Below are 247,502 nucleotides of genomic sequence, written 5' to 3'. Positions count from 1 at the left end.
GGACCTATTTCTAGTTCTCCTTTAAAGCCTATTTTAAGCACATTAGGTATTATAAATGTGATGCGGTTTAAATTTACCCTGAAATATCTATCTTAATCTGACTACATTAGTATACTTGCCCGAGATGAGCTCTAACATAACTTCTTTAGATTCCCTAGATTACTAGCCTGATATTCACATCTTTTTTGCATTTTTCACCGTGATCATTAACCTCCTTAAGGTTGGAAACAACTGTGATCAAGTTTATAAACTGGTAAAGAGTCAACCAAAACATGGGAAATGGGCGAGGTGACCCTTTCAAGTTGTCAAAAAATAATTATTTATACCCTAAAGAGAAGAATAAGTATTATAAGACTCGTTGTCATGCTTGTTAGGAGCCTCTCAGAGGTACTATGGCTGCATTAAGGAGAGCTAATAGGTTAGGGAGGGGGGCTGGAGGGGAAGAGGAGGAGGTTAGGCCCTTGGTTGCTGAGGTCTCCAGGCTGGTGACAGATGGCCAGCCACCTTTCTGGGCGGGTGTGGGCACAGGGTCTGTCGTGAGTCGGATTCGAAGCTAGCAGATAGGCTAGTAGAGATCAAATGACATTGTGAAAGGTGAAAAGACGTACCACGCGCCAGACCGGTGGTGTGACAGCTGAAGAAAGGACGAGGCACATTGACAACACAGTGGTGGTTGTTAGTTTTGACAGCCTCCCATTGGTGTGTACAAAATGCCACAGAGTTAAGACGAGCTCTGGCAGTGAACGTACAGTACGCAATTTCTGGGCTGTTGTGAGACTGTTGACATTTGAAGAAAGCAAATACCACAACTTCTTGTGATATATTTAAACATCCTCATCCAGTGAAATTACCTGGTTGGATTTAGCGTCACGCTGTGGTTACACTTTTTCCCCATTTTGCATGGCATCCGCATTTAAATATAAATATATATAAATGAATTTAAAGTCCAAAATGGCTTTTCCCAGGCATTTTTAAAGAAACAATGTTTAATACAAAACGTTCAAGTAAAAAATTATCCAACTTTGGATTACATGACCATAGCCTTACACTGCAATGTTGAATCATGTGCAGGTTGTAGGATTTTGCACTTTTACAGCACGTTCACCTTGTATGTTAATTGGGAAATTAATTTGTCTTATAATTCAAATTCTGAGGAGCATGGTCACCTGATCAGACTTTGATCCTAAGCAAGTTATGAAGACTTCAAATGCAAATCTGTTGTTTCAAATTTGACCCAGCATATGTCAACAGGATATCACAATCAGTGACTGCTCCTCCATTAGGGTTTCTGTTAAAGTGATATTTATAACATTTTATTTTATAAGACACCTTTTTTTGTATTACAAACCTGCTGTGTTTCTTCTGTCAGGTTAATAATCCTTACCCAATAATCCTAACGTACATAGGAGGCTGTGTACTAACTGTTTTATATAATTACTTAGACTTGAATATGATTTCAGGTCATCACGACCTCAGAACAATGGAAGGGTTATGATATGACATCATCCTTTATTCCAAGTGATCAAAACAGTCCATTCACATAGTCTTGTCAAAAACTACTCTGATGACCTGAAGCTCCAGTGCATCTCAATATCCAATTTCACAGCTTTCTAAACAAGGATCAGCAGGCTATTTATTACTGTCATGGACTTGTGTCAGGCTTCCTTGTTATTTGTGTTTTATCTGAGCTGGAACAAGGAGAAGAAGGGAGGGTCATTAACAGAGAACAATGTAATGAATGTGGACCACTGGCGATGCCCGGAGTTGGAATGGCATCCCTGTATATTACAACGCTCTGAAGCTGTTTGTCTTAGGAGTCAGCAGCTTCTTTGAGACCTTTGATCCAAGTGCCAGACAGCCTTCTGCAGAGAAATAATTATGACAGCCGAGGGTTGAACCATCCAGTGCACAACCTAGGTTTGTAGGACACTAGAAAACTTAGTGGAGGTGCACTTGAATAGAAGTTTGATGAACCAAGTTTTCCACCACTATATGTAAAAAAGGCAAAAAGTATAGAAAATTTGTTTTTCCTTCTTTTTAATATATTTCCTATGGTTTGATTAAGTGATTTATGTCAATGTGGCTTGGTTTTGGATTCACTCACCACTAGAGATCTCGATAAACAATAAAAACCATTTACAGACACTGTGTCTTAACTGTACCAGCTGTAACAGGGCCTCGATTATAGAGGCTTTATTATTACCTTGCCTTTTCCTGTTAAAGCCGCTGTTGTTCCTCTGAATTACCTCTGAATGATTTATGCTCACTGGTCCAGCCACTGATAGACCCTGGCAAGAGAGATAGAAACACACTTAGGGCTTTTTGGTGGGTAAACACACCATATTAAAAGCCAACTTGTTTCAAAAGCCCAAACACATTTGTTACATTGAAGCGGCTTAGTGTCATTTCGCTTGTCAAATATCACAGTGTCACAGCCAATCAGGCGGCTCCATGGGCAACACAAACCATTTAACCTGAGCAAACACGTTGTCGTAAAACCCAAGGAAGGCTTAAGAGCCTAGGTAAACACTGGCGAGGACCATCGGGCACGAATCAAGGCAGACCCCGTGAACAGGAGTGACTTTCATAATGGGTTTGTGATGACTCAAGATCTAATGGCCATCTGTTTGTTACAGCAGGGGAGAACAGAATCACTGTTTAGATGCATGAAACATTAGCATGACTGGTAGAGACAAGAAAGAGCGCTTTGGCAATCTACACACAATGCAAAGGGTCTTTTGGGGAGAAAGTCCTCAGCTACTGTAAAACTCAGAGTCTGTACTGAGACAAGGTAATAGGATCTGCATGGTGATTTTACAGGTTGTATAGATGCATGATGCCTTGAGACAATTAATCTCACTTTCTCAAAACACAAAGTAAGGTTTAATCACAGGGCATTGTTGTTTTGAGAAAGAGTGAGATTAAGATTAAAGAGTGAGATTAAGTTAGCCACACAGTTGTGGACCAGTGGCTGCTTCGGACCTAGTAACCTATTTTTCTTTAAACAAGTTTTGATCTAAAACAGAGCAGATAAGAAGTGCTACCAGAATCTTATAGAAACTAATGTGCTTGCACTTTAGTAGGTTCAACGATTTCCCTGATGACTTGAAAGCTCCCCACATTTAAAACACAGAGAAGTTTGCATGGGATTTAAATAGGAGTTTGAATAAACCACAGTCATTTGTGTCTGGTCTGTAACCGTGAAGTTCATTTGAACAGCCAAAGTCGACCACAGTCTGTGGACTATACCTATTCGCTTTACTGGATGACTCAAGAAACAAGAACAACAACATGTTGTAATGTGGATGTGAAATTGAATATGATGTCATTTATCATATTAAAAGTTGTAGTCTTATCAATTTGCTTTCAGGTCAGATTATATGTTATTAAATGCTTCACAGAAGCAATCAGATATATAGAGTTAAGGGCCTATCATTGTACTAGAGACAATCAATATAAAACCCAAGAATGAGCAGTGTAATAGCATCTGCTGGTAAACTGGTCTGACAAATTAAGGCAAGCTGAGTTTTTCATTACTTACACATCCGTTTTCATTTTTTACCCCCAGTGAAACCAATTAAAACAATGCTTCCTTAAATTAGTCATTGATTTTTAGCTATAGTGACACCTTACAGAGGGCAACAATAACTTAAAGGCAGAGCGACTTTTTTCATTACTGACACTCTTGTAAGAGTATGAGAACAAAAGACAAAAACAATTCACCTATATGAAAAAATCCCCCTTAAATTAGTCATTGATTTTTCTTCTGGTGTCACTTTGGCTAAATGCTTTGTGGTAGGCAATATTCCCTCCAACCTGGAAATTGACAAGCACCCATAATCCATTGCACTTCAGTACACCAACACACATGCTTAATTAGATCACTCAGAAATTGCCCGTGCTAGTGTGTGAAACTATGAATGCCCTCATTCTAAAAAAGAAGAAGAACATGCTATTTTGCACAAAAAGAGGTTTGTGGTTAGTTTGGCCACAAAAGTGCATTTTCTGTTTCAGGAGTTGGCATAAGGACAGTAATTTAATATTAATGAAGTACTCCAAATCCAAGAAATTCTCAAAAATTTGTGATTTTCATGTACATTTTTTGTTGTTGTCAAAACGTGAACAGTGATGAAATGTTTTTAGAACCATTTTATTACAGAATGTTTGCTATTGCCAATCCCATCCCAAACACATATACTTACAGAAAATAAATGTTGACTGACCAACCTTTTTTAATGTTTGAGAAAAACAAAACAAAAAACATTGGATAAAAAAAATGCATTGCAGACCGTAGCTGCCATAATTTTTTGAAGACTACAAAATACAATTACAATTTGAAGCAGCAACCAATGTGCATTTACCTGATCATACAATGAAACACAATTTTTGTTATGACATGACTTCATCACATTATAAAATTCTAAATATTGATGATGCTTTTTATAAAATAAAAAACAACTCTATCAATGGCAATGCAAGTATAAGCAATTTACATATTATGGCAATTTAAAATATTTTACAAATGCAAAACTATTTGGGGAAATGGTCTGATTGGATATTTGACTGTGAGTGATTTGAGTGATGTTACTTTGCTATTGTTGACAATTACATGTACTGTATCCCAAAACTATGGAGGAAAATAATTTAATAGATATATTGTGATATTTTATGCAGTGATTATTTGACACAGTTTGACATTAAAATCATAGATCAACTGAATAAATAACTACTAGGTATTTGAGCAGCAAACAACAAAAGGGATTTTTTTTTCAAACAGTAGTCAACTGATAAATTACATGTAAGTAAATTATAGTACCTGTTTTTTGACTATAAAATACTTAATATGCTCAATGAGTATATAGAAATGTTTTAATCCAGAAGTTTCACAATGGTGAATTTGATTTAATCCGTTTACACCAACGCAGTCTCACTAACCAACAAAGTCCATCACTGCCAAAACACAGTTACAGTATATCAGCAAATGTTATATAGATCCAATATTTATAACATCATGTACTGTATTATTTATCATATCTACATACCACACACAGTTGTCTGTGACAAAGTGGATGAGTGGTTGAGGGCCAGACAGTATTGGCAGGTAAAGGTGCAACTTTAAAACTGTCAGCCAGGCAGTATTGAGGACCACTAAGAATTGTTATTACATTACTTTTCAAGTCTATAATTATGTCACTTCACCATAAAAGTATCTTAAAAGCATGTCATTACAATACATTGTATTATTCACTTAAATGAGTAAGAAAGTACACAATGGTGATAAGGACAATTAACATAAAACAAAATAAAAGAAATAAGGCTGAAAGAAATTATTGGAAGCGTTGAGAGGGTCAGAAAAACTTGCTCCTTTCATTGACCATGTTCATACATGACCATTGGCCTTTGAGTCCTGTCTCATAACAATGTGGCATGCTCAGGAAAAAACCTCACCTGGAATAGAAACATAACCAAAGCAAAAATAACCAAACCACCACTCAGGTTCACACATTGTCAGTCCCTGTCCATAAAGTGCACTCTCCATCCTGCAGTAAGACTTGGACGTCAAAAGGAAAAAAGGGTATACTTGAGTTTTTTTCCACTCTGGTAATAATTGTTATTGGGGTACAGTTTGGTTTGGGGAATCAACTGACGTTAATAAACGTAGCCCTCGCTGTAGGGGTGAGGGTTGCAGTAGGGCGCTTCCTGCACGTAGGCCATGCTCTCGTCAAAGTGTGACAGAGGCACTGTCTCCTCCTCGTTGATCTGCCGCTCCATGTCTGTCTTGAGGACAGGTCGCTGATTGTCGGGGAATGCCATGGAAAACAAAGCCTCTGGATCGCACACAAACTTGTACACGTATCTCTCCCCTGCCACCTAAAAGAGCCGACACACCACAAGATTAGATTTGGATGAGTTGGGATAGCCACAGTTCCTGACAACAAAGACGGTGGGTCTTTGTCGAGGGTATCATTTTGCCTGAAGCAGCTGCCTGCTTACCTTCTGCATGATTCCCTTCTCGTAGTAATAGCGTAATGATCGGCTGAGTTTGTCGTAGTTCATAGCGGGTCGATTTTTCTGTATACCCCATCGACGTGCCACCTTGGTAATAGACATGCATAAAAACACAAGCAAAGGCACACAGAAAAAATTTGGGTATTTAATTATAGAATAACTACAATATTTAATGTTAGAACTAGAATGCCATAGAAAATACCACACAGTTCACCTTTATTGTAGGAGCACACACACACACCGTTATACAATTTCCAAGTGAGAATTCCCATGACGTAGCCGAAATGTTAAACAAAGCTTACTAATCCATATTTCCTAAGAACAGCAATAAAAAGTGCATCCAGACTCCATACCCATGATCAGGGATGTGTTCATTAGGAACTCGTCACACACCCAGTGGAGGAGGCAGCAGATGTTATAGCACCTGTCTACCAGACCACCCTCCCCTATCACATCTCTATACCCCCTTTTCTCTCTCTCTCTCTCTCTCTCTCTCTCTCTCTCTCTCTCTCTCTCTCTCTCTCTCTCTTTCTCTCTTCTGCTTTGTCGCACTCTTGTTACATTTCTCCCTCTCGCTCTCTTTTTCTCTATATATTTCTCTGACGCTGACTCTCCACACAGGTCCCTTTTGATTATTCATGTTACACCTGTCTGGGCCAAAGCAATACATTTACAGCCATCTTCACAACCTCCCAAATACACTACGTTTGGTCACCTGATGGCATGAATGGGCCCCCCTGTTTGCTGCAGCTGGTCTGTCCTGCTGAGCACCGTTGGGCCGTGTGGACCAGCGCCAAGTACCCCACACCCTCCCTGACTCCCCTGTGTCCTCCCCCATTCTCCCTCGGTTCTCTGACTGACTAGAGCTGTCTGTATGATGTAAGTGTACACACACCAAAACCTAACCTAACCTTTTTTTTTTTTTTTAAACAGTTTTGATTTAAATATTTATTAGGGAGCACTTCACCAACCGACAGCCAGTTTAATTTCAGTGGGTGACACACTTAAAAGCAATTGTATTGCATGTGTGCACAGATTATACTGTCAATTTCTTTTATTCTTTCAAGTTTCACTTTCAAAATTGAGCCAGTGATTGTTTGATGAATTATACAAATATATACTTCATTGTTATGATCTAAACACAACGCTAAAATCTTTCAATGTCATGTTGAAAAGTAAAAAACATGAATTTCTTTCTCTGGACCTTAAGCATCCAAATTTCAATTCACATAACGCACCATTTTTTCTTCAGAAGGGTAACTAAGGAACAAGGTTGAGTCCTGCCACCTCAATACTTACTGCTTAGGGCCCATCCTTCCACACAGATAGTTTTTGTTTATTCTTAAAAAAACAAACAGCTGACACTGTTTTCAAACAGTAGATTTATTGGTTGGATAATGTTCCCTTGTCATATTTAAGAACAATTTCTCACCTCCTCTGGCTCAATTAGCTTGAACTCCATGCCACGTCCAGTCCAAGCGATGAAGTGGGAGTTGGAAGGGTCATCCAAGAGAGCCACCAGGAACTGCCAGAGCTGAAGTGACCCTCTGCGCTGGTACGTTGGTCCCTCACGATAAAGGCCAGACTCTTGCTTGATGTCACCTATATTACGCAGAAGGGAGATAATGACTCACTGTTTATGAGACTCACTGTTTATGTGTGTGTGTGTGCGCGTGTGTGTGCGTGTGTGTGCATGTGTGTATGTGTACTTTCTGTACACTCACCTTCAACCTTTTCGGGGACCACGCAGGTATCATCGTAGAAGTGCCTAACCACTTTGTCAAACATACAGCCTAAGATAGACAAGACTGTAGTCAAAATGATATAGTAAATCGTTCATATATATACTTTTTTTTGTAAAATAATAAATAAGTCAAGAAATATCATTTGAAACTTAAAATATTTATCTAACATAATAATAATATCTAGCAATAGTACCTTCAGTCCTGTTGGGGTGAGCCAGATAGCCATCTTGCCTTAGGTAGACAGAATGGCAACTAGGCACTTCTGCAGAAATATAAAGAGAGGAGAGGCCATGGAGTCAGTGTTAAAAGTCCTTAAAGGAGCATTAGGAACAGTATCAGTTATCTAATAGCAGTCAGGGCTGTTCACTCACTGCACTCAATGGCCCTGATTAAATAGCATGTTTCCCATGTCACTTGCTCCCAGCCATGGAGAACCCCTTAGACCACTACAGGACTATACCTATTCACTTTACTGCATTAGACTAGTGTTTTATACATGTGTTTCACAGGCAGATAGCATGTGCCTCACATTGGGAACAACTGGCATTACTAAAACTAAAACCTCCAGTATACAGCATGACATAAGATCAATGTATGTACTGTATATACACTATTTATTTCTTTGCTTTACTGCTTTGTCCAATTTAACTTTTATTTACAGCAAATGTTCGAACATCTTATAACATTACAGCCATTGGCTGTCATTAAACTGAAAAACTAGCTACAAAGTGAATGTTCAATAAAATGGCCATGCCTGTTCATTTAGGGGCTGTAAACAGTTCTCTGAACTTCATCAAAGTAATGGGCTTGTAGAGGAAATTACTACTAATGAAATTACCAGTTCCCCTCCCATCCTCTGTAGCAGGCCTGTCCCAGTAAACAGGCTTCATCATGACCGCTAATAAATTCACCTAAATGGTCAATCCGGGATATACAACTGGTCTAGCCATATAGTCCAGCATTAGTGACGTCTGAGTAACAGAGAGAGCTGCTGAAAAGGAGTCATGTTACAGAGCGTAATCTGGACCAATGGAAGCTATGGAGAGTTATTATTGAAATCACCTCCACAGGGGGCAGGTAGACATCTCTCCTTACTGTTGTGAATGAACACAGCAGTCCAGCAAAGGTTCATTTATGCCCTGGAGTGGCCTTAGGACTTTGGGGCACAGGGGGGAGATTAGACACCCACGCTCCTGGGCTAGTGTGTGTGTGTGTGTGTGTTTGTGTGTGTGTGTACGTGTGTGTAAAGTATGTGTAAGAGAGAGCAGGGGTCATTGGCCTGCACCAGCCCCTCTCTTTCCCCATTAGAGCACCACAGGAAATGAACCCAGACACAGACACACCAAACCAACCAGACTGCTGCACTAATAATGGATTAATCCAATAGACAACCCCCAATTCCTAACACGGCAATGTTCTGAATCTGAAGAGAGGAAGGTTTGGAAGTATTATGTGGTATTGGATGATACCAATTGACATTGTTTCTTGAAATATATCTATTATGGTATGTTATCTCTCTATAACATATCACAATAGATCTATTTGGTACTTTTGACGATAAAATGAGTTTAAGGAAACACACATGCACACTACACACAGAAAAAGAAAAGTGAACCCTGACCTGAATCATAGGTGAAATCTCTAGGCTCCTGTTTGATCATCATGGAGGAGGGGTACGTTGGCGGGACAGGGGCACCAACCATGGTGGGGTGCTCATAAAGGGGGTCGGGATACTCCTGCTTGAATCCTTGAGGGGGGAATGGGATGTTAGGCTCTGACATCTGTCTGTGGTACATGGGTCTGCTGTCCCGTGACATTGATGCCGGGGAGGGGAAAGAGTGGCATGGCTCCGACAATTGGCGCCGAAATCTGAAGAAAACAAAGCAAAAGATGGGAAATGCCATTGTTGGGTTTGTAAGATATCATTCATTACAGTAAATACTTGTTATTTACACTACACTTTGCTGTACTATACTATGCAATATTTAAAATATTCTATGCTTTTCTTTACTAAACTATACTATAAAATACTATAATATACTGTTCTATATCTAGTACACAACACTTCAATACATCACTTTACACTACACTAACTAGACTGCCCTTCACTTTCTTACACTGTACTAAACTGTTCAGTTGGGAGTACCTGTGGTCCATAGCATAGGTGCTGTCAGGGAGGGTCTGGGAAGGCTGTAGGTGGGGGTATGTCCTGTCAGGTTTGGGTGTAGGGGTGGGGGCCGCTGTGGGGGAACCATGGTGAAGTGGGGACACGGAAGTGCTGCAGGGGGGGGTGGCTGGGCTGGAGGGCTTCATTCCTGTTGGCTGCTTCTGCTCGTAGGCACTGGGTTGGGAAGAGATCCAGTCGGTCACGTCTAGCCATCAAACGTTTGTATGAAATATGTAAGACGGAGGCCATTGTAATGTTTATGATTGATTATTTTATTTTGTTCTATTTTAATCTTTATTGAAGTACTGGCTAATTTATCTGGCTCTCTATGTGGTGTTTGTTTCACTGAAAGCTTAGGATAACATAAAAACCTTACTCATTGCTTTTCCTTCATGCATCTGCATGTGGTAGAAATGGTAATAACCCTTCTGCATGTTTAACTAGGGACTGGTTTTCAAGCTACTTTCAATAGGTTATTTAAAAAGCATACCATACGTATCTAGAAAACCCATTGGTGTAATTCGTTTTATTCCAAAACCTCTTTCATTATTTCTGTACTTGCTGTCAAGAGGGTAAAGTTTATGAAAACTGTTTCCCATGTCAGAGAGGTACCTTTTAAGACATTTAATAGAGCACCTGGTGCTATTTTAGGTGTAGTCCTTTAATTTAACTTGACGGTAAAAAAAAAATGCAACCAATACATTTTTCCATTGAAAACTCGATTGAGCATCAGTAAGTGTTTTGAGACGTTTACCATGGCATAATACACACCTGATATTGTACAGGCACTTCTCTCCATATTGGAGTTTGAAGGGCCTTTCCTGGCTACAGTTGGAGCCCAGCTCTGAGCATGGGCTGTGGGGTTCTTTCTTGATCTTCAGCTGCAGTCCGTGGAACGCCACTGTAGATAAAGGGAGGAGAAATGGAGAACAGAAGATGTGAGCTGTCATTTGTGTAGCTTGATGGTGATTCATTCAAACATAGCAATGCAATATTAAATGTTCATACATGTCTAAGTGCAGTCACACCTGGGAAAAAAACGATTCCGTTCTGTAGACACAAAACGAACATTTCTTTCTTAAACAAGTAAAAAGCACATCTTTCTCCACAAAGGATTTCTAAAAATAGGGAAATAGCTGTCTCAGTCATCACTCAATGTAACAACTCACTTCAAATCTCATTTGTATCTTGCTTCAAAATGGGATTCGCTTCCTGAAATATGACAAGCTCTGCGCTGCAGGGGTGGGGTCTACTAAATCCTTATCTGTTCAGCTACCTGTCAATACTGGCCAGACAACAACAACAAGATTCATTGATCTCAGGTCTCTCTCTTTACCTTTGCTCACAGTCCCTGTGCTTCTAAGAGGCTGTTAAGTACCAAATCAGTCCTGATTAACGTCCCATCATCTTGAGTCATGATCAACGCTAATTCAATTGGCCAGGCTGACAGTCAGTCAGGATTAAGTCAACTCTGGGTTCCCTGAAAGTTACTGTCTCACCGCAAATAGACAAGCACGCGCACCCACATGCAGACAAAGGAAGGGGTGTAAAACCCAAAGTGTTGTGAAGATATACTAAATGAAACTTTTCTGATTATTTATAGATTATGAACAACATCCTTAAACTTGTGTTGGTACACAGTCACTTTTTTTTTTCCTTGAGACAAGACAATGACCTAAACCAGTCCCACAGCTCTTGGAGGAAGTATTGTAGGACTTAACACCAAAATGTTTAGAGTTTTCTAGTAGCTGACTGACAGCTGCCCAGCGTGACAGTCTCTCTGTGTGTTGGAGGTTCGATCTGCCAACGCCCCATCGGATGCCCTGGTCTCCAGGGAAAGCCACTGGCACATGGTGACAAAACACAGGGGTTGTTGGCGGCCCTCGCTGGGGCCTGACCTTTCTGGGTCATCGATCGTAGGTCAAAGAGACACTTCCTGAGGGGAGACCTTTGTCAAGAGAGAACAGTGTCAACTGTTCTAGGCTGCAGCCTAAGCAGATTCAGGGTAAAAAAAGAAATCTTTAATATGATCTTGTTCTGGCTCATTCTATTTGGCATATTGGAAATAATTTTGGCTTTAGAAAAGCAAGCAGAGTTTAATTTGTTGTTTGATGCATCTCTGTGTCAAATTAAATTATGTTCTGTTTATCAATAAATCATGATGAACAGTAATGCATTCAACACTTTATAAACTGTTTGTGAACTAAAATGCTTATTTTACTTTGGCATAGTACAAATAGATATAGAAATGTCAAATAGATTTGTCAATGGGGTACCATGGTACATAAATCAATAGAAAGGAATTGCAGTAACTACAGAAGATACTTCCTCTTTAGTTCAGAATGTCATGTCCATCACAGACAATTGCAGTGATTATCTACATATTGATTAACCTATGACTATTTTAAAGAATAAGTATTTACAAAAATTGCTGGAAAAATGTCCAATTAAAATGTCACATGTCAATAAATATAAATACTAGCAGATACATAAAGGTTCCTATGTAAACAATTACTTTATATGTGATGGTATGGTCGACAACAAAACTCTTGATGGGAACAACTGAATGTTTTGGTTTCCTAAGTTTATAGGCAGATCAAGCTCCGGTGATTTCATAAATCTGATTTGTTACTTGGCGACAGAAAATCTCCCAATTTTCACCTACTGTAGGTGCCATTGCTGTTAAATGCTTGTAGTTCTTATCTAGCAGTTACATGTGGTCTCATTTTACACTGCCTTGACTGCTTCATGCCCTGCTAAGTTATGCTAGAAAGTTTAAGACAAAGACCTCACCATGACATCAAAGAATATGGTTGTCAAATACAAGACTGTGATTTGTCTTTTGGTACCTCCCCCATCCAGTACATCCCATTAAAAATTAAGCGAGAAAAAAAGAAAAGAAATTACATGCTGTTGTATTCAGCAATGTTCTATTTTCAAATGTTTTACTAGCGCTACCTCAACATTATACAATAAGATACATTTGATATACCTTTCCTCCCATTCTTTCTTTTTACTACCTACTCTCCCTCTTTTCTCTATCCCTCCCTTGTAGTGAAACACACATAGGAGTGTGGCAGGCTGAGGTGCCTGCTCAAGAGCCCAACCACAGTGCCCTTGCCCTCCCACCATCTGTTTGTACCTCTTCAGTCTGCTACAGCATGCCAACAGGACGTTTCAGATGGTCAGCAGTCTCCTACTACAATGGGAACAGACCCTGCATGCTCTGAAGGACATGGGGACAGTTTCGGAGACCTTTGATTCAAACAGAGGACTCAACAATCTTGGGTTCAATGTTTTACTGTATGTCAAACATCTCTCCTTAGACTATAGGTAGTACTAGACAGTACTTCTAATTTCTTTCTACCACTGTCTTTGTATCCCAGTGTATCAATTTGTTTTTCATTGTTTATCCAGATCAATTTGGGGAGGGGGGGGGGAGTATGCAACAGAAAAAGGTAATGAAGGTTTCAAATGCAACTGTCTTTGATAAAATTGCATTATATATAATTTTGAAAAAGGCTAAGTGTAACATCAAATCTGTGATGTTAAAAAAAAAACGAGTCGCAAATTAGCAACAATATTGATATTTCTTCCTCACAGTTTTACAATATCAGAGTGCAGTAAGCTACCTCCTCCCTCTCCTCCACACCTGTTTCCTTACCCGTGACACAAGCTCTCCAGAGAGCATGTGTGAGAGCAAAGGTGAGGGTACTGAGAGACACGGAAAAAAACACCCCACATGCGCTCACACAGAGGATAAACCCTCAGATACTCAAGTGCAAAAACACGCACACCCGTAGACATAAAAAAGCATACTCACAGTTTTCAGTCTGGAAGTCTGGGACGAACTGCTCGTCATTGTCGGGAACTTGGGCTTGAAAGAGAAGAGGAGAGGCAAAATAAAACGTTAATTTTATTGCAAAGGATACTTCAGAAAAAGATTTGCAGCTAATATTTGCTTCACTTGTTATAAATCAAAAACGTAAACTCAAAATGTTATATATAATAAGGACATATATTAATTTGGCCCACAGTCAAACATTTTAACTATATAACAGTGAGGAAAATAAAATGTAAGAACATCAATTAAAAAACATTTAATTGATGTCCTAAATTTGCCTTTCCCATTGATTAGGCTGTGCAGCACAGTAGCACCAGGACTATCTCAACACCAGTATAGCCAAACACCCATTGTTAACAGTATCTAATTGGGTTCTTCCCCACTGGTGAATCCACCTGTACCTGCCGAGTTAGGTCTGTTCCAAATGCGAGTGTGTTTCACCTAACATTCACACTCCCCTGCTTTCAGGCTAATGCTAAGATAATGAAGTCTCCTAGTCCTCTGCACAAGGCCCAATTAGGCATGTACATATTTACATCACACATATTTACACTCTGAGACAGTTCTCATGTCCCTCAAGTTCTACTTTGGCAAACTGAGGCAAAAAGCAATATGAGATTTAAATGTGTCATTAGCACGTCTATTTTTGTGCAGAAAGAGGTGGATCCTCATTATCACCCAATCAGTTGCATGTTGAGACACGTCTGTATCTCATCATAAATCTCCCTTTTCCCATATTTTCACTTCTCAGATAATCTTTATGTTTGTTTTTATGGTGTGAATAGAAGAACAAAACAAACATAAAATCCAGCTAAATTGCTGATTTGTGCGTACAATGTAAACAGACTGTAAAGTCTGTTACATACACTCTAAAAGTTGATTTGAGAGAGAAAAAAAAATACATGGAATAGATTTTTAAAAATCAACAATTTACTTTTGGAGTACTAATCGTGCCAATAGTAATGTAATTGTACATACAACAGATCGAAGGAAACTTGAAGTTAGTACCCTGGTCAAAATACTGAAAGGGCACAAAGTGTTTCAAATTCAGACCTTAAATTACATTGACAATTAATTCATCTGAGAGAGCATCAAAATTATAAACCTGGAAAATTAACTCCAAAATCTTGTGTATCAGCCAACTGACTTTTTAGAGCATTTAAACTACTCTTAATCCATCTGGCCGTTATAAAACCAGTACCAATCAGTCTATACAATACAAATGCGAAATAAAGCCACACCTTCATTCATCATATATAACTGAATTAAATTTCCTGCTGTATTCAAAAAAGCATAACATTTACCCAATAGTGGCCTAATCACTCTTTAAAAAAGCTTTGTTTTCCATGAACGTGTTTGACTGTGTTAGACCATGACAGAGAGAGAGGGGGGCAAGAGCAGGACAAGGCAGAAAGGGGAGAAAGAGCGTCTGCAGCCAGAAGGAGCTGCAGGATGTATGAGTCATTGGCCTCAGTCTGTGAATGGGCCAGCTGATCCCTGCAACAACTCCTGGGGAGAGCAGGAGAACTGGAACTATGCCGCCATTCACAAAAAAAGAGGTGGAGTGAGGGAAAAAAGAGACAGAGAAAAGAAAAATAGTAAGGCCCCAAACACAAAGGCCAGACCAGAAATGGCACACCCTTTATGTGTAAGCGGTGAAAAAAAACATCAGAGACTTGTAAGATTCACAAGTCTCCTGTATCCAGAGTGAAAGTGGTCTGTGTCTGATGGGATTGGTTAAAACAAACAGGACTTGAATTAACAAACTGTTGGAATAATGATTTGAAAAACATTTTCCCTAAATTTCTCTAATTTCCTGATAAAATTAGCAAGAGCTTGCCAAACTTGCCAATCATGTTAAATACCCTTTCACCTAATGATCTATGACATTAGAAATTTAGTCTGTCTCACAAAATTCTTCTTTGTATTTCCAATTACCTGAACTAATACATCATTGAAATAGGTATATATTCCTTTTTATCTTAATGGACAGGAAGTAATGTATCAAATCTACAATCTTGAAACATACATCAAATTGATCCATGACAGACAGACCTGTAATTCTAACAGTAATATCTTTGTCATTGACCAAGAACTCTTTTTCCACCGAAATGATAAAATATTAAAATCATGTCTCATTCCTGTTCAAGCCCTGCGGTATAATCCTTGTAGCTGGTGGAAATAGATGGTAGAGTATTTCAATATCTGTTTCAAAGCATAGTTTTCTTCTTTTTTTAAAACCTAAATTATATTGCAAGCGTTTTCAAACATGTTGAAGAATAGATGAATCTCATAAATTATTAAGTCTCCTTTCATATGCAGGAACTGAGTAATATTTTCTACCTTACTACAAAAATACTTTTAGATAACTTTCCCAATAAAATTTAAGTTGCTAAAGAAACCTCTTTTCTATCACTGTCTTATCACTTCAGATAAAAATGAATGCCAAAGTTGTACGGAATAGTCACAAACTGTTGAAAAGGCTAGCAAAGGGTATTATGATGAAATTATAAAATAAAATACGTATTTTCATATACAGGCATATCCTCTACTACAATGTTCCTCAAAATCAGACCCCCAAAAAGTATTCATTCTAAACAAAAATGTATTCTCCAATCATTGAGTAAAATATAACATTTCTGTAGTGCAAATAGTAGTTGAGTTGAAAAAAACATCAGAATGTGCAGTATTATCTTGTGGATTACATAGCACATCTGGTGTCAATTTGATTACCCTGTCAGTATGAAGACAAGTAATTCTAAAACAGCTTAGTTTTTAATTTCCCATTGTGATTCACATCAGCTCAACAATTTAGTTTTCTATATACCATTGCTGTTATGTTGTCTAACTTATTATACAGTACTTAGTCATACTTATACTAATACCATGTGAATGTGTCTTTTCAATAACACATAGGGAATTTGAATAAGACTAAAATCAGGGAGTCTTGGTCAAGTGCACTCAATAAGCATTGCAAGTGATAAAAGCATCCCATGTATCCCAGGAAAGACCTTCACAGGATGAGTAAATATGTAACTAAATCTAGTTAAACAAATAGTAATCTACATACCTGTATGAAGCTTGAAGAAACATAGCATGCATTCTACAAAACTTACTGACAGAACAGACAACACATATCGATAATGATTACTGACCAAAACTTCGGTGTTGTAGACAGGGTGGAAAAAAGACACTTGCACTTAAATCCTGAAGCATCACGTCTGAGTTAGACCAAAAAGAGCAAGTATTGCCATCAGAGAAAGAAAAATAAATGAATGAAAGCTCAGAGAAAATAAACAAAAACAGATCAAGGAGATCTTTTGGAGAGCATGAGAAAAATGTAAATCCGTTCCTTTTCCTCCTCACGTGAAAAGAATAAATGAAAAAAGACTTATACTACAACTGTACACAGGAGGATGAGCTTTGGTGTGATGTGCTGAGTAGAAACGAGAAAGAGTGAAAGTGTATGAGAGAGTGAGTGTGTGTGTGAGAGAGAGAGAGAGAGAGAGAGAGAGAGAGAGAGAGAGAGAGAGAGAGAGAGAGAGAGAGAGAGAGAGAGAGAGAGAAAGAGAGAGAGAAAGTAAGAAGGTGACAGAGTGTGAGAGAGTGAGAACAAGAGAGGTAAAGGGGGGAACATGAAAATAGGTGGTGGAACAGCACTGGTAGTTGGTGGCTGTGTCTTGCATGCGTTAGCTCTCGCCAAAAGCAGAAGACACAGTGAGCGTCAGAGTGCTTTCTCCTGGTAATTTGTGATGACACTTTGGGTAGAGCCTCCTCAGTATCCCTCAAGACCCAATTCATCACAGTCTCTAATGTATGCATGACACACAAGGTGCCTCTTCCACACAAGCTTTAATTGGACTGCAAAGCTAGGCATGTAACTTGAGTTAAGATTTTTCCTCCATCTCTCCTCTCTGTACTTTAAGAAAAAAGTGAAAGACACAGCTTATGAAGAAAATACACTCACCCTCTGCCAGCCAGGTCTCCTGCAATTGACTGAGGTCCTGAAACAGTTCTAGAAGAATAAAACAAAGGACGTGACAAAAAAATTATACACTAAGTCAACAGCCTTCATTATGAAAGATTCACAAAACAATTTGATGGTTAGTTTAGTTTATGACACATATGTAGCAACAACTCAAATTAGGTCATAACCACTTACAGAGGCAAGTCCGAATCTTCAGTGAGTTGTAATTGAGAGTTTTTGTTCAGGTGGCAACAAACAAATTGAATTTTGCGAAATGTTTAGAAGCCGTGAAATTAACTTGTTTCTGTTCTCTGCCTACCTTCAGTGTCCAGGGCCAGGTCAGAGTTAATGAATTTCCTTTTTCTGTCATTTGCTGGTCTCTCGTTGCATGTCTTTTTCCCTTGTGGTTTCTAAAAGGGATGCAACAGATCAATTTTTCCCACTGGAGTGATGTTGTGTTGGACACCGAAACAGCTGAGAAAGTAATAGGCGATGTTCAGTCACAAACCTGCCCCACTGAAAAATCTAATCTGTTGAGGCACTTTCAAATCTCAAATATGTGCATTTTCGGTTTGATAAAGTTAAATAAATACATAAACAACATATCTGTAAACAATTTGGACACACTGCAAAATATCAACAAGTGTATGGTTAAACTTACTCACATTAGAATTAATATATGGCACTTGTTGGTCGTTAAATCGCTCCATTCTGTAACTGTAGTGCTTTACAAACAAGATGAGTGTCACCAAGAGCTTTCCACTAAGCCTGTCCGGTCAGCCCTAAAGAGATGGAAAAGAGGAGAAAACTGTTTAACGATCATGAACTTGACAGGATTATCAACCCCAAAGTCTTCTGGTTAAAAACGACATAATAGTCATACTATGATAGGCTACATTTTACAAAACAACACTAAGTAAAGCTTTCTTTAAAGCTGGTTGTATGTTGCGCCGAATTTCCCACTTCTAATATCTCTGTGCAACTGTGGCGATTAACAAAACACCAGCAATATAATCGAAAAACATTGTTACCAAATTACATATTAATGCTCTGATCTTACAAAATCGTAAATTAATCTAGAAAGAACGTACCTACCTAACAAGCTACGCACGACATTCGTCAATGAGAGTGTATCTTGAAAGAAAGGCGAGTCTGTTCCTGAGCTTCCCGTCTGATGCTTGCGCTCTCGCCGCTCACTAGGTCGGTGTCGCTTTGGCGCGCATTGGCATCGCCTCCCAGGGCCTCCATGGAAACAGAAAGCGCTCCCTCTCCTATTGGTTGTCAATGTGTTTAACTGGATCCGATTTCAATCATTCACATTTGTCGTAGATGCGTTTTTAAACTTCAGAAGTCGAGGCATTAAACATGATTTTGCATTTAACACTAATCAATCAAACAGTGGATTCTCAAACATGTTGTTAGAACTTTCCAAGTTTACAAACACGTAGGCTGCGTGCACACCAATGTGGTGTTCACAACACGCTCACTCAAAGGGCGCGTGCACGCACACACACACATACACTGAATTTTGTGACCATGGTAACAGTGTTTTGCATTTGAAGTGTTTCCAGGGGGATTTCCTAAAGCTGCAGCTCTTCCCTCCGTGTAAGGGATACATTGTTAAGTGTGGTTCAGACATCCAGAAGGCACTGACCTGTAAGTAATGTACAGGTCACTGGGCAACTGAGGACAGGCTTGCTTTACCGACTGAATGGCACACCTACACACTGAGAATAACATGGCAGGCGAATAACACGGACAAAAATAATTTGGGCTGTATAAGATGATTATGACGTTATTGATAAAAACAATTTTTATCACTTAATCCATTGCTGCAACCGAGATAAAAATATAAGGAAGAATGACATGTGTCAGGTTCAATCTTTGGGCTATTCTATGGAAAGGGCTTTTGTATAGAGACATTGATGGGGATGTGAAGTGAAGTACAGTATCAAGTCACTCCGGGTGAAACCCCCTTGAGGACTAAGAAACACAGGTCATGTGAAGGTGTCCATCCATTTTATACCCAAGGTAAACCCATGTGCAAATCTCCACACATCTGCCATATCTCCAGAGATGCTGGTTTCAAAGCAAGCATTAGTGAATGAAGCTCTTATTTTTAACGTATTTGTATTGAAGAAGTCCCTTTTCTTGATTTGTGTTAATTTCCCGCAATACACTTTCATGCAGTAGAAATCTGCTCTCTTACCACTTCTTAACTGCACTATATGACTGTCTTAATAAAAAAACTAAACCATATGCACATATAGAGTATGCCTTTAAGACAGGAAATGAATCAGAATTGCTTTGTAAAGTGTAACATACATATTACAGTTTGGCTGGAGTGAAGAAGAAGAAACGTTTATTTGTCCGTCCGAATGACACATACATGTGTGCACGCAGAACACACGAGTGTCCATTGTAGAAATGTGCTCTCTGCATTTTGGCATCCTGTTGGCTGTTCCTTTGAGGGCAGCCAGGACTTGTGCTTAACCACATCAAGGGGGCCAAGTCCAAGTGCTCACCTCTTGCCTGGCCAGTGACATGAGCAGGATCTCAATCCTGTAGATCTGTGGACTGACCATGATACTGCATACAGTATCTTTATATGGGTTATTTGCAGAGGAAACCCTTCAAAGCACAGGGAGAACATGCAAAGACAGAAAGGCCCATTAGCTCCACCCGAGCACTGAACAATACCCCAAGCCGGAATCGAACCCAGGATCTAGTTGCTGTGATGCAACTCACACAAGGCACTGTGCCATGTTGTCCTTCTCAACATTTTTTTTTTTTTATGAAAGAAAAAGGTGCAGTGGTCTCTCAATTCTTTCCAGAACTGTCTATACACACACACACACACACATATACTGTAAAATACATATGTATACAAAATGTATATATATATATGCATATACACAATGATATCCACCATTGCTTAACTTATCAGGGAGGCTACCAAAAGGCCAAAGGAAACTTCAGAGGAGCTGCAGGAATGTGTGCCAGTAACTGGCCTCTCTGGTCTATTACAACTATTTCACATGTTCTCCACAAGTCTGAGCTATGGGATAGGGTGGCAAAACACAGACGCAATTTCTCACCAAACAAAACCCATCCAGGCCTGTATATTTTTCACACATTCCAATATTCAATGTGGATGTAGAAAGATTTTTTCTAGTCTGATGAAATCAAGAAAGAACGTTTTGGCCTAAATTCCAGAAGGTATGTCTGGCACAAAGCCAGTTCCCCTCTTCTCCCAAAGAACACAACGGTTACTGTCAAGCATGGTGGTGGCAGCAGCATGCTCAGGGCGCCTTCTTTTCAGCAGGGACATGGGTTCTAGTCAGGATAGAGGGGGAAATGAATAGATCCAAATATCAAGATATTAGTGCATCTTTCTGCCCTCTGCCAGAAAGCTGAAGTTGAAGAATTTCTACTTTCCACATGACAACCATCCGAAGCACACAGCCAAATGGGAATAGTTGTACAAGAATGGCCCAGTTGAGCCCAGAACTCAATCCTGTAGATTAGTGGATCAACCTAAAGAGGCCTGTGTTAATTTCAAGATCTCGAAATTTGACAGAGCATGAACCCAGCTATGCTAAACTGATTAAGATCTATCCAAACAGATTTACTGCTGTAATAAAAACAAAAAGTACTTCCACAAAGTATTTGTCAAAGAGTGTGTACTGTTCACTTGTGTAACCAAGGGATATTTTTACAACCAAAATCAACCAAAACTACAATTTCAGAAAAGGTATGTAGACTTGTGATACCCACTGTATGTATGCATATTCTAGGTGTAAAGAGATGGTCAGATCTTAAGATTGTTACACGAAAAAGTCAGTCACAGCTTTTATTATTTTTCACATTTTTGTAACAGTCGACAGGCTCTTCCTTACAGACCATAACATTGGCATGACTTACAGTACAGAATAGAATAATATATAATAAGCAAAAGACAATACTATATATACAAAAATACGACATCACCGTTCAAACACTGCAATTACAAAGCAATAAAAACCTGAAGTAACAACTTGTTTCACAGGCAGGACAGCACTTAAAAGTGACAGAAATCCTAAAACTGCTCCTAAAAAGCATGCAAGAATGCATCTTGGCTTGTGCACCGGACATCTTACTTGTGCACTGGACATATTTCATTGTAAGCAATCAAATATGTTTAAATGATGGTTTGGATGTGTTTTTTTTTTTTACTGTTTCATTAAACTTGGTTTGTCTTTGGTGAAAGATCTTGACTGGCTACATATTTTAAAATGCTGCTACACCTAGCAAAAAGGCGACGTGTCCTGTACAATATAAGGAAGCTATGAATCCTGAAGGACAGATCATAAAAAAATATTTTTTAATGTAATACCAGGCTACAAATGTTTGACAAAAATATCTTGAAAAAGATTTTAATATGTGTTTAGAGCACTAGTGGTTGGTTTTCTCTCATTATTATACCAGAAAAGATTAAGTTTCAGTAGATTTCTGTGAAAACCTTCCCTTTATAAACTTGAATCCCAGATAGCCTTGTGATAAAAGAAATAAATAGAATCGTCAAAATTGACCTCCACAATATCAACAGTAATTATACATTGGACATTGAAAAGCTGCAGGAGCAAAACAACTGTAAACACTTTCTATGATATTTGTAATTTAGCAACCCTGACATCTGTTCTTAATGTCAACGTGTTCAATCCCCTTATAGGACACCTGACCCTAGCCACTCAAAACTGCTTAGTTTTGAATCAGTAACTGTACATTTGACATTATTAAAATACTTTGATCGAAGTGTACAGAGGTCCTTGAACTGTTGAATCTCAAATAGGGAACAGCTTCAATCATTAGAGCAAGGTGGCAACCTTTAGAATCATAACCTATCCTTATAAACATACTGTATCTGAGTAGTTTACTCAAAAAGCAGGGCCCATAATCCCAAACTACATTTAAAATGATGATATGTAGTGTGACATTATATAAGTAATAGCCAGTAATATAACATATTCAAGACAAAAGTGCTTCAACATAATAACAAAATAACACACCAAATACTACTTCACATTTCAACAGGTCTCAGAACAGTGAGATCATGGTCATCCATGCGATGTAAGTTGTCCACTGCACTATTGGTGGAAAAGGTATATATTCCTGGTGCAATAAATCTAAAATACCGTTGTGCATCATGCAACAATGGACAATCATTACATTCATTTATTATCCCACATACTGTAAGATCCAACAGCAAGACACTTTTATTTAATCCTGACAAACATGCTCTACAATGCATTTATTTGTCATTTTAATCAGTGTATAAAGTCATGGGTGATCAATTAGAGGTGAACAGGACCTTTTATAATCAGCAGGTTGACTGCATTAAAAGGATATGTTCTCTGGATTGACATTATTCCATCATGCATTGTGGTGTTCAAATGCAAAGATAGATTAAAAAGATAAATTCTGCATAGTAATATAACATTTCATATAGGACATTGAATGATTAGCATTTGCTTTTGGAAATTTGATCCACATGGCACAGAGCATGAAAGCATAGCGATGCCAAGGATACAGTAGCTACTGTAAGCTGTTGTACGGCGTACTAACCAAATCGTAGAATTTTAACTTTTGCATTGTAACCTTCGTTCACAGATAAGCTAGTGCTGGTAAAGAACCTCTATCTGGTTAGGTCTTGAGGTTTCTATAAAGGCTTTTTTTAAAGAAATAAAGAGGCAAATGTTGAATGTTGTCCCATCAGTCTTTGCTCTCGCTGCATGTCCGTCTGATGACAGAGAAGAAACTGCTTTCTTGCGGCGGGCCCATCAGCATTGGAGCCTGGTTCTTGTGCACTATTTCAATCTGGTGGGGAATGAGATTGAAGATGCATCGATTATCGTATAGTTGTACTGTAAAATTATATAATGTGGCGTTACATAGTATGTTATGAATTATTCTACCTAGTTTATCAGATACAGTATACGTATTAAAACACTTAGCATTAAGATTACATTATTTTACCAGTAACAACATTGTAGTTACACTGGTACTGGAAGTTACGGATTAGCGGAACAAGTTATTACAGTGAAACTTGATATGGGGGAGGTTCGACTTTCCAGGGGTGAGTGGATGTTAACATTGATCTGGATTGGATTGCCCAACTGTCAACTGTCCCTTTACAACATCCACTTACCCCTTTTCACCCCTGCCCCATACAGTACTGTGCCACCTTATATTTTTGTAATAACTTAGACCATATACTTTTAATAACACTTAATAACATATCATAGAAATCCCTAGGTACCAACAATGTTTTTACACATGGTATTTAATGTAACCTTTATGTAAAGTGTCAAACATGGACTAATAAAACATATACTGGACTAATGTGCCGTGATATTGTTTGATGAAATTGAACTTACATTGTATGTATAGTAACTGCAATTATATTCAGTCACTAATACCTCTGAGGAAAGGTCAAAAGCTTTTGGGAGACCATTAGATCAGTCCTGTTTAATGTTAGAATTAAACATCAGTTGAATGGTAAATATCAAATAGATGGTATGGCATGACCTGGTCTTGACTCATTATAGTGTAGTTTGCAGTACAAACACAATAATGACCTAGGTAAATGCTATCATCCACATTAAAGAGACCCTTTTGACTTCAAAAGCAGGCATGTTATTCACTGTTCTTGAACTCTGACATTGTGGCAATTATAGTGTACTATGTGTGGCCTTGATGTCTGATAATTATACTTATCATGACTAAACCTAATGTTACATCAGTATCATTTAGTTGACAAATTAACCTTTTTATTAGGATTGAGCAAACTAATAGGTTAAAGAAGGTTGACATTAAAGAGAACCTGCCATATTTGAATGACTTGATGACAAAATTAGCGTTCATATACAGCTGCATGAGCCAGGCTGCATGTACAGTAAGCCACACTATTGTACTGCTTGTGGGAGGCAGCACCTTTTCTTCAAACATAGTTTAAATTATGAACTTAAACTAACCCTAACTACATTTTCAAAATACTGTATGAATTTATTTTGAACTTGAAAGTATCCTTTTGACATGAGATATTTTGGCGACTGTTTCTTGAACAATTTTGTGGTTCACAACTATGATTAGCTGTACATTTTCATTCAGTATTACTATCTATTGTTAATTGCCGAACTACAATGTTGGACATTCCTGTTTCAGTTTTGGCCACAATTTACTTTGATTAACTAAACTCTCTTAGTTGCTATATAATCTTGTTAGCAAGGAAAATCATCCATACTGATGGTTCCACACTGAGAAAACATATTCATCAGAGCATCATAATTCACCATTATAAGAAACACAATAGTTATTGTAGCATTAGAAAGACAAGTGTCTACAGGTGCAAATTTGAGTTTATTTATGAGAATGCAAAATAACTAGAATTCATTAGAAAGTAGTATCACTGTTAATAAATAGTAGGCTGAGTAGACTAAGTGTACCAATTCAAACTCAACATCAAGACATACATAACTCACCATGGATATTTCATCAAGACACAATAATCTATTGTCTGAGACTAACTGTAGAGCGTTGGCAACAGATACAAGTGCACTTCTCAACTACTTGTTTTGTCATGCACTCAATTCTTCAACTCCATCTGAAAGACCCATATGTAAATTATGCCTCCACTTCATCTTAAATGCTGTCGGAGGACTATCATTGTAATTAAATCCAAACACAACATGAACTCAACACAAATTGAGTGATTTCAAAATGGAAAAGAGAACAAACACTTTCGTAGGGAGTACTTTGAGCCACAAGGTGAGCAAATTAAAAGTCAGCTGTGTTATTATTTGTTAGAACAAGAAACTTCTGTCAGCAATTACAAACATGTTAATGAGCTTACTTACAGTACAGGGAGTCTGCATCCAGGGCTCTCCATCAATCTGCATAGGGAGGGATTTGCTAGTTCTGTATCAAACACAGAACATGTATAGATTAAATAGACAACTATTAGAAACTTAGGTATCAAAGTATTACAATTGTAACAGACATTTACTTAAAACAGACTTTGGAGGAATGTGAAAAGTAGTTAGAATAGTTTGAAATATGGTCAATGCTCCTTTAATAATCTGACCTGATGTTGACGGAGGAGCACTGGGCCAGGCGTCTCCCAGCACTCTTCAGGCCTGTGTATATTTGTCCCATCTCCATGGCCCCTTCCAGACCCACTACCTCCAGGAGCTGGTCAGAAGGATCTACACATACAGAAATGCACCTTAAATGTTTACATTTTGACAGTCAAAATCTAATCTATGAATCTGTATTCAATTCTTAACTTGATGGATTGATCTCAAATAAGAAATTAATGATTAAAAGTTTACAACTGAAAACTTACTACCGCTTTTAAAACCTTGAAGGTTCACTCTTAAAAGGGGAAAACAACCAACAAGAACAACAACAAGCCACAAACAAAACACCTATTAATTAGATTGCACCGGCAATGCAAAGCAATCTTGTGTTGCTATAATTATTAATTTCTGTTCTGTTTTGAAGTTATGAGCATTGATTTTGCCCCTGCTGGAAGCCCAGTGTCGCGCTGGGCCCATCTGTTTCCCCGGGCCTGTTATTCCTCCTACTCTACAACTATCGCCCCTCTGCAAATTAAGGATCTCCTGCAGAACTGTTGGGAGTACAGAGACACTAAATTAGACAAAGACCCATTTTTAGGAACTTGGTGGGTATAAACTAAACTGCTGTTTAGATTGGGTCTTTGGTCAGTGATTTCTTCAAACAACTGACTAACAGACGGTTTGGACATGGTTAACTCAACAGTGCAGAAATTCAGATTATGTAGAACCAGAGGGAGATTCAGGAGTTTTTAGTAAGCAAAAAATGTGGCACCTTTCTAGCTAGACATTTACATTTAGACATTTACATTTAGCAGACCCAAGTAGGGTGAAATGCCTTGCCCAAAGACACAACGTCATTTTCTAGGCCAGGAATCCAACCTGCGACATTCCAATTAATAGCTGATTCCATAACCGCTCAGCCATCTGACCCCCTGTATACATTTAACATTGAAAAGGCTTTGCAGTGTTGGAAAACCATTTATATTATCAATCAATGCTTTGAAGTTGAAGATGTTGATCTAACTTTATCTACCAGATTATGAAAAATTATGTTCAAATAGAATTTCAATAAAAGTTCAAGGCCTGTTTTTTTTTAATTGACATAAAATGGGTAGTTTGAGTAGTTTATTTTACTGCTACTGAAAAACAAATCCACAGAAATCTTTTTACCAAATGTGTTTTTTGTTCATTTCTTCGCATACAGTATCTGTCCATAGCCCTGTTTATTTCTGAAAGACTAATTTCCACTTATACATTTTAAATGTTTCTGACTTTTGTAAAAATTGCCTCTGTCATCGCAGCTATGACTATAGCTATGTATCTCCATCTCTAAGGGTGGTGACTACAGTTGTTGCTAGACTCACAGAATAAGTGCTTGTGTGTGTGTGTGTGTGTGTATGTTTGTGTGTGTAAAAACATCAGTGTGTGTAGGTCTGTGTATATGTATGTGTGTGGTAACCCCCTGACACAAGGCTTTAAAGCTCCACTCCCAGCATGCCTTCTCACGTTAGTGCTACTGGCTCAAACAGCCCCGGGCTGGCATGTATGATGGACAGCATCACCACGGTGATGGATAAACGTGTGTGTATTCCTGGTTGCCCAGGGCTACTTGAATTGCAATGTAAATGCTTACTGTGGGAATCCTTTACCGCCCTACGCAACAAGGTCAGGGAAGACCCATCTAAGACCAGAAAAGTGGTTGCAGAGCATTTCTATCCTGAATACAGATGTATATTATTTAGATGGACAATTGTATTGTATTAACGTAGATTAGAAGCTTTTAGAAGTTGTTTTTTTTACAATCAAGTAATGGAATGTATTGTCCTACAGCTAATGATACATTTAGCAAAAAATGACTGTTGTATACTGTCTTGTATTAATCAGGCTGAGCTTGATAATAGTGTTGTCAGGTGTACACTATTAGCCGAGTGTCCTTGTCATTGTCACTTGTCCAGCACAGTCACTGCATTGACACATGCAGAGTGACAGAGCTGGAGCTGGTGAACAATGCAGACACTAGCTGAAAAGGGAATGTGTGTGTGTGTGTGTGAGAGAGAGAGAGAGAGAGAGAGAGAGAGAGAGAGAGAGAGAGAGAGAGAGAGAGAGAGAGAGAGAGAGAGAGAGAGAGAGAGAGAGAGAGAGAGAGAGAGAGAGAGAGAGAGAGAGGATGGGGTGGGGGAGAGAAACAGTGAGTGAGTGAGTGACAGTAAGAGAGAGTCTTTGGGCGTGTATTTCTATGTACGAGCGAGCAAGAGCAATGGGACGAGGAGATGTAATCCCCCACCTCTATGTTGCCACACCCTCCATTCCCAATTGCCCCCACTGCATAACATCCCACCCCCATCCCCTCCCTCCCTTTCCCTCCGCCCTCATCTCATTCTAAATAATTCACCCTGCAGCCATTCCCTTCCACCTGAGGGGCTTGTCTCCTGGCGTCACCAGCAGGACAATTTAACAGTTCCAGAAAGGTCAGAGTTTTCTCCCTCTACACCACCCACCCCACCACCCAGTTTGATACATGTTTCGTTCTCTGCAGTTCGCCTGGCTGTGCTTGGGCAATACAATGTTCACCAACCTACCGTAACGCTAATGCACTCCGATATTTATAGAAGAACTGTACTACTCAATTCTCTGATCTGACAAGTTAGGGGCACTCACCTTGAGCACACCTTTAGCAAGGGCATGCAGCACTCACCCTCACCCTCACTAAGTCACCACTTACTGTAAGTGCCTTCCCAGGTACAGACTGCAGATTCATTTTTTTTCTAATCCATGACACCAAATTGATTGATCTTTCCTTGAGGAATAATGGACAAGATTGGTCGTGGGGTAGTGAGGTTGTGTATTTTGATTTGATCATCTAGTACCCCACTGTTGGTCTATAGTTTCGAACTAAGAGAAAACATCTTTGAACACTGCACAGTATCCACCCTAGTACAGGATTTAGGTATTCCCAGTTTTCTTGATGATTCAGAAAAAAAATGATGGGGTGGGATCTTTAGAAAAAAATCTGAATCTCAAAAAATGCATTCATCAGTGCTTGATTCATATTGACTGAAATCACGGGAGCCAAAGGGTGATCTTGGATGTGCCACTGTTGAAGCTCTGGGAAGCACATTGGTTTGAACTTAAGATGATGAATGTTGATGATTATGTTATTAATAGCGCTTCTAAAATTCAATATACAATGCTTATATCTGATAAGACAGCAGATATGACATGATTTATCAATAGCTATAGTAATATATAAACTGCTTTATAAAAATAATAATAATAAAAATGACATTGCTTTTTATTAAACTCCAACAATAAAAAGCAGTGTAAAACAAATACATTCTTTAATTTAAACAACATGAACGGTGATGTAACCACTATATCAAAGCAATAAACCACTTGAAGGGGCGATGCACAACCCATTGTATATTTGTGATATACCACACCCTCTCATGGTTAATTGCTTCAATATATCGAATCACCCTATGTTAAAACTCAAGCTTACACAATCAAAGGTTTTATAAAGCATTTACAAGAGAGAGATTTTGAGATGATCTACAGAGTAACAATTTTTTACTGTATCAGCATGTCAGCTAACTAACACAACTCTGTTTTACAGGTTACCATTGATGGGTCTCCTTTTGGACATAAATGGATTCAGGGGTGGGTGACAGCTTGAGCCACACTGAGCCCCCTCCGTCTGCTCCTATTAGCCAAGCATACTACACTGCCTACATAAGTCATTACCAGCCAAGTGACAGTCCCAAACAGTGACATTAAACCGTAGCCCTTCATCCCCAACAATATCAACTTGTCTGCCATGATTTAAGGTGTCACTAGTGAAATATTCATACTGTACTGTAGCTAGGAAAAGTTTTGCCTAAAGTTAGGCGTACTGTAGCTAAAATGAACAAGGACACGTTCTCCCTTTTGACTGTTGGCTTAATGTTTGGTTAACATCGACTCCTAATGGTAGATAATAAATATATACCTGATACAGTAATATATATACCTACCTTGAATTGCAAACATGAGCTCCTTGGGGTCCACCAATGTCATCCTCCTTTCGGGTATCTTCTTCCCTGCCTTACGGTTCCCCCTTCTCTTCCTGCTCTCCCCCCACAGGTTGGAGCCGCCGTGCATACTTGGAATGTTGAGGATTGCAATACCCTCCAGAGAGATACTGCTTAAGTCCAGAGTTAATCCATCACACTTCAAAAATAACCCAAACCCAGAACAGATTGAAAAGAGGAGGGATAAAAAAGAGATAAGTATTATTAACCATTTGCAATAATAAAACTTTGAGAACTTTTTATTTGTGTTTCAAACATGACTGTGAAACACCAGCAATTTAGGTACAAAGCTATAAAGCCTTGTTTGTATGTTTCAGTTATCTGACAACACTCGCTCAGCTTGATTCACTGCCAATGTCAAATTCATTTGATCTTTGACTGGAGATGTCCAGCAGAAGGGGGACCTGTCATACTCTGCAACCCCTTAGACCTTTCCACCAGATATTTCCTCTTTCCATAATCACAGTGCACACTACACTTACCCTATTGTAAGTACCCCTCCAATGTTAATTAATGAAGACCTCTACACTGTGTGGACAGCTCTAAGGAGGCAGAGATGGATCAGACAGACACCCCCTTCATTATCACTCAATATCACACACAGCAGGGTCGTGCAGGGATAATTACATTTGTGTTGGGCTGGGGTTGTACTTGTGAGAGAGGGAGGGAGGGTGAATCCTCTTGTCAACACTTCAATAAAGTGAGATTTGTTCAAATTAAGGCTTTTTCTGGATCAGAAGGTGACTGCCCGGAGTCTTTAAATGGTGTGCGCTAGATTAGATGCACTATTGCAGGGTTTCATACCTATATATTTAGCTACTAGCTACTGTAATACAGTATTGTCTATCCCTTTGTGGATTTAAAAGGGTGTATGTTGCAAGTCAATAATCTGGAAATTGCTTTACTGCATGATTACTGTACATCTATTACAAATAAACTAACCATAAATACTCTGCAAATGTTAGTCAAATGGTACCTTAGTCCTGCTGCACCAAAGTAGAACAAACAAGCAGTTTGATTTACCTCAATCTCCAGAAAGTCATGAAGCTTCTTACACGTGGCTGAGAATGTCTCAGAAGTGCCAAACTCAAAGTACCACAGTTTATTCTTTGTTCTGAAAAACAAGACAAGAATTGTAAAGGGACTGGGAGGAAACATAGAACTGTCTTTCACCACATCAAATTCCACAGCCATACAGTCATACTAAAAGTACTTAAGAGTGCTCTCTCCATTCCTACTGTATCTCACTTTCCCCCATAGGCCTGTCTTTTGTTTGGTCATTCTACACAAAAAAAACAACACTGAGCCTGTACTTGTTTTGATGCATGTATGTCAGACTGTCTAGTAAAAGGTATTTTACATTAAAGTGATTATAGTCTTTTTGACATACAACAAACAACACACATAATGTCAATCTCCCTGCATAGTCTATTGAAGTGTAATCATACTGCTGCTATTTCATGACTTTGCAGCATAATTGCACAGAATTCATGCTCAGTCATTAATCTTATAAAATGAAAAAAGTCCAATTAATTAATCATGATGCCTCACAGATTTTCAAGGCCAAAGGCAAACATTAAGATGATTAGGTGAGCTGACACATGAGCCTCGTAGTGGGTACCCACCATACAGTACTGCATGCCTACAATTATGACACAGTGAGGGGCATATGGGGGTAATCTAACTGCCCCTTCAATTAACTGAGGACTGGGGTTATTTCCCCTGGTTTCCTAAAGCATACACTCCTATAGCTAAGTCTGATGATCAATGACCTTGCTAGGGTAAGTCACCATCTGTCCCCAACATGAAGGTACTTTAACCACAGATAACCATTATAATCATCTCTATTGACTCTATACTGTCATTTTCATTGCATGCATGTACAGTAGATTCTACATTAGAAACACATCCAACCCCTATCTGGTAAGAAATAATAAATTGTATATTTCTGAATTCGTTAAAATTGCCACGTTAGAAAACATGGTACATGGAGAAAAATTCATAATTAATATATATATATATATATATATTTTTTTTTTACAGGAATTCAGCAGGTCTAAGCCTAGCCACAAGGTAAATCAATATTTTTAGACGGTCTGGTAACTACAATTTAGCCAGCCAATATTACCTGTCTCAACTTTGTGCCCTCTGCCCTGCTTTAGTGAGCCTTGAAGGACCCATAATAACTTTCTCCTCTTCCCCTTTGAGGGCAAATTATATGATGGAAGATGATATCTATCAACATGTGCAAGGAAACAGTTCCAAACCCCTTTCAAGTGTCCTCAAATGAAACAGATGGGACCAGTGCCTTTGAAGGAGGAGTACTGAATATTCTTCGAAAGTCAATTAATATGCTGCTAATCAGGTTGACTGAATGCTTCTCTAAGATGCTTGTATAAAACATTTCAATTTCAAGACATCTTAAGCCCCATCACATTATACTGTATGAATTAATCTATGAATGTGTACAATATAGTAAACATACAGTCATACTGTAAATATAAAAAATGTATCTTCATAGCCAGGACTATTCTGGTACCTATCATCACTGAGTTTCAGAGGGGGTGGGGGGTGGGGGGGGGGGGGGGGTGGGCAACAGTGCTGACATACAGAACTGAATACAATAAAAAAAATAGCCTTTTCTTAGATGGAATCAAAGTGCTACAAGCAGGATGTATTAGTATAAGCAGAGAAACAATCACTGAATTATTGATTTCCTCATTAGGACTTTTGTCAGGGCCATTTAGCAACTTTATAAATTAGCTTTCATTAGCCACATGCAGGACAGTCTTGAGCCCACAATGATTTATAATGTGCAGCATGGTCAATAGGTACAGTAATGCAGTAGAGAAGGAAGGGGGGCTGGGCCAACGGGGCCATGTTGAGAAGTACTAAACCACAACAAATCCTCATCTCCTCCAACATGACTTCCAACAGCTGCCCCAAGCTAAAAACACAAGTCTAATCATCAATTTGGGGACTCAATAGCAACACATCCAAGGCCAAGAAGTACTACACTGTCACCTCTGCCCAACAAAATACAAATACATACTAGGTAAACAAGCACTAACTTGCAAATTAAGGGGGTATTTCAAAAGCTTTGAGGAAGAAAAAAAAAAGAATGACCACAGCTAAAGTTGCGAAGCTTTCTTAGATTAGAGATTACAATATACAGATGAGTCTCATGTGAAATTGTTTTGTTTTGTTATTTACAACAGTTTTTATAATCTTAAGTGAAATATATGCACATTTACAGAAGAAGATGCAACACTTACACTGCTCATCACCTGAACAACATGGCATCTTTGCAACTAAATAAAAGCAGCTACATGTACAATATCCAGTAGACATTAGGTTCACTCTCTTACAGTGGCATATACAGTATATGTACAAAACACAGCACTCTTAAAGCCTTCAGCCATTAAGAGCAGTTAAATGTGGGGGCAGATAAGACTAAACATCTGACTGTCCTGTCGATTCCTTCCACTTAACCTAACAAGAGTGTCATCGCAACAAATCACGTCCTCATGTCCCTGTTCATTAGGTAATTAGAACATTGCATTGGCTGGATTGGATTCCTATCTTTTATCTGCCAAGGAGAGCTCATCAAGAGACCCATTGAACAGACACGCTGTCAGAGTGGGAATCTCCAGCATTCCATGCAGTTGCTGGCTATACTGACTGAAGATTAATGTAAAGTCACTCGAAGTCCAAGATCGTCTAGATATGTTGTTATTTAAGTGGGTTGGGACCATAAATGTAAATATCCAGTAAATTTTTAAAGGCAGAGTAGGTACATTTCAAGTCCCTATCCATTTGAATATAAGACACAATGCATAGCCTCTGGCGTAATATTGTGTTTGGTACAATGGCTCAGATGGCTGAGCGGTTAGGGAGTCGGGCTATCAGAAGGTTGTTGGTTCGATTCCCGGCCATGCAAAATGACGTTGTGTCCTTGGGCAAGGCACTTCACCCTACTTGCCTCTGGGAGAATGTCCCTGTACTTACTGTAAGTCGCTCTGGATAAGAGCATCTGCTAAATGACTAAATGTAAATGTAAAATAGAGAGTAAAAATGATTTGGCCTAAAAAATATTAAAAAACAAAAATAACAAGTGATCCACAGCCCACTAAACATCAATCACAATTTTACCAAGAGTAAAACTTTGCAAATCATATGCACTGTAGTGAATACATGACTCAGTTGTTCCAGAACAAGAGTCTAAAGAAAACAACATCTCATGTCCACCAACTGTTAAAGCATCCAAGAGAACCTATAATGCTCAGCTTCACAACAGCCTCATAAGTCAGCTCATCTACTCTATCACCAACTGTCTTGTCAAAATATTAAGGGGTGTCTGAGGCAAACAAGCTTCACCGTAGCATAGTTGTCCAGAGGCAACAACACACTGTAATGCTGTTTCGACTGTCCATACTAAGGAAAAAGCACTGTGCTATTGATTTTTTTGGCACTGACACTTAATCTAACCTGAAATGATCTATGACCTTATTTTCACACTAATTTCTTCTTTATCAGAGGTGATAAATATTGCATTGACATAACCAAGTCTTTGCGCACGCATCCATGCTGTTTGTTTTAGATCACATTGCCCGGAAGGCTCCAACTCTGGCTGGCAGAGTTGACTTAAAAATTGGCCTGGGTTTTTTATAATCTCACCATTGTTTGAGAGATACATAAAGGAGAGTGTACAATAAGTGGATTTATTAATCCCAACAATCATTACTTGCACTGTTGCTCCCTTGAAACAAAAGAAGGGAAATGGTGTCTTCCTACCATCATGCACAGGAGAATACTGTGAAGGTGTGTTGGGGGGAGGAGAGGCGGCGCTAGCAGCAGCTGGTGGCTCTGCAGGAGCCAGAGGCCCGGCAGAGCCTGGGAGACCCACCAGGAGCTGGGGGATGCTACAGGAGGGTATGGGGCCTCAATGTGGAGCTGGACTCTATGGCGACGGGTAGGAAAAAACATGCAAAATCACAGGGCATGGAGTTATCTAGAGAAAGTGTATGCTTTCAATGGCTGTGCGTGTGTGAGTGTGTGCGTGTGTGTGTGTGCATGTCTATTATCACGCTGAGTTGGGGACAGGGCCACAGGTGAGATCTCTCTAAATTACACTCACAAGTGGTCATTAATTATAGATGACATCCCAGTCAGACAAACGATTTCATCCTCAAATGAGGTCCGAGGGCATCCCCTGCCTATGTCCACAGGTGTCCCGTGGGGAATGGGTGTGGGAGTTTGTGTGTCAGTGTGGGAGAAGATCCAGTGGGCCCAGCATACGTGGATGGGCTTTGATGAACACACTCATTATGCTAAAGAGCCCTCCATGCCTGGGCTTCCCTCTGCCTCCAGGAAAGGTTAGCTCAGTGGAGTGGTTACACAGCACGGCTAGAGACTGTGAAGGCACTGGGGAGTGTGACGTTGTAATAGCATGGTGATCACTACATACATAGGCCTTAGACCAGCATCGGATATCTAAAAAATGTATTAAAGATCTACTGTGTTTTATTATAACTATTAGCCATCAATGCTGCTCATGTCAATTGGTTTAAAAATACATAAGAGTTAGTGTGTTGAGTTCAAACTAAATAAAAACGAAAGAAAGAAGACATTTTGGCTCTCCTTCTCATATCTCTTCCCTCCCCCTCTCTCCGGGGCAGAGATTAGTGTGTAATTACATGGGAGATCAGTAAAAAGGAAAAGAAAAAAGGGGAACAGTGTATTTTAACAAGAGGGGGAAGGAGGAGGTGGCGTAGTCATCGTCGCGGGCCGACTGATTGTCTACTCTTAATCCTCGACCTCATTATCACCTCCAGGTCCAGCAGCAGTAGTAAATGAAACTATCTGCCGAGTGTCAAATCTTCACACCTTCTCTCTGGTAATCACCCCAAGGTGTAAATACAGAGTGGGAGCACAGCCCGGGCATTTCATCAACAAAATCCTCTGTCTTCATAATTAAGAAAGAAATGTGCTATTGTTATGTTGGTAATTAAAGCTGATCAAATATTTACATCTCTTTTAAGGTCAACTCGTTGACAAATTGTAATTGATCCTGTCTGATGAATGAAAGTACAAGCAACGGATAAGGAAGTATGGCCATGTGGTGTTGGGCTGATGTGTGGCAGAAGGAATGGAAACACGTGCCTCTTCTTCCCAAAACCTGCCTGCAAATACTTTCTTCATCCTTGAATGTCTACTTTTTCTGAATAGGTGTTTGGCCATGCTTTGTCTAAGCTGGGCGGTTCTGGCCTCAACAGTAGATTTAATAAAAATACTTTCCAAGTACTCTTTGCACTACACCTACAACAGAACCCTGTCCCACTGAGAAGAGCCCCTTGGACAAATCCAACAAATCTACGACACCTTGAAAAACTATAATCATGCATTATTCAACTGGCAAGGATAGTGTGTAATAGAGAGATCCTAAACCCATTCCATGCTGTAAATTATTCATTGAATTCAAATAACAGATGATATAATTTTCTTAAAATATCTCTATTTTCTCACTAAGGCTTATAATAGTTTAAAACAATATGTGTTGTATTTGTATACATGTGCACTGCAAGCTATGCACTGTATGTGTTCCTTGTGTTCACATCCGAAGCAAAACAGAATCAGTTCAAGATCAGATTTAAATCCAGATCAAAATTGACCTATGAAACACTGTGTTTCTGTTTTTCTGTTTGTCCTATGCCACCACTCACACACTAACAGTAAATCCATCATGACCGTGAGCCACAGGATAATGGTAGGCTAAATGTTGAACTAAGGTCAGAGTAAAATATGATAATGAGTACAAATGGGATTATTAGGAGACTGTGTGTCATCACTCTGACAGATACATAATGTCAAACTACCCAAGCAAATTCAATTACACAGACAATTACTCCCCACCACTAGTGAAGACATATTGGGATGTTAAATATTGATAGAAACTTAGATGCCACATTTGTTCTTCTTCAAAAGGTGAACACATCTCTTCTAGGTAATCACAGATGCTAGTTTGTCAAATCTGCCATAAACACACTGGCAAGTAAGCATCTTGCAGATATTTCATGAATTGTACAGTGGAGTTGTTTACCTTATTGCTGTGGAGTACAGTACTGTCCTTTAACATGCCGTAGGACAAACTTGGTTTGTAGGGAAATCCTCTATGTTCCACTCTGAAAGTCTAAGAATTGGGCTATTGGCCAATTTCACAACCTTTTTTCAGAAAGAGTGTGGAATTTAGCTGTTGAATCTTGCATGCACTGTTACAATCTAAAGCTGCATACATTATCACTACCTTGAATGGACTTCTGAGGATTAGAGGTGACAAAGTCATATGGAATCATTTTACACTGACTATGGTGAAATTTCAATATTTTAATGTTTGCGTTAAGTTACAATAGTGTAAATGCCAAATCCGAAAATCTACATTTTATCCCTGTAAGAGCTACATAAACCTGCATATACTGTCACTGAAATGTTCAGTAGACAATGTTATTCAGGTGAGACTATCCTAAAGTATGACACACAGGACTAAAATAAATTATTCAGTGTACCTTTTCTACCACTATACACTTACAGTGTGGTACCCAAGCTCAAGATGGCAAATTCACAGGTACACATACGCAGTCAACACACATGGAGAAGTTGACATTCACTTCTGTAAAGTGTTGGTTAACAAAATAGTATCGCTGTGTTACGTACCTGCTGTTGAACCGTTCCGGGTGTTTTTCTCTCATGATGTGGAATCGATGCGCTATAGAGGCATCCTAAAAAGTGTAAGAAAAACATTTATTAATTAAACTGATGTGACTTAGAACCATTCAAAGTAGCAACACAATCTATAAATTGAACTTTAACCCTCACAATTACAGTCAACTTTTTACCTACCAAAAAACAACATTGTCATTGCACCAAAATAGCACTAATTCTCTGTACATATTTACATATTTAACCACATCAAGGGGTGTTTTTGAATTATTGGCCAAGCGGAAGGTGAAGGAGGTATCTAGCCAGGAATGGGTTATTGACAAAGAAAGCTGTAAGCAGCACACAGGCTCTACACAAGCTAATTAATTAAACACTCATAGCGAGTAATCACAGCTCCCAACGAACATACAGAATCCTGTCGGCTCCCCTGGCAACCAACTTGTTTCCTCTCACTCTTATTCTCTATCTCTTCCTCTATGACCCACTGATGCTTGATGCTACAGTGTGCTGGTTGAATGTTAGATTCATCAGGGAGTTGTGGGAATGATCTTTTAAAGAGCTCTTGTCAGTACTGTATGTAGTACGAGTTTTCTAATGATTTTGAAGGTATATAATACAATCTTGCTCGCTTTTTTTTCAATTTCATAAAAATCGTTTGTAGTCAGAAATGTTGTGAAAAGATAAACAAAATCCCAAAATGACAAATAAGAGGGAAGAAAAGTTAGGAAACTTTTTCAGTTTGTTCCTCTCCACTTCGTAAATCTGTTTTGACCCACTCTGTCTTGAGTAGCACTTTTGAAATACCAGCCATAGGGAGGACCCCCTGCTAGCACTCTACAACATTTAGGAAAAGGCAAAAAAAAATCAATGGACTTTCTCTTCATGTCTTTTCAAGACCCTGTTAGATAAAGACCAAAGGAATTTCCAAGATCCCTGCAGACTCACCTTCTCTCTTCAACGCTAGCCAGAAAGGTGAGATGATAGGTGAGGAGGATAAAGGTGAGGAGGATATATCTGAGTGATTGTAACTTGATTTTCTAACAAACAAGACAATAACTAAAAACACAAGAAGGAAGGCAAGAAGGCCTCTCCTTTGGCGAAGGTCTCTACTTGATGTCAAACTTGGCAAAAATGAACGACTGCGCCAGTACAAATTGCAACAAAACTGAATACAGTACACTCCAACATAAAAAGTTCTCAACCTGAATGCACAAATTTCCTTTGGAATCGATAAAGCGAATGGAATTCAGTGTGAGGTGAAGTACATGTATGTATTATAATTACATTAATACATGTCCAATTAGTTCAGACAGGACTGTATATGAACTAACATTATAATAATTTGAATTACTAGAGGCCTGCAACTCCTTTAAGAAGGACACAGTTCAATCTAAATAATGCTCCCTAACTGTTCCTCTGGCTCACTCTCCATCTAGGCTGCCTTCAAATAATTACTATTGTAAAACCCTGGCACCCAAATTAATACAGGACATGTGTAATGTCCTCTCATAGCTCAAAGTTTGGTCCAATTATGAGTGGGTTCTGACAGCCTAGTGTGCCTTTTAGGGGGGAGAGTCAAGAGTAATGGGTTTGACATAAGCACCAGGGTCGTTAGGGGCCTGACTGCATTATCTTAGGAGGTCCTCAGTGATTAGTTCTGTCTCTCACCCCTAGCCCTGATTGAGATCATTACACTTCACGTCACTTCAACGTCCTCCAAATGGAATGGTTCCATTAATTCAAATCCAACTAGATAGCTGGCAAGAATAGGAGGTAGATTTAAAATAGTTTACAGGAATTACCATCTTTTCAAGAGATCATTTGAGAGTTGGGTGTACAGTAAATCACTAGATGGTGCTGAGTTTATCTTTAGTTATCTGTTCAAAACTAAATGTATTACTATAGGTGTTTTTTTCACATTGAAAGCACTAATGCTTAAATCTATTTAATGCTTTCTAAAGTAAACTTGCTATTGGAGCAAATTGGTATCATTTCAACTTTAAGGCTTTCCTTACAGGTCAATATAGTAAGATATTGGTTGTTACTACTAAGCAGGGTGTAATCACTGAACCAATCTTACATCATCTGCATAATCTCTGAACTAATTATTAGCTTGACTTGCTTTGTGATCTTTGTGGTATTACGTTCTTCTTTCTTCCGTTAGGAAGAAAAAAATCATATCACACTCAATTCCATTGAGAGCTCAAAATCTTCCTTATCCTTCACAAACAACTTCATTTGTCATCATCATGCCTGGTGGGTACTAATTCTAATGTTCATAGGCCAATGCAATACCATATACTTTCTCAGCTATTATGCTACCCCAGGGCTTTAATATGCAAGGCCAAATAATTTATTTCCATATTGTCTTTACCAGCATACTGCATTAACTTATTATACATACATTCTTTAATGTATTGTGTGGCAGGTTTTGTCAAGATAGTCTATGTAGAGTAAAATTGGTTTTAAGAGGCTAATATACAGTATTAATCAATTTACTACGAACGTCTGATTCCAGAGTTTTTAAACATAATAACAAATAAGCAGACATCGTTTAATTGAGTAACATTTATAAAGCCATGCATCTCTTATTTGTCCTGTCGAATTCAAAATTCACAAAATGAAGATGTCAACGCTTTTAACACCTGAAAATGTCAATTACCATATTTCCCTTGACATTTATCAGTAATGGCTAACATGTGCAAAGTGTAATTTGTTTCATTATGTTGAGAATGGTCAGCAATGCAGTGGTTGCTAATATTCGGTTTGCAGGTTCCCTAACACGCAGAAACACAAAATACGGTTTGTTCTTCAATTTGAAGTGGTAGAGGTTTAAGCATAAACCAATAAAGCAATAACGTATATTGTAATTTTTTGATCTAATACAGCGAAAAAGCAGACTATTTTATTTCTCTAAGTAATAGATCTGCACTGACAGTGTTCAAATAAAAACCTCAATAATTTATATTATAAAGAAAGCACTGATCTATAATTATTATGCCATTCAAGATCATGTTCTTTGTGTTTATGTTGTTACACGTTTGTCATCTTAGCTCCTCTACTGGTGTGTGAAAATAATTAATAATGTTCTTGGAAATATTGATGCACTATCCATCCTACTTACCACTCCAATTGAGAAGTAGTTGTTGACAATACTGTAAGGCACAGGGTCTCCCTTCTCCTCCTTGTCTGTGGGTGTCACATCAATCTTCCAGCGGTCCAGCATCACTTCAGAACTGTTCTCAATGTCTTTCAGGATCTTCAGAAGACTCTCACCTTCGTAGCCTAAAATATGCAATACATTTGTTTATGTGTTATGGGAAAAACAGCTCTGTGACATTAATTACAATAATTACGTTGCAGTAAGAGTTTTCCAACAAATTGTACTTCAGCAGACTCAATCACTATTGCCAAGTTAAATACTGTACCTCCTCCCCAGCGCAGACATCTTGCAAGGTCATTCCCTGTGCCAAGAGGAAGTACACACACAGGGGGGCTCCTGTCCAGGTTAGCCTTATCTGGAATGGAAGGACAACAACATAACAAGACTCAATAATACAAAGCTAACAACAATAACGAACCACAAACCAACTAGGTAACAACACAGTAATCTACTTCCCAGCTTGGAAGACTACAAAATAGACAAAAGTCTATATGGATGTCCAGTCACACCATCTATTTCTGGAGAAGCATTCGGTCCAGGCTATTACTGCTTTTTGTTTTGATTGATAAAAAATTGAGGCAATTTTTAAAGGCAAAACAAGAAACAGGTCTTTAAGACAAAATAGACTGTGCAGGCTATTTCTCAAATGATAACTAATATGTCGTTTTGGAACTCATGTAATCATCCTATTTTACCTGTCCAGAAAATGTAGGCTGAGATGTAATCAAAGTTTTGATATACTCTACGAATCATACAGTATGGTTTACTATTCCAACCAAAATAACAAAAAAGATGTTTATTTAGAAACTGATGAAAACAAATTTCCCCCAAAATAATATATACAGTACTGTAATTTGAAGTAGCACAAATAATTTCCTAGATGTAAAACACGATGAAGAAAATCACTATTAGAGGTGCAGTAGATTGGTCATAAGATATTTATTTGACATGCATTTGAATTTTAATAGTTTGCCTTGTGAAGGTAATTTATTTGCATTTGCATGTATTACACAATGCTCCTTTGCTATACTTACCAATGAAGTCTAGAATCCACCCCACGGTTCCATCCCCACCACAAGCTAAAACCCTGAAATCTGAAACGTCTCTGAAGAAATTCAACCTGTCACAAAAGAGGTAATATGGCATTAGGACCAATTAAGAAAACTGGAATAAAAGCATATGCATTTTCTAAGAATGTAATGTGTATGAAGAAAGTGATTTCCAATTACTTTAATGTATTTATTTACCAGACACTTTCATCCAAAGCAATGTACAGGGTATTTCAACCTGCAACCTGATGGTCTGTACACTGAGTAGTCTAATAATGAGAGGTATTTTCATTTCAACCCATTCATGTACATTTCTCATTTTACTACATCTTGTGCTATATTCAGACAATGATGTTCTGCTAAAACCTTGTAATGTCACCAAATAACACATTTCACATGGACAATTATTCATTTATCCAACTAGCTTGTTTAGAGGCAAATTGGATCATGATGGGCTATGTTAAGTCCAACTCCTTCCGTTCCTTCACAATAACAACCCCCCTAACTGAATGAGCAAGCCTCCAATCCTCATATGGCGGATAAATGATTCGCTCAATTACTCTCCAACTGGGACCACAAACTGTATTAGAAACAAAACAGACGGCCACAAACATAAAAGGCAACTTTGAGGATATTTAAATACCAAGAAACAAACACTTAATTTGCAGTGATTAAGTTAGCAAGGCTGCTAATTGACAGGAGTGCGTGCGGCTGCCTTGGCCTGCAGTGGCCAGAGTGACCGGTCACCCTGTTAATGCTCCCTGTATTATGGGCACTTCACAAAATATTAACATGGTTGTAGTCAGGCAAGGTCACTGGGAATGTTCTCAGTTATAGACTGGGTTCTTCCAGTGCAACAAGTCCTTAGCCATTGCTGTGTAAGAGTAGAGTACTTTCATAGCCTTTGAGGTGACAAAGCACCACACACACACACAATATCAATAGAAATCAACAGAAAATTAACCATTAAAAAACACCAGACTTTTAAGACAGAGTAGTGCACAGACATGTTTTAACTGATTGAACTGTCCGATTGGCCACTTCAGAGATCCAAACGCTACATAAATGTATCTACAGTATGAGCAAAACAAATACTGTTTAAAGTAAACACAAAGAAGAATTAATACAATAAGTAAAGAAATCAAATGATTACAAGCAAATAATTTGTACATTACTATATTTATGAAGATTTTTTTGGGAAGAGCACAAACATTTAAAACTGGGATTTGATAGTCATTCTTTGTTGGGCCTTGGCATTCTTTAATCAATTTGGTGACATGGGTATTTTTTTTAATGGTGGATTCAAAAACAGGGGTCTCGTGTCTCTGAATGATCTTCACCTTCTTGTTTCTGACTGGAACTGTCTACAGCCCAATGTCCATATCTCTGCTGTGATGCATATTATTGGTATGCATGACCACACTTAAGTTTGGCATGGCCCCCTTTTCTCTCTGTCTGTCACACGTCAATCATATTCACAATCCACAAACACCGTACACAATGTTCATACTAGAGCATGATGTTGTCGCCTCTGCAGTTTGTTATGTCTGCTCTCACATTCTAATCACAACTCTATTTTGTCCGTGATTGAATGAAGGGTCCAATTTCAAAGCCATCTCTTGCCTGAGATGTTGACTATTACTTGTCTGGGCATCAGGAAAATACATTAGTGTGTTTGTAAACACTTCCATTGGCCAGTCTCATTCTATAGGTAACTTAATAATAAGGATAATATTGAATCATGACTGGAGTGTGTTCTGTGCACTTAAGGCACTGTTACACAGTTTGTGTTGGTCTCTTAAGAGTAGAACTTACCCTGGCATAGGTCCATTCTTGGCCAGGTTGTATACCTGCCTTGGATTTAAAAGGTACTGGAACTTTCTGTAGATCCTGAGGTGAGAGATTATGAACATACATTTACAATTCGAATGCTTCATTGAAATTACATTAAACATGCCCATGATTATCCTATATATGAAACATTTTGTCATAGTAACGTAATAGGCTAATATGGATAGCCCTAATGTCCAATCAAAGTATCCTAGTGTTCTCGACGGGTTAGCTGGGAGGGACATACCGCAAGTCCTCTTGAAGAGAAGCCATTAGAAAGACTAATTCATTTTAATTTCAATTTCATTACATCAACTATCTCAAATCATATTTTGATCTCATAATTTAAATAAACGAGGCCTGAAGTAATAAGGACAAGAATGAAATGTTCAGTAATAACCCTATTAGCCCTGGGGTAAACAAGAGGGCCTGAATCTCCTGCCAGCCAGCCACATGACAGGCACGATAAGGGCCATACTGGCTAATCATTATGATGCAGTAAGTTAGTGTTAGGGTGTTAGGGTGTCAGTCACAAACTGAGCACCTGGAGGATGGTTGCCCAGAGTAACAGATTTGCCCAGACTAACAGCTTTCTCTAAGAATATAGTGTGCTAAGAGATTATATGTTTAAAGACAGAAACATAGACTCTGTATACCTTTCTCCCTGCTTCCCTCCACTCTTTGGATTCACAAAAACAAGCAGAGGATGAGTGCCCTCTATTGTCGTGATCTAAAGCAAAAGATTTGGAGAACACACATTACAGAACTGGAATTATTGATATGATACAGATTTCTAATTTCTAATAATTCATTGTCAAAAGCAACAAACATGATACAATTCCTGAATATGAAAAGTTTAGGCACAACCAATAACATATGTTTGACTTCAACAGTGAGGTTGGTCCTCAAACCAAGATTAACTTATAAGGGTTGTTTGTCACCGTCCTAATTGGAAGTGCAGTTTGTCTCATATGACACGGTCTCAGTCCATAGGGAGAGCCTCCAAGTCGCTACGATAGTTGGGTGGTAAAGTGTGGCACTGGAGGCAGGACTCCATGCGAGGCGTAAACAAGCCCTAATCCCGGGACCGTACATGTTGCCCTTCCTGCCATTCAGCAGAATCAACGGCAACGTTAGCCCGTGCACTCCCTGACACAGATGAAGCGCTTAACTCTCCTTGTCTGCTTTCCCAGCAGGATGGGGTGAATTAATGAGCTCCCTGTCCAGCCCGGAGTGATCCATTACTTCCTCTAATTATAAATAATAATCCTGATTATTACACTGGTTAGCTGGAGAGGGCAGAGATGGATGTGACAGGGATATGATTTATCATATTTCTCACAGCCACTTGCAGACAAGCAGTCGCCATAGTGGCAGGTCTTTCTTGCCACAGCATATCTGACAGATGTTTGCTAGCCCTTTCCAAGACTGATTCTTGTATGCATCTCTCCAACCTTTTTTGCCTAATAACCTCTGATAAAAGTGTAAATATTCAAATTGTAAGTTTATTGAGTGGGACAAATGTGACTTCCATATACAAACAGACATTTTCAGATTAGGGATACAGCACTTTGGCCTCACCTGTAGTCCTTGGCCATCAACTGTGACCGAGTTGGCTCTTTGCATCTTCCCCCTGCTTCCTGACTGACTCGATCTGGAGCCTTTCCTGAGTGTTGACTGCCTCTCCTGGGGTGAAAGGTACACACAGGTCACAGTCACAGCACCGTGGGTTTATTGAAATCCCGAACTACAAATGTACCATTTGGGGGGGTAAACTATAAGGGATAGGGTTAGGGTTAGAGCATTTCACAGTATTTCACAGTACACATCTTAAAAGGTCATATGAGTGAGTATAGTGTATGTTGTGCTATGTTTGGGACTGTGAGCTCACCAATATGACAGGGCAGATTGTGTTGGGGGGCAGAATATGATCTTTTAAGGGCCCACAGTCACACTCAGGTTTCACATGGGAGGCACACTTGTTATGGAGCTGGAAGAGGTTAAATAGACATTTATATCCAAGCATGAATTAAAATATAGATGTTTGTGCATGGTTAGTTCAAGTGATTTTGTAATCTGTTTTGACATGTATGCTAGTACAGTAGCACTGCACTGTATATAAGTACTGTATAACCCACATACCCCCCCATCCATTCACCCACCAACCTGGGAGCAACTAGGGAGTCAGATGGCTGAGTGGTGAGGGAGTCGGGCTGGTAATCAGAAGGTTGCCGGATCAATTTCCAATTTCGTCAATCAATCAATTTCGTGCCAAAATTACTTTGTGTCTTTGGGCAAGGCACTTCACCCTACTTGCCTCAGGGGGAATGTCCCTGTACTTACTGTAAGTCGCTCTGGATAAGAGCGTCCGCTAAATGATTAAATGTAAATGCAACCCAAAAATGCTACTGACCCACTTCTTCCACTTCCGCTTCCGCTTGCCCCCAACCTCACCTTGGTTCACCCTTCCTTTCCCTAGAGCCAACCCTTTGTAAACAACCAATACTTATCACCAATAGTATTATATTATAACAGTATTAAGATAATGTGATATAACGTTTACTAACACTATAACAATAAAGCACTTTTGCACTTTTGTTATCCTATTACAACAAGACAGAAATAAGAAATAACTGTTGGTGTAAATTGGAGAAAAAAAAGAGTGATTTCAAAAATGAAAGGTGTAAAAAACAAATCATAAACAGCAAGAAACATGTTGGAAATAATGAGATGGTTGGTTCCCCCTTTGAGTGGCATACCGTGATTTGGCACCACACACAGTGTAGCCCAGTTAGACCCTGGTAACACTTAATGGTTTTGTGACACTTGTCACACTTTGTAGGGCAGTTCCCCTCCACCCAGAAATGGTGCATCACCTGTGGAGCGAGAGAGAGACACATGGAGCGAATGAGAGGAGGGGAGAGAACAGGTGAGAAAAAAATACACCATAAGAGAAGAAAACATTTTAGACGGGCAGACTGAAAGAAAAAAAAGAATTACATTAAACAATGATGTTGTTGTATCAAGGCTTTTATTTAAACCAGGCTAATCTTGTAATTAGCAATGCTTAGAAGCCGATTGAGTTGTTTAGTTCCATTAGACAAAAAAGGAGCCCTCGGTGTAAGCCCCATGAAGTATCACTGATCAAAGCGTGCCGATTGGTAAGCACTCCAATTGGACTCACCTCTGTGTTTTTCTTAGACTTGACGTAGGTTTTGATACAAGTCGGTGGGGCGCGTGCCACACAACGCTCATGAACAGTGTACTTGCAGACTTGGACAAGGAAAGAAAAAATTAAAATACACCTTTCGACTGGGAATCGTCCCAATTATTGAATCATAACAATAAGTTAAAAAGGGCAGCAAAGGAATACATAATTTCATGAATGAGAATTACATCCCAATGCGCAAGGTAATAAACAGACGGAGACAATAAAAATGTATACAAAAATCCAACCACGCTCACATGAGCAACAGAGTCCCTGCTTCCCCAGGCCTATCAGCATGTTCAGACACAGGTTACAATAGGCGGGCTTGTTGAAGTGCTTCAGTCTCCACACATGTTGCCCGTCGTCTTTAACATTCTGAGAAAGGAATTCATGTTGTTATTGACTGACAAACCCACCACTGACTGATAGATGGTCAAATTACTGACATGGCAAACCTTAATTCTTTGCAAGGTATTTAGTTCAATTTTTGTCTTCCTTGAATTTAGTCAACATTATTACAAGTATGTGTGTCACTCATTTCATTCATCACAAGTGTGATGTTGTCTGCTTGTCATTGATTTAGGCCAGTGGTTCTCAATTCTGGTCCTCGGGCCCCCCTGCCCTGCATGTTTTAAACGTTTCCCTGCTCCAAAACACCTGATTCAAATAAATGGGTCATTATCAAGCTCAACAGAAGCCTGATAACGACCCATTCATTTGAATCAGATGTGTTGGAGCAGGGAAATATCTAAAACATGCAGGCTAGGGGGGCATAAAGACCAGGATTGAGAACCACTGATTTAGACTCAGTTCCATGAGTATGTGCATGGGTGACCATGTCTAGGCAAAAGAGTGAACACGAGGCTCCATCTAGTGGACAATCCATGAAGTTACATCTGTGTTTTGTTGAACAAAAATGGTGTACTGTATTTTACAAAGTGCTGATGTCTTGGACATTCTGACCACTGGTGGCTCCAGTGTTTGGTCATCTATCCATGACACTGTCTGTAGCAACAGTACAGAGAATAGTGTAGGATGATGAGGGATCAGATGGCTGAGCGGTTAGGGAATCAGGGCTATTAATCAGAAGGTTGCCAGTTAGATTCCTGGACATGCCAAATAAGGTTGTGTCCTTGGGCAAGGCACTTCATCCTACTTGCCTTGGAGGGAATGTCCCTGTACTTACTGTAAGTCGCTCTGGTTAAGAGCGTCTGCTAAATGACTACATGTAAAATGTAAATGGATGATGTGTTGTTGATACCCACTGTCTCCAGGCCAAGCAGCACCAGCAAAGGAATTGTTGTCATGCCACCCTGGATCCACTCCTCTAGAGACACTGTGCCGTCGTGGTCATAGTCAATCTCTCGCATCATCTCCTGCAGAATCTGTAAACACACCACAAAAAGACTAACACTGATGTCAGTGTAATGGCGTCCTGATTTAAGTTTTCAACAGTTCCGGTTTACGCTTATCCATTTGATTGACTGTGACTGGTCAAACTGAGAAATTAAATCCAGTTTTTACCGGCTTCAATTCAGTCACATCCCATTCCAGGTACTCAGCAACATGCATCATTTGAGTGATGATATGCTCCAGTTCCTAAAAACATAACAAAAAACAATAATTAAACAATATCTACAGTGCTAAACCTTTATAATTGATATCAACATGGTTTAAAGTTTAGGCACATGCAACACTTACAGTGTAATGATAGATTTTTCTTCTAATAAGGAGACTTCTACAATACATAACAAAAGCAGCTTCAACACCGGAAGCTCCAAGGTTGATGGTGTAATTATAAAGGCTGCTGTCATGGAGTGCAATTATTATCTTAACAGACAGGCCAAAAATCATATGTAAACTGAACTTTTGTCCTCTTCAATAGCAAGCTTAGCTTTTGATATGGGTCTACTAGGAGTGTAAGACCTAAGTGTAAAATAAGCAAGCTATTGTTGCTTCATCTATCTTATCTACATCTAGTTCTTTAATATTCATGGTGTATCTGCACACTGTAGTGTGCTGCGTGTTTATCAGATTTATTTATGAAAAGAGAGTGGCTTACCGAGCCGTCCAGAGATCCATTTCCATCTGTGTCATAGAGACGGAACATAACTGTAAGAATGAAAGTAAAGAAATATTTTATATTATGTGTACTATTTCAACTGTCCTTGAGAGGCAACATAGAATATTCTGTCATTCATGACAATAATAATCACATATACTCTACTTGCAACTCAAATAAATAGCATAGTGTAGTTTGTTTCTGTGTAAACTGTACCTCAGCATTGTCACCATGGCAACCCACAGCACACACCAGGATAGTGATTGAATATCACATACAGAAACACCAGTGACACATAAAAAGTACTCAATCAGTCCAAAAGTAACAGAATCGTGACAACAACACCTGCTATGAGTCATTTCCATACTAATGAGTGGCTCCTATTATTGATTAGGCGACATTCTAACCATGGTGTCAAGTTCCCCTTACTACCACCCCTGGGTACACAGTAGTGGTCTGGCTCGTGAGCAACCCAGCTGGGGTGTGGGTGAGATCACTGAGGACTTTTAAAGGGGAGGTATATGATCTCATATGGGGCTGATGTTTGTCAGGGCAGTAATGAGGAGCTAATTGACAGTTTCCTGCAGGAGTGTGTTCCACCGGGAAAAGCAAAAACTGAAGGGACGTATTTGCCTGGTGGGTATCTGAGGCTGCTCTGAGGATCTTGTGGTGATCCAGGTTGGCCACAGAAAGTTGATTGAGTGCAAGTGAGAGGAAGAGTATTGGTAAAAGTGCTTCATGATTTAAGAATACATTTTTTAAATACTGGAATGCAGTATGATAAAATACAGAAATTATTTTATGAACAAATTTTAAAAAAACACCCCTGTCAATATTTCATTTTACCATGGTATTACACTGTAGATGGTGGGTCATACGGATCTATACTATAATGCAAGGGATCTTTGTGTGTCGGTTGGTCTGTGTGGTTTTAATCTATAGTTCCACAAATCTGTGTGTGTATGTCTCACTGACAGCATCACAGGCACAGTGCACTAGTCCTCTAAACTGGGAAAGTGAATAATGCCAAATTTATTGACACCAGCAGAGGGCCCTATTTACCACTACAAGGGATTAGTTTGACATGGGAGGAAGGAAGAGAGAGAGGAGGGATAGAACCGCAGGTGATACTCTCTATGCAAGAATAAAATGTTATGCTAAATCACTGATGTGCTAACACAGTGGCTAGACTCACTCAATTATTTATACATTTTAAATATAGTGAACCACTTCTCTACTTAATTATTTATCATCCAAATACATTTATGGTAACTCTAAAAAGTCTGATGTCCGATTAACTAATACAACTTCATAAATAAAATAATACACATAAATAATAAGATAAATAAATGTTTCCAACTTTGTAATGGCAGCAACAGTAAACATACAATGTTAGTAGACATTGGAGCAAAATGTACAGCCTGTTACTAATGGATATGCCCTGGCTTAGTGGTTGTTTGTTGTTGATTATTGTAGAGGGCACAGCTCAAAAGTGACTGCGATAGAGGGAGAAAGGAGACAGAGGGATGTAGATAAACGAAAAGAGAAATCTAGAGGGATCTAGTACATACAGAGAAACAGTCAGAAACAGACAGATTAACTGAGAAAGTTGCTTTGAGTGAGAGAGGGCATTTCACAGACCACTTACATTCCAGTTTGTCCTCAGGCCGCCCCCCCTCCAGTAGTGAGAGGTAACACACAATGTCCTTCAGCTGCACCATCTCTAGAGGCCTGGGTGGAGCAGGCACCTTCAGAGGAGTGCAGCTCCCTTTGATCAGCTTTAGCCCTGCTCAGATGGGGAGGAACCAAAGGCCAACATTTCTTTTCTGCTGCTGACCGAATACAGCACATATATGCCCATTAGACAGAGATCTTTCCATGCTAAAACTGCTTAGTGGAAGGAGTTGTGGAAGTTCATTCTACAGTTTTACAGTATTTGTAAAAGTCAAGTTTTGGTTTGACTGCAACTGAGAGCAAGGTACACATGCATGTACTGGACAGTAGGTGTTTAATGCATAGGTGAAGGCTCTTACCAGTAACTCTGGGCTTTTCTGAGGAGGAGCTTGGTTTGGGTCCCTTATTACTGAACGATAAGAAGAGATGCTGACAGAACTCGTCTGGCAATTCACTCTCCAGAAAGGTCTGCATGAAGACTTTGAAGCCTTCAAAGTCAATTTCCTGCCACATCATACAAACATTGTAAGTGTCATTTATCTGGGGAGACTTGGATTACAATATTCGTCATATGAAATGGTATTTACCTGGTTTAGTATTTCCTTCTTCTACGCAGAATAAAAATGAAAAAAAAACACTGAATATTTCAATGTACTGTACAGAACATTTGCATTTCTAGTTTTTGCTTCGAACCACAGCAAAAATCTGTCCTAGGATGATCAAACAGCTTTCCAGTAAGTGATAGAAAAGTACTCTTATAGGACACATGGGATCTTTGCAACACAGTTCTCATGCACCATTAAGAGCATCACAAACATAAATGTTTTATCATACCTCCTCTGGGTTGTACTTTGCCAACACCCCAGCTCCATGGAACTCTTGCAATACATCTTTAAGCTTCTTGGTTGAGTCTGAGAAAGAACATTATACACCATGTTATTCCCCTCAAAATCCTTCTCACATTATCCGAGGTTAGCAATAATCATGTCTGGAAAGACACACATTGCTAATATTCTCATGTTTAATTTACAATAACTATAATACGTATAAACACTATAAACACTGCCTCGTAAATATGGATAGTCAAGTTTTACCATTTGCCAAAGTTGTAAATCTGCTTACAACATGATACACTCTTTACTATTAACTATTTAGATGGACCCTTACCAGCTGGATTCTCTCTCTTTTAATTTCTTAAACTATTAAACTGTTCTGACAGAAGGACAGTACATTTAAAACGTTCTTCGTGACAATAGAACAATATGGTCACAATTCACAAACACATTACCCAGAAATGTTATGGCCAAAGCTTTGTACTGGAGTTATCCAGAAAGAAAAGCATGAATTCATTATTCTTGTCTGGAACATTATCCAGTTGAAACATTACATCCATGTAGGACTTGAAATCACAATTTCAATGTATTTGGAAAGATACCATACTGAACTTGCAATATATGTTCAGCTTATTGGTAATTAAATATTATAATGTACTATTTCTCTATGTCAGAAAGTAAGGCCTATGATCTAAAGTAGAATGTGATGCAAAATATATACACTAATAAATTACTTTCTTGTACAGTCATCATGTCAAGAGAAATGTACAATTTCTGAAAGAAAAAAAGGGCCTGTATTACAAACTTACAGAAACTGTTATTCATCAGTTATGAATAATTTGAAACACAAACAACATCAGAAAGATTGTTATAGTTGAGCTGTTATGTTGCTTAATCGATGAGGGGGCTTCATTAGCAAACTACAGATATTTGTGTGATGCAAGTCAATCACTAAAAGAGCTTTTCTCTGAGCTTTGGGAAAATATAATGTGAGAGGCAAACGGATTAGCTGAAACTGCAGGGATCAGCTGTGAAGTAGCTCACCAGTGCAAACTAAATGTGACAATTAAGATGAGATGTATGTATGGAAAGTTGGTTCATAAATATATTGTGTGATTTGTGAAATTAAGCTTTTGTAGCATGTGTGCCTAGTACATACAGTATGTGTTTAACAGTATTTCTGAAAGGGTATCAGGCCACAGTATCAAGCCTACAGTACATTTATGTGCAAAAAAAGTAGGTGCGCCACGAACACATGGGTATGGGTGTAATATACTAACACAAACACATTACATTGACACAGACACACGCTACACTTACATTGTGCGTATTCCTGAAGCAGGGAGAATTCTGCTGGGGTCAGAGTGACCCATTTATCCTGGTTGGTCATTGTGATGAGTATATACTTCCTTCACATCCCCCATCCCGCAGTCTCCACTGTCCACTCACTAGAACACAACAGTGAGATCTGAAACATAACATTTTTACTCATACTCTGTCTAGAGGTTAGATGATAGTGACAGAACAACTACCTGGGGGGACACATCTTTCTTCAGAAATAGTAAGTATTTATCATAGTACAGGGATCTTAATTAACCCATATAGTTACAGTACACTGTAAACACTGCTATCTATTTGCTTGGAACTATTTTCTTTTGGGATAATACTCTAGCTTTTGCTAAGTCCCCTTGATCATTGAAAAATCGTCATGTTTACATTTAAGAACTAATAAGTTTGGTGCAAAACCATTGCAAAGCTGCTGTGTATGTGCATACAACAGCATTTTAAGACCTTGTTGAAAGAACATCTTCATTTATCTGTATCTGCCCGTGTGATAGAACGGCATGTGTTTTTGTGTCTGGGATTTTTGCATTCACTCACAACCACATCAAGTAGCAGCCAGCCCCATAAGACAGGTCTACTTTGCATGCAAAAAAAATTGTGAATAATTGATATAACCGCACGCACAAATGTATTTCCTTTCTGACAGCACACAATGACATATAGAACAGTTGAACAGTCAAACACACTGGAAGTTGTGTGCTTGATGCTTAGTGATTTTTTTCTGCCTTACCTGTAACTACCTCACTGCCTAAATATGCACTGCATAATTACACTCTAGTGGAAAGTGGAGTCAGAGTGGACTGTGTGTGCTGTTCGCACTAGTAAATCCTCAAAATATATTCAGTTTCCCAAACTCTACATTATCTTGAATTTGTTTATAAAACTGTGCAACACCTACACAAAATTGAAATTTGCCATGATCAAATTGAAAAACGGAAAAATGTGACCATTCAAATCTGTTAAAGGAATGTGTTGCGGCATCATGAACAAAAACAACACATGCAAAAGAACAGTATAGACGTTGCCGTTCAACACATTCTGACAGCAAATGATGTAGTTACAGAAAGTTCACTTGATCAACCTGTTCCAGTCTGTTCAGTTCCATAAATGGCTGCCTATAAAACATGCTTCACTTATGTCCAGTGACACAGTGATGGTATTAAAGCAGGTTGGCATTCTATACACTTAGGCTCTCATGGACTCGTGGATTCATCTGTACTACAACACCCAACAGAGGACGACAAATGACACTATTGAAAGGCTGTCACAGAGAGACTTGCTTATACAACAACAACAAAATGAATACACACATTCAGTAGTCTTGATTACAGCAACAACAAAAAAGATCCGTGCCACTATCTGTACCACAAAAAGCAACAGCACATAAACATGCCAGCATCCAACTCGCCTGCTGGTTCTCTCAGCTAACACATTGAGTAGTAGTCCTACAAGCAGATGCAAACTACATCTTCCACGCCAATATTTACAGTACACTCACCTCATGTACCCATCCATATCTCTTGCAGCTGGGAGGCAGCAAAGGTATTTGTTCATCAAATGGTATGTGGGTGTGTAAGTGTGTCTATGAGAGAGAGAGCAAGTGAGAGAGAGATTATGTGTTTGTGTGTCAATAAAACTTGTTGTTCACTGTCATTGGATACCAGGGATAGGAACCGATGGAGAAAATGAATGGACAGAAAAAAACACGGAGAACGGTCCTCTGGTTGTCCGCAGCGATCAGTTCCCATACCCATGCTTACGTCACACGCTCATCCTTCCTCTACCTCCCTCCTCTGTCCTCCCCCTTTTCCCTTGGAAGCTGATGTCCTGAGGTTTAGCTCTTCCCCGCTCTCCCTCTCCGTCTCTCATTACTCGCACTCGCTCTCTCCATTTCTCATTACTCGCGCTCTCACTCTCTCTCCATCTCTCATTACTTGCACTGTCTCTCACTCTTTCTCTCTCCCTGCTCTTGTTGCCGTGGCAAACGGTGTGACCGACATTAGCATTCAGCACGCCAGGCGGTAACCGCGGCGACCTGTGGGAATATCGCTCTACAAGACTGATGGGATGTGACTAAAGAGGGCGGGGAAGAGTTCCATTCAAACAGGAAGTCTGATCAGACAATTAGCATTATTCAACAATCCTATTTAATGTTTATCTAATAGTGGCTGAGAAAGGATAGAGGCTCATCAAATTATCAAATATCAAAATTTACATAATATCCCAAATGAAAAAGTCACATTGAATTCATTGTAAATGTATGAGGTGAATTGAAGTCATATCTGAAAAACACAAGTTGGGATGGTTTATTTGATTTCAAAATAATGCTATTCTACCTCCCTGCTTTGTTCCAGTCCTATAAAATATAGATTATATCACATAGAACACTACGCCCAGGACCAGCATGCAAATTGGATCACCAAATTCATTTAACAGCCTGGGTTTAAATGATGGCAGTCATAACTGACACTTTTCTCATATACCTACATCTACAAGGTGACTGAAATGCAGAACAAACAGGGAACAGTGACCAAAAGTAGGGTTGTAAGTGATTGACTAGTGTGCCAATACTGTTAGTGTTTTCCCCTACAGGCAGTCTCTCAACATATTTCTAGTCACAGCAGACCCAGTTCAAGTATTGACATTTCCCTCACATGTGACTGTGGGGATTGAGAGACGGTCCATGAGATTTACAAAGAGGGATTGCCAGAACACTATCTTCCCCCACCAGGGCTCTTTATCTATCTACTAAACACAGCATGAACCTTTAGTAGGATACCAATCCATGCTTCAATAAAATATGTTGTATACAAAATATATAAAATTATTTTTTATATAATACATTCTATCAGATTCACAATTTGGATAATAAGCGTGACTTAAGAAAAACTATCCATGTGCCAAGTCATACCCAACAATTGCTCTTTAATGCACCTATGTGTGCATAAGTATTATTGTACAGTATTATATATTTTGGTAGAGCCATTGATCTGTCAGGATTGATCACGGATTGAATGACATCTCAGATCTGCCTGCATATATGCAACCCTACCTCCTCTCATCAATATGCAGAGCTGTACTGTACATGAGCCACACTTTTGGCTGAAGTGCCTTATGCACAGATGGATAAATCGAATAAAAACTCGTTGATCTACAAAACGTACGTCTGTACATCAGACGCACCGCAATGAAAACAATCTGTTTCCATGGTTACGAGAAGTCCAATGAAGAATCACGAATGCACAGATTCGCCAGTACGTCATTCGAGTCTTTTAACCCGAGGCTCAGAACGGTATCTGCTGTATACAGTACTTTAGCCTTTAGTGTGAAAAAAAAAAACACTGTGCTAACTCTGTGTATCATTGTGGGGCCATTATGTAAGGCCCATCGACGCGACATAACGGTGTCCCTGGTGCCTGGAGATGTGTCTGTGAAGCTGCCTATTAGACAGCTGGGCCTCTCACTTTCTATACATCCCTAGAGAAGCCACAGGAGCATGAATCCATGGACAGTTTTATCATAGCCTTCCACTGACAGCATTCCACTACTCCTGGTGTTATCTAGCTTTTCCACAGGATTCATCTACTGGCTTCTACAGCATGTGTTTGTGTATTTGTATTATGGATCCACACTGTGCATCCATTAGCTGTACACAGTGATTTATTAACGACATCTTCACATCCAAAAGTAATGATTTTATTTTTAGACCTTATGTCCACAATGTGAAGAATGGATTGTTTGTGTGTGTGTGTGTAATGGCAGAGGAACGACTGCTTTGATCTGCATGTTAATAGTTGGTACAGAGCACAAGGCTATTTCCATAATGTGAGTCAGTGCAACAGTTTGTAGCAGATTTTTATTTTGCCCTCCCCATCTGCCGGCTTGAAGAAAAATGAAAAATAAGCCAAATCTGTAAAATATATGAATATAACTGTATATATAACAGCAGTCACAGCAGTGAAAGACTGACATTGTGGCTATTTAAAACTGAGTAAAATATATTGAACATTTTCGATTGCAATGCTGTGTTTGGAAGGACTGACAAAGTGACTTATCCTAGGTCCAACGAGCAGCATCCTCCACTAACACAAGTGCTTTGATGATATCAAAGTGGCATAGCATTAGCTTTCCCCAGAACGACTGTAAGGACAGTGAGAAAGAGAAGGTTGGAGAGAGAGAATGATATCTTGTTTTACACAGCACAGTAACTTACTTACTTAATCATTCAGATCTGGACTGTTATTTCCCAAAACAGGTTTAAGGCTAGAACAGACAAGAGATGATTAAGTACTGTATACGCTAAGGCTGTTTCGAGACAAATATATCTTCTGGATATGTTCTTAAATAAAAACTATGTATGGACACAGAGAAATAAAGGCGAAAAAAATTAGACAAGACAGAGAAAGGAGAAAGGTTGAAGAAAAAGAGAGAGACAGAGACAGAGACAGAGAGGGATAGAGACAGAGACAGAGAGGGATAGAGAGAGAGAGAGAGAGAGAGAAAGAGAGACAGAAAAAGAGACAGAAAAAGAGAGACACAGAGAGGAAGGAGAGCCAGACAGACAGACAGACAGACAGACATCTATTCTGTCTGTTAATTATTTAGTGTATTCATAGTACAAAAACAACTAAACCACAGCTTCAGAAAACCAAGTGGCAGTAGAACAGGCTTCTTGTGTTCAGTTCATTTTCACAACAAGGTATTATTTATTTGAACAGAAATTTCAATTTTTTGACAAACATTATAGTAGCAATTTAGTATATGTAGCTATGTCACAAACAGTAGTTTTGTGGATTGTAGAGAACTGCAGATCTGTACTATTATTATTATTATATTCTATTATTGTGATCTGTCAATTTAACAATAGCGCCACCTGGTGTTGACTTGAAGGAGTGAGCTAATTAAGAGTAAACATCTACAGAATGATTTCCATTTAATATTTCACATTGCTCTTACATTGTTGGTTTAAAACAATTCATATATTCAAAAGTGATGTTGTACAATGACATCTTCTAAATTTGCGAATTATGGACTAATAACATTTGGTTGCATTTCTTTACATTTTATGAAAATAATATGAGATATTTTTAAAGAGAGATTTAAAGAGAAAGTGTTGCATGGATAAAGATAACCATTTCTAATATAATCCGTGACTATCAGGAGGAATGTTTGTAAATGGTTGTTCTGATTGAATAGTGATAATCAATCAATAGCACCCATGTTAACAATGTTAAACAATCTGAAAATTACCATAAACTATTCCTTGTCACATGTGTTCAGTTATGTAGTATATGTGAACAAAATGTAATGTCATTTTGTTTATGATACAACATCATTGTAATGATAATAATTATAGTATTACCTGTATAAAAATATTTGTCAGGGACATTAATGTATGCTGTATAATAGACAGTAAAATCTATGTTAATGCACATACAATTGTATAATACCTAACGCATAAGAAACTGTATAATTGTTATACATACAAGTATTTTGACAAGTAAAGCATACTCATGGTTAAACTATTTGATTGGTACAAGAAGGCCTAGAGACTGTGTGACTTTTCCTGAAGACTTAGTGTGATTTCTTCTTCACAGCAACTATCTGGATGAAAGTCTGCATGCCCCAGTACAGCAGAGAGAGGGAGACAAACGTCTGTACAATACAAAGAAGCAGTTAATGATAATATTCCCTTCATTCCTAAAGGGGTCTGTAAAAACACAGTTTAAATTTTTATAGCAAATTTTTCAGAGCTATAAATGGAAGCTTTCATTTGATCCAGTGGTGAAAAACATTGACACAAGTGATATTAGTTCTAAAGTCTGTAAGTGGGCGTACTGAGATGCAGTATAAAAGTGCATTTACTGCATGTATGAAGCAAAAGTGAATGGGAAGACATTTTCTGTCAGAGTAGGCAAGGACTAGTAAAGGTTAAGGAGTGGCTCAAAATCATCTCCCAAAATGCTTATGAGCATTTGTAGGTCAAGAGGTCAGAACAGCAGGGGAACACAAGGTAAAAAACAGTTGTACTCTCTTGCCCCCCACCCCCAGCCCCCACACCTCCCACCCCACTGTGTTCTGGCCCATAAACTGCATCCTACTTTGCAGACTGAGCCAAAACCAAGCCCCTGTCTATCACAGGCAAAGGCCTGATGGGAAAAAGTAGTGTTTCCTACTGGACGTTGCAGCTGTTTTCCTCTGAGAGAGAGAAAAAGCATGAGGGAGAGGGGGAGAGAGGGTAACAGGAACTGGAACGGCCCCCTGTCCCTTTTCTTCTACTCACTACCTGTCATGACAAACAGGTTCCCTACTGGGAGAAAGAGGTTTGAGAGAGGGATATAGTGGGAAGGGAGGGTAAAAAAAAAAAGAGAAGGTTACCTGGCCCAGAAAGTCCAAAGTATGGGGCACATGTTACATGCGGAAGTCTATTACACTGACCGTGAAGCTGCTATGTTAGTGCCCACTGAGGAGATGTATAAGGATAGATAATAAGGCATACTCTTAGAAGAACCTCACATATCATATCTCCAAACCAAAGCCTGACAACATGTATATCAAACCAACATGTTTTGGAAGGTCATATATATCGGTTCTGCTCTCATCTCTCCAGCCACACTGTGCATTTTAATGGGTTAGGGTGGAAATGCATGTGGGACAGATTACATGTTAAAGTGGTGGGGTTTGCAAATAAGCACTACAAGCATAGAACATTGACTCCCAAAGTATAAATCTCAGCAAATCAGCTCACACTCAATTTGTTCTGGTTTGTAAGTTGGTACAATACCTGGTTAAAGTACTAATAAGTGAGAGTATAACTGCAGGGCATTAAAGTTCAAATGTTTTGTAGGTTGTTTTTTTTCCGTTTCATTTTACCAAGAAAATCTATACACACACATTTATTATAACTGTTAATCAAAGGCTTTCTATGCCTATGAAAGCCTTCATGTTTGAAAATAAGATTTAACTGGGCGGCTATGCCTTCAATACACTGATAGACAACAACAACAATAGATAAAATGGATATGTCGAATGCACAAAAAATATGAGTATCTTTTGTCATCTCCTGTTTGGTTTCTACCCTCAGTAGGGAGTTAACTGGCAGGGCCTGAGGTCTCCAAAGCAGCTGCACTCGTGATTGAAATCAAAACAAGGCACAATGGGTGTGCCAGGAGTGTGATATATGGGTTGGAGTGGGATGGTTCCAGATTGTCTTGTTCATATGGCTGCTCATAGTACACATTAGGTCTAGAGAGCAGGTGAGACAACACACACGTCTGCATTCATGGTTTTAGACATATCCACACACATTTGTGCACCAGTGCGCATTATCACACACACGCACAAACACCTGTTGTTTTTTTCCTGTCTCTTCATTATTTTTGAGGTCTTTGAGCCGACTAATAGTATATGTGGCACAGTGTAAGTTACGGTCTCACCAGAGGGTATAGTCTGAGCAATGAGAAATATTCACAATACCCTCCCGCGCAGACATACACCACTCACACAATCGCCATTTTACTCTAGTGTAGGTTCAAAGCATTTAGCCCCTAACTTTCTTGCTTCTGCATCTACAGTTTCAGCATCTTTCAGCATAATGTTGTTTTTCCCCATTATTTGTATGTCAGACACTCCAGAATGACACAGACCTGTCTGAATTCCAAAAGGTCATCGCCTTGGCATCGCCAGGCTTCACCACAGAAATCTACTGCACACCTCACTAATACCCATAATGATTTTGGTGGCGACCGACTGGAGGGAAGGAGAAAGCTGGTGGAAAGCTGGCAGACTAGATGGTGGGCCTTGTTCCAAAAACCCAGGATAGAAAAGAGCAGGGAGGGGCGCGCTTCAGCCCTGCAAATTCTAGTTCTTTGATGGTGCAATCAAGGGGGAAACCAGGGCTACAGAAGCCTGCGTCTCTGCGGACGCTCTGTAAATCAGTTCAATGGGATTTCCCAGAGAAGGGGCAAAGATGGATGAGTCTTAAGGGGCTTGTAGGAGAACTATCATTCCCCCTCCCTCCCTTCTGGCCTCTTTTTCTCAACCCATGTCTCTGCTCCTCTTGTTGCTGAAGCAACTCGGAGGAATTGGATGATGTTAATGTTAGATGCTGAACCAGAGTCAGCTGTGTTTGGAACACAGTAGTCTACAGTATGTTGAGTATAGAGAGTGCACAAGGTAAGGTTGACCCTGTAAAAGCGCAGCCCAGGAACAACCTTAGATTCCCTCTCTCTAGCCTAATGAATCAGCAGCCCAATAATAACCAAAGCCAATGCTTTTATTGTACTTGTCCATCCACCTCATTCCCACCCTCCTTCTAATGAGAGTGCAAAGTCCATTGTGAAAAATACATGCATGAGGGGAGATTTCAGTTTTTGTATAGTGTGTGTGTGTGCGTGCATTCAGAATGTGTGTGCGCAGGCGCCTGGAAAAGTACATGAAGATTGAGAATCCCCTTCCATTATTATGTGTGATGCATTTTGTGACTTCAGTAATAATTCTTTAATGTTTACATATGTTGTGTTTTGCATTTATGAATATATAAATGTTAAAAGCATTATTGGGCAACACTTTATATAAAGCTTACGTTACCTACTGTACCATGTAAATACATTTTAAAACCTATAGTCAAAGCGTTGTAGGAACATAGGAAATTGCAATCTAATTAAATTGTTAGTGGCATAGGTTATTATTAAAGTGTAAGAAGACACGGTATTGGGGGAGGGGTCTAGGGGGTAAGTGGATGCTGTAAAAGGGCATTATTTTGGATATGGGCAGGAACATTTCTGAGCAGAATTTAAATCAACAGATAACTATAAAAATCATAAAATGACTCAAAGAAACTCAACTATAAATACTGGTTCTCAGAGTTAATCCATAATTTATACTGTAAAAGAGACCAGACACCCTGAAAACAACTGTTCTCCAAAGGATTTTCATGGCTTTTTGGCATGTGTCTTGGCTCTTGAGTGACACGATCCCCAGCACACAGACTGATACAATTTCACAATGTGTGCAAAGAGCTATTCCACTGTTTACTTGACTATCTTTACCCAACACTCCTCCCCTTCAAACCTCACTATTTCACCCAGAGGGATTTCCTTTCCTTTCCATCACTGATGATGATGTAATTCCTCAGGAGTTTCCATAACCCCATATAATCTTTTAACCTCAGTGGTGTTGCTGGGAGTGAATCTCTTGCACCTGAAAACATGCTAGTATGAACTACAATCGCAGAAAAAGTCTCACCTTATCAGCTGTCTTATCTTCTCAGTCAGGGTCCGAGCTTTGACAATTGGTGGAACTGTAGGGATGTGGTTTACATAGTCTTTTTCAAAAGTGTGAGTTGTTGCGGTAGATAAGGCTGCTTGGTGAGCTTTTGTGTCCGTGTGAACTATGAAAATATTGTTTGAACTTTTTCTCTTTGAATATGGAATATTTTCCTTTCCTGGAAGGGTTGGGAAAAGATAAATGTATTCTTTGGTACTGGAAAAACTAAATTAGATGATAGGTAATTTTTTTTTAAACAGGATTTTCTAGGATGGATACAATCCTTCTATCAATTATGGAATTACACTTAATGTAAGACAATGATGCATCTTTGGTAGAGAGGATGAATTAGTCTTACAATACAAATTTTGTAAATCATTTGGGAATATTTTCATCAAGTATCATTCCATCTGAAATGCCCTTCATAGACGCTACTTCTTCATGGACTGGTATATTTTTATTAGCTCTCCTCCTAAATTGCTATGACGTGTCAGGGCGTAGCCAATTCAAAGTAGACTGATGTAATTACTGTGGGACATGCAGTGTTGGTTCTACGGCACGTTCCATTATACCTTCAAGCAGAGCCTGTCTCTGTTGAAATAACCATTTGTTATTTCACAACATACATACACACACATGCACAAGCATCCATACACACAAGCACTCTGTCAAGCACACAAACACACACACATTCAATCACACGGTCAATACACACAGTTAAGACACATTCAGATTCACATCTGCCTCCTCTCACACACACACACACACACACACTCTCACACACATCTACACAAACACACCATCTAAAACAGCATGGGCTCCATGTGTGCCACACAGATGTAGGGTGTGGGTGGGTAAGTGTGGCAGGGGAGGTACTATGGTCCCGGTTTACAGGTCAAGACTGCAGCTTTACAAGCGAAATCTCCAGAGCCACTATAAATACCACTGTGAGCTTTAAGGGTGCCATATATCACACCAGTGGGCTTTAAGTGCCACAGCCTAGCTTACTTTTTTACTTTTTGTAGTTCTTTTTTATGTTGAGTTGAATGTGCCTGAATACAATGAAATGAGAATTTCCCCCCTCTTGCTGAGTCCCTGTTAATTGATTGGTCGACTTCAAAACACGTTCCCCTTCAACAAAGAGTTGTCCATTCACCTTGAGTATCAGAGCTCTATATCATTACTGTACCTTGACTTTTATTGCTTATGCCGTAGAAATGGGCAAAAGAGCTTGTCAAGAACAGTTTGGTCAGAGCAGACGTGGTTTTCAAAGAGTACCACCAGCATTGGTGACATTTATTCTTCTCACAAAAAAGGAACCTAATGATACACCGATGACAACAGCATGTACTATATTACTTAACATGTGCATTGTACAGAGGTGTCACTGCAGAATACACGTAGAGCTAACTCTATGCCTGACATTCAGAGATCAGAAATAGTCTCATCATAACAGGGAGAAAAACTTCCAAAGCTCTTTTTAACACCTGTGTGAACAGATGTGGAAAAAGACAATGAAAGGAGGGATTCAGAGATCACGTGCAAATCTCGTCAGCCAAACCTAGTTAGCGGCCAAACAGACTAATGGCTTCCAGAAGGGTAGCTTAACACACACTGGCTGGGATGGAAGGGATAGGGGGAGGAGGAAAGGAAGGGAGGTAAAAAGAGTGGGAGGGATAAGGGCACATATTAAGAGGTCAGTTGCGATCTGCAAGTGCCAGAAACACACTGCAATTTCCTGGTCAATTGGACTGTGCATCTGGAGTCGTACATCACCCATGACTGTGTTTCAGGAGGTAGTGCAAGTTACACACTGCACATGCAACAGAAACACACACATGCGACATGAGAACATACAGAAGCACATCTTAAAGAGAAATTAATTAAACATGACTATGTTTATGGCTATTGTCACACCTGGACGGTGTGCGACAAGGCCATTTTCATCCATGCATGCACGCCAGCTACAGGCAAGCCCAGGGCTCCAACTAGGCCTAATGGCTCCTAAAGACTGGCTGTCAACTGCTCTCAGCCTCTCTCTCTCTCTCTCTCTCTCTCTCTCTCTCTCTCTCTCTCTCTCTCTCTCTCTCTCTCTCTCTCTCTCTCTCTCTCTCTCTCTCTCTCTCTCTCTCTCTCTCTCTCTCTCTCTCTCTCTCTCTCTCTCTCTCTCTCTCTCTCTCTCTCTCTCTCTCTCTCTCTCTCTCTCTCTCTCTCTCTCTCTCTCTCTCTCTCTCTCTCTCTCTCTCTCTCTCTCTCTCTCTCTCTCTCTCTCTCTCTCTCTCTCTCTCTCTCTCTCTCTCTCTCTCTCTCTCTCTCTCTCTCTCTCTCTCTCTCTCTCTCTCTCTCTCTCTCTCTCTCTCTCTCTCTCTCTCTCTCTCTCTCTCTCTCTCTCTCTCTCTCTCTCTCTCTCTCTCTCTCTCTCTCTCTCTCTCTCTCTCTCTCTCTCTCTCTCTCTCTCTCTCTCTCTCTCTCTCTCTCTCTCTCTCTCTCTCTCTCTCTCTCTCTCTGATTATTGGATTATCACTGTCATTTCAACTGTGTCCTTATTGATTAGTAGAGGAAGTCAAATTACACAAATTACGCAATGCTTTTCAGAATGAAGAGGTGAGGTTTGGTCAAGGCCTTATGTGGCTCAGAAATAAATCACAGTCACTCAATGTGCCTGACTCTCCTGCTTTCCACTCTGGCTCTTTCAGTTGAGTCAGGGCAAAGGGAACAGTGAAAGGAATATATGTCCGGCCTTCAATACAGCAACACCCACAAATAAATCTAGTAGATGGAACTAACCCTCACCGATTTTTGATAACACCAGGATGTATATACCGTAAACAGTTAACCCAATGTGTACACAGAGAATACTGTTGCCTAGGGATACAAGGAGTGTGGGGTACCAAGACTACATTCTTTTTTTAAGAAAATAATATCATTACAGTTATTGTGTTATGTCAAATGTGTCCAATTTCTATAATTATGTTCAAAGAAAATGTGTTTTTCTACTAAACAGCCTCTATTTTAAAATCAAGTGAGGCAGTCATCCATAATCATAATGTATATAGCTGACTTTTTTCATCACAGTTTACTTTTAAAATACAAAACCAAACTGTGAAGCTCATTCCCAGTGGTGAACCCCAGGTGAAAACAGAAATGGGAAAGTGTTTGTTTTCATTTCCAACTCAGTTATACAAGTAGGCAGAGTTCTCTAACTACATCATTTAAATGGATATGTTGTTACGGTAGTGTGCTTTTTTTTAGTGCTATTCCTTATCATCTCTTTGTGTCAGTATTGTTCATGCCTGTATATACTGTCATTCATTTGGCAAAAAATATGACAGGGCATCCCTAAGGGCAGCTAAACTAAACAACAACAAAAGGTAACCAATCCAAAATAATCATGAATATATTAAGTACTGTAGGTAGTATAATCTGTACTTTTATACAATGTATGTTATATACTATCTATCGGATATGTGTCTGGGGTAATATCACTTACTTCTATGGGCACTGCCAGTGAGGGCAGAGGTGGTGCCAACAAGTCATATGTCATCATCGTCACCATCAGGGCACAGCGCAATGTCTCAAGCATGGCCGCTGTCGACCTGCACAGAAAAAGGAAAAACAGTACGTAACAAATATAAACCCTGACACAGGTCATTGGTGAGGGTCAAGTGCATTCATAACATATTTCAAAGTAATTCACATGTTACAGCCACATATGTGAACAGTACCCATGTTAAAGTCCTTCTACCGCTACCATAACCAAGAATCAAGGGTTGTAACATAACTTGATAAAATGCACTGTCAGGGAACACTTGAAATGGATCAATCCTCAAGAATGTGAATTATTTTCTAATTTACTGAGCTGATTGACCCTCTCAAGTAAAATATTACAGTACTATACCTCTGGTCAATGATGAAGCCAATGGAAGTGAGAGTCAGCACAATATAGCCAGTCATCAGCAGAACTGTAAGCTGGGACAGCATCTATGGGTAGAGACAGTACATCAAGTCATGAGTAGTGCAAACATTTCAGTCCATGTTGGGCCTTCCTCAGTGCAAGACATAAGTACACTTATGTGAAGTGAACACATGGGCTTAAACACTGAAATGTGATTTACCAGTCCAGTCAAATCCCTCACTTTGTTATTTTCCATGTAAGTACTGATTGCTGCATCCTGAAGGCTATTTGGGTTGGGAAATGGTTGACTTGATAATTAAGGTGTTTGCATGGCCTGTAAGACCACAAGCTTCTGCTTTTGCTGCTGTTTGTGTGTTGACTGAAGGAGGGAACCCTCCACCAGGACTATGGTGCGGGGGACCACAAATAAAAGAACACAATAGAGGTGGAAATTGCTAAAAGACTGGCCAGGTTCATTTGGAGTTAGAAAGCTGGGTGGGACAGCACATTTTGGCTAACCAAAACTATTCCTGGGGAAAATTGTGTTCAAAGATAACTGTTGTGGAGAAAATACTGCTTTGATGAAGAAACACATGTGTATTTTGGCACTGAGAATGGAAAAGAATAGACAAAAGTTGTTCTAAAATAAAATGACGGTCATCAGTCATTCTGTCATGATGCTAGGTCGAGACCCACTCTTTGTGTTCAATAAGTATAAGAGATAACATGGCGATAGACCACAACAAAATTAACTATAATACACTGAAGCAAAGTATCCACCTTGTGGATTGACCGTAGCAAACGAATATGACAAAAACAATTACACTCAAAAATCTTGGATGAAAGCCGAAAAAATATTTACCAACTTGGTTGCAAACACATTGTGGTAAACCCACAGAACCAATAGGAACTGCATGCAGACATAGACCTGGCGGGGAACAGGCCAACTCGGATCATGTGGCATCTCTTCTCCTGTCACCTGGAAATATAAATTAACATTTTAAATACTATTAACACATAAATAGTAATTGTGGGAGAGCACTGGGCAGGTGTTTAAGGTGGAATAGTTTGCACTGTACAATATATGTATGTGTCCATGTGCATTCATGTCAGATAATGCATCACTGCTTTAGTTACCCACAAAGTTTACAACTGGAGTTCTTTCATGATATTGTGGCCATCTCCCAGTGCCTTCCACATGTTTAGAATCACAATGCAGAGTTTTAGAGACCAGTTTAATTGTAAAGGCTGTAGGCTTTTGATTTAAGTGAGAAGCATGAAGGGTCTGAATACTATGTGTTATTTCAAAGCTAACCGCTGGGGCACAAATAGGGACCATTAGTTTTATAAACACACATGAAGACTAGGCATGCATGCATGTATGCACACACACACACAACAACACTTTTGATCTCACACATTTAATGAAAGAAAATAAGTATTGTGTTCCCTCTACAAAGGCTTTATGTGGTGTGGTGTGGTGTGTCCTTGTAAATCTTGTGTAAAATGTCACATTTCCATGGGAGAATTCTGAGTCATTTGGAAAAACCTTTGTGTCAAATGTTAGGTAGTTCAGTATGTGGGTGTCAGATTTAAATAACATGTCCTGTGTGGGAAGTCAGACACAACAACCTCAACACGTGGTTTATCACACTCTATTCTTGAAACATGTATTTCCCTCTCTCATACAAGCCTGTGTACTTCTCTCTCACCGTGGGCACCTCAGCATGATCCCCCAATCTTGGTTTACCAGGTTTCCAACTTGGTCCTCTGAATATGACGGACAACTTATTAGCGATTTTAGTGTTTTTCTTGAATCTTCTCCACACATATCCATAATAGTGTAGCTACAAAAGGGAAAATACATTTAGACATTCAGTTAGTTAATTAATGTGGCAAAAGCACATCAACACCTTTGAATTACTCTATATTGTTAGGTACCAATATCGATCTTCATTGAAACCTCAATTTACCCTGTTCCTTGTCATTTGAAGTAGATTGGCCCTGTTGCACGCTACCATTGGTGGTTGCAGAGAAAATAATCAAACTCAACTCCTAGCATTTATTTTGACTGGCCTCTTTCACCTCTGCTAGGAAGTTTGTTTAAAAGTGGAGTAATACTGTTATGGTTACAGCATAGCTGCACCATCAGCAGGGAAACCTGAGTCTGGTCCTCATCTCTAGCCGTAACGGGAGATGTTCAGTCAGTCTGAGATGCTCGGATGGAGTGCAATGGACAGATTCATTGCCTGACCCCACTCATTTAATATTGAGAAGGACCAATCCAACCAAGCTGTTGGTATGGTCAACTGATCAGTCAAATGTTTAGCTAGTAATACAAGTAATGTAAGTGCACCCAACAAATAAAACATTACACATCTTGTCAGAATGTAAGGAATCTATACTCTATGAGACTGACCTGAACAGTGAGAATTTCAAACGTGTTTATTGGATGAACAAGACCATAGACGACTTTGTCAGTTTCTGGAGCAAAGGTTCCTGGGTGAGTGAGATGATGAATCTTATTAGTTGCACCTTCATATCATCATTGTTCCTGAAACTAAGAGGCATAATGTTCAATTGATCAATTGAAGGTCTGCACTTACCAAATAAACGATCCCATATGATCAGAGCTCCTCCATAGTTCTTGTCTATGCAATAAAGATTCCTCCCTGCAAATAAATACAGTTCTGATATAAAATTCTGATATACCGTACATTTTTCTGAATTAAAATTGAAAACAAATATTATAACTAAAAGTCTTACCATGATGAACTCTGTGGTGACTGGGTGTGTTCAGAATCCATTCCAGAGGCCCAAGATCTTTTATCACCTGAAGATCACAAAGAACAAGCATTTAAAGTGTTACTTTCAACAAAAATAGGAAGTGACAATGCTTCCAATCTACAGTTTATATGTTTGTTTGTTTTTTAAGTAAATCAAAAGTTATGCCTGAAACTTTACTGACCTTTACTGAAAAGAAACAATGGAAAGAGTGACAGCCAAATTGCCAGGTGGAAAAAACAATATTTATAAATTGGAAGCCAAACTGAGATGGTAAGAGGACTCATAACCATGAGGTAGTTAACACTACTTGTTCTTGATGCACTTCTGCTTCCTGTAGACAAACACTGTTTCAATGTTTAACTATGAATGCACATGCAGATGTACTGTAGATCAGTGTAAATAGTTAGTGCATATACACTAGTTACACAAGTTTTCTAGTCACTAGGTACACAAGTTTTCAAAATGCCTCATATTTATAATCATACACATAAGGTTCTTCAGTGGCATGCACACACACACATGCACACACCATCATTACTGAGCCATACAGAACATATTTCAGAAGTATCAGGTTTCTCTTTGGGTGTAACTTCTACAGAGAAACTTTATGTTTGGGTCTAAAAGTGATTGTACAGTCTAGGAAATGTGCACAACTGGACAGAGTCTCTCAATGATTCATTATTTCCACGTAATGAGTGGTCTGGCAAGAGCCAGTTTTATCTTGAATGAAAACGGGTCTCTCTATTCCACTCATATTCTAACACGGGGTCGGTGGAGACTTGTGTGCCAATATATTACACAACATCAAAAGAGTCTATAAAGGAGCCCTAAACTATATCCCACAGAAAATGGTGAATGTTACGACTAATAATGTACTAAAAGATGGAAGCGATTTCAAATCCATTCATTCCCCCCTAATGATTGGGAATTGAAAGATACTCCCAGTTGCTTTAAAAGGAGAGAGACCAGTTATGCTTCTGTTTGGAATATGAAATAAAATCTCATTATTTTTATTAAACACAGGTTTGACTTGAGTCTGGGACCAATATGAGTTCCTGTAGCAGTCAATATAAAATAAAGACCATTGTGAGATAATTTTATCTACAAATAGTATCTTTCCATCATTATCAAAACATAAAATCAATAGTTTCTTCATTTATTACCAGATTATCTGTGCCAGTACCATGTCATTAATTAAACCAAAGGTTTAATTAATGACATGGTTCCTACTCAATGGTCTAGCCATTGAGTAGGAACTGTAACTTAGTGGCCAGTAGTGGTGGTATTTACCTCAGTATGGATCCAGAACTGGTAGAGCAGATTAAACTGGATGTGAACAGCAAAGACAGAAGGAGGCAACACTAGAGCCATGGGCAGATAGAACACCTAGGATAGAAATTGGATTTCTTACATTTTGAAAGCATAATTAGAATAAAATACACAAAACAAAACAGTTTCTATTGTTTTGATGGCCAGTTTTTGGAAACCCATACCCATGATGAGAACTGTTGGGTGAGAGACTGTCTGAGAGCGGTAGTGAGGTTGTAGTATTCTGAACTGTGGTGAACCTGGTGAGCTGCCCACAAGATGTTTAGCTCTGCAGAAACACACAAACACACACATACAGGAAGAATGATAAAGAGATACCGATATCAACACAGGTCAATAATCTACAACAAGAGTTTTATAACAAATCACATGGAACCCAGAACAAGTTTGCAAGGACTAACGGTTAACATACAGGACCTGTAACAAGGGTTACAGCATCGGCTTTCAACTTTCACACACATACTGTACTGCTCAACTAACGTGACTCAGCATACAGTAAAAAGTTTATTCCTCTAGTGTTGTGAGACTTGCTACAATAATATCTGTGTTACACTTAATTTTAACATCCAAAGAAACATGCTTGTTAAGTTGAGAATGAACTTGAAGTTGTATTTGGACAACCCATTTCTCTGTGTATTTTGGTTTCACCTTCTGTGCAAGAGTGCTTTAACCTTTAAATACAGCGATAAGACATGGACCTTTATGAGATCTTTCTAGAATTACATAAGCATTCTATTAAGAAAACAGATAAAGGTCTTCAATATCATTTTGTGGAGGGTAATGCACAATATGTATCTGCATTTATGGGATTAAGTGATGTGGTAATATTAAAGTAGAGGTTACAAATCATGGGAGTGTTCCTCTTATACACACCAATAATAGGCAATTACTGATCAGTCAAACATGATGAACACAAACTCGTAAAGCTAACTCTGTTTCATTTGTATAGACCATTCAAAAGACACATCTTGGTACAGATACGTCCCCTTTCAATGTTTTATAAACTTGCAAATTCTATTGAAACCATGAATCATAAACCCAAAGGGTCAAGCTCCAGCAGCTGAACAAACATGGTCTGGAGAAAGTGTGTGTGAAAAGGTGCAGAGCATATTTCTGTAGGACAATGCGACTATCCTTTCCGACACTTCACCAAAACAACACTGCAAGAGCTTGCTGCCAACCCATCATAATTCACAGGCTTCATTGAAGAGGATTTAATAAAGCAGAGGAGAGCAGGGAAACTCCCTCTTACTCGAGAGACCTATATCATTTCATCTCATTTCAACAAGATATTTGATAAGTATACAGTATATTTTATATTGAACTATACTTAAAGATTACTCAAATAAATGTGCTTCACAAAGAATTAAAGTGAACAATTTTTAAGAGAGAGAAATTGTGAGAGAAAGAGAGAGAAATAAAACGAGAATAAAATATCTATTTTTAAATCATCTTCCCCTCCAGAGAACCACAGAGGTAGTAAGAACCGCCCCATTGTGAAGCACATAAAGAGAAGTAAATTCCATGACTTGATTTCGCCACCCAGCCCAAGTTTTTTCATCTGGGTGGGTCGGGGGAAGTGTTTGTGTGTGTGAGGGGGACCAAGCTGAGGCTGGCTAAGATTGATGCAGGGTGTCAATGCTAGGAAGTACGAACTGCTAGGCTTCACTGAAAGCTCATGTCCTCATCCTGGGCCTCGACGGGACACCACATAGTTTGGCAGGGTCTATTCAGGAGGGAATCCCTTTAATGATGAGAACCATTGCCACATAGCTCCTTTTCCCAGCCAGAGCAAAAATGCTGAGGACTGCACTTCCACTGATCTCTAGAGGGCCTTTTTGCTTTTAAGATTCTCAGGAATATGCTGGTTAAATGCCTTCTAATATGAAAAATGTAGACAGCAAGGAAATGTTTCTGTATCTTTTGACTGTTTTGTTTTCCATGTAAGGGCACAGATTGTTCACATACTAATGACAATGTTCTTGGAATATGAAATACAGTAGTGCAATGTTGTTATATATTTAGTATTACCTACACATACTGATACCCTCAACCAGAGAGCAGACATTCTATTATAGACAATGGTCATTAATACTCTCCAACCTCTTAATAAATAGGGTTGACTATTTTACAGCTGTAAAAGTGGGCTCAAATCAGATAACTAGCGCTGTCCATTTTTCTGCCAATCATATTATTAGTGGGCTGTAAACAGTTTCCTCTGTTTGGATATTGTTGCATGAGGTGCCAACATAAACATCACTGCAATGGGACAGCAGGCTAACTCCCAAGTGTGTCTGCAACATTTGATTCAGTCCACACACACACACTAATCACCAAACAATGCAATTGGCTCACTCACAGTTATAAGTCACTTAATTCTAATCTATTCTATTCCATTACTTATAAATAGCATCAAGTATTGGCTAAGGCAATGTGTGCCCACACAAGTCCAAATAACAGAGAAAAGTATGTATTGGCCAACTGGAGCACATGAGGGCAGCAGACACCCAACTTGCATGAGAGCTTTCCTCAGTCATTCAAATCATCATAATTCTCCTCCAATTATCTTTTTGCACTGCCTAACTCCTCTATACACACACACAAACACACCCCAGTACACTCTCACATGGACAAACATTCACTAAAGAAAGACATGAGTACCAAACAGAACATGCATGCACATACACACACAGACAGTGATTGATCTGGAGTCATGACCTGCCGGCCATTGTTGATAATATTCCTCCATCCCTGAGGTGGCTTCGTGGTCTCTTGTAGCGCGCCAAGCCCCCATATCCTGAACAATATGGATGTGGAGTCTTTTGTACACCCTTCACCCTGCGCCAGGCCAGGAACTTCCAGTCAGAGTCAAGATTTATGAAGCATGGCCAGGGGTTAACACCGGCCCTGCCATATGGCCAGTGGAGCTCCTCTTTAAACAATAACATCCAGATCAGCCGCACCTCCTCAGGGATACACACACAGCCCTGCAGAGCAGAGGAGAGGAACGTGGCTACTTTTGAGTTGAGCTCATCTGTTTGTCTTAACAACTACTGCTGCCTGCACGGCTGGGGATGTGCACTGCAGGGATGCCAATTGGATGTTGTGTATGCATAGACACAAGCAGGCAGAACTGCACATTTACAGAAATACAGTTCCCACACACAAAACAGACGAAAAACACATTGACATGAAGGTACAAACTCACTCAAATACTGCACAACCAAATACACCCTTACATATGAAATCCTGGTTTTCTAGTAGGATTATGTAATGTCAGGTGACACATGAAGGAGATTAAACAGAATCAGGTTATTCAGACATAGTGGTCCTTTACCTTTAAGCTTATCGACAATATACCATTGGTCTCTGCCAAAAACACTAGAGGTCATAGGTCATCAAGAGCCTTCACCCAACAGACCAACACATTTAGAGAATTAAATCAGAATCTCTATATCCAGGGTCATACTGTACTAGTAGACCAAAGAAAGAACAAGGGATATATTCTCAACAAAGATGGCATCAGCTTAAAGAAGACAGCCTTTCCACTCAAAGTACTTTCCATTCAATTAGACAGTCTTTTCAAGTTGAGCACATGAGGGGAAACTATGAAAAGGCCATAAAACTGGTTAAAGCTGGTAAAACAAAAAAGTACATTTTACAGTGCAACTAATTAGGACTCATATTGCAGTGGAGGATGTCACATTCGCCCTTTCCCCAATTTTTTTTTGTAATATCTTTGTTTTTAACTGTATTAAGTTTTATAGTTCATATGTTTTGACACAATGGGATTTCCCATGGTCCATTGATGTACAAATTGAGTATAAAATAACATTTTAGATGCAAGTAAGAGTGATTTTAGAATGGCTGCATGTAATCAGGTCATGTTAAAATGTTTTGCATTTTATACTTAGCCAATGTATTTAATCAGACATGATGTAGGCAAGTCACATGTTTTATCAATTACAACATGTTGTTGATTAAGGCTGTCAACTGGACCCCAAAAATGTATTGGAATATTATATTCCCCAAAAAAAGAGATTTGACAATAATCAAATCTATATTGCCGGTGCTATAGCCAAAGAAGTGGCTTTGGTAACATTGAACTGAAAGTCTTTCCGTCAATCATTGACTGACAATGACAAGATAATAACTGACTTGCCTAACCTAAATTTCTTATGTAAATTGACAGAATATTTAAGCAATTCATTAAAAAAATATTATCAAGTTATTTTCTGGCCAGACTACACTTGTAGCTATGCACATAGAGGAAGAAAACATCAAATATGACCGCCCCACAGCTGACTGTTAGTTGAAGCAATCACACTCCACCAAACAACTGTTGTAATAAATAAATCTTGATCCAAACTGTTTAACTTAAAATGAGCTAGAGGTCATTTATTGTTTGACAGAGATGACCTCACTCTACCAGAGTGCAGAATGCGGTCTACGTCTAGCCTGTCCTGTGGTCAGGGAGAGAGTTTCCTTTGGTAAGAAGGGGAAAAGCTTATATCCCTGCACAACCAGACAATTATCTGTTACCCAACAATGTTCCATAATAACAAGTCAAAGTCCAAAGACGGAAATTCAAGTGGACATTTTTGAGACATAAAAATGTTACCACACTTAAAAATAAAACTCTTAACTGGATACTCTCTAGATACATGTATATTAGTATGACTTACTTCTGCAATTAGTCAAAACAGAAGAAAAAAAACGATATAAAAGACAGATGCAGGCACTTAATTAGAAATCCTTTGTAGATTGTGTAGTTGACTTCTATTGAAAACACACATTCCCATGACAATTTAGTAAGTCAGGTGAAGAGACCTAATGGGTTTTGATATGTTAGTAACCTAGTGCTAAAGACATTATTTGAAGATCCGATAACCTTAAACCAGGTTGATGAACCACTAACCACAGAAAACCATGAAGGATAATAACATATTTTCCTTGTTTACATGTTTTATGGCAGCCAAAGTACACTTGTTGAGCAATGACCGCACGGGCACCTTGATACAGACAATCTGGCTTGTTTTCCACTTTCAAAAACAGTTTCTGTTTACAAAGATTTGAATGCCAATAACGGAAGCAAACATAGTTTTGAGTCAGAAGAAGGCCATTGACACCATTAAATTCTCCACTCTGGTGGCAAGTCTGGGGAGGGGAGGGTAGAGTTACCACCAGTGTCTGCAGCAACTGGAGCAGGGTAGAGCAGTGACTGGTGGGTGCACAACAGAACTTTCCCAACACATAAGCGTCTATTGCTATGGGACTGTGTGTAAAACAAGTCATCACAAACCTCTTGCTAATGTTAGCATATTTTTTGTTTTAGATGAAAAACACTGCATTGTGGGTTTCTGTATTCAGAACAAAACAGACAATGTCTCTAATTCTGTAAGTGATGCATATAAAGTCAAACTAAGTTGCAAACAGTAGGTCATACCATGAGCAAAACGATGTACCCAGTAGTAGCAGAAATCCACTCCCAGGAAAGCCAGCCACCAGGTCCAGGATGAGTCCCAGGGCAACTCCAGAAGGTGGAAGTGGTTCCATATATACATGTAAGTGGTCAACTCAATACTTCGCAGGAACAAACTGTAACACAATGCCACCTGTTAGGGTTGTAATGAAAGACTACAGTATTTCAACTGTATTTAGATTGTTATCATACAAAATCAAAGACTACTGTGCCATTATTGTTCTGTAAAATGCTGTTTTGTGGTTACTCACTGTGGAAGCCTGGAGATTATACCTGCAGACACAGAGGTAACCCCGTCACTAATGCTAGGCAGAGGTAGGCCATTCTTCAGATAGCCCACCACCAGTTCCAGTAACATTAGGCCAACAAAGTAAGGGGTGGCCTGGAGAAAACATGAATCTATGAACTTCAATTAAATGACAACTAAACAAGTGAGTGCTGGGTTCCTTGTTTTGAACTTAAATATTCTAAAAAAGGAAAAAAGACATTTGCATCCAGGTGTTTGCATATTCTCATAGGGCAATTATATACTTTTAGTAGGTTGGGGGTAGATTATGTTGTCAATCAATCAATCGATCAATCAATCTTTATTTATAAAGCACAACTAAATACAGCTTTCGTTGACCAATGTGCTATACAGAGTGCTAAAATCAACATGACAACAGATACATACAGAAAAAAAACTGCATCAACACTCATCCCTATAGGACACATCAAATAAAAAGGTCTTTAACCTAATTTTAAAAACTGACAAGGAAGGTGCTGTTCTAATGTCCAGCGGAAGACAATAGAGAATGCTCTATCTCCTCTCGTCTTTAGTCTCAATCTCGGAACTGTTAAAAGGCCTACGTTTGCAGATCTCAAAGCTCTTGTAGGTTGATGGGCTGTCAGCCAGTCAGAGAGGTAGGACGGAGCTGACCCATTTATTGATTTAAAAACTAAAAGCAAGATTTTAAAATTAATTATCTGGCACACCGGCAGCCAATGGAGTTTCCGAAGGACAGGAGTTGTATGTATACGTTTTCGAGTTCCTGTCAGAACTCTGGCAGCAGCATTTTGGACGACCTGGAGGCGGTTATTGGAAGATTGACTGATCCCCAGATACAGCTAGTTACAATAATCCAGCCTTGTTGTTATAAAACAATGTATGACTCTTTCAAAATTTGCGAAAGAGAGGAAAGACTTCATTTTACCAAGGTTTGGAGTTGGTAAAAGCTTGCTTTCACAATTTGATTTACCTGTCTATCAAGCTTTAGGGCACTATCAAATACCACACCCAAGTTTTTAACATATGGCTTAACATACGGTGCAAAAACACCCAGATCTACATTTGTTGTTTTATGTACACTGGAAGGTGTAAACACCATAACTTCGGTCTTACTCTCATTTAAACTTCAAATTTTTGTGGTCATTGTTCCTGTATAAAAAGTGAACATCCCAAAAATCTATCAATAAACAACAAATTAATGACAAACTGAAAACATTTTCTGGCATACAACAAATTAGCTAAATGTTCTTTCCTTCTCAAATCACTCAACACACTTGCATGGAGAGAGATTACTCCAACACATTAACAACACAATCTCAACCATCCAGACATGACACACCCCTGTAAACACTGTATAAGTCTCTGGTCTGTAACAATAGTAAAAAAAGATTGTTTAATTGCAGTACTTAGGGACTGGATCAGGACTGCTGTGGTTCTCATTTATTCAACTATTTAAATGTGGCTCTTTCAGCTGACATTTTCTATGCTATATATAGTTACTTCTTTATCTGGCATGATAAAAAGGCAACAGTAGGTTAGTGTGAGTTTACAACTTCTGTTTGTTTAAATTTAATCAAAATACTATTCCCTTTTTTTATGTGAACATCTGCCTTGTGTCTGGTTTGTCCCTACTGGTCATACAACTGGTGACACAACTGGTGTCCAGATGCATTATTAGTGTACAAATTTGGCACTGGGAGTCGTTGTTCACCCAGCAGTAGATGGTGAGGACACCGTTCAATTGGATTGTGATTCCAAATTTAACAAAAATAATCACCTAGCATTAACCATTAGCCTACTTACTAAGTCACTGTGGATAAGAGCGTCTGCTAAATGACTAAATGTAACCAATCATGGCAGGAATCGCAAAATCAATCAATTTAAAAAGGAAATTACAAACAATCGTTTGCATATTTTGCTGAAGTAAACTGCTCAATTAACTAATTTAACACATTGTACGGTACTTTTTTATTGGGATACATTTCAGCCGTGTAAATTCAGACTTAATTCCTGCTGCAAGGTTCCGGGTAAATTCCCCAGCGGACACCCAGCGTTGTAGCATCATTGTCAATAGGTTGCTGCAACATTGTGAATCAGCTGGTGGGTTAATTTACCCGGTTATGTTGCATAACCTGCTTTCTGGAATACCCCCTGGCATTGAGAAGCATTAGTGGTCGTGGTTGCATCAGTTTTTTGGAGAGAAAGTGTTGAAGACGTTCCTAAATTAATATTTCTTAATTTCTTAGTCAAACTACAGAAGGCTACCTAGTGGCTACAGTCGTAATTGAGGGTTAGTGTGGCTTGTGTGAGATGGCGACATTTGGAAGCCTACTTCATGTTTTGGTTCGATCAGATGTGGTCTACTTAAAATGTTTGAGAAACACTTGTCTGAACAATACAAATATTTTACAATACATCTAAAACTAAGCTAGAGTGGGCTACCGAGCTATCGAGTAAAAGTGGCGTATTTGTGTTATTGCGCCGAGCATTCAAGAGCATTTAAACATTTTAATAGTAACATACCTGTTGCACGTATTGAGGCACATCTTCTACGTGTTGAAATGATGATTCGTTTGGTGTGACCATGTAAAACATGGAACGAACACCTTTAGAAAGGCAGTCAGCGTGCAACATTTTAGCCCAAGTGCCGTAGACCGAGTAAAATATATCGCTGCAGGTTCCAATGCTTTTTATACCTGCTTGTAGTTGACAACATCCACTTGAACGTACTTCAACCCCGTATATTTGTTGACATTGATTAGCTCAAGATGCAGTACTGTAAGGGTAGGTTGCACGGTTAAATTCAGAAAACTAGGGAGACTAGGACGTTTTTGACAACTCTTTAAGTAGGCTAATGAAATAAATGCACATTTAATTTGCATGAATATGGCTTCTTAGGGCTTCCGTCCGTTATTGCTAAGAAAAAGAAAAAAAAAACTTTTTGAAATCAGTTCCAGATATTCCATGGCAGTCCGTCTTTATGCTTGAAACAAAGCATTGGAGTTGGAATGTTACAATCTACACCATGGAATAGTTTTAGATTACGCTGGGAAAAAAAACATATCATCCAGTGGCACTCAAATTAAAATGCACAAGCTCAATGTGGTGAGATCAGCTAATAAAAAAACAATTTTGTAACAGAATGATCCTTTGCAGGTTTTCTTGTGGAGTTTTGCTAGCAACCCTGAGCCTAAGGAAAAGGTGAATTTATCATGCAACCAAAAACCTGTTATGTTTGATTCTTGTTCATTTCACCTTAACTGAGAAGAGCAAGCCTTATTCAGGCTTCACTTGAGGTACTTGTGAGGACAGGGAAGTTATGCAATCAAAATCAATGTAAACTTTACCTTAGTTCAACTTCACATGGTGTGGAAGGAAATAGTTAATGTAATGATTTGCAACTTTCATTAAGAAAAAAGAAATATTTATTACTGTGAAATTTGAACATTGTGGAAAATAAATTAGATTAGAGGACAGAAAAGTACTGGAAAATGTTATCAAAATCTATGTTCGTTAAGGAAATGTTGGGTTCCCCCAGAAAATATTTTTAATACATTACATGTCTTAATGCTTGAGTCTAGTGTTAAACAGTGCAAATCAAAGCATGAATTTGTCCTTTTCCAAGTAAGGCACATAACTTGGAATGTTGAAATGAAAATTATCTTAGTATTGAATAAATTACTGTTTTCAAATAGACAATGAGAAATTGCAATGTTTCTTTAATTCATTATTACATTTCCTGAACAATAGACATACTTGTGATCTTTATTTTAGTCTTTGGATCATTTGATCTCCTGTACAAATGTACTTCAGCTGAAGAAACACATGGTGTTCCTCTGTATATTTGTACATTTATTTAACATTTTGGAACTGAGCAAATGTTGATGACAAATCAGTGGAAACCAAAGTCAATTTAAGGATGTTCCTGAGAGAGGAGACAGGGCCTACTTGGAGGAGGCCTACCCTGCATCATAAGCGAGCATGCTCAGAACTTTGGTCGCTGTCGTGACTGTCCTCGTTGGCTAGGGAGTCTCTGGAGTGGTGAAGTGCTGCTATTCTGGAGAATTCCGAATGCAGTAATTCAGCTTTTTTCACATTAACAAGTTCTTTCTCCTTCGCGATTGCCCCCTGTTGGCCGCCTTTCACTCGTTTCCATTTCATCCTCCGGTTTTGAAACCATACTTTTACCTATAGAAAAAAACAGAATGGGAAAGTGAACCCAATGTAGACTAAAGGTGTCAATTTGTGTCTATAAGCATTGGAGCATTCAGTCTATACTTTACATACTGTAGCAGGGGACAGCAAATAATTTTGATGATGGCTCCTAGAATTCAAGAGTGACTGCAAACGTTTGGGAATCTATTTCTATGACAGCAATTAAGTGTTGATGTTCTGTCCCATCTGCTCCTTGGTATCTTATACTTTACCCTTACTCAACAACCTCACCAGTATTTACGTCTTCTACATTGATGATTAAGCTGTTTCTTAAAACGGTTTACAGGGATCTGATCCGAGCCATGTCGGTGAGGTTCAGGAGGAGGCTTGGGTTGGTTTATTTTTGGGATCCATTGGGCCCAGGGTCACATGATCAGGAAGTTAGTTGACAGCACAAGCGTTTGTCTTAAACGTCAGAGACACATACCTTGCTGATATTCACATCAAGATTCATTACCAGCCAAGGATGCTATTTTGGACCAGCACAGAAGAGAACTATTGCTATGGCACATCTGCATGGACAGTATTAGATTTAGGCTTTGGGTTACCTTTTTGCAGCCTCGATTCAAATGTATGTCGATTTAATCATATCACATAGTTGGGTTTAGGTTATTTTACTGTATTCCATATTTATGAAACAAAATGAAAATCTCAATTGAAAAAGGTTTTAGTCAAGGACTAGGCTTAATCCATGTCTGGAAAATTGTGCTAGAATGGAAAACTAAGAAGAAAAATACATAGTTATCAATTTTCAAGTGTTGTGGTTTTCATGTCAATATCAGGTTGAGGACTGAATTTCAACTGTGGCCACCCAGGTTTCCTACTGTCATGACTGGTTTCTGTGGTTTAAGTGGACCATCCTTAAAATACATCTGCAAGTCTTGCACATCTCCATGAGTGCTGCTCGGAGTCCTACTTACATCACTAACACGGATAGTGTATTTGCTATGTCTACTTGTGCTGCCAACAGTGGGTTGATTGCTTAAAGCAGAATTTTACTTTTACAATTTGAGATGTTCTTTTATAACCATGATGTTCATTCAATATAATATGAATATTTCCGTTGTTGAGATAGAAGGAAAAGGCCTGTCACTGGCAAGATGTCGACTCATTGTGAATTAGAGCCTCAGAAGGGGTGTCAGAAAACACGTGTATTGTGTTTCCTTCCCCCCAATTTGTCCACGGTTATTTATTTCATGTGACTGCTTTTATAGCCCGCCTACAGTACGTTCTGAGACTAATTTATAAAAGCAAGGAGAGGAGGAAGTAACTTGCTAGACAGCACTTCCTGTGCCTGTCTCTATGACATGGCTGTGGCCTGACTGAAAGAATAGACAGAAACATCTGGAATATGAGAGTCCTCCATTGCAGCCACAGCTTTAGCACAAAAGAGTACACAGCAAAGTTACAAAAACCTCTTTAGTTTGTCACAATCATTGTAAAAAAAAAAATTGCATTCACCTGCTTAAACTGGATGGGGTGTTACACATATGCTTGAGGGGTATGGGGAAGAGTGGGGACATACTTGTCTTTCTGTGAGATCCAGGTTGACTGCTATCTCGTAGCGCCGCAGTCTCGTCAAATAGTTATGATGGGCAAACTCGGCCTCCAGTTCTCGAATCTGCTCCTTGGTGAAGGCTGTTCTCTCCTTCCTAGGTTTGCTGCTCACATCTGATTTATAATTCCCATCTTGGGACTCTGAAATGAAAAACCATAGCAATTTCTTCCTAATTCAGAGAGATTTATATGCAAATCAAATATTGACAAAATGAGGATGACGTGGCAGGAGTAAGTACGATACAAAAGCAGGAGGTTACACACACTGCAAGATGCTGAATACTACATTATGTGACTCTTGCTGCTGTGTTGCTGCTTCCACTTTCTAGTGTGCACTTAAGTTGTATTGTGTTTAATGGAATCTGCCGTAGTTTGACATGGAACGATTAATAAGTCTGCTATTTAGGATGTGTTAAAATGTTTCCTCAGTTTATTTATCTAAAGAAAAGGACAATAACAAGTTGTCAACATCTAAGATATACTTGCCTTTTCTCCCCTGTCTAGAATTGTGTTTATTCCAGTATTTTACTCTTACTATCCAACTGTGGCCTGTGAACCAGACCAATTAGAGAGTGAATGTTTCATTTGTTAAAACAGAAAGATCTGGCCAACTTCCAATTCAAACTGATTTCCCTCTACCCAGAATCAGGTCGGACCAATCACAACTGTTTATCTGACATGGGCCTGATTTAATACGATGAGGAGCGCTGCGGAGGCACTTTTGTAAACAACCAAGATAACGTTTGGTAGCTTTGTGGCAGAGAAATTTTGGTCTGCACCTGTTGATGATGCCCGTTGGAAATTGAATTACCTGAGAGGTTCTAGACAATTAAGCATTTGCGAATTGGTCTGCTGATGCCAGGCTAGTCCGATAGGAAAGACGACAACGATGTGGGATGTGCAATACTTATTGTCTACGTAATGGCAGTTGTTATCCATGTATGTCATGCAATGAACATGAGATTATGGTTTAAAGTAAACTACCATTTAAGAAAGCTGAAGATCCTGTACAAGGTCAAGCTTATTGATTCACTGGAAAAAAATTATTTCTCCAAAATCCTATTCTTGTGAATTCATGAACGATCGAATGACCAATCTCTTAACGCAGTTTTTATAAATCATGTTTACTTGCATGTGTCTTTTTTGCTGTAATTAAGAATAAACTTTTCTACTGTGATAAAACCTTGTGGTTTGTTTGTTGGATATGCTTTGGTTACACATTGTACTTTCAGGCAGCAATTATTGCATGCAAATTCATCTGTAGCCTTGTTCTGTAGTGTGTTAATCCAACAGGCAATCCCAAGCCAAACTGTAAACAGACCTCACATTTACAGAGCCAAACCAGACCAGGCTTGGGAAACTCTTTTCCACGTCATGGCAGACAGTGTAAGAAATCACTTCTTTTGAGGATTTTTGCACTAATGTACTCTGTATTTCCTAAAAGCACCCTATCACCTTATCAGAAACCCCCTATAAAGCAGAAATAATAACTCATTTTCATACCTACTGTATCTCACATGCATTGTAGTGATTCCGCAAAGTTTGACAAATCTATCATATGATTATACATCATAGTCAAGAGGACTGTTTGTAGCAAATAACCTCTAATTGTCTTTTACTTTCCATCTCACTAGTTTCAACAGGGTAGAACAGTGTCAGGCATGGGACCGTCTGCACTGACGCAGTTTCTCAGATGTATTGGTTCTGGTAAACACAGACATTGTGAAAGAATAAAAAATAACATGGCCAGCTGCATGAGCAAAGCGCAGACCCAAAGTTAAAATGAGTACAGGGTTTTATGATGCAGCCACTAAACCACAGCAATTAGTTCCCTGCTGTAACTTTCATCTCTCCACAAAAAAGAGAAATAATGGGAGAAAACTACAGTGCCCAGACAGGGGTATGTTATGGATCTAAAGACAAACCCACTCTAAAAATGTCATTGTCTTGATTTCAGTGTTTTGTGGAAAGACTGGTAAGTATGGTACACAATGTTATTTTATTATGTAATTCAATTTCTATTTAAATATAGAAAAACAGTATGGGTGTTAAAAATATGCTTTAACATGTCACACTAAGGTGATAAACCGTTTAATTATGTAAATCTGACTACATTTTATATCCAGTAAGACCACATTTATTTAGCTTATTACATAAAATACTAACAAAATAAGATGCAAGATCCCTTTACTGTTCTTCCATGCTGGAATTATAACTTTAGAAGTACCACTCTCATCAACAGTTCCAACATTTGGTTCCCACAAGTGAGCCAAAAGGAAGCATTTGTCTACTTAAAATGAACAGGTTTTACAGAAATCAGACACCCAAATACCAGCCAGTGAGCTAATCATGTGTTTGTTTCTTTAACACCAACTTCTCAAACCATGACTTAACAACAAAGGTAGAGGAGAACTGAAATATACTGACAATTTAAAAAAAAAGGTTTTTCTGCGGGAAAGGTTTGTGCTTCGAACTGAACCGTTGTGTTTTGTTATTGTTGTTTCACTGACTAAAGTTTCACAGACTTACACTCAGGTTTCCAGTCCAGATGGTAAAATCAAATCAGTCTCAATGGATTGGCAACAATGTAGTATTTGGACAGCTGATTGAAGCTGTGAGCTAACTACCCTGGATAATCAGCATGATTTGTGTTAGCGTGAAAAGAATGTAAGTCATCCATAATGAGTATGCAAGAGAGGTTAAGTTTTGTGTTTCAAATGAAGTAGAGGCTATTATAAAAAGTAAGACTCAGCTACTAGCTTGTTTTTTTACATGTTCCCCTAAAGTTAATATCAAATAAGCCTTTATTTTGGTCATATAAACTATAACTATTTACATTTAAGCTTATATGTAAGTGTGGAAAAATTATATAGGATATGCAGAGGTGACTATACTGTCATGAAGGTAATATACACCTGACCTATCTGAGCTGGGTTTTGACATTCCAATCATTGACAGGGCAAATGGAGAGCACACTACCCACTAACTATCAAAATCACATTGCAAAAGCAACTCCTGTGTGTTAATCATGCTCTTCCTGAAATGTGGGAGTGTAAAAATGGGAAAAAAAGATTGACATATTCAATGACCATAAACTGGCATGTTACAAAGTGGCAAAATTAATTAATTTCCAGGGGACGTTTGTGGGTCCCTTTGCTTGATTTGCCAGATATTCTTTTTTTTTTTTTTATAAAACTTAATCAGTTATTACAGTAATTTTATTCTTTTCACAATTTATGCATTTGCATACATGCAGTCAATAAAATTGATTACACAAAAAAAAAAAAAAAGTAGGTCACTTACTACTTTAGTCAGCCACTACATTATTTACATGCTTGATAACTTACAACCTAATAGTATTAACTTTGAATACCATGGTTAATGAATCTGTACAAAGAATATAAAGATGAAAAAGGAGGAATGGGGCCAGGTGAGATGTTGCAGATAATTTTGTACCTTGTCGCTTTATGTCTAATATTCACACAGTCACAAATCCTTACTTTATAATAAAGAAAATATATTGAGATGTATTATTAGAATTCACAAAATGTACACAAAATCCATGGAGTATGTGCTATTTAGTTAAAATTGTATGGTGATATGTTATTTTAGTTAATTTTGTAATTATTTTCAAAATAAAATTGTTGAAATAAGGATTGTGCTGTACCTTTGTTTTGAAAAATGATGAAAAGATAGACTGATAATAGAAAGCAAATATAATTTCTTTGAGGCATTACAGGAGACTATGAATTATGTTAAAAGTGAAATTATGTTAAATTTCATGCAGGATGCAAGCACAACATAAAAAGTGCTATTGACCGGAATTGCCCGTGCAGTATTTTACAATCTGTGACATCTACATAATTATAAAAGATAGTTTTATGCATTCTTAAATACACCTCAGGTCTTTGCTGAGTCAAAACTATTGTTGATTGTTCATGGTACCAAACATACAGTAATACATAAGTCTTTGGACACAACATTATACTATGTTTTATGTCAGCAAGGCATAAAACTCCTCCAGCCTGTCTCCTCTTGGAACTGAAAGGTTGTGGGCTTCTGCCAAAATCTTTAATACATTCAAGTGCATTAAATTATCTGGTTTATTATTTTAATAGTTTGAAATATGTCTAATCTGTGAACAAAATTGCTTTGGCTGTCCATTTGCTGTTTTCCCTTAAATCACTTTTATTTTGGAACTTAAAGTCAGGTGAACTACAGTGTTCTCTTACCTGAACTGTCACTTTTCCTCTTGCTACTCCTCTTTTCCACTTCAACAGGCGACAGTGTCTGTCTCCCATAGTCTGCAGGCACACAAGGTGCTCCATTGGGGGTGTTGCTGCGCCCCAAGCTGGTAGTGCTAGTAGACATATTGGGGCCGCCAGGGTTGCCGATGTCTGGAGGCCCGGGGACATTGACATTATCCTGGGCCGATTGTGAGTGGCCGTGGGGGTGACAGAGGTTGTGGCGGGAGCTAGTGGTTCCAGGTGAGGGCATCTGTGGAATGTGCCAAGCGGCCTGGTGCTGAGGAATGTGGTGATGCTGCGGCTGCTGGGATGGTGGATGCCCGCGGTGGTGGTGATGATGGTGCTGCCCTGGGAACAGGCTCCCATCTTCAGGGTAGCTGGAGATTATGCAGGTAGAGGTGGAGGAGTTGGTGGTGGAGGAAGCCAGGTCTGGGTATGAGACATGGTCAGAGCGTCCATGAAGGGTCAACGGGGACTGTGCGAAGGCAGGGTGCAGGGCTTGAGTGGTGGCATGGGGTCCTCGCAGACAGCCAAAAAGTGTGTGATCCATCGCATGCACCACACTCGCACCCCCCAGATAATTGAGGAGGTGCAGAAAAGTTTGGATCGAAAAATTACTGAAATTTGAAAAATATCCCAAATGTTGTACTTGTCTTTCTTTGACAGGTTACTTAATAGTAACAAAAATGAAATACATACAAAAGTACTTGTCTGTGTGTTGAGAGGGGGCTTCTGTGGTAATCCTGAGCGTGCGGACAGTTGCCAGGCTGCATAGGATAAACAGTGAGCCCTAGATAAGCTGCTGGAGAGATTCTCGAATGTCAGGAGCAGGAGAAGGGAGCTGGTGGAAGGGAAGGTGGTTCCAGGGAACTGCAGTATGAGGGGAGCCACAAGAGTAGATGTTATAAATAGGGTGTAACATGAGAGGGAGGCTGGGTCACAAACTGCATACGCGCTACTGACCACATGCATATAATCGCCCTCCAAAAAGCACAGCACAATAAATCTGCACTATTAAAATGGCTGAGTCTCAGGAAAGAAGCTAATTCATTTTGAACTTGGATTATCTGACCCCTGGTGGCCCCTTTTTTCTAAGATAACAGTCCCTTCAGTTCACAGAGTCTGAGATGGGTGCAAATAAGAGATAGATGTCTTGATGTCAATGGGACTATGTGAAGTGCTTCCTCACCTCAGTTACTGTGGTTGATCAATTCTTGTTGTTCTATTGTCATCTGTCTGTATTTTGCCTTTATTGAGAGTGCCTTTCATCTTGATATTCTGTTTTACTACTGTACCTCAAAATTTACCATACCTCCTGCCACATCCTCCATACATTAAGATTTAGTCTAATTGGCTCAGAGACGGGATGATGAGTAAGGCACAATAGAATTCTGACTCTTTATCTATTTTATACAAGAAAGAACATAAAGGTTATTCAGTTGAGAGAAATTGTACAAAGTTCAAGCAAAAAAAGAGAGGACGTATTTCATAATTAAATTTGGTTTGGTTTGTGAGGTACGTCTATAGTAGAAATGTCTGTTAATTAAAGGCATCTTTGGATGTTAAGTTTTTAAGTATTTTCTTTTTTTATATACTTTATTATAACCCTAACCCTATGCATTCAGAGTTTGCAGTAAGAATGATTGCATACTCCACATTTAGCCTGTATTTTTGGGTTTAGAGCTAGTTTATACCAGCCTGCAGATACAATTCATACAAATTACCAGTGAATTGTGGAATTACTAAATTGAACAAAAATAAAGTTTCAGTTCATGCAGCTGCTAGTGTGGCAGCACATACAATATGTGGGTATTTGAGGTCAAACATCATTGTCTCTCACACACCAGGGGATCTAAGACTACTGAAGAGGCTGTGCCACATGTACTGTATACGGCCTGCCTAAGAAAGGAGATGTTTTCCTCTTTGAGAGAAAATGACTTTACCAGATAGAAAGGAGACAGGCTGTAACTTGGGCGCTATTGCTCTCTCATTCTCACCGTACCCCTTGAAGAGAGCAGCAATGTATCAGAAACTGTAGGTGAGTGAGAGTCTTCAGTGTTCATCTTCCAAATTAGATGATTTGTAGAGATGGGAAATGTATTGTGTTTTTCAGTCCTTCCTCTGGCAATAGTTTGGTTTAAATTACTTTTGTGTCTTTGCAGTTGTATATAGTGTATTGATAAATCTCATTCCAGTCTCACCGTGTGCGAGACAGAAGGGTTGAGAAATGTGTGTGTGTGTGGGGGGGGTGTCTAACCCATAGATTTTTGTTTGGGCATTCAATCACATGTTCATAAAGCTTGTTTCATAACATTTTTGTCGTGATGATAATTAATTTAGGATGGTACAGTGTTTTGGTGGAACTTAGCTTGAAACTTAGAAGATTTTACTTACAGTAGATCAACTGCCATTTACGGAACCTGTGTCTGTCAGTCAGGCTGGACGGAGAAACAGGAGTGATACTATATGTAGGCCAGTACAGGCATGATGTACAATATAATGTTTAATAAAAGTGTACAATGTTGCAATATGTGTTAAGTGGTGATAAATGTATAATGGATATATTTAAAGAATACATTTAGTTATTTACCATGTTTAAACAATGGGCAATGTCAAATTGTTTAAAAATATACATATATTTTTTGGATGTCTTAAGAGAAAGATTGCTTGCACATCAATAATTTTAAAACTATTCATCAGGCTTTAGTACTCAGACTTAAAAAGAAATGTACATTGAGTTTTACTGTTGCAGTTCTGTCGCAAAGCAAGATGTGTCCATTTAAACTGTTAAACAGATGCGTGCAACATGTGACACGACTTAACATAAAAACTTGTATAACTATTCCAGAATTGAATAAACAACAATTTAGGAATTTATGTAAAATCTTATTACAACTGTTTTACAGTTTTGTAAATATCCACTCATCAAATCAGTCAAATAAGTGTTGTAGTGGGTCTGTAAGTTAAATTGCTGTCACAAGTTTTTTTAATGCAACTCCTGGAGCTAAATTCTGTCTGAGCAACACTGAAAAAAGCTTTTTAGTAATATTAGTAAAGTTATTGATATTGTTTGGTTAAAATTATTTTTAAAATTAAAATTACACTTAATGACCCTACACAAGTGTGGTGAAGAGCATCAATGACGATTTGATACAAAAACCATCCTAAAGGTGTAAGCGCAAGCTGGCCAAGACTGCTAGCATGATCATCATCAGAAACAGCATGATTAATTACTCCTAAGCCCTTTAAAGAGCAGGGCACTGGCTGTATTGGAAAACAAGTGCAATATCTGCAGAGGTCAAGCATAACAGTATATATCGGAATTATCTATATAAGGTATTATATTCCATTCTATTATATTCCAAACACAGTTTCTGCCAGTCTAATGGTCAAAGGCAGCAGTGACATCATCAACTGTAATGGTGGTAGTTGGCACGGTGGTTTGACTGAAGGTCTGCTTTTGCTTTAATCTTTTGTCACAGCCTTTAGAAATGGTTGATATTGAACAGGGCCTAGCACCAAGGCAGACCACACCTCAAACAGCTTAGGGCTGCCCACTAAAACCTCCATTTAGATTTGGACTTGCTACAACCAATCCCTGAGCTCCATGCACATTACTATTGTGTTAAGCGTTTCCTCTCAGACTACATTTGTATGACCTTCTGCTCTCCCATGAAGCCCTTATAGACTTCAGATGGTGAACAGAACTGAACGAGTCCAGAGTCATTCTTAAAACTGTGAATATGCCTTCAGCGCCATTATCCCTAAGTGTTTTTCGATTGCTTTATCCTGGTTGTCTGTTTCACGATCCAATTTTCTTTGGACACCCACAACTCTGATTCACTGAATAATAACTTCAACACTGGCCAACTACGTCACTTTACATGCTTTGATTGTCCAGTACATGTTGTTCCAATAAGGCTTATGATTCAAAATAGTGAAACGAATGATTTATGATTTAATGGATTTCTTTTCTCTTGAATTTCCTGGGAGAATCTGAACAACATCCAGAGGGTTATATTTTCCAACTAGTGTGTAGGGACAATTGTATTTAAGTATTGTTAAAACATCATTAACACATCTTATTAACCCAATCTCGAATTTACTCTATTCTATATGGCCCCTTTCACAGTGTGTAAGCCTGTGGATTCTGTGTGAAAACTGATATTCTAGAATGAAATGTATTCATATGTTGGCCTGTACCCTTATGTCTCTTATATGATCCTTGCTGTGAATGTGTGTTAGGGTTCATGTGGGATGTATGTTGTGTTTGAATCATGCAAATGCTTCATATTCTGTATTTTCATGGTAGCCTGCCTATTCATCAGTTGTTTGTTTGGGCAGTGGTTGGTTAAGGCTGGGAAGTATAGGATCAGCATAACAGCACAAGTTGGTCCAGGAGCTATGGTCTATCATACACAGCTCCTGGTTCCTACCTGACCACTCAGTGCTTTACATTTAAATTTGTCGTCATTTAGCAGACACTCTTATCCAGAGCGATGCACAGTAAGTACAGGGACATTCTCCCCGAGGCAAGTAGGGTGAAGTGCCTTGCCCAAGGACACAATATCCTTTGGCATGGCTGGGAATCGAACCAACAAACTTCTGATTAATAGCCCGACTCCCTAACCGCTCAGCCATCTGATCAGTGCTGCATGTGAAGTCTGACCTCTATAGATGGGTGCTCAAAAGAGGAATTGTGAGAAGGTTAAAAATATTCAACCATGATCCTAATTTGGTGTAATCCCAATTTACTCAAATTTTTGTCTAGTATTTGACTTTTGGAATACATTGTGTTATGGGGAACTCACTATTTATAGTAAACCAAAATGTTAAATTTTTTAATTCTGTCTTCTGGCATGTTGGTTTTCACATGATACAATGACTATGATGTCAAAGTATTTTTCATTTGAGAACATTGATTTACTGTACATTACGTTAATCAGTTAAAAATCCAAGCACCTTTTCTACATAATTTCCCTATTTTGTGGTAATAAAAAATATTTGTTGAATTTATTTCATCACATATACACGAATGTACTTGAAAATTCCCAAATGCATCCGTTGTTTTCTTGACATTTATATATCTATTAATAGATCACAGAGTCAAGGGTTATTCAAGTCAGGGGTTATTATTGTCCACATGCAGTCTGCTAAATTTTGTGTTAAATTACTGTTCTTTACCATTAATCTTTATGTTGAAAAAAGTCTTGTTTATCATGAAAGATGTACAGAATGCACCTAAATTAAATGTATTTCCTACAGTACATGTATTGTAAATTGTCGGTGTATCAGATATTCTTTATTTTATCATTGTATTTGGAATGATGAATTCTTAGATTAGTACAAAGTGAAATCAAAATCCAATGATTTCCATATTGTTCCTCTTTAACTGATCTGTTGAAATGAGCATCCTGTCATGTGCTTTTTGGACAAATAATGGCAACAGGGCAGTCTGGGAAAGATGAACAGCGGGCAATCCAAGCTGGTTGTGCTTAAGAAGGAGAAAGAGGTTCAGGCAGGAAATACATAAAACATTTTAGACCTCCCTGGGCCTTTTAAGGTACAGTTTTTCCCATGCATAAGAAGAAGTGGCTTCTTTCAAATTGAGAAAAAAAGAACACCAAACATTTGCCAAAGGCCTCACTCATTCTAATCTACGCTAGCTTTGTTGTTTGGAAATCAAGACACAATTCCCCCTTCAGATAAATAAATCCTTTAAAAAGCAGGCCTACAGATCATGAGGTGCTGTACCAAAACTGAGAGACACTGTCATACTTGTGGTGGATCAAGTAAATAACAAGATTGTTTTGCCTGGCCGTGATCAAACAGTACAGAAAGCCCGATTTTCTTTCTTAATGGAGTGTATCATGTATCCTTGCCATGTTTACCTTTAACTAGATTGACCTTTTAGTCTGATTACAATGTGATAATTACCAGAGTGGTAATACATACACAAGTGTGTGACACACAAAAGCAGCCACATCTACACTCATGCAAAAGATGCATAAACCCACATGACACATAGCATGTGTACAAAAATATACAATATAAATATATTGTGCGCACACACAAGCCTTTGTATACACACGCTGTATACAGCCACGCCATCACACACACATATTTTGTTATGATCCGGCTTACATGTGGTGTATTTATAAATCAGGCCATTTTGTGGTGGTCTGTGAAGTAATAAGTTATGAAAATTCTGACAAACAGATGCCTGAACAAAGTCTGACAGTAAATAAGTAATAAATCTGTAGTAGCCTATATGACATTAGGCTGCTCATATCAGCGCAGAAGAAAATCTTTATGAATCACACATACAGTATGTAGACACAAAAGTCTACATGGAAACAGTATCACAAAAAAGTGAGACATTAAACAAAACAATTAGCTTTGATGTGCCGGGAGATCACAGTTCATTTGGGGTTTAAAAAAAGATGTAAAATGATTGTGTGTTTTATTGCCTGTCCCTGTGTACATTACTGGGTTTATTTCTGTGTCTGCATGGCAGGGTACAAATCATCTTTGGTCTCTTACTTCTTTTTTTTTCTACTTACTCAGAGTGAGGGAAGTGTGGGGGGGTGCTTGCCAGAGAGGGTCCTGTTCTTTCTCTTCCGGAAGAATTAGGCCCACATACATTACCACATTGTATTTTGTGGTGCACAGTTTTGGGGAGGAACTACTTCTGGCTTCAATGCAGCCTCAGTCCTGCAGACCTCTTGGGCCAGTTTCCTTCACTCTTTAATTAGATTAGCCGGGTCCCCAATCTGGCAACCCTGTCCTCCAATCTGGCCACTCTCCTACCTTCACAGCACCGTAATATCTGGTCTTAAGAGGAGGAAATGACCTAAATGTTGGTTAGGCTGGTATTCTGTTACACCCAATGGTGTGCTGACAAAACGACTTATGGTAATCGAGATGTTAAAAAGTATGAGAAAGGAGAGAGAGAAGGAACTAGGATTTATGGTTGGGGTCTATGAAAAGTGCTCATTCAACCAAAAGTGCCGCAGGGCTGTGGCTGGGCAGCCTTTTTGGAGCAGCAGCTGAGAGAACCATCACAACCCGGGTCAGCTCCAAAACAGCCAATTAAAAACCCAGGGGCTGTTGAAGATCAATAAATTTCACCCGAGCATGGCACTACTCTAAATGGAAAAGAGATTTTGTGTCCGGATGCATGCTGAAAGAGCAGAAATACCATTGGCTCTATTTATTCTTGCACAATAGGTGGATGAACAGTGTTTTAAGTAATCTGCCCAAAGGATGAATATCAATATTCAATTTGCGATGGCATGCTACGTTTCCACTGTCCTTCATTTATAGATTTATGACATGCTGAGGGATCTGAAGAAACTTATCCTTTTCTAAGCTTATTCTTAATACACTTTTATATTTTCAAACAATACAGTAATTCACAAAAAGACATGCAAAAACTAAACTAACACATACATAATATTTTTGCCAGAAATATATTAAGGAGATGTCAGTGTAAAACAGAGTGATGTCTGGAGATTTCCCCCACAGGAAGTAAGGAGCATGACTTATTCATGCTCATAAATCATTTCCATGGATGCTGGGAGCTGTCAAAGGCTGTAAGTTTTCCATGTACAACCAAGAGACAATTTCTCAATAAGCGTTTCACTGCACAATGTGGTGCCTTGATCTCTTACTGTGTTTGTTTTGTCACTTGTTCCCACAATATGATACCAATTGAGATGTTGTGACAGATCAAGGTAAAAAATGTGCGGTTTATCTGTGAAGGATGTACTGAGAATTGTAATACCTTTTACATCACTCTGTTGGGAATGTGGGTGCACATGTAAAAAAAAAAAGTTGTGTGCTACTTTCATGTGTGCATGTTTCACAAAATAGAACAGTCACTGCTTTGTTTGAAGGATGGAGTTGGTGGGGAAGGTTGAGATGAATTTATGGTCACAAGGAGGGAAGACACAGTACCTTGATACTTTCACGATACTGTCTTCCATTAGGATTTGCTATGGCCGTCAGAGTGATGATTCTCCTGCTGTGAGAACTATCCCACACGTACAACACTGCCAGGTCCACAGCTGCTTCCAACTAACATATATCCGTCTTTTTCTGGGTTTTACCTTCCATGTCTTACTAACTGACATACAATCCTTTCACACTTCACTGTAAACTGTATATTGCTATGCAATTATCAGAACAAATTATGAGAACGAGTGTGAGAAAAAGATAGAAAGGTTGAGTGGCTGTCCTATCCTTTCAATAATTTCCACACACTTGAATATTTACACAGCAATTACTAGTCATTTGTATATATATATAATACTTGAGAGAGATGGCTTCAGTTTACCAAGGTGTTATCTATAATAATAACATATAGTATACTCACTATTCTGATGGTGATGGTAAAAGAATACAGAGGAAGGAACCAGCCCACACAACAGAAAAAAATCTAACTAAAATAGGGACATTTATTAACTTAACAACATTCTGAAAGAAAGAGGGAAGAAGACAGGAGAAACGGTAAACCAAACTAAAGTGAGGCAAGGGGGTAAATTTAACCTGGTGTGCATAGACAAAGGTTATGCGATGAGGTGCATATCCATAAGTTTCTTACATAGACGTTCTACTTGTAGTAATGTGAAATGGCGTAAACAGATCAAAGCAATAAACACAGAGATTACTCAGCAGTATAAAGTACATTAAAACTAGGAGGCAGTAACATTACGACTGGTCAATCTACTTCCAAACAAACCTTCAGCAAAACACCATCTTTCCTTAAGGCAGGACAAATCAGCTAATATAACCTATGTAAATCAGATCATTGTGACTGAACGATACTAAGGAGATAACAGAAGGGCATCAATGTAACAGGACACCTGCAACAATAGACCAGCAGAGGAAGGATACACACTTCAGCAAATAATCTGAAAATGGGAAAGAAAGGGAGGACATCTATGAGGACAAAAGAGCATGCAACACCACACAAACATACTAGTGCAGGAGGCTAGCACCAGGACCACAATCCATCTTAAAAACGTCTAGACTCTCAAACAGCTCCTGATTATCCTCCATCACACTGTTTGGTTTCTTAGCTGTTTGGTTTATACAAAGAGGACATCCACATTTGTAAGGTACATCACTGTAACCTCAATTATCTACACACAAACACACGACTCATTCTCTCCATCCTCCACCTACAGCATGACAGGCCCCTTCCACAGCTCTCACTGCACTAAAAACACAAATAATCAGCCATGATGAATGATAGGATCTGCCCGTACTGGTAATTGTAGATAATCGCTGAGCCCAATTTGGACCACTTCATCCAACACCAAGCCCACCCTAAGCACTTGGCAGTGTTAAGGCAGGCTGGTTTGGGACATTTCCACTGATGAAGCTCTCAAGTTTGGCTTTAGCGTAGCTCGGTATTAAATATGAGTTTTACATGCATCATAGGAAAATGTCAGCTCCAGGCAAAGTACGCTGTGCCAGGACTTGATTGTTCGCATATCAGATAGAACTGACCGACGCCAGATAGAACTGACCCATTGATCAGGGGTTTATAGGGTTTGCATCTCCTCCTGAGTCCAATTTCAGATAAAGCTCTGAGACGTGCCATCTGTAGAAGTTCGTAGACGACTCCGCAATTGATGGATGTGTAAGGAAAGGTCATGAAGAGGAGTACAAAGGCCTGGTGGATGACTTTGTTGACTGGTGTTCCCAGAACCATCTACAGCTCAACGTGAGGAGGACAAGAGAGATCAGGAGGAAGAGGGAAGACTGTAGTCAATACAGTGAGTGGACGCAAAGGTTGTCCAGTCCTAAGTATCTGGGAGGGCACCTGGACAACAGACTGGAATGGACTGGTAACACCCAGAATGTGTACATGAAGAGTCAGAACCGTCTCTATTTTCTGAGGAGGCTCATGTCTTTAGACGTGTGCAGGCCCATGCTGAACCTGTTCTATGTCAGTAATGGCATATCACATCACACCCACTGCACATGGGTTCCACTACACAACATTTTGGCTGAGCATAGGAGCACTTTCAGTGACAGACTTATTCTGCCCCGTTGCTTAACGGAACACTTCAGGAGGGTGTTCATAAAATCTTAAAATATTATATTTTATATTGCTAGTAAATACTAGCATCCATATCATTTGCAGAAGCTCAGTTGCATTGGGGTGTTACTTCACGGGTGTGGTGTGTAATCCATTAGCGCCTTTAACATACAGTTTACACTCTCACCCTACATTAATTGCACTTTAATCTATACCTCAATTATTGCTCAATTAACTCTTTCATCTCTCTGGCATTTTGATAAATGTGTTGTATACAGGATAGTTTTACAACTGAAGTATGTGCTTTTAAGCTCCTTCTATGGAGCAATACCTTAATGTTATGTTGAGTTTTCAGAGGAGAGGAAATACCTTGATTCATTATTCCAATAAATCACAAACAAATACTAGTGTTTAGCATAATTTTTTATGCTGTTCGGAAACTCAAGGGCACCGTGACTTAGTTGAGAACACTATCCATCATCAGCCACTAGATGTCGCTGTAGCATAATCTAAGTACATTTTACTTAATAAAATCAAAAAGCTCCATAAACGTAAACCCTTTTCAACGGTAAACATGGGTATGAGTATATTTAATACCCCAAATAAGAACTAAGGGAGAGTGTTCAGATTTTGTGAGAGGGTGTTCCTGGTGTGTGTAGGTAGCACAAGTCTCCACACAAAACTGTCTGGCATTGCAAAATAGATATATATGAACCGTGGAATATGACTATGGTTAATGCTAGCAGTCAGTGCTTCAGAACCCAGAAGTCCTGAAGGTAGCCCCTAATCAGAACCAGTGGAGACTAGTCAAATGACATGGACTTTCCATACAGAAAACGGCTCCATGGCTAAAACACTGGAGGATGGATCAGCATTCATCTTATTGATTAAAGCAAAGTCATGGTGGAATCAAAATATGATAGCTTTGACAAGAGTTCAGATCAGCTTTAGAGTCCTTATTTGTTTTTATATGTGCACTTGGCTGTGTTTTTGTGAAATCTTCAAAGAATGAAGAGAATAAAAGTTCTCTAAGTATTAAGAGTCATTGTTCTTTTACTTAATTATTAATGTGAGGCAATGATGAGAGCCAGTACATCTGTGAGCAGTCAGCAGAATTATGGCACAACATATTCTTCCACCCCAACATTGATTCTGTAATCCATCACAGAAATCTGCGTAGGTTCGAAGAGGATCAGGAACCAAAACCTTGAGAAATGAAATTGGAAGAGAAAATCTGATTGCATCTTTTGGTTGTTTTCAGCATAAACAATGAGATCCATGCATTTTGTGTGTCTGTAGGTGGGTCCAGGGTGGGGTTGAGTGAGAGGATGTTCCTGGTAGCTGCTTAGACCTTTAGCAGCTGTCCAGTCAGGGCAGGGTTTCTGTCCTGGATCAGAGCACATATGATCTCAGCCATTCTTCCTACTAACTGCTCCCAGTGATCTACCTCCTGTGATAAAAACACACATAAATAAACCTTTAGTGCTCCGTATGTAAATGTAATTTAATATATTAAGATCAGATGTGAGTTCATACAAGGCACAAAGTTACATACTCATATGATTGTCAAAGTTTACATAGGTTTACATTTTTAAACCCATAAAAATGTCGAATGCAACTCAAACCTTGTCTTGCAGTTTGTGATGAAAATTATATTAAGGTATTTCCGATGCAGATTGTATGTCCTACAGTTAAGAAGATCGTGAGCCGGATTCCTGAGTATCAAATCTAGTCTTGTGTCATATTATCAAACTTATGTCCAAAGCAGAAAGTACGAAGCGCTAACATCTGAATTCTCTAAATCAAATCCGGTAAAAAAAAAAAAAAAGTATACCCCCAAAAAAGTTCAATTGCCATAATTTTATCGAGCACTTTCTCACATATTTTGGGGATATTTTTTTGGGACCCATACATGTGCATTTATATTCTCCTAATAAAACTATAGTAATGAAGTACTTCCACAGGTACCCCTGTCACAAAAAAAGACATTTCCTCAGCCAAATGGCCTTGTAGACTAAGTTTTTCATGCACAGATGATATCAGACATGTTTTATGCTTATAAAACTGTTATGAAATTAAAAATAATATTGACTTTGCTCTTCAGGCATAATGCAATGGTAGCCGTGTTACCTAACCTGATATCTAGATTACTACTTCTGGTAGCTAGAAACTGACTGTATTTCGTATTGTTGCTGCATGTTTGGCAGTATTTCCTATTGAGGGAGTCCAGTGATTGGAGGGCCAAGAGAGATTCCCATGGGTGTATACATTTTAATGATGTACAAATTGGGCCATCCCCCCAAATTCCTTACAGGATGAGTATTCGTTGGAAAGGCTTTGTCAGTGAACTAACAGAAATAAAATTCATTTGTCAAACCTAGCCCTGAAAGTATCCACACTTTACCCAGTATGACAAAAAAACATGAACTTGATTCACCCGCTTCAGTTCATACTGACTTATATCTCACTGCTAGAATAACAGATGTCTTGCAATTTGCTTTGACTGATCAGGCAACCAAGGTGTTTTATCTTTCAACTTTAATAGCGATGTGGGGTCAGATGGCTGAGCGGTTGGGGAATCGGGTTACCAATCAGAAGGTTGCTGGTTTGATTCCCGGAAGAGCCACATGACTTTGTGTCCCTAGGCAAGGCACTTCACCCTACTTGCCTCGGGGGGAATGTCCCCTGTACTTACTATAAGTCGCTCTGGATAAGAGTGTCTGCTAAATGACTAAATGTAAATGTAATGTAAATAGCATATACATGTAAATCCCCCCCAAAAAATTTGGGAAAAATGTTCATTCACAAGCCAACTTCCACATGATTTGCTAATATAATAAAATTGCATCTAACTTTAGTGGATTTCAATGTAGTCATTGTCAGGAACAGCACGAGTCTCCACACAAAACTACCTGACAGCACAAAATAGATCTATATGAACTGTGGAATATGACTATGGTTAATGCTAGCAGTCAGTGCTTCAGAACCCAGAAGTCCTGAAGGTAGCCCCTAATCAGAACCAGTGGAGACAAGTCAAATGACATGGACTTTCCATACAGAAAACAGCTCCATGGCTAAAAAACTGGAGGATAGATCAGCATTCATCTTATTGATTAAAGCAAAGTCATGGTGGAATCAAAATATGATAGCTTTGACAAGAGTCCAGATCAGCTTTAGAGTCCTAATTTGTTTTTATAAGTGCACTTGGCTGTGAATTTTGGGAAATCTTCAAAGAATGAAGAAAATAAAAGAGTCTTCCTGTTTCTCTTTAAAAAGTATTAAGAGTCATTGTTCTTTTACTTAATTATTAATGTGAGGCAATGATGAGAGCCAGTACATCTGTGAGCAGTCAACAGAATTATGGCACAGCATATTCTTCCACCCCAACATTGATTCTGTAATCCATCACAGAAATCCGTGTAGGTTTGACGAGGATCAGGAGCCAAAACCTTTTGTGAGAAATGAAATTGGTCGAGAAAATCTGATTGCATCTTTTAGTTGTTTGCAGCATAAGCAATGAGATCAATGCATTTTCATCCATGAAGAAAACAATAGTTTAAAATCAAAATAGATAGAAATCACTTGTTGACACTAGCCAGAACAATCAGGTTCTCACACGGAACCTATTCCATCATCCAGAACATGTGTGTGGAGACCGTGGGGATGATATCTAATGAGGTTGATTATTGGTCTATTAACCACCCAAGAGCAGTGATGAAGTCTATGGAAAGAATCCATGTCTTAGGCTTTATAGAAGACACCTACAAAGTTAATCATCCAACCATTGCTAATTAGAACTCTCTTGTTGCAATTTGTTTTGTTGATAAACGCAAACACATAAAAAGTCTGTTTTTCATTGTTCAAACCCCTTTAGGAGGTTAGGATCCCTTGTGTTACACAGGGAAATTACAATCTACACTTTCTGGTGCTTCAACTGTGGCAACAATTTGGATTGTTCCCAAATATGAATGAAAATGCCCCATACACAAAGGCCTAATTGCCAATGTGGGAGAAATTGAAGATTTCCGGGGGTAAGTGGATGTTAACAGTGATGTCATTTTGGTACTGTAACACAATCTGTAACTGCCCCTTCCAACTGTCCGCCACACTGTGCCTTCCTACACTTTTGTAAAAGCCTATACCACTAACACTTAATAGGAATTTCTGAGTAATGAAATGCTATTTATCTAATGTTTCACTATTGTTATTTCAATGTAGATACATGGTAGTTAAAGATAACATTATTGTAAAGGGTTGCACATTATGATCTTATTTTTCATAAAAATCAAACAAGCACTAACACTTGTAATCACTCTCACACAGCGCCATCATTATTACAAACTTTTACAGAATGGAACTTCCCTCATTAGGGGCTATTTTTCACTGTGAGAGGATTCTGACAACGACATATCTTTGAATTTAAGTGAAAAGAAAGAAAACTTCAGCAAAACCACACAATAAGCAGTCTTTAAGAAGAAATTACTCAAAATGCCACAAATGCAATCAACCTTTCCATCTTGGAGATGCAAGCATCTAACCCACTGCCACACATGAAGGGGTTCTTTGAAGCCATGGGATTTACAATAAGACATTGACAATTGACATGCCTACATGTTATTCTCTGAACTCTATGCCCTGAGGAGCCCTGCTACTAAGGGTTCCCACTTCTGTTTTCTTTATTAAGAGACAGTTGAACAGGGGAAATAACAAAGTTTATGGAAAAGCTTGAAAAGTGCCAACGCCAAAAGTGCTGGAAAGAGCCATTAAAAGTAGTAGTCAAAATGAATGGCCAAGAAAGACTGTTTTATAGCCTATTTTCATCGTCAGAAAAGCTTATAGTCATCATATTTGGTCTTTCTGGCAAATACTTGGGTCATGATGAGATGCTATCGATTCTGGCTATGAAATTAGCCACTTGAGGGCAGTATCATAACAGCAGCATAGCTAACCAGCAGTTGGTCTTCAAGAGCTAGCGAGCGAGCGGGCATCCATCCATCCATATCCGCATAATTAAGTACAGTTAGAACTGTAAGCTGAACACTACAAAAAAAAAACCTTCCTGCGGCCAATATACCAAAGGCAAAATCCTTCTAGTGCTGTTTCACAAACATCTGTACAACCCAAATATGGGAGGTGGTTACACACAATATACAAGAATACACTTCTGCATTCTTCTCGCAACACAATATTTAGAAATCAATTGAGAGGACCTGGAGTGTATTAAGAACATTCTTTGTTTGTAATAGTTCCCTTTTGGAATGTTGCTCTCAAATTGGACAGTCACGTTGCAGCGAAAAAGATAATTTCTGGTCTTTTTAATCTAAGAAATCAAAGCTGAATAAACATTGCTATGTCTGGTCCTCTGGATAAACAAGCAGCGGTTGAGCTTCACACATAGTGGTACACATCTGGCACACTCTGTGCACAAGATCAAGTCTGATATCCAGCACATGTTACTGCAGTCTATAACTCCCAAAGCCCTGACCCTAACACTCTACAAAACATCTCTGGGGACATGACCTACCCCAGGGCTTCTGTCCATATACAGACACCGGCCCTTGGGGAACGTATTGTTTCTCGTGCGAAGTAAAGGTTACAGACATAATTAAAAGAACAAAGAGAAACAATTAACCGACTGACACGTGAAAATACTGATACGGATATATCATACGGATATATTGAAACATAAATCTGATGAAAAATAGAGAATATCCACAAAGGATAGCAAACTAGGGCACATCTGTCATAAATGCTGGAGATGTTATTGTAGGAACAGAAAACTAATTTTCAAGTTTTGTTTTTGAATCACAGCTTAATTTTTATCAAAACCCAATCCTTTGTCTTGTGAAACAGTCTCAATGCATGTTCTAAAATCAACTGAGTAATTGTCGTTTGATTGGCTGTCAGTCAAAACAACCAGACAATAATGTAGTTCAATTTCCTCCCATATTTAGATCGCAAGTATTAAGTATATAACATAAGACCATGAATTATTGATCTGTAGTTATTTGTAAACACAAAGTCAAAAAAAAGGTGCAACATCATTAACAATTGTATATGTGAGGTCTGTTAACAAGAAAGGGTGCTGCAACAGGATTGCAATACAAAGTAAGTTACAAATCTCCGTTTCTGACAGACAGACATAATAAAAGTATTTTCTCGTTTCCCTTAATTTGAAATCAAACAGTAACAAAGAGTGGTAAAATCTCTCTCAAGGAATTCAAAAATGACTAAAGCAACACAACAGATGTTGAAGAAGGCAACATGCAAGTTTAAAACAATAATGAAAGCTGTTTCCTTTAGGATATTTGAGAGTATATTTATGGGAGTCTGTTTACTGATGCTTCGAATAAAATTACAGCAATAACATGCACAGACATACTTCCCAAAAGGAATCCCAACTTTAAACAATTAGAAACCATAACACAACATTTTACTAGAATAACATGAATTGTTAAGGATGTTTCGTTCGTTTAGTTTTTGTCAATAATAAAGATAAAAAAACAAACCTAGACAAATAGTGTTTGCAAATATTTTGTGGAGCTATTGTGTATGAATAAGGCCATCAATGAAACATTCCACGAATAATGTTCTCATTATAATTAAAACTTCTGACTTATGCAGGGATTTCCTTCTGCAGTTCCACTATCTCATAACTATAGTCGTTTTATAATGTCAAACACACATTATCTCTGTTCACTCCCTCCCCAAGTTTCCCCCTCCAAGAATTGTATCAGGATGTCTAATTAACAACACCACTCTCCTTAGAAAAGGGGAAACATGGAGGTAGAAAAAGCAAGATTCGCATTATGATTATAACCTAGAAGTAAATAATAATAATAATAATAATGGATAATAGAGGTAATAAAGCAGTGCAGACTTTCTAGACTCTTCTATTTGGCGTTGGACAAATGTGTAATACATTGTTATATCTCGATTCACTAAGGATTTATAAATAAGGAGGAATATATAAAGAGAACAACCAAGCTTACCTTTGAGTGAGGAAGCTGGATGCCATACAGTAAAATATTTCTGAGCTTGGCTCCTCTGCCAAACTCCATCATGCCCTTTGGCTCTTCCATGTTCTTGCTGTTGGACAAGCCCTCTGACACGTTTAAATGCACCTATCAAAACAGAACCCCCACAACCAGTCAGACTTCCTCTTGTCAGTACCAAGGCTTTTTTGTAGAGGTAGTACTTTTATCTTTTGACAGATAAAACCATGCATTGTTCAGTCATTGGACTGGGACTGAACCAGGATTTCTAGCCATTGTGTAGGGTCATGTCAAACAAGTCTGTTCCAGTATTCAACAAAAGGGATTAACCCCTCTTAGCCCATCTCTTAGTGAAAGGAAGACATGTTTGCTAGTAAGATCATGCCTAACCTGCATTTAGTGACAAGCCCCTGACAAGCCCCAAAGTAACATCTACAAGCCCATTCTTTGTTTTGAATAACTGGCAAATGAAATTACAAGTAAGCAAGGCAAGTTCATTCATGGCTAGATAGTTTTTGGCTTCTTGAACATGATATTTTGTGTATTTTTTAAAATATTTTTTAGGTCATTACGCCATCCAATATGCAAGCCAAACTTGTGATAGCCAAAAGATGAATCATTCTACAATAACACCCCATTCTACTTTAACACCATAACGGTGTTGATACGGCAGCATGACATGACAAGCTGGCTATATCCCCACGTAAACGTACCCAAATAATGACCACTGGATATAGTAGGGCTTGGTTCGTCTCTTCCAAAGCTCGGATAATTTCTTCAACTTCCGACAGGAAATAATTGTTTACCTGGGAATTAATAGTAAATAGATTGTTGTATTAACAAACACTACTTGTGATATTGTACTGTCCAAGATTTAATTTGTTCTCCAATCTAAACTTACAGAAATTTGGATGAAGTTCCATTGTTTTGCCATGGACCTGGCATTGTCTCCAAGTAGGTCTGGAATAACATCAACTTGCTACGACAATACAATAAATGTGTTAAAAACAGAAGACATTCTATTGGATTTGTTTCTGGAAAGGACACTACTGGTGGACCGTGGAGCTGTTTGTGTAAGTTTGTGTTTGTGGGAGCTCATAAACCATGTTCATTTCACTGACAGAAGCAGAAACAAGTCTCAAGCAGAGAATCAAAGACTGACCAAAGAAAAGAGAGTAAGATCATCTTTTATGCTTTTCTGTTGTATTTCATTAAGCACTTTATTCTTTTACCTGTGTCACTCCTTTGCGGTTTTTTAATTATAATTATTTCTGGCCATCCACATGTTAAGTTATCTTAAAGGCCTAAGCAAATCTTTTGGAGAAAAGTGATACATGCGTCTGCAGACCGCATTTCATCTTGGGTGGATGTGAAAACATTCTCACATATTAAGCTAAAAAGTGTGTGTAGAGAGATAAGCAAGAGGATGCAGAAGTGATGTATTTTCTTTGTCAGATCCTCCCTTCCTTACTTCATGTTGACTTCAATAAGGACAGTGACCTGTTTCTGACCTCTGCCAATTGTGGTAAGGCCAAAATATGTATGAGGTATGCATATTGTTGTAACAAATTTAGAATACAAATTTGACATAATTTACATTGCATATTTAAATCATATGACTAAACCTGTATCTTCCTTCATCTACCTCTCTAGGAGCTTGCAGTGACAATTCCCTAATACTACCCCTTTCAAAACACACAATTACTGAACCCATAAGCACAGGCAAAAGTGCAGCCACATTTTCAAACAGTGTGCCCTGACTCCCAGTTCAACTCAACTCAGCTCCTCCCCTCCCTTCATCCTGTATTAGATTCAAGTGTCACTGATAAAAAGGTGACTTCTCATTAGGTTTACTCTCCTCTTCTTTCATCTTTTCGGAAACAGCCAAGAAAAATGTATCATGTCACAAGCATGTACACACTGGTAAACAGCCTCCCCATCAACCTGAGCACACACAGGGATGGTTTCAATCAGTTCTGCTTGGGCTGATACTGACACCACCATCTTTGAGGCCTAGAAACAGCTAGATCTTCCCATCTGAGGGACTTGGCACAGCTTAAAAGGAAGATGAGCTGTCAGTGCACTGTTACATGAAAACATATGTGCTGTTAATTTTCACTCCACTGTCCCTGAGGATTTGGGTGTTCAGGAACTTCTCAATGTGGACATGTGGGGACAATATGGGAGAAAATGTTAATTCACACCCAATTCACATTAATATGGGAGAAAATATTTATTCACACCCAATTCACATTTTATATGAACAGAAAAGTTCAATAAAAAGGGTCTACATTAAAACTTGTACTTGTGTACGTGAGGAATATATATACAGTATGGGGACCTTGGTGAAGATGATCAAAACACTAAATCAATCAAGCTACTCCAATGGAATGTCAAATATTGAATCCCACATGTTTCCCCCTCATGATGTATAAGAGGTGATGGTAGTGAAAGATGAGAAGAAAGAGGAGTTCAGGGAGAGCAGTAAATAGAGTGGAAGTCTCCGACAAACTTCATTAAAGGTCTGACCACAGACCCCACCCAAGCAGGGCTAATCCCTCATGTGATAATCTATTGAGTAATCTCTGTAGTACTTTATAATAACTCAACAGTAAAGCATTTCTAACATCTTGGTTATTAGTTGATTTATCCTTATGTTCTTATCTATTCTTAACATTGCAAATTGATATGTAAACATTATACCATGCGATTAATAATGTCAATGGTTTGTCTGTGTCAACTCCAAGGCTTCATACAAATGCTTGGGACAAACACTCATCCAACATTAAAATAATCAACCTACCATTTCCAAAGCTCCCACTATCTTCTGTAATGTTTTGGCCATGTCTCTAGCTTGCATTGACTCACCTGTGATAACACAGGCAGACTGGGATAGGTTATCTGGAAAAAAAGATGCACAACTTGCTGCAAATATCCCTTTCATGTTGGCAATGAAAACATTTCAAACACTATGTTATTACCTTTGATAATGGATTCTGCAGCAGCTAGATCTCGTTTGTAGGTTACCTATTGATAAACAGATATGACTTTGTAGTTAAGATTCAATTTCATCACATAATTTTGAAAATAATTGCAAACCTGCATTACAAAAAAGAAAGGTTCACAAGATTGACTGACCTTCCATAGCGTTGGAGGCCCCTCGATGAGCTTGGCATTAGTGCCACAGTATTGCAGAGCCAGATCAAGGCACTCGGTACCAAACTCAAAGTCAGACTGGCTGCACTAAGGGTAGAACACAAGACAGTCATTTTCTGCTTTATTCATTTTGAAAGTGACCATTAAAGAGAGACAGGAGAGGCAAAAGGAGAGGGAATGCAGACAATGGCCCCCGGCCTGGAATCTGGGGTCCCTGCGGAAAGCCCTTAGCCTTTGTGGTAGGCAATATGAAGAGCCACCGTTACATGTCAAGATAATAATGGAACCTTATTACTCCCTACCCTTTGATAGGCCTGGTAGATAACATCATAGAGAAAACCCTGGGGCATCTCGCTGGCTCTGTACTTGGCTCTCTGCAAGGAGTGGTCCAGGTAGCCGTCGGGGGTGGTAGCAATCACTGTGGAGACCAGAGGACGTATGGCACCAGCTGCCTGGGGCAAAGGGAGGGGAAAAGGGAGCATGAAGGGTGTGTGCTTGTGTGTGTGGTGGTGAGTAATCTTTTACTTGTCCCCAAAACATACATTGTTGCGGTAAACATAAAATACTGAGGGCAAAATTATTTAAATTAATATTTCTAAAACTTCAAACCCCTTGTTCTTTGGCAGCCATTGCTATCTTGAGTAAGAAGTCCTCCTCCACAAAGGGTCGTACTGCATCATGGATAATGACCACCTTTGGTTTGTTGACAGCTGACCCATCTTTTCCCTCACAGAGGGCTTGGATTCCATTAAATATAGATCTGTGGCGAGTAGATCCACCATGCACGACTTTGATTTTCCTGTGGTGAAACTTCTGTATAATGTCCATCATCAAACCAAGGTTCTCCTTGGCAACCACAACGGCAATGCTTTCTATCCATGGTACCCTGTCAAAAACAGACACCTCAGTTTAACACTTTATGAACTTTGGATATGTATAGTAATTTATTATTGAGGCATAATGTGAACCAAATACTAAAGTAATAGGAAACATTGAATAGATACAACGGATCCAGTATTGATATGTTATATGAGTAGTTGGAGCTACATGGGGACTCCCATGTGCACTGGGCACAAGGCAGGTACTAAAGTAATATCACTAATTCCTGCAACGGGGACTTTTGGAAACAGCTAAATCGTTAACTTTACCTCTCAAAAGCTTGAACTGTGTAACTTAACAGGGGTCTGTTGAGAAATTTGCAGAACTGTTTCGGTGTTTGCAGTCCTGTTCTCTCTCCAGAGCCCCCGGCTGGAAGAACCACAGCGACCGAAAAATCCACGCAGCTGTTGCCAGCATTATTTTTGCTCGACCCAGCCTCGCAGGTTGAGAAAAGTATTGGTTCTGAGGGCTTGCTCATGTTGCCTCCGACCGCTTGTCAGCTTTTAGTAATTCGTTTGCATCAATAAAAATACTGTCTAACACATGTCAATTTGCACCATCCTATAAACCCAACTCAGCCAATGTTTTGCTGCAGGAATACTTCCTGGTCACGGTTTTTCAAAATAAAAGTTATTTTCTACATTTGTAAAAATTTGTGAAAGTGGGTTCCATTTCAGAATACTGTTTACCAGCCTCAAATTGTAATGTCATTGAGGTAATCCAGTAGGCCTAATCGATTAATTGCTTTCAGTTATATCAGGGTGACATTAGACGATCATAAATCATTCACCTCCCAGGCCATATGCAAATGACCACACTTCCAACACAATCCACATGTGTCCTGAATTTGGATTGGACGTTGTCCATCGAATGCAAAAAAACCATCCATGCCCATAAAACGCTCTGATTCAGATGGAATCCCATCATCAACACTTCTTAAACCTTTAGTAATGTTATTAAGTTGTTTGAGTTATTTAATTCTTCAAAGTAGCCTCCCTTTTCCTTGATGACAGCTTTGCACATTTGACATTCTGATGTTCAAACATTTTAAAAGAAGACATGAATATCAGTTGAGATATTGTTTTTTAATAATAGATTTGGCTGTTAGAAAATAAGCTAAAGAGTAAGTTAAGGATAGAGATTATCAAGTGATCTTAAACAAAAAGGCACATGTATATCGGGTAACATTTATCAAAATGTTTACACACAAGGGACAAATACGTACACATGCATATTTACACTCTTTATGGAGTAAAGTTAACGGCATCTTAGTGGAATATTACTTTTAATGGTGTCATTTGATGTAAACAATTTACTGTAAAAGTGTGTCGTTATTACAGTATGTCTAAATCTATAATTATAGGCTTAAGGGTTAAATAACTCTCTGTTTCTCAGGCTTGGCAGTCCACCTTCCACTTCTGCTTATTCGAAGGTCCTAACAAGCAAATTACAAGATGATTTATGACCAAAGTCACTGACATATCCCACGTCCCCTATCTTAAGGTTCCACCTCATGCCAGTTATTATTCATCTTACTCTTACCCAGCCTCTTCTTGGTCTTAGACTTCTGCTTATGGAGCTGCTGAGATTCAGACAAGCCAGATTCCTTGTGGCCTGACTCATTGTGCTGTCTGGAGTACCTCATGCACTTGCACGAATTGACCACAGTGATTTTGTAAGTTCTTGTGCTACTGTCCTGGCATTGGAGAAGGATGCGTTGCGTACGTGTTTTGTCATTGACACAGCGCCATTGCTGGCTGTTCCTTCTGCTCCAGAATTTCTTACGGTAGCCACCACCAATCCAGTTGGGCAAGATCTGAGCTGGAAGGCATTCGCCTGCACACACCAGCTCCTTGATGGGGTTGATGCTGGTGCATTGACCATCAGAGATATACTTGGTAGACCTTAGTTCTCTGCATCCCACTTGGTTTTGCTCTACGAGAGAAATATAAGTGATAAAGAGATTCCATATTCATGACAGTTAATTTATTTCTTGTCATTTCTTTCTCTAAATGCAGAACGAGATTAACTCAACCACATTGATTAGTTATGTTTCCCAGGAGTTTTGTGTAAACATACAAGCCTGCATTTTAATTGCTTGTAAAGGAAGTGGTGCATTTTCTTAACATGAAAAGGCTATGATGTCAATGGAGCTGGCTTGATAGTGGGCCTTTGCAACAGATCACACTATTAGTATAGACTGCAACTACTCACACTTTAAGAGCCCATTTAAATAATAATATACTACTCAGTGACAATGCACGCCCTTTTTTATGACAGTCTGGTGAATAAACAGAGAAGCTTTATCAATTATGTTGGAAAAAATCCAAACTGCATTATCACTATCATTATACCCTTCCTGTGTAGATAGGAATACACTTCCATTCAATCCCAAGGAACTGTACAAAAATACTGCCAGGTTTCCTTCTCCCTGCACGCATGGGAAAGCCCAGGATATCTGAATGGTCCTAATTATTTAACTGGTAGCTTTGATGTTCCCTTGTTTTAAAGTAAACTTTCAAATGCAAACAAAAATGATCGTCTTATTCAATTTTGGCAGTAAATTGTTTCTCCATTTCTTATCCACTGCTAGTTGGCCTATTCTATAATGCATAACAGCTTATAACAAATCTGAATTATGCACAGTCGATAATATGAAGGGGCATAAAGGCATTCACTCACCACTTCTTTGTAGCACACCATTTGTCGCGCCTTTCCCTTCAATACGTGCGCGGTTCAAAGACACATTGCTCGAAGTATTCATAACCGGGATGGCCACGAGTGAATATATGTTCTCAGCATCGTTTTTCAACGCTTGGCAACACCTTAGGAGAACACAATATACAAATATCAAACGGCTCGGTTTGCACGAGTTCAAATACATGTTTGCTAGGAATATCTGGAACAAGTTGATCTGTGGCGGGTAAACTAATAATTATCAAATGTCTTCTACTGAGACACTATGACACCTTACCATGACTGGTTTATATAGCCAAGCCTTCTTGTTTTGGCAGCCGCTCAGGTGCATGACTTTGGCGTCTGTTGGTTAAGCATGGGCGTAACTGAATGGGCAACCACGCCCATAGTTTGCTCAGAAGGCTAAAACTGCACACGAGCCAACGTCAACATCTGGAGGGACCTGCCTCCGTTCCCTATATTAGATTGTTATAAATTCAAGGCCGTAGCCATGGAGTCAACATTGGGGGGACGAAATCTGCTGGGGATTCTGAGGGTCCCCCCCTGAAAACGTTTTTTTTTATTAATGTTTATGATAATTTCAGACAGCGTGCGTGGTTGCCTGTCGTAGTGTAGCACATTTACATTGTATTTATATTTTTGTGAGATGTGCCCCGCCCCCCCAATATATATTATGATTACGTACCTGTATACATTGTTATTTTATTATCAAAAGGGTTGATGTCTAACTAGTGACAACAGTGAATTCATAATAGGCCACTTTTACTCGAGATTTATTCTGTTTATTCCGTTTTTAAAGTGGTTGGTCCTGCAAACGTCCTGCACATTCTCTAATATTCTGACCTGTTCTTCACCCACATAGGTTACACATCATGGCCAGGTTGGGCTGATAGGATCAATATCTATCTTTGAAACCCAGATTTGTAAATATATCCCAAAAGACTTCCAAAGGATAGGCCTATTTGTTGATGTTATGAGAGTTTGTGAGCTAATACCCAGGTGTCTACCCTGGACAATTTATATTAACCAATACCTTTATTATCCTAAGGATAAACTATCCTTGTCAATGATTTCACTTGAAATATAATAACCCCTTTACTTCATCTTGATGAAAAAGTAATGGACGCGCCAAAATCCAGTTTTATACTGCCGGACTGCTGTTACTGCACGCCATCTAGTGACAAACCATCCACCGCCAGTCTAATGTATTTTGTTTGTATTATTTTACAAATAACAAATCATGTCCCAAACGCATCGTATGCATGTCACTCACATCCGATTAATACATTTCGTGTCAAATTAAGAATACCCTAGGCTACCTTAAGAGACCACTTAAAGTTGAACCCTTCTGTTCCTCACTCAAAAATGGTGAGGAGAAAAAGAAAAAGGTGCAGTGGTCTTATTTTTTCAAGAGCTGAATAGGCTATCTGGACAAAATGTCGGTCTTCTGGAAACGGCCATTCATTAGATACCCTCTATCCTTTCCAGAGAAAAAAAGAAAACAACTTGATTCAACTAAAGAATTACAGGCTACAGATTTATGTCTGTTGTGAAACAAAAAAAAGCTTAGCTACAGGTGTTATCCTGGCAACAAGCACGCAAGCGGATCTGGCGATCAGGTGGCGATGGATATGTGTGAGGGAGTGCGTTTTTCGATCAAATTTATAAGAAATTTGAATATCATTTGAATACTGCCATAGCAGTAACTTTATTTTCTCTTACAGGTTATCGAGGAAGCCCTCCATATGAATGGAATCAAGAGAGATCGACATGTATGTGAACTTTATCTCGCCAAAAGGTATAGTGCGATTTATAAAAGCCTCTAAATCTGATGCTGTAGCTCACTAAATGTAGACTTCTGAAATGCATTATAAGAGTATAAGTGTAAAAGCAACTTTTCTGCTTAACAGAGGGCTCACAAATATCCCTGACTTATCAGGATTTCAAACTTTGACATGTTTATGGCTGAACAACAACAAGGTATACCCAGTCTACACTGTAATTGATTATTATAGGTCATGCTTTCTTAATAAAAGTCACATATGACAAAAGGAATGTACATCAACGATATATTCTATCCTTTCAGATCAAGGAAATACGCTACAAGGGTCTCAACTGTTGCTTGACAGAACTGTACCTACAAAATAATAACATAACATCCATTTCAGGTAATCATTAGGGAGGGTGCGGTACAAATGTACTTTGTGCAAATAGCCTGCTCATCTTTTAGTATTTATTTACCATCTGTCACTTTAACAGGGGCCATGAGTCATCTATCCTGTCTAAGAGTTCTCCTTTTACACATCAACCAGATGAAAAGGCTTGATGAGACAGTGGCAGAGCTGAGGAACATTCATCATCTTCATACTGTTAGTAAGTAGAATATGACATAAGACTTACAGTACAGATTAATTGAAATCAATGGCCAAAGTGAATATATATATACACACACATTAGAATTATATTTTGTAATGTCACTATCGTTAATTCAGGCAAAAATAAATGTAAATACATAGATTGTAAAAATGTCATAACATTTAAGTTGTTTTGCAGCTTTTTTCCTGAATCCTTTTGCACAAGAGCCTGAATATCGTCAATATGTCCTTCATCACTTGCCATCTGTGCAAATACTTGATCGAAGAGGTAGCCTATGCTAACAAATATCTATACATTTTCTATAAAAAGTTATACTGGTCACTTATTACAATGTAATGCAGTTAATACAGAGCACAAGTCTGAACCTCTTACCTGAATTAAGATATCTGGAATTATTTCTCACCCATCAACATATGGTACCCCATAATGACAAAATATTCAGTATTCAAAAATACCCCCCCCCAGTGCATGTGCAGCACAATAAAGTAGTCATGTTTGGAACTTTGGCATATATTTTACATGCAACAAGTCTTACTAATATACCACAGCCATTGTGCATTTCAGTGTATTTACTTTTTCTTTCCTCAAAGTTGTTAAGCAAGAAGAGAGAAATACGTCATTTCAGTTGTTCAACACAGAGCAATATCGTGTCCTCCAGTCTTTGGCCTTTGGCAGACGTATACACACTCCAGCTGCAAGAGAGACAGGAAGTCATGTTAATGGCTTTCAACTCAAAGGTTTTACTCAGTTTGCTGTCTTTTTCTTTGTTCAAACATTTGTGAATTATATCACACTTTTCATAATTGGACTTTCATTTGCAGGATCGGAAGTTTTGACAAGGCATATTAACAGGTGAGAGACTATACACCATGCAGTATAACACTGTTTCCCCAAATAATGTGATTTAATAAATTAACAAACTCAACATGTGACATTTGTAAAATTGTAGTGTACTGACATTTCACTCAGGCTGAAATGCCCATTTGATGACATCGCAGACCCCAGTGTGCGAAGAGCCATGCAGAGGTCTGTCATGCAATTCTCATCTGTGGACTGGAGGTCCTTTCCTACTGCCCAGCAGAGCCAACTCGGAGAATATACCCAGCCACATATTCCCAACATCCTCAAAATAACATTCAGATGATTCATATCTGTACCTGTTTCATATTATTTATCAACTATACAAGGCAACTTCAATCCAGTAATTTGGAATGTATTAGACATTCTGAATCCACATTATGTTAAACATTCTGGTAATTTAAGTGATTAAATTAATCAGTTGTTTTTTTTTTTATCTAGATTTTTTGGTTGTTAACATGTGTTTAATCATGATTACCACATAGGCAAATATAAACTTGTGTGAAAAAATATAGCACACTAAAATCAAAAGAACACTAAACAATACAGGGTTATTGTTTATTTAAGTCATTAAACACATCTGTAACAAAGCCGTGTGAGTAGGAGGGCTTGCCAATGTATTATGAGGATGTCTTGGTCAAAACATTATACTTTATGCTACTTTACTACAGAAATATGAGCTCTAATCTGGATGTATTGGTATGCAGAATAGGTATTCATAACATACCAGCTAAAGCATCTTAAGGCATAATTGTACTTTGTAGACAACATATAAATTAAATACACTATGTTTTTTCCACTCCTTGCTTAAAATGCTTTCCATTTTGTGGCTACTAAAATCCATTTAGCTTACACAACCATATTCTAAATAGATATTTCACATCAAACAGTATTCAATAAAAAAGTAGAAACTCCACAACCCGTCTTCTTGTGCCAATAATGCTGTGTTGCTTTGGTGACAATGTCAAATATTGGTTAAATAAGGGATTCATCACTCTGTTTTTTGACTTTGCTTGAACTGCTTCTTCAGGTGTGCTAAATAGGTCTTCAAAACAGTCCTCCCTCTGAGATCAACATGGCATTAACTGGAGTATGGGATATCTGGGTATAGGCATTGTGTTTCTGTAGGTGACATCCTCTGGTTTGGAGCTGGCTGTGGTGGCCTCAGAGCTGGGGGTCTGAGGAGGACTCTTCATTATCAGGCTCCACTGAAAGTTCCTGCATGGATCCTGTAGCATCCTCCACAGCTTCACTGTCCTCTGAAAAAATACAACAGCATGAATTAAGATTGATGATAGTACACACCAATGGTAACAAAGTTCTGAAGTTCCAACGCTGATTAAGTAGATAGTATAAATGGGCCAACTGAAGGCAAGCATAATGTTGTCATGTCACACATACAAACAGGTATTATACAGCATTGTGCAGAAGTCTTAGGCACCAAAGAGTTTTTACATGAATATTGTCTAGAGTATTTTGTTTTATTTCACAATGAATGCATTTTTGCTTATCTTTTCAAACTTTAAGTTAATCATAATTGTGCCAAATACTTTTGCACAGTAGTGCAGGTACAATATATTTCTTATGTGAACCAAAGATTGCCATTTTCAATACCTTTACTGCGTTGCTCAATTCGCTTGGCTGACTCTTCCTCATGCTTCTCTCTTTGCTCCTGGAGCTTCTTACAAACCTTCTTATGGGTGAACCAGTGCATTTTCTGACAGGCTTGATCACAGTATATCACCTATTGGATCACCAAAAGCATGCCGGTTTAAAGAAAATGGACCTTAAATAACCTCTGAAATATAATGATTGCATAGTGATGGAAACTACCATTTTGCAGATGGAGCATCTCTTCTCAGCACCTTTCTCTCCACAGGTAGTGCAGAATTCTGCATCCATGAATCCAACTTGTCCTGTGATGGCTTGGGTCAGGACTGATATAGCTGTTGGGTCATTGCCCTGTGGGGCAGAGGGACAGAGGTTATAAGAATGGCTGAATGTAAAAATGTTTTTTTCTCTCCAAAGAGATATCCTAAAAGTAACTTAAAAAGGTGTATATCAGCCTCTCAGCCCTGATCCTCTAAGACCCCCTGCCCTGCATGTTTGAGATGTTTCCCTGCTCCTAGACGCCTGATTCAAATGAAATGAAGGTCAGCAGACGCCTGATATCGTCCCATTCATTTGAATCAGGTGTGTTGGAAGAGGGAAACGTCTTAGAGGGAAACATCTTCAGAGCAGGGGGTCCCTGAGGACCAGGTTGAGAAAGGCTGGTGTAGATGTTTGATTGAAGAGGGAACTTAACTCATGCTTTATTGCTTTCCCTTCAGTTTGAGTGTTTTAGAAAGGATGCTCCACTCACTATTTCCACTGGAGCAATACTTCGGACCAGCTGCTGCAGCAGAGTGGCGTCACAGTAGGGGAACTTGCGGATACATTCTCGAACAAACTTTTCTTGGAACACTGGGAAGCCATCACTCTCCCGACCTTTTAATAAGCTAGGAATAGAAAACAAAATGGTTCACGTATACAATCGTGTTCAGTTAATGTAGAAACATACCGACATACAACAACCAACAAAATACCTTTTGATTAGTCCTTCTAGCTTGTCGTCACGGTCCTTGAGGAAGGAGGCACACTTGCTGAGCACGCAGCTCACAAAGTGCATCTTCATGGCCAGAACCTCATTCATGTCCTGCTGCTTGACACACTTCTCACAGATGAGTTCCATCACCCGCCGACACTTTTCAAGAGCCTCCACTTCTTGGAGCAGCGGGTTTTCTTTCACCAACATTACCATCTAGAAGGGAGGGAGGACCAGTAATCAGAGTGGGTCATGTGATGCTATTTAAACACCTAGTGGGAGTGAGAATCTTTAACCTGATCAATTAAATAGCCAGCCCTATACAGTATCATATTGCACTTGAGGGCTATATTTTCTAAATCATTATCATGTGGAGTTAGATATGGTTACCTTAACAGGGCTGAGGTTGGTGCTCATAATAATCTTGTGGAGTGGTCCTGCCAGTTTGTGAGGAAGTTTAGGTTCTTTTTCCAAACCCTGGACTTTGGTGTAGTAGTCCAGCCTCGCCCGGGAGAAGAAGTTGTTAATCACTGTCACACAGTCATGCTGCCCTGAGAAAAGAACAAACAGAACAACTCTTAATTAAAACATTGATTTATTAACTGTTTTAGCAGTTTATCATTGACATCCTGATGTGTTTAAATCATCAGCATCCTCTTTTTTACATAGCTTGTCCCATTTCATTTAATATCCAGATTCTTGGTCAGTTTTCAAAATGGATCATAGCATTAAGGCTATGACACACCACACTGACTACAACCAGGTTCTGCCAGAGAAATTGTGGTAGTCAGGGAGAACCTTTTCTACAAAGCAAACCAGTTCTCTATAAACGAAAGGTGTTCTGCCTTATCTTGCCAGTGAAAAAATGGCGACGAACCCTGTGATCTTCATGCCAGCTCCTTACCTGTGCCAGAACACAAGGTGCATACATGGTCATATAGGCGGAGCATGCAAGCTACACACATACCGACAAATGCTGCCATCTGAGCAGCTGTCCTCCCGACAGAGTTGACCACATCTGTCTCTGCTCCTGCATCCAACATCATCCATATGATGTCAGTCTTCCCTGAGTAATAAAGGAGGAAGAAAACGATACATTCATATGCTTCAAAATGTGGACCAATTCGGTTGCTTGACCAGATAATTATCACTTAAATACCTGACAGTCCAGCAAACATCAGTGCTGTGTAGCCATGCTCATGTTCATTGCAATTCACGTCAGCACCATGTTGAAGTAGCAGCTTGCACATGTCTGCTTTGCCTTTGTAAGCAGCATGCATGAGGAGGGTCATCCCATACTATAGCAGAGAAAAATACATAGGCTACTAGTATTCAGGAGTTCAAGGACATTGAAGCATAATGGATCATATTCATAAAGTTATAATCAAATTCTATAATCCCTTTACAAAATTCGATGTCAGACGCTAGAACTGCATGTCACACAGATTCTATGAAATGAAATACAAGAAGATAGTGAGTGACAGCCTCCACATTAAGACCAGTGACTCGAGGTTTAAGTACAAAAAATCAAAATGGCTTGCTTATTGAGTCCCAAAAATCTCAATCAGAATAGGCGTAAGAAACTCTATCCTCTAATGGTGGATATTTCCAGCATTAGCTGGAAGCTAAATATCTTCCAACCATACTAGACTACTAAATGTAAAAATACCGACTAGTATAACTACTCGAAAAATAGAAATTATATTGTTACTACCTCATCCAAACAATTGACTCGTACATCCTTGGACCCCAATAATCTCGAGGCTTCTTGAACATTTCCTATAAAGAAAATACATTAATAGCATACGTGCTAGTTTTGATCATGTTCATGGATGGAACATGTTTTCATGTTCACTAACCATGGATTAGCTAGAGCTACCTTCTACAGTAGCTAGCTAGCTACATATTAAATTTATTGTGGCAATTTGCCCATGTTTATAGCTGGCAATTATCACTCATTGTACGCAAAGTAGCTAGACAATTTAGATCTGTTCCGGTGGATCTTATACTTTGAGTAGATACCCAAGTCAACAAACCCAAATATACATGTGCATAATAGCTATCTATAGCTAGCTAGCAAGGCTAACGGTACTAGCTGGATGTGAAATCTAGCACTGCAGGATCAGTAGATACTCACCTGCAGCAATAACTTGGAATAATTCCTTCTCGGTAGAAGACAGATCTCCCTTCTTTGGAGCTGACATTTTCGTAATACGCTATCAAAGAGTGACTGAAGACAATTAAGAACGACTGTCGACTTTATCACAAAACGACACGTTTGATTATCATACTGTTGCCTAAAAGCTACAGCTAAACCACCGTTTACGCTTAGTTGAGGACTATACCATTTGTAAAGTGAAAGAGGGGTGGACATTTGAATAAATAACAATGTATTTAATTTCAATCGATATTTGTTCAAACATTTAACAAAAACAGTGTACATTCGTTCATGTCTTGCAAATAAAATATTCGTAAACACGTAATTAAATATCACCGTCAGTCAAGCACCCCTATTCTTTCCATATTTATTGACAGGTCCACGGAGTTATTTGACAATTTGTCAGTATGAAATAGTGTTTTATCATTCTGGTCTTCAGTGAATAAAAGTCACAAACTCCTCTGAAAATGTGTGATGAAAGTTAAACGCTTTTAGAATAGTTAAGTATATGGCCACGATAGGATGGCATTGTATGGATCATGAGGCAAACGCAAAAAAATATTTCCTATTCGGATCAGCCAATCGGGGTGCGAACCATTTCCTTCTAGAAGTAGATCTACACACCTGTTGCTCCTTGCAGCTGTGTTTGTTGAGAACATTAAGTTGAAGACAATTGATCTGACGTGTAAGGCATTTTGTTTGTAGCAGTGAAGAAAATGGTGTGTGGTGGTTTTGTCTGCATCAAGAATTCCCTCTGCGGTCTCAATATATTGTATGTTGTAAGTAGGCTAATCATTTTTATTATCTGAAGAATTGTTTCAATATCTGGAAGAATAGCATTGTTTGGCACAGCTCACACACAAAGGCAAGACAATTCTGATTCGTCTGGAAAGTCCGACAAATCCGATATGTTTAGATTTCATCCTACACTACAGTAAATTGTGCAGACCTGAATGTCTGACTTGCTTTTTTTATTTTAAAATACAATTCAACGTTATGCATTTATTACTATTTACATATTGACTATGCTCACCGTTTTGGTTCCCCCAAGTTGGTGAGTCTTCTACTGATTGGAGTGGCAGCATGGGGCAAATGGTTTGGCCTAGTGTCTAGTATTCAGGTGGTGGCAGGGGTAATTGGCGTAAGTACCTTCCTGTTGCTGGTCGCCTTTGTAGGACTCTGTGGAGCCCTAAAGCACCATCAGGTCCTGCTCTTCTTTGTATCCTTTGTCGCCAGATGGTATTACATTGAGGATGTCTGTACTGTTACCTAAAATGTACAAGTACACTTTCAATATTATATTCTGATAATGTTCATGGATAATGTATGTTGGTCTGACATTTATTCACAACAAGCCTCTTAAATATGATTATAAACTGTGTAGACTTTGTGCTTCAGGATGTCGGTCCTATGTAAACATCCTTGACTACACAGTACATGATCATCTTGTTCATGGTGTTCATTGTACAGTTCTCTGTGTCTGGGGCATGCCTAGCTCTTAATAAAGACCAGCAGGTATGTGGTTTTAATATTCATAATTTACTATTTAGACATTCAGTGACATTCAATTTTGTATCGTAGGTGATGCTTATGTCTTCCCTTTACATGAATTTCTTGCTGGATGTTGTTTTTCTTAAAGACCCCATTTTCTCCATTTGCAGGACCACCTACTGGAGGTGGGATGGAACAATTCTGTGTCCACTCAGGGAGATGTAGAGAAGAACCTGGACTGCTGTGGCTTCTCCAACGTCCCTGTTAATGAAACATGTGCTGCTGTAAAACATACTTCTACAATCCATAACAACTTAACCATGATACACAGTCCATCTTAAACAAGGCATTTCTGAAACTGTCATTGTCTTTTACTTCCTTACTCTACAGGATTGTGTCCACAACCAATCGTGCAAACCCTGTGGTGACATCATCCAGCAACATGCTCAAGATGTTTTACACTTTGTGGGTGGGATAGGACTTTTTTTCAGTTTTACAGAGGTTAGTAAATACTATAACACAAATCAGACATTGCCACATTGCAGTGAGACTTATCACTTAAGCAGCATATTTTTGTTTTTAAATCTCATTTCAGGTCTTGGGGTTATGTCTAACCCACAGATATAGGAATCTGAAGGATCCTCGATCACACCCCGGTGCTTTTCTGTAACCTTTCCTACTCCCAACCCAACATTGCACTGTTACGGCATTCATTCATTATATTGAAATGTTCTTGTCATTGTGAATGTAATGTCTATGTATTAATAATGTCAGTGATCAAGATTAATTATAAATTAGCCTTATGATGTAATCTTGGTGTTTTCCTTGAAAAAGCTAACTCTTGACATTTTAATTTGACATTGAGTGGTATTGACACACCAACTTAGCACACCATATGCAAACAGAGGCAGAACCGTATTTCCTGGTCAGTTGTTTCCGAACCTTACACTGTCTTGGCACACATCTGACAGTGCTTTGTTTCAGAATACAGGATGTGGAATATTAAATATCCCAATCATGGAGATTCTGCAAGTCTGTCAAAGTTGAGGCACTGTTGATGCCTACAATGCACAGTAATTGTGCAATCAAGTGTTGCTTTCAGAAGTGTTGTATGACACAGTACAGTATCAGTTGATACACAAGCCATGCCCATGTTCCTGCAATTCAAACCGGATTCTGACCAGGAACTGTTCTCCCTCAGAATAATTCTGCCAAACTTGTTCACCCAGCCCCTTTTTGCTACAGAATCAATGAACCATTAAAGAATGTCCATCAGAGAACTTAAGACAATTTTTTTGTCTTACATGTTCTGTTTAGAACCTAAAGAAACACCTTATTTAGATATGAACATGTTATTTTTATTATAAAGCTACCAGTTATAAAGTTGAGAATTTTACACAAGGGATCTGTTTTCAACATGTACTACTTGAGTATGGCTACTGTATACACTGACTTTGCGATGTGTGATCAGTATCAATTGGCTTATTCTTTGTACTGAGGGTACGCTTTAGATGTGATTACATATACAGAAGAAAATGTGTTGAAACAAAATGTTCAAATTCTGAAATTGCCATGATGTATTAGAGTACAAACTCTACATAACCAGCTCTAAGCGGTGATGATTGTGGGGGAGCTAGACAAAGTGGAGACTAACATGACAGGTAAGGAATGCATCAAAACAAAAATCTCTTCCTCCTTTCAACTACCATCCGGAAATAATTATTTAATTTACTGAAAAGGTGAAGATATATATTACAAGATAGCTTGAAATATTAGATTGTTTGATCATAAGTTGCTTTAAGTGTTAGTAATAGTATTAAAAATGTCATCAAAAACATTGTAACACCACTCCTGATTACATTGATTTTGGCATCAGTAAATCAATCTTGAACAGTTTCACAAAAGCCTACCCTCTGCTGAAACTGAACGTCAGACAGACCAGCTTTCATTCTCATGAAAGTCGTATCTTATGTTAACAGCAAATCACTGACATGTCCTGATAGTTAGGCTACTACATATCAGCCTCTTTGCTCCATATCTCACAAAGTACTCCAGTACACCTGTAATTAGTGCTTTATTAAGCACACAACACATCTACTAAACAGCAGTTTCACCCGATCAAAGTAAACTCTTTAAATAAAACATTTAGATCACAAGAGAACAGCAAAAACACTGAAAACAAAAGATTGAGTCAAAATGTATGTGTGGGTGTATAATGTCTGCTCAAATATGGACACTGTTTTTAACAAATGGGAAAGGCAAAATTACAGAACAAAGCAAAACAATAAATATAAATGTGGGTGAGGGGGTGATGATAATGATAGAAGGTTGGAGGGATTTAGTCAAACAAGATGTTACTCTTTATTCCTAAAAAGTTATGAGGATAATTTGGTAGACATGAAACTGCAAGACATTGAGATACAGACTCAAAAACAGATGGCAGCATGTACATAGGTTGATAATTGTTGGTTCCAATAAACCCTTAAGGTAAAATTAGGAATCTGATGAGAAGGCTCTGTGTGCGTTGGGGAACTGTTGATGGGTGAAGTCAGGGTCTTCCCTCACGCGCTTCTTAATGTCGGCCTTCACCTGGACAAGGACAAATTTGGTGTTGAGATCATTCACTCAACACGAGCAATCAGTAACAATCAGCCTTAGCGCACTACACGTGATCATCACTGGATGTACCTGTTCTGCATAGGCTTCCTGGAGCTCCTCGTTCTCCAGCTCCTCCTGTAGGGTGTCTGAAGGAGTGACTGGTTTGACTCCTGCCGTCTTCGCTGCCCGACTGACAGCATCAGAGAGGGAGAGGAGGGCCCCATCCCCTTGTCCCGTCTGAAATGTATCCAGTCAAGACATAAACACAATTTCCAATACCCACTACATGGTTCGTGGCTCAAAGTTCACCGTATCAGCTTTACCTTTCTGCGTTTGGCTGGCATTCCATGCAAATAGGCGTCTGACATGGGCGGCTGGGTCTTCATCTTCCTCTGGGTGATAAGGTCATGTCTGATGATGGGCACCCACTCCTGAGATGCAGACACAGGACCATAATATAAATCAACTGGCCTTATGTGAAGAGATACCCACTGAATTGCTGCACTGAACTGGCATATACTGATTACAGGGAGCAACAGGATTGTGAATACATGGATATTGAAAACGTAAACAGCATATGGACAGAGAAAATGTGTTCTTACAGGAGGAACAGTCACTGCCCAGGCCTCAGAATCTCGAACAGGCTCCTCATCAACTGCCTCTGCCGCCATGGTGCTACGCATTGGGACGGAACCCTTGGTTGGTCCGCTTTCTCTTGCCGACGCCCTTGTATCCCACGACGATGACATGGCTTCCTCAGCTGTGGTGGCGGGGACTGGGGAGAGGGTGTCCTCCATCTTCAGTTAAGAGAGAGGGTACATTTAATAGAACTGAAGGCCAAAGGGAAAAGTATGTGTCATTTGTGTATAACTAAACTCTACAATCTCAAGCCTTGACCATTGTGGCTTCATAAAAAAATAACAAATAAAAAAACGTTTTGAAGTCTAGTCACACTAGCATTTGATTTTGGTGTACAAAAAACAAGACCAACTTTAATGTTCTTGTCTTGTTCTGGCTCATGTGCTCCACATGCAGTCGGCTCCTCCCTCTGTAAAACAATATCATACTGCGTTATATTAGTATCAATGTGTGGTGTCGTGAAACGCGCCCTTGTGTTGCATCGATGCAAGATATATGGTAGTGTAGTGTGTGGGTGTTACCGGAGTGTGGACCACATAATGCAGGATCTGGTCCTCTGTGATAGGCATATGCTCCAGAATAACCTGAAGCCTCATGGTCATCATACTAGTCATCCAGTTCACCAGGCTGGGACTCATGTCAGCGGACATCCTCCTCTGAAACAGCAGAATAAACAATCACAATCATTTTTCTATGTATTCCTCCTAATCAACTGGATCATATATGGATCATTGAATTCAACCTTATTCTTAACTCATTCACAATATAAAAGACAGTCGATGACGCTTGGGAGTGGTGATCATCGATCGACGGGTACGTAAAAGCAGTTGAGTGTAAGTCATTTGAAAAATGTAGTGTAGTATCTGTATGTGTGTACTGACTATGCGGTGGTTGATGACCGTAGTTAGAGCGCTCTGCTCTCCCCTCAGACAGTACAGGTTGAGTGCCAGACACTCAAACAAACCCTGGTTACACATCTGTAGCAGATGAGGCCCAAACGACTGGTCTGTCAGGACACAACAGAAACACAGATGCTCACACTCTCCCTCTCACACATACACACAATAACAAATCAAACAAGCTAATTAGCACGTATAGCTAGTTCACATACAAATGAGGTAAGGCTATACTCTGTCATGAGGTCACCTGTGCAGCGGAGTATGTGTGTGGCGATGCGAGAGAGCTGCTGCCGGAAGAAGGACATGTTGGTCTGCGTGACATCAACACCTTCCAACACTGCCACTGAGGACTGAGAGAGCAAAAATATGAGGCTTCTTGATGGTTCTTGAATATTTATACTTATATATTTGTTTTGGAAATTACTTTGTCCTGGAGTTGTGGTTTACAACAGTAGTTTGTAGAGTGGAATGAATGTTCCATAGGTCCTGTCGGATCCTGCAGTACTTACAAAGCTTTCCGTGATAGTCTCCTCAAGTTCATTGACAAGGTCTTCAGCAGCAGCCTTGGGTCAAGTGACAAACGGAAAATGAAAGCAAGCCAGAGACAGTAAGAAAGAGAGCAAATACGTACATTATTATAAAAAATGCTAGTGATCATAAAAATATGTAGGAGGGGAGTAAGGACTGAAGAGAGTGGACCTCGCCAGTATTATACTGACAGTTATGTTCTGGTCGGTGGGCTCTCTGCCATTGAGGTAGTTCTGGGTGAAGAACTGAGACAGCTGGGGCCGGATACGACTCAAAGGCTGGTGCTGGCCGTGCAGCAGAAGCACCAGGTCAGACATGGAGAAGGTCTGACATACCAATGTCAGCAGCTCCCCAAAGAAACCTGGGAGAGGGAAAGTGAGAGCGAACAAGGATAGAGACGGCGAGAGAGTTAGTATAATTACATGGGCACTGCATATTTATGTAAATGTCATTAATTGTGATGTAATGGAGAGTCCGGCCAAAAAAGATGGGTTTAAAATAAAATGGGTTTACCATTGGGCTCGTCTGGACTAATGAAGATGTTGGTGGTATGGGAGAGTCTCTGCATGAACTGGGCAATGCTTTCTGTGCCGCTCTGGGCCTGGCCGAGGGAGCCCATCATAGTGGAAAGGACCCCCTGAACAATGCCAGTGAACAGCTCCGGATTAAGGTTCTCCCCAGCCAGGCCGCTAGTCCCATTCCCTGAGGGAGGGTTGGGGGCGGGGCCCTGGGGGGCGGGGCCCTGAGAAGTGCCTCCAGCAGGAGGAGCTGTGGGTGTTGCAGGGAAGGTAGGGGAAGGGCCTTGGAAACCTGGCTGGGAGGCCTGGGAGAAAGATGTAAGGACCACACAGCAAATGAGTTAGTTTGGGTTTCAAGTTACACACCCTACAACAGTGGCGGGACCAAATGAAATGGTTATTTGAACTAAAACTCAATCTACAATCTACAAATTATATTCCCTCATGGTTACACTCACAGCCATGCTTAGAAACCCCAATTTGAGATTGGCCCACCAACCTGCTGCATGAAGTCAGACACTCCTTGGATGAAGGCAGGCACCCCAGGCATGGTCACAGTGATGGAGGGGGCACCCCCAGAACCCATGGCCTCAGCACTGCCGCCCACTCCACTCAGGAGGGAGCTCAGCAGCTGGCCCAGGTCAGGAGGGATACCTTGGGGCTGGGTAGGGGTGGTTTCTGGCTGACCTGGGGCAGCAGCAGTACCAGGAGGTGGGGCTGTATTGGGCATGGGGCCAGAAGGAGAGAAGGAAGAAGAGCTGAAGGTGTGTGAAGAGGAGGAGGTGGCGGTCTGTCCAGCTGTAAAGAGAAACAATGGAGAATGAACATTGCTTTAAAAAGGCATTCATACTAAGGCTTTATTGGTAATAAAATAAATTCAGGGCTACACCGTGTTTATTGTAGTGCTAAACCTTTAGATTGTTACCTGTCTGGCTTGGCATGAGAAGCTGTCCCACCATCCCACTAATCATTTGATTGAGGGCAGCAGGAGGGAAGGGCTGGAGATAAAGGTATGGACAAAGTTTTACTTTCTTAAAAGAAAACCTTTTTTTTTTGTGATGCGACATATTTTCACTTATAAAATCCCATGATCATCCTGGAAAGGTCTGAGGATTAAAAGGAGGATGGGGTCAGATCCCATCTCTCCCAGTAAAGTTTTCTTAACTTAAGTCAAATTCTATAGCTATGATGCGGCTCTCAGCCATTTCACACGTCAGTTGAGGTTGAAGCTGAAATAGAAAGTTAGACAAAAAAACAGTATGTATCTCTACAAATAGAACGCTTACTTGTCCTGGCTGCTGGCCTGGCATGGGCGCTCTTAAATTTGTGCCAATGTTAGCAGTAGGCCCCCTGGTGGTGAACGCGGGAGCTGCCATCATGCCTGGAGCAAAAGCTGGACGTGTAAAGACCACCCTGGCCTGGGAGGCATTGGGGGGTGGAGGAGGTGGAGCGGTGGGGGTTGTTGTAGGGGTGTTGGGGCCAGAGGGGGTGGCAGAAGAGGTGGCGGTAGAGCCGGAACCAGAAGGGGTGGGCTGGGCAGTTGGCACGGCACCAGCGGTTGCCATAGCAGCAGCATACTGGCCCATCTGCTGCATGATGGAACGCATGAAGTCTGGGGGGAGGGCACCTGGAGGTAAAGGCGAGAGATTACCTTTAGTTTTGTAAGGAGACCAGGGCCATTACCGGCTATAACTAGCCAGTCACATGTTGTAGTGAAAGTCTTTCCATCCACAGCTGTTAAGTCACCAGAAAGTAGACATGACTATGTTGAGAAATCCTCACCAGCCTGCCCCATACCGGCTGGGTTCTGCAGTCCTGCTGCCTGAGGGTTACTGCCACCGTCTGCACAAAAAGAACAAGACACATTTCAGCATGAACCGTTTTGGACAGTATCGCTTTCTTTGCACTGATAAAACAAAAAATACGAAGTACTGTTCAAACGTGTCTCTTTGACTAGTTCCGGTCATGCCCATTTCAAGACCAAATCAGCTTTTCTGACATGACAAAATCATTGACATGCAACACAGGCTATGCCAACACTTGAATGGGTCTCGCTCTCTCCTTCACCCCCTCTCTCTCTTTACCCCCCCCCCCCCCCGTGTACAAAATGGGTCTCGCTCTCTCCTTCACCCCCTCTCTCTCTTTACCCCCCCCCCCGTGTACAAAATGGGTCTCGCTCTCTCTTTCAACCCCCCCCCTCTCTTTACCCCCCCCCCCCCCCAGTGTATGTGTACAAAATGGGTCTCGCTCTCTCCTTTACCACCTCTCACTCTTTACCCCCCCCCCCCCCCCCCCCCCCCAGTGTACGTGTAGCATTCCATCAGTTGGGGGGAAGTGGACAACACACCGTCCGCGTTCATCTGCATCATGACCACCGGTACTGCCTGGTGGCTGATCCTGATGACCCGTGGGCCAGGCTGACCCTGGCCTGCCTGCTGATTATACAGGGGAGGCTGTGAGGGGAAGGTCTGTCCCTGACCTGCCTGTTCCGACTGGCTGGTGGGTTGAGCCTGTCCCTCGCTGGCTGGCCTTCCATTGGCTGCCATGGTTACTGTGGCTCCCAAGTTCATCTGCGGGCCATTTTGATATTGCTGAGTAAACACTTGAAGCAAATGAAGCTGAATAGCATGCTATGTGGACATTGGTGTCACAATGTCCACAGCTCTGTATAACTTACATGTAGTGGGATGTGTTGGTGGTTCACAGCTCCTGGAAGTATGACTGGAGAGGTGTAGTGGGACATGGACCGAACTACGTGCAGGTGACGGGGGGTAGGGCTGAGGAGGTTGCAGCGAAGGTCACTCAAAGCAACCAGGGCATTTCCCAGGAGGCGCAGGGACTCCCCCACTAGGTTCAGAATGCGCTGGTCCTCTTCTCTCTCCTGTGTTATAATAAACAGAATGCGTAGGTCGTCTTCTCTCTCCTGTGCTCTATCTCCAGTGTAATAATAAACATGTTATCAAATTTCTATTTGATATCTTACTTCATGAGAAAATGTACAATGAATTGAATGGAACAAAGAACACTTCATGAGCAAAATGCATTTTCCACCCATTGCACCATTGAACCGTTTGTGAAAACGGCATCCCTACTTCTTGGTATATGCTAGCTGTGTAGACAACTTTGGCAGTATGTATGAAAGAGGTGGGCTTACGGTGTTGGCATATTCTGTGGTGGTGGCAGTCTCCAAGATGGAATGGGCTCTCTGGATGAACGGCTGTAGCCTCTCCTCCACCCTCCTTAGCTCCGACAAGATCTCCACAAGCTCTACTGGGCTGGGGTGACTGGGGGGAAATAATATCAAATTAAAAATCCCTCTAAAAAATGACCGTCTGTAAGAATGAAAACCACCAATGGGATTCTTTACTCACTTTGGACCAGTTGGGGGCAGCGGCCCCTCAGTCTGAGTCGAAGAGGAAGATGGAGGGGGGTCAGATGGAAGAGGGGAGGTGTCCATGGGCTGGGTGGAGGGAGAGGGAGTAGAGGTGGAGGAGGAGGGCGGTGGAGCAGCAGCAGAATCGGCAGCTGACGCCGGTTGAGATGAATTGTCACTTGCCTGTCCCTAAAATGAGACATTGTGGCAAAGGAAAAGATTTTGCTCAATACACATTGGCATAAGGTGTTGTGGTTTGGTGGTATAGTCTGTAAGGTAGTGCCAAACCTCCATTCTTTGGATCAGCGCATTAGTGTCCCTCAGGAGATTTTCTGCCAATAAAAGCCTTAGTCTGGGCTCACTCTGCACGGATTGGTCCATATCGATGTGTACATTCATAGATCCATTGTTCTATGATTGTGAAACAAGGAACACGTAAATTCATTGTTTAATATAATAAACAAAAAAATACTAAATAAATCACAGTAGTTCTTACCCCAGTGCTGGTTGTGACTCTAGCATTCCTAGCATTTTCACCCAGGCCTGGAATCATCTGCTGGACTGACATCTAGAATGCAAAAGTTGGAGGCTTTGTATAAGCAATACCCATCTATACCAGGTACACAGCAGCATCAGAACTAGCTTCACCTGTATCTGTTGAGGATCCATTAGGTTCACCGGGAGGTTGAAGGTTCCCAGCATGACATAACTGTTGGCATTGCGGTCATGTGGAGGCACTTGGGAGGATCCCTGGGAGGTGGTGGAGTTGGGGGATGACAGACCAGCGTCAGTTGATCCTGAGCTGCCCCCTGAGCCTGGCTGGGAGGGTGGAGGGGGGGCCCGTTCAACCAGGTGGATCACTTTGTCACCCACATCTGTTAGAGAAAAATAGGGACAGTTAGTTATGTGTCATCAGTCAAGAGTGTACTTGAAGCCTAGAGCCCTGTTTTAACAGAAACCTTAACATTCGATACGTACTGTACTCTGTAAGTGTCCTCTCATCTTGTAGAACTCTACCCTGGTAGATCAGCCTCTGTTTATCCACAGGAATTCCCACTGAAGGTGCTATGTGCTCCTTGAAGTCTTTGACAGTCAACTGAATAAAATGAATAGTTAGGTCAGTTAAAATGGCTTATCGCTGAGGACTGCTATTTAAAGAGGAAAATTACAATACAAAATAGGGGAAACTTACCTGGCTACCAACAGTATAACTTCTGCTCTGGGAATCCAAGGTTTTGACTGTCACCTCTATATCAACATTTGATTCCTCCATTGTTCTTCTTCGTTACAGAAACAGAATACAAAAAGAAATACTGTCCAAGATCGTATAGTAATTAAAGATCAGAGTAGTCAAGTGTTCAAATATTATTTGTAGTGAAGTAATAGAAATGGCTGCCCGAAGAGGTCTAATCGACGTTATCCTGTTTCCAGCCAGTCAACAGAAACATACAGTTCTGTATTAGCTAGCTAGCTAGCGAGGCTACAGTTAGCTAACCACCTGCCTGGCAAGAAAGACAAGGCCTGGTTGGTACGTAACGTTAGACAGAAACTGAAAAACATTCATTTAAAAAAATGAAGGCAAAAGTAACGACGGCACCCAAACACACAAAAAAATACAAATGTTGCGGTTACACGGTATATAGTCTAATCACTGATCAGTGGTCAAAATAACGATATTATGATAACTCAAGCTGAAGAGAAAACATTCCACCATATTTTAGCAAGCTTGTAGGTAGCTACTGTAGCTAGCCTAGCTAACTTTAGATTATCTATCGAAGGCTATATATTAGTACTAACTTGCCAGCCGTATTATCATTAACCACCAACGTTAGATATGTCCTACCTGTCGGTATTATTAAAATGCGTGAGTGTATATACTGACACAGTCGTGTAACACTTAAAACTACTGCAATGTTATCCTCAAAGCAACTGAAGCTTAGTGATGATCATGGGTGATTCGTGAAAGATTCGTTTTTTATGACATGGGAGTCATGATTCACCCTCCGAATGAGTGATTCATTCATGTACTTACTTCTTACCAGTGGTTGGCTCGTGAACGAACGAGCTTGGACAAATCGTTCAAAGGAGTCGTGAATGACCAGTTAAGGTTGCGTTCCAAATCCCATCCATTCAATATTTTCAACTCAGTGTGGTTTCTTCGAACTATTGGACGTTGTGGGATCAATGAAGAATTTGGATAGGCTATTATAAAAGTCTTCCTTATGACATATTGTCTTTCTGAAAGTGAGGAACTGGTAATGTAATACATATGTCATCTTGAACCAAATGCATACAATAGCCAAGGTTGTTAGACTTTTTTTTCTCCCTCTATGAAAATAAAACTACAGTTTCTGCGATAATGTAGTGCCAAATTGTTGAATAAAGACTATTGGATTGCATGATGAGGACTGACCAGATTTACGATATGATTATTACTTTTAATGTATATTTATATTATAGTAAATTATTAATAAATGCATATACTATAGATATTTGATCAGAATGGTGTGAAATAGGTAAGACTGAGTTGACCCTTGTCACCAATGAGAAAAAACACTGTCAAGTGCTCAAATTTGAAACAATGTGCTAGATATAGGGTTTAAAATGTCCAGAGCAGTGGCTGTTGAGATGTGGCTAGAAATGCTGGATCTGGTTGTGCACCCAGACTTCCGTGCCCCAGATCTTGGTCTTGGTCATTTGTGGCACTTGGCAGTATTCAAAACCAACTTGACAAACTTGAGGGACATTCCCCTGATTTACATAATGGCAATGTGTTTAGATTAGATACATTGTTGTGGTTGTGTTATGGACAACATAAGTGACTTAAGACAGTGCTACTACCCAGTGGACAGGTCAAATTAATATTCATGTGTTCCATCGAGACTGAATACAGAATCTTCTGAACCAGTGGGAGTAAAATGAAACCCTGAAATTTGACTGACACAGATTCAGTCAACAGTATCCAACAACATTAGATGAGAGTGGTTAGATGTGAAGAACGAGGGGTAGTTACAGGCCTGTTTCCTATAATTGGGTAGAAACAAGTGGGATGGTGGAAAGTTATGCTGACAATCAAGTGGGTCATGATTACCCTGAATCCTAAAAGCATAATCCTGTGACAAAAAGACACCGTCCTACCTTGATTTGGACATTATTTGACAATTCCTAAGATTATTTTGGATCACAGACGCTTATAATGAGAAAAGATGGAGTGAATAATCTTGCTTGACACTGAAAACCAAAACAGGCCAAAGCATCTTGTCATGGAATGGAGGCTTTCAGCATTCTAACCCCACAGTCTTTAGTCCCTGCAGTTGCTACAGAGCAGTTGCTACAGAGCTGTAGTTATAGTAAATCATTGGGAATGTCATCTTTGGGGTTTTACTTCCTGGGTCAGCATAGCTTTCTGATTTTATAGATGTAGGTTATTCTAGGGAGATGTGCACACAAAAACAACAAAGGCATGTTTTGAAACCATGTTGCTCTGAATGGGGACAGCACCTGGACTGAAAGGAACACATGCACTTCTCCTTTTGCTTTTACTATGTGTGTGTTTGTTTAAAAGTACATGTCTGTGGTGTGTGTGTACATGAGAGAGAGAGAGAGAGAGAGAGAGAGAGAGAGAGAGAGAGCGAGACAGACAGAGCGAGAGAGATAGAGACAAAGAGAGTAGTTGACATTTATGAAAAAGGCTAGTTTCTTGGGGATGTCCCATTGAGCATAAAACCAAGAACGGGAAAGTGAAATGGAACCCAAGTCATATTTATCCTCTCTTCCCCTTTGGTCTAGCCATGATCAGTACATTTCACTTTCAATACCACAATCCTATATCTATTCAAGATATTTCCTTAATTTCTTCCCCCAGAGAAATATATCTAATGAGAGTTCAAAATTCATTTTAACATTTTAATTTGCCTCATAATACAGTATTTCAAGTGTTTATATTCATCATTTGCTGTGTGATTGGCAGGACTAAATTGTGAAACCACAAAGAAAAACTCCCTGTCATGTTAAGTTAAGTTTCTGTTGAACTCATTGCATCTAACCTATATACATGACTGGGAAAAACACAAACCACCTACACAACACAGTATGTCCCTGCGGTTTGTCTTACTCATCGGTGCTGTACCTGAGCAACTTTTAGCTTTAGAGGTTATGTAATAATCAATGCCTGAACTGCATTCCTGTCTTCATTTAGAGAGAAACGTAATATGAAGACTTCTTCTCAATCATACATATGAAGCACTTTGTATAAGCCTTGCTTAATAATCATTTTAGTTATAATTTAGAAAAAAATATATACATATTAAAGCTGAACTGCACTTTTTTGATTTGACACTGTGGTGGAAATCTGAAGAAATCAATTGCCATAAAACGGTTAAATATCTTTCATACAATTATTTATTAAAGGAACAAACTATTGAATACACAACACAATTATCTATGACATACAAACATCAGACAATACATAGAAAACCATCTGCCCTAGGCAATCAAATGTTGATCAGAAACCATGCACTCCCAAACAGCGTCTGCCAGCTCTTCTATTGAAAGAGCAATGTGATTGGTCAAGCATCTGCCATGGGCATCTATTCATCACACAGACAGCTATAATTAAAAGAAAAGAACATTCCCCGTTACCAACTAAGTGATGAAGCAACACATTTCTAAGGAATAGAACCAATCCAATCTTTTCCACAGATCTCCTGGTGGGCTACTGATAAGACACAGTGTGTCTCATAAGACAGAAGCAAACAGACCAGAAAATACAAAACACTCAAATCAAACATTGATATTTAGCAATTATGTGATCAAAAATGTATATCACAACATTTACAATACTTTGTCATAATGCCACCATGACCATCTGCAACTATACTTATAAGGGCTTGTTTATGTGCTTACTAACTCCCTCCTCCTCTCTTTCCAACCACAACTCACAATGAACAAAAAACTCCAACTCAACTTATAAACTCTTGTTAAAAGGGGAAGCCCTGACAAATGATCATGGCTTTCAAAGTCATGCATCAAACAGAACTACTTGTACAAGGAGACTACAAGACAAACTAGGTGAGATGTCTGTCTGTGTCTGGCTGTCTGCTGGTCTACAAAAATAGCTAATGTATTAGTCTAATGTGGAGATGGGAATGTTGAGCTGTATTTGGGTTTTCACTTTGGAAATTGTAGATGTGGTATTTAGGTATGCGTGGTTAGAATACTATATAACACTGTAGAAGGTGCAGGTCTGTCTATTCAATATTCAAATAGCCTACTGCTAAACAATGACACAACAGTTGACATTTGTTCAGTGGTATTGTGTTATATGTTTAAGACCAAGCTTATAATTCTAGACAATGTAATATATTTTATATTCACCTAACAAGTTGAAAATTCATACTCACTGTTACTGCCTTTATATTTAGTGTACCAGTTTGGTGTTTGCTTTCTTCTCTGCTAAGCATACTAGTAAATTGTTGAAAGTATTTAACAACTCATTGACTGCATTGCTTTTTTTCCATTCAATGCATCCTTTGAGCAGACGTTTGTCAAACCACAGCAATGGCTTTAATTGTGGTCAAAGAGAAGCTCAACCAGCATTGGGTAATGTCTCAAAGAAGAGTCAGAAATGAGGGGGGTCGGAACTGTGGTTGGAACTATTTTTTTTGCACTAAAGGAAACGTCTATTTATTGGCAGGGTGTGCAGGCAGATACAAACTGGTACACGTGTTTAAATGTCTGTTTGTGACTTTGTCTGTATGTACAGTATGTGTAGAACCATACTCTTTTGTTTGGTTGTGTTGGTTATTAATTTATGAATCCAAAGTATCTGAACTACTTGTGTATTCCTTAGAGTATGGCGGGTCAGCAGAGCCCAGCCAAGTACTTGTTGCTCCAGGTGTGGTGTGGCCTCCTCACCATTGGCATGATTGTTCTGGCTGCAATTTTCACATCAATGAAAATAAACTCACGTGACAAGGTAGGATGCTCATTCAATATGAACTATTACTATTCCAACTATTCCGATTATGAAGCCACTATTACTATTGAGGTATACTATAGATGAGGATGTGACAATGATGGTGGACTGATGCCTATCATAAAAAATGTCTGCTATTGTGGAGGAAACACTTTCTTCATCACTAGTCCTGTAATCTATTGACATTATTAGTCCGAATGAAATACGACCCTGGACCATTTTCCCTCCTTACATTTCTTCCTTTTTTGTGCCAAAAAACAACCTTCTCTCTCATTCCCCCATTGGCAACGAGGTGGACTTGAATGTCAACCTTCCAAAGTAGCTGTATGCTAATAGTCTTCTCTCTGTTACAAGGTCACTTTAAATTAGTCCGAAGGGTAAAAGAAAACATTTAGTAAAAATGACCGCACCTGCAAGAAAAAAAAAAACATTTAAGTAACATTTAAGTAGTTAAAAAAGTCATGCTTTACAGAAGCTCAATACCGCTTTCTAGGTTTCAATATTCTTAATAATATACACATTTTCCCCCCAAAAGCACAATCTTTCTAAAGAAAGCTATATCTATGATTGACAGGTTTGATTCAACAACACAGTCTGAGCTTACTAACCTCAGCTTCTATAGGTCTGGTGCACTTATTTCTGCTCAGGAAAGGAGAAAGGAAGAAGGATCCACAGGATCTATATCACCCTATTGGGTTGCCTACTTCAGTCAGTACGGCTTTCAGTGTCAGCGTGCTGTCTTGATATGGTCTCTGCATTGAAATAGATAGGATCTATTTAGAAGCGGAAGCCATGACAAACTCATTCTTGCCCCGGTTGGCATGATCTTAAAGCTGCACACTGTCTTCATCTTTTCTAGAATGATTTGTCAACACCAGACCCTGAGAAAATGACCCCAAATGGTATGTGTAGTATTATGTAATTTTCTGTATCAAATGTATTTTGCTCATGATATTAAGAACAACAAATAACAAAGTTGTATTCTTTTCAGCTGTTCTTGCTGCCTTGAACTCATCAAACGGTATGAACATACAGTACTTTCTATTTTACTTCGTTATAGTTAACACACTTTATGAGATATGCTTACTGTAAGTGACCAACTAATTTAAGCTCAGTTTTTTTTAAATGTAATCCTTTGTATTGTACCAAATTTGGTTCTCAAGCTAAGGTTTTGCTTTACAGGTCCTCAACATTCTTACATTCAGCTCACCATGGCCAATGGTAAGTTTTATCTGCTTCTGATACTTTGTAACATCCTTTAGCTTGCTTGTTGCAGTTAAGCTCAGGCAGAGGGCATCCTGTTAGGGAGATTACATTCCACCATATTACCTCCCACCCACACTTTGAAGTGGCTTCTCAGGCCCACAATCGTATTCTTTAAGAGCTCTATTGTGGGTGACACAGTGGGCCAGATGACACTTTTCCAAAATTGTATCCTGTGGTAGCCCAAAAAAGGGCCAGGCAATTTGAGAGCAGTGGTTGTGTATACATTTCGTTGTCTAAATGAAGTGCACTGCACTTTATGTGCTTTCAATATAAAGTTCAGGAAGTTCTTATGCCTTTGCCATTACTCATCTATAGGTCAAGACACTTGGACCTATGACACAGACCACAACATGCCTCTCTGTGACTCTTGCTCCCTGACCCTTGACAACAACTGTGTTCATGCTTCATCTGATGGACTTTACTACTTCTATGCCCATGTCACCTTTCACAACCTGCCTGAAGGCACTGAGAAGGGAGCTGTGATTCTCTACAGGTATGCCACTTCGAGTGAAAGAAGAAGACTGAGTGAAGCAGTGTTTCGTGGAAAACAAGGGACTGTGTCAATAGCCAAGATAGTACAACTCAAAAAGGGAAATTGTGTAAGATTAGAAATAACGCCTAACATTGCCTTCATTTCTCATGATGTAGAAAAAACATTTTGGGGGGCTTATCAGCTCCCCAAACTCTGAAGCATAGGGCAGAAGTCATATGGAATGTTTTTGTCCATGGCTTCTTTATTGCTTTTGCTTAATTAATAAACAGTGCTTAAGGTTTTTCAGGTAATTGACATCATGTAAATGAAACCTCTGAAAACTGTGCTTGGCTTTCAGAAGTATACATTTACATTCATTAGACCCATAATGTCCCATTGATTGTATAATTTATGAATAAAGGAATTGTTAACCTATGATTTTAAGAGTTCAGAAATTGAAGATAAAGTCATGTTGGTATACAGATAATGAATGTCAGTTTAAATTGATCCATACTACTTATCACATGATGGTGCTACCTTCATTAAGAAAACACAAACTTATCTAATTCTCTGTCTGCTATTAATACTTACTTATTCATGTATCAACAACTTTAAATTAATTTAATAGATTCATGTCAGGGTCTACACAATGTTCTTCTATGTATTTATCCTTAAATATAAAGCTTAAAATGAAATTGTTAATATATTGTTTCGTTTTATAGATATGAAATAAAATGTGGTCATAAAGATTCATTTCCTTGTTATAAATTAAAAACTTTGGATCCATAGTTAGGCACTCAGTTTATCAAAATCATCAAAATATTCCACACATGGCCTTTATTACCCACAAATATATCTTCCATCACTCAAACGACATAAAATCTAATGTGTCAAGGTTGGGGACACACAAGGTGATGTCATCACTGATCTGCAATGCAAACAAGGAAGTATACGCAAAATAATTTCATGAGAGCCAAGGGCGAAATAGTCAATCACACAGCCGTGGGACTTTCTGTGTTGAGTTAATCACCCCATCTTATCCTATACATTCACTCACAATGTCAGTTAAGAGCTATTAATGTCAGTTTGGTGTGCTGTGCCTTAAAACATGTTAAACTACTACTCTGTTAATAATGTCTAAAATCTCCAGAAACATACTTTTTTATTTCCAAAGACATTACGGACATCAGCTGCTGAAGTTTCTCTCTTGTTCATTTTTGGCCACTACTGCGAAATACAGCAACAAAATTCCAAAGGGATGAAAATGATGAAAGAAGAAAGAACAAATGGCAGGACTCTAAAATAACTTTCAAGGGGTTGAGATAGCTAGATTAATAGCTGTCTTCATGCCCTTGTTTAGTTGAATGAAAATAGGTTTGGGTATTGCAGAATGAAATTACAAGTTTGTGGGTCTTGGACTGTTGCAGAAAGTTTTTGCAGTTGACTTTTATGAGAACACAAAACAATCACTCACAAATCACAAAGCAACCCAAAATACAAATACATTATTAATAGATGGCAACCACGGTGGCTTCACTGCAATTGGCTACAAAGCAATTGACGAACCACTATGAGAAATGCTAAGCTGGAGGAATTTAAGGACTACAGCAACGGAACATATACAGACGCAAAAACCCACAAAAAGTATTATTAGTTTTCACTTCTGTCAGCCTGTCAATGAGTAGAGGAAATGAATTGAATGACAACAAGAGAGTGAAATAGATCAGTAGAAAGAAAGTCTGTTTTAGTTTCAGAATGTAAGCATCATAAACCAGTGGTAAGATAAAAACTTTGGACTTCTGGGCTTCCATGTTCTCATCCTAAAAGTGATATTGTTTATTACACGTGACATGAGTCATGCTACTTTTCTTCCCCCTCAAACTGTCTTCAGAAACGGATGTGCTAGTTCCACCAAAGGTGTGACATCTCTGGAGTTTCCCCTGTGTGTTGGACACAGTTTTTGCCCCACAAAAAAATGGTTTATTTTTGAGTGGGTAGCAAAACAAGGCAGAACAATAAACTATAGAAGAACTCTTCAAAAAAACTTTCAATATTATTAGGTATTATTGTCCTATGGTGGAAATAACCAGCTTACGCCTGGTGATGTGTAGAGTGAACCTGAGGACAGGACATGTGTGACTATTGAGGAATAACCTACCAGAGGATAAGCAGAGTGTTAAGTCTAAACACACACAAGTGAACCCAGTGAAAAAGAATGTTTTTATTATACCATAATAGCCATACACTGTATTTGCATACATATACTTATCTCAAATATATTAACATTTAAAATTGTAAATATAGTGAATACAAATGCTTCCAAATCTATAGTGTTATACATGTTCCGGTATAGTGTATTGCCCTAAATCATCTCCTTATTCATTTATCACACAATGGTGCTTCTAAAGTTAATCACTTTACTATTTCATTCATTAACCTGTGACATATATATTAACACAAATGTCTTACTTTTCCATACCCTGAGCTAAAATGTATTGTAATAACAGCGACACAACCCTTACAAGGGACAACCTTGTTTTGTTAAAGTGCACAATGAAATACATACTTGGTCAGTATTGTTACATAGCCAATAAAGCTGTTCAATCTCCTTGCTGTATAATAATACAATTTCAGTTGTACAGTTGTGAAATAGCTCATGAATGAAATAGTTCATATAGATTAACAGTTAAATAAATATATAAGAATTCTTTACAAATACTTCATCCATACATAAACAATCTTTATGAAGGTAAATATCTGTTTCAAAATAAACAATAAACACCAGACAGACCTAACTTCAGCAAGTAAAATACAGATTGTCTTTTTGATAATAATACATCTATTTGAGACACAAAACATCTAACAATAAAATTAATTAATTATCAATGGAAGAACATAATAAATAATTGATATAAAGTACTGAAAAGGAAGTACTTGATTGAAATGTACATACAGTTTTTAGGTAAGTCAAAACAATAATGCACTTTTGATGTCATTGGTTTTCAATGACACAATATTTTCCAATCCAATGGATTTTATACAAGCATGATCATACAACAGCAAAGGAATTGGATGTAAACTGGATTTAAGATATACAAATCTGTTCGTGAATATAGATACAGCAAACTCTTTCTGGTGTCGCAAACTGCTTTTAAATTCTCTTCATATGGCTATTCATTTTTATTAGTATTATTATGTGCACATTCTATTGTTCTCATTCTCACATTATTATATTAAACACCTTCTCTTCTGCTTTTCATTATTGATTTAAAAGCCAGAGAATTTTACGGTTTTAACAATATTACCATAAAACAACATGTAACATGTAATCATGGCAGTGATATAAATTACCATGTGCTAATTGAAGACAGAGAAATTTGTGAAGTATGTAATATAGTCATACACAAAGTCCCTAAGGGTTCCATAAGACAAGTCCACAACAGAATAAGATAACAAACAAAAGGAAAGAATGAAAGGATGATCTGTCCATTTTCTCCCCACATGAAATGTTTATCTGAGAAGTGCTTGTCCTCTGCATTACTGGACACAATTGCCTTAGCTATACTTACACAGTGTGATAAAAATAGTGAGTACAGGACAAGTCGCTTGGGTGATTTTTGACAGCTGCCTGGTGAAAGCCCTCATGTTTTTTGCCTTCACTTTATCACAAAATGTCAGTGCTGTCAGACTTGTGCTCATTGGTTCACCTACAAGTGAAAGTTGCAATTGCCTTTGCTAGGGTGAATGTGTGCTTCTCTCCATGCATGTGCTATAGTCCCACCTCACATCGGTATTCACCTTACTTGTACAGCAGGGGAATTTGACTGTTGTGGCAGTGGTTACGGCTTATCTTGTCTGCTTGGTAGACGTTGGAGGAGTTAGAGAAAGAAGGCGGGAGGGAGTGATTGTCAGATGTGGGGTTGGGGTACCCTGGTGGGGGTAGGTTGGATTTTGGGTCAGGCTGGGAAGATGGCAGAGCTGGGCTATTTTGGCTTTGATTCTGCCCCGAAGATGGTCGTCTGCGGTTGCGCAGGGCTTGTCTTTCAGCCAGCTGATTGCGTAGCTCAGACACCTTCTCTTCTTTCTGAAAAAGACAAGAGAGGATTGGACCATAACGATTTTCCCAACATTCACACGAGTTCCTTATTGTGAATGTCCTAAAACAAAGCAGTTTGACAAGACCAACAGTTTGGCGAATTTCTAATCAAATCGTGTGGGCTTGTCGGCGTGGTTGCACGTGTGTACCTCCTGGATGATTTTCTGCAGCTCCCTGTTCTCTCTCTCCAGCTGGCGGGACTTCTCCTCGTCGTTGTTGTTGGTAGACGAGCCCGTCTTCAGAGTGTCCTGCTGCTCTGACTGCCACTCACCGCGTGTGACCAGCCTGCGGATCTACAGGGGCACAGGAAGTAGATTGAAACAGCCAATCGATTTAAGGGGAAATTTGTAGAAGACTCTGGTTGGCAGTTTTAGTTGCTGTACCTTGGGTACAAAGAGCACCACTAAAGTGATATAGACAGAGAAGACGATAGCCAGAGAGGCGAAGGCAAAGGAGGCGTCCTGCTGGGAGGTGAGGATCATAGTCACTGGGGCCGTGATCATGCACAACACCTGCAGAGAGGGATAGAGAGAGACAGAGAGAGAGACAGAGAGAGAGAGAGAGAGAGAGAGAGAGAGAGAGAGAGAGAGAGAGAGAGAGAGAGAGAGAGAGAGAGAGAGAGAGAGAGAGAGAGAGAGAGAGAGAGAGAGAGAGAAAGAGGAAGAGGAAGGAACGAGGCAAAGACAGTGGGAAGATTAGTGAAAGAGAAGGAGAGTACAGTATAGGGAAAAATAGAAAGTGATAGAGTGTGGTTGAAAAAATGGCATATAATGAGTTAGTGAACAGGGAATACAGAGAAAGGGGGAATAAAGTTAGAGAGACTAAGGGCATTTGATTATCTTTCTGAGAAACATCCTGAGTCAAAGTCATTGTGTAAATAGAGTCAGCACTGCACAAGCTGCTGATTCTTCAAGCCTCTGTTCATCAATACGGAGACTTAATATTGGTCTCCAAAAAGAAACAGATTGGACTCACAGCTACGTTGTAAATAGCCATCCCAACGGCTCGGTGGTCATTGATCTTCTCTGTGGAAACGGACTTAGTCTCATAGGCCAGAAATATCCCCAATAACAACAACAACCCCTTGTAGCCATACACCACACCTGGACCACAGAGAGGGAGAAGAAGAAACCAAAAAGAACAAACACACACACAGTATGTTACACACTTGACCGAGGTTATTGTACATATTTCAACCTATATATTCTTTTTCTATTTTGTTCTACAAAAATTGCATTAGTGAACATTGAGAATAGTAATCATCATTTAGTGAACACCACACAAGGATTAATTTACATATGGAAATACCAAGTAAACATTCCCAATGTGTAGAAATAGCACAGACAATTCCAAACAGACAATTGGTGATAGCCATAATGCATATAGGGAGAAGCACTACCCAGCCATGTGTTCATCTTCTCCGAGCTGCAGTGCTCCAGCAATGGCTGAATCAGGACATCTAAATCTCCTTTAGGTGCCTCCTTGGTGAACTTCTACTCACAAAGTAAGAAAGTGCGATGGAGTTGGAGAAGCATACACATTCTACACATTTGATTTGACTCATTGAGCAGATGCTTTTATCCATAGCGACATACAAATAGCAGTAGATCAATGGTCAGATGCGCATAGTTTTAACAGTATACACGTCCGTGGATTCATATATACAATAGACACTACGCCCCAGTCACAAGTCTATGTCAGCATAACTACATTTACATGTATTTATTTAGCAGATGCTTTTATCCAAAGCACCTGTGATACACTTGAAAGAAATCCAACTCTATGCGGAATGTCTGTACCTCAACTGTAATGTGTAGAGGATCAACAATCTGCCAAATCATGAGTGACAGGACATCTATGGCCAGTAATACTCCAACTGTTGCATAGAGTTTCCATGGTTCCAGGTGCTGCTTGGATACAAACAGGGAATTTGTCACAATCCAAGGGTATTGTAATGAGTCCACAAACAATGATAAATGGTTCATAAAGATAGAACTGTGTACACACAACGTGTCTGGCATGAACATGTGATTGTATATGTATGTAAATAGTGAAAAATTGCTATTGATTGGTATAAACATACCAATCAATAGCCCAAAAATACCTTAACCCAAAAATAAACAGACTTGTAATATGCATTTTGCAGTTGCTTGCTCTATTAAGCGTTGAAAACCCCGGTCAAAATCAATGGTTGCCACTGTGTCATAGTCATGTTAATGGTTATTGGCATAACCTGAAAAAGTACACATTAGAAAACTATTTGTTTTAATCAAAATGATGTAGCTCTCAAACTAAATGTCTATGTGTATAAGTCTACAGTAAAGACAGTGGACATTTTTTTACGAAAAAAAAACATCCGCAATTTTTAATAGTGGGTTACAGTTTCTGAAATGTAAATTACTATTACAGCTCTAACTACATTCCAGAAACCTTGTTTGTGCAATCTTGGGTTAGTCTATTGATAGGCTTTTATGAGATTCACATCATTTAGCTCCAAAGCTTTTCTACTCTTTAGGACTTCAGCTGCTCACCTTCTTCTTTTCTTTCTTTTCCTCCTTCTTTGTGAAGAGAGTGTGAACCCACCAGATCTTGGTGAACATGCTCCCATAGGCCAGACTGAAGCCCAGCCCCAGCAGCCAAAGACGAAACTAGATGACAAGACAGGTAAGTATAAATACGCAAGATAAGAAGCAGGTGTGAGACAGAAAAATGATATATATATATAAATACAATATATACTTTTTTTAAATAAGATCTATGGCTCTATAATTTTAGACAGGAATCCCCAAGTCCATCTTGGTAATCCCCATTGTGCAGTATTTCAAGTACAAAGTGAAAGAAAGAGAGCTGATGACTCACTTTCACTTCCAACCTACCTGGCAGACCACTGGAAACTGGGATCTGTGGATGTGGTGTCCATCTATTCCCAGTGGGAATACAGCTGCCAGGGCCATCATACAGCCTACAGCAGTCATGTTGTTAAGGTAGGGCTGTGAGTTCTGAATGTATCTACGACACAATAGAGGGGAAACAACATGTTGTATATATATATATATATATATATATATATATTGATATATTGATATAGTTGAATATGCTAGTTGATTTTCTATTCTTCATTCCCTGACATATTGTTACAATGTGTTTATTTTCAGCCTGCCTACCTCACGTTACTGTTGTAGATGTTGAAGGTCAGACACACTATCCCTAGGACAATGCCCAGGCCAGCAAAGACAGACACGGCCGCAAACAGCTTCTGAGATAAGAACCTATACTCTTCTATCACCATAGTTTGGTCTGCAGGGGGGCCGGCACCTGAGAGAGAAAGAGGCGAGGGAGAGATAAAGGGAAAGCAAATTAGAAAATATTGTTTATGGTTTTAGTAATGTTGTGACATTGATGGGACTGACATCTGACACTTCTTTCTTTAAACTGGAGTGACATCTGTTTGAATATTTGGAGCGTTCAGTGCTTGTGCCCCTGGTCATCCTCCTATTGACTTCCATTCAAAATTGACTTGTATGTACAGTATTTGTACGGTACTGGGAAAAAGCACAGTCCTGCCATTTGGTGTATTGTACAATTAAAACCCTTTTCTCTTTTTCTTGATTTTCTTGAAATCCAAGGTACAAACAGTACATAGCCATAGCAGTGGCGATACATACATGAATTTGAGTAAGACTAAGAGATGCACAGACACGCATAGAACATAATAGAGTTCAACACCACCTCACCTATCCACTTGTCATTGCCAAACCAGGAAAGATTCTTTTGAGAACTGTCATAGTATCCAATTTTCTTATAGCTTCCACCTACACAGCGGGACAAATAGAAGGCCCAAATTGAATAATCATGAATGAACTGAAAGATAAATACATTCATAATCATGAACACATTGCATTAGATAGTTCAACAGACACGGAGAATGCAAATATGGCAGTTGAGTTTGTTGTTACTGTACCTTGCAACTGCTCAATAAGAGTCATTGCCATTCTGGAACCCTGAGCATCAAATACTACGTGGCCCTGGAGGATAAAAAAGAACATTTAATCATATGATCTTAATTCAATTTTAATCAATGTTTAAAGGTTAAATCATGTATGTCGTCATCAAACACAATATATTGTGGCATTCATACGACAATTGGTGTAAATCAGATGTCAGATCAGTGTATGCAATTTGAACTATAAGACAACAGGATTTTAACCATGTTTACCCAGTTGAACTGTATCGGTGTGAAAAGCCATTTTTAGCCATTTCCTCTTTCACTCACCGATACTCCTTCAAACGAGCTGGTGTTGAGTGCCCTATAGATCTCAGCAGTGATGTCATGGTTGTTGTAGTTGAAGTCTTCCAACCTGCGGCCCTTGGCTTTGAGAGGGGCAACAGTCTTATTGAGGGCCAGGGCCAAGGCCCACACAGCATCATAGGCCAGAGGGGCCTCCTGGAACCCCCCGGTCTCCTCTGGGTTCATTCCCCCTAGCCGGGACATCAGCTGGCCCAGGAATTCCTGAGACGTCTGATGAGAGAATACAAAGAGAGACGGGTCCTCACTAATCCTGTAGCCACAAGTTTTTCTTACATTATATATTGACAATGTTTTTATAGCAAAACAGTTTGAGGCTAATACAACTGAGCATGTCTACATTTCAGCACAAACCAACTGCACAGATTAAATTGCTCTAACTGAAGCCAAATACACTGAGCACTGCAAAGACTGCAGTACAGCTTGTTATTCTGGTAATTTCTGTAATTGAAGGTAAGAATGCAACCAACATGGATTAATTGAGAGGAGGGAAAGGAGATAGGGAGGAATGAACAGCAATTCAGTACAATTCTGAAATAAGCATTGGAACAGCCCAAAAAGTACAGAACCTTAAGGCAACTCAAATATTGTATCCTGCAAATACTTTCAAGATCTAGATTAGATCGTTTTTTACCCAGGACTAGCGCTCACCAGATTGGATGCACCGCGGACAGTCTCAGGATTCAGCATGACAATCTCGGTGGTGACATGTCCTTCCACAGCCTCAGTCATATTCTCCACTGTGCAGTTGATGGATGGGTCTTTGATCTTGAACCAGTTGTCAGCATACCAACCAATCAGAAACCACACATACTTCTTCCCAAAGAGCTTCTCTTTGAATACCTGAGAACATGGCAAGAGACAGAAGTGAAGCATATTGATTTAAAAGAGAGAAGAAAAGATGATACTTCCAAAAAAATTATATTTTTATTTAAGACATCCGAGAAAGCAACTCACTTCACAAAACACTTTCCTCGCTTCAGTCTCGTAGAAAAGTCCCACTATGATTCTAGCATCCTGGCGCTAGATCATCAAAACCAAGAAGCAACATTTAGTAACTGTAACAAAAACAGCACGACACAATCTATTTGGATCCTGTTCACATTGTGCTTGACATATGAAGTGTGCACATCCTGCTTTTGAAGTTGCCAATTAGCTCCCCTGCAAGACTTCCCTCCATCAACTCTTTGCTAATGCTAGGGCACACAGCTGTGAGCAAGGGACAGAGTCAGCAGCCCGTTTGAATATTTAATCAAAGCACCTTGAGGTTCTTGACAGCGACAGCAGGGTCGGTGAGGAAGCTCTGTCTCACACTGATCTCTATTCCAGCCTCCTTTACCCTCTGCTCCAGATCATCCAGAGTCTAGATGAAAGGGAGGTATATAGAAAGAAAAAGATGGGAGAAGGAGAAATAGATAGACAGAGGGAGAAAGAGGAGGGGGGATGAAAATCAGAGAGAACATAGAGGGGGAAGATACGGTTGAGAGGACAAAGAGGAATTTACCATAACATAGACAAAATGAGTGAGTTTAAGAAGTGCCGGCACGGTGCCAAAGCAAATTAAATGAAAAAAAGAACCCCAAAAAATAGGTGCTTGCTACATTTTCCACATTCAGTAACAACTTGAATATAAAGCTAAAAGAAAAGAAAGAAAGAGATATAAAAGATAAATCTCAGTCATGGAAAATACTAACATTCACTGCTCATTAGAAAAAGGAAATATGAATCAAGGGAAGCGAGTAAAAAAGAGCTAAAGAAAGTAACTGACAGATGTAAAGACTTCTGTGGTTTGTTGGATGGTGGCAATCTTGGTCCATTTCCACTTCTGGAAGAGCCGAACTCTGGTAGGGTTATGCAGGGTGGCCGAGGGGTGGGTGCGGAAAAATGTTGGAAAACGCTGCCGGTTGGACAAAGCTGGAGAGCTGGAGCCATAGGAAAGCTGAGAGAGGGAGAGAGAGAGAGGGAGAAAGAGAGAGGGAGAGAGAGAGAGAGAGAGAGAGAGAGAGAGAGAGAGAGAGAGAGAGAGAGAGAGAGAGAGAGAGAGAGAGAGAGAGAGGGAGAGAGAGAGAGAGAGATTATATACTAAATGTTACTTAACAAAATTAAAGATATACACAATGTATTTATGACTGAGGCTATGTGCATGTCAAGTAAAGTGAGGGGAAAGTTCTGACAAAAAAAACACATATACAAAGCAACACATAAAAAGCTATACACATACAGGACACAGGCAAACACATACATATACTTGGCCACACCCAGGACAGACACATATGAAATGAAATTGAACAAAGCTACAAGAGCATAGGTAACCTTTTGAGAAACGAAAAAAAGGCTTCCTACTTGCTACTTTCAAATCAACACATAAACATTTGTTTATGTTTAAATGGTGTGGATTCCAGTCCACAAATGGAGGCCCCAATATTACTCTATAACAATGAGTATGTTGGACATTTAGCAATGCTCTGAAGGCAAAAAAGGTGGTATACTGTCAATAAACCGATAAAATGTGTATGAGGATAGAGGATGAGTAGAAGAGGGAACATAGCATAGCTAATGAAGCAAGAGACAAATGCAGAAGTTTTCAAACAAGTATACGCACCACAATGAGATTCCACATGCGCGCAGCCTCAGCCACCAGGGTGGAGACGGAGCTACAGCCAGGCATTAAAACTATCTTAATGGGCTCTGTGTAAAGCAGGTCATAGAGCAGCTTAGTGGCCTCACCTGGGTCACACTGTCAGGAAGATGGAAGCAGAAAGAACAGGAAGAATGGACGGGAGAGACAGAGGGAGAGGATGGAGAAAGGGAGGAAGGAAGGGTATATTTATAGAGATGTGTGAGAGGAATGAAAAAGTCAATACAATTTTTCAACAGTAAAATTTCAACAGTTTTATATTACACACACAGACACAAACACACAGTCAAGCATATCATATCATAAATAAATACTGTATATATGTACTTTTTACTATTCCTGCTAGGTACCATTCCCTTTCAATAGAAGACCGTCTAAACTGACCATGCCTGGGTCTGGCCCTGAGTAGCATAAACCCTGTCACATAATGACCGACTCAGATGGTCCCGTCAGTGATAAATGATCACAGACAGTCTTAATAAGATATCACACTACCCAGTCCTCAGTTGGGCCAGTGTTAAGTGAGGCTGACACGTCTAATGGTGATTTACTGGGGAGGGGGTGACAGAGCTCTCATGCATTACAGCCGAGTGTCACAACCAATAGTGTTAAAAGCCAACTGTGACTTTATGGTTGATATGGCTGTCAAAATGTGAATGATGTGATTCTGTTAGCAGAAATTAATCTCAGAGGTGGGTGTCTTTGTTCGTTTTGTAATGAGTGTGTAGGCACAGTAAGTCTGTAGAATATCACAGAATATTCATGATTTCTTATTTTAATATAGAACTTATCTTGATATATTGTAATGATAAGACTGTTACCACAACCATTTTTTAAATAAGAATGGTGTACTGCGTCAATCCATCTAATTGAATAATTGATCAAAGTTTGCAGTCACCACTTTGAAATGTTCAAGGCAATGGAATGGGAAGGGAGGATAAGCATATGTCTTTGTATACATATCTCTGAGGGCTGTAAATGGTCAAACACTACCTCGCACAATCAAAGGAGTTCTTATACCACACAGATGAGAAGGGCAGACTTATTTTTGTTACAAGTTTGTAATTAACATTTAAACCAGATATCCTTGTCGCTAAGCAATTCTTACTATAGCATCATACAGTATCCACCGACTTGAGGAATTAATTTAATTCGCTTGATTTCCCTAGATTTTTCCTCTGAAGTCTTAAATTATCCTTTGATCAACCAATTAGAAATAATTCCCTCAACATGTCCATGTCACATACATTGTATTCTTCTGGTGTCAGAGGTGTATATTGTTGATACAAGTCATGTAGTCTATGATCCCTTACTGATGAATGGTAGTTGCACTGGATTTATGTCCACCATCCGCGTGTTGAAAATTATACTTTAAAATCATTTAAATTATGAGCTACACATTTGTTACTGGGAAAAACATTCAATTAAACCTGATTTCAAAGTTTGCTACACTATTAACTATGTTGCCATGACAACATTTTTTCCCCTTTCTTCCCTATATTTTCCAATGTAGAGCCTTTTACACCAATGAGAACCAACCTTGTAGTGCTCACTCTCCATGTAACACAATTAACTGTTTCTTGACCATGCTGGTGTTCAAGGCTGCTTTAGTATAAAACTATTGATATACAGAACTTCCAGAGTTAAAAGATGAAATTGTCTTGTAAAGCCTAGGTAAAGAAGAAACCAGCAGAGGGGGTTTTGTATTGGTGCCTTAGATTGAGAATATTGATCAGTTTATGGTCCAATTGTAACACTGAGCATCGTCAACTAATCGCAAATTGTAAAGTGACAGACAGTGACTCCCTGTGTCTATTTCATCCTGTATTAATTTATTATTTATGGTTTATACCTTGAGCATATTAATTATGTAGCCAGGCAGTTTTCAATTGACAGATCCTACAGATAAAATTACAAAACAAATGTGCCTGACAGAGAAAAACATGTAAGCCTACTCATTCAAATGCACTAGGGAAATTGTTAGTGGTATCGTTGTCATTGTCTTATCATTCATATATAAACTTTCAAAACCTAAATAAAACATCGTGGTGTGTTTGACAACTTCCCTTTCCATCCCGACACTCACCATACTGTCGTAGTGTATCAGCTCCAGTTCATAGTCAGGAAGAATGTCACTCCTGTTGTTCACAAGATCCAAGGCCATCTGCGCAGAAGGCCAACATGCCTGGCCACCCGGCCAACCTCCACTCATGGGAAACAAAGCGCCGATGTATAATTTCTTCTTTCCTGTGGACGGACATGGCCAGAAGAGAAGAACCAAGTTGACCGATGCCCAGAAGAAAATAGCACGACTAGATGCAACCCTGGATTGTCGCCGTGCCTTCCCAGAAACCATGATTATCCGGTAAGATGAACAGGTGCAATATCCCACAGATACTGTAGTTAAGTTGTTGCTGGGGTAGGCTAATAGGCAGGTTTGATAATGTTCTCTTTTATGTTTACAATAGCATGTCTCTTTAACGCTGGAGTTTAATCGACAGAAGTAATTGCAAAAAAACTGACCGACATCATAAATAAGCGCCACACTTATTCTGCTGTAATTTAAAAAGTAAAAAATGACAGCAGTGAATATCCAGTCAAATTAATTCATGTAATTGTAATATTACATGAATGTAGAATAATTTCCCATGTTGTTGGGGCCAGGCTACCAGACCTTTTAATTGTATTTCACATGCGAGCTTTCTTAGACACGCAAATGCAGACCTGTGGCCTATTTGTCTGCCTTTTCCAATTCAACAGCAAGTTGATATTTTTTGGGGTGAATTAAGCTATGCTGGGCATTTCCTAAACTACGAGGAACAACAAAGCTGTCAAGTCGCGTGACAGTCCTTACACTTGTTTTTTTGGGTACTATACAACATGTAGACTAGTTTTTCCGTAATACAAGTCGTAGATTCCCATATCGATTAACAACTTGCTACTTAAAATAGCCTAAAAGAATAAACCACTAGGCTACTTGCGAAGGCATAATGATCCGCGCGAAACCGAGTCGCAACTCCATATCCAAATTGAAGATAAAACAAAATTCCGCGGAATAAACCACGACCAGCTCTAGAGATCTATGCAATTTCTTCTCTGCAGCATTGAGAGGCTGTGATATACACTCGTGTTTGAGTGTGTGACAGAGGGAGAGAGATGGGGAGCGAGAGAGAGTGAGTGAGAGAGCTAGAGAGAGGTTTACAAAATATTTAAATAATCAGATAAATAATAAAACAGATATCATTAATCATAAATTATGACCAAACTGTATTTTAACTTTACTATTTAGACTATTCTTTGTGTTTAGACTATACGCCTATTTATCAGATCCATCAATATCTGAGCAGAATATTGTTTTACCTGGCTAATTTGAAATTACACGGATTAAATGTTGCAATTGTTGGATTGATTTTATTATAAACGATCCCATTTGAGGCAACTTTCTTTCTCAGTACTGAATACATGATGTACAGTATGCGTGCATGGCAAAATGTGTATTTCCTACCTGTATAATTTTTGTCATCTTTGATTAGCAAAAAAAAGAGAACATTTGATTAATAAACTTCAACCAAACAAGACAGGTATGCACCATTTGTATGGTTATGTAAATGAAACATAAAATAAAACATGATACATATTTGGTGTAGTGTCAATTACCCATGGCTGAGTGACTGAACCACTAAGACCATGGGTGGACTTCTCACAGCAACATCAACTACATCCATGTACTCATTATACACTAAGAAGAGATACAACTATGCATGTAATATATATATATATATATATATATATATATATATATATATATATATATATATATATATATATATGTAGGGTAGATTTGTGTTAAACTCTGCCAGATGATGCAAACAAATCCCCTCAGAACTGTGTACTTCGTTTTCCCTTCATTGTTCAGAGTAGGACAACTGCAATATCATGTCTAAATGAATAAAAGATTAGTAAAGAATGAGCTAAATTTACAAGATCATACATTGTAAGTTTAGACAAAACTCACAAATATGTAAATGCTATAACGTCTAATTCTATTCGATGTCCCAGTGCTACATAATTTTCTACTCACAGAGGCATGTAGGTTTGGGTGAGTCCCACTTCCCCTGTTTGGTGCAATGGGTGATGTTTCTGCCCTCCAGGATAAAGCCAGCATTGCAGCTGTAGTGTACTATGCTGCCCTCTACTGGTTGTCCTGGGGGCTTCACTGTCACCCGGCCATTCTCCAGGGATATCCATGTACGGGGGCACAGCAACACTGGAGTTTAAAAAGAGGGCGAGGAAGTAAGTGGGAGTGGAATAAGGAAAGAGACATTGAGTGGCAAAATATATAGGAAGAAGAGGAGGGAGGGGGAAAGTGAATAAGGGAGGGAAAAACAAACTTCACACAAAAGAAAAAGCTACTCTCAAACCTTTGGTAGTATTTTTTACTACCAAAGGTAACAACTTTACAAAGACAGCAAAGGCAACCAGTCTACTTACAACATTTGCTGTGCTGCATAATGTCTGTCCATGTGCTGTTGGGGAGGCATTTCCTGACTTTGGGCCCCACTATCACCCTGTTGCCACGACATATGTATTCAATCTCATAGTCCACTGGTAGTATCTGGACACTTCGGATCTACAGCAAGAGAGGGATAATTAGTGTGTGCGGTTGAGAGAGAGAAAGAAAGAAAGAAAGAAAGAAAGAAAGAGAAAGATGCCCAGACATGTTTGTGAAAAGTCTACAGTAAGTCTAAAGAATACAACCTTAGGGAAAAAACAGAATGTTTTCAAGATCAGAGATGCACCATGTACAATGCTGATTGAGAATATTGTAGTGGGTGGGGTGCTCCGACCATGAAAATGGTCCTGTTTTAAGAGTGATGATAGTGTACCTGCTCTTGTGTCAGACCTCTATAACGAATCCCTCCATCTCTGGGAGGGAGAATGATGGCACAGCCTAAAACAATTAGGAGAACAGTAAGGTAATTATAAATAAACATTGTCAGCCATATCCAGTAGAATACAGTACAGCTCCATCATATCATGGCTTCATCCAATGCTCTGTGCACAGAAACAAATTACTCCATTTAGGTCATTTAGAAATCTCTATAGATGATATTACTTCAAGTACTCCAGTATCACACAAAGGCATACCACACACATACACACAAATTACCTCCAGATGTTAAATTATGTATGGGCACAACAAGAGATGGAATAGAATACAGAATCATCAGAAACAATAGCGGTGCCATCACTGGACCTGTAAGGAGAGATAGATTGGGAAGGGGAGAGAGGGTTGATATGAGAGAAAGAGAATGACAGTAAAATAGCAAAGTTACGGAAACAATCTTCGTATGTATAATGTTGTGATCCCATGTAGGTTGAGTTTAGCTGTAGTAGTGGTTTTATTGAAACTTGAACCAGTTTATGAAAAAGGTGCTACCTAGAAGCATTTTAGTCAGTAGGTTGTCCTTGTTGGATGACCTTCTAAAAACCCATCAGAACACTTTAGGACTTCAAGTAGAACATTTTCATTAAGGCTTTTTAAGTTCCTCAGAGACTAAATGTATAGCCTATAACACTGAGAATATCTACTGATGTACTGTAGTTATACAATTTGTACTTTGGGCAACATTGACAAGTATTTCCCATTCTCATTACAAGCTTTAATGATGATGGCACATGATTGGCACACGATTGAACACATGCCAACATAATGTACAATTCAAGTCTTAGGGTTGATTATACAGTGCTTCAGCAAGACATAGCATAGTACATGTTCTTTAAATCTAAATCAGTTAGATCACCATTTCAGGAAAAGAAAGAAAGTAAGTAAAAGGTGTGAATCTTTGGCTTAACCAATGATTCAACTACCAGAACGGATTTTCAGGATTGTTAAGGCCTTGAAAGGTAAATACACATATGACAAAAATATAAGAATCAGTAAGTGTGTCACTGTGAGAAAGTATATCTCCCCTTGCATCACCTAGAGGAGTGAAAGTTGAGTAAGTATATGAGTTTGAAAGTATCAAGTGAGAGTACTATCTACAAGCAATAACATGTAAAAAAAAATGCATTGATTGCTTCTATAATTACTCAAAGCAAAATATGCGTTATAAATATGACACTGGCAACACAGGGATGTTGGCTAATGTACATATTTAATTGTACAAATCTAAATACAGTTTTGTATTATACTATTGTTACAATTGTAGAACGGCCACTATGGCACTATTGAGAGTACTCAACTACCAAACTAGTCGAGAGAGAGAAAGAGATGGTGCATGGGTGTGAAGGATGTTCAAAAGACCGAGTGAGGGCAAAACAGGGACCACACTGGATGGTATAGATATCACACAGTACACAGTAAGACATAATAGCAAACTGTATGTGAACAATCAACTAGTGGAAAAGAGGGACACGAGTAGATCATTTCAGTGCCATGAGCAGGGTAATAGGCTACTATCCGGATAATGGCCGCACTGGTAGTGTAGTTCCGTGTTAAGTGAAGGCCTTGTTTTAGCACACTTATTCTAGTGATTACTGTACTGCAAATAATGGAAATATTTATTTAAGCTTAATAGCACACTTGACACAATGATATGATCACATATATTCCTATTTAAGCATAGGACTACTTTTGACATGCACCGCCGATCCACTGTTCATTTTAGTACCATGGCCAGCGACAGTAGATAAGGGTTTGTGAACAGTGACGCGCCCAAGGCAGAATTGGCTATTCTGGTAGCCTATCTCTACAGCGCCTTCAGAAAACTACAAATAAATAATACAATTGCTAGCATGTGGAATGGGACTTGGATGTGCCCACTGCCAAATAAGTTCTAATGAGGGTCGTAGAGAGCATGCCACCAACAGCTAGCTCCCGGCTGGGTGTAGCTGGTCCTTGTTGACACGGGAATCCGTGATGGCCTATCGAAGAGGCTACCGGTTTACACTATTCACCAGACTCAAATGTTTGCTCAGCTCAGATGAGAAATTCTGACCTGACAATGTAAACCTATAAATTTAGTGATAGTTAAAAAACAACAATTGAATTAAAAGCACGGAGTGAATCAACGTTTTAGCCAACATGGAGTACACGCTAAACACTGTCCACTGAATGAAAAGCATGAACTGCATCACATTCTTGCTAACAATATTGTTAATACCATATAGTCTAACTTAAATAGTCAGCGGGCTCATTGAAAAAAGGCTATTATAGATAACATACTTACAAACACTAGATGCTCTCAATGAGGATTACAGTAGGAAAAATCCGTCGTTTAGTAATGAATAAGCTATTTGGTTAAATTGTGCTTCCTTGCTAAATGTTTGTTGTTATGGCAGTAGATCTAATTTTCCATGCATATGGACTTAGAAAGAACAAAGCTTGTCATCTATTTCAGTAGCCTGGTGAGAAGTAGGAAGGGAAATATTTACATAAATATTCTCTACCAAAAACGACCTAACTCAGATTTTTCTTCCTCCTACCCCATCTCTCGCTCACTAATCTTCTAATTCAATACGTCATGATGAGGACGTATCGTGCGTAGCAATCCTTTTCTTACGCAGCCGTTTCCTGTTCTGATCTTGTCCAACAGCCACATAGCGAGGAAATACTCCAAGGGTGGGGACTTTGCTGGGGGGATTGCTTTTATTTAGTAGAACTGATATTATTGTATCGTGATTCGTGACATGATTCATTGGAACCGAATGAGAACACCAGTATGCTCGTATTACTACTGAACAGGGAGGCCCGGATTGGCTAATCGGGAGCACTTTGAGAATTCTGGGTTAGCCGGTCTGTTTTTTTGGCCGCGCCCGCGAGGGCCGGTATTGTGCCATTAGATGCAGACCTGTCCTGAGCTGCTTAAGTCTTTTTACCACTGTTGCATTGAAAGTGTCTTAATATACTGTATCACTGCATGACAGGGACAGGAAATCCCTCAGTCGGGTCATAAGGTTTGCTGAGCGAATAATTGGACTTCCACTGCCTCCCCTGGGCGACACGCTGCCTCTGCCGGGCAGGTGACATTTTGAAGGATGAGACACACCCAGCAGACCATCTTTTCGCCCTGCTACCCCCTGGAAGGCACTACCGGGCCACCACAGCCCGCACCTCCAGACTGCAGAACAGTTTCATCCCCAGGGCCATCACAGAACTTAATACCCACACAACCCTCCTACCCCCCACCCCACACAACTATTTGTTTTTAATATATTCATTTGTCAGAGTGTGGGGTTGCAAGCATGCTTAAATGTGCTTTAGTGTGGTTGAAGGGTGTATGTGGATGTAAACATTGTTATTTTTTAAATTTTCTTTGCACAAGCAAATGTTGAGTATCTAGTGCACAATGAAAAATATAGTCTATTCTATACTAATGTAAAGGTTCACAAGGATGCGATTTTAATGCAGTTAGCCCGTAGGCTACTCAGTCAGGTCGAAAACGACAGCCTGATCCAAAATATCAGCAGTCCTGAAAACGGACCGAAAGTTCACATGCCTACAGCCTACGAATGACAAGTACTATAAAACCTGTATGTATCTGTCAAGTGCCTGCCCACTGCACCAATCTAAAAGCACATGTTCTATAACACCATAATGATGGTCCTGCTTCTATAAATAGGCGTCAACTGAGGGGATCAGACCTCAGTATTGTTTTGAATTCATTGATGAACATGCAACAGGAGACCTTCTGAAGCATACAGGATTGACCCAGACAACAGTGGCAGAGTGTATTCTACTAACCCATCCTCTTTGACTGCTGGATCTACAGTGTAGCCCAAGCTGTGCACCGGCTGTGTGGCTCACAGGTGAGTATGTCTACCATGTTCGTACAGTGTCCACACCTAGCTTTCATTGGTCTACTACAGTCAAGTTTAAATGCAATTGTTTTCATTTAATACCAGGGTGTTGGTGCCTGCCTTTGGTAAGGCACACAACCTAAATCAATGACCCCTTTAACCCAAAGAGTCAAATACCGGTAACTGTAATTCTATTTGTATTGGCATTATTTGGTTCATCCTAATACACAATTCAGTTTCCCATCTTCCTTAAACCATAGGGGAATTTGTTTTGGTTGTTTGGACAATATTTAACCCCTACCTACAGTACAATATAAAAATACAAAGAGGGTAACATAGTGCAAATATTGTAAGGTGTCATTGTGCAGATTAAGTGTTCAAGAACTAATAGTAATTAAGAGCATGGTGTGTACACCTATTCAATGAAAAATTCCCCAAGATAATTAATGATACCTGATGATTCAGCAATACATTAATGAAACTGACATGACTTGAAAGCTTTATAAAAAGGGGAGATTTGTGGTGATGATTAAGCAAAACTTAGGCTACAGTATTTGCAGACTTGGAAATTATGAGATTTTTGACAAATACAATGAATTACAAGGCTGCAGAGAACACTGCACTATTGCGGATTTATATTCTGAGGTTTTAATTACATTATTTTAATGTAGTCAGTCGAGAACTAAAGTGTGCCGGTCTAAGGCATGAAACTCCAGGACTGAAAATGAGTCCCACTCCAGCCCTGCAATTGATTATTTTAAGCATGGGAATAAAAATGTTTCCCTCTTCCCCGTCTCTCACTTCAAAGTACTTCTTTCAACACGGCTGTTCCACATTACTTAAATTGGTCAGTTTCACCAGAAAGGGCTACAATCAGTTCAGTGATAGACGTCATGAGGCATTGACTTGTGGTGTTTCAAGGTTCTTTTCAAATCAAGTAAGCTCAAAGCCATCTTCATATGAAATGGGGGTTTTCTGTTCAAAACAATTACATTTCAGACCTTTTGTTTTGTAAACAGGAAAACAGAAATTCTATACATAAATGATAGAAAAAATGCATATGATCAACTTTCAACAATTTGTCTGGTGCACAGTTTGATCCTAAAACCCATTACAAAGTCTAAATAAATGTCTGAAAGCTTTGCTGTCCTTTTAATTAGAATGTACTCTTTAGTATGTTGTCAGACAGTAAAATAATTACCCTTAGGGTCCACTGCGTCATTTTCTAAGAATTAGGTGTTGAAATGTTCTTTACAATTACACCCATGAGCAGCCAGATATGTTTTGGTGATGGAAGTTGTGTGACTTAACATTTTGGGCAGTTTTAACACATCATACATTTCACATACAGTTTATAGCATGTTTAAGATTACATCAGGCATTAGTGTACATTCCGTCATAAGTTTATATGGTAAAATCAGATAAGACTTATTTCATAATTCAGAAGCACAGATTTAGGAACAATCTAATAAGTAATTTATCATGCAACACAAATCATTGAAATCTGATTATTTGTGCAATTTTCAATTGGTTTCAATTTGCATTCGGTAAGATGTTTATTGATGTATAATATGAAATGTTGTTGATTATGCATAGGAATTCTGTCCAGCAGATAAAGTTAAAAACAAAAAAATGTGCAACCCTAACTAGCGTTCAGCTATTACAACATTATAGCAATGTTTGTCTTCTGTATTCACAGAATGAAGGGTTTGTTTAGCATGGTTTGTATTCCCTTTTTTCATGTAAGCAGACATAGCCAACTAAATGTCAAACTGGGGAGCCACTTAGCCATTCTACGAAACCTTAAAACTAAAATATATGCGTTAATATAGCAGATGATTTTATCCAAGGCAAAATCCAGAGCGGGAACCCAACAAGCTATACCTATCCCATGGAACATTGTTTTTATTGAAGGATCAACATTGCATTAAGAATCTCTTCGTTCACATGGGAGTTTCTTTCTATCAGGTAAGTGTAGCTTTAGTCACAACTATAACTTACTTAAAACGTTTTACAATCATATCTTTAAGTAGGGTGACAAAAATCGCTTGAGTGATTCTTTCTTTGAGCAGAAAAAAAGTGCTTTTCCCATGTCTTAACCAACAAAATTTGGTATACTTTACACAACTCTTGAGAGGCAAATTTAAGAATAGGAATTTCAGCAAGGCCAATCCTCTCATATAGTTGATATACATTTTCAGCCAGCATACTTGTGGGTTTACAAGTGTAAATATTGTTTAAGATTGTAATATTTTATATCAGGTCAGCATCCCTTCTCATACTTTTTTATACTGTAATTCTAACCATTACAGTTGACAAGACCGCCTACTTTTTATTACACAATTCTTTTCTCAACTAGAATAGATGAACTCGGCTTTCACAAACTGAAACTTCGGTGATGCTGCTGTAGAAACTGCTGTTGGCGTTCTTTAGTTGTAATTTCGGTTAGCCTATTCCTTTTGTCCTTCCCTCCTGTCCCGTCTCTCTCTCCATCCTCCCCAGTCACACTGCCCACATCGCTGAAGTCCCCGAGGTGTTCAACGGAATCACATTTCTCCAAGTCTGATGCAATCGTTTGCAGGCTGAAGACGGAAAGGGAATCCGATCCCGCCCTCTCCGTCTCCCTTCCACACTCGGTCTCAGCTCTCTCAATGTATTTCACCACCTCCTCCTTTTTTTTTTTTTTTGCCATCTCACTCCCATCCACTCTCTCATTTTCAGCTGTCCCTACTCTAAACGCTTCTCCCTCTGCCCCCATGACATTGTCCGACTCTGCACCCACAGGGGGACTGCGTCCTCCAAAGGTTGTGGTTGATCCTCCCTGAACTTGGTCCTCCACTCTCTGAGCATGAATCTGCTCACTGATTTTCTCCAGGTTGCGTAAGGCAATAGAGTAGCAGGATTTCACTTTGGCCACCTTTTCCTCCAGCTGCATCACTTTGGTTTTGTGCTCCTGAAGTGACACGAAGACGAATAGAAGGACAAAGAACAGACATTAGCTGAGTACATTCCACTTAAAAGTGGTAGGCCTATATAACAGCAATATCCCTGGTCTTGAATTAAAGTTGATCATGTTGGACAGTTGGAAAAGCCCAACACTCTCATACAGATGAGTTGTCTTTTTCTTTTAAAGATTTACACATATTTATTCTGTTAGAATGGCTCTGCTGGTGCTTAACAAAAAAAAGATTTTTAAAAAGGGCATTCCGGAAAATCAGAAATAAAAGGATTTCATAGGGCTCTAGGTGCAGCTACTGTGCAGACTACAAGGCAAAAAGAAAAACACTTTAAGTTTAGAATGTATTAGTTACCTCAAGTATGTTGTTGAACTGGGCCTTGAGCTCAAAGTAAGGTTTGGACTTGACGATGACCCGCTTGAGAGCTTTCTGTAAGGTCTGAACCCGGGCCTCTGCCTCCTGACAGGCATGGGTGACACGCATGTGCTCCCGTTCACTACGCAGACGCTCTTCCTCTGCTTCATTGACCTAGAAACCACATCTACTCAGTTACAAGTCATCAGCTATTTGTAATATGGGACAATGTTTAGGACTTAATTTGAATATTCTTGAAACAGATATGTTTAAAAGTGTCTTAATGGATATGCGTTGGAGAGTTACTTTACCTTAGAGGTGGCATGATTAAGCATCTCCTGCCAGGTGGGGTCCAGGGTGTTCCTGCCGTCTGCCAGCAGTCCCTGCTCTGCCACATACACCATCTCCCTTGCAGCTGTGTGCATGGAAACGGCTCTCTCATAGCTAAGTGCAGCCTTTTGTGTCTCTTGCTGGGCCTTGGAGAAATGAACAGCCAATTACATACAAACACAAATGAGCACAGCCAGACAGGGCAACGAGTTACACTAGGTTAACATTAGTATACCTCTTTGGCAAGTCTGCGAGCCTCATAGTAGGGCCTGGCTTTCTCTATACAGGTACCAAGTTGCAAGCTGTGAGCATTAAGCTTCCTTGCAGAGTCAGTAAGAATCTTCCTGTATCCTGATCTGGCATCCTAAAGTAAAAACAAAAGCAAACAATTACAATACAGTCCTTATTTACTGCACACTTTTGATAAATGTTTTTCAATGAAAAGTTGCTAAATGTAAATGTAGTAGTGATGAGGTCAGTTAGAGAATAACATGGTATGCTTCACTTACGTCCAACTGGAGTTCAAATTTGTTGATCTCTGCACTGGCTTCGTTCAGTTGTTCCAACTCTTCCTGTAAAACATAATGGGTTACTTCCATTAGTTGGACGGAACAGTAAGATAGGCTATACAGAGAAGTAGCCTACAGAGAACTACCACATAATAATGCAAACGTATCTTTCCTGTATACAATAGTTTATTCATGACTGCTGAAAGAGGAAATCAGATTGCATCACCGACGGGAGTTTTCCAGATAACGGTTTAAATTAATATGTTCAATAACATTAGGAATGTACTCACTTGAATTCTGGGGTCTAATTCATCCTCGTGTCTATATTGTTCACCCGTTTTAGACGTCCGTTTCTCTTCGTACTCAAGTCCCTTGCAGGTGTCCATGTCAACAGATTCTTTGCTTGTGTTTGTTTTTTTGTCAGGAAATACACCCTCCCTCACTTCGATATCTTCTCCAGGAACTTCTCTCCAATGCCCGACTTCGGGGCCTCCGGAACCGGCAGGACTTTCACGCAAATCCCTCGGCTCCATTAGTTCACATTCAACTAGCTATTTTAGCTAGCCAACTTAGGTGCACAGGTTGCTGACGTCCAGAACCTTCCTTTCCGTTTTATTTTATGTATTATATGTATAAGTCAAATATAATGATCCTAATTTCTTGTTCTTTGATTACGGTATCCATAGCAAGGTATAAAGCTATATGACAAGGCAGAACTCAAGTTAGCTAGCGAACTAAGCTAACCACAAGGCTAGGCTAAATGCATAATGTATTACTAGTGCTAGCTAGCTAATGTAAATATTAGCCTATTATTTAAATTAAACGGACGGAACTGCAGGTGACAGTATGTAAACTGCACATATAGTTAATTATCTAAATCAAATTGTTATAGAATACAGTACAGTATTTTTTCATCACCGTTTGCCTCTCTAGTCTAGACCACTGTAGATCCATCTCTTCCGACAGGCGTTGCTAGCTAGCGGATTCAAAAGGCAACTGGTTAAAAGGCAACACACAGGTAGGCTACGTTGAGTAAATAGTATTTACGGTACTTTTTATGTATTTATAGTATTGCTATATTCATTTTAAAAAATCAACAGTAAAGTACATTTCTTACAACATATCATGTTGACAGGTTAAAAGAAAACGGGTAGAGTATAAACAAGAGGACTACAATTAATAATCAGGTCAAGTCAACAGTCAACTCAATACAGAAACAGTGCAAATAAAAGTGAAGAATCACTCTTGCAACTTAAAGCCTCAATATAACAACTAAGAAGCGTATAACGTTTTTGTTTGTTATAGCTAGGGATCAAGATTTAACTCAAATCTTTGGTAAGGATTTTAAGAAATGTTTGTTAATAAAATATTAATCAATAAGAATTTAAAAAGGTATCTACAAGTTATTTGGATTTCTAACATGATCTCAAAAACATTAGTAGGCCTATGAAACGGGTATGCAACGGACGTGGTGTTATTCCGGCTGGGCCGTCGTTCGCTGCCATCGGAAGTCGAATCTGCCACCTTTGGACTGCCAAGCGCAACCACTACCTACGCCAAAGCGAAGCTAGCTATTAACTGACGCGGGTGGCCCATTATATACCTGAGGAGTGAGTTTCATCAGTTCACACCGGTTACACTTAGTTCAAAATGAAAATATATAGCCTACATTACTATCCAAAATATAGTTACACAACAGTCCTAGAAACTATAAGGTAGTAAATCTGTGTCCACAGAAACTACTTTAAATTCATCACCATAATCAACAATTTGGATTAATTGTATGGAACAGACATGGATAGTTTATTGTTTATGAGATACAGTAATTGTAGAGCACGAATCTCTTCCAGTTATCAGGAATAACATTATTTAAAAAGAAATGACCCCTTAATGTGGATTGACTCTTTTAATAATTTTGTAAAGGAATATTGACTGTATGAATGCAACAGCACTGTATGAATGCAACAGGAGAAACTATCTAGTGATAGTAACATTGAGTTCGCCAGCAACTGTGATATAAAATAAAGAGTTCTCAACTCTTTATACATGAAACACAACAGTTTACAAGTTGTGAATATTAAAATCCTTAATTATGTAACTGTTAAGTGGTTTTAACTAAGCTCTGTTACTGTTGCAAACAACTGGAAGTATACTAAAACAACTAAAGATTCAATATAAGATGCACTGGTGTAATTTGTGTAAACAAGTGTGTAAAGAATCTGAAGTTGTCTGAGTACTTTCAGTTTTGCAGTATAAACATAGCTTACATCAGTGTTAATATAATCCGACTCACTTGTTGGTTTGTTACACTTAACCATCTTGAAAGTTGTCCTTGGAAACTGTTGGGTAAAGGGCAGGCACTTTCAGGAAATATTTGGCAGGTGACTGGATGAAACATCTGTCTATCACCATCTATCAAGGACTTCAACCATGCCGTAGCTGCCAGTAGTTGCTCATAGGATGCTGATTGCTCCAAACCACTCTGGGTCAGGCACAAATAACTTGGAGCTTGGCAAGATTGATTCTTGTGTGGTTGTGATATGGCAAATCTGTCTTGCAAGGTTAGTGTTGAGAGGGAAATATTCTAAATTCCACTCCTGAGATGTTGCCATCATTGCAGTGAATTGGCACTGCCACACCACAGACAAGAGATGTGTACCTAACACAAGTGACCAAATAAAACAAACATGATCAAATTTCATGTATGATTGGCATTATAAAAATAATAAATTTGTTTAATACACATTTAGTTATTTTATAGATGTTTATATCCATACAAATATAGATATCTTGTAAAGATGAAAAACCTGAGAATTAAGGGCAAGTATAGTTTACAAATGAAGACCAGATAACCGCTCAGCACGTACATCATTTATCTTATCAAGCATTCATTGGTGCGCATATACACTCCTTTACAGACATACTTTTTGGTTCCTCAATTTGAAATTACAATCTTTACATCCATTCCTGCTATTACATTTGGTTATCAGCTCCAGCTTGTATCATAGTGGCTCCATCCAGGAAGAGGTGCCAAAAAGATTCTCTTACCCCTGTACAAGAAACTGACCACACCCCTATATCCTGTTCGTGGTACACCTGACTTAAGGTCCTCCATAATGCCAAAACCTTTGGCAAATACTTTGAAACTGTCCTTGCTGGAGTACTGCAGACGAAAAGGACCTGCTCCAGTCAGATGACCTTGCTTGATATCTTCATAGGTCACCAAAGGTGTACTGTAAACCTCCTTCTCAAATAGCTCTTTGTATTTATTTTCCTCCAAGTAAGCGAGGTCCAGTTTGGTGAAAGGCACATGTTTAGAATTCAATTTGATGTAACGCAAGTACTTGTCATAAAACTGGCCCAGACTCACTCCCTTTCGACCAAAGGTTAAAGTTCGGGAGATTTCTGGGCGGATGCAAGCTCGACCTTTACGCTGTGCAGGTTGGCGCATCCAGTCATCCCAGAATGCAGCGGGCCACTTGGGCTCCAGCTCTACCCATAGTTTCCGAAGCAGCATCCAGCCTAACCCAGGGAAGAAATCAGTTCTGTACAGGACGTCTGCTTTTCCAGGATCCACATAGCCGTCTCGACCATTGTCATTCCAGGCAGACACACACCACAGTGATAAGTCTGAGTTCAGCATTGGGTGTAGGGCTCTGAAGTAATCAAAGAAATCTGGTGCCACCTACAATTAAGGTCAAATGTAAGCAATCTGGTAAAACTATACACACAATATATCATCATAATGAAAAGTTAAGTGTTAAGTGTAAATATATATATACACTATGTGTTTTGAGCATATCAATGAATTGAGTCCAATGTTATAAAATGTGGGAAGTGTGAGCAGTATAGATGAATTACCTCCAAGTCATCCTCCACAATAACCACAGAGGAATGAGACAGAACTTTGAACACTTGGTTGAGTGCCCAGTGGTAGTGTCTGGATATCTTGTAGTAGCCTTGAAACTTCTTGTGTTCTGGCCTCACAGATATATCAGACATGTCTGGTTGTTTCAGGTGGGTGACTTGACTTCCATAAGAATCAATCACCTCTGCAGTCTCAGCATGTCCACAGTCTTGACTGACTATAATTGGATAAAGTTCAACTGAGGGGCGGTATTCAATGAGCTTGTCAAGGCAGCGTTTAATAGTGACCCGATTACACGCAATAACCAATATAGGAATGACAACTTGATGAGGACTGTCTTTCTGGTCCTTCTCTTCCTGTGGGTTCCACAGTGACTGTTGACTCTGTATCTGAAGAAGAATCTTTCTTTGCATTTCAAGCTCAGATTCAACATTTTCAACCATTCGCAATACATCTCCGGCTACATCCGAACCACCCACACCTGGGGCTTCGACTAGCTCTTTATCTTCTCCACCCACCTGTCCATGAAGCTGGCCAGAGGGTGCACCACGCCCCCAAAGAATAAGGACCAGTATGGCATTCCAAGTGACGAATAAAAAGGCACCACAAAAAGTTAAGCAGCCTCTTTTACGAAGCATGATCAAAAAACCCAAGGTTAAAGGGAAATCAGGTGGACATTTGAACAGTACAGTTGTACCACAAAATGTGTTTTCATTACAGTGTCAAAAAATACACACAAGTGTGAAGGAAAAACCGAAAAGAAGGGCTCCTACTGATCAAGTCATAAAGCAGGACAGTGGGTTAGTTCAAGCCATCCTCTTCTATCTGAAATAAAAGCAAGAGAACAGTGAAGCTACGAATACACTACAGTCTGACACTCAAATGTTAAAACCTATGATGACATACATCAGAAGACTCTTAAATACTCATACTATTTCGCAAAATATCCCCTCAAAATAGTAAATCAGGATAGCTCAAAAAGGCAGTCGTTTGTCAAACACTTCAGCTAGATTTTAACCACTAGGGGACGAAAGAACTGGGATTTACCACTGAATAACCAAAAAACAACACTTTGCAAATTTAAATCGTAATCATGAGAAGTATTAGTGAGTTCAGCCATTCGTGAACATTAACCATAGGAATGAACACAAAAAAGGGATTGGGAGTTTAGTTCCTCATAAAAGGTTGTAAAAAACGACTAACTTTAGTGATCTAAGATTAATTTGGTTTACAGACTATTGGCAAATAATTTCAGAAGCTGTTGATTTGACTCCCGGATTGCAAAAATGAATAGCCTAGTAAAATGATAGTCATAACACTGTGTGGGATTTAATTTAACAGTACCTCAATAGGACGAATATCCTTGGTTTATCACCTGTGGGTGGCTACAAAGAGGCTACATGCACAAAACTTAAACCAACCCACCATAATGACTGTAAAACAATCCTGTCAAACAATATGGATATATTCTACTAGGGAGTGGCGAAAATCTACCGAGCTAATCCAAACCGGGCAGGGAGAAATTAGCTAGATATCTTACCTCGAAGTCGCGCATGTTTCTTCTGTGGCCATTTTTTAATAATCAATGGCAACATGTCAGACTGTTTGAGGGCAGCAAAAGAGAAAGGAGAATACAACACGTGCTTCGTTACTTTGTTGAAAAAAATAAATAAACTTAATTTTGTTATGTTCTCCTTTGCTAATTTTCCAAGACATCGAAGACACCCACTGCACTTCCGTATATCGCATGTTCGCAGGAAGTCCCGTCATGTTGAGAATTGTAAGCTACATTATGTATTTACGTGTATTAATTCAGCAGACGCAGTTTTATGCAAAACGACATAGGCTACAAAAGGTTAATATATAGTTTTGAGTAGCGGCTACGATATTTGCTCAATAGCTGCCTGTTCCATTAAGCTTTCTAGTTTGGTAAATGTTTGGTGTGTGTGTGGTTTTTAACCAATTTTCTTTCAAATGGTTGCAAATTATAGTGTTTAAATAGCCTATAAAATGCCTGAATCTATTTCATGAGTTAATCATATGGTTGATACTCACACATGACTAAACTCATCAATCCTGATTGATGTCGTCATATCAAGAATTATTTTTGGTATGGTAGGAAAAAATTCCGGATGTTGTGTCCCCAGGTGCACCCCACCTGTAAAAGCACCCAACCCAAACGTTTGGTTGCGATATCTTTCACTTTTAGATTCGAGTGGTTTGTGCATTTCGCACATTTATATTTCTTGTAAATGTCACATAGAACAGATAATGGTAAATGTTCGAAGTAGGTTATTAAGAAGAATCAGCTTCTCCTACTTTCAGCTCTTAATTCTCAAAGCAATACAATTCCATTCAACATGATCACTTTTTTTCAAATGTTGTCAAGGCATTTCCGTGGTTCGGGTCCAACTTTAGAGTTCATAGTCATAGTAGTGCAGTGTTTCATTGTCTTCTTTTGATAACTACATGTCTTCATATGAAACAAACACCATTTACAATCACAGACAAACTCATTAATGGTCTTTACAATCTAAAATAATTTTGTTTTTAATCTTCCATTACTTCTATCCCTGACTATTTTATGTGTCCCTGGTCAACCTGGATGGACATGTTCCTGATGACCTTCTATTCCGGATGGTGAATGGCTGCCATTTGTCTGATTAGATCCGTCGGAATTGATGGCCAAACTAGGCATAATCACAAAGGTCAAGATGCCTACCAGCATCAGTGCCACAGTGATGGTGATGACTGACGCCACAACCGAGTAGTAGCACTGGTCAGAGCGGAACAGCTGACGCACACGACCCCTGACCCTGCTTGGGGGCTGACCCACGTCTAGGACAGTTGCTAAGGTAACTCCTTGTTCCAAGGTTCCCAGTTGGAGGGAAACACCATCTACTGACGTGTTATTTTGCTTTGTGAGGCTAGGATTGGTTCGATTTGCAGGAGGGGGCTTTTTCAGCATTAGCTTGCCCTTGTTGCGCTTGAAGCGAACGGACAGTGCTTTTTGCATCCCTGAAGGGAGCTTGCTGAAGACATCCTCATTATTGACCAGATGGGGCAGGTCTCGACCGTGAGGCAGCTCGGTGAGCTCACGGCACACTGGACAGGACAAGGTCTTGAGCTCAGATGAGGAAACGTTGATGCGAGCCAGACACTCCAGACAGAAGGTGTGGCCACAAGAAAGCAGCTTTGGGGTCTTGAACATATTGTCATAGGAGCAGAAGCACACCACACACTCAGTGTCTTGCAAATTATCCTTGGGGGCATCTGAGCCCATAGGTCTGACCTTTCTTTCCTTTCTGTCACTTCTTCGGGCCTCCTCGCTCCTCCCACGCTCCCTCCTGTGTCCTGTGCCCTTGTTTTGCGTTCTGCTTCTGCTTCCCCCTCTCCCTCCTCTCTCAGAGTCTATGCTCCTGGCTCTCTTTACTCTGGGAGGTTTCTCCTTCTCTTGCTCATGCTTGTCTCTTGGTTCGCTTTTGTGGTCAGGTCGAGGCTTGACGTTGGCCAACTGCTTTGCTCCACAGCCATTACCGCTCTCTCTATCCCTGTTGTCACTCATGACTCAGGAAGGTTAGAGGAAGTTTGTTCTTAAATTTTGGAGTCAGTCAGAAGATTCTTGTCAGCGAGCCAAATGAATTCTGTCAACAGACAGAACAGAGGATTTACTGTAACACTTGAGAATGTACCTTGACTACAGTAAATTAAATGTGTAGAATGGTCATTTAAGATGGTAACAAGTTTCCTCATAGACTTGCATGTGCCATTGCTGGTGCTTAACACCAGTAGAGATACTGTACAACTGTACACAGTTATTGGATGCTGTCAAATTGTTTTTACATCGCATGACCATGTCAATCAACCACACACCAAACCTTAAATGTCTAGAGTTATATAAACAAATACACTGACCTGCTGAGGTGTTTGAGAGTTAGTTCAGTCAGGGAATTATTTCCAGAGACCAGCATTGTAAATTTGATCCACTCAGTAACTTATAATCTATCAAACACCAAACATCTAACGACACTTTATAACATCAGCTTGGTCATCTCTTCCTGTTTACCACTTTGTTTGTGCATGTTCCCTCCGCCAGCTCTGTCTACTTGAGACTTTACTGTGACTCTGGATATTCCTCCTCCCTATTTAACCAGCAGTCTTTCACTTTCCAGTCTGACCAGTTAGACAAGTCTGTGTGGTATTTTAACCTCTGCCTCATTTTGTATGTGTGGAATGTAAGGTCTAAATGACAGTCAGTCTACTGTCCCTGTCCTGAATGTGGTGTTTGTGTGTACAACAGTATCTAGTGGTAGTAGAACTATTATGAAGGCTCCAATGCCAATGTCTCAATGTTCTTTTGAATTCACATATTGAACACATCCTTTTGAGAACTGCTAAAATACCTGTGTTGTGTTTCCTTCTGATGTGTCGTCTAAACTAATCTAAACTTATATATCCATTGTGATTTTGAAATGAGTACCGTACTACAGGGATCTGTCTCAAAGATTAATATGTCATACCTACATCGTTCTCTGCTAGATTAAAGAGAATTGCTATCATAACAATATAGACAACAGAGAAAATACAAGTATTTCAGTACCAAAAACTATTTGTAATAACTTTGTACAACATGAGGTCAGGGGTCAATTCATAGAAATAATTGACCTAAAAAGGTTTTTCAAATTCAGTCATTTCTTTTTCACAGTAAACATTTTTCAGTTTGTGGCATTGGTTCACCTTAATGTATATGTTGTCAGGTATGTAAAGGGTTGCATTCAATGGGAAAGAACAACAGTCAAATATTGTCAGATCAACCACAAGTTAAGTAAAATAATCTAATCAATAAATGATATTTATTATTGGTGGACTATGTTTAAATATGCTTCATGTCTCTGGGGAAAATAAATTATGTAATGTTGTCATGTTGTTGATGCAGTATGTATATTATCTAATTCAACAAGTTTAAGTCACCATTGTATGGGTAGTGAACAACAAATTGGTAAATAAAAAAGTGCAACACACTATACATGATGAAAGTATGGAGAAAGAAAGAAATGCTTATTCATGCAGTGGACTTATCACTTAAATGGCTACTTTTATTTTTAAGGTTACAGAAGGTTCCAGAAAACAAAACAACTTAGAGCACCAAAAAACAAAGCAGTGCTCCTTGTCCGTCCACCACCTCATCAGGTGATTTTGCAGTTAACCAAGACAGACACAGATCATATTTTCTGGTTGTCGACTTGATCTGCCTTCTATTAGGGGTTCATGATTAAGTCCATCCACATGGGCAATGAAACACCTATTTGGCCCCATAGTATTAAGCAGTTCTGCTATAGCTGCCAAGTTGTTTGTAAAAGGGGGAGTGTCCGTCTAGTCAGAAGTCCATCCTTGTCTTGTGTTCAGCCCAGCTCCTCCTTGGCCTTGCCCTGCTTGCGGGGCATCTTCTTGCTACTGCTGTCCTCTAGCTCTTTGTTCTTGTAATAGTGGGGAGCCACCTCCAGCAGCCAGCCACTGTCTATCTCTATAACCTGTTTAAAAAACAATAAACAGAGTTATCTTCTATAGACCAAATCTTAACCCAATCCCATCTACTACCGCTAAAACAAAACAGTACGCGATGTGAGTGGACACGTGAAAATGCTGTTGCGGTCATACATTCCGACAATAACCCTTTTCAACAAGCAAAATAATCCTCATGGAGTCTCCGGTTTTGCTCACAAAACCATTTGGTACATATGTGGATAGTAACACAACAGTAAAGGAATCACCAGTCACAAACTAAAAGAAAGGCTGTCACTACTAATTTTGCAAATATGGACCTGTCTCATGAACTCCTTGGTGGTGAAGACCAACTCGTGATAGATGAGCCAGCGAGGCTGCTCCTCAAACAGGGAGCTGTTGGGATGGACATAAACAGTCTGTTGGTGCTTTACTGTCTTATAGCCCCCTTTACTGAGCCGTGCCGTGTGATAGAAATAGCCGGCAGTTATCGCCTGAGAGAAGGGGAGAGGACACAGACAAAAGACTGTTATTGTCATAACTGCATTTTATTCATGCTGTCTTTGTTAGATTAAGACTACGTCCCAATTTCATATTTCTTGTTTTCGTTTCTACACACCTTGCGTAGAGGCACAATGTCTCCTTGGGAACTGCACACCTCCACCTCAATCCTGTCCATCAGTCCCTCCAGCTGCTCACGCACATCCCTGGCCCGCTTCATGGAGCGGAACTGGATGAAGTTCTCATAGCACCATTGGGTGGAGTAGCCACTCTCCATCCACTGACAGACACAAATATCAAACAGAAGATCCAACTATTTGACACCATAGTATCTTAAAGGACTATAACTGAATCTGTCATAGTGTCAATGGATTGTCAATATATAAAACACTTTTTTAACTTAATGTTGCATTGTGTCAGCTATATTACTGCTTGTTCTGATGAAAGGATTCAGACAACTTCCATTATTAAAAGTTATTGTTTAGACTTTGACATGTATATTGATTATATTAAATAAAGCCTTCTCCTTCAACCAAGGGAGGTGATGCTGGGAATGCACATAGCTACAGCAGCTAACTAGCTAGGTTAATTAGTTGACTAACATTATAGACACCAATTTTTTATCAAATCCCCCAGGGACACGGATGCTACTTCAGTCCTGGTTACATGTTTGAGATTTGGCTTGTTAATAAAAACATTTTTTAGGTGACTATCACTGGGAATGACAAAGTCATGTTTCCTGGAATATATACAAATTCTAGGGTTGACTTATAATGTCCTATTTCCTGGTGAATATGAAAATGCTAAGGTGACACACTACTTTTGGTGAAGAGGTTGATAAATGAAAGGTAGGTCAATTCCTCAAACTCTGATTTCAATAATTACCTGTGTGTATACATTAAGCAGCACCATGTGGTCTCCTCCAGGCACCACAAAGTTCATTCTGGCATTGTCAGCATGGACCACCTTGTCTTTGGGCCGGTAGAAGATGGAGTTGTTGACAGATAACATTGCAGCTATTGTCAGCACCTCCTCTGAACACTTATACCTAGTTAGGGAAAGGAGAGAAGACAGTTGAGCAAAAAGAAAAATCATATACTGTAATACACAATAAAATAAATCAAGATAAAAAGCTGAAAGGGTGTGGGAGAGGAGTGGATGGGGCAGGGGACAGAGAGAGAGAGGCTGGATTACAAGGTTAGTAAGAAGAAAACATCCATACTGTTCAGAAGCCAGGATCATCTTGCTGAGCATAGGGTCAACAGGCAGCTCAGCCATCCTGCGGCCCATCTGGAAAAGATGAACGCACACAAACACATTGGTACAACAGTTTCATAAAATATTCAATGTCTACGGCTCACTTTAAAGCTTTTAAACTAAATTTCCTTCTTCATAAGATTCAGAAACAATTTCCTTTTCATATTACCAGTGCAAAAAAACCCTAAGCATTGTTGCTAAACCATGATCTTGGTTACAAAGTCAGGGGCAGGTACCTTAGTCAGTTCTCCCAGGTGGTTGAGAGCACCTAGTGCATAGAGCTGCTCCAGAGCAAGAACTAAGGTCTCATGAGGGGGCGGGTCCATGAAGTCAAAATGGATGAGGTCATTGATGCCTGTAAGAAAGAGCATAAATATATTACAACAGTCAATGGTAGTGGACAATAAGTTATCAAGTTCACCAATAATTCAGTGCTTCATAGCTGTAGAACAGTTTCTCTTTTTTTCTTTCTACTTTTGGCTCTCCTTATTATCCCACCAATCATGACCAGGGTCTACGTTAATGCCAGTGATAAACATCACCATAGCAGGATTTTGCCCTTACAATGCTTCACTATAAGGAAAGTGTTATTCCGGTGATGAGCTGTACACTGATTTTGCCAGACCCAGTGGTCTGCATTTAGGTCAACCAGTAAAACTTTTGTCTAATCTGACCAGAGAATGTTTTTTGTCTTAAGTGGTGGATTTCACACTTAATGAACAAGGCAACCCATAAAATCCAAAGTGCCATACCTAGACTCTTGAGCAACAGCACTACATTTCCCAGGTTAGTCCTCTGGATCTCAGGAACAGTGGTCTCCTCCATCTCGTGTTTGAAAGCCCACGCTGTGTAGAGACGGAAACATTTCCCAGCAGCCACTCTACCTGCCCTTCCTGCTCGCTGGTTAGCCGAGGCCTGAAGATGAAGTCAAATTCAGTCGGTCAACAAAAACAAGTAAAATAAATAAATAAAAATACCCCCATAAAAGAGAAAATTAATTGATTACCCGTGAGCAGGGTGTCACTATTAGCGACTCCATTCCAGTGCGTGCATTGTAACTCTTCTGCTTGCAGAAGCCTGGGTCAATGACATAGATGATGCCATCTATGGTCAGAGAGGTCTCTGCAATGTTGGTAGCCACCACCACCTTAGTACAGAGGTATAATATACACAGGGTACAAGGTCAAATATACACAGGATACAAGGTATCATATACACAGTATACAAAGTCAAGGGAGTGTGTGTTAACCAAAACTCATCAAATCATTTTTGATCATCGTGATTTGCTTCTGACATGTCTTTACAGTATGGAAAAGCAGCCAACCAGTCAACTTGTGTTTTTTATATAAGGTGCTGTTATGTCTTTGAACAGGGGTTTTGGTGGTCAGTTGTCTCCACTTGTGATGACAAGTACAAAGACACTGACACAAAAAAATATACAGTATCAAGACTGAAGTCAGAGTTTCAAATACAAAATAGCTGCGTTCTGACCTTGCGTGCGTTAGGGGGAGTGGGATTGAAGATCTTGGCCTGCATGTCAGAAGGCAAGTTGGCATAGATAGGCAGGATCAACAGCTCAGAGATCTTGGAGCCCAGGCGCCTGCACCTCTCCTGCAGCAGCTCACAACAGGTCTCGATCTCCTCCTAAAGCATAGAAGGGATGAAATATATCTCGTCAGAAAATGCTGGCCCTTTGCACTTTGCCATAATACAGTGGTCCAAAGGAGCTAACGATAAAGGCAGGAATCTCTTGATTGTGTGCGTGTCTGTCTGTGTGGTGCGATTGTCTCAACAGGGCACAGTATGAAGCTGAAACAAGACTGCGCTAAGCAAAGTAGCCATGGATCTTGAGCGCACCGCCAACGGCCACTGTACTTGTTTGATTAAAGATGAATAGAAAATCGCGCAGAAAACCTTCAGTGAGTGTGACAAATACGATTCTGAAATGTTATCAAATATGACATGATTATGGATCATCGTTATCAGGAAATGCCGTACCTGTCCAGTGAGGAAAACCAGCACATCTCCAGGGGGCTGGGTGACGTGGATCTGGAGCACTGACACCACACAGGCCTCCAGGTAATCTGCTTCAGGGGCCTGGAGAACCAGGGGAATACACTCACATCAGGTGTAGATCACAGAAATACTATCTGACCCAGATATGGAATGAAGTCAAAGTCGTATCCGGCAGTACCTTGGTGATGTGACAGAAACGGTTGTTTTGAATAGGATGCGTACCTTGGTGTAGAAGATGTCTACTGGGAATCTCCTGCCAGGGATTCTGAAGACGGGCGCGTCGTCAAAGAAGCACGAAAACCGTTCTGTGTCTAAAGTGGCGCTTGCCACCAACACTTTAAGGTCCGGTCGGAACCTAGCAATGTCCTTGATAAGACCAAACAGGATATCTGTGTGCAGTGTCCTCTCATGGGCCTCGTCAATAATGACCACACTGCGAGCGTGAGGTGACAAAGAAAATCACAGATTTACCTCAAACGAAAACATGATTTATCATCAACAAAAAGAAACACCCAAATCCAAACATTGCAGTACTTAAACAAGGGGTAACACCTGTAGCTGGCCAGGTCAGGCTCTGTTAGGAACTCGCGCAGCAGCATGCCGTCCGTCATGTATTTCAGGACTGTCCTCTCTGAAGTGCAGTCCTCAAAACGGATACTGTAGCCCACCTGAGGAGGACAGGACGGATACTGTTAACCTTTCTTCAACTTAATATAGGCCTTTCGTCATATGCAAAGCATTTCAGCAGAGAAAGAGACAAACTCACCTCATTGCCCAGTTTGACAGCCACTTCCTGTGCAACTCTGGCTGCAACAGACATTGCTGCTACTCTACGTGGCTGAGTACAACCAATCTTCATTCCACCCTCATTATAGCCCTAGGAGAAAAGGTAAGGCAGATAGTTGAAACCAAACTGTGTACAAAAAAACTATAATAATGTGTAGTATCCAACGTCTTAAGCAGAGCCCCAGATACCTATTGCACTGGTAGAACTGATGCTACAGAGTAGAGAAGCACCCAACATCTTGAATATCCGGTGATATTTCATTAAATTAGTGGGTGCCTCTCTAAAATATTCTGTGATAAGTTATGGTTTGTCCAAAGCCTTAAAGGAAAGGAAATTCAAATGTCCTCACATCCTCCATTAGGTATTGTGGTATCTGGGTGGTTTTTCCAGAGCCCGTCTCCCCCTCAATGATCAGGATTTGGTGTTCCTTGATGGCGGCCAGTAGATCCTCTCTGTAGGGGAAGACAGGCAGGCTCCGTCTCACCTCCTGGATTGACTGTCTCTGCACCTCTGCTTGGGACAAGGCCGGGGTACTGTCCTCCTAAAGACGCACACACAGGATGCATGCATGCTATTCAACTGGTATTGTGTCAAATAATGGCAAAACTGTTAATAACCATTATGCAACAATATCCACAAAGTGGACCAAACAGTTATTAATTATTCATTCTTATGGTGTATGTTTTATCATAGCAGGGTATTCTATTCCTCTCATAAAACTGCAAGCATTTTATAAAAGACTTTGTAAAAATACCATTTCTGAAAGTGTTCCTTTCATTGTGACAGCACTGCTGACAAAGTTGATCATCTCGTCCTCCTCTAGAATCAGCTGATACTTCTCCTTCTCTTCTTTCATCCCTCGTTCCCTCTCCCTCTTTGCCCCAAAGCTGAGGGAGGCAGTCTTAAGCCTTTCTTCTTCCCACCGGCCCTGCTCCCCTCCCATCTCCATAGGCATCTCCAACTCCAGCTCCATGTCTCTCTGAGGCACCGTCTGGGAGAAAGACAAAAAAAGAAAATGGGAAACAGAACTAGAAGTCACAAGTGAACCAACACTCCATCAATGAAGAATGATTAGTGTACCAGAACCTACACCAGCATTCAACTGTGCCCCCATCTTACCTTACTCCTCTTCTCTTCAGGCATGTAGTAGCGGTTCTTCCTCTCCTCTTTCTCCCTGGCTCCGGCCTGCTTATAGTCCTTAGCCAAGTCTCGGATGGTGCGTTTGTAATCCAGTTCCTTTCTCTCTCTGTCAGTCAGGTTGTCATTGGAGAAAAGGTATTCATCATCAGCAATCTCAGCCTCCAGGTCCTCCAGCTTCTCTGCCTCTCTTTTACTCAAGTACTCGAAACGTGACTTCTTCCTCAGCTCTGGAAGCTAAGAGAAAAATGGGAAAGGCAGTGGCGGGAATTTGTTAACTTGTAGGTCACCATCTTGATTACGATATTCTCGCTGCAGCATTAAAAAATAAAAAATGGATAAATGTATTGGCGTCTCAGGTGCATTTGTGTGGCCTCTGTAAAGTTAGCAACAGAGTAAGTGGAGCTAGTTATGGTGCTGTCAACAGAAGTGTTGGTGCTTTTTATTTACATATGGTAATTCCCAACATAAATGTACTATATGTGTAAATTAATGGTGTTTATGCCAAATTATTTCTCAGCGCAGACTTCAATTCTCTTCATCACTATAAATAAATCCCCACGTCCAATAACATCCATTAACACAGTTCCTTAGATTTTCTAATCACACTGATGTTCCAACACATCACTTACAAATTTTTTCTGATCCTCCTCTGCCAACTTTAGTCTCTTCTGAGCTTCCTCATACGCCTGGTGAAAAGATCACAGACATAAGTTTGTTTCAAATACAGAAACCAAATTAAATACAGCAGGAAGCAAGTAATTTGGTTCTGTTACTCATTCCAACCCCACCTTCTTGTCAGTCCTCTCCATGATGTTCCGTGTCTTATCTTTGTCCTTCAGCTTCACTCTTTCAGCAAAGGCATCCCTTTCTTCTAGATCTTGCAGCCGCTCTCTCTCCTCTTTCTCCCATTCCTCCTCTTCGTCATCATCTTGTTTGTTTGTCTTCTCACTTTCATTACTCCTGCCATAAAAACAAGTTGGATACACAAACCACATTGACCAATACCTATAGAAAAGCTCATGACAATGGCAATGGGTATTATCTGAATTACACCCTCTCTGTCTAACTGAACTGCAAGTTGACCGAACAACTGTTAGGTGACCAAACAACAGCTAGGTGACACATGACTGCGTTAGTTATTGCAGTGTAACTGGTCAGACCAACTTTTATTGAATGCAAATACAAACATATGTCTGTGTGCTGGGGTTGCAAAGCCAAATTTGAATATGCCTAATAAAAGCATAATAATCCAACCATTTTTCTCAAATACTTGCACTCAAGCAGAACAAAGATTGAAGCTACATAATGCCCAAAAATATTTGACCTTACTTTTTCTGAATGTCTTCTTCACTTGAAGAGTCTCTTTCTTCCTGTTTCTGTCTAATATGTTTCCTTTTGTTTCCTTTGTTTTTACTCTTTTTCCCTTTCTCTTTCTCTGTTGGAGGCTCTCCATCACTCTCGCTGTCCTCCAGTAAGGTGTATGTCAGATTCTTTTTTTCCATCTCTATTACTTGTCTCTCAATCGCTCTGGCTGGTTTCTCAACAGGTTGTTTCCGAGGAATCTGCAACGCATTATTGAAAATCATTATTAAGGATTATCAATCAAATCAATCTTTTCTGTAACAAATGCAAAAAGAAGGAAGCAAACACTATTACCTTATCATACAGTTCTTTGGCAAAAGCAATCACTCTCTGATTAATGTCAATGGTGTTTGTCTGCTGGAGGCGAGCCACAAAGTCCTGGTGGCTTGAGGATTTTCTCGCAGAACCGATCATGAATTGGGAGACATACTTGTCACTCAGGCCGAGAATGTCATGGAGATTATCGCTTACCCACTGCTCTAGATTGGCCATTTTCACCTAATGTTGAAATAACATGAATATGATCAATACAGCGTAGTGCATTTCATTTAGTACAACGTACTACAAGTCATTACCTAAATGTAGAACTCAACCATGTCACGAGAAGCTAGCAAGCGTGTGTAAGATCCAAGTCCCTATACCTTAGGTATTAGATTTGATAGCTGAAGCCTGTGCACCTAGCTAGCTAGTTGTTTCTTTACTATATTCAACTTAAAGCTACATATAAATGGCTGTCCTATTAGCTAACCACCTATGCCATCACAATTTAGGTAGTCTAACGCTTAAGATGTATGGTGCATAGTCTGTTTTATGAACACGACTCGATGCTAATAACATTACAGCTTGCTAACGTGGTCTTTGCGTTTCGTCGTCAGCTAGTAATAGTAAACAGCAAACAGTCAAGAAGCTAACTAGCTAGCACAACATAAAAAAAACGTGGGAAAAAAGTTTTAATGTTTAAGTAGAATGCTATGTCAAGGATGTATGTCATTCATAATTGATTGGATATAATTATTTGTTTTCTGGTACCTTATAGATAAATGTCCCAGAGCAACCAGTTCCAGATTATTTTTATAATTAAAAAAAGAATCGCGATTTCCTTCCCACAGAATTGTTAGCATTTCCGGTTGATGTCGTCGAACATTTTCAAAATAAAGGTCACGTGAATGTATTTTTCATTAGGCTTCTTTCTCCCAAATTATTGAAAACTACAAATGATATAGGTAAAATCATGACAACAATGAAACAATTAAATAAAGGATATATTTCATGAAAATGTACATATAGTGTCTGCTGAGAAAACAAACTTTTGTGCCCCCTCGATTAAATTGATTCATGAAGGTGAGGAATCAGTAAGCAATATCACACGAGGTTAAAACAGCACGACATTGCTTTTGCACAACAGTTCTACAAGTGCAAGTCATAAGTTACCAGTAGTACGCGACAGCCGATTGAAGTGTGCTGTTATAGGCTAATTATGTATTTGGCTCAGCCAACAACATCTAAATCTGATTCCTTGACAGCCGTAATATATTTATAGGCTAATGCATAACGGGTTGAGCTCTTCACAGTTCTACTGGAAAACATGAATGCGTCACTTGTTAGTTCCAATAAAGCCATGTTTTCAATTTTGCGTATGGCTATTGCATAGTAGCCTAAGATCAACCAATGCACAGATGATTTAAAACTCCAGTTCATTGGCATACAAACATGGAAAGATCTGAAGGAAATGCTAGAGGTGTGAAACTTATGTAATACTAAGATGTATTCTATTACCATTTGTCATCATGTAAATCTGCGCGAAGGGCTATCAAGTGTTATACACAGTGACAGACGATAAAACACCCAGGTATAACCCATGACGTCACTGAGGTAACTCTTCACTCCGGTTTTGCTGCGCGCAGAAGTTCCTGGTTGTCATTTGTAAGAAACTTTTACAAAATATTTCATAATGTGTTTCATATACTTCATGTGTTAGAAGGCTATAATAGTAAATCAAATGTAAAAGTGCCTACACGTTTGCTTTCAAGCTTAGGAGGCACACGTTTACATTTGAGAGCGCCGAGCCAGATTTGACTTTTTGCGGTGTTGGCTAATCTAAGTTATAGCCTAAACTTTGATATGCAACTTGAATTGCGGACTGGCGTAGGATATGATCGAAAAATCAGTATATGGTTCAAGTGATCACGAACCAAACCACAAAAATTGGTTGGACAACACTTTCATGGCAATCTGAGATACCGAAGTCGCTACACCTATGCCATTTAAAATGGAGCTATGGTAGGCTAATGCGAAGTCATCATTTCTGCACACTCCGCATGATAGGGAAACGTACAATATCTTCCAGTCTTACTATAAAATGTTAAATATAATTTATACAAAGTACAAGTAGGCTATAAACACATAGGTGAACAAAGGCAACGCGATTCATTTAGCAGTTTTGGAAAATCTCTGTCAGCTTGACTGAAGGTTGACGTGTGCTGCCTTGTCCTCTGATAGCTGTTCAATTGCGCATACTGTTTCTTGATCTTCAGGGGCAACCAGTCTGAGTAGATTTGTGCAGAAAGCATCCTTAAAGGTAAATGTGAGGCCAGTTCTGACTTGACAGTTCAACATGGTAGTTATAATCCCACTGCTAGTGCAACCAGTAACCTTAATTCTTAATTTTCCTTCCATTTTTTCTCACGAGATAAAACAATGGATAAAGTACATTTCTACAATTTTAAGGGACTTCCATTTTAGGGTTTTTTCACTGTGTTTTCCAGAACAGTATATGGAAACACCTGGAGGGGGTATCTGTCACAATGTCCTCTAAAGGCGGAATGAAGTGCTGCCGGGTGTGTGGGGGTGGTCTCCAGGGTAACCAGAGGCGATGGCTCTATGGGGGCCAAGACCGGAGAGGTGGTGGTCGTCCCCAGACTCCTACAGAGTCTCTCTCCAGAGGAAGTGTCTCAAAGTCATCACAAAGCAGCCCCTGGGGTGAGTGTGCACTGTACTGTAACATAAAATAGTATATACAAACCAGGCCAACCAGGAAACAAATATTCAATATACAAAGTAGGGGTGTCTGTGTGTGCCTTAATATCTGCATGTGTATCTTTAATGTCCGTCCCCCCCGCCTCCCACAGGTAGCACTACATCTCTTGCGTCCTCAGTTTCCATCTCAAAATTCCATACCTCGCTCACCCCTACTAAAGGAATAGACCTTCTGTCCATACTCACACACATAGTGGGGCAGTCTGTACCCCGGGGCAGCGGACAGGAGGAGTTTTTGTGCGGAAAATGTGTGTCCGTTTTAGAGCGAGTGTTCAAATTCGACACAGTGATAGCCAGAGTGAGAGTGTTGTCATCTGAGAGGCTGCAGAAGTTGTACCAGGAGAGGGATAAGATCAGACAGTGGGTACGCAGTGCATACCGCCAGCACCAACCTCATGGCTTCAGAACTGACAGCAACACTAGTGAGGAGGATGGAGAGGAGGAGAAAGAGGGATACCGAGATATGCTTACGGAGAATATGGTTCTTTCAGAGTTTGAATGCTGGTCTGAAAAGTGGGAACGGTGCACATTTTTCAGGAGAACCGGTAAAAAATGCAAGGAAGGTAAAAATTGCGAGGGATGTGATTCGCTGAGGGTCTCGGATTCAGATTATGAGTCTGTTTGTGGCGTTCCCCGTTACCTGCCATTCCAAGCCCTCTCCCCATTTGCCTCATCACGAGTAAAGTCACAGAGCATGCCTCTTCACTGGTCTAGAAGGCCCTCACTCAGTTCCAGCGCAGCTTCACTGGTCGGGTCCAGTCTGTCTTTACATGTGCCTTCGTCCAGCCAATCTGTGGACTCGCTAGATGGTAATGATTGTTTGGATTGGCGGGTAGATCAGTCTTTCAACCTAGTAAGGGTGCTTCAAGATCTGAAGAGTATTGAGAGAAAGCCAGTCACTTCACCATCAGGAAGTAGAATCCCTGTTTTGGAAAGGAAGGAAGAGAGAAATACAGGGGAGGCTGAAGAGGTGTCATCACCAATTGTGACAAGGGCTTTGAATTTTGGAGAGGGGGATGAAGAAAACGTAGATGAGCTGAATGGAGAGAGAAGCGATCTTCTAACAGATGAGTTTATTCCCTTACATACAGAGGTGAGTTATTTTTTGTAATGCCCCTAACGCCAGCACAACACTAGATCATAGAATCCTAGAACTTATCTGCAGGCTTCCAATCTGTCACGGAAATGTAAATATTGACACAGTCAATGTGGGCAGTGTATTAGGTCATCCATTACTTTTTTATTGCCAGAACAAATATCAGAAGAGCAGTGGTTATTTAACTAATGTATTTCATTGTCAACTAAGACTTTCATGAATTGTATTTTAATTTAGCACATAACAGGTAGAAGGCATCTTGCATTCAGCCAGTTGAGGAGACAGCTGGTTCAGGCCATGGCCCGTATCAACACTCTAGAGATGGAGCTGAAACGTGGACAGAAACTTACAGCCAATAGTGATGACAACAAATCTGTGGATTCTGAAACAGTAAGTAGTGTACGGGTGAAGAGTTGTTTGATAGGTTCAGTTAAATAGGCAACATGTTAAGACATAATTGAATTTCATATCAAGCCTGCTAAAATAGACTCAATGTCTTTGGAATGGGTGTGTTTCTATGCTCTTCAGAAACTGGTTTGATCAGATGGTGCAATGAAAATAACCCTACAACAACCCTAACCCTGCGCATGTGCAGACATAAAAATGCATACAGTAGCATAGTTTAGGTTGTAAACAATGTGTTGACTAAGCACAAATATACCTGGACTCATGCAAGGAACTGGGTGTGTTGCTTGTAATTGTGTAAGTGTGGGTCATTTTACCGTGATGTAGGTGTAGATTTTAATAATCTCACACTCCTTACTTTGGAATGTTTGCCACGTTAGCCCAGGGCTCTGTGGGCTTCTCATATCTTTAACAGGCTTCTCAGTTGCTCTGTGGCCTGTTTTGATCTTGCAACCTCCCTTGTTTTTCTCACATTCACTTTCTTCATGGGAATGTTTGATAAAATGAAAAGTGTATTTTGTTTTTTCATTTCCTGTGAAATATGTGTGTTATTTTCTCAACCTTTTAGTGTGTAGTGTGTCCCATTGAGAACATCTCCATTGTAAGAAAGCTATAAGTGCTAAAGCACCTATCTATGAACAAGGTTCATTCCAATACACAGATATACACACATCAGTTTCAACACTGTAGCTATGTTGGTCTACTGTACTAAAAACATAATGTAGGCTATATCATAAAACCTTTTGTTTGTGCATCTGTATAGTTAGGGTTGTGGTGGTCATTTGAATGTCCTCTCTTTAGAATTTTCTTTTCTTTTTCATAAATCATAATCTCGCCATAAAACGTAGTTTGTTCATTTATTTGCATTTGTCCCATTTTGTCCCTTTTCACATTTTTTATCTAGTTGTCACAGACTGAAGGTGGGGACCTGCCGCTGCACAGCATTAGACACACTCATCACAGCAGGGAACAAATGATACATGTGAGTGATGATATGAGAGGAGCCCAGCCATGCACACAGACACAATACCTGTCCTGGGCCGGAGAATTACTTGGACTATTCGTTTTATTTCCAAATCATATCAGTTACATTTAACACCTCTTAAGTGATGAGTTTTATGGGGTCTGAATACTTACAGCATGTAAATGTGGTATTTCAGCAAGTTCTTTGTTCAAATTATTTCTAAAAGCCCGGTATTACTTTAGCATTGTGGTTTATTCATCTATGTATAGACTGATAAAGTGTAATCAATTTACCCAATCAATGTTAGAGAAAGGCTGCAACATCTTTAAATGTAGCATAAGTGATGCGGTCTGTATTCTGTCCAAATGCACTGTATGTTTTACTAGACTCATGTTTTTTTCTACGTTGCTCCATTCTAGAAAGTTCTGGAGTCTTTACAGTCAGAGATGAGTGAGAGGGACAACAGAACGGATGGAGAGATTGAGGAACTTAAGAAGATTGGGAAGGACAAAGAAATGGATATCAACATACTAAACACTGTGCTTCATTGTAACCAAGATATTATAAATGTAAGTCCAGTGACACAAATGAGAAACCATGTACAGCTTATGTTTGTGATTAACACATTTTTTTTAAATGTACAACACTAATTAGAATTTCACACAATTTGGACATCCTTAATTCTATTAGAATTATTGCCAAGGCATATGTATTTCTCCACAGGAGTTGCGAGTAGAGCTTGCAGAGAAGGAGCAAATGCAAAAGCAAGTTCAGAAAGAGAGGGAGGTCTGGAGACAGAGAGAGCAAACCCTGTCTGCAGTCATCCAGGAGAAAGAAGAACTTCTGCATTACCAGAAGGAGGTGCTAGAGAGCTGTCAGAAAGATGTGCAGGTGAGAGAATTATCTTGGCAAAATCTTGACCAAATGGATGGTGAAAACGCATCAGAGTTTTTATTGTATCCATATAATCTTATGGCTGATTTGATATCTTGAGTTCAATTCCTATTCCATTGACATTTATACACAAAAATCACAAAGTAATTTATTTTCTCTACTTTCGGTTGTATATCCTCCCAGGCTCTTTCTGATTCTGTGATTGGTCATGGAATGTCAGGGGGCAGGGCCGAGGGGGCTCTAGCCAGTCAGCTACAAGACAAGGAGGCCCTTCTCACAGTTTGGATCAAGGGCAGATATGAGCAGAGTGCCACCTTGTGTCAAGAGGTCACCAAGCTCACCACTGCCCTGAATGACTACCAAAACATGGTGCAGGTGAGGGATCTTTGTTTCACCAAGTGAATTTCACAGCATAGTAACCCAGCACTCAAAATATTTACATTAATATATATATATATATATATATATTATATTTACATTATTAATTTAGCACATGGGACGTACAAAAGGTGCATGGGAAACGTACAGCAGCAGTTTTAGGAAAGTTCAATATTTACTGTATTCTGTATTTACTAGCCCCAATACAGAGTATCTGAATCTCAGCTATCAGGTGCAGGAGAACAATGATGACCCTGTCTAAACCACAGTCAGGCTGCGGGGCTTACAAGCCAACGGCTGTTAGTAGGAAAGACCAGTTCATGTAATGTAATTTCACCTTGATGTTGAGCAGACCTTTGACAAGGCAGGGTGTATGCAATGCCACTATGAAAAGAAACTGTGTCTGGGTCGGCTATATGTTATTTTTACAGGGTCAAATCATAAGACAACACCATCTAATGTTATCTAATGTGAAGTATTTAGTATATTTTAGTTTTTGTATTTTCCTTTTACTAAAACCCATTCTGAGCCATTGTACATTATGTTGTCTTCTTTTCATCAGGAGCAACAGGAAACCCACAGTCAGACGCTGTCCTTACTAAAGGAACAGCTTTGCGAAACTCAGAATAAGCTGAGGGAGAGATGCAAGGAGAAAAAGGAGGTGGAGAAAGCCTGGCAGAAGGAGAAGCAGGACAGGGAGAGGAAAGAGTGGAAACTGAGGGACAGCCTGGAGATGAGGAACAAGCTCATTGAGGTATGTTGATGTACAAGACCTGTTGCTACACATTTTCTAATGTGGCCCCCTTTAAAGTGACCTTAACCTAACCTTACCTTACCTAGTGGCTATAGTAATAGTTATTACCAGTTAGATCACTACAAATGCATAATGGTTGTTTTAGCCATAAGGTAGTGCAAGAATGTTGTGACATGGTGACAATGATTATTACGGCTTTTTTATCAGCAAGTTCTCCTGGACTCTGAGGAGCGGGATCACTTGCTTCAAGAGCTGCAACAGAACCTTCTGAACAACTGAAGCAATGACTGCGGTGAAACAGACCTTATGAGACACTTTGAGGGAAATACAAATCTAACTAGTTGCACTTTTTGCACCAGAGGTAGTTAACATCGTGTTTGATCTCATTCGTTTTTTTTTGTTTGTTTGTTTCATTTCTAGCATGCAGGTTGCATAGGCAAGCTTCCCCTTTTTTGTTTGGCATGGACCAATGGGAAAATTAGGTAATTTGCTCAATTGTTCATGTGTACTTTGTGTCATAAGTCATAGCATTTGGAGTATGGGGAAATGTTTGGCCTAAATTCAACTATTGCTGGGGGATCATGTGTGATTCATTTAATTTTGTGTACAGAAACCTGGGTTTGTTGTTAATTGATTCTCCATTGTCTGTCTGGTATATTAAATGCTGCCAAGTTCCATGCACAATCATAAAGTTGTTGTTATTTGTGATTTTTTTCATCGTCGTTTTGTTCAACATTGTAACTTGTATTTTCTTTTAACATTTTGTTTACAAGGTGTCAGGCTTAATACCATTTGTATGAAAAGGTTTATACATTTTCCCCAAAATGTATTCTGGTTTGTGTACAATCCAGCTCCTCCTCTGCATAATGCTTAATATATGTATTCTGAGTTTATTTTACTGGAAATGTACTATTGGTGCAATAATAAACATTTTAATCCAAGAGAAATAAACACCTCTAATCCAAACCCTGACGGTTGACGTGTTTTTATTATTTATTTAAGGTATGTTCCCAATGTATTTGTTGTTGAGGTGTCTTATTTGTTAGCTGTGCCTCTCACATTGCGTTCACTCTCCAGGAACTTGATCTTGACAGATTAAATTGCAGAAACCCCAGAACTGACTGACCGACTTCAACACTTCACACACTGTCCAATCACAAACCGAGCCGAGTATCTTGTTATGTTGCTTTAGGAACGACATGTAAACTTGTCGTAAACCCCCGGCGGTGATATGTGGAATTATGTTTGAACTTTAATTTTTCAAATAAACTGCGTTGCGTTTACTACACGTAAGTAATACAGTGTGAAGAAAGTTTGGCGGGAAAATCAGATTTTGATTCAACCTAGTGCAAGATGCCTGTTCAGTCGATTGCTCTTGGTTCTGTAACAATTGGACCACCGTCCTGGCGGGACAGCACAATGCGCTCTATACAGGCCGCGGAAGACTTGGTGCGGAAAACCCATCCTGAACGGTGGGGTAGCCGTAGGCCTACGCGTCCTAGGAGTTGTAACGTCGTCACTTTTTCTCAGACGCATGGCGACACGGTTGATAAAGCCTCTAACAATGAAAAAAGCGATACTGAGAATCCCGTGTGGAACAATGGTACAAGACCACAAACCACAGGAAGAATGGTAAGAATTAACATCACACAAACGATGCACTGGCTATCCCCTTATAGCCTACAGTAGTAACCTCTATGAAACTATACAATATCAGTATGTTTTTATCCATGGGAGATTAATTCAAGCAATCTGCCTTGTAGTACCGCCATACAAGATTTGAGGCCCCGTTCCCACCTCCCAGCCTGCGAGAGCAGTGTGCAGAAGTCAGTGTGGGCCTAGCATTTGAGTACATGCGTGGTGTGAGGGAGGTGGAGGCACAGTTACGCAGACAAGCAAGCAAGGTGTCCAAAGAGGCCACCAAGCTGGAGAGGGAAAGAGGACATCTAGAGAAAGTGCTGCAGAGCCTGAAGCATGACATGCAGGTTAACAAGTGGAGTGTGGAAGGCAGGACCAGGAGACCTGCTTCTACTGAATTGGTGAGTAGAAAGAATACTGACAAATGTGTAGAGCTATGCTGTTGAAATGCATATAACATTTTATGATTTGAATCCCAATACCCAGCACTTTTCGGATGTTCCTGTTGTTTTGAAAAAACAACTGCTTTGTTCCTATAGGAAATAGATGGTGCAGATCAATTACTGAAGTTTGAAAAAATGGAGCTGACTGAGCTGAAACGAGAGCTGGAGAGCACACTGAGAAACACGTTGGCACAGCTACAGGTGATGACATGGGCATTCCTTTAACAGGGCTCACTGGGTAGATGTCCTTAAGAGTGTAAATCAACAAAATGTAAAATGTCTCATCGTCTATAAAAGTAGATACATTCAATTATCTTTGCTTACTGTAAAATATGTAATGTGATGTCCGTCAACCTTGATTGGTATTGATTGGTCTTCTGTTCTTCATCTTTACTGTAGATCCTGGGGCAGAGTAGTAGGCAGCTGTTGGAGTGTGCCAGTGAAAGGTCTCGTGTATTGGAGCTCCTTCCACACAGCGGCTCACTCTCCAGAGGAGCCTCTCCTCCTCAAGCCCTCGTCAAACCGGATCCTGCCGGTCCATTCACTCCAAGTACCGTTTCAATAACAAGCTTAAGTATTATCACAGTATATTGTGCTTCATCACGTACAGATTGTTTTATAATGTTGGGTACCTTGCAAATTCATGAAAAAACAGCAACTGATTTGAAGCTAGCCTACTACCTATTTGCAATTTAATGAATTACCATTAAATAATATCAGCGAAATGTGATTCCTTGTCCCAGGTTGTATGCAGGTCCTGAAGGCTTCCCTATTGGCTCTACAACAGTCACGGAAGCTGAGGGAGGACATCAAACAGAGGATCACTACTACCATCGCCAGACAAAGGGCTGCACATCGTACTGTCAATGATTGTCTTGTGAAGAAAATTGCAGAGACAATAACCCTAAAGGTACAGTTTAGCTAACTTACATTTAGCTTCTCTAAAATCCATTGCAGTTTCCAGCTTTATGTTAAATGTTATTCTCTTGCACAGCAAAACCTCCTTGTGATGTCTGCAGCAACCAGACAGGCGATTTTCCGTCAACAGAGGAAGCTCAACTGCATTAGCCACAGTCATAATGCAGCACTGGTATGCAGTATGGAAGTGGGAATTGTGATCATACTGAGGGATTGGCATTGTCATTTAATGTTATCCATGTGTTCTCCAGGGCCCAAAGAGCAGTGGAGATTTACTGTCCAGAGAGAAACTCAACAGGCCTCTAGTCCAGATTTACCACAGACACCCTGGTACACAGTTACTTGAGGCATCTCATCTCCTGCAGGTGATTAATATATTAAAACAACAACAAAATCACATGAACACCTTCTATAGTATGAAGTGCTGGCATTTGTAATGACTCTACTCATTCTTTTTTTAAGTAAAGTATTTGCCTTTTTAAAGCCTTTATCAATTGGCGTTCCATAAACAGATAAACACAGATAATTGATAATGAATAACATTTGTTTTTTAGAGAACGTGCCATGGTTATCACAACACCATGCTCCAGGAAACTAAGTCCTTATCTGTGTGATCTGTAGGGCAGTGCTGTGCTGAGGCGGTGCCTGCAGTCGTCTGAGAATGAACTTGCAAAGCTGCAAAGGTCATGTCAGCAATTGACAGAAAACCTGAATGCCAAGAGGGCTGCAGCCCAAGTGGACTCAGCCGTGGTGAGAATGAGACGTCAGCTGGTTGATCAGCGGGCTGTTCCAAAAATCCTGCAACAGGGCCTGTACTGAGACACTTGCAGTATGTATGTTTTCTGCACAAAAAAAAATCATGATTTGGTACATCAAGTGAAAAGAGAACCAATCTAGTTAGCTGATTGCACTTTCTAGAAAGATTGTTTTTGTTTGTTTTTATAATTTACTTTAATTTGAACTTTAATTTCATCTTGAGTCTCAAACATTAAGAATTAGAATCAACTTTAATAGGGCTCTGACTATCACAGGAGATGGTTTTGCTGGTTGTCATCTCAAAAAAGCAAAAGAAAGGAAATAGAAATGTGTGTTCACCTGCCCTTTTACTGTGCTCACAGTAGGATTCCTTCTAGAAATAAACAGTATTGCTGTTAAATGAGTGTCTATTATTTGTTGAAACTATCAGAAAATGTCAGTAGCTAAAGTTCCTAAACCTCAACATTTAACACATATTTGTAATTTTTAGATACTTTTATCCAAGGTGACTTTTAAGAGTCCCTCTTTAATATATCAGCAACACTTAATGATTTAAATAAAGGTTAAAAAGATTAATCATACTGCATATGGTCATCTAGGTAGTGCAATTTCAGTACTTGCATTTTTCTTTTGAGAATCTAAAGTCACAAGTCACAAGACAGCAGGCCACTTGACAGTCCTCCCTCTGAACTTCACGTCTGTCATTAAGAAATAAGGGATAATTTAATAAGGCTCTCTTCTTCTGTGGAGGAGCATAACATAACCAACCTGTGCATGGACACACATGTAGGCAAAACCAGAAAAGTTAAAGACAGATAAAGATAAGTTCAAGTAAATGATTGCATCTGTTTTTCATAGCACTTACACCAGTATAATCCTCAGACATAGCCACAACAGATTAATGACTTAACTCATTTGGCGGCTAATGTCCTAATTTAATCAGATGTGTTAGGGTGGGAAGATACAGTAATCAAGAGAATATCAAGTAGGTGGGAGTCTATCTTCAGATCTCCGCAGCTGTTGTATAAGAAGAGTGAACTCCCAGGTAGACCAGGACACTGGTAACTGGGAAAGCATTTTTTCTGTTCTAAAGAAGGTAGGTAGGTAGAGAAGACTTAAGTGTGCAAAGGGGATAAAGATATTTTTACTTTTTGTGTGCAGTGAAATCATAACATGTCGCAGCTTCTCAGTTTCCTACTTTTTCTGTGTTTGCTTCCATCTGTGGGTAAGTAAAGTACAAGAAAGATTTTAAGTAATATGTGCTGTGAATTAATTTATCTCCGGTTCCTCTAGATAATGGGTTGTGGTTTTAGCTTCTTCCCTAGTGTCCTTTTCATATTGACCTTTGTATTATTAGATAATAAGGTAGATGTTAGATATTATACATAGTAGGTCCCAAATCCTTATCTTGCTGATGTTTTTCCAGTTTTTTTCTGGATGAGACAAAATACACTATAGTAATGCTACAACTACATGTCAAATCTTTATTATCCAAATTTCAGTTACCCTGTTCTGTTACACCTGCGTGTTCCCTGCCATTTCTCCACTGGACTGTATTCGGTACCCAACTAAGTGCCCCCTCAATCAACTGTGTCTGTCTAGCAGAGCCGTGGGGCAGCGAGGTGAGGGCTGCCAAAAAAAACTGAGCAACGTATTACTGAATAAAATCATTATATGATAATGTTCTGGTTATATGAACCAATATATTTCTGTTGAGAACTGTTAAAATATTTTTTGCTGTAAAAATGTTTTAGTTCCAAAAATATATCTGGGTTTGCATTTCTATTTATTTTTCAGGGGACTTCAGTGTAACCCTGTATGAGAAGAGTTGTGTTATATCCTCACTGTGTGGTCTGACCGGTGAGAAGTTTGCCATGGGCCTGAATTTCACCTTCACCAATGAATGCTGTGACACCAACCTATGTAATGGTGCTGGAACCACCTCTGCCCCCTACTGGATGGCCTCTGTCATCTCACTCATCCTTTTCTCACTGTAGTGACTGTGTGAAGATTGCAAAAATGAATACATTGAAGCATAAACTTACATTGTACTTCGGATCAATTGCTTGGTATCAATTGCTAAATTAGTTCATTTTGTGCCAAATTCCAATATCAATGTTTTTTTATTGCCATTACAGTATGTGGGTTAATAGTCCTATTGCTACAATCTTATGAAACATTCTGTACATTAAAAGATTTAGGTCAATTAATACGATAATTAAAAGAAATCCTTTCAAAAGTATTGAACAGACAGACTATTTTGCTACTTCAAGACATCTCAAGTGATGACTGGTAACTTACAACATTTTGGATTGATATTACACTCTTACAGTTTAATAAAAGAATGTGGTTACTGGACAAGTGAGTCACATCTTTCAGTCCATGTTTGATTAATATTAAGTACATGTTCTTGAAATCTTTACACTGCTAATCCTTTCATTTAAAAATCAGCAGAAGCTTATAGTTGTCCTTTCCATTGATCATGTCAGAGAACATTCCAACAAGCAGTATATGGATGGATTTCATATGACTTTTTCAGCAATGGAAACTTCAACTTAACCAAACTTAAGTTTCCCGAAAGCTACATGCACAAGATCAGTTTCTCCCCGTTTCTGGCGATGCTTTGAGTCTACAAAACAAGGCCAGTGGAAAAGATACATGAACAGTCCTCAGTAGAATGAGCTTAGGTGGGAATGAGTCCCTGGGTGTCGGGGCATGGGTGTGCCCTGATATATGGGGCCATTGGTTGAGTTCCAGTATGTTGATGGAGTCCCAAAAAAGTTCCCAGATGACACAGGCATAGGTGCGGCATGCCCACTCATAAAGTTCATTTTAGGCTGGTGGTTGTGATAGGACTGCACATAAGGCTCCGCCTGGTATTTGATGATGGTGCCCTCTCCAGCATGGCTCTGGTGTGCCTGGGATATGCCCTGGAAGTCGAACTTGTATGCATAACGCTTTCCGTGTACTTTAGTCATTATGTTTTTGTCATAGTAGTAGCGCAGTGCGCGACTCAGCTTGTCGTAGTTCATATTGGGCTTGCTCTTGCGCTCACCCCAACGCTTGGCAACCTCGTCCGGGTCAGTCATCTTGAACTCACCATTGGTTCCCTCCCATGTGATGATGGAAGAGTTATTGCTGTCTGACAGTAACTCCAGCAGGAACTGCCACAGCTGGATCTGACCAGAGCCTGGGAAGGGAAACAGAAAAAATAACGGGTGAAGGTGCTGTGTATAATGGTGTCTACACACATGAAGCACTGTGGGGAATACACAAATTGTCAAACTTTCCATACTCCTGACATGACTGGCATATAGATAAGGATTGCCCTATGGCCCAAAGCCTCAAAGACAACTCAAACTAATAGTGATGAAAGTCGCACTTAAGTTTGAATTTATGTTTGAAGCCAAGGTTTTTTTTCTGTGCAAATGTGACTTTTTCACTGTGTGCCATGGTGAGGGCAAGACAGGCCAGGAACCTACCCACAGGCCTGTGAGTGCTTGGGTCAGGCAGCCTTAAAGAACTGTGTTTAGCTGTTCGGATCTTGGGTTCGAGGGATTGGCCTTCTGTTAGGAGACAGTGGGGGCAAAGGGTCATACTGATGTTTTGCTGGACACAGCTCAACGTGTTCAGGGAATGTTTTTTGATGTAACTAATTATGTGAATGTAAATTTAAAAGTGAATTGGAGGACTATTCATATGTTACAGAATATTTTTGGTTCTCAAAGTCCTGATATGGATTGTGTGCTCCCTCATGTTGTCACCAAAGCAAACAGTGGAAAGAACACATTTTTTTCTGACTTTACTGGTATTCTTTGTTAAGGTATGTTCTCACCTGGGTTGGCTAGACGACTACTGATGGGGCCTAATGCTTGGTAAGGGTCTGCACAAAAATGAAATGTGAAATTTGTTAGACTGACAGTGTTGTAAAATGTAATTTCAGATTAACGTTAAATCCCCATTGTAATTGTAATTGGATTACAATTCCTTCTCAAATACTGTAGGTTGAAGGAGACATTAACAAATTTTGTTGCACAAACCTTGTTGAACAATTCTTTGGGGAGGTTCTGTGACCCTAGCACTGTGTTGGTGTTCCATATGAGTAGCTAATTCAAAGGAGAGAGGAATATTTGTAAGGACAAATGTCCTACGTCTGTTTCTTATTGTACTGGACAAATCAACCTCTGTTTTTACACACTTATGAAATCAGTCAAAAACTGTTGTCAGAACAATATGAGATTAACTATTGGTTTTGAACAGTACTGTGGTTTCGCAAGGTAGTGTATCGTGTTTATCATCATACCCTTTGGTACAGCAGTTATGGCATTTGATGGCCAGCTGTTCCTCCTGTTTATCTCCTCAAAGTTGTTCTCTGCTCAAAAAACAAACAAAGATGAGACTTGACCTGTCAGAGAGGACTTTGAAGAGGACAGGCCGTCCATGGAAGGACGAAAGCCTGTAAATGATGACCAATACTGAAAGATTCAAAAACAAAGGAGTGCTTAAGATGATCCAGGACGCTGTTTGTCTGGACTACCTTTGTTGCCACAAGATTGCCAATTGTGTCCCAAAGAGGACATTTACCCCCATTTCCTGCACTCGTGCAGCTGTGTCCTGTTTGAAACTGGCTTTAAGTTGTGTGCTCATCAAAAGAATAACTTGGGGCCCTGCTTAGGCAGAAAATGCTACAGCTCTTTAAACTGTGCAATCTCAACAATCCACTGCATTGCATATATTTAATGCCCCACAATAATGCAAGATTTTAATAGGTGCTTCCTGCCACATTGTCACTTCATCAATGACCATCAATTCATTCACTACATTTTTTAAGTAGGTTAACATCAGTTTTTTGCAGTCAAAGGATTTAGCACAAGTTGTCCTTAGTTTTAATAAATATAATTCATGGAGGTCCCTTACCTGCTTTGACCTGTAGTCTTGGCTGTTGTGGTGTGTTGGTGGGAGTTGTAGCATATGAAAAAGTAGGACTACCTAAAGGAAGGGAGATACTAGGATCAAAGTTGCAACAAATCCTTTTTCAGTTTTTATATTTATGTACTTGAGTGATTCTAACAAGTTAAGAGAAACCAGAGAACATTGTCTCACTCTGCCGGAGGTAATTGAGGTGTGAGAGCAGGATGTCTGTGTTGTAGGCGGACGTGAGACGCATCATGTCCTCTTTGGTCATTTTGCAGAGAGCTTTTCCATCAAGCGTGTGGAATAGCATGACATCCACCTCTTCAAGGCCATACTCCTTTATGGCCCAATCCAGCCACTGGCGCACATGGTCCTGAGACCACACCTCAGGGTCTGGGACCAAAAGGAGTTGGAAAAGGATTGAGACAGCTTAGATATCTGAACTTGGATTATGGAAACTATTTCTAAATGGTGCTCTGAAGCTAAAACACAGTGGACATTTTAGAGCCTTGTTTTTCTAAATAATGAGCACATTTGCATAATTAGTTGAATGTTAATATATCTATATTTACTTCACACTTGATATTGTACAGCTGTTGTGCTCTCCCTACTCACCCCCTTGCCATACTACCACAGGTGCCCAGGTATATATATTTATTCCCTAATTCCTATGCCAATACCCATGTGACTTGCATACACACCCACCAGATACCAAAATAAAAGCACCAAAGCACAGACCAATTCAACCATGGCATATGGCCGCTATAGCTGTCTTTTTAATCAATATGCTACCATGGCTAGTTGGCAATACTTTTTAAAGGGTTTCGTAGCAGCCACAGACTTTCTTCAACTGCACATATACACAAAACACAGCCCCACCAAGATATATTATAATTTCCCATCCCTTTAGCATGTACAATTGAACTATTATTTGCTTAAACAAAAGAAAACAACAGATATCTAGTCACCATCCCTGCATTCAAAAATACTACAAGCATGGGGGCTACAAAAATATGAAAGTAGAATCTTTAGATTGGACTTCCACAGTGGTAGTTTGGCTGTGGATCTCCTGCTCCCTAGAAAAGTCCTAATTTACCGCAATCTGCTCTAACTAATTCACTCTAACAGATTAATGTAGGCCATTTTTGCGCAAATATAATGACAAAGAATTAATTCAATTGATTATTTGGATTCTGAGTATATTAGGCCGAGGCCCTAATCGTTATTGAGTGATGAAACAGGAAATCAATCTCATGAACACATCACAAAATGTATGTCCAAATTACTTACGAGTCATGCTCAGTTTTATTCAGCATTAGGGTCTCTAGTAATATGCGTTTCCAATTCCAGTTATGTGCAATGCAATTAACAATAATGCTAACATCCATTAATGTATAATTTATTAAGGCAGTTTTTTAACCATATATTTTTACATATATTAATTTATTTCCATCTCTGAATAATCTGTCCCCATCTCATTTACCACTTCCTCCACAACAGTTAAAAATAGACAACAGAGGCTGACCACTCCTTTCATCTCATCTTTCTCTAGCTGTTGACAAAACAGCTACAATTTTACCTTCATTTTTGCATGTGAATTATTCAGTGTTCTGACTTATGCTGAGGTGTATTAAAACTATTAGATCACATTATATGTTGAAGAATACATCAAAAGTCCACAAGGAATCTCACCTGCAGGCACAATGACCCTTTTCTCTTCTGTGGCACTGTTTGGAGGACTAGTAATTTGAGGGCTTGTGCGTGGCTCTGTGTAAGATGGATGATAAGCCAGTTCGCTCCCTTCATTACTGCTCATGTGTCTGGAGCGTTTGGTCACACTACAGTCCACAGGGGACTCACAACTAGAGAGACAGAGGAAGATACGTGGGTGAGATTGTGGACCAGTCAGATGTCATCAGCTCTCGTTTGACTGTCCTCTACATGTTGCCTGAAAAGGCAACTATACATTTTTCCAGTAAATTATAATATTTGGGCTTTGACCCACCCACCACATACACACTCACCTGGTACCATTAACTGGTTCACTTCTCCTCCCAGGGTTCTGTGGTCCCGGACCCACCCACTGTGGTTCAGTGGGATCGGGGCTGTGCTCGGCCTGGCTGAACCCGCTGGACGATGTTACCTCCCCCTTCATGTGCATGCTGGGGGTGCTGGGAAAGGGTGCCTCAAAGATTGATTGGTCCTCGCTCACCACAGATAAGGCTTCCTATCAGGAGAAAGTTAAACATTGTATACAGTAGCATAAGATGTCAAGAATTAAATATTGAAATGTCACAGTAGAGTTTACTTGTGAGTAAATTGTGATACATTTGTTGTATGGTAAGCTAGACATTTTAGAAAACGGTTTGCAGCACTTGGACAGATGACATACTCTGTTCAGTGATATTTAGTAGTTCTAGTAGTTAAGAAGCTGCTGAAGTCTGATCAAAAGTAAAGAGATTATTTGAGCTGCTTCCTGTGTTTGTCGTTGAACAAAGGCACCAGACTCCATACCAACTTAAGATGGCACTCACCCCAGTGTACAAGTGTGGGGCTATGTGGGTGCTCTATAGAAGAAGTAAAGAGTATGGATGTTCAGTCCATGTATATTTGTGTGTGTGTGTCTTTAAGTGTGCCTAATTGTGTGTTTGAGGAGTTTTTCATTGTCTTTGTGGCTTGTACGTCAGTGCTGTGCTTTTTCAGTAGCCCCACAGGAAACCTGGCCCCCATGTGCAAAGAAACCTTTTGACACAGGACAAGGGATAGGAAACAGAGAGGGGGGGGCACATATTACAAATGTGGGTCATTTTAAAGCTGCAAAACAATCCAGAGTTGAAGGGCGGTGGGCACTGAGCAGAGACAAGAATACAGCATTGATCAAAAATTCTAAACCTACTGTTAGATTGTGATATTCTAACTAAAGTGTTACCTGTTACCTATTTATCCTACAACGCAGCACTAACATGTTATTACAGACGAGACAATGCTTAGTTCACATTAGGCCTCTACACTTTTATTTTCAATGGATTTGCTCTATTCCTGTCATTTCATCTCCTTCTTTTGTCTCATTATTGAAATTTTTGGTCTCTCACCTCCCTGTTTATTGTTTTCACTCTGTAAAGGTTCATAGTTGACCTCACTTCATGGAGAAGTGAAACAATGGGCTGAGAGGAGGGCAGGAGTCTAGGCAGCAAAGGCTTGTGATTCCTCTAAATTCATTACATCTGACCTAAACCTACTTTTAATAATATTATTGCTCATTTTTCAGTCTTAACTGTCAGTTAAGACGGTGATCTTGCCACAAGATCACCGTCCCGCTTTTTTCCCTCTCCTTTCTGTACAATTCTTTGTGTGTTTCTTCTCTCTCTTTCTCATTTGCAAACTGACACAAATATACCCAGTGTGGCCTGACCGCCAATGCCACAACTGACTTCCTGTTCAATGAGTTTCGTATAGCAGACTGTGTTGCCAAGGAGACAAATCAACTATTTGCCTGTATATATAAATGACAAAATGTTGGTTTCTTCACATAAACCAAAAGACAACTGTCTGTACTTATTCACAAGTTATGGAAACATTACTGTGTTGTACACGTTGGACATTTTTGTATATAATTACAATGCAAAAGAATAACTTGGGCAGACCATAAATGTTATCTTATTCTCCAAGCATTTATTGGCTATTCCCACATCAAATAATCGTCTAATGATAAGGGTGGTTATCACACAGTTTAAACAAAACAGTAACCACAAATTATTTACTTTTATCTTTTATATTAACTAATCAGGCAACTTATTTTCTTTCACAAAACACTTGAGTGAAAACACCATGTATTTCAAAACAAAACTGTAACCTCAGTGTACTGTATACAGGGGTGGGCTGCATTGTCATTTTCCTGATTCTCGACTTGATTCAGAAAGTCAAAAAAATTGTCATACCAACTGCGTTTCATAGGTTCATTAAATTAGGCTACATGTTTTTGTTCTAAACATTTGGTTTATTAATGTAGATGTTGTGTGTGACAGATGTTGTGTGCTGTCCATATCTACACTTAGATAAGATCAGTTCGATTTTACACAATTAAGTCTTTAGTCAGTTATGCAAGTACATTTAAATCATCAAGCCTATATATGACTAAATAGGCCTACTGCTAAAATTACAACATCAGCATGTAAGATGAGAAGCATAGGGATACATTAACAAAAAATCCAAAACATGGACAAACACCTTCTGTACACGCATCAGACACAGAGACAATGAAAGCAGAAACAGGAATTCAACGAAGCTGATTTAGCAAAGGCCTGAGCAGATGCGGCCTGAACTGCAGAACACGGTGTGGTTTTCGCAACAGTTTCTCTATGGCGACATCATGGCCTTCTAGGGTGGCAAACAATAAAATGTACAATGCTTAGGACAGACTTTTGGGGTTCAAGAAAGTTTATCGAATTGGTTGAAATCACAAGGTATCTACTAAACATTTAAAACAATGCATTACCTCGTTACATATACTGTTAGATGTTTTTCAAAGTATTTTAGTACCTTTCAGCTCGAGTTAAGGGAACGGATATGTGTGCGGAAAGTATGTGGTTTGAAACAGGAAGCCTGTTGAGTTCAGATAACGACACCTGACAAGCTCTCCAGTTAAATAACCTAAACAACTGACTTCACTTGGATAAAACCAATAGCCTGAAATTTAATCAATCCGTTATAAGACCTACATTATTTACGTTTGAGAGACACTATTTTAAATAGTCAGTATCCTGCTGCTGTTTAACAATTTCACAAAAATGTGGGTATTAACAAGGTTGAATTAGGCCTGCCTCAACTCTTCGGGGAGTATTGAAACTGCAAAAGGAAGCATTCCAGTTTTCCTAGAGAGATAATCCATCCAAATTATGGAAAATTATATTTGATTTTAACCTTGATTGCAACTGCGCTGTTATTCGTTCTGCAATGTTGACGGATTTTGCTTATAAGCTTCATAACCCACATAATAGGCTACTGATTCTTTAGACCCATTTAAAAAAAATATATATTACTGTCGTGATCGGGCCTATACACGATTAATCACACATAAATTAACTACACAATTTGTCCTCTCCACAATCTAGGGCTAAAAGCCTAAACCTAAAGTATAAGCTCCTTAAATAGCCAACCAGATATTTTGTTTTCGTAATTTGATGAAGTAAAAGTAGCTGCAAAGGGGTTAATCTAGCCTATAATATAGTTCATTAATAGTTATTAATGAAAGGTTCATCTACGATAAGCTTTCAGTAAAAATAAGCAAGTTAGGCTAAAGTAAGGCTATTTGTTTCCTTGATAGGCTAAAAGTATATTTATATGACATGCGCTACTTGAGGCATCCGTTTGTCATTCTGACAAAACTTCAGGCCTGAACTGCTGCTCAATGTAGTTGTAGTTTTTATGTCAGTATGCCTAATTACTTTCATTTAGGAGTGGTCATGATTATTTAAAAAATTAAAAGTTACCCACAAAATACACCTACCAGTCATCTCAGTATAATTCCACCAGCTCTTTGTGATGTGATTTTGTATCCGAAGTTTCATGGCGCCAGAAACACCTGCCTTGCGCACACATTTTCGGTCCTTTTCGAGTAATTATGAGGCCAGATGATTTATTTGTAAATGAATGTCTTGCTGTTAAAGGCATAGCATTAACTATTTGAGCACAATTTTACATTTGCCTATGTATACTCAAAAAGAGTTTGAATCCTACTTAAATGTAAAAAAATATTGAAATAGCTTTAGTTTTAGATATCCCGGCGCACGCACACTGGGCACGAATAGTTTTTATTCTGCGTAAAGATGTGGTGGTTACTTGTGTTATTAAAGAGCCGACATACAACCACGAACGGGAAGGAAGAGGAAATTTTGTACGAGAAGGAAAGAGTGGGGACTTCGCATCACCGCCTTGTCTCTCTCACAGAGACCTGCTAACCGACTTAGTGGGTGGCTGCAGCAATCTTTTTCAGAGGAGAGTCGACATTAAAAAAAGAAAGAAGTAAAAACCCTACCTTTATTGTACAGTCCATTGCAAGAGTATCTTAGTCCTTACTTCTCATTTAATCCTTTTGATATTATAACTTAATAGCCTTGATAACCTCACTGAGTCGCATCAATCCTTCCACCGGCGCATTAACTCTATGGTGCAAACCATTGCATCGACAAATTTCGCAAAGACGATAACCGGATGGCAATTTTTTTTTTCTCTCTCTGTCTCTAAATTGGGAAGTGAAGTCATTCTAACAATGTATTGAGACTGGGTCCCTGCTGGGGTGGTTCTAACTAAAACCTTCTCAGTTCCAATGAAATTAAGTTGCTTTTTCTGCTAATAGGGCCCAGATTACAAAAGATGACAACCCTACTTTAAACTAGTCTATAATGCGTTTCTAAAAAATAAGAGCTGAATAGTCAAATTTTCGATACACATTTTTACAAGTTAACAGATTTTTCTGAATAGGCTACAGTCAAGTAATTAAATTCAGGAGTAAAGTCTAAATATACTAAAGTACAGGCTAGCCTATACTGAAACTAGTCATAAGTATTACTATCGATATACTTTTCGGAAATGTAAAATGTAAGCCAATGGTCTGGCAATATTTTCATGAGACCGTAGGCTATAGCCTAGACCTGTTGGATAACATCAGCATATAGCCCAGTTTTGCTAATCATCTAAACTACATATATGAATTTGTGCGTAGGCTACACCGTAAGCATTAGGCTATACATTACTACATTACTATACACATTAGGCCTAGACACATCCCCCCCATAAAAATTAAATATAAATGTGCTACACTACGACAGGCAACCACGCACGCTGTCCGAAATTATCAACAAAATGTAAGCATATTCATAACTAAACGTTAAAAGTTTTCCGGGGGGATCTTAAGATTCCCCGGCAGATTTCGTCCCCCCCAATGTTGACTCCATTTAAGCTACATGTAGCCTATTATTTTGTAGCAGGTGTCCTACTGTTGCAAAAAGATTGGAATAGGTGTTTAGGTTAATTTGTTTGTTTATATGGTCGATAACAGTGCTTGGGGCCACATCTTAATAAACACAATACAGAGGCTAATACAAGAATTGCCTAGAGAGTAAATAAAATTGGATATTTCGACCAACTAAATACTCTTTGTTTGCGATTTAGGCTATGTTGATTATGGTCTTATCGTGGGATGTAGGTTAGGCTAAGTTACAAGAAGATTATCTAAACGTTTTTTCAAAAGCATCGCAATATGTAAGCTTGCCTATTGCACATCAAACTGCTTATAGGCATTACTTAGGCCCATCGGCCATGGACAAGCTCAGACCACTCGTCGGGTTGACAGCTTGTCATGGTTAGTGTGTATAGGCCCCCATACATGTATAGGTGGTATCATATGTGAGCTATTATATATCAACAATAATATAACAACAGAAATCACAGTTTTAGCCTCCTACCAGAGGTAGACAGGTTTTGACCAACAATCTCGGGGTAATTTATGGCGTACATCCTGCCATGTAACCTTTAACCTAACAACTCACCCAGGGCCTTTGGAAGTAAAGACGCCCCAAATCATGTATCCACCACCACACTGGGGATAAGCTAGCTCTACTTTTTGCAGGCCTTGCGTTTTTTTTTTAAAGACTGCTTTGCCCTATTTTCAAATGTTAATAATAGAAAGCGACCCAAAAGCAGTTTGTGCATGCGGCGCGAACAAGGTGAAAATAGTTAAACCTTTGACCAAATGTTTGACCAAACCAGCAATTCTTCATTTGACTACAGGCTATAGCACACCTAAAAATGAACCTTTTTTGATGCCTTGTTATGTGTAGGCCCTAGACTTCCTTGTAGGCCTAGCCTATAAGCGATTTAAATCAATTCAACAGAAACTACTTTGTTTCAAATGCAGGATTCAAAATAGCTTTGTAATGGAATCATTCGGTTTACACATTCAACTAAATGATAAATCCTTAGGCATAGGCTACATGTGCATAGATGCCAAACGTTTAGCTAAGCTACATAGCATAGCCTAAGTTTATGTTATAAAAAGGAAACATTGGTAAATAAGTTATATTACGTTTCAATAGCTTGGAACCGAAGTAGGCTAACCTGCCATCCACTTTATTGAGATTTAACCTCAAATCACACTTTTCAAATCCACGTGTGGTATAAAGTGATGGGTCGATCACTATATCAGCACCTTGGAGAGCCCCTGGACATGGGTAGCCTACATGATGATAAATGTTAATCAATGTAGCCTATAGGGCTTAGGCTACACAACGTATAGGGAATGTAACCTAGACAACATTCAATTTGGCATTTGCATGCAGCCTGTAGGCCTGAGTCCGTTCCACCTGTATAAGCATTTCATATGCGCCCGTTTCAAACTTCTCTGTACGGACATTTCATAAGTAGGCTATGCGTGTGTGAATGCGTTTCAGATATATACAAGCTTCTATGTGTATGTGAGTTTTCAATAGCCAGTTAATGCAGCGTTTCACGTGTGAAAGAGTAGGCCTATGTATTTATGTGTGAAAGAACACTGAAGTATTTCCTAAACGGACCCTCATAGTTTTACAGCCGTATTCATGAGCTGTACGGCGTACAACAAAGGTGCTTTAAATACACACTTTTCATAGTATGACTGCCTAGCCTTCATATGGGCTTAACATCTCTGAAAACGATGTATTGGCTCGGAGACTGGATTGCAGGCTGTTATAGGCTATTGGAAGTAGGCTATCTGTTGCATCAGGTCTACCCCCTGTGGTAGCCTATATTGCTTTAATAGGCTAATTTGGTCACTTAATTTGTATGCTCTAATATATCATTATTATAAGTAGGCTGTATTCTTAGTAGGCTGTATTCTATTTTGAAGACCATTGAACATTGAAGGCTAGTTAGCCTACTTAAATTATTGCGGTAATTTCGATCCTGATAGTCTACCTAGAAGCAATTAGATATTATTGTTTATCAGTTGGTTTTGCCTTAGACCAACAGACCAAGTCGTGTAATTCAATCCCTGATGTGTCCTTGTCGGGAGTCAGATTGTAATCACGACTCGTGTCTTCACATGGTGCACGATTCTGTGGCTCACTTTTCCAGATGTGGCTTATTTTTTTCTCTCTGTCCGGGGAAAATGGCAAGGCTGTTTGTTTAAGGCCCTTGCACCGTCTTATCTACTCAGGCCACTCACGCCAGGATTTCAGGGTTCTTCAGCATGTCGTTTTACGGGCTATTGTTCTGCCAAATGGCTTCTAAAGATATGTTTACGGCCTCCAACCTCATTAAAATCGACTTGTTCTGATTTTTTTTCAAGCTTTTACTCAACAGACAAAATATTTTACGGATTGGTGCTTATTCACATGGTGAGAAATAGGCATATGGCTGTCTGAAGTTATGTGACACTGCATTTAATTAAATTATTTTGGACCAAGATATCTATTCGTGTCATAATAAACTGCTTTATTATAAACCTTTTAGCAACATTTCCTAAATCAATGTGGAATTGAACGCTTAAATGTCACCTCATTATAATTACTGGATTCTTATGAATGGATACGGCACGAAGCTGTCAAATTTGTGTATGAGACTTGTCTGACAACACGCCCAGTTTAACTGGAAGCAGTGGTCACGAATCAAGAGGACGCATTCCTTTGCGTTCTGGAACCAACACGCCCCTTTCATGCTCCAACGCTTTATATAAGGGGCCTAGATCGGGATGAAAGACAATACAATTCAGGATACCTTTAAGCTATAAGTAGAAACAGTAGTTTACGAGGAATATGTACTGGGATAACATCCATAAAACGATCGAGAGAGACTTAGACAAAGATTCTATAAAGGTAGGACATTGTGTAACTTGTGTTGTGTTTATGCAGAGTACACATAATATATTATAGGCTAGATATTGTAGGCTGTTGTGTGAACAGAGATCATAAACCTTTTAAATAAAATCACAGCATATTAAATATACATGAATATTGAAAGTATAGTTTTCAGAAGAAAATCCATGTATCTTAAATGTTTACACATCTTTTTCCAGATGGAGATGTACCAAGCTGGACATTACACAGACTTCAGAACACAAGAAGTTCCTGCTGGTTTTGACTTTGCAGCATATGGTAAGCCATGTTTTAATTGGATTTTCCTGTATTAATCAACACGAATTAGTCTTCAAACAAACCATAACTGTTCAACTATCTGTAAGTTTGAGCAAAAAAAGGCTTACAAAGGCTTGTAGACCATCCATTCCATATATCCGGTTGCTATGAACATTTGAAGGACAAAGGAAATGTTTGCAAACACCCCTGTGACCATATTATAATGGGACCTTGACATTTGGTCCTTTTGCCCAAACCAGGGTCTGTGTCATGGGGCTGGGTCGTGTATTTGTGTAACTGTTTCTGAATGATTTCTGAACTCAGGCTTAGAGACAGGGTGGTCAGGTTAAAGATACTCCCAGTTTTGCTCCCTTTCATTTCCCCCTAATCCTTTCCTCCAGATTTCCTCCTCCAACAGATTTAGAACCCTCTCATCACTACTCTGTCACACTCCTTCCGTTTGTGTTTCCTCCTCCTCTTCCACCCAGTTTCTTCCTCTCCCTTCATTCAATGAACTCTGTGCTGAGTCTGACAGAAAACAGATTGTGTTCATTCTATATTTTCCTTGAGATGGTCTTCTAAATATATATATGTTTAAACAAATTGTCCATCAATTTCCTTGTTTCACTAAAACCACATTAGCTTTTGTTCTCTGTGGCCTCTTCTCCAGCCTGTTCTGTGCTGTTTCTCAATGCAAACTGCCTCTAACTCTTCCCTCTCCTACGCTTGTCATCATCAGACTACAATGGTGAAGACCTGTCTTTTCTGTTAGACAGTAAAGGACCTGGGCAGCAGCAGTACCTGGACAGCTACCGAGAGCCACAAAAACAAAAATGCCTACATGATATCAAAGGTAAACAAAAAATGCAATATTAAAATATAAACAATATATTGCAATACAAATAGAAATATTTCAGCACATCGTTATAGCTATACAAAAAAGGTATTTCAGTCAAAATTACAGTTTAATTTAAGTTATCTCCCATGGGATTTTCAGTAAACACCAATGACTCTGTACTGTTCAACCTGGATTCATACCCAGAGTTAAGCTGTTGGGCATCAAACCCACGTGGTGAGTGCATATTTTACATTTTGAAAATTTAAGCAATGATCACATGATCTGACGGATGAAAAATGATGAAAAATATACAAATTATATCTCTCAAGATGCGGTGACTTTGGACCATTCCACTCAGACCTACCACAGTCTAATGCCCCAGAAAGGACAATTGAGCCCAGGCATAGATGACGCCAGCAGCCCTTTCTTGCAGAGTAAAGACACCAACCACAGAGGAATCACCAGCACTGTCAGCCTAGACCATCTTGGTAATTTTTTTACACAAAAAAACTGTCATCCTAATTAGACAAACAGGCCCATGTATATTAAATAATGACTATGTCAGTGTTAACAATGTGAAATCTCAAACTTTCTTTGTCCCCCCACACAGGTGAAGTAGTCCAGAGTTATGGCCACAACCTAGGTGAGCTGTATGACTTGGAAGAACAAAGATCTTCCTCTTTCTGGCCTGAATATCCTACACTTGGCTACACAGCCCCCATGCCACACCCAACTGCTTCAAAAGCTGGATCCCAGTCCCCAGAGCCGTACTGCCCCCGTGTGGCTAAACGTAAAAGTACACACTCCCAAAGACCAGCTAGAGAAGGACAGATGGTGGGCATGTCAACTTATCCAGGTAAGAAAGTGGCTTCCTTGTATGTTTGCATGGTTGGGATCCTTTTTAGTGTTAACTGTTGTTTGTTTGGACCTAAATTAGCTATTTGTTACAGCAGATAATTTTCCAGGCTTATATTATCATTCAAGATGAAACAAGCACCCACATCTTTCAACAATCAAGTTTGAACTCCTTTATATGCATCTTAAATGCTTCACAGTAAACATGGGATTTTTTCCTCTTTTAAGGATCTGGCCCTATTCTGTTGTGGCAGTTCTTACTGGAGCTCCTGCTCGACTCTGCCTGTCATAGCTTTATCTCCTGGACTGGAGACGGCTGGGAGTTCAAGATGTCTGATCCAGCAGAGGTGATCTTATTTATCATCAGGCAGCTTAAAGAAAGTTGACATTTAACATGTTGTCATTGTGTAAAAAAAGAAAGACTAGTTTTACCTGCAGTCATGTCATATTAGTCTATGGATCTCTGATTCACCATAATTAATCACCTTTCAACTGTCTTGGGTCAGGTGGCCAAACGTTGGGGCCAGTGCAAGAACAAGCCCAAGATGAACTACGAAAAGTTGAGTCGTGGTCTACGCTACTACTACCACAAGAACATCATCCACAAGACGGCAGGCAAACGCTATGTGTACCGCTTTGTCTGCGATGTGCAGGGTATGGTGGGGAAGACTGCACAGGAGGTCCTTGACAGCCTGAACATTATATCTACAGGCATAGAGTCCTCTTGGCAGTGCTCAGATGTGACACCAACATCCCCAGAACAGAGCAATGAAACATGGGCAGTATAGTAGTGGACAAGCTTTTAAAGGTTTGTTGTGGCCACATCAGGGAAGACCTTCTCCGCCACCTGGCCAATGACTCTACAACCTCTGATTTAATCAATTGTCAATGCAATGTTGTTGGATGCATTAACTGATGTTAGTTATTGATGTGAAATTGGAAACATTATTTTCTTGAGAGGCAGGTTATTTAAATTTAGCACTATGCAATATATTTGCCTAAAGCTATACTTTGTTTTGTAAAAATGTTTTACTCTGATTTGAGTAGTGATAGTTTGTAAATGGAAATATTTTTCTACATACACATTTACATATATACTGAATAAAATGCCAATGTGATTGAATAAAGAATAATCTGTCTATTCTGTTTAGTTACACACTGTTTTGGGCCTTTGTCTTTAATATAAAATGTGAGGTAAACTGGTGTTGCTTGTAAACAAGCATGTCTTTAAAAAAAAATATTTTCGCAAAATCTCACACATTAATTCTTCTATGGCAAATCACATCAAGCATTTGATTTCAACACACTGAATCCTGTGAAGTTATGTAAAGCAAATGTATATCTTATATTCATCTGCCATGGATTGCATCTTATCAGCCTTAAATGTGGAAAGGTTTCACTAATTCTTTAGGACATACTGGACATAGAAAAAAAAAACAAAAAAACAATATGCATCCGATGAACATTGTGAACAGCAGTGATCTAAACTCATGAATTTGCCCTGTAGCTGAAGAGGTGCAAGATAATTTGGTGTGCATCTTGGTTTGGCATAGAGTTGTCAGCATGCAAAGTTTACATTGAAAAAAAGCTGTTGGCGATCCCATGGACCTCAAGGAGATAGCTTTAAGGAAAGAGCTGATTTAATGTAGTGCTTTTTGCTTTCTTATCTGAAAATTGCAGATGCATGCACAATGACCACAAACAAAGAATTGTTGCAAATCTCAGAACTTTCATTTTTCTCCACAACATTGTGAACAATCAAATCGTTTTCCCCCCCTGCACAACCAACCTAATGACCTCTTTCACCATCTAGACCTACAGTATATACCTATATATATATATATATATATATATAATAAATAATACATTCTTTCATTACGCCTTATTGACCATGCACAGCAAGGCCCAGACTTCCACAGATGGTATTCAGTGCGCAGGGCAGCTAAATGAGGAAAGTGTGAGAATCAGTGGATGGTTAGGCTGGAGGAAAAGGGAAGTATTGAAGAAGAAGAAAAGTGTCAGAGCGGATAAATAGAACACAGGAATGGGCAAGAATTAGATGACCTTTCAATAAACAAAAAAAAAATGAAAAACAACTAAATAAAGATATAAAAGAAAAAAATATATAGAAAATCTACTTTTGAATCACAAAAAGATAATACTGTATTCCCTTTGTCTTCATCCGGGCCAAGTGTTCTGGTTGGTCCTTTTAAAGTCCAGCTCAACAACAAAGTACTGGTTTCCATGTACGTTTACCTGGTCAAGACTACAGTCACTCTGAACAGTTCAAGTCTTATTCCAATAATACAATTTTGAATTTTGAACTAAAGTAGATCAACAACAAAACAAAGACACAAAAAAAATAAAATAATACTAAATGTAATATTTGACTGAGGACTCTATTGCTACAAGACAGACACATACACGCACGCACCCCCTACAATTACTACTACTCTACATATTACTTAACATTCAAAGAGTGCTAGAATCACTGTTCTGTCATTATTGCTCTGATTGCCATCATTTAGACAATCATTTTGCTCTTTCTTGGTCCATACTGAACAGTAACAGGGCACAAAAAATAAAATTATACGACCTTAATTATTATTATTATTGCAAGCAGGACGTGACTTTCTGAAAACAAAAGTAATAAATAATGCAGTCCTATGCTGCACTTGCTCACTCACTTTCCAAACAATCCAATCACACAATAGACATTAAAATTGAGGAGGGAGTGTAAGATGAGTGTTCCTGTGGTCTTGGAGTTTATGTTGAGAAAAATCCCCATTGAAACAAAAAAGAAGAATCAGAGAATGAGAAAGAGGGATGAGGAAAAAAAGATTGAAAGTGTCTGTCTCATGTCAGTGCTGGTAACAAGATATAATCTTCCTGGTCTTTGGAGGCATGGGGGGAATCACCAAACGAGAACCTACTCCCCAGCCAACGGCTTCAACTTGAGGCCAGGAGACCTACTACTACTACCAGGACTAGTATGTCCTCCACTGCCAAGGAAATTCTATCCACCCAGATAAAAAAAATGTTTTTGTTCATCCTGCTCTGGGTCCAATGAAATGGACTGAGAAAATATCCATGTTGAAATTAAGTTAGTTTCAAGTTGAGTCAGTTGGCTTGAATGCAGTTGAACTCAATGGGAAGCTGGTTCGTAAACCGAAGATTGGTATGGTGTGAGGAGTTCAAGGACCGAAGACAGTGCTAACTCGCCCTCCTGTAGTCCAGGACAGACAGTACACATGGTTGGCTCTCCATTCACTGCGTGTTATTGCTGTAGTCCTGAAGGTTGTGGAAAAATGTGTTATACCTTTACAAGTCTTTCAGTCCAAACCCAGGCAGTTCACACATGACCTCTCCTTCTATATACTCAGTCAAGTACTGTTTTAGTCAAGAGGAGGGAACGTAGGGCAGAGCCAAAAAGTGTGAGACGGTGTCTATGATTGACTGACCCTCTCCCTCATGCCACATCTCCCCCCATAGTTTTTTTCTCTATACTATGACTAACTGGACTCTTTTCTGGGTACAGGGGAGAGGGTGACTGAGGCAGGCTCACTGCTCAGTGAAGGAGTCTGTAGGAGCATCTGAAGAGACGTCCTGCTGAACCTCTGGAGTGACGATGCCTTGATGGAGCTTTTCCAATGACTGCTTCATCTGAGGGATATAGATGAGAGCTCAGATTCATGGACCTATATGCTGTATATATATACTGTATTTCAAATGAATGCAATCGCCTGTCTTTTTCAAATCACTTTGCCTCGTTATCTAGTGAGAATGAGTTGTAAACTTACAGCAAATTATAGGTTCCCGAATTCGGTGAGTTTGTGGATTTGTGGGTGTTGAAGACTTTTTAAGCTAAATGAATGTGAGGCATTTATCCAACAAACAGCTGGAGAGCAGCTCATCTCCACACACGCAGGCCTTGATATCCACTCATGGGCTAGTGTAGGATTGAAAAACACACACACACCTGGTCTAGCAAGGTGACTGAGGACTGGAGTATCTGTTGCCATTTGCTGAGCTGCGCCTGGTGGAACTGTCTCTGAAGCTGCAGCACCTGGGCCCATTCTCCTGCAGACTGGGGCAGTGGGCTAGTGGGAGGGAAGGGGGAAGTACATTCATGATGTTGAACTCATGAAATCATACCAAATAACAAGTGTGATCAAATCTTCTGGTTACCTGTCACTCAGGGAGTATGAATGCCAGGTCTCCAGTGTGTGGGCAGCCCTCTCCAGGGCATACAGCTTGTAAAATAACAGCATGTTCAGAGCCACTAACACCACCAGACTGATGATGGGAGAGAGGAAGAAAGACAACAGAATGAGAAGATGATTTCTGAATAATGAATGAACATTTTAGTATAAGGGAACACAAGGGAATACAGGCTTGGTAAATGTCCTATTGAGAAATGACAACTAGCTGAGGAATAAAGTAGATGATGCACAAAAACGAATGGCTTTTAATGATAAAGCTACTTACATACAAAACATGATGGATCCTACATAACTTCTAACACATTTTTACATCCAAGCAGACATTGAGAGTCTGGTTCAATACAGTACCTGACACAGATCCTATGCATACAAAAAATGCAGAATTGAAAGCGAGAGAGAGGAAGAGAGAGAAAGAGGCAGACAGACAATTGGAATACGTTAGTATTTAGAGAAGCCCAAATCACATGATGAGTCCACCAGCTCAAACAAGGAGTCAGGTTGAGGGAGTATATAATGAAAAGCCAACAATAAGGCTACACAATGACACAGTATCAGAAGGTATGGCATGAATGTGGTGGTTTTATAAGTTACTGATCTGTGAACGGATATTGTACCTGCATTTGAATCACATAATCTAGTCTCAGATCTAGTTCATCGCATGATATACTTAAACAGGCCAACAGTTCATAGTAGTTAAATCTACACATATTACAAACACACTTGTGACACACACACGTGCATTACAACTCACATGAAGCTGACGATGAGCAGAATGGTGGAGACGCCGCTGTTTCCACCTCCGTGGGACATCTCTCCTAGCCTCAGATACTGTCCACCTGTGGAACAAACCAGAACAATGGCTTTACAGGCATGTGTAAATCATCTCAAAGCTCAGTTCTAATGTCAGTCCAGGGTTTTAACAGAGAGAAACAGGTAATGCCTGTTCTAATGCTTCAAGCTAGTGTGTGTGGAGTAATGTACACATCATTTGGGGCGTGTGCCTTTCATCACTTCAGTTCCATCTCCAGTGTTCAATGGGGATGGGAATCGCAGTGAACCAATTCATTGGAATCGTCAGCCAAATTTTTGCAATTTTTGCCTTTATTGTATGTGGTCGATCAAGTTATCTTTTGTCCCGTCATTTGAAGCACACATTTTACCTCCGGCATTTGTTTCCAATTATTGATCCTTTCACGTTTTGATTGAAAGTCCAGTTTTGCGAAATGTTTTATCAACAGTGTTAATTATCGGAGGGCGTGTGTTATCAGCAAACGTTTGCGTTGTCGTGTTAACCCATTATTAAACTGAGCATATCGATTTTTAAGTTTAAGTTTTTAATAATAATCGACAAGAGAATCGATAAGAAATCGAATCGATATGCAGGAATCAATAAGGAATTGGAATCGTTAAAATCTTATCAATTCTCATCCCTAGTGTTCAACATAGATACTTGCCAGCTTCTCTCCTGTCCCTCTCCTCTCCAATCCCTCCAAGATTCACTCCTTCCCTCTCTCGTTCAACCTGCCTTCTGGAGCAGGTGCGTTTGCGCCGGCGCAGTGCCGGGGGGGTCTTGGCGGCGTCAGCCCCCACCGCCTCACCGGTGGTTACAACAGTCACTTCCGACTGAAGGAGGGTTTCCAGCTTCAACACCTCACTCTCTGAACAACAACAAAGTAAACAAGTAGAACACAGTGTAAAGGGGTCAATTATTGGTCAGCTAGTAAGCAGTAAGCAACCCTTGTCAGGAATTTGACTCAAATGTAAATATAATAATACATTTAAAGGTTATTTTACAATGTTGTATTTTCATATGTTAATACACAACTATTCACTTTTGATTGAATCATTTTTTCACCAGGGAGAGTGGGACCTGACTTTCTTGAAGTAATGTGACTGACTAACCCATGTGTCTATAATACTCCTCGATGCCACTCCAGGTGTTCTTCTCTATCAGGGCCTTGACCAGGCTCCACGGCTGCTTCCTGTAGCAGATGTCTGAAGACACCCTGACACCCAAATACTTCGGAATCAATACATTTTTAAGTCACAATGTACAATATGTGTCAATAAACTTGAACATGAACATATTAAACTCTTACAACATAATTCCACAGTGAATAATAACCTAAAGCGCTTAATGAACTTGAATTTTAAAGAAATACTGTAATACTCCAAATACGGGACTTCGGAAGAATAGTGATGAATGATCTGAATATCTAAATATCGATTATATTATTTTCATAGAGACAGTTCAGTTATCTACCTGAGACGGCTTTTGTGCTTGTTGACGGAGGTGAGGCAGTATCTGTGGACAGTGTAAAAATAGTCCTGGTAGGGAATACCTGAGGTGATGACCTCAGAGTCAACTACAAAGCACTCGCCACGCGCACTGCTCTTATACAATGTCTGAAACATAAGAAAGGGGGCAAAGGCTGCCTGTCAGCTATACTAATAATATCAAAAATTATATTAGAAATTCACAGGCAAAGCTATCATTTCAAAATTTGACTTTGGGCAACACATTACATTAAGGTTATGTTATTAGGTTATATGTTAGGTCAGTGGTTCCCAACCCTGGTCCTCAGGGAACACCTGCCCTGCATGTTTTAGATGTTTCCCTGCTCCAACACACCTGATTCAAATGAATGGTCATACGCAGGCTTCTGCAGAGCTGGATAACGACCCATTCATTTGAATCAGGTGTGTTGGAGCAGGGAAACATGTAAAACATGCAGGGCAGGTGTTTGCTGAGGACCAGGGTTGGGAACCACTGTGTTTGGTTATGTAAAATGTACAGATTTCATTTGACAGGTCTTTATTGTTTAGTAAAATGTCCACCAGAAATGATTAACACCTTACACCTTTTTCTATAACAAAACCAAGCTAACGGTCATGATGAATTGGCTCTGGAATAGATACTCCATGGCCCTCGCTGTCAGACTGACCTGGGTCTCGACCACAGGGGCGGTCTTCGGTCCTAGTGGGTTGTTGATGGCGATGGTGTAGCTAAGCACCCGCCTGGTGTTCCCACTGCTGATGTCCTGCTGCCACTCCCCCACCGACAGGTCTGAGAGACGGGGAAGGTGGAAGTGAGCAAGGAAGAAAAACAGATGTAAGACAGGGAGTAAGTAAAAAAAATTCAATGAAGATAAGAGAATTAAAAGGTGAAGAGGCCACAAAGAATAAACAGAATCCCACAGCAATGAGAACGACATGGAAGGAGAGATGCGAGAGCGCAAAAGCAAACAGAAAAGTCAATGAGAAAATGCAAAGCAAATTTAGAGAAAATGGTGGAGAAGAAGGGAGAGAAAGAAAGGGAGACACTCAACATGCATATGCTGTGGAAATGCCCCAGTTAACGCAACACAATGCCCCAAAGCTAGAAGGGGCACAGCCAGAGGGGCCACCAACCAAGTGGCTTGGCCCACATTAAAAAACTCACACAAAGAAAGTATGTCTCAGAGAGCGTCATTTTATGCTTTCAGAATGACTCTTCATCAAACAACAATTCTTTTAAGTGTGGGAAACAAAATTGGGAAGGAATCATTTATTTTGGTTTAAACCAAAATACGGGCTGGAAAGAGTAGAGTTAACACAGCGTAAACAAATACCCTGGGTGGCTCATTAGTGCTAATCTTGGAACACAGAAGTTTGTTCTTTGGTGGGGAGACCACAAACTCTCTGTACTGGAGGCTAAACAAATGTGAGGGAGCTGGCTTACGTTCTCAAATCATGTCTTTTCGTTCGTGACAAAGTGAATTTCTACTGAGGATAATTTTTTTTCTCTAGAAATAACATGGAGCAGAGAGAGGCTGATCAAGGGTGTTCAGTAAGTAAGCAAACGGCACAAAACTAAATTGGTCTTTTGAAATCCTCTAAACTAACTCCTTTAATAACTTTGGGATTGTTAGTGTCTGGACAGGACGTATTGATCATACCTTTCTATGAGTATAATTTAATATAGTTTGATTTACTGTGAATGTGGAGTGCTCATCAAGATTGATGTTAGTAAAGGAAGGAAACTGAACATGACCAGGTCATGTTATTGTTTTAGTTAAAGCCTTTCGCTCGCAATAACAGACGTTTAATTCCTTAATGCAATGGGCATTTCAGCTTCGTATGCTGGACAGGATGAATGAACAGCAGTATCAACTGGCAGCGTTTCAATTCTGTGTTAGAACTTCCTTCAATAGAATTGATCAAATCAAGCATCATTGTCTTGCCTTCATTGTTCACATGAATGAGTTCATGTGAGGTTGCTAATACACTAATGCACTAGTAGTCAACTGTGTGACCAACTCATGAAGGGAGTGTGAACTATGAATGGAATGCCTTCTTTTCCTTTATATATATAGTCACTCACTACGTAGGGAAGGTCAAGCTCTGAATATACAAATGTAGCTATCTAACTGGTAGTAGTAGCTAGCTAACTTGATTTGTAAAGTCATTGAGATCATCTGATGTTTGAGACTAGGACTAGAATAATATTGAGGATGGGAAAGGTGGTGGTGGGGGGGACAGGAAAAGCAGTAACATACATGTTTTCAATACATTGCATGACTTTATAGCAAAACATGTGCTCAAGTTCAGTTTGTATATATATTTGCACCCCAGTGTTACAATGTCAGCATTATAACATAACTTTGACAGGCAAAGGTGTGGGAAAGAAAGGAGAAAGGAGGAGGTGATGCCTAAATAGTCGCAGAGCGAAGCTTTACCAGGCGTGTGTGTTTGCAATACAAACCTGTGAAATGGCGCTGGGAAAAGAGGTGCTGGATGAAGTGTGTATCGGCGGAGAAGAGCAGGTCGTGGAGCTTGTCTACACTGATGTGCACCGCCCTGTTGATGTGCAGCCGCCCACTCAGGTCAGCACAGAACGACTCCACCTCACCTGGGCATGAACAGGAAGGGGTTGGTACCACCAGCTAATACAGACAGTAGCTCCTACCAAACTTTCAAGATTTGATTTGAAACGGAACCCTTCTGAACCCTTTCTCCGCAATGAAACTTAACCAGTTGTCTCATACCATAAATGAGATAGCAGAAACATCATGAACACAACTTTTGTTGAAGTCAAGACCACATTATGGATAATGGTCTTATATATCAAGGCTATTTTGTAATGTTTAATAATGTAATAATAATGCATTCATATAGCAGATGCTTTTATCCAAAGCAACATAGAGGGGAGATTTGAATCTTTGAATCTTAATCTGCAGTCAAATGCTTTACAACTAAGCTGTACCCATATAAGGTTATGTAAACTATGTCTGGTTTATACTGTATGCGTTTCAAATATCAGTGGTCTAAGCTGACAACAGACACTTCACTGATCTACGATAGGAAGATAGGTAAGTTTAGACCAACCCCAAGGGGAGATGGTGAAGAATTCATTTCATCTCCCATGTTTTAAAATCTGAAAACAAAGTCAGTGTGTTTCTATGGAACTTAACTGATTTGTGGGACAGACAGACACTCACTTTCTTCCTGTGTGTCAGAAGAGTTGCTAGGGTCAGTGGGAAGTTCCTCGTCATTAGTGATGTCCAATGACGAGAGGTTTCCCAGACTGGCGGCTGAAGGGGGCAACATGTGATTGGTCGACTCAGACAAGCTGTCCCCACCCTCCTCCACATTCTGAGGATAAGAAGCATAATTCATTACTTCAAGGTTGCTAGGGAAATTTCACCACTCTTAACTGCAGTACTCGTAATCGTAAACTGCTGATATTGTATTACATAGTTTGTTAGAATCTACATACTCAACACAGCATGTTTGAGACACATCACTAGTTACAGATGTATTTTTCTTACAGGATGAGACACATTAGGCAACACAAAAAATGTCTTCACACAAAATCAGTTATTAGTAGTGTCTGTATGCATTTATGCGTGTACAACTTACAAAAGAGGTGGCGGTAGAGGTGGGGGCAGAGCTTGTGTGGGTGGGGGGAAGCGAGCTTTGAGAAATGGGGGGATATGGCTCCAGGGGGTCTGCGCTCAACTGGCGCCCTGTCGAGAGGGGTAGCTCCAAAGGCAGACAGGAAGAGACAATACTTGGGGGGTAGGAGCCCCCAGCACTGGCCAAAAGTGGGATGGCAGCCTCACAGGGCACCAGGGAGGGGGGAGAGCTACCCAGGGAGGGCATAGCTACAGAGCCAAGATCCAAAAGGTCTGTGACAGACTCATCTCCTGGCCTGTGGGAGAGACGAAAGGAAGGTCCAGAGTTATGGATGGGTCCAGAGTTATAGATAGGTCCAGAGTTAAAGATGGGTCCAGAGTTAAAGATGGGTCCAGAGTAGGGGGGGTGGGAGAAGATTATGAGAGGTGGGTAAAGTAGAAAAAAAAAGTGATTGGGGAGAACAAGGGAGAGAGCGGAAATCAAAGTAAAAGTGACCAAAGAGATGAACAGTGAACAGAGAGAGACTAAACTAGATGAATGCATTAAAGCAGTGTATTTTGAAGGATCTTCAACACTTAAATAAAATCAGCACACAAATGTAATCAAATTAAATTGACATGTTCAATAACGTGCCACTCACACGCACACACAACACACTTATAGTACTGACTCACAATAGGCCGTTCATGTGTTCAGTGGTGGGTGCGACATAGTCATCATCTTCACTTGTGAGTCCCAGCTCTGTTCCGTAACACTGGTGAACTATATGCCACAACTCCTTTGGCGAAAGGGGCTACAGATACACGTATTACAACCACATCCAAACACAAATTAAGAAATATCACAAACACTGAAACTCTATGACAAAACCAAATACAAATGATTTACTTTCTTAAATCAGCCAACTATGTATCTTACTATCTGTCACTCATCTGAGATGATACTACAAAGTACAAACACTTTGAAGGGCCTGAAGTCTTATCTAATGTGTCTGGATGAGACTTCAGCTGTGGACTCGACTATGCTCTTAATTACTGACACACTATATAACACATGACTAAAAGTCATGAAGGGCTTACTGGTTACTGACTTGTAATTAGACTCATATTTATTACACACACACAAACACACAGGTGAGAATGTAAAGGTGTTACCTTGTCCATTAGTGCATTCTGCCACAGCCTGAAAATCATCATATAGCTGCGATCCCTCGCTCCGAAAGAAGTGAAGAAGTGCTAAGACAATGATAGAATGACAGAAGAGTCATGAAGAAGTCAGAAAAGGAGAGAGAGAAAGAGTATTCTTTTGATTATATTTTGCCCGAGCAACATATTTGTTACACATGGTATTACAACATAATCAAAGTTGTATACATATATTTTTTTACATTTTCCCACAATTGTCATATCGCAGTGACATTTTCCTCACATGAAATGTGATGATTTCTCAAGGTAAAACCCCCCCCCCCGAAAATATAGCAAGTAAAAAGCTGAGTCTCCGGAAACTCACTTTATCGTGATCAGTGCTGATCTGGATGGCATTGGGGATGAGCTTGGCAGTTTTCTCCTTGGTTAGGGTCGTCACGTCCTTCAGCAGGATGGTGATCTAAAACACCAAAAGACAGAATGTACAGCAGAAGATCAAGGATTAGAACTGCTTCGTTCTAAGAATATTTTGGAGTCAAGGAACAGTCTGTCTTTGCTAGCCACATTGTCCCAACCACCAGGTACAGACTCCTGACTACTACAGTGCAAAGACAACTCCTCAATGACAGCAGTGCATTATACGGTACAGCAAATCAATGACGTAAGTTCAATTAGCCTTATGAAACTAATGCAATTAGTGTCTCTCAAATAAATAACGGCAATGTTGTAACAAATAAATGATTTGGTGTTTGATGTTGTATATGTCTATAGAATACAAAGTTACACCTATGACAAATAAAGATAATTCATTTATATTTTAACACACATTTCCTTCTTGGCAAAAGCAATGCATGTTTTGGACACAAGTAGTATCTACATTTTCTTTTATCTTTGTGCATGTGAAATAGAAATGTGCAGCAGGTCAACACTCACAGGCTTGTTTATTTAGCGAAAAACGTGTTGGGCCTGGGAATGTTGGATAGCTAGAGAATGTTTGCATTATCAGCATCACTATCCCTGGGTCACGTACATTGAAAAATAAGGGTGTGGCATTCAATTCACAGTTTGCACACCCAGCATGAGTTTATCACATAGTTTACGAGAGGCCATGTGTCACAAACAATGGTAAAAACCCCAATTGAGACATGGTATTTGAAAGGGTTCAACACTGTGCAGTCAGCCTCCATGATTAAACTTGCCTACTTGATGAACCTTGTTGAAATCTACTTCTAGCTGCTCTGTTTCTTGTTGGTAGAAATTCCCTTCAACATATCTGGAACAAGGTGCCCTTAGTAAAGAAGTGTCTCAGGGACAACTGTTTTTTTATATTCTGAGAAAAAAAGATAACATTTCTAAGAATAAAGTCAGAATATCAGGAAATATCAATGATGGGGCACCCAGTATTGTGGGCCAAGCTAGAATATCTAGATATTTTATGGAAAGAGCAGTACACTCTGTGTACTGTACACTTTACTGTAAATAATGTCCTATATCTAAAGTAAAAAGTGTGCAATTGTGTTGACATATACACTGTACTGTGTATGTATGACTCACAGTGGTCTCCCAGCGAAAGATATTGCTGTAGAAGCAGAGCCAGTTTTCAGACAGGTAAAGACGGCCCTGGAGCAAGATGTCCTTCTGCAGTGCACACGAGTAGTCTGATAGAGAAGGACAGAAACATCAGTCGGTTCCATCTGACATCAAAGTTTCCACCTCACACGCACAGTCTTGTATGACTTACCCACTATGAGTCTCTCAGTCTCTGGAAGCTTCTTGAAGAGCTTACGGAAATCCTCATTCCGTTGTTTGTAAGTGGGACTGAGGACCTGTGAAAAAGAGGGAGGAAAGTAGAGATAAAATAAAATAAAAAACAGAGAACTTTTTCATTACTTGAAAGCTAAAACTGACTGCCTTTTTGTAGTTGGTAAAAAATCACAAATTAAGTCACAAATTATGGCATTAGACAAAGTTTGATTCTAAAATGCAGTCAGGACTAGAGTTGTGGGTAAAAAAAAAGAAGCTGTGTAAAGGGGAGCAAAACATAACAAATAAGACACATAAGCTCTGTTCTGAACATTGACTGGCCCTATTTAATCGTTTAAAACTGTTTTACTCTCTCTACAGAGTGCCACCAGCAGAAAAAAAAGTGTACAACTATCTAATGAGGACTACATTGAATACTTACATTGTACCAGCTCTGCATTTTCTGAAAATGAGAAAAACAGCACATGTCTAATGATGAACAGCATCAAAACCTTGTATTTTTTTTAATTGTTATAACAGTCTAGTAAAGGGAGAATTTTGACATAGGCTACACATACAGCAAATTGGTACTTGAATGTGACCTCTGCACTCAAACTGTTGGTAAACTATTGGCTATATCAAGTTCTAGCTACTATCAAACTAACTGTGAAATACGACACTCCATTAATGACCACACAATCAACACTCAACATTGCATCAGTTAGTGAGGCTGCATACGACTACTACGACAGGAAATGCTACCAGAGCGTCACCAGACCCATATTTGAATAGTTGCTATTAAGCTCTGGCTCTGTACCTTAGCATTGCGGCTAAAGTGGCGAGATGCAAGAGGGTAGGCAGAAGTAAGGGAGGAGGCAGAAGGAGCAGGGGTCTGTGGACTGTCCAACCCCCCACTTCCTCCTCCTCCCCCACCACTGCGCTCCCCCCCACCTTCACCTGCTTCGCTGGTTTTGCCACCACCCAAGACTCTCCGTCGCAGAGATGGGGAGCTGCCGGGGGTGCTGCGAGGAGAGTTACTGGCTGTACTAAGGAGAGGAGGAGAGAGAAGAGAGAGGGCAAAATACAATAAAGTATCTCATTTAACATGACATTTATTTAGATGGAAAATACACTAAGGTCATCTAATAGCCTAGTTTGCAAATCCATTTACTAGGAATTATGCATGCTTCACACTGTGCATGCTTCCTTCACGTGAACTGTTATTTTTTCAATTATATGTACAGTAAGTTCTTAACATCCTTCCCACTACAGAAGGACAATTATGCCCACACCCACATAATACCACATTCAGTCCAAGGAGCACATGCATTATGCTCATGCTTATAATAAGGTAAATGTTTAGCATATGATTTGTAAAATACAGTATGTGTACATTTCCCAGTGAATTCTTGTTGATTCCAACAGTTCCAACTCAATACAAACTAGGAATTGGCAACTTAAGACCAAACTATTTAAAGCTTACTGATTTACTGTAAGGTACACTTAACTAAAACACATGTTTAAATGTGCAATTTAAATCACACAAATGGAAGTAGCACGTTGCTCTAACACTGCCTATGGACCTACAGGTTTTTTAGAGCTTTTATCGTCATACATCTTGTTGTGCAATTTTGCTTCAACATTTCTATCAATGAAATGCTGCCTTCTTACTGTAGTTGCTTCTTACTTTACTGTCTTATTCTCTTTTACTCTCTCCTTGACCATCTCTTAAGCAGAATTGGCATTAGTAACAACACCAACTTGTGGAGTAGAAAGAATAGTAACTCCAGACTCAAAGTTGTGAATCTTAATATATATGTTTATACGGAGTCAGAGGCAGTGGTCAAGAATTTAGGCAATAAAGCAGCAAATGATGTGTTTTTAGAAATGTAAACATTTGTAAAAAAAAATATATAAATATATATATATACAATATAATAATAATAAGTAAAAACTCAACAAATCATCAACTAAGTGCAGTAGAACTTGACGCACCATTGCATGACATCGAGCACCAAGACTACCTCCAAGGAGATTATAGTAGAGATGACCTCCTTCAAAGACACGTTAACAAGCTCGTTGTGGCCACTCACGAAGAGTCCTCGCGTACCGGTTAGAATCTGTGTCAGTGTGTTTCCAACTAAATCCTCCACTCTAGCTTAAAACATTTAGAAAGGCAACATGTTACGTTTATTCTTACGCTACAGCAGTCTGGCATAAAGCGCAATGGGATCAAGACATGGCGTGAGTCAAAATAATGAAGACAAATAAATAAATAAATAACAGCGAGACAACTGTATAAGCGACACAAAAAAGGTAGAATAAGGCATTACACATGGGTAATGGCAGGTGATGCTTGTAATCTACCTGAGAGCAGGATGTGATCAACAAAGACATGGACGATGGTCTTTCTGAGGAAATGATATGGGCGTTAAGGCTCCACTGTTATGGCCGACTGAACAACATGATGAACCGACCGAGCACCAGCAACCCAGAAGTATGTACATCATGTACCAGTCCCCGTCCTGATTGTGCATCCCAATCACAGTTGCAACCATCTAATTTTCCTGTAGGATTAGGGATAGGCTACCATATATTGGCTTTAACCATACCGAACGCACAAAGAAATAAGTAAACAGTAGATAGACGAATGACTTGACCGCCCATTAAATGTATTTCCACGTTACTTCTTGACAGTCAACACGTTAACAGTATTTAAGAATCATAATCACTTACTCGAACATATGATGAGGTGTTCGCTTTTAACCTGATGTCGTACACGCTTGTTTACTGTGTCAATATGGCACCGGGTTTGTGTTCAGTGCAGTGAGCCAGCAGACGCTTCACTGTCCGTTCTTCTGATGTATGTTTCGCTTGGATTGAAAAATTATCTGCGAATGGAATCACGCCCAAGACTCACCGCCAGATTTAGCTTTCCATCACAGAGAACTACTTTACGAAGCCATGTACCCGACTAACGCAAGGGGTTACATATTCAATTGACGTTGCTGCGCCCATAATCCCTGCGTAAAGGGGGGGAGAGGGAGGGGGCACCGCGCAAGATACCTACCACATAGGCTACTGAAACTGCTATCATTGAACTCAACCTCATGGTTAACCTCCATGGACCGGTATTAGGCTACCTTGGCCCAAGTTTACAGCATAGAGGATCCACCCTCAAAATCTACCTGACCAGATCTCTGAATTTGAAGCTAGGGTCTACTGTAATACACACTGGGCTCAGGCAGTCCAACATCTCCCCTATTTCTCTCTATCCCTTTAATCTGTTTTTCTGAGGATCAGGAATGGCAGCCATAATCTCTGCAACCGTGAAGCAAAATGGAATGACAAAATATACTGAGAAAGAGCACACTAATAAAGAAAGGATAAATTAACCATCCGTTTTTTCAGTCAGTATATGAAGGGCAAATTGTAAGACAAAATTGTTCCAAAGATAAACATCCTTTTAAAATGGGAGGGATGGTAAATCGCTATAAAGAGATCACAAGTCTTTGAGCTCATTAAGAGAGTAGCGCTGTAGGTCTGCACACAGCACATTTTCGAGTGAGCATTCTGCTGAAGCCAGGACCTGTGCCTGGATTGATTACTTCAATCTAATCTATAGACCGTGTTAACTGAGTTTGCAAACCCCCCAAACAGCTACAGACATTTTCAAGACAGTTTGCACACATTGGCAATACAGACCAAGTCAGAAAAAGTATGAAAATAGATCAGTCGGATATCAGTCAGTCAGGATACAGAAAGTTCTCTGATAAACAAAAAAACATGAAATAGCAAGCAAGCATGGCTGCAGTCTGGAATATTGAGTTGCATTGTGTGGTCTGTAGAGTAAAATAGCCTTGGAACACCCCTTCTATACGATCAGTGTATTTTCTACCTACCCCATGCCATAGGCCACTACTGCTGGCCCTTTCAGTCACTGACCCAATAATCAGTCCCCTCAGGGTTAATAGTCGACTATCCTCACCCCATCTGTGGGACTGTAAGATAATTGTAATTGATTAATTGTATGAAATTGTTTTCTTCCAAGAATATGGTTAAACTTACATTTTCTTTCTGTTTCCTTGCATCAATGGGTAGGCTACAATTTTCCCTAGTCACCCTACAATGACAGAGGAAAGGTCTGTGTCTCTATTGGAGATTAGGCTTACTTTAGGTATTGTCAATTAATGTTTGTCATAACCAAAATTCTTGTAAGAAGGGAGGTTCTCAGACATGACTTTCTAAAAACATGATTTTTGTTTTTAAACCCTGAAAATAACATTTTGTAGTTATGAAATCAGTCAAAGAGCAATGTGCTAACGATAGATTTGTTAAGATGCAAAGCCTTTATAGTTGTAGAGCTTGAAGTGATTATATACTGTAAGATTGGTAATTTATATAGCCTTAAAACAGCCTCAAAAATGACCTTCTAAAAAAACTTTATGAAGTGCATTAATAGTCTTTACAAGCCAAAACTGTAAATCCCTTCTAAATTCTACCACTTAGTGAATACACAATCTAAAACAGCGTTTTAAGTATATGCAATATGTCTATTATATAAAAGCATTCAAATTAAAGTAAATAATCAATGCTCCATTAAAGAATAAAGAAAACTGGGTCAATAAACTGGTGGGTAAATGACAAGAACAAAGCCACAGCTGTTCATGCAGAGCGTTAGGAAAAGGCCCCTCTCTCTTCCAAGATAATCGTTTGACAGGCCCATACTGCAGCACCAACAGAGACCCACATCCATTGGACAGAGATGACATCACCAGCCAAAACAAGGCCTCCTATTGGCCAGCAGTGATGTCATGCATCATAAGCAGAATGTGTGGCGTTTAAATCGAGTCTCTTGCTCCTTATGAATGGCTGCGCTATGCTTGTAATACTGCTCAATATTTTTCCAAGTACATTTGGATATCAGCCTTTTGTTTAAACAGGAAGCTCCTCTCCATCTAACCACAAGTAATATTCTATTTATTTATCAGAATGTAGGCTGTTATGTCGTCAGAACAGAGTAATATCTATTACAACACAAGAAAATGCTTTTGTACGGGTATATCTGAAATGTGATCTTTGTACTGTGTATAGTCATGCATGACCCCACAAGCATGCATACCCAACATAATCAACTCAGACTAATTCGATTTTAACATGATCATCTTGGCAGGGTCCTGTGTTTACCTAATGGTCATCTTCTCTGACTGTTTTAAACTGCCATTACTGAAAATGAAAGTGATACGTACAACAAATTATTTAAAGGCTTTCCTGTTGGACAGGTATTAAAATCACTTCCCCATGTTGTCCTGTTATTGTGCAATCCAGTAATAATACCATATAGTTTATTATATATATATAAAATAAAAACATTATTATAATATTATTTATCCTTTCTCATTCACAAAGTAATTCACAATTAGCTAGATAGCCACTGAACTAGCATTAGTCTTACGAGCAAGTTTATTGAAAGTAATGTTTGTCATTAAGATAATCTGAGCGATTTATGGAAATTCAAACTAACTAAAACCTTTAAAAGATATCTGCCCCCTTTTCAAGACTCCTGCTACTGACTGGTACACCCTTTGTTGATGATAAACTCGTCTAACATACTAGCGTGATCACAGAGATGTAATACATGTAGGCTGTGGATGATCACTATTTACCCAAGCAGCGAACAGACTTAAGCCTGACCCACACAGACAGTCTAAGAAGATCTGTACTTCTTAACTTGATCTGATAAGTTTGTCTGTGTAGACAAGCAAGTCTGAGTTCCAGGAGACCATCCTGGGAACTGACCAACTATGAGGTCTGGAAGGAGTGTAAGATTTTAGGCTATCCAGACAACCTTACAAATCTAAAATATTCTTCGCAATATGCCATGTGGAGAAATGACTAAGGCTTGGAGGGGGAGAATGGCACTAACCTGCAACTGTCCCCATCAGAGTCCCTACTCAGCAGACTCCGGAGGGACCAGCGGGAGTGCCGGCTGGTCGATGAGCTACGCGACCAAGAGGAGCGAGATGGTGGCAAAAGTTGACCGTGTGAGGGTCCATCTTTAGCAAACTCCTCCCTCTCCTTGTGCCGGGCTTGAGAGGGGGAAGGTAAGGGACTTCTCTGTTTAGCATTCTTATTCTGACCCCCATTCTGCTCCTCCTCTTCTACTTGTGTTTTCACCAACTGCTGTTCGGTTAAGTCCACCTGTTTTTTCTCTTTATTGCTTCTCGTCTTGGTGGAGGTCCTAATACGGTGGGAGCGTTGCTGACGATGACGTCTGGGGGGTCGTGGGCTTGGTGAGCGGGACCAGGACTCAGTGTCAGAGGATGGGGGGAGAACAGTCAGTGTAGGGATGGGATGAGTCATTGTGCTAGCTTTTGGTCCCACTGAAGACAACATCATTATCATTCTTAAAGCTCTAGCCACCCGTTTGTCATCTCAAATGCTGAATTGAGATGACAGAGATTAGATTAGAGAGAAATTGGTTGGAGGTTCCCGTCAGGGTAACAGCTCCAGTTCCAGGGAGAATATTGGTATAAGATGTTCCCATCAGCCAACAACTTCTCTTCACTGCTTTTGGTCAAGGTCCAAAGTTCCATCAGCGTTTCCTAAATTCAATTCTACAGTCTCGTTTATGCCCCCAAAAATGTTTTTATACTTTATCAGCTGATGTCTCATCTAACCACTTCACTATAGTGATGCAGCAGTAACATATAGGGTTGTAGTAGGGGGGAAAGGCCATCTTCACTCTCTAAAATGTTCTTCTTTTGAGAAATATTTGACAGTTAACCTGCTTTCTGGAAATACTGTTCTCTTCATCCGTTGCTTGCGGTTTTGTCCTCTGCACATTTCACTTAGTTTAGAGTCTTCTCTAAACTCGTGTCTCTGCCCGTTCTTTTTTTGTTGCAGTGTAGATCTAAACAGTGCTTCAGTTTCATTACTGCAAAAGTTGAACAGAAGAGATATGGCTGGAAAGAATAAAGCCTTTACTCATCAATAGTTCTCATTCTCCCTGACTAACCACATATAAAAGGGCCTCTTTCAGGACACTGCCTACATTAAAACATTTAAAATTAAAAACATTCCACTAAGGCTAGATATTTTGGGAAGTCTTCTGTTGTGTGACACTCTCAAAGACAAGTTGCTGGCTCACAGGCAATAACAGACATTTTAAAGCAGATGTTATATAGTCAGATAAATACACAGATATGTATAGAAGTTCAACGGTTCATTTGCATGACTGAATTTGGATTTTGCAGCTTTAGCTCCCTTTTGATATTAAACAGTATGCAATTTAACCTCTAGATCACAGTGCTACATGGCAAAAATTATGAAATCCTTCCAAGCACTTCCAAGAAAAAAACATTATATGATAGAACAGTGGTTCCCAAAGTAGGGGTCGGGACCCCCCCCCCGGGGGGTCGTGAGACAGTGAGGGGGGTCGCGAGATGATTTCCAGAAATCAAGGAACATTTTTAAATGATTAGAAATAGCATATTTGAGCCATGCGACAGTCGCGAGTCACTGGCACCATTATTTTAGGGGTTGTGGGCTGAAATGTTTGGGAACCCCTGTGATGGAACACTATTACTGACAGTAATGTACAGGCTACATAACGCCTATTTTGAATACCATAAATAAGATTGCAAGGGACATGAACAATACCACCATGGGTAGAACTATATGGGTAGAACATTTCCGGAACATTTCCGAAGGGTTTCTGGGAATATTTCATGACACATGCTTCTTCTGTCATTCATTCATTCAATCAGGAGGCACAAAGCTAAATGTTTACATTTGTAATTGGGTGTAATACAAAATGTATTTTAACCTACAGTAACCTTTAGAAGGTACAATAGGTTAAAAAGAAAGGAAAATAAAAAAGGTTTGTCCCCATGTTGTGAAAGCTAATGAGGCCCGCAGAGTTGTTTAGCAACACAGACTGTTAACTGCTAACTGGAATATCAATTTCAGATTTTTGGAGTTACCCACTACTTTCCAGACAATTATGTTCTAGCAATCCTGTTCCTGAAATATTTAAAACCATTGTCAATCAAACTCGAGCTGGGGTAAAGCGTGAAAGTTCAGGTAAGATTTGGAGGCTCTGTTTCTCATATCTGAATTGATTTAATATATAGTGCAGCCCTAAATTAGGCCTAGTTGGAAACTACAGATGAAGTTAATTTGAGACCTTGGGATAACAGACCCATTTCATAGTTTGGATTTAGTGGAATTACAATTCACTGCATGCTATTTCCATGCTTAAATCGAATCATCCGTTATTTACAACACCACATTGATTTACTTGAAGACAAAGCAGACCCCCCTGAATTTAGCCCAAAGTGCACATACATTCTAAAACTTGATTTGATGAGGTGAAGATATCTAAGAAATTTCAATACTAATAAATAGTGGCTAGTTCTAACTCACTAGCTAGTGCGTGACCATGGAGGAAGAACTCCAATGTAAACAAATTCCAATGCGGGTACCACTGAAGACAAAGGGCATTCAAGATTGACAGCGACTACAGTAAGTATTTACTCATCTGTTTGAACAAGAGCAATCTTGGCATGGCCTTGTTTACTCAAGGTAATCTATCGTAATCCAGGTCTGACCTTTCCTCCTCTGGCTTTCTGTTTTCACACAGCCACATCGTAAACTAGCTATTAAAAAAATGATTTAAAAAGTATCTATGAAATTGTATGCGGGTTTACAATACATCAACTATCCGATGTTCAATATCAATTTAAATTATATGTTGAGTGTATCTTTTACTAAGAAACTATGCTGATAGGCTAATGCATGTCAGCTGTCAACAAATGAATGTAGCCATGACATTATCCTCAATTTTGAGGAAAAACTATTGACAAAAATCATAGCCTATACTCTAAGAAGGGTTTTTACAGTAGCCTTCACTTACTCTTTTACTTACCAAAAATAATACTAGTCTAGTAGCTACAGCTTGGCTACTAAAGATGTACAAATCATGACTGGTTTTGCCATAGCTTCAGAAATAAGCGTCTGAGTTGTTAGCTAGCATTAGCTAGCTGTATATTTCAGTTCCTACCTCCCATTTGATGAATTTCCCCCATTCCGAATATCCTGCTCGGCTTCGCAAACAAGCCGAGCGACGGTGCGAGATGTTACGATAAAATCCCCTTTTTCACAGGAACACATCAGCATCCTATTTACAGACAAAAAGAGGCTAGACTAGCTGGTACTAGCTCTAGTTATCTAATCTATCGAAGCGTACTGTAGCGGCTCAATACAGCACAGGTTCCCTGTATTAGCCTTCCCCCAAGACGGATGACTACCAAGCGAGCTATCATTAAAGTCATGTATGTCAAACTAGGTCAAATGTGTTTATTGTTCAAATATATCGATTTAGCCACGAATAGCTGTCTGGTTGGCTAATTTTGTATTTAGCCACCGTCTCGGCGACCAACAATAACTTTTTTTGTTGATGTAGTATCGTACAACGGAATCAACAACTCAGTTGCAAAATAAGTTTAGACGGGAGGGTCACCGAAATATGGAACCGGAATGTAACGGTATTAAATATTCCCAGTTTTAGTTTAAATGTGTGTATATATGTATACATATTTATTTAGTCACCTCATTTGTTACATACAAGTTTAAATGTCAACAATGGTACGTAACTTGGGTACCTAAAGTGGTGCCATACACTAGGAACCCCTGTTAAGAACTTTGTGGTACAGTCTGGAAAACATAACGGGTTCTAAAGATGGGCAGAAATGTCAACCAATTAGAGATGACTTGGTAGTGGAGCTGGATAATCTATTGGTCGAAATCATCAGACAAAAATCGTCAATAATGTATTATTTTAAGGTAGTGTACATGTGAAAATGACAATTTACATACTGCGTTAATATCGAGAGAGCTGCTTTTGATCAAACGAATAGAAACTGTGACCATGGCATAGGCCTATCCATGGCACAACAGGTTTTGCAAATGAGATTGGACCCTGGACAGCATTGCTATTTTACAGTAAAATTATACGATAATGACTTAATTTTCATTACAAATGTCAGGTAGCTCACCTTTGTAATACTGATCAATTGTTGCAATGTAGTGATCCTCTGCATTCTCACTGTCTCACAGTGACTTCCAGTCCATGCAGAATCTGCCAGAGTTTAGGACAGGTCACCTTGTACTGACATTAAAGCAGGGAGAAGAAATACTGACACACGGAACAGCATTGATAGGGTTATTAGAACCTGGGCCAAAGACATACAAGCTAAATGTAAATAATCCTGGTAATAAATCAGTTATAGTTGATTTAACAAGGAAAAAAATACAAATAGCCCACTCGATAATATTATTTTTAAAGATTTAGGTCGAATTGATTTAACATATTTACTGTAAAACAATGTATCAGAGGACACAAGAGAACATCACCTCTGTATGCAAATGCAATTTTAACTCAAAGGTTTAGAAAATCCCCAAAATAAATAGCCTACAATAGCATGGTTCCACAATTAATTAGCAACAATTATGTAAAATATAATGTATTTAATAAAAAGTAACATCCAACCAAGAGAAATAGCCTACCTTTCCCATGGTTAAATAGCAATTTTCAGTCAACTGCAGGTCATTAGACATTGCGTATTTCTTCAAAATAAATTAGATTCAAGACTGTCATAGGTCTGTTTTACTGAACTGGCCATGGTCCATCCCTCCAGGTCACAAAACGTGCTGTGTTGTTGCCTTCTCAGTGCTGAGGAACTGGAAACCCGATCTGATCTAAAAATAAGATTCACAGCATGTGTGGTTTGAAATTGAGTTGGGGGAGGGAGAGAAAGAGAGAGTGATCTATCAGCTTTTTATACTCTTTTCCTAATGTTTTGTCCACCTCCTGTTTGTTTGTGTGTCATATGCATGATAGCCTACAAAACACATATTTTTGCAGAGTCAAAGTTATAAAACACAAATCCCAGAAGGCCAGATGCTCTGTGCTTGACATCTCAAATCGACATCCTTGACATATAAATTGTTTAATGTCTAGATGCGTATCTAAGTTTGTTAAATACAATCGTTTATAAAGACAAATATGTGGATATGGCTTGATGTTATCAGAGTCAATAAACTCACGTAGGCCTATGTGAGCGTCAATCTTGGACTTCAATGTGCAATTTATTTTTTCAACCTTGTCCTCCCTTGAATAGCCTTGTGTTTTACATGCTGTTCGACATTGAACGTGCTTCAGATCCCGATAAGAGACTAAAACATCCATCCCGCCAAATCAACCTCGATCACCTTGAGATTGTATTTGGATGTTTGGGGACAGATAAACAATGCAGGCAATTTGTAAGCTTGAACATAACTCCCGAACAAACGCAAACATGCCAAACCAAGCAGTTAGGTGAATAAACGGTTGCATTGTCTTACCAGTTAATAACATAGTAAATATACAATTAGGCCTATTGGCCCATTAAAAGTTAGAATCAAAGTTGATTTACCTATTTTGCTCATGTGGGTACACATTGCATGCAAACCTTCTTTGCACATATTGGTCAAGTTAATGAACACAGCCAAACATTCATTGTTATGTTGATTTCAGCCTAACATTTCTTCTTGACCTGCACTGCACTCTGAGAGCACATTGCAGAGTTAGGACAGGACATGGGATTCACACGGTCTAAACTTAGCTTCCTTGCATACGATCGGGTGAGACTGGTAGAACGTGAAGAAAACCTACATGAGTTTTACACATTTAACTCTTAAGGAAAATTAAGTTTTAATATAGTTTTCGTAGAGAAACATCATTAGGCGGAGCAATTTGTGTCTCCATAGGCTATATCATTGATCAGACAAAAGTTGCGCAATTACGAGATTGCCAACAAGTAACCTCGTCTTGAGAAACTAAATTTCGAATCACCCAGACTTGGAGGGATAATATGCTCAAGTCACTTCTGATTTTATTCATTTTGTATGGTAAGTCATTTCTGTAACATTATATAAATACTTTGGAATATACATCATATTTATAATAATAGTATTATCCAGGTTCTCTATAGTTCACGATGGATGATATAATATTTTATATATTTATGTGTTCTATGTATGGTATTGAGCTACTCTGCCACATTTATTAAAGTTACTGGTCAGTGCCTGATGCAAATATTCTTTAAAATTGCGGATTCATCTGTGTCTATGTATGCATGTGTGTCAGTTGCAGTGCCTCATTGCCATGGGGGTTGTGCAGAGGTGGACTCGATGACAGAGGCTGTGGCAGGGGAACGTTTCCTTTTAGGCTGTATCTCCTGCAAGAGGAGAGAAGAGGTCCCTGCTCACACTACTGTGGATTGGCACTTCAGACCTAAAGGAGAGGAGGAATTTATTCATGTGAGTAAAGAGTCTGTACTACAGAGGGCTGGTCACAAATCAGCCCATAGCTCCTCGTAGTTTTGCAATCTGCCCTACAGGGTTTCAAAGATCTGTTGTAACATATTGTCCCCTTTTTCATCATCCTTTATCCTACTTTGATGGTGAGACTCAGAAAAGACCAGAAAATGTTTAAGATTCAAAGGACATAATAAAACATAAAATAAAAAAAATAAAAAGTGACTATTTTGTTTCACAGGTATTTCATTATGACTACCCTAAACCCACCATCCTCTATGAAGACTTTGAAGGCCGTCTGGAGTGGCATGGGACAGAGGGGACTCAGGATGTTCAAGTAGGAGCCATCTTTCTTCATAATGTAACCTTTAACGACACTGGAACGTTCCTCTGCACCGTCCAGCGCACACTCTTTCTCCCATTGGACAATGAGTATGTCACTGTGAAGAAGGAGGTGGAGCTAAGCGTGGTGGCTGTTGGTCAGTTGTGGTCTTTTTTTTATTAAACAAGGTCATGTTTATAATGGTTTTGTATTCTTGGGTATTCTTTAATCTTCTAATGTTTTCCTCTGGGCACTTTCACAGCCAATCCGGAGCTGACTGCAGTGATATCAGAAATCATGATGTATGTACTGATTGTGGTGCTGCAGCTTTGGATGATTGTGGTGCTGATCTATTGTTATAAAAAGATATCTGCTGAGCATGAAGCCCGGGAAGCCCGCAAAGCCCTTAAGGCCCAAAACAGGTAAGCCTCCTACATTAACCTGCAATGGCAGTCTCAGACATTGTTGAGAATACACCTTTAATAATCTCAACTGAGATGTAGCACAATCAATCCATGTCCTTAATCCAGAAGTTTATTTATTTTCTTTTTTATCAGGATCCAAATGAGTCCTGATGAAAACACACATTTCCTCGATATTCTCACTCACTCATTTTTTGTTTTTTATTTCCAGACAATTACAATCAAAAGACAAGTGTGATGGGGTGCATCTGGAGTAACATACACCATGGTGAGTATTTTGATAAATAGTCGGCCTCTATAATGTTGTTGTGATTATATTGGACAAGTAACAGTACAACATTTTGTAAAAGTAATACATTTAAGGAGTGAATACTTTCATGTTCTATCTTCTCAATTTATGTCCAACAGATCTAAAGACGTGAAGATATATTATGCTGTAAGAGAACATACAGTATTAACATGTTAACCACTCTCAAGTAACCATAACTATTTTTCAAGATTGCATTTTTCAGTTGTGTGAAATGCACAATAAAAGTTAAGTGACAAATGTTAAAGAATTTTCTGTCTAGTGTCAACAGCTCAAGCAAAATGTCCCCAGTGTTTACATTTTTGATGAAATGTTGTTGTGAAAATGTATTATATCACTCTTTGTTGTACAAAACATGTGTACACGGTTGACTATATGGGTCATGTAGTCACACTATACTGTATTTGTATCTTTAAGGTATCTCAGTATTCATATCTTACATTCGGAGACTCCTTACCTATTGGATGTTACTCTTAATCTCAACATTACAGAACCACGGTGTACTTTGGAGGAGACAAGGAAGGATGTTTGAAGGGCATGTGTAACTGAATCTTGTCTGTAGTTTCTCCACCCTCCTTCAGGTCTGACTGTTGCTTTGTTCAACCGCTACAACCTAGCTCCATCACAATGCTATACCAACACAAACATGCCATAAATCACTAAATATTCCAAATATACGTGAGTAGGATATCATTTGTGTCAATTTTATCAAAACCTTTTAAATATGACCAAAGACTGATTACACCACAGACATAAACATAATATGTGTTAATCACATTTCCCTCAGGGATCTAAGATTTTTTTTGGGGGGGTGAAGTAACCATGAATGAACCATTGAAGAATGCAAGCCTGTCATAATGCTAAACTACACAGCAGTTGTTGTAACCTGCTGAGATTGACCTTGGTCTCTCGATCCTGGACATCTATTTCATTAAAAGTGTTGACAAGCTGAATGTACCGCTGTCACTCTATACCTGTGATTATTCCTGTATGAAGAGGTGTGTGTGTGAGGGATTGGAGAGTGGTTTGAAAAAGCGAACAAGACATGAAATGCATGTATGTGGAAGAGAGAAAGACATCAGACAAGGAGAGTGTGTTTGTTTTTGAGATGGAGCTATAGTACGGTGGGACCAGTTTTTTTATATACGCATACAAGACCTACTGTAATAAATTACAGTGATTCCAAGTCTACTCTTTATTTACTTTGATGCAGTTGGTCTTCTAAAGGTAATGCAATTTCTGTATATTTAAATTCACTGTACACTTAACCAGTTCATTTCGCTAACATTATCACAGACATGCATCGGGATAAGAGATGTATCCCTCTTTCTCTTTTAAAGGTCAATAGAAAAGGCATTTCTTAATCAAAGGTGCTTCCTTCAGAAAAAGAGATATTAATGTGAGGTCTGATGCCATAACGTTTAAATAAGTTGTGGGGTGTTGTGGTTACACTAATTGAGATTTTGTTATGACAAAGCCTTATCTTTCATTTGCTGCCGTTGTTACAGTTACCTTCACCACCCAAAGAGGTCGGAAATGCTGCACTTTAACCGCACAGAGCTGCCGTCTCTCCTGCTCGCTTTCCTACAGCACTGCCTGAATGGAACAGGGGTGACTGTCCCTGTGTTTTCTCAGAATAATACTACTCAGCAGACCATTCTCCCAATAAGTATAACTGTGACTCCAGACCAGGCTCAGGGGATGGTGTACATTTTGCTGATTGTGGGAATGTTCAGTTTCTTTATATTTGGCATCATGCTCAGCTATATCCGCTCTAAGAAGCTGGAGAGTTCCCATGACCCCTATCACCAGTACATTGCCCACGACTGGACCAAGGCTATTACCTCCTCAAAAGCTGTCACTCAGGTACAGCATGGGGGAGTCCTAAACCATGGAGAAAAAGGCAAAGACCTCATTGTCATCTGCAACTCTTCAGCATTAGAGCAGCTTCCAGGGTGAAAATGGGAATGGACAGCAATCCAAAGCGCTGGAGTCAGATGGCTGAGCGGTGAGGGAGTCGGGCTAGTAATCAGAAGGTTTCTGGACTGATTCCCCACCGTGCCAAATGACGTTGTGTCCTTGGGCAAGGCACTTCACCCTACTTGCCTCGGGGGGAATGTCTTGTACTTACTGTAAGTTGCTCTGGATAAGAGCGTCTGCTAAATGACAAAATGTAATGTGATCCAACGGAAGAAAAAATCAATCTGTGTTTATAACTTTAAGAGTAATGCTAACACTGTTAGCATTCTATTATAAGATAAACACCATGAGTTTTAATAGATAATGAATATTAAAGTTCACAATTGAAGTTTGATTATCTTATATGAGTGAATAGTCAGTTGAATCACACAATTTGTGGGATTTGAGATAATCACTATTTTAAATTAGCTTTGCTTTTGACACAAATGTATTGTGGTAATATTGGAATATATCATGGGTTCAGGACACAGTATTGCATATAGAATGGTTTGCAAACAATTTTGGTCACGTTCTTTAAACAGCAGGGTGAAGCACTCTACAAAATGTTTTGAATTAACAACCACATGAGACATTACCTTGAATGTTTTTAATGTGTTCATACACCAAACTTTGAAATTACTATTCTAAATAAAGTATTCTAAAGCACAATGTATCAATGGTATCGATGTTGATTGATTATTCATTTGAGTAAATTCTTCATCCATGATAGTAAACCTTGTGTAGTCTGTTGTGTGCCCACTTCAGTCCTCTTTCTCTCTTCCCTCCTCCTTTCTTTTTCAGTTTCCCTTTTCATCTCTCTCTCCTGTCTGTGCTGGTGGGCCGCTTTCTCTGCAATGGCAATCTCACGGTCCAAACTGAAATGGACCATCTGTCGGGAGAGCATTGGAACAACAAGGTTGAAGTTGTCCACCATTTTATTTAGATTCACAAGTTCCTCCCCTACGGATCCACAAAGCTGCTGCCATTGAGCGTTCTCCCTCAAAGTCATAGATTCACCTGACTTTGCCCTCCCTTTCAGCAGCTTCTCACGGAGCTGCACAGTGGTCTCACGGATGTCACGCTGCATGACAATCCATGGTGGCTGGTACCCATTGTCTATGAGGATCCGGTTGAGGTTGTGGGTCATGGGGTCAGCATATGGGTTGTGGTCAAACTTGTTGATGGGCTTTCCGGAGCCGCTCAAGTTGCGAAAGTCTCCACGGGCCATGGACTCCTGGATCAGATCCTCTACCAGCCTCTCAACTGCCTGGGTAATCTTGATCTGCCGGCTCCGCTTATCCCTTACCACTATTTCCCCTTCTTCAGCCGCTGCTCGTTCATGTTCCTTCTGCCGATAGTCGAGTACCTGCCCTACTGCTCTGTCAACACGGAACTGCTGGTATTGCCTCTCTCGCTGGCTCGGTGTGCCCAAGCCAATGCCCTCATAGCTGAGATAGTGCCGGTGCTGAGGAACCATACCTTTCATGCTATCCTCCTCCTCCTCCTCAACATTCTCTACTCCGCTGGCCTTAACTTGTCTCTTGTGCGCCAAAACTGCACGGTAAGCCTCCTCAACCCTGGCAAATAGCGCTGCATCAGCTGTGGCAGTGCCAGAGTCTGGGTGGTAGAGCTTTGCCATGCTTAGGTAGGCTTCTTTCACCTGGGCAGGGCTGCTCTCTCCATCCTCTGGGAGCTGCAGTGCCCGGTAGTTGTCCCGAAGCCTGTTGCTGATGAAAGGCTTGGAGCTCAATGTGCGGAGCAGCAGTAACTGGGGAGCCAAGTAGGGCAGGATCATGGTAGTTGTCTCTATGGAAAACCAAGAGCTGAACTGTGCCACTCAGGTCAGTCAGGGCCAGCAATGCGGCAGAGGTTTTCTATCTGCAGAACAATATCAAACAAACCTACACATTGGAATTAAATAATTACCACAGAGGAAGTGTCAGCTTTATCTTGCCACTAAAGGGCAACATCAGAAGAAAATTGATATTTAGTCTAAAAGTCTGAGACCACATTGATGAGGGAATTATTCTTTTGAAGGGATCTGATCACGTTTCAATTTAGGTAGCCTACACTGTTTCTTAAAGATACATATTTTTTCAATCAACAACTTTCTTTTTGTGTAAGATCAATGCCCTGTGATGGCCAGGCTAATAATGATAGGCATATCTGCTTTACTGTTGTACCCTACTCATTAATTTACTGCACTGAACTACAGGCTTGTAATCCCACGCCAACATTTCATAAAACCTGAGAACCCTGCTTTGTACGTAATTTATGTTTAGAATGTAAACAATGCGTCCATCCGTGCTTTGACAGAACCTGGTCCTGTTTCATAAAGCGAGTTTACCGAATATGACATGCTTATGTCAGTAACTCTCCCTGAAACAAACCTGGTTTGAACTAGCTTTATAAAACAAGCCCCATACTTGTCATTAAGTATACCAGTTTAATACAGTGAATGTATCTAGCCACTAACTACCTTAGCTTGATATCTCATGTCGTTGTTGTTGAGGTAGTCTACTCATTTATAACTATTCCACGGTGACAGACTCCGTGGAATAAACGGATAACAGCATGCAAAACTGTTTATCAAAAACCACTGCATACTTTTAGCAGGTGAACAAAGTAGCTCCTTCTTCGTCTTAGTCTTCTTCTTCTTCGTTATATTCATGTTGGCGGCTCGCGTCCAACTATAAGGTGAATATAGCGCCACCTAGCTGGATTGTGTCTCAGGCCTGTCATGGCCAACCGACATTATATTCTCTTCCACACCCAGTGTCACAAACTTCCATAAAATGTTGATAGGGAGACTAACAGAGAATGCTTGAATATAGCTAAAACTCGAGGACATCTTGGATAACAGTTGTCATCAAGGATTTGTAAAAGAGATGGGATCACCCTGTACCCAGAGAACTGCTGGACACAGACATGCTTGAGGAAACTAGCCACAGTTACAGTTTTACCAAATAATGCCCAAAACAGTTTTCTGCAAAAACTAAAATGAAAAGTTCAGTAGGTTCAAGTTCAATGTTGGCTAACAAATGTACTCTCTTCCAAAAAGGTGTGCCGCTAGGAATTTTGGGCCCCATTATTTATTTATTTTTAAGTTCATCGTTAGGGTTTTTCCGTCAGGACAAATGTGACCTCTGTGGTAATGGCTCTATGATGACTCTAAATCAGAAACAATGGCTCCAGATTAGTGTGAATCGATGAAATAACTACCCCAAACCATCATTCGAATTATTAATACATTTGGGAAGCAGTTACGGTGGGAACAAACATTCTTAAAAAATATTTTTTTATGTAGGCCTAGTTTTTGTGGGTCACACATTCTGACGGCCGTCAGAAATTGTATCCTCTATGGTAATGGCACGATGACTCTAAATCTGAAACAATGGCTCAAGAGTAGTGTGAATCGATGAAATAACTTCCCCAAACCCTCTCTCGAAGTTTTAATACCTTTTGAAAGCAGCTACGGTGGGAACACACATTCTTAAAACATTTTTTTTATGTGGGTCACACATTCTGACGGCCGTCAGAAATGGTGACCTAGCCTATATGTGGTAATGGCTCGATGACTCTAAATCAGAAAAAATGGCTCCAAATTAGTGTGAATGGATAAAATAACTACCCCAGACCATCTTTCGAAGTTGTAATACCTTTGGGAAGCAGATACGGTGGTAACACACATTCTTAAATCCTTTTTTTTAATGTATTTTTTTTGTGGGTCACACATTCTGACGGTCGTCAGAAATGGTGTCCTCTATGGTAATGGCTCTATTACGACTCTAAATACAAAAAAATGGCTCCAAATTAGTTTGAATTGATGAAATAACTACCCCAGACCATCTTTCGAAATTTTAAGAATTTTTGGAAGCAGTAAAGGTGGGGAAAACATTCTTAAAACTCTTATTTTATGTAGTTTTTGTGGGTCACACATTCTGACGGCCGTCAGAAATGGTGACCTATATGTGGTAATGGCTCGATGACTCTAAATCAGAAACAATGGCTCCACATTAGTGTGAACTGATAAAATCGCTACCCCAAACCATCTTTCGAAGTTGTAATACCTTTGGGAAGCAGCTACGGTGGAAACACACATTCTTAAATCCTTTTTTTTAATGTATTTTTTTTGTGGGTCACACATTCTGACGGTCGTCAGAAATGGTGTCCTATATGGTAATGGCTCGATGACTCTAAATCAGAAACAATGGCTCCAAATTAGTGTGAATGGATAAAATAACTACCCCAGACCATCTTTCGAAGTTGTAATACCTTTGGGAAGCAGCTAGAGTGGAAACACACATTCTTAAAACTCTTTTTTTATGTATTTTTTTTGTGGGTCACACATTCTGACGGTAGTCAGAAATGGTGTCCTCTGAGGTAATGGCTCTATTACGACTCTAAATACAAAAAAATGGCTCCAAATTAGTTTGAATCGATGAAATAACTACCCCAGACCATCTTTCGAAATTGTAATACATTTTGGAAGCAGTAAAGGTGGGGAAAACATTCTTAAAACTCTTATTTTATGTAGTTTTTGTGGGTCACACATTCTGACGACCGTCAGAAATGGTGACCTCCGTGATAATGGCTCCATGATGACTCTAAATCGGAAAACATGGCTCCAGATGAGTGTTAAATTGTTGAAATAACAACCCTTAACCCTCTTTCGAAGTTAATACATTTGGGAAGCAGTTACGGAGGGAACAAACATTCTTAAAAAATCGTTTTATTTTTTGGGTGGGTCACACATTCTGACGGCCGTCAGAAATGGTGACCTATATGTGGTAATGGCTCTATGATGACTCTAAATCGGAAAAATGGCTCCATATTAGTATTAAATTGATAAAATAACAACCCCAAACCATCTTTCGAAGTATTAATACATTTGGGAATTAGTTATGGAGGGAACTCACATTCTTGCAAAATCGTTTTATTTTTTTGGTGGGTCATACATTCTGACGGCCGTCAATAATGGTGACCTATATGTGGTAATGGCTCTATGATGACTCTAAATCGGAAAAAATTGCTACAAATTAGTGTGAATGGATAAAATAACTACCCCAGACCATCTTTCGAAGTTGTAATACCTTTGGGAAGCAGCTACGGTGGAAACACACATTCTTAAATCCTTTTTTTTAATGTATTTTTTTTGTGGGTTACACATTCTGACGGTCGTCAGAAATGGTGTCCTCTATGGTAATGGCTCTATTACGACTCTAAATACAAAAAAATGGCTCCAAATTAGTTTGAATTGATGAAATAACTACCCCAGACCATCTTTCGAAATTTTAATAATTTTTGGAAGCAGTAAAGGTGGGAAAAACATTCTTAAAACTCTTATTTTATGTAGTTTTTGTGGGTCACACATTCTGACGACCGTCAGAAATGGTGACCTCTGTGATAATGGCTCTATGATGACTCTAAATCGGAAAACATGGCTCCAGATGAGTGTTAAATTGTCGAAATAACAACCCTTAACCCTCTTTCGAAGTTAATACATTTGGGAAGCAGTTACGGAGGGAACAAACATTCTTAAAACATCGCTTTATTTTTTTGGTCGGTTACACATTCTGACGGCCGTCAGAAATGGTGACCTATATGTGGTAGTGGCTCTATGATGACTCTAAATTGGAAAAATGGCTCCACATTAGTGTTACATTGATAAAATAACAACCCCAAACCATCTTTCGAAGTATTAATACATTTGGGAAGTAGTTACGGAGGGAACACACATTCTTACAAAATCGTTTTATTTTTTTGGTGGGTCACACATTCTGACGGCCGTCAGAAATGGTGACCTATATGTGGTAATGGCTCGATGACTCTAAATCAGAAACAATGGCTCCAAATTAGTGTGAACTGATAAAATAGCTACCCCCAACCATCTTTCGAAGTTGTAATACCTTTGGGAAGCAGCTAAGGTGGAAACACACATTCTTAAATCCTTTTTTATATGTATTTTTTTTGTGGGTCACACATTCTGACGGTCGTCAGAAATGGTGTCCTCTATGGTAATGGCTCTATTACGACTCTAAATAAAAAAAAATGGCTCCAAATTAGTTTGAATCGATGAAATAACTACCCCAGACCATCTTTCGAAATTTTAATACATTTTGGAAGCAGTAAAGGTGGGAAAAACATTCTTAAAACTCTTATTTTATGTAGTTTTTGTGGGTCACACATTCTGACGACCGTCAGAAATGGTGACCTCTGTGATAATGGCTGTATGATGACTCTAAATCGGAAAACATGGCTCCAGATGAGTGTTAAATTGTTGAAATAACAACCCTTAACCCTCTTTCGAAGTTAATACATTTGGGAAGCAGTTACGGAGGGAACAAACATTCTTAAAACATCGCTTTATTTTTTTGGTGGGTCACACATTCTGACGGCCGTCAGAAATGGTGACCTATATGTGGTAATGGCTCTATGATGACTCTAAATCGGAAAAATGGCTCCACATTAGTGTTACATTGATAAAATAACAACCCCAAACCATCTTTCGAAGTATTAATACATTTGGGAAGTAGTTACGGAGGGAGCACACATTCTTACAAAATAGTTTAATTTTTTTGGTGGGTCACACATTCTGACGGCCGTCAGAAATGGTGACCTATATGTGGTAATGGCTCGATGACTCTAAATCAGAAACAATGGCTCCAGATTAGTGTGAACTGATAAAATAGCTACCCCCAACCATCTTTCGAAGTTGTAATACCTTTGGGAAGCAGCTAAGGTGGAAACACACATTCTTAAATCCTTTTTTATATGTATTTTTTTTGTGGGTCACACATTCTGACGGTCGTCAGAAATGGTGTCCTCTATGGTAATGGCTCTATTACGACCATAAAAAAAAAAAATGGCTCCAAATTAGTTTGAATCGATGAAATAACTACCCCAGACCATCTTTCGAAATTTTAATAAATTTTGGAAGCAGTAAAGGTGGGGAAAACATTCTTAAAACTCTTATTTTATGTAGTTTTTGTGGGTCACACATTCTGACGACCGTCAGAAATGGTGACCTCTGTGATAATGGCTGTATGATGACTCTAAATCGGAAAACATGGCTCCAGATGAGTGTTAAATTGTTGAAATAACAATCGTTAACCCTCTTTCGAAGATAATACATTTGGGAAGCAGTTAAGGAGGGAACAAACATTATTAAAACATCGCTTTGTTTTTTTGGTGAGTCACACATTCTGACGGCCGTCAGAAATGGTGACCTATATGTGGTAATGGCTCTATGATGACTCTAAATCGGAAAAATTGCTCCACATTAGTGTGAACTGATAAAATAGCTACCCCAAACCATCTTTCGAAGTATTAATACATTTGGGAAGTAGTTACGGAGGGAACACACATTCTTACAAAATCGTTTTATTTTTTGGGTGGGTCACACATTCTGACGGCCGTCAGAAATGGTGACCTATATGTGGTAATGGCTCGATGACTCTAAATCAGAAACAATGGCTCCAAATTAGTGTGAACTGATAAAATAGCTACCCCAAACCATCTTTCGAAGTATTAATACATTTGGGAAGTAGTTATGGAGGGAACACACATTCTTACAAAATCGTTTTATTTTTTTTGTGGGTCACACATTCTGACGGTCGTCAGAAATGGTGTCCTCTATGGTAATGGCTCTATTACGACCATAAATTAAAAAAAATGGCTCCACATTAATTTGAATCGATGAAATAACTACCCCAGACCATCTTTCGAAATTTTAATACATTTTGGAAGCAGTAAAGGTGGGGAAAACATTCTTAAAACTCTTATTTTATGTAGTTTTTGTGGGTCACACATTCTGACGACCGTCAGAAATGGTGACCTCTGTGATAATGGCTCTATGATGACTCTAAATCGGAAAACATGGCTCCAGATGAGTGTTAAATTGTTGAAATAACAACCCTTAACCCTCTTTCGAAGTTAATACATTTGGGAAGCAGTTACGGAGGGAACAAACATTCTTAAAACATCGCTTTATTTTTTTGGTCGGTCACACATTCTGACGGCCGTCAGAAATGGTGACCTATGTGTGGTAATGGCTCTATGATGACTCTAAATCGGAAAAATGGCTCCACATTAGTGTTACATTGATAAAATAACAACCCCAAACCATCTTTCGAAGTATTAATACATTTGGGAAGTAGTTACGGAGGGAGCACACATTCTTACAAAATAGTTTTATTTTTTTGGTGGGTCACACATTCTGACGGCCGTCAGAAATGGTGACCTATATGTGGTAATGGCTCGATGACTCTAAATCAGAAACAATGGCTCCAGATTAGTGTGAACTGATAAAATAGCTACCCCCAACCATCTTTCGAAGTTGTAATACCTTTGGGAAGCAGCTAAGGTGGAAACACACATTCTTAAATCCTTTTTTATATGTATTTTTTTTGTGGGTCACACATTCTGACGGTCGTCAGAAATGGTGTCCTCTATGGTAATGGCTCTATTACGACCATAAAAAAAAAAAATGGCTCCAAATTAGTTTGAATCGATGAAATAACTACCCCAGACCATCTTTCGAAATTTTAATAAATTTTGGAAGCAGTAAAGGTGGGGAAAACATTCTTAAAACTCTTATTTTATGTAGTTTTTGTGGGTCACACATTCTGACGACCGTCAGAAATGGTGACCTCTGTGATAATGGCTGTATGATGACTCTAAATCGGAAAACATGGCTCCAGATGAGTGTTAAATTGTTGAAATAACAATCGTTAACCCTCTTTCGAAGATAATACATTTGGGAAGCAGTTAAGGAGGGAACAAACATTATTAAAACATCGCTTTGTTTTTTTGGTGAGTCACACATTCTGACGGCCGTCAGAAATGGTGACCTATATGTGGTAATGGCTCTATGATGACTCTAAATCGGAAAAATTGCTCCACATTAGTGTGAACTGATAAAATAGCTACCCCAAACCATCTTTCGAAGTATTAATACATTTGGGAAGTAGTTACGGAGGGAACACACATTCTTACAAAATCGTTTTATTTTTTGGGTGGGTCACACATTCTGACGGCCGTCAGAAATGGTGACCTATATGTGGTAATGGCTCGATGACTCTAAATCAGAAACAATGGCTCCAAATTAGTGTGAACTGATAAAATAGCTACCCCAAACCATCTTTCGAAGTATTAATACATTTGGGAAGTAGTTATGGAGGGAACACACATTCTTACAAAATCGTTTTATTTTTTTTGTGGGTCACACATTCTGACGGTCGTCAGAAATGGTGTCCTCTATGGTAATGGCTCTATTACGACCATAAATTAAAAAAAATGGCTCCACATTAATTTGAATCGATGAAATAACTACCCCAGACCATCTTTCGAAATTTTAATACATTTTGGAAGCAGTAAAGGTGGGGAAAACATTCTTAAAACTCTTATTTTATGTAGTTTTTGTGGGTCACACATTCTGACGACCGTCAGAAATGGTGACCTCTGTGATAATGGCTCTATGATGACTCTAAATCGGAAAACATGGCTCCAGATGAGTGTTAAATTGTTGAAATAACAACCCTTAACCCTCTTTCGAAGTTAATACATTTGGGAAGCAGTTACGGAGGGAACAAACATTCTTAAAACATCGCTTTATTTTTTTGGTCGGTCACACATTCTGACGGCCGTCAGAAATGGTGACCTATGTGTGGTAATGGCTCTATGATGACTCTAAATCGGAAAAATGGCTCCACATTAGTGTTACATTGATAAAATAACAACCCCAAACCATCTTTCGAAGTATTAATACATTTGGGAAGTAGTTACGGAGGGAGCACACATTCTTACAAAATAGTTTTATTTTTTTGGTGGGTCACACATTCTGACGGCCGTCAGAAATGGTGACCTATATGTGGTAATGGCTCGATGACTCTAAATCAGAAACAATGGCTCCAGATTAGTGTGAACTGATAAAATAGCTACCCCCAACCATCTTTCGAAGTTGTAATACCTTTGGGAAGCAGCTAAGGTGGAAACACACATTCTTAAATCCTTTTTTATATGTATTTTTTTTGTGGGTCACACATTCTGACGGTCGTCAGAAATGGTGTCCTCTATGGTAATGGCTCTATTACGACTCTAAATTAAAAAAAATGGCTCCAAATTAGTTTGAATCGATGAAATAACTACCCCAGACCATCTTTCGAAATTTTAATACATTTTGGAAGCAGTAAAGGTGGAAAAACATTCTTAAAACTCTTATTTTATGTAGTTTTTGTGGGTCACACATTCTGACGACCGTCAGAAATGGTGACCTCTGTGATAATGGCTCTATGATGACTCTAAATCGGAAACATGGCTTCAAATGAGTGTTAAATTGTTGAAATAACAACCCTTAACCCTCTTTCGAAGTTAATACATTTGGGAAGCAGTTACGGAGGGAACAAACATTCTTAAAAAATCGTTTTATTTTTTGGGTGGGTCACACATTCTGACGGCCGTCAGAAATGGTGACCTATATGTGGTAATGGCTCGATGACTCTAAATCAGAAACAATGGCTCCAAATTAGTGTGAACTGATAAAATAGCTACCCCAAACCATCTTTCGAAGTATTAATACATTTGGGAAGTAGTTATGGAGGGAACAAATATTCTTAAAAAATCGTTTTATTTTTTTGGTGGGTCACACATTCTGACGGCCGTCAGAAATGGTGACCTATATGTGGTAATGGCTCTATGATGACTCTAAATCGGAAAAATGGCTCCAAATTAGTGTGAACTGATAAAATAACTACCCCAAACCATCTTTCGAAATTTTAATACATTTTGGAAGCAGTAAAGGTGGGGAAAACATTCTTAAAACTCTTATTTTATGTAGTTTTTGTGGGTCACACATTCTGACGACCGTCAGAAATGGTGACCTCTGTGATAATGGCTCTATGATGACTCTAAATCGGAAAACATGGCTCCAGATGAGTGTTAAATTGTTGAAATAACAACCCTTAACCCTCTTTCCAAGTTAATACATTTGGGAATTAGTTACGGAGGGAACACACATTCTTACAAAATCGTTTTATTTTTTTGGTAGGTCACACATTCTGACGGCCGTCAGAAATGGTGACCTATATGTGGTAATGGCTCTATGATGACTCTAAATCGGAATAATGGCTCCATATTAGTGTTAAATTGATAAAATAACAACCCCAAACCATCTTTCGAAGTAATAATACATTTGGGAAGTAGTTACGGAGGGAACACACATTCTTAAATCGTTTTATTGTTTTGGTGGGTCACACATTCTGACGGCCGTCAGAAATGGTGACCTATATGTGGTAATGGCTCGATGACTCTAAATCAGAAACAATGGCTCCAAATTAGTGTGAACTGATAAAATAGCTACCCCCAACCATCTTTCGAAGTTGTAATACCTTTGGGAAGCAGCTAAGGTGGAAACACTCATTCTTAAATCCTTTTTTATATGTATTTTTTTTGTGGGTCACACATTCTGACGGTCGTCAGAAATGGTGTCCTCTATGGTAATGGCTCTATTACGACCATAAATTAAAAAAATGGCTCCAAATTAGTGTGAACTGATAAAATAACAACCCCAAACCATCTTTCGAAATTTTAATACATTTTGGAGCAGTAAAGGTGGGAAAAACATTCTTAAAACTCTTATTTTATGTAGTTTTTGTGGGTCACACATTCTGACGACCGTCAGAAATGGTGACCTCTGTGATAATGGCTGTATGATGACTCTAAATCGGAAAACATGGCTCCAGATGAGTGTTAAATTGTTGAAATAACAACCCTTAACCCTCTTTCGAAGTTAATACATTTGGGAAGCAGTTACGGAGGGAACAAACATTCTTAAAACATCGCTTTATTTTTTTGGTGGGTCACACATTCTGACGGCCGTCAGAAATGGTGACCTATATGTGGTAATGGCTCTATGATGACTCTAAATCGGAAAAATGGCTCCAGATTAGTGTTACATTGATAAAATAACAACCCCAAACCATCTTTCGAAGTATTAATACATTTGGGAAGTAGTTACGGAGGGAACACACATTCTTACAAAATCGTTTTATTTTTTTGGTGGGTCACACATTCTGACGGCCGTCAGAAATGGTGACTTATATGTGGTAATGGCTCGATGACTCTAAATCAGAAACAATGGCTCCAAATTAGTGTGAACTGATAAAATAGCTACCCCAAACCATCTTTCGAAGTTGTAATACCTCGGAAGCAGCTAAGGTGGAAACACACATTCTTAAATCCTTTTTTATATGTATTTTTTTTGTGGGTCACACATTCTGACGGTCGTCAGAAATGGTGTCCTCTATGGTAATGGCTCTATTACGACTCTAAATAAAAAAATGGCTCCAAATTAGTTTGAATCGATGAAATAACTACCCCAGACCATCTTTCGAAATTTTAATACATTTTGGAAGCAGTAAAGGTGGGAAAAACATTCTTAAAACTCTTATTTTATGTAGTTTTTGTGGGTCACACATTCTGACGACCGTCAGAAATGGTGACCTCTGTGATAATGGCTCTATGATGACTCTAAATCAGAAACATGGCTTCAAATGAGTGTTAAATTGTTGAAATAACAACCCTTAACCCTCTTTCGAAGTTAATACATTTGGGAAGCAGTTACGGAGGGAACAAACATTCTTAAAAAATCGTTTTATTTTTTGGGTGGGTCACACATTCTGACGGCCGTCAGAAATGGTGACCTATATGTGGTAATGGCTCGATGACTCTAAATAAGAAACAATGGCTCCAAATTAGTGTGAACTGATAAAATAGCTACCCCAAACCATCTTTCGAAGTATTAATACATTTGGGAAGTAGTAATGGAGGGAACACACATTCTTACAAAATCGTTTTATTTTTTGGGTGGGTCACACATTCTGACGGCCGTCAGAAATGGTGACCAATGTAACCTACACCCTACTGGCTCTTCACCAAGAGCCAGCGGTAAGCTAGAACAGTAGTTATCACGAAGGTGTGTTCAATTAAATGAAAAGGGGAGGAGGCGGCGTACAAAAATAATGCACTTTATTTATGGTACAGTTGGTGTTCCCTCGAGCCACTAGCACAACAAGCTGCACCAAGGCTGCGATCTTATTACGTTGCCTGTTACATAAAGTCAAATCAAACTAATATAATTAAATCAATCCAAACACAAGAGGGGCACTCTCACTGCAAAGAAACAAAAGGACAGAATAACGCCCGTCCAATAAAATAAATGACACACAAAGCTTGGAGGTGGTTTACATAACAAAGGCACTCAACGGCAAACTGCAAGCCCTGAACTGCTGTCTTGTAATAGGCATTAGGCTGGGGAACAGCGAATGTTTTAACTAGTTGAAATTCTACGGTGGGAAAAACAGTGGCTACTAATGATCCCTGAAAATAGCAGACATTATTTTAGCCACTTGTGTATCAAAACATACAGGTTTTACATAATATTACACTGGTCAATTAATACCTTTACGTCTGTGCTGAGGTCCGATTTCAGATGGGAACCATGCGTTTCTAGCACAGGACACTACAACAACAATCAATGCATAATCAATACAACAGTATAAACATTACTCATTTACTCCCACAATTTACTCTGTTTAATTCACCTCACATTTACTGTCTTAAAATCTCAATTAAAACACAAACATTTGTAAACATGGCTTACGTGGTGACGCTTGTCCTTACCCGCTTCCAATTTATCACCGCCGGCCAGCTCTGATTGAAAACAACACTAACTGTGGTATGCCATCTACCTGCATTTAATTGAAATTAAGGTGGTCATGTGACAGAACCAGGTGAACCAAATGGCTCCCTGGTTTATCCCCCTCCCACCTGTCACATATTTCCCCCACTTTAAAAGGTCACCGTCCCGGTGCCGTTGATCTATTCTTTCTAATGCCATGGCCTAAAATAATAGCTGGGGGTAAGGTTTACTGACCGAATGGCGTTTTGTTGGGCTTCTAGGTGTTGGGTAACTGACTGTGGCAACCGGAAGGGGTTGGAGTGTTGGCCTGCTCGTGCCCGTCTTGGGCGTCTCACTGGGTCTTCTTCCAACGGCATCATTTCTTGGGATGGGTCTGACTCCACCTCTGGAGAGGAGCTACCTGTGCCAACTACTGTTGTCATTGGGGTTGCCTGGTCAACTTGTGGCGGGCAGTTGTTGTCCAGTTGTGGTCCAGTCACTGTCCCATCTTGTCCAACTTCGCAGCCTGGCCTTGCATCTGGCAGATTAGGTAGAGCTTGAAACCACACCTCATCCTCATCCTCTTCATTAATATTTTGTCTCTCATTTTCTGGTGTGCCACATAGCATGTCCCAAGGAGCATCCACCGGTGGTTTATCCTGGCTTGGCAGAGCTTGCAACTCGGAGCGGTGGACATTCATGTCTGGACCCAACCCATCTTCAGGTGTAAGATGGTACACGAGACCCTTGTCGTCCCGGCATTTCACCACTCGGTATATTCTTGGATCCCAAAAATCTTGGATTTTGTGCCGGCCGAGTGGATGGCTTCTACGATACACCCTGGTATTCACTGGGATAAGGGGTGGGAGGTGACTGTAACGTTCTCTAGTGGCCGCTGCTGCCTCCAGACGGCTCTTGGCGTCAGCGTAAATTTCAGCAAGGTGTTCTTGGTGGGTAGTGACCCAATCGGCTGGGGGTGTATCATCTGGATCTGCTGCTCCCAGCCCCAGCAAGAAATCCACCGGAAGTTGGGGCTTCTGCCCAAACATGAGTTCGTATGGGGAATGACCCGTGGTCTGATGCACAGATGTGTTGTATGCAAACAGCAAGTGTGGGAGGGCTTGGGGCCACCTTTTCTTCTTCTCAGGGGGCAGGGTCCGCAAAAGGTCATGGAGTGTGCGATTAAAACGTTCACATTGCCCGTTTCCCTGTGGATGATAGGGAGTGGTTCTGCTTTTGTTGATCCCGTACAACTTGCACAAACGCTTCAGCAATTCTCCCTCAAAGGACCGGCCTTGGTCTGAGTGGATTCTTTTTGGCACCCCAAAGGAGTAGAACCACTTTTCCGTAAGGACCTTGGCCACAGTCTCTGCCTGCTGATTAGCAGTTGGATAAGCTTGGGTGAATTTGGAAAACACATCTGTAACAATTAAAACATTTTCATAGCCATTACTTGCTTTTTCCATGGTTGAGAAGTCAATAGCGACAACTTCCAGTGGTTTGGTGGCCAACAGGTGGCCTGCATAGGTGCGTGCAGTAGGAACCACTCCCTTGGCTAGAGAACACCGCTCACATTCTTTGCACCACTGCTCAATGTCCCGACGCATCCTAGGCCAGTAACACCTCTGACGGACTAGTTCAGTAGTTCTTTCCACCCCTTGGTGGCCA

At 39.5% G+C, this 247,502-nt stretch overlaps 25 protein-coding genes across 61 annotated transcripts; 9 read left to right on the top strand and 16 right to left on the bottom strand.

The window, feature by feature from the left end:
• Positions 1-4,178: 4,178 nt before the first annotated feature.
• Positions 4,179-19,204, bottom strand: etv1 (ETS variant transcription factor 1). 3 transcript variants are annotated; one of them, XM_084670436.1, is made up of 14 exons: positions 18,828-19,204; positions 18,398-18,514; positions 18,052-18,142; positions 17,733-17,780; positions 16,921-16,986; positions 13,745-13,798; positions 10,693-10,822; positions 9,901-10,095; positions 9,376-9,623; positions 7,948-8,016; positions 7,734-7,802; positions 7,442-7,611; positions 5,995-6,096; positions 4,179-5,871 (listed from the first exon to the last, which is right to left on the bottom strand). In XM_084670436.1, exons 2-14 carry the CDS (start codon positions 18,440-18,442, stop codon positions 5,650-5,652), a joined length of 1,509 nt encoding a protein of 502 aa, XP_084526562.1. In that variant the 5' UTR covers positions 18,443-18,514; positions 18,828-19,204; the 3' UTR covers positions 4,179-5,649. The 3 variants fall into 3 exon arrangements, with proteins under 3 accessions (XP_084526562.1, XP_084526579.1, XP_084526570.1); XM_084670453.1 differs by having other exon boundaries at positions 18,052-18,206; positions 18,828-18,849; XM_084670444.1 differs by lacking the exon at positions 16,921-16,986.
• Positions 19,205-21,600: 2,396 nt separating this feature from the next.
• Positions 21,601-52,862, bottom strand: dgkb (diacylglycerol kinase, beta). The gene is made up of 24 exons (XM_084670425.1): positions 52,772-52,862; positions 51,453-51,529; positions 51,206-51,226; positions 50,978-51,122; positions 50,593-50,730; positions 48,945-48,994; positions 48,407-48,481; positions 48,148-48,267; positions 47,140-47,257; positions 46,859-46,947; positions 46,434-46,550; positions 45,566-45,664; positions 45,256-45,360; positions 44,331-44,404; positions 43,660-43,734; positions 41,830-41,915; positions 41,061-41,150; positions 40,757-40,917; positions 37,627-37,691; positions 30,940-31,030; positions 29,860-30,055; positions 25,855-25,975; positions 25,628-25,688; positions 21,601-23,588 (listed from the first exon to the last, which is right to left on the bottom strand). The coding sequence occupies exons 1-24, from the start codon at positions 52,839-52,841 to the stop codon at positions 23,484-23,486; spliced, it is 2,349 nt and encodes a 782-aa protein (XP_084526551.1). The 5' UTR covers positions 52,842-52,862; the 3' UTR covers positions 21,601-23,483.
• Positions 52,863-56,600: 3,738 nt separating this feature from the next.
• agmo (alkylglycerol monooxygenase) lies at positions 56,601-78,513 on the bottom strand. Of its 2 annotated transcripts, none has more exons than XM_084708676.1 (13): positions 78,347-78,513; positions 75,807-75,937; positions 75,520-75,671; positions 70,238-70,341; positions 70,035-70,130; positions 68,724-68,790; positions 68,564-68,629; positions 68,377-68,456; positions 67,670-67,804; positions 66,820-66,936; positions 65,961-66,043; positions 65,553-65,658; positions 56,601-56,935 (listed from the first exon to the last, which is right to left on the bottom strand). In XM_084708676.1, exons 1-13 carry the CDS (start codon positions 78,455-78,457, stop codon positions 56,852-56,854), a joined length of 1,332 nt encoding a protein of 443 aa, XP_084564802.1. In that variant the 5' UTR covers positions 78,458-78,513; the 3' UTR covers positions 56,601-56,851. The 2 variants fall into 2 exon arrangements, with proteins under 2 accessions (XP_084564802.1, XP_084564804.1); XM_084708678.1 differs by lacking the exon at positions 56,601-56,935 and adding an exon at positions 57,478-58,450.
• A 747-nt stretch (positions 78,514-79,260) lies between these two features.
• Positions 79,261-86,703, bottom strand: meox2a (mesenchyme homeobox 2a). Its single transcript, XM_084708675.1, has 3 exons — positions 85,828-86,703; positions 81,564-81,736; positions 79,261-80,011 (listed from the first exon to the last, which is right to left on the bottom strand). The coding sequence occupies exons 1-3, from the start codon at positions 86,390-86,392 to the stop codon at positions 79,793-79,795; spliced, it is 957 nt and encodes a 318-aa protein (XP_084564801.1). The 5' UTR covers positions 86,393-86,703; the 3' UTR covers positions 79,261-79,792.
• A 10,225-nt stretch (positions 86,704-96,928) lies between these two features.
• Positions 96,929-107,507, bottom strand: crppa (CDP-L-ribitol pyrophosphorylase A). 3 transcript variants are annotated; one of them, XM_084708667.1, is made up of 11 exons: positions 107,193-107,507; positions 106,654-106,930; positions 106,347-106,496; positions 106,027-106,131; positions 105,870-105,915; positions 105,692-105,789; positions 103,790-103,867; positions 103,602-103,694; positions 102,886-103,017; positions 97,245-97,343; positions 96,929-97,099 (listed from the first exon to the last, which is right to left on the bottom strand). In XM_084708667.1, the coding sequence occupies exons 1-11, from the start codon at positions 107,399-107,401 to the stop codon at positions 96,947-96,949; spliced, it is 1,440 nt and encodes a 479-aa protein (XP_084564793.1). In that variant the 5' UTR covers positions 107,402-107,507; the 3' UTR covers positions 96,929-96,946. The 3 variants fall into 3 exon arrangements, with proteins under 3 accessions (XP_084564793.1, XP_084564794.1, XP_084564795.1); XM_084708668.1 differs by having other exon boundaries at positions 105,692-105,756; XM_084708669.1 differs by having other exon boundaries at positions 96,929-97,343.
• A 521-nt stretch (positions 107,508-108,028) lies between these two features.
• Positions 108,029-110,271, bottom strand: sostdc1a (sclerostin domain containing 1a). 3 transcript variants are annotated; one of them, XM_084670406.1, is made up of 3 exons: positions 109,606-110,271; positions 108,466-108,858; positions 108,029-108,358 (listed from the first exon to the last, which is right to left on the bottom strand). In XM_084670406.1, the coding sequence occupies exons 1-3, from the start codon at positions 109,805-109,807 to the stop codon at positions 108,315-108,317; spliced, it is 639 nt and encodes a 212-aa protein (XP_084526532.1). In that variant the 5' UTR covers positions 109,808-110,271; the 3' UTR covers positions 108,029-108,314. The 3 variants fall into 3 exon arrangements, with proteins under 3 accessions (XP_084526532.1, XP_084526540.1, XP_084526528.1); XM_084670414.1 differs by having other exon boundaries at positions 108,029-108,858; positions 109,606-109,748; positions 109,898-110,271; XM_084670402.1 differs by having other exon boundaries at positions 108,029-108,858.
• A 161-nt stretch (positions 110,272-110,432) lies between these two features.
• lrrc72 (leucine rich repeat containing 72) lies at positions 110,433-113,244 on the top strand. Of its 2 annotated transcripts, none has more exons than XM_084708671.1 (9): positions 110,433-111,263; positions 111,345-111,418; positions 111,531-111,600; positions 111,707-111,788; positions 111,880-111,993; positions 112,174-112,263; positions 112,587-112,733; positions 112,818-112,848; positions 112,966-113,244. In XM_084708671.1, the coding sequence occupies exons 1-9, from the start codon at positions 111,246-111,248 to the stop codon at positions 113,138-113,140; spliced, it is 801 nt and encodes a 266-aa protein (XP_084564797.1). In that variant the 5' UTR covers positions 110,433-111,245; the 3' UTR covers positions 113,141-113,244. The 2 variants fall into 2 exon arrangements, with proteins under 2 accessions (XP_084564797.1, XP_084564798.1); XM_084708672.1 differs by having other exon boundaries at positions 112,946-113,032.
• Positions 113,245-113,554: 310 nt separating this feature from the next.
• On the bottom strand, positions 113,555-117,772 carry ankmy2a (ankyrin repeat and MYND domain containing 2a). The gene is made up of 10 exons (XM_084708670.1): positions 117,576-117,772; positions 117,153-117,217; positions 116,598-116,736; positions 116,406-116,504; positions 115,829-115,989; positions 115,440-115,654; positions 115,217-115,352; positions 114,688-114,816; positions 114,469-114,598; positions 113,555-114,113 (listed from the first exon to the last, which is right to left on the bottom strand). Exons 1-10 carry the CDS (start codon positions 117,640-117,642, stop codon positions 114,019-114,021), a joined length of 1,236 nt encoding a protein of 411 aa, XP_084564796.1. The 5' UTR covers positions 117,643-117,772; the 3' UTR covers positions 113,555-114,018.
• Positions 117,773-118,045: 273 nt separating this feature from the next.
• tspan13a (tetraspanin 13a) lies at positions 118,046-119,898 on the top strand. The gene is made up of 6 exons (XM_084708673.1): positions 118,046-118,375; positions 118,648-118,815; positions 119,031-119,111; positions 119,258-119,371; positions 119,478-119,588; positions 119,683-119,898. The coding sequence occupies exons 1-6, from the start codon at positions 118,313-118,315 to the stop codon at positions 119,755-119,757; spliced, it is 612 nt and encodes a 203-aa protein (XP_084564799.1). The 5' UTR covers positions 118,046-118,312; the 3' UTR covers positions 119,758-119,898.
• An 892-nt stretch (positions 119,899-120,790) lies between these two features.
• bag6 (BCL2 associated athanogene 6) lies at positions 120,791-129,635 on the bottom strand. 4 transcript variants are annotated; one of them, XM_084708662.1, is made up of 25 exons: positions 129,486-129,635; positions 128,835-128,922; positions 128,621-128,738; positions 128,291-128,517; positions 128,139-128,210; positions 127,931-128,053; positions 127,641-127,831; positions 127,424-127,553; positions 126,947-127,150; positions 126,617-126,839; positions 126,052-126,111; positions 125,556-125,896; positions 125,195-125,267; positions 124,769-125,067; positions 124,265-124,574; positions 123,943-124,112; positions 123,733-123,786; positions 123,471-123,573; positions 123,206-123,330; positions 122,846-122,980; positions 122,677-122,733; positions 122,288-122,482; positions 122,009-122,116; positions 121,776-121,922; positions 120,791-121,676 (listed from the first exon to the last, which is right to left on the bottom strand). In XM_084708662.1, the coding sequence occupies exons 2-25, from the start codon at positions 128,913-128,915 to the stop codon at positions 121,581-121,583; spliced, it is 3,642 nt and encodes a 1,213-aa protein (XP_084564788.1). In that variant the 5' UTR covers positions 128,916-128,922; positions 129,486-129,635; the 3' UTR covers positions 120,791-121,580. The 4 variants fall into 4 exon arrangements, with proteins under 4 accessions (XP_084564788.1, XP_084564792.1, XP_084564789.1 ...); XM_084708666.1 differs by having other exon boundaries at positions 126,749-126,839; XM_084708663.1 differs by having other exon boundaries at positions 128,835-128,955; positions 129,486-129,623.
• Positions 129,636-133,496: 3,861 nt separating this feature from the next.
• On the top strand, positions 133,497-135,958 carry lta (lymphotoxin alpha (TNF superfamily, member 1)). Its single transcript, XM_084708674.1, has 5 exons — positions 133,497-133,619; positions 134,479-134,521; positions 134,611-134,640; positions 134,802-134,840; positions 135,201-135,958. Exons 1-5 carry the CDS (start codon positions 133,497-133,499, stop codon positions 135,572-135,574), a joined length of 609 nt encoding a protein of 202 aa, XP_084564800.1. The 3' UTR covers positions 135,575-135,958.
• Positions 135,959-137,580: 1,622 nt separating this feature from the next.
• Positions 137,581-154,877, bottom strand: gabbr1a (gamma-aminobutyric acid (GABA) B receptor, 1a). Of its 2 annotated transcripts, XM_084708658.1 has the most exons (24): positions 153,630-154,877; positions 151,568-151,654; positions 151,284-151,348; positions 150,889-151,027; positions 150,479-150,664; positions 149,903-149,920; positions 148,484-148,644; positions 146,362-146,496; positions 145,528-145,698; positions 145,021-145,122; positions 144,717-144,782; positions 144,411-144,602; positions 143,727-143,972; positions 143,415-143,478; positions 143,188-143,265; positions 142,618-142,768; positions 142,330-142,462; positions 141,985-142,101; positions 141,253-141,360; positions 140,853-140,946; positions 140,429-140,556; positions 139,837-139,965; positions 139,603-139,746; positions 137,581-139,441 (listed from the first exon to the last, which is right to left on the bottom strand). In XM_084708658.1, exons 2-24 carry the CDS (start codon positions 151,644-151,646, stop codon positions 139,157-139,159), a joined length of 2,991 nt encoding a protein of 996 aa, XP_084564784.1. In that variant the 5' UTR covers positions 151,647-151,654; positions 153,630-154,877; the 3' UTR covers positions 137,581-139,156. The 2 variants fall into 2 exon arrangements, with proteins under 2 accessions (XP_084564784.1, XP_084564783.1); XM_084708657.1 differs by lacking the exons at positions 139,837-139,965; positions 149,903-149,920; positions 150,479-150,664; ... (2 more) ...; positions 151,568-151,654; positions 153,630-154,877 and having other exon boundaries at positions 148,484-149,044.
• A 947-nt stretch (positions 154,878-155,824) lies between these two features.
• sh3bp5la (SH3-binding domain protein 5-like, a) lies at positions 155,825-160,378 on the bottom strand. The gene is made up of 6 exons (XM_084708659.1): positions 159,640-160,378; positions 159,350-159,412; positions 159,076-159,204; positions 158,822-158,986; positions 158,511-158,684; positions 155,825-158,152 (listed from the first exon to the last, which is right to left on the bottom strand). The coding sequence occupies exons 1-6, from the start codon at positions 159,880-159,882 to the stop codon at positions 157,577-157,579; spliced, it is 1,350 nt and encodes a 449-aa protein (XP_084564785.1). The 5' UTR covers positions 159,883-160,378; the 3' UTR covers positions 155,825-157,576.
• A 1,685-nt stretch (positions 160,379-162,063) lies between these two features.
• Positions 162,064-163,863, bottom strand: mgat1a (alpha-1,3-mannosyl-glycoprotein 2-beta-N-acetylglucosaminyltransferase a). Its single transcript, XM_084708660.1, has 2 exons — positions 163,211-163,863; positions 162,064-163,034 (listed from the first exon to the last, which is right to left on the bottom strand). Exons 1-2 carry the CDS (start codon positions 163,853-163,855, stop codon positions 162,336-162,338), a joined length of 1,344 nt encoding a protein of 447 aa, XP_084564786.1. The 5' UTR covers positions 163,856-163,863; the 3' UTR covers positions 162,064-162,335.
• A 1,250-nt stretch (positions 163,864-165,113) lies between these two features.
• Positions 165,114-167,229, bottom strand: rnf183 (ring finger protein 183). The gene is made up of 2 exons (XM_084708661.1): positions 167,133-167,229; positions 165,114-166,861 (listed from the first exon to the last, which is right to left on the bottom strand). The coding sequence occupies exon 2, from the start codon at positions 166,780-166,782 to the stop codon at positions 165,814-165,816; it is 969 nt and encodes a 322-aa protein (XP_084564787.1). The 5' UTR covers positions 166,783-166,861; positions 167,133-167,229; the 3' UTR covers positions 165,114-165,813.
• A 1,060-nt stretch (positions 167,230-168,289) lies between these two features.
• On the bottom strand, positions 168,290-176,921 carry dhx16 (DEAH (Asp-Glu-Ala-His) box polypeptide 16). 2 transcript variants are annotated; one of them, XM_084708654.1, is made up of 21 exons: positions 176,812-176,921; positions 176,077-176,280; positions 175,750-175,982; positions 175,209-175,380; positions 175,050-175,106; positions 174,400-174,654; positions 174,035-174,271; positions 173,630-173,821; positions 173,260-173,370; positions 173,046-173,161; positions 172,716-172,926; positions 172,476-172,574; positions 171,969-172,121; positions 171,484-171,624; positions 171,230-171,392; positions 170,714-170,832; positions 170,443-170,510; positions 170,106-170,268; positions 169,339-169,500; positions 169,040-169,213; positions 168,290-168,748 (listed from the first exon to the last, which is right to left on the bottom strand). In XM_084708654.1, the coding sequence occupies exons 2-21, from the start codon at positions 176,272-176,274 to the stop codon at positions 168,620-168,622; spliced, it is 3,153 nt and encodes a 1,050-aa protein (XP_084564780.1). In that variant the 5' UTR covers positions 176,275-176,280; positions 176,812-176,921; the 3' UTR covers positions 168,290-168,619. The 2 variants fall into 2 exon arrangements, with proteins under 2 accessions (XP_084564780.1, XP_084564781.1); XM_084708655.1 differs by lacking the exon at positions 176,812-176,921 and adding an exon at positions 176,358-176,641.
• Positions 176,922-177,648: 727 nt separating this feature from the next.
• LOC146301052 (uncharacterized) lies at positions 177,649-184,275 on the top strand. Its single transcript, XM_084708653.1, is given in 12 exon segments — positions 177,649-178,062; positions 178,317-178,360; positions 178,548-178,761; positions 178,911-179,911; positions 180,152-180,304; positions 181,224-181,301; positions 181,703-181,852; positions 182,007-182,174; positions 182,361-182,552; positions 183,118-183,309; positions 183,517-183,584; positions 183,586-184,275. Coding segments are annotated over 12 exon segments (2,403 nt in total). The 5' UTR covers positions 177,649-177,953; the 3' UTR covers positions 183,620-184,275.
• Positions 184,276-184,473: 198 nt separating this feature from the next.
• tektl1 (tektin like 1) lies at positions 184,474-187,464 on the top strand. 2 transcript variants are annotated; one of them, XM_084708650.1, is made up of 8 exons: positions 184,474-184,941; positions 185,073-185,348; positions 185,487-185,591; positions 185,790-185,964; positions 186,134-186,300; positions 186,385-186,480; positions 186,560-186,673; positions 186,930-187,464. In XM_084708650.1, the coding sequence occupies exons 1-8, from the start codon at positions 184,663-184,665 to the stop codon at positions 187,125-187,127; spliced, it is 1,410 nt and encodes a 469-aa protein (XP_084564776.1). In that variant the 5' UTR covers positions 184,474-184,662; the 3' UTR covers positions 187,128-187,464. The 2 variants fall into 2 exon arrangements, with proteins under 2 accessions (XP_084564776.1, XP_084564777.1); XM_084708651.1 differs by having other exon boundaries at positions 184,475-184,941; positions 185,790-185,940.
• Positions 187,465-187,556: 92 nt separating this feature from the next.
• Positions 187,557-189,074, top strand: LOC146301050 (uncharacterized). Its single transcript, XM_084708652.1, has 3 exons — positions 187,557-188,289; positions 188,567-188,686; positions 188,862-189,074. The coding sequence occupies exons 1-3, from the start codon at positions 188,238-188,240 to the stop codon at positions 189,059-189,061; spliced, it is 372 nt and encodes a 123-aa protein (XP_084564778.1). The 5' UTR covers positions 187,557-188,237; the 3' UTR covers positions 189,062-189,074.
• Positions 189,075-189,168: 94 nt separating this feature from the next.
• Positions 189,169-198,162, bottom strand: fli1rs (Fli-1 proto-oncogene, ETS transcription factor-related sequence). 4 transcript variants are annotated; one of them, XM_084708647.1, is made up of 11 exons: positions 198,013-198,155; positions 196,206-196,355; positions 194,003-194,205; positions 193,671-193,840; positions 192,168-192,371; positions 191,982-192,053; positions 191,368-191,436; positions 191,105-191,170; positions 190,900-190,947; positions 190,547-190,630; positions 189,169-190,254 (listed from the first exon to the last, which is right to left on the bottom strand). In XM_084708647.1, the coding sequence occupies exons 2-11, from the start codon at positions 196,218-196,220 to the stop codon at positions 189,734-189,736; spliced, it is 1,452 nt and encodes a 483-aa protein (XP_084564773.1). In that variant the 5' UTR covers positions 196,221-196,355; positions 198,013-198,155; the 3' UTR covers positions 189,169-189,733. The 4 variants fall into 4 exon arrangements, with proteins under 4 accessions (XP_084564773.1, XP_084564772.1, XP_084564774.1 ...); XM_084708646.1 differs by lacking the exon at positions 196,206-196,355 and having other exon boundaries at positions 198,013-198,162; XM_084708648.1 differs by lacking the exons at positions 196,206-196,355; positions 198,013-198,155 and adding an exon at positions 197,485-197,974.
• Positions 198,163-201,604: 3,442 nt separating this feature from the next.
• Positions 201,605-204,929, top strand: etsrp (ETS1-related protein). 2 transcript variants are annotated; one of them, XM_084708642.1, is made up of 8 exons: positions 201,605-201,826; positions 202,027-202,105; positions 202,857-202,937; positions 203,082-203,156; positions 203,252-203,410; positions 203,533-203,778; positions 204,006-204,124; positions 204,284-204,929. In XM_084708642.1, the coding sequence occupies exons 1-8, from the start codon at positions 201,767-201,769 to the stop codon at positions 204,563-204,565; spliced, it is 1,101 nt and encodes a 366-aa protein (XP_084564768.1). In that variant the 5' UTR covers positions 201,605-201,766; the 3' UTR covers positions 204,566-204,929. The 2 variants fall into 2 exon arrangements, with proteins under 2 accessions (XP_084564768.1, XP_084564767.1); XM_084708641.1 differs by having other exon boundaries at positions 202,824-202,937.
• Positions 204,930-205,486: 557 nt separating this feature from the next.
• On the bottom strand, positions 205,487-226,970 carry gramd1a (GRAM domain containing 1A). Of its 15 annotated transcripts, none has more exons than XM_084708626.1 (21): positions 226,845-226,968; positions 222,713-223,723; positions 221,974-222,012; positions 217,604-217,832; positions 217,229-217,249; positions 216,785-216,869; positions 216,598-216,701; positions 215,408-215,503; positions 215,053-215,133; positions 214,573-214,691; positions 213,902-214,193; positions 213,481-213,634; positions 212,745-212,891; positions 210,946-211,067; positions 210,264-210,406; positions 209,903-210,006; positions 209,455-209,658; positions 208,752-208,836; positions 207,966-208,073; positions 207,757-207,877; positions 205,487-207,440 (listed from the first exon to the last, which is right to left on the bottom strand). In XM_084708626.1, exons 2-21 carry the CDS (start codon positions 223,189-223,191, stop codon positions 207,339-207,341), a joined length of 2,835 nt encoding a protein of 944 aa, XP_084564752.1. In that variant the 5' UTR covers positions 223,192-223,723; positions 226,845-226,968; the 3' UTR covers positions 205,487-207,338. The 15 variants fall into 15 exon arrangements, 14 of the variants coding, with proteins under 14 accessions (XP_084564752.1, XP_084564753.1, XP_084564755.1 ...); XM_084708627.1 differs by having other exon boundaries at positions 222,713-223,751; positions 226,845-226,947; XM_084708629.1 differs by lacking the exon at positions 221,974-222,012.
• A 1,442-nt stretch (positions 226,971-228,412) lies between these two features.
• On the top strand, positions 228,413-231,150 carry LOC146301046 (sodium channel regulatory subunit beta-1). 2 transcript variants are annotated; one of them, XM_084708645.1, is made up of 6 exons: positions 228,413-228,738; positions 228,977-229,149; positions 229,388-229,625; positions 229,731-229,890; positions 230,102-230,158; positions 230,299-231,150. In XM_084708645.1, exons 1-5 carry the CDS (start codon positions 228,702-228,704, stop codon positions 230,145-230,147), a joined length of 654 nt encoding a protein of 217 aa, XP_084564771.1. In that variant the 5' UTR covers positions 228,413-228,701; the 3' UTR covers positions 230,148-230,158; positions 230,299-231,150. The 2 variants fall into 2 exon arrangements, with proteins under 2 accessions (XP_084564771.1, XP_084564770.1); XM_084708644.1 differs by lacking the exon at positions 228,413-228,738 and having other exon boundaries at positions 228,767-229,149.
• A 357-nt stretch (positions 231,151-231,507) lies between these two features.
• LOC146301045 (potassium voltage-gated channel subfamily E member 1-like) lies at positions 231,508-232,680 on the top strand. Its single transcript, XM_084670390.1, has one exon. It carries the CDS (start codon positions 231,734-231,736, stop codon positions 232,154-232,156), a length of 423 nt encoding a protein of 140 aa, XP_084526516.1. The 5' UTR covers positions 231,508-231,733; the 3' UTR covers positions 232,157-232,680.
• Positions 232,681-232,732: 52 nt separating this feature from the next.
• On the bottom strand, positions 232,733-234,833 carry dnajc28 (DnaJ (Hsp40) homolog, subfamily C, member 28). 4 transcript variants are annotated; one of them, XM_084670372.1, is made up of 2 exons: positions 234,764-234,833; positions 232,733-234,057 (listed from the first exon to the last, which is right to left on the bottom strand). In XM_084670372.1, the coding sequence occupies exon 2, from the start codon at positions 233,949-233,951 to the stop codon at positions 232,857-232,859; it is 1,095 nt and encodes a 364-aa protein (XP_084526498.1). In that variant the 5' UTR covers positions 233,952-234,057; positions 234,764-234,833; the 3' UTR covers positions 232,733-232,856. The 4 variants fall into 4 exon arrangements, with proteins under 4 accessions (XP_084526498.1, XP_084526490.1, XP_084526480.1 ...); XM_084670364.1 differs by having other exon boundaries at positions 232,733-234,034; positions 234,764-234,812; XM_084670354.1 differs by having other exon boundaries at positions 232,733-234,034; positions 234,636-234,770.
• Between the last annotated feature and the right edge of the window lie 12,669 nt (positions 234,834-247,502).

This window comes from Hypomesus nipponensis, chromosome 2 (genome assembly GCF_054491055.1).
Source record: "Hypomesus nipponensis isolate SF chromosome 2, ASM5449105v1, whole genome shotgun sequence".
Lineage (NCBI taxonomy): Eukaryota > Metazoa > Chordata > Actinopteri > Osmeriformes > Osmeridae > Hypomesus > Hypomesus nipponensis.
The sequence above is the reverse complement of the archived record's forward strand: the minus strand, read 5'-3'. Positions and strand labels throughout refer to the sequence as shown.

Bases quoted from the DNA above. Each gene is read 5' to 3' on its own strand.
- tspan13a (XM_084708673.1), top strand. From the start codon at position 118,313: ATGGTGTGTGGTGGTTTTGTCTGCATCAAGAATTCCCTCTGCGGTCTC. The intron at 118,376-118,647 runs GTAAGTAGGCTA...GGTTCCCCCAAG, and splicing joins GTCTCAATATATTGTATGTT to TTGGTGAGTCTTCTACTGAT. The intron at 119,589-119,682 runs GTTAGTAAATAC...ATCTCATTTCAG, and splicing joins TTTTTTTCAGTTTTACAGAG to GTCTTGGGGTTATGTCTAAC.
- etv1 (XM_084670436.1), bottom strand. From the start codon at position 18,442: ATGGAGCGATTTAACGACCAACAAGTGCCATATATTAATTCTAAT. The intron at 10,823-13,744 runs GTGAGTATGCTT...CTTTATCTACAG, and splicing joins AGACTTCCAGACTGAAAACT to TGGCGTTCCACGGACTGCAG. The intron at 6,097-7,441 runs GTGAGAAATTGT...TCTATTACCAAG, and splicing joins AGCTAATTGAGCCAGAGGAG to GTGGCACGTCGATGGGGTAT.
- LOC146301050 (XM_084708652.1), top strand. From the start codon at position 188,238: ATGTCGCAGCTTCTCAGTTTCCTACTTTTTCTGTGTTTGCTTCCATCT. The intron at 188,290-188,566 runs GTAAGTAAAGTA...TCCAAATTTCAG, and splicing joins GTGTTTGCTTCCATCTGTGG to TTACCCTGTTCTGTTACACC. The intron at 188,687-188,861 runs GTGAGGGCTGCC...TTTATTTTTCAG, and splicing joins CAGAGCCGTGGGGCAGCGAG to GGGACTTCAGTGTAACCCTG.
- gramd1a (XM_084708626.1), bottom strand. From the start codon at position 223,191: ATGATAATGATGTTGTCTTCAGTGGGACCAAAAGCTAGCACAATGACT. The intron at 216,870-217,228 runs GTAAGTATTCAA...TCTTTTTCACAG, and splicing joins AAATGCAGAGCTGGTACAAT to GTCCTCAGTCCCACTTACAA. The intron at 214,692-215,052 runs GTAACACCTTTA...GTGTATCTGTAG, and splicing joins AGAATGCACTAATGGACAAG to CCCCTTTCGCCAAAGGAGTT.
- fli1rs (XM_084708646.1), bottom strand. The intron at 192,372-193,670 runs GTGAGATTCCTT...TTTTGGTCCCAG, and splicing joins AAGGGTCATTGTGCCTGCAG to ACCCTGAGGTGTGGTCTCAG. The intron at 191,171-191,367 runs GTATGATGATAA...CCTTTGAATTAG, and splicing joins CATAACTGCTGTACCAAAGG to CTACTCATATGGAACACCAA.
- bag6 (XM_084708662.1), bottom strand. From the start codon at position 128,915: ATGGAGGAATCAAATGTTGATATAGAGGTGACAGTCAAAACCTTGGAT. The intron at 128,739-128,834 runs GTAAGTTTCCCC...CATTTTATTCAG, and splicing joins GTTATACTGTTGGTAGCCAG to TTGACTGTCAAAGACTTCAA. The intron at 125,068-125,194 runs GTAACAATCTAA...TTCTCTTTACAG, and splicing joins TCTCATGCCAAGCCAGACAG to CTGGACAGACCGCCACCTCC.
- sostdc1a (XM_084670402.1), bottom strand. From the start codon at position 109,807: ATGTATTTGAACTCGTGCAAACCGAGCCGTTTGATATTTGTATATTGT. The intron at 108,859-109,605 runs GTGAGTGAATGC...TTTCTCTCGTAG, and splicing joins TGGTGTGCTACAAAGAAGTG to AGCAAAACCAAGTGGGATGC.
- dhx16 (XM_084708654.1), bottom strand. From the start codon at position 176,274: ATGGCCAATCTAGAGCAGTGGGTAAGCGATAATCTCCATGACATTCTC. The intron at 172,122-172,475 runs GTACGGCATTTC...TCTATGCTTTAG, and splicing joins TGGTTTTCCTCACTGGACAG to GAGGAGATCGAGACCTGTTG. The intron at 170,833-171,229 runs GTATGGCACTTT...TCTTTCTTACAG, and splicing joins GCTGTTGCTCAAGAGTCTAG to GCATCAATGACCTCATCCAT.
- gabbr1a (XM_084708658.1), bottom strand. From the start codon at position 151,646: ATGGCACCGCTATTGTTTCTGATGATTCTGTATTCTATTCCATCTCTT. The intron at 145,699-146,361 runs GTGCGTATACTT...TCCCTCTCTCAG, and splicing joins GCATGTGGAATCTCATTGTG to CTTTCCTATGGCTCCAGCTC. The intron at 140,557-140,852 runs GTAGTGCTTCTC...TCTGTGGTCCAG, and splicing joins GAAGATGAACACATGGCTGG to GTGTGGTGTATGGCTACAAG.
- lta (XM_084708674.1), top strand. From the start codon at position 133,497: ATGGCGGGTCAGCAGAGCCCAGCCAAGTACTTGTTGCTCCAGGTGTGG. The intron at 133,620-134,478 runs GTAGGATGCTCA...CATCTTTTCTAG, and splicing joins AAATAAACTCACGTGACAAG to AATGATTTGTCAACACCAGA. The intron at 134,522-134,610 runs GTATGTGTAGTA...TATTCTTTTCAG, and splicing joins TGAGAAAATGACCCCAAATG to CTGTTCTTGCTGCCTTGAAC.
- rnf183 (XM_084708661.1), bottom strand. From the start codon at position 166,782: ATGAGTGACAACAGGGATAGAGAGAGCGGTAATGGCTGTGGAGCAAAG.
- sh3bp5la (XM_084708659.1), bottom strand. From the start codon at position 159,882: ATGGAGCCGAGGGATTTGCGTGAAAGTCCTGCCGGTTCCGGAGGCCCC. The intron at 158,685-158,821 runs GTAAAGTAACTC...TGTGGTTTCTAG, and splicing joins TTAATCATGCCACCTCTAAG to GTCAATGAAGCAGAGGAAGA. The intron at 158,153-158,510 runs GTAACTAATACA...GTGTCACTTCAG, and splicing joins AGTTCAACAACATACTTGAG to GAGCACAAAACCAAAGTGAT.
- dnajc28 (XM_084670372.1), bottom strand. From the start codon at position 233,951: ATGATCCTGCCCTACTTGGCTCCCCAGTTACTGCTGCTCCGCACATTG.
- tektl1 (XM_084708650.1), top strand. From the start codon at position 184,663: ATGCCTGTTCAGTCGATTGCTCTTGGTTCTGTAACAATTGGACCACCG. The intron at 185,349-185,486 runs GTGAGTAGAAAG...TTGTTCCTATAG, and splicing joins GACCTGCTTCTACTGAATTG to GAAATAGATGGTGCAGATCA. The intron at 185,965-186,133 runs GTATTATCACAG...TCCTTGTCCCAG, and splicing joins CGTTTCAATAACAAGCTTAA to GTTGTATGCAGGTCCTGAAG.
- LOC146301046 (XM_084708644.1), top strand. From the start codon at position 228,868: ATGGTATTGAGCTACTCTGCCACATTTATTAAAGTTACTGGTCAGTGC. The intron at 229,626-229,730 runs GTCAGTTGTGGT...GCACTTTCACAG, and splicing joins GCTAAGCGTGGTGGCTGTTG to CCAATCCGGAGCTGACTGCA. The intron at 229,891-230,101 runs GTAAGCCTCCTA...TTTTATTTCCAG, and splicing joins GCCCTTAAGGCCCAAAACAG to ACAATTACAATCAAAAGACA.
- agmo (XM_084708676.1), bottom strand. From the start codon at position 78,457: ATGTTGCACGCTGACTGCCTTTCTAAAGGTGTTCGTTCCATGTTTTAC. The intron at 70,342-75,519 runs GTATGACCTACT...GTGTTTCTGCAG, and splicing joins GGTACATCGTTTTGCTCATG to AGCTAAACATCTTGTGGGCA. The intron at 66,044-66,819 runs GTAAATATTTTT...CTCTACCCATAG, and splicing joins ATGTGTTTGCAACCAAGTTG to ATGCTGTCCCAGCTTACAGT.
- lrrc72 (XM_084708671.1), top strand. The intron at 111,789-111,879 runs GTAATCATTAGG...TCACTTTAACAG, and splicing joins TAACATAACATCCATTTCAG to GGGCCATGAGTCATCTATCC. The intron at 112,734-112,817 runs GTTTTACTCAGT...TTTCATTTGCAG, and splicing joins TAATGGCTTTCAACTCAAAG to GATCGGAAGTTTTGACAAGG.
- LOC146301045 (XM_084670390.1), top strand. From the start codon at position 231,734: ATGCTGCACTTTAACCGCACAGAGCTGCCGTCTCTCCTGCTCGCTTTC.
- mgat1a (XM_084708660.1), bottom strand. From the start codon at position 163,855: ATGCTTCGTAAAAGAGGCTGCTTAACTTTTTGTGGTGCCTTTTTATTC. The intron at 163,035-163,210 runs GTAATTCATCTA...CCTTAATTGTAG, and splicing joins TTGTGGAGGATGACTTGGAG to GTGGCACCAGATTTCTTTGA.
- crppa (XM_084708667.1), bottom strand. From the start codon at position 107,401: ATGAGCAAGCCCTCAGAACCAATACTTTTCTCAACCTGCGAGGCTGGG. The intron at 97,344-102,885 runs GTAAGCTTGGTT...TTTTTATCACAG, and splicing joins TCCAGCTTCCTCACTCAAAG to GAGGTAGATCACTGGGAGCA. The intron at 97,100-97,244 runs GTCTAAGCAGCT...TCATTTCTCAAG, and splicing joins TGACTGGACAGCTGCTAAAG to GTTTTGGTTCCTGATCCTCT.
- ankmy2a (XM_084708670.1), bottom strand. From the start codon at position 117,642: ATGTCAGCTCCAAAGAAGGGAGATCTGTCTTCTACCGAGAAGGAATTA. The intron at 116,737-117,152 runs GTAGTAACAATA...TCTCTGCTATAG, and splicing joins GAGTCAATTGTTTGGATGAG to TATGGGATGACCCTCCTCAT. The intron at 114,114-114,468 runs GTATTGAAAATG...GTATTTTTTCAG, and splicing joins AATTGAGCAACGCAGTAAAG to AGGACAGTGAAGCTGTGGAG.
- etsrp (XM_084708641.1), top strand. From the start codon at position 201,767: ATGTACTGGGATAACATCCATAAAACGATCGAGAGAGACTTAGACAAA. The intron at 201,827-202,026 runs GTAGGACATTGT...ATCTTTTTCCAG, and splicing joins TAGACAAAGATTCTATAAAG to ATGGAGATGTACCAAGCTGG. The intron at 203,411-203,532 runs GTAATTTTTTTA...CCCCCCACACAG, and splicing joins TGTCAGCCTAGACCATCTTG to GTGAAGTAGTCCAGAGTTAT.
- dgkb (XM_084670425.1), bottom strand. From the start codon at position 52,841: ATGACCAACCAGGATAAATGGGTCACTCTGACCCCAGCAGAATTCTCC. The intron at 51,123-51,205 runs GTAAATACCATT...ATGATGTGGCAG, and splicing joins AGAAGGAAATACTAAACCAG to GAAATTGACTTTGAAGGCTT. The intron at 31,031-37,626 runs GTACGTAACACA...CTTGTTTTTCAG, and splicing joins CCGGAACGGTTCAACAGCAG to AACAAAGAATAAACTGTGGT.
- meox2a (XM_084708675.1), bottom strand. From the start codon at position 86,392: ATGGATCACACACTTTTTGGCTGTCTGCGAGGACCCCATGCCACCACT. The intron at 81,737-85,827 runs GTAAGAGAACAC...TTTTCATTTCAG, and splicing joins GAGGAAAAGTGACAGTTCAG to AGTCCCAAGATGGGAATTAT. The intron at 80,012-81,563 runs GTATGTCCCCAC...TTTTTTCTATAG, and splicing joins TGGATCTCACAGAAAGACAA to GTAAAAGTATGGTTTCAAAA.